We start from the raw sequence: 260,720 nt of genomic DNA, 5'->3' as shown, positions 1-260,720 counted from the left end.
ACTACTGAGTTATTTAATACCGTAGAATAGATATAACAATCGAAAAAAATCGAGACTTAAATGTAAGATGATACCACCTCTTATAGAAAGACTTTTGAGCAAGCATCAGCGCGATGTAGAAGACGCACGGCGCCATCTATTATGAATTTTTTGAACAAATTTACGACCCTTACAACCCTTTTTTCCAGTAAAAAAGTAGCCTATGTCCTTTCTCAGGCTTTAGACTATCTGTATACAAAATTTCATTACAATCGGTTCGGTAGTTTTGGCGTTTGGCGTGAAAGCGAGACTGACAGACAGACAGAGATACTTTTGCATTTATAATATTAGTATAGATTATGTGCACACTGCACAGCTGTTTTTGGGTATTTTGATTAATTAAGGGCCGCGCTACACCGGAATGGCAGCGGCGAGGCGAGCACTTTCAGCGCTGCTATTCCGGTGTAGCGCGGCCCTAAGAGGGGTACCACTTACCAGGGTTTTAAAAAGTTTTTAAATTTGACACAAATTTTGTTGACACCGCGCGCTATAAACTAAAGTCCACGCGGACGAAGTCGCGGGCAACAGCTAGTTATGAATAAAAATAATAATATATAATAAAGTAGGTATGATTAGTTCTGTTACAATAATGAAGTAAAAAATAAAACGCCATCTGTTTTCATATATTAGAATTAAAATGTTGATTGCATTGATATCCCCTCACCAGTGGCGAATCCCGCTAGGGGGCGCACTTCAAAATTTCGATACTGTGCGCAATCCCTTTCCGGGGCGATGGGTACCCTCACATGTTTAATGTGCAAACACAGCGATAAAACTTCTTTTGTCTTTGTCTATCCTATTAAAACGCGTCTAAGTAGAACAAGACAGCTAGCAAGCGTCATTTGAGTTCTCGGTAGACAAGGACGGAATGCGAAATCTCACTTCAAAAAACGGCCGCGACGAGTAAGGACAGCGCAGTTTAAAAGAGTTTTAAAAAGTTATAAAACAGAGTTATTTGCTGAGAAGAACTGGGAAGTGCATATTATGTAAGTAATCTTTCAGTTTTTATTATAATGAAGTGTGTGTTTAACAAATAGAAGTAAAAAAAAAGAGTTGAAACGGCAATCTAACCCGTGCATGGCCCTTACTCGCACAATGATTTTGGCTTTTAAAGCATTAAATAACATATTTATGCAGTTCATATTACTTTACTGTAATGATAATTTAACGTAGTTTCGTTTAACTAAACTCTAACACTAATAAAACGTTCTTTAATTTCTAAATAATGACGAAAACTAGTACCGTCCGATTAGAGCCCCGAATAGGGTTTTGTCACAGACAGGTGACATCCCGTATCGGGGGGCCTCACAGACGCCTCCTCTGAGTTTTAATGGCCGCTAGTAGAATGTTCGCATAACATGGAATAGCCGAATCATTTTGTTGTTGGAGTTCACTGTGAAAGTAGAAGCGCTGAAAGATCAAATTTTTTTTCACTTTTGGATAGGGAAACTTGTGATGCTCATTCCCTTGCCCATACAAAAGTGAAAAAGAATTTCGTCTTTCAGCGCTGCTACTTTCACAGTGAACTCTCTACAAGGAACACGTACACACCCTAAAGTATTATCACTAATTATTTTTGTTACACACTGTATAGGAAACATACAGGATTATTTTTTCACCAGTACAATAAATCGACATACGTTAAAGTAGAAGCCCCGGACTTATCCGCTAAACTACTAAAAAACGTGGATTGCATTACGCTTATAAGTAGTACGCAAAACGCACGAATTGCTAACATCAGCTGTATAGGTCAAACGCTTGCACAATGCATCCAAGTACTGGATGAAAAAGGTCTTATCCATACTAATCTTACACTCATTTATGAAAATTTTAGCATTTTTGCAAGTTTTCTTTTCATGTTTCTACTCAGTTTTCCTTTAATTCATGTAATTTGGAGGATTTTATTTTGTAGTTTGTTAATTATAATTATAAGAAAATCAAACTTCTGTGGATAAAAGTTAGTACTTATCTTTTATATTGCATTAGTATCAAAGTAGGTTTTTTCATGAACAAAACAGATATCTTTTTGTGTACCATTACATGTATATTGTATGGCATGTGCCTAAACAAAATAGTGATAATAAAAATAGTAAACAATATTATCAAAACAATTTTACAATACCTACATTCTTTTTGATATCTTACATCTTATTTCATTCGTCATAATAAATTCTTATAATAAGTCTCAATTTTATTTCATTTCAATATTATATTGACCTCAAATATATATTTTTTTTTTTGGTAAATTATGCAATTTAAAGTGCACATACATAATATAAATTATTTGACTTACAAGCATAAAATATTTTTTGTTACTCAGCGAATTATCATCAATGTAATGTCTGGGAGCACGGCAGTGCTCCAGCCAAGCTTTTTGTATATTTTTTGTAAACTAGGTTAAATCAGTCATGCTTATAATAAATTAACAATACTTCTTTCTTAATTCTATCCTTAAAATTTTCCCTGCGGCAGATTTAGGAATAGCATCAAGAACGACTATGTCATCCACTTTTTTGTACGGCGCCACTCTTTCTTCAACGAACTTAGCTATGTTTTTGACATCTTCATTTTGTCCTGATTTCATACAGATAAATGCTTTGGGACTCTCCCCTTTAGTTGGATGTGGTACTCCTATGACTGCAGCATCAGCTACTGCTGGATGCTCCCTCAATACAGCCTCCAATTCCGCTGGTGGAACTTGGAATCCCTTCACCTGAAATTTTCCATAAAGTCATTTGTATTAATAATTAACATTTTGTGATCTATTATTTCAATCAATCAAATTAGCCTATATTAGTCCACTATTATTTATTATTTGTTTCTTCGCAAATATATTTTCGCGTCTACTATTCTGTAAAATATGATTTAAAATTAACTATAACTTAAAATTTTGAGAGCGAATACCTTTATGAGCTCTTTGAGCCTATCGGCGATTTTCAAAACACCTTCTTCGTTTACAATTCCCATGTCGCCGGTTCTAAACCATCCATCACCTATAAGGGTTTCGGCATTTGCCTTTGGGTTGTCTTTGTATCCTTTCATCACTTGAGGTCCTCTTACTAATAGTTCACCAGTCTGAAATTAATTTCATTAAAAAAATTTACAAAAACTGTACTGACGAATAAAAAATAAAAATATCTCTCGTTATCACCTGATTTCAGAGTTACTTTGTCTCTACAATCGTGACGGTTATGATACTTTTATAATAGCTCCCACACCGGTTTCGGTGACGGTGGCCGGTTTCATTGAAACCAGGCCAGCTACGCAGGAGTAGTTTTATAGTGACCAAGTGTGTGCGCAGTACACAAGAGCACTCTCTATTCCGTTACTCTCATAACCCAGTGGGACGGAAGACCGACGCGACTGGCGAGAGATCTGGCGCAGGACCGACTTTTTACATGCCCATCCGACACATGGATCGACCTAACCATGCATTGTCTAACCAAACTTGGAAATAACATGTTTCCAACGCGGGAATCGAACCCACGACCTCCGAGTCAAGAGCCGCGCTCTATACCACTAGACCACGGAGGCGTTTGATATTTTTATACCCATTACCCGATTGCACTTTGTAATGCCCAAGCTAGAGAAGCCTGGTTGTATATGAGCAAGATCCTTCTAATAATCATTATATTTTTCAAATTTTGAGAGAGTAGTGTACATCAAAACAGACTGTTCTTATTCCAATAACAGTAGGTTATGGTTAGTTTAAATAACACTTACCTCATTAGGTCCTAAAGCTTTCATATCTCCGTCGACTATTTTAAGCTCTGTATTTGGAAACGCGTGTCCAACTAAGTCATAACGCTTAGAATATTTATCAGACATTGAGACTACTGGAGAGGTTTCTGTCAGACCGTATCCTTGACTGAATCTTACTTCTTGCTGTAAAAAAAATCTGATAATTCTTGCTTCCTACTTTATTCATCGTTATCTTCAAAGTCATGATGATTATTTATCATAATATGTCCTACAGCTACGTAAATTGCCTTATAACCAAAGACTTCTATTTAAACTGAGATTAAAATAGAAGTCTTTGCTTATAACAATAATGGCTGTAATGTAATAATTGCTAATTATTGTTACGCTTGCCTTTACTCAGAAGCTTAAGTTATTGCCGTTTTATTTGTCATGTTTTAATGACCGTCATTACCTAATATTCTATGCTGTCGTAAAAATAGTTAAATTATAATCAAAATTATAGATAAAATTAAGATAAAATATACTTAAATGCATATTAATCTGTATTTATGTTATATGAGGTAAAACTATAAAGTTTTTAGAGTTAAACCGCCGTACTCAGAGACATTTAATTACGATTAACCTTCAATTTAATGAAGAGTTTGACAGATAATGTATGGGGCTAATGTCAAAATTTTGAATTAATTACAATTAAGTAATTAATGTTCCACTCTGAATGCGGCAGTAAGACCATTGTTTAAATTTTAAAGCTAATTTAAAACTACATGATGTTTCTATAGATATATTTTTTAGTAAGTATTAAATTTGAAATTCTACAACACTATTCACAAAATATTTACCTTTATTCTTCCTAATAACCTTTCAGCGTCAGCCTTTGATAGAGGAGCGGCTCCGTTCACTATAGTGTCTAAATATTGTAACTTTTCTGAGGTAGCAGCAGGATGGTTTCCCATTAATATAACTGGAAAAAACTTTGTTCTTTTAATAGTAAATATAAAATAGTTGAAAAGTCATACAATCACAATACGAATAAAACATATTTGAAATATATTTACAAGTTATGCCAATGTAACTAATTTCGTGACTCTATATTATTTTTATACTTACTTAGAGGTGGAGCGGCAAACAAAACATTAATTCGATGTTTTTCTAGAACATCTAGGTAAGTGTCTGGCTGAAACTTCGGTAGTGCCACAATTTTTATCCCATGAGCCATTTTGTGGAACATTAGAACAGTTGCAGCGTAAATATGGAAGAATGGTAACACAGCTAATATGGAATCTTGGTATGAGGCTGTAAAATAAAATTTGACAGTGAATCAGAATAAAATGCTTATTTGATATTTTTTATATAATAATATAAAAATTAAGAATAAGTCAACTTTGAATATTTGTACAATGCACATTGCATTCCATATAATTTCAACGTACCTGTCGTCTCATTGTGAACCTTGATCATAGGTTCATTCATTTGTTCACAATTAGCAAGAAGACTTTGATGAGTTAACTCAACTCCCTTAGGCAATCCAGTCGTTCCACTAGAGTATGGTAGAAAGCAGACATCCGTGTTGGTCCTTCTTACATCTTTAAGACACGACGTATCAGTATCTTCTATCAATTCAAAGAAGTTAGCTACGCCTTCAGGCAAGGCATCGTTTCCTTTTACAGCTATGACTGGGAGGTCTAGCTTAGCTAATTTCAAAGCTTCATTGATAACATTAGTTATCTGTGGTAACGTTATTATTAGTTTTGCTTCAGACATTATTAGCTGTCGTTGAACTTCATCTGTAAATATATATACAACGTTAGATTAAAAGATATTATCATGTTTTATTAGACTCAATTTAAAGGTAAAATCTGTATCATAAACTTTATCATGATAAAAACATTGTAAATTTTTCAGGAATACCATCTAGCTGTATAATTGGTTTTTAATGTACAATATTGCACAGGACCGCACATTCAGACGTTTACCGTGACTAAAACATTACTACATTTCCGCATTCATGATTTGGTTAAATATTTTTTTATCAAATGCTATTGGTGACTGAATAGTAATCAAAAACGATTGACAAAAGAAGGTCACCATCAATTTACTTACGGGCTGTATAGATTGGGTTTATAGTGCTGACTACTCCACCGGCTTGGAGAACTCCTAAGGTGACGATCGGATATTCTGGAAGGTTCGGCAGCATGATGATGACAGTGTCACCATCTTTTATTTTGAATTTCTTGCGCAGGTTCGCGGCAAAGTTGCGGGAAGTTCTGTGTGCTTGTTCGAAGGTGTAAGTCTTGCCAGTGAGGGCACATACCTGAAATAATAGTTCTGATATAAGGGCTCATATTATTTATACAGTAGCAGGCACTTTCTACTGGACGCTGGGCTAGATTGAAACTGATCCATCCAGAATCAAATGCAGCAAGCACTGTTGCTGTAAATCAGTAGGTATTAAGGCCCTTTAGGCGTCGAAAAGAAAAATAAAAACGCTTAAAAAATTATTAACGTACCTATCAAAAATAAGATAAATCAGTCCAAAATCTCAAAAAATTACACAACTACACAAAAATTACACAACAATATATATACTTTGTTTGTAAATTTAAATTATGGTTATTATCTATAATAGTAGTAAACGCCTCCGTGGTCTAGTGGTTAGAGCGTCGCTCTCGACTCCGGAGGTCGTGGGTTCGAATCCCGCGTTGGAAACATGTTATTTAACGTATAGGTATAAGTAGGGTTTGGCCAAAGATTGGACGGTTTCGGTTTCAGCTTCAGCCAAAACCAAACTCTAGTTAGTTACTTCGAAATCACCATCGAAGAAATTAATTTACAGGTCGGACCTACATCATTTCATCCTATTTTGATATTTAATGTATGATGTCATCAGTTGGTTGGGTCTGACATAACGCGACTAAACTACGAATGCTGCCTGTAAACCAACTTCTCTGATTGTACAAAGTTACAAACTATTCACCAAAGCAGGCTTCTGCGCCCACTTCTCCAGGTTTTTCCACATGTATTCCGGCAGCGTACAATCTGGTACCACCACATCCTTGTATGGAGACTTGATCACACCTTCCGGAGTCCACAGACTAGTGTTTCTAATGACCATAGTGTATTTCGAGCTCTTGCACAATTCGTTGAGGGTTCTCACTAGCTTAGAACTTCGGAGCGCCATTGTGTCTGCAAAATTTAATGGTTTCCTTACTTGATTTTACTATGATATTCCAGATATTTTATTATTGTTTTGATTCCAAACAAACAAAGAGTATAATAAAGATTTTTCATATTATTGTCGAAATGCGTATGAAAAGTGACTTGTCTCGTGGTTTGGACCATAGACTTTCTAACTGAACAATGAAAATATTACAAAATATGAAAACATTAATGATTATCTTAATGTCTATTCAACTAAACTATTCTACGGTTCATATTCTCAGCGTTCCCGAGATCTAGTACTAAGGGTAAAGGGACCTAGTAAAATTAATTAATAACTAGTTTATTGACAACATGACAACATTCCTACGCGCTACAAAATCCTGTTTGTATGTTCGTGTTTTACAAGACAATGGGGTCTATTGTCTTGTAAAACACGTAACTTTAATTAGTTATAATTTAGCTTAAGTCCTTTTTACTTTTATTTTATTTTCTGTTTTGTATATGTTGTGTGCTGAAAAAATAAACGTATTCTAATTTCTATTCTATTCTATAACTAATAAAATATTAATTTGGCTACCACATCGTTTTCTAACAAGTGAATTTTCTAACGAATCCTATGAAGACCAGAAAATTTTGTTGCTATTTTTAGTTATCGAAATAAAAAAATATGACGAAGGTAAAAACTATAAACCTACTGCAATACTAATGAATACTGTATTAAGCGGACTACTTCTAATCTCAAAATTTTATTCCTAAAAGTCAGCTTACTGGGAAACAAATACACATACTGAAGAAATCCCGAGTGGATTTTTTCCTTTCCTTTCGTCGTAGTTGGGTAAAATACACCGAGTAAGACTCACAGAAGTCACGAGAATGCAGTTAAGAAACAAAAAACACCACAAATATTTACTCTACCATCAACACGTATCTTTTGTACTTTACTCACGCAGCAATGTAATAAAACTAGATAAGACATTAATTATTATGTTTTTGTAGGTAAATATATAATCGAAATAAAACAATGATTAGATAATAAGGGCTAAGATAATATAGATAATGCAATGCTTACGTGGGAGAGCCATGCTTCGGCACGAATGGGCCGGCTTGGCCAGAGAAATACCACGTTCTCACAGAAAACCGGAGTGAAACAGCGCTTGCGCTGTGTTTTGCCGAGTGAGTGAGTTTACCGGAGGCCCAATCCCCTACCCTTTTCCCTTCCTTTCCCATCCCTACCCTCCCCTATTACCTTCCCTCTTAAAAGGCCGGCAACGCACCTGCAGCTCTTCTGATGCTGCGAGTGTCCATGGGCGACGGAAGTTGCTTTCCATCAGGTGACCCGTTTGCTCGTTTGCCCCCTTATTTCATTAAAAAAAATGCAAATCCAGCTGCCTTACAGAATCAGAATTGAATCGAGAATCGAATCAGCTTGATCTCAAAGCTTTTGCTACTACCGACTTATATACTAGCGCACGATCGTGCTGCAGCTCAAAATTTGGAACTAATTCAAACTCAACGGCTTTTCCCACTTCTGACACATATATAGCGCACGATCGTGCTGCGGCTCAATTTGGAACTAATTCGACCTCAACGGCTTTTCTCCCTACTGATACAGTTTCGGGGGTAAGGCTGCTGATATAAATATTAAATAACAAGGACCCGATTCTTACATGACGAATATCGCTTAGATGCTCAGGAAATAGACATGTTTGAGGCCTTAAAGGGCTGCGCGAGCGATACATAAATTGTCTTTAGAAATATTACTCGTATCATCAAATATCAGAATGGCGGCAATTCATTCAAAGACTTTTTTGACCCAAAAAATGTCTTGTTGTTTGTTTGAGACCAGCCGGTCTAAACACAATTTTCTAGGATAATCCCCTACGCACGCAATCCTCTTTCTTTAATATATACTTTATAATAATAATAATATTATAAAGCGGAAGAGTTTGTTTGTTTGTTTCAACGCGCTAATCTCAGGAAGTACTGGTCCGATTTGAAAAAATATTTCAGTGTTAGATAACCCATTTATTGAGGAAAGTAAGACTAAAAAAAGAGAAGAAATAGAGGAAAATGTGGGAAAAACGGGGGATAAATTATTTGAAAGGGCTTATTTGAACGCGCTAATCACAGGAACTACTGGTCCGAATTGAGAAATTCTTTCAGTGTTAGATATCCCGTTTATCGAGGAAGGATACAGGCTATATTTTATTACGCTAAGACTAATTATAGAAGCAAAGAAATAGTTGTAAATGTGGAAATAACGGGGAAAATTATTTGAAAGGGCTTTATCTCACGAACTACTGGAGCAATTTTTCTGTTATTTGGCACAGATAAGAAAGGACCACGGGAAGGATCATAAGCTATTTTTCGTGGACTAATTTGTCTGAGAAATATCCAATTTAGGCGGGCAAAGCCGCACGGAACGTCTAGTTATTTATATTCTTGTTTATTGAATCTTTATGTACAGTTTAACTTTAATAATAAAACATTATACTGTCTTTGACTTGTAAACTAAGATTCAATTTCAATGACAAGGTCATTTAAGGCCATCTCCCGAGCAAACGACCTTGAGCATACATTTGACGCGTTGCCGAGATCGATATTCTTGTTTATTGAATCTCTATGTACAGTTTAACTTTATTAATAAAACATTGTACTGTCTTTGACGTATAAACAAAGATTCAATTTCAATGACAAGGTCATATTATAATGCCATCTCCCGAGCAAACGACCTTGACCATACATTTGACGCGTTGCCGAGATCGATATTCTTGTTTATTGAATCTCTATGTACAGTTTAACTTTATTAATAAAACATTATACTGTCTTTGACTTGTAAACTAAGATTCAATTTCAATGACAAGGGCATTTAAGGCCATCCCCCGAGCAAACGACCTTGACCATACATTTGACGCATGGCGAGATCGCACTTTCTTCATCTTTCGAAATTAGTCAAGTAGCTCTACCATGAGTAAAGCTAGAGTTTTTGTCGATACTCGATACCGACTACGTACATTTTCAGTATTGCGATTTTAGTTCCGCAAGTGACCGCTAGAGGCGCTGAAAAATTTGCCATACTCAATATTTATCGATATCGATAAAAACTATAGCTTTAAAGTCATGGTAGAGCTACAGCTGAACGGTTACACCTCTGACCTCACTAACACTCGATATGCATAATTATTGTTATATTATTAAGTACTTGTATAGTTACGAATGACAAGGTAAAGAGTAGGTACTTCCCCGTATGTGAGGCTAATATCAGGACAAAACCACATGATACTGAATTACCGTCTAGGGAGTTTATTCCTTCCTTTCTTTAGCTTAAATTATCTCATATTTAAATAACTTTTAATGAAGAATCAGGTAAGTTATTTTACAATGTAGAGATTAGCGAAAAAAATAATATTAATAAATATTAAATAGCCATCGATAATTATATTTTCCATGAAGTTTCTAGGGAAATGTAAGACAATGTCTGGGACAGGTATAGCGACGCGATTTCCAAATAGATTTTTAGTGCTTACGCTAAGACACGTAAAGTACCATCGAGGAAATTGATTCCTAGGCAGTTGACAGGCCATCATTTGGTCGGATCATGTCAATTCAATGTTAACTGTGATGATCTGTCGGCTGGGTTTGACCAAACTAAGTAGGTCCCCCATCTGCCTAGGAATCAACTTCTCTGATGGTACCTTTCTGGAAAAACTAATTTCATTTATTTTCGCCGGTATCCTTAAGGATTGATCTCTCTCTTTCATTGGTATTTGTAACTAAACATCCATACTAATATTACAAATGCGAAAGTGTGTCTGTCTGCCTGTCTATGACCTCTTCACGCCCAAACCGCTGAACCAATTTTGCTATTTGGAAAGCAGATACTTTGAGTCCCGCGAAAGGACTTAGGATAATTTTTCAAACGAATTTTGGCGCGACGGAGTTGCGGGTGACAACTAGTATTCTTTATTCGTATTCGTACATATCTATAACACAGGTCAACAGTAAATTTGGTGCCTGAAAATTAAAAGCTGTTTCTGTAAGAACTTTGTGCCCCAATCACATGTTTCTAAGAAATTTTCTTTCTATCAGCTCAGGTTTTTAAGATATTTCATTCCAAAGTTTCAAGAATCTCGAATTTTAGTCTTTTTCAGAATCGCTTTACAACTATTGAAATAATTTATTTTCATGAGTTATGATAAAATATGTTTAGTAAATATACACAATATCTATTATTTAGATCTCAATTTAAATTGCATATTAGTTTTTTTTATTAAAAGAGAGTTGTAAACTAAACTTTCTTTTTTTATACAATAATTGTTACTCCACGTGGCACGTAGTATGAGCTAGGTAAAGCATTTTGAAAACCGTCATAACATTGGGGATATTAGTCATAACTCATTGAAACAAGTTATATTCTCAATAAGGAGTCTCTCCCTCTAGCATACATATTACAAAACTAATAAAAATGAATACTTTCAACAGCAATATGATTCTGAAATGGGCTAAAATGCGAGATTTTTGAAACTTTGGAATGAAATATCTTAAAAATCTGAGCTGATAGAAATAAAACTTCATAGAAACATATATCGTACACACAAAACTCTTATAAAAACTGCTATTAGTTTGCAGGCAACAATTTTTTTTTCGATTTTGTTGACCTGTGATAATATAAGTATGCTTTTATTGCTTCAACAGCAGTTCAGGCAAAAGTGCATTCAACCACAACAAATAATAATATTGTTATTGTTAATGTTTGTTTTGTTGCAATCGTTTGAGTTATTTCTATCAATTGTTATTATATTATTTAGGTTTGTTTTTATTATTGATATTATTTATATTTTATTGTCTTACTTACTCTTACTTATTATTACTAATATTGTAGAGAGAAAGTTTGTAAGTAAAGTGATGTTAGCTCTTATCATCTCATCTTTAGAATCAATTTATAAAATTCTTTCACTAATAGAAACTCCCTTTATTTGTATAGATAATAATTATTGTTTTGAAATTTTTGAAGCCTATCACTATTGATACCTAGTACCTACTATACTATAAAAATTTAAAAATATATAGTGACTTCAGTAGGTTAACACTTAACAGTTAACCAGGAATAATTTTCAAGCGAGTGAAGTCGAGGCAACGGCCACTTACTCATGTAAATATAATCCATACTCAATATTATAAATGCTAAAGTGTGTCTGTCTGTCTGTTACCTCTTCACGCCCAAACCGCTGAACCGATTTAGCTGAAATTTGTCATGGACATACTTTGAGTACCGGGAAAGGACATAGGATACTTTTTGTCCCGGAACAATGTACGGTTCCAAAAACGAGTTTTGGCGCAACGGAGTTGAGGGCGTCATCTAGTAATATTATATGACTTAATATTCTTTCACGCAATATCCTAATAACAATAAATTACTTATTATGATTAGTTTTAGCTCTGGAACTAGCTACTTTCATCCCGGAAACTTACAATATTCTATTCATAAGTCCTTAGGTAGTATACACACAGACAGAGACATAGGCAAAGGCCTGTTTCACCACTTCCTGATAAGGCTATCCATCAATTATTAATTTTATAATATTATAGTCGAACTGTATACTTATATTATGATGTATTGTGTGATGCTTAAAATAAATCCATTCTTATTCTTATTCAATTAACTTGACAGATCAAGTATAGAGAATCTGTCAAAAAAGTTGTGAATAGCCTATTAGGCACTTTATCAGAAAGTGGTGAAACAGGCCCGAATAATTGTAAAATACTTACGTGTACAACAATCCTTTAATATATTTATCTAATCAAACTAATTTTACTATTTAGTAGTCACACAAACAACCGGCGCGCTCTGAGCAGCGTACAATGTACACTGGGTCTAGTGTGGTATATTAATGTGCTTGTACACTTGTTTAGTGTTGTGCTTGCGTATCGATAAATTAATGCTTTATTTCATTTTAAGGCCATCCCCTGAGTAAACGACCTTGACCATTCATTTGCCACGTTGGCGAGATCGCGCCAAAATCCTATTTTTTACTTGTCTTAGTTCAAAACTGACCTAAAAAAAATTCTTACGTCCAGTATGTAGTTAATGAAATAACCGAAATTTGTAAATACTAGGGAGATACTGACTGTATGTTTGAATTTAAATAAATTGGTATTAAGCCCGGGACACATAAGCACGATACGACGTCGTCGTGTCGTTCTACGATGCGACGTCGCGTCGTGGGAATCTACGACGAGCATCGTAAAAAACTACGTCACAACATCGTAACGTGCCACGATGCTTGTCGTAGATTCCCACGACGTGACGTCGCATCGTGAAACGACGCTGCATCGTAGTAAGACACGACGTCGTGTCGTGTTTGTGTCCCCGGCCCTTACTTTGGAAGCTGACATCATGAGCATAGAAAACAAAACTAAGGTAATTACTATGAAAGGAACTCATATACTGAAGATTATTGCTGTATTTTTATTATAATTTTGCAGCTTTCAAATTATGAGTTATAATGCTCTAAAAACGGTAAAATCGCTAAACCGAAAAGCCGGACAAAGCAGCCAGCTTGGCCGGACATTTGTACAAAAAAGTCCTGCTATCGAATACTTGGAAACTGAACTCTTAGTTTAGGAATACGTTCGTAATTTTCTGTTGTATTAAAACAATTTATCATTTTATTAGGTGTAAAACCTTCTAAAATTAGTAGATATTCATAAAAAAATATTGATTCAAAGCTCTACAAAAGCCGGACTCCTCTTAATTTTGGCCGGACGGACACGCAATCATAAAGCTTGACTGTGTCCGGCTTTATCCGGACGCCTGGCAACCCTATCTGTAGGGGAAGGGTCTTAAGGTGATGTCACACAGCAGCCTGCACTTATGAAACACTAGATGACGCCCACAACTCTTTTGCGCCAAAATTCGTTTAAGCGCTTGAACCGTACAATTTTTCCGGATAAATATTATCATAATATTATGTCATTTCACCGGACTCAAAGATCTCGGTACCAAATTTTTGCAAAATCGGTTCAGCAGTTTGGCCGTGGAGAGGTATCAGAGAGACACTTTTTCGCATTTATAATATTAGTATGGATTCCAAAACGATCGCCACATAGACGCAAATAAAACGAAGGTTTCATTAAAACATATTAAAAAATAGATAAAGAGATGTGTATAAGGGCCAACGCTAAAACTCGCGCGGGCGCACGCTCGCGTGTGTATAAATGAACACAAATAAAATAAAATATCCACAGCCGAACATATAACCTCCTCCTTTTTGGAAGTCGGTTAAAAAATAGTAATGGGCTGCGTCGTCGCCCGCGTCCGCGCTCCGTCGCACGCGTCTGCACTTCCCATACTATTTTTCTATATATTTTACTAGCTGTCCCGGCAAACGTTGTTTTGCCCATATTATTTTATTTTAGTGACTAATATATAAGAGACCGGCCCTCTTAGGCATTTTCAAATATTTAAGAAAATGTTAATGGCGTGTAATATTCTAACTCTGAAAAGAACTAATAGATCTAAACTCCCCTCTCGCACGCGACTCCCGCCTTGATGACGCCCACTTCGGAACGGGCCGTGCAGTTGAAATCGTAATACATATTTTAATTTTGCCATAACGCCCAGCGCCCGCGCGAATTTTAGCGTTGGCCCTGGGCGTTATGGCAGTGGCGCAACGCGACGCGTAGATGCATTTCTAAATTTATATGGATTTGACAGATTCGCAAGAAGTCTCACGCAATTGAAATCTGTCAAATCCATACAAATTTATGCCGCGCCGCGCCTCGCACAAGAACAAGCACAATAGGAACTCAATTGACCGGACTAATTGTTGTCGATCGGCATTCAGATATTCAAATTCCGGACAATCGGATGACTAAAGAAAAGCGGGATCGTTGCACATGTTCAGTAAATAATGTTAAGTATATTTATTTATGCCTTTTTAAAAATGGCACAGAAAATTAAGAAATAAATTGGAGATACATTTTCCGGTGGTGGTCTGGATAGTCGCAAATCTGTTTATCTGAGGGCCGAATAATCGACTATTTTAAAATTCTTGTCCTTATGATTTCTTTTAATCACTAACGGGTTTTTGCGGGGAATTTTTCTTACCTTACGATTTGGCAGCTATCCACCGGCCACAGGCGGACCGAGTTAACAGACGTGTACAATTTGTTAAAGTTATTTATATAAAACTACTGAAAGATTCGTTAATTATAAAAAAAGACGTGAGTGGAAGAACCAGATAACTAACATTTTGTAACATAAACATAAACTTGCCTACTTCATCGTCTGACTTATTTATTTGGCTACACAAAATGCACATTTTTTATTTCAATTCATTTTCCCGGCCCTAAAGCCTCCATTTATGAAAAAACGTAAGTTTTCAAATGTTACAGCTTACCTAATTCTTCCACTCATCTAATATAAGTATAAAAATAAGTCGGGTTTTCCTTCCTGACGCTACAACTTCAGAACGCAAGAACCGATTTCCACGGTTTTGCATTCGTTGGAAAGGTCTCGGGCTCCGTGAGGTCTTTAGAAAAAAATATCAGAAAAAACTTCAAGAGAAAAGCAGGAAAACAGGGAAAATAATTTCATGGCAAAACAACGTTTGCCGGGACAGCTAGTGTCTTCTAATTGTGTCCCGATCTACGCAGAACACTCTACCTTTCCTTATGTTTGATATTTTAATAATTTTGGATATCTAACTTTCTATTTATCGACAAAATGTTTATTACATCACCAGCACACAATATGCGCAGGCGCATGCTATTATAACTATACGTATATGCGCTAGTTGCGTTGACTTGTATGAGCAATACAAATGTGCGTTCAATGTCCACCGCAGTTTATTTACAAGCATACATCTGTAATTGGGAATATGTTTTTTTTTTCTTTTTTTTATGAGATGAGGGGGCAAACGAGCAAACAGGTCACCTGATGGAAAGCAACTTCCGTCGCCCATGGACACTCGTAGCATCAGAAGAGCTGCAGGTGCGTTGCCAGCCTTTTAAGAGGGAATAGGGAAGGGTAGGGAAGGGAAGGGAATAGGGTAGGGGATTGGGCCTCCGGTAAACTCACTCACTCGGCGAAACACAGCGCAAGCGCTGTTTCACGCCGGTTTCCGGTGAGAACGTGGTATTTCTCCGGTCGAGCCTGCCCATTCGTGCCGAAGCATGGCTCTACCACGTATATATATATATTACGTAATAGTCGGTACAAAGGTGCCGGGTATGACAGATATAAAAATGGATTTTCAAGTGCGTTAGTCGCGCAAAACTCGAAAACGGCTGAACGGATTGGGCGGATTTTAGTCTTAAAATATTCGTAGAAGTCCAGGGAAGGTTTTAAAGTGACACGAAGTTCACCGGGACAGCTAGTATATATTATATATTGTCCTTTTCCGTCTTTCAGGTCTTTCAGAGTATCTCGGTACCAAATTTCATCAAAATCCTTTTAGTGGCTTAGGAGTGAAGAGGTAAAAGGCAAACCGACGATACACATACATTATTTAAAAAATGAGTTTGAGTTTGTTAGCACGACCTTCGTCTGATAATTGACATGCTAACGAGAGTAAAATAAGAATAAAAAATAAAGTAAAATAAGAAAATAAGAAACGCTCTCCTTCATTTAAAAGAACAGAAAAATATCTGCAGTAATTTTTAAACAAAACGTTTTGTTAGGTTGATTTGGGAAAATCTTCAAACAAATATGACTACCATTACATGTACCTATATTGTATGGCATGTGCCTAAACAAAAAAAAGTGATAGTAAAAATAGTAAATAATTATATTATAATTAGCAAACCATTTTACAATACCTACATTTTTTTTATCCTACTTCATTCGTCAAAATAGATTCTTATAATAAGTCGCAATTTTATTTAATTTAAATAAATATAATTACTTTGGTAAATTATGCAATATAAAGTCCACATGCATATAAAATATTTTACTATAAATTATGCATAAAATATTTTTTGTTAAATAGCGAATGATCATCAATGTAATGTATATTATTTATAAACTAGGTTAAATCAGTCATGCTTAGGCGACGTAGGGTCAATAATGACGACCGAAACGTTCCGCCATAGCCGGGGAGCTCGGGGCATCGGTGTGGGGACGCCGTACAGAGCCCCCGAGCGGGTCGCGATGCGCTATGTTTTCCAGTGCATTGCGACGTAAGCGCAGAGGAATGGCCTAAACAAGCCCTGATAGGGTCTCTGTTAGGCCTGGGGGGTGTTTGAACACCCTCAATCAGACGTGTCTGCCGACGACCAGGCAGACGCCCGCTGACAGAATTGCGGTGGCCCCACATTTCCCGTGGTTCTGTCACACGGTCGGGTTTTAGTGGGTAGAGCTGCGGTCATCGGCCGCAGCGAGTCCCACATACCCCGGTTGTCTCCCCAGCAGTGCCGGGGATGCATAATGGCATTTCCCGACTTAAAAAAAAAAGTCATGCTTATAATAAATTAACAATACTTTTTTCTTAATTCTTTCCTTAATATTTTCCCTGCGGCAGATTTAGGAATAGCATCTAGGATGACTATGTCATCTATTTTTTTGTAAGGCGCCACTCTTTCTTCTACGAACTTAGCTATGTTTTTAACATCTTCGGTATGTCCTGACTTCATACAAATAAATGCTTTGGGACTCTCCCCTTTAGTTGGATGTGGTACTCCAATGACCGCAGCGTCAGTTACTGCTGGATGCTCCCTCAATACAGCCTCCAGCTCCGCAGGAGGAACTTGGAATCCCTTCACCTGAAATTTTCCATTCAGTCATTTGCATTAGCTTATAATTACGTTTCTTGATTTATTATTTCAATCAATCAAATCAACCTATATTCTTCCACTATTATTTATTATATTTTGCTTCTCCGCAAATATATTTTAGCGTCTACTATTCTGTTAAATATGATTTAAAATTAACTATTCATAAAACTATATTTTTGAAGCGAATACCTTTATAAGCTCTTTTAGCCTGTCAACGATTTTCAAGACACCTTCTTCGTTTACGATTCCCATGTCTCCGGTTCTGAACCAACCGTCACCTATGAGGGTTTCCGCATTTGCCTTTGGGTTGTCTTTGTATCCTTTCATCACTTGAGGTCCTCTTACTAATAGTTCACCAGTCTGAAATTATTATTTTTTTCAGAAACAATGCTGACAATTAATTTAATTAAAAGGGTTAGTTTTAATTAAACGTATGTTTTGCAATTGATGTATTTTTTTTCTTTGCCATGCTCTAACTCAATTCTACGCAGTATCACTCTTAGGTCTTAACGAATCATTAGAATCGAATCGCATGATTCGTTGAGACTTAAGGACGCTATCACATTTTTTCACAAATATCAGCGATTTTCAGGTACCATTTTAAAGAATTAGGAATCACACTGCGAGGATATTTTGGTTTCAAATGAAAGATAATATATTCATCTCCACGTCTACACTTTAAAAATTTTATAGTCGCATACAAAATTTTCACATAAATACGTTTTAACCATCACAAGAATCGCAAATGATTAAAAAAATGGGGTTTGATTAGGTACCACTATAGCTAAATACACTGCACTAAGGAAAATAAATACACAAAAAATTGTTGTATAATTAGTCCCCTGTACGAATAGCTAAATATTTTATATAAAAATAAATAACATTTCCATATTTTATAAGAAAAATAAGAAACGCTCTCCTTCATACATTTTCGCCCTATCAAGAACGCGGCGAGCGTCGTAACCGCCACTGTACAAGGCGCGCTGATATTGGATGTTATTTTAATGTCTTTAACGTCGATATTCGTACTGACTTGCTAATTTTTGTAATATTTTTTTCCTTAAGGGTGACACTATTGTGCATCGAAGCAACCAGGGTTTTTATTCTAATAAATGGTTAGGTTAGGGTCATTTTAAATAATGCTTACCTCATTAGGTCCTAAAGCTTTCATATCTGCGTCAACTATTTTAAGCTCAGTATTTGGACACGCGTGTCCAACTAAGTCATAACGCTTAGAATATTTATCAGATATTGAGACTACTGGAGAGGTTTCTGTCAGACCGTATCCTTGACTGAATCTAACTTCTTGCTGTAATGAAAAATCTTTTATAGCTCCTTTTTAACCTTCTTAATTCTCATCTTCAAAGTTTTGTAACTAGCTTATTTATTATATATTATGTCTTGCAGCTACATAAATTATCTTATAAAATTAATGACTGTAATTTAATTGCTCATTATTATTGTCACGCGTGGTTGCCTTTACTTAGAGGTTTGAGTTATTGCTGTTTTATTTGTCGTGTTTTAATGACCGTAAAATAATATTATATTTTATGCTGCCGTTAATATATTTAAATTATAATCAAATTATAGATCAATATTAGATAAAATATATTTAAATGATATTAATCTGCCTTTTCTGTGCTTTGAGGTAAAACTATAAAGTTTTTAGAGTTAAACACCATAGTTTAAATTTCAAAGCTAATTTAAAAAGCATGATGTTTATATTATTAGATAAGTATTTTATTATTAAATTTGAAAGAGGATCCACAAAATGTTTACCTTTATTCTTCCTAATAACCTTTCAGCATCAGCTTTCGATAAAGGTGCGGCACCGTTCACTATAGTGTCTAAATATTGTAACTTTTCTGAGGTAACAGCAGGATGGTTTCCCATTAAAATAACTAGAAGAAACGTTGTTCTTTTAATACTAAATATATTGTATAAAATAGTTGAAAAGTCATAGAGTCACTCTACTTTGAATATAAAATATTTGAATTTATATATTTACAATTTTGTAAATTATTTTTACACTTACTTAGAGGTGGAGCAGCTAACAAAACATTGATTCGATGTTTTTCTAGAACATCTAGGTAGGTATCTGGCTGAAACTTCGGTAATGCCACAATTTTTATCCCATGTGCCATTTTGTGAAACATTAAAACAGTTGCGGCGTAAATATGGAAGAACGGTAGCACAGCTAGTATTGAATCTTGGTACGAGGCTAAAAGTAAATAAAATTCGGTACGCCATAAGCTATGTATTTAAAATATAGTTTCAAAATTTTATATTTGAACTATATTAATTAGTGTGATAAATAAATTTTCTTACAGGATCCAGGACACAATTAATTCTATATATAATATTATTTTCATTTACCGTTACTTACTAAGAATAATTAGTCATACAATAATGCTTTGATCGAATATTATAATAACATATTTATTACTTTGAATACTTAAATAGGTAGGTAGATAAGATGCATCATAAAGTCTTACCTGTAGTCTCATTATGAACCTTGATCATAGGTTCATTCATTTGTTCACAATTAGCAAGAAGACTTTGATGAGTTAACTCAACTCCCTTAGGCAATCCAGTCGTTCCACTAGAGTATGGTAGAAAGCAGACATCCGTGTTGGTCCTTCTAACATCTTTAAGACACGACGTATCAGTATCTTCTATCAATTCAAAGAAGTTAGCTACGTCTTCAGGCAAGGTATCATTTCCTTTTACAGCTATGACTGGGAGGTCTAGCTTAGCTAATTTCAAAGCTTCATTGATAACATTAGTTATCTGTGGTAACGTTATTATTAGTTTTGCTTCAGACATTATTAGCTGTCGTTGAACTTCATCTGTAAAGATATTATATGCAACCTTATATTAAAAGGTGTTATCATGTTATATTAGACTCAGTTTAAGAGTTAAATTAAATATGTACATATCATAAACTTAATCGTGATAAAAACATTGTAAATTTTTCAGGAATACCATCTAGCTGTTTATTTGGTTTATAATGTACAAAATTGCACAGGACCGTACATTCAGACATTTACCGTGACTAAAACATACATTTACATTACCGCATTCATGATTTGGTGGAACAATTTTTTATCAAATGCTACTTGTGACTCAATAGTAATCGAAAACGATTGACAAGTGAAGGTCTCCATCAATTTACTTACGGGCCGTATAGATTGGGTTTATAGTGCTGGCTACTCCACCGGCTTGGAGAACTCCTAAGGTGACGATCGGATATTCTGGAAGGTTCGGCAGCATGATGATGACAGTGTCACCATCTTTTATTTTGAATTTCTTGCGCAGGTTCGCGGCAAAGTTGCGGGAGGTTCTGTGTGCTTGTTCGAAGGTGTAAGTCTTGCCAGTGAGGGCACATACCTGAAATAATAGTTCTGATATAAGGGCTCATATTATTTATACAGTAGCAGGCACTTTCTACTGGACGCTGGGCAAGATTGAAACTGATCCATCCAGAATCAAAAGCAACAAGCACTGTTGCTGTACATCAATAGGTACTAAGTTATGATAGGTTTTGGCCGAAGATTGGACGGTTTCGGTTTCAGCTTCAGCCAAAACCAAACTCTAGTCACTTACTTCGAAATCGGCAAGCACCATCGAAGAAATTAATTTATAGGCAGTTAACGGACCTACGTGACTTGCTCCGAATATGAGAATTCAATGTATGATGTCATCAGTCAGCTGGGTCTGACACAACGCGACTAAACTACGAATGCTGCCTGTAAACCAACTTCTCTGAATGTACAAAGTTACAAACTATTCACCAAAGCAGGCTTCTGCGCCCACTTCTCCAGGTTTTTCCACATGTATTCCGGCAGCGTACAATCTGGTACCACCACATCCTTGTATGGAGACTTGATCACACCTTCCGGAGTCCACAGACTGGTGTTTCTAATGACCACAATGTATTTCGAGCTCTTGCACAATTCGTTGAAGGTTCTCACTAGCTTAGAACCTCGGAGCGCCATTGTGTCTGAAAATTTAATGGTTTCCTTACCTAATTTTACTATTATGATCTTTCAGATATTTTTTTTAATTTTTTGATTCCAAAAGATACGACTAAGAGCTGACGACTAAATAGGTCATGTAGCTTCAGCTGCATTAAAACTCCGTTAGCTACTTCCCTGAACAACCATTTCTGATAATCTGCGTGCTGGCAGGCCGTGGGCGGTAGGTGTGGGAGTAGTGGGGTGGGGATAAAAAGAAATAATGTAGTTTCAGCTGTATTGAAACTCCGTTAGCTACTTCCCTGTACAACCCTTTCTGATAATTTGCGTGCTGGCAGGCCGTGAGCGGTGGGTGTGGGAGTAGTGGAGTGGGGAATTATCGTGCTTGTACACTTGTTTAGTATTGTGCTTGCGTATCGACAAATTAATGCTTTATTTTAATTTACGGTGATGTCACACTTATGATCCATTCCAATTTGCCATGTACACGGAAAGAAAACGAAGATTTCATTTAAACATATCTTGAAAACTAGGTAAGAGATCGAAAAGACTGAGAGAAAGAATAAGACTGAACAAGGTGAAAGAACAAGTTCAGTAGGAACTCGATTGACCGGACCGATTGTTGTCGATCGGCATTCGGATTTCGGATATTGGAAATTCCGGATAATCGGATGAATGAAGAAAAGCGGAATCGTTGCATATGTTCAGGACATAATGTTATTTATACCTTCTTAAATATGGCACAGAAAATTAAGAAATAATTTATGTTTTTGTGATTATCACAAAAACATAAATTATTTCTTAATCTTCATCGCATACTTATGCGAATTCGGATGTCATAATCTCTTTGCGAACCCAAGGTTTAAAAAAAAATTGAGAAATAATTTGGAGATACATTTTCCGGTGGTAGTCTGGATAGTGGCAAATCTGTATAACTGAGGGCCAGATAATCGACTCTCTATTTAAAAATTCTTGTTTCCTTCTGATTTCTTTTAATCACTTACGGGTTTTTCGCGGGGATTTTTTCTTATTCCTTACGATTTCGCAGCTATCCAGCGGCCACGGGTGGACTGAGGTAACAGACGTAAAATTTGCTAAAGTTATTTATGTAAACTACTTACTCAAAAATTTATTAAGCAATTATTAAATTGAAGACGTGAGTGGAAGAACCAGATAAGTAACATTTAATAACATAAACACAATTACACATTTTTTCCTTATAATTTAAACAAACCTTGTAACTTGCCTACTTCATCATCTGACTTTTTTTTGCTACATAAAAAGCACATTTTTTTAATTTCTAATTATTTTCCCGGCCCTGAAGCCTTCATTTATGAAAAAAAACGGCATTTTTTGGGTGTTGCTTACCTCAACTATTTATAACCTATAAAGATAAAGATCCATTCCACTCACGTCTTCTTAAGAGGATACACCAGGGGCGAGAAAAATTGAAAATAGGTATTTGAAAATGTATTACTGTCTCACCAATCTCAAGTCTCCCACCGCAGAGCGCGATAGAGACAACACGACAAAAGTTCTAATAAAAGAACTGAAAATCTTCGATTCGTTGTCCGCTGATTCCTTCTCCAAAACTTAACCGATTTAAGTACTTTTTTCATTAAGAATTTGCTTTAATTCGGCTTGAACTGTGTTTCTATGTTTTATTTTTTGTGTATATTCTAGCCAGTTTTGTTTTCTGGGTGTTTGAACACGGAGGAAAATCTGGCCATTTTTTTGGGTTTTTGGACGTTCTTATCTTTTTTAATAATAAAATTATGAAAAAAAAACAAAACATAGGGACATGCTAATAGTGACCATAGATATTCAGGAAAAAAATCATAACTCTACCGGCATTATCCAGGGAGGAAACAGGGGACAACGTTTGTATGGAAAAACAGCGGTGTGGACTCCTCTTAAATTATTGTGTTCTGTTCTACGCAGAAGACTCCATATTTCCTTTTGTTGGTATATTTTAATAATTTTGGATATCTAACTTTCTATTCAAATACAAGATTTAACTAATCTTATCCCTTTAGATTCTATATTCATCTACTTTTCTTTGTTTATATTATTTTGATGTTATGACTAATTACTAGAGTTACTACACATGATATTTTAATAATTTTGGATATCTAACTTTCTATTCAAATACAAGTTTTAACTATTCTTATTCCCTTTAGATTCTATATTCATCTACTTTTCTCTGTTCATATTTTGATGTTATGACTAATTAGTAATTACTAGAGTTACTACACAAGCAAGATGACAAGTGCAATGCAATTTTTTTTAAATATTAATATTGCGAACAATTCAGTTATTATTTTCCTGCTTATTACGTGTGTGTTAGAATTGTAACCATAACATTCTTGGTGAATATATTCAAGATATTTCAAGGTAGTCTACTTACCTACCAACTTGTAAATCAAAAGATTTCGTAGATAATGATCATTATATTAGTTCACTTTTAAAATATTTAAAACACAACAAGTATGTCGGCGTGGCGTCACGGGGTAGAGCTTCACTCATGACTATTAATCAGAGATAGATAAGTCACAGGTAAATACAGCAACACTTTTATTCGTAGTCTTCGGTTTGGGTTCACAAAGATTGTTTGCAGGTAAGGTTCACAGTTGTACTTCACAATAATCGTCTCTAGTATAGTGTAGATAACTTTAACTGACTAGATGTCCCGCGTAAATTAGGAATTTTACGGAAACGGTACAATATTTTCCCATAAAAAATAGCTTATGTCCCTACTCCCTTCACATGGTCTACTTTATATCTGTGCCAAATATTGACATAAAAATTGCTCCAGTAGTTCGTAATTTCTAATATTTCCCCGTTTTTCCCACATTTTCCTGAGTTTCTTCGGTCGTATTAGTCTTAGCGTGATAATATTATATAGCCTTACTCCATAAATAGGCTACCTATCTAACACTGAAATAAGTTTTTAAATCGGACCTGTAGATCCTAAGATTAACGCGTTCAAGCAAACATACTTACTCTTCAGGTTTATAATATACTTAGTAGGTACTTATAGATTTTTTTTAATTATCGCTTGACAAATTACTCGAGCCTCGATCTTAAAGACTATGATAAGTACCAATAATAGGGTCATTATAGGCTCATAAGTCATAACCATGGGACGATGCATGGTATAATATGGTAGTGATGATGATGATGAATGTAATTTGCATAGTAGCATATGCTTTCCGTTCTTCAAACAACGCTGAAACTCCCAAATATGTATCTATAAAGAATCAGGAGTTCTTTCAGCGCCTTCCGAGCCACGGTATAAAATTGTAGCCTATGTGTTATTCTGATGTATAAGCTATGATATTGTAAAGTTTCATTAAAATCCGTTCAGTAGTTTTTGTGTGAAAGAGTAACAAACATCCATACATCCACACATCCATACATCTATACATCCATACATCCCAACAAACTTTCGCCTTTATAATATTAGTAGGATGTGGTGACTCGTAGCAGTCAGTGCCGTAAATAGGGCGGTGCCACCGGTGCCCAGGCACAGGGCGTAGACTCTGGGGGGGCGCAAGAATGGCCAGACCAGAGGGGCCTATACGTGTAGCATTGCTCGGGTATCTATAATATCTAAAAAGAAACAGGGGCGCAGTTATAGAATCTCGCACATGGCACAGGTCGCAAAAAAGGCTATTTTCGGCACTGGTAGCAGTAAGTATTGATACTCGTGTTGATCGTCGTCGTCGTCTTGATAAAAATAAAGTTTAAAAACTAAAACCTGACTACTAAAACACGCTCTAAAAAGTACGAAACAAGAAAACAGTTTATAGGGATATCGAAATGTTTAAAGGATAGCCGTGGTCGTATGTATGCCCCTTTATTATGTACTAGCTATTTGACCAAGCTTTGCTCGATATTCGGGGGGGGGGGTTAGGTTAGTTTATTTTGTTTTTAGTATTTGTTGTAGCGGCAACAGACATACATAATCTGTGAAAATTTCAACTATCTAGCTGTTACCGTTCTTGAGTTACAGCCTGGAGACAGACAGACAGACGGACAGACAACGAAGTCTTAGTAATAGGGTCCCGTCTTTACCCTTTGTGTACGGAACCCTAATAAGGAACACATAGTACACCCTGAAGTAATTATCACTTAGTTTTGTTACAACTTGTAGATGATATTACACTCTTAGCACGACCTTCGCTGGACTTGCTAACGAGAGTTGGAGTCCAGCGCCTTCTACACCGGCTTCGGTGACAGTAGCCGGTTTCATTGAAACCGGATCAACAACGCAAGAGTAGTTTTAGAGTATGTGTTTGTCAGTACACTCTCTCTTCATTTAACCAATGTATAGGACGATACCGACACGACTAACGAGAGATAAAGCACAAGACTAACTTTTAAATGGTCGCTGTTAAGCAATTGTTACAACAATACAACCTACAACTCTACAAGGCGCAGGTTTGGCCTCATATGGAATATTATTCCCATCTCTGGGCAGGGGCGCCAAAATACCAACTGCTCCCTCTGGATCGTATCCAACGAAGGGCCGCTCGAATTGTTGACTGCCATAGTGTTTCAAACAGCTTGGACCCCCTGGAATTACGCCGAGATGTAGCTTCACTCTGCATCCTCTATCGGTTGTATCACAGGGAGTGCCCTGAGGAATTGTTCGGAATCATACCACCTGCAACTTTTCGCTATCGTCCCACGCGAAAAACATACCATCCTCATTACCTTGATGAGTGGCAGAAAAAAAAATGTGTATTAAGCCACAATTTTTTTGTTGAGTTATGAATGCAATGTGGTTCTAAATGACCTAAAGAACATGACTGCGTTCATAACTCAATATGTATTTTTTTGTGGGATGATGCACAAATGCCTAATAGCGCCCATTCGACGCATGGGCCATCTTTTTTCCTTGACAATCAATCAAGTGACCAGTGAGAGTCAAGGCGTTATCCTAGTCCAACTTATGCGCTGTGGTTGTATTTCTGTGCCACCTAAGTTGCCACAAAATCTATCTTATTCAAAAGCCTTGTCTCTACTTACTTTGTAACTATATCAAATTGCCATTCGTGTTCTAATATAATAATCATCCTTTGATGTTGTAAGATTTTCTTTATATTTATTAATTTTACTTAACAGCTATGCTAAAAAGATGTAGTTCATAAACGTTTCATTTATTAACAACCATTTAATTTTAACAACCATATTTTACACGTCATTCTTCATGTTAATAGTAATAATATAAAAATTTAAGTTTCCCGTCATAAAACAATAATATTTTCACTTATTTGCCCCCATACACACTACCTTGACCAATAAACAAAAACAAATTTGTAAATTCCAGAGAAATAAAATCATAAACTTACGATATAAGTTTTAATTTTTGTTACGCAAATGGTAATATCTTACAAAAATCACAAACTTGACTCTAAACTTAAAAAAGGTGAGAATTACACATTGCACAGGTAAATTAGGCTTAATTTTTTAACTGAAAATTATAAAGCCTAGTGCCCATCACTAGGCTTTTTAATAGTGTTTATTTTAACACAGACACCTAGCGCGAATGGTCTTGGTAAAGGCTTAAAAGGGATCATTATATTTTATTTTCTATCACAACATAATATCACAGATTCACGCATATTTCTTCTTCAACTCCCTTCTCAATATCTTCCCTGAAGGAGTCTTCGGGATGTCATTCACAAACACAACTTCCTCAAGTTTCTTGTACGGCGCCACTTTTTCCGCTACAAAACTTTGGAGTTCCACAGGGGTCGTGTCTAGACCGCTCTTCTTTATAACGTATGCTACTGGCGTTTCTCCGTAGAATGTGTGAGGGACACCTATGACGGCCGCCTCTTGTACTGCAGGGTGTGTCCGTAACACTCCTTCTAGTTCAGCTGGTGCCACTTGCAAGCCTTTAACCTGGAAAAGGTTAAAGATCATGCTAAAATTTCAGAACAGTTAGATATTTCGAAGACAAGACAGATAGTTATATTAAGACTTACTTATTATTGAAAGTGTAAAAATAATACATAATATACATATTTAAGCACTTTGTTGAAATAAGTTACGAAGATAGTGATTTAATTAGCATAATATCAAAATTAAATGGTATTTGTTAAATGAAGAATGATTTATTATTATGTACTTATCATGCTCAGAGATTATTTACAACTATAATATCTATCTTACTAAACAATAAGCGTTTCCAGCATGGTAATAAAGCGAAGCATGGCAATAATAATTGTTCATTAATTCATTGCGTTGATGTTGATGCCTAATTTTCATATCAACGCCCATTAAAATAATGCAAGCATTACCTTTATAAGCTCCTTTATTCTATCAGACACAAACAGTCCGCTGTTAGGATTGTAGTTTCCCAAGTCACCAGTTCTGAAGAATCCATCTTCTGTCATACACTCTTTTGTTGCCTGCTCATTCTTGTAGTAACTTTTCATAACTGTCGGACTACGGATGCATATTTCACCAGTCTGAAATTAAAAACGACCATTACATTTGAACAATTTCTATTTTATTTTTAAAGGCGTTTCCATCATTTAGAAATGTTTGCCTATAGCTATGAATTTGCCTATAGAAATATATAAAATTTTATTAGAACATGGCTCATTAATTTTTTATTAGGCGCTATTTCAGTTATTTTTAGAGCAAGCACTACATTGCGACTAATAAAAATGACTTTGTTGTTTCTTTGTTCATAAAGCAGTAACATTTTTTTTAAACAACGATTTTTTGTGTGCTCTTAATTTGATTTCCTAGTCATCATTAAGAGAGAAGTGAAAATGATAATATTAATTACTTGTAAAACTTTGTCTACCAAAAAACACTATCTTCATTATCTACCTGATCAGCTGGCAAGTCCTTGCCACTGATGGGATCGACGATCTTTAGTTCCATATTTGACATAAGAACGCCGCATGCCGCGTAGTCAATGTGCCTTGTGTTTTTTATAGTCGATGTAAATAGAGAAGTTGTTTCTGTTGCACCGTATCCTTGATTGATCTCCATGTTTGCCTGGAAATGTTTATTTAGATATTTTAGGTCTATACTTTGTCTCATTTTATTTAGAAGTATTTAACCAGACAATTTGCCTTATTGAAAAAGTCACTCAAAAACTATGTTATCACTATGACTTTGTAAAACATTGGTTAAATGCATTATGTTATACTTTCAGTTAATTTTAAATATGAAGCATTATAATTTTTAACATAAAATAGAGAATATTGCAGTCTTTGTTGCACCTAAAGATAAAACTAATTTATCGTATATTATGTAAACAAGCTTTAACTTATTAGGTTCGCCTCAATATTGTCTTTATTTAATAACATTGATACATAAAACCAATGAGTTTACAAGATTTATAATTAGTTTGTAGTTACAGTCATACTTTTATAGCTAGGACATGACTGACTCTACCAAAACTCTTCTGGCTGAGTTAAACTTTCCAGTCGATATTTTGAAACTGCCTGACATCAAATAAAGGGTTTACCAGGATCAAAAGAATGTTGAAAGAACGTTCAGTAGTAGACAGCGATTGACGAAAGTTGATGATGCTGATAATGATGATGAAGATTGAGAAATAAATGAATTGTGAAATGCCGAAAAAATAAAAATCAAAGTCTAATTACGCATATAAATGCCGTTATACAGTATTGAATTAGTGCAAAAAGCACATTTTGATACTAAAGAATATCCGTAAGCATAACGATAAGAATTTAAAATTAGAAAATACGGAAGACCTAACTATAGTGCGTATTTGCTATTTCAAATTAAAATTTGAGTACGTCTATAAAAACATAAATCGTAACTTTTCCTTACTTTTTTGTTATTTTGTTACTGCCATATAAAAACTACTTAACTGATTATGATAAAATTTGGTAGCTCCTTAAAAATGTAGTGTTGCTATTATTTAGTGAACTCGGGCGGATTCAGATCATTTTTCCCTATTAGAAATGGGAAGCTGGGCAATGTTTCTTCATTATTATTTTTATTCTTAATCCTTCTAAAACTTACATTCCCTTTTTCTAGTACAGCTACAGCGTCGCTGGCAGCAAAGTCTAATTACGCATATAAATGCCGTCATACAGTATTGAATTAGTGCAAAAAGCACATTTTGACACTAAAGAATATCCGTAAGCATAACGATAAGAATTTAAAATTAGAAAATACGGAAGACCTAACTATAGTGCGTATTTGCTATTTCAAATTAAAATTTGAGTACGTCTATAAAAACATAAATCGTGACTTTTCTTTACTTTTTTGTTATTTTGTTACTGCCACATAAAAACTACTTAACTGATTATGATAAAATTTGGTAGCTCCTTAAAAAAGTAGTGTTGCTATTATTTAGTGAACTCGGGTGGATTCAGATCATATTTCCCTATTAGAAATGGGAAGCTGGGCAATGTTTCTTCATTATTATTTCTATTCTTAATCCTTCTAAAACTTACATTCCCTTTTTCTAGTACAGCTACAGCGTCGCTGGCAGCAAGAGGCGCCGCACCGCATACAACGTGTCGCACTTTAGCGAAATGTTCTGTCTTCACATCAGGATGTTTGCCCAGGAATATTGCTGAAAGTATTTTTTTTTTAAACTGGATGACGCCCGCAACGCCGTTACGCAAAAAATCGTTTACCGCACGGGAACCGTTCATTTTTCCGAGTTAAAAAGTATTTTATGTCCTTTCCCGGGAATCGAAGTATCTCCATTCTAAACAGCAAAATGGATTCATCGGTTTCAAAATGGTTGCATCGTGGCTTCCAAAGGTATAAATTAATGTTGATGTTATTTTTCATTACTTCCTTTTTTATAATTTATCTGTACTACATTAGCGGTAAATATATAATATTAAGTACACTTAACTTTTACGTTGTTCGAATTAATAAATATTAATGTCAATTTTTTTTATTAACCTCTTGAATAATTATAATGAGCAAATTAATATGTGCTTGTATTTTATTGCATCGTATATAAGCGACTCATTATTAATAGCAATGTCAGGTTTTATTATCTGCATTTTATTGTTAACGTTTAGATCATTCTGAATTGAGTACATAAGTACTCAATTCAGAATGATCTATGGTCATTATCTTCACAATATAAATTGTGAAGATAAGAAAATATGTTCTATGTTGTTTTCCCTCCTATCTTTTTTCTTTATCTGATGATTGGCTTAAACAAAGTTGCAACTATTTATGTAAGTAACCTTCATTAAATTAAAATCTTTCCTGCGTCATAACCTTTTTTCTACATTTTTTTTGCCTTATTAACTAAGCAATCATTCAAGTTCGTACGTAAACATCTTCACAGTAAGTAACCACAGTGAGGAAAATAATTTCGTGAAACTTGATTATTCAAGAAATCACTGTATTATAATACTACTTCTTGTTGTTTTGATATGCTTGTAAATCTGTTTTTGAATAAATGTTAAATCTGATATACCTAGGACTTTTTGCAGAGAAGTACATTTTGTTTCTGTATTCAAAACAAAAATTTAATTTACGAATAACCCTAAATGTTACGTAATATGTTAAAAGGTATACTAATATTTCAAAAGCTACAATATATTGTTTACCCGTTGCTTCTTGACGCTTAATCCACGAACACGGTTTTGGTGGGTATTTTTTTTTTATGAAATAAGGGGGCAAACGAGCAAACGGGTCACCTGATGGAAAGCAACTTCCGTCGCCCATGGACACTCGCAGCATCAGAAGAGCTGCAAGTGCGTTGCCGGTCTTTTAAGAGGGAATAGGGTAATAGAGGAGGGTAGGGAAGGGAAGGGAAGGGAAGGGAATAGTTGAGGGTAGGGAAGGGAATAGGGTAGGGGTTAGGGGATTGGGCCTCCGGTAAACTCACTCACTCGGCGAAACACAGCGCAAGCGCTGTTTCACGCCGGTTTTCTGTGAGAACGTGGTATTTATCCGGTCGAGCCGGCCCATTCGCGCCGAAGCATGGCTCTCCCACGTATAAAATTAAACGTATAAAGGTATGGAAGTAGTACATACTTTGAGTCCCGCCAAAGATAAAAAATACGGTTTCTGTGCGATAAATCACTGTGCCAATGAAATTGCTGGCAAATCTACTACTTAATATATTTCATGATTATGACTTCTGATCTCTGTTGAACTTCTTGCACTTTTCTCTTTCAGTGAATTTTTTTCTGTTTCTAGATACTGTTATAAATTGTAATACATACATCATGCATACTCTAAGAAAGAATATTGTATCAAGATGTTATTTAAATTATAATACTGATATTTCTGAAACTAAATGTAACGAGACCAAAACATATACTTATATAATGATAGAAGTATATGTTTTGGTCTCGACAAGGTCAGTCTGAACAATTTGAAGAAAAACGACTTCTAATTGGAAAATCATGGTAATATAAGTAGTAGTAATACAAAAACAACATCGTCCTTCTGTTCCGTAGCCTTGCTTAGCCATTTCAACTATTAGCACAATTTGCCATTTACGAAACTAGTATCAGGGTTTTTACTTTATTAGATACGGTTGATTTGCAATGTTATTTTTGTGGTTTTATCTTTACAGTATCTAGGTCTTATAATAAGTTATTTTTGCAAATAATCTTAACTAGAATAAAAAATTAAGCGGCAGGGACTGAACTCTATATTTATGTCTACTATTTATTTATACTGTCTACTAATTATTCTTATACTCTTCAGTTATCAACCATACACCCTCCGTAAATAATGTTTCTTTATGATTTGTTAGGGTTTCAGTGCGTCATAGATGTTATAATAATTGACCACAATTATTATAACATGTATGACGTGTCAATTTGAAAAACGAGACAACGAAAGGTCAAGCGGGTATACCTCAGGGGTACACCGTGAGTATACCCAAATTTTTGTCTTTGTCTTTATTTTATGCATTGTCAATTTGCGCATTGTTTCTTTTCATTTGTAAATTACAATTAAAATGAATCTCTTACCTATAGGTGGAACAATATAAAGAATGGCTGGTTGGTAATTCTTTAACACGTCCAAATACAGTCCTGTAGTAAATTTCGGCAGGGTGACCAGCTTGCAGCCACTCACAAAGTGGCCAAACATGGTGATAACCATGCCATAAATGTGGTAGAACGGTAGTATACATGGTATCACATCCTGAAAACTTCCTGAAAATAAAAATAGGTTTATTAAGCTATCAGACGTTACTTTGCAAAATTCATAGCATAACCTTTATTGAATATTCTTTTATATCTCTATCATAGAAAAACCAGACACAATAGCTTATCTATTGTTATCGCGGTCGAATGTGACCGCTTTGAAGCAACGATATTGCTCTTATCTCTAGTACTAGTCAAATAATTGCAAGCTAAAATCTACTTGAATGAAGAAAATACTATTTTTAGCTCAGTTTATTTCTACGCAAGGGCAATGGCACCATTAACCTTTGATTAATTCTTAGAGCTAAGGAAACAGAAATTGAAAAATATAATGTTTTAACTATTTCTGGGGGCACGGCAGTGCCCCAGCCAAGCTTTTTAGCAAATCCACGGCCGTACCATACTTTTCTCGAAGCGGCTCGCGGCCTTTTCACCCCCTATTTATCTTCGATGATAACAAAGCTAGGGATTTAGAATTTCGGTCACTAGGAGCAAGTATTGAAACTAGCTTAACCTCCAAATTACATGAAATTTCGATAAGTAGTTTAATAGTTACAGATGGTCAAAGTCACATGTTTCTGCTCATCACTTACCATTAGTTAACATTGGATATCTTGTTTCATCTACGTCCATTATTTCGAGTGCTGCTAGAAGATTACCATGAGTAATTGACACTCCCTTAGGCAAACCAGTAGTGCCACTCGAAAACGGTATTAGAGCTATATCATCATTCTTCTTCTCTACTTTATCTAGTAAAGCGAAATCTGCTTCCCCCGTCTCGGCTATTTCAGTATATCTTATAGTATCTTCTGGTATTTCTTTGTTTGTGACTAAAACCACTTTGGCGTTACTCTTTGCTGCTTCCAATCCTTTTCTTAATGTTTCATAGCATTCAGGTATAGTTACAACTACTTTTGGTTCCGTGTTAGACGCTTGATGGCATATTTCAACTGAAATAACATTATATGTTTTGGAACAAAAAGTAAAAAAAAAAACATTGTAGTAGTGATGCTCACGATGGCGTTAATTCTTGTTCAAAGTCTATCGAATGATGGAATCTGTTTAGCAGAGTGATGTGAATTGCGATTCAAATTAGACTGAATCAACCATTATATAATCAAGCATTATGAAGTTTAAATAAACCTTTTAAGGAGTTTAGGGCAAATAATATAATGCCCTAAACTCCTGGTATAAGGTTGAAGCCAAACGAGCGTAATTTGTGAATTGTGAGTCACAGAAATTCTGCTGTATTCAGTTTCATACAAAAGTCCTGTTTGATTCACATGAGCGTAATTTTGTGAGTCACGATTTGTATAAAAAGATATTTACGCGACTGAAATTCTGCGACTCACAACTCACAAATTACGCTCGTTTGGCTTCACCCTAAGTATCTTCATACAAAATTTCAGCATAATCGATTCGTGTTTGAGCGTCAAAACTAAAAAGGTGACTTCGCCTTCGAGGACTTTCGCCTTTTAATTTTAACTATTTTTTTATTCAGTCCCTTTAGATCTCATACTTTTTGGGTCTGGGCAGAGCTTATCATTATTTTGACTTAGACTAAGATAAAACTTACACTCCTTGTACAGCGGGTTTATCGAAGTGAGTATACACCCAGCCTGTAAGGTCCCACACATGACCACCGGGAACTCTGGACCATTCGGCAGCAGAACAGCCACCACGTCGTTCTCTTTCAGTCCCAGTTTCTTCCGTAGTGACGTCGCGAATATGGCTGAGCATTTTTGCAACTGCTTGTACGTGTAATTCTTCTTCGTTTCGGCGCATTCCTGGAAATTGCGTTGTGAAACTTGAAAGATATTATGATGATGTAATTATAAAATGACTAGTACTTTGGTTATTATTTTTTGTATTGTTAACTATAAGAGCATTAATAACTGCACTTTGTTACTGCACAAGATACACATTTAATTGACAGACTTGATCCTTTGGCTGCCTAGTGCCTATTCCATTCAAGTTTTTATAGCTCATTACAAAATTAAATCGTCAAACAGCGTGACCCCTCTGGACAATTCGATTTTATATCGCTTTTTGTTTTATCGTCGCGTCGCGATTCGGTTTGAACTGACCTATACCCTAAGGTGATTGATCTAGAGCCTAGAGTCCAGTTACAATATAGCCAGGTTAACAAGTAGGTCTAGACTCTAGACTCTAGACCTAGAATGCCCTTAAGGTGCTCCCTCACCGGGAGCATTCGCTTGTAATGTAACGTTACAGAGTTGAGCATTCCAATGCGCACCTTTTAATGATACAGTGTGTATCTTGATACAACTTGTAACATCAACTAGCTATGGAATGCTCAAAGTCAAATGTTACATTATGCTGTCATTCAGGGAGATACTATTGTAATGTAATGCTCGTCGAATCTTTAACCCATCAATCCCCAAGTGGCACCCGGCTGCTGCATAACAACTGAAAATATATTGTGTCTACGATTCCCACGATTGAGGTATTTGTTACATTACACGTGTAATGCTCAAAAACGAATCTATAATGTTACATTACAAGTGAATGCTCGCGGTGAGGGAGCACCTACCTATTTTGCAATCTGTGGGGCTAAACTGGTCGCTTTGAAGAATCATGATATGAATCATAATATTATGATTCATGTTTCTAAAATCGCAAAATGCAAATCTGCTTGCAATTCATTTCTGTGTTTTTGTACTGATTTGACATTTGTCAGTTTGATAGTTTTGACAATTCATTTGCTGAATTGATTGAGAGGAATTGCTAAATGTGACCATTTTAGCCCCGCCGGGGTCATTGGTTCTTTATACATGATATCATGTCTATCTGATAGATTAAAGTCTTTATGTGTAAGTGATCGAGTCACTTAGCGAGTAGATAAAATAATATTATTATGTTATTACAAGAACATGTCGTTTGTTACATGCGACCAAATGGACAACACGCTAGAAATTTTTTTTCAGATTCTTACTCTATAGTTGCAAAATTTTATCTATATCGTTTATGTTTAAGAGTCAATTCAGTGCAAAAGAACTTAATTCTTAATGTAAGAAAGAAATAATAATAATGGGTCCCAACTCCCAAATAGCATTCGACATTTTCTTGCTTTTCAAGTGCAAGCAGCATTGGGTGCCAAACAATATACAACATTTTCGTGCGCATCAATGATGAAAAACTCAAAGCAGATATGTTACAACCGCGCGCGTTGTGAAGATTCAAATACGGCCCAATTGGGCCGTCTGTTGTTTAGTCTGCATCGAGCGCAGTCACGAACGTGCCACGTCTTGTCTTATCTAAATAAATTAAAAATGACGTCGTGCGTGTATCGAAAATGTACCAATTATGACTCAAAAGTAAACAAAACACATGGAATCTCTTACTACATGTCTTGATTGCAATAAAGACCTCGATTATTTACATTTTCAATTATTTTTTCGAACAATCTGGAAAAAATCGAATTTTCAGGCGAAGAAAGAGACAGCGATACGATTCGACGTTTAAAAATAGAACTGTCTCTTTTATGTAAATGGTTTTTCGTATCTTTCACTTATCTTTTCGTTTCACTTATCTGTCAAAGTCAATGTTTGCAATTTTGAATTTGAAAATTGTTCGGAAGAGATTTAAGCCGGAAAATAGTATGGACGTAACGGATCTGTATAAGTAGAATATCATTGGTGCACATGGTGTAAGCAACATTGGATCCCAAACAATATGTAACACTTTCTAGCTTATCAGGTGAAAGGGTGAAAGCAACATTTATCCCAACAATGTGCAATATTTTCTTGCTTATCAAGTGCAAGCAATATTGGGCCCATACAATATGCAACATTTTCCTTATCAGGTGAAAATATATGCCATATTTTCTTGCTTATCAATGTCGGTGCAATAACCAGTTATCGCTGGATTAAGAGATCTCAGTCTAAACTCCAATCTACAAGGCCACAGAGTGCAAATATTACGTCATTTCATATCAGCAGGTGTGGTGTTTGATATTATAAAATTATCTGATAGGAATAATGAGCTGACGGATCGCCTGTTGGGTCAACCAATGAACGCCCGATACTTAAAATATGTCAGCATGATCAAGATTTTTGTGCGTAAATATTTATGTTGCAAAAGAAAAATAAAGAGTGAATACTTTTTAGTTTAATACAAGTATATGCCTTACACTTTGCTTACAACCACCCACGAAAATAAAAACGTCACATACTATGATATTCTTTATTTCAGTGAGGATGTACTCAAATAATTTAAAACGTCTATTATATAATTTATGTAAGTATATTTTACTAACATAAAATTTAAAGAAAGAATATGTTGAACTTTAATGAAGAAAACGCAAATTATGTTTTTATAATAGTTACCGCTAAATAAACATTATACATCTGAGTACATTGTATGTACTCAGATGTATAATGTTTATACATCTGAGTACATACATATATATGTATATTTTTAATAATAAAATTATAATAGAGATATGACAATTCTGTACACAGAAGATAACTTGGTAGAATGTCTACTGTATAGCTCTCTTCTTTCTACGATAGAATAGACGATGTGATAGATCTTTACTATTCTCTACCATTTTGTTACTAGCTCCCTAGAATCTGTCACTGTAGTTTTTTCTATTCTTGCGCATAATATCTAAGCTCTTGCTGGGTATTATAATAGAAGTTATAGCAAATTGTAATCAATTTGTCACTGTTTCTATGTCGCCTGTTCGTTATCATTGCACTTATCATAGGCTGAAATAATTTAATATGTTATCTTATTTTGAACACAATGACACAATGACAATTGTTTTTGTTATCTTGCCCCGCCTATAGGCTATACCTATCGCTAAACGACCACAAAGAAAGTTTGATTAGTTGATAACTTTATTGAGTGCACTAAAATACAAATTGAATAGGAGGATAATTATTTAGACGCTGTTAAGCATATTTTGTGTATCATCACACAAAAATTCTTTAATACTTATTGGGAGGCATTCGCTAATATTCTTTGCGAAATTGTTATGACACAAACGGAGGCTGCATAAAGAGTGCGGGAAGCAAATTAATACTCAGATGCCATGAGAAGGAGGCACGCACGGCGCCCGGTGCGATCGCAAGGGCGCCGTCAAGAGTACATAATATTTTGATTTTTGATTGTGATCTTGTGGTTAGCGGCGAAACCGCGCATACGCACGAACGCATATAAATCCAGTCTGACGTTATAACACGTAAGCCACGCGATTATTTAGAACAAGATTGAATTCATAACTCAACAACAAAATGAGGGTTAATACACAAATGCTTAACAGCGACCAAACTTAGGTGTAACCAAACAATTTCAAATAAATTTGGGGCATATAGGATGTAACAATAAGGGTCACATAGTACTCAGACTGAGTATGTGTGATGTGTTCCTTGTTGTTACATCCTATACGCCCCAAATTCTAAGAAAAAAGTTAAAAGATTAGAAAGAAGAAGAAGTAAAAAGATGTAAGGTCAAATTGATAAATCTCATAATCTTGCCAAATAAGAAAAGGAAATTTCTAGTTATCCTATAACAGCGATAAATTTTAAGTGTAGTGACTAGTGAGTGACCCCCTCCAAAACTTCAGGCTGCGACCGCGCCTAAGGATCAGTTTTCTATACTTATCGTAAGTTTATGGTTCATATGTAGGTACTCCACAAGATGCGGCCACGCAATAGCATTATATCCGGATATTATCTCTTAAACTACCAGTTTGGGCACAATAGACAAAACAATATATATATATATATATATATATATATATATATATATATATATATATATATATATATATATATATAAAACTCAAAGTTGACTGACTGATTGACATAGTGATCTATCAACGCACAGCCTAAACCACTGGACAGATTGGGCTGAAATTTGCCATGCAGGTAGATGTTATAACGTAGGCATCCGCTAAGAAAGGATTTTGATAAATTCCAACCCCAAGGGGTCAATCAAAATCAAATCAAATAGGGGATGAAAGTTTGTATACATGCTTCTTAACGCGAGCGAAGCCGCGGGCAAAAGCTCGTCTTATATATAAAAATGGATTTTCAAATGTGTTAGTCACGCTCAAACTCGTAAACGGCTGAACGGATTGGGCTGATTTTAGTCTTAAAATATTCGTAGAAGTCCAGGGAAGGTTTTAAAGTGACACGAAGTTCACCGGGACAGCTAGTATCTAATATTTTTAACGAGAAACAAAGCTAGTAGTTTTCTTTCTCACGGAAAATCTTAAAAATTTCTAAGTACTTATTTATATTTCTCAATTTTATTTTATTTTTACGTAAGAAAATAAGAATATGAATACATAATAATATCATATTATTTTAACAAAAACCAAAAAACTATACTTAAGCAGGTAAGTACTTATTTTAATAAAAAAAAACAAATGAGCATTTTTAAAGAATTTTTGTTTACGTCAAGATTCAAGAATTTTTATCATATCTCGCAGAGCTACTTTTTGTATAAATTTCGACTTATAGTAGTCATAAAGTAAATATTCATTACAATATATTCACAAATCACAATATAAATATCACATTTTCCTTATAATGCCACTACCACTACTTATCTCTAAATAAAATACCAGAATATATTTTTTGTTAAACTATTTTCTACGTGATAAATAGAAATGTTGTGTTAAAAAATTATTAAAGGTATGTTATAGGTAAGTAAGTATATTATAATTTATAAGTCAGATCTTACAGCGTTTTTTTAATTTAATTAAAAAATAACTCTGTAAGATCTGAATTTTCAATTTAACAATTATTTATAAAACGAGCTTTTGCCCGCGGCTTCGCTCGCGTTAGCAAGTATTATTATATACAAACTTCATCCCCTATTTTGACCCCTTGGGGGTAGAATTGATCAAAATCCTTTCTTAGCGAATGCCTACGTCATAACATCTACCTACATGCCAAATTTCAGTCCGATTCGTTCAGTGGTTTTGGCTGTGCGTTGATAGATCACCATGTCAGTCAGTCATCTTTGAGTTTTAAATATATAGATATAGAAATTAAATTCGATTGTTCAAGTTCCTCCTATTGTAAAGATTACAGTAGGTACAGTCGACAGTTATCAATTATTATCATACTGTAAATAAAAGTACTTACTACTCAGGTACATTTGCCTAAAAATGTTTTCAGTACTGTCACAGAAATTTATTTGTAAATATTAATAACGAGATTTTGCCTGCGGCTTCGCTCGCGTTAAGAAGTATTATTATACAAACTTGTATCCCCTATTTGAACCCCTTGGGGTTGGAATTTATCAAAATCCTTTCTTAGCGGATGCCTACGTTATAACATCTACCTGCATGCCAAATTTCAGCCCGATCCGTTCAGTGGTTTGGGCTGTGCGTTGATAGATCACTATGTCAATCAGTCAGTCACCTTTGAGTTTTATATATACAGATAGCCAAGCCCAGCCTATCACGACAAACATTAAAATTCGTTCCGTTCGGAAAAAAATCGAAAGTGTGCATCAGTTTTTTTCCGAAGGCAGGTCGATCGCTCATGCCACCTTAAAATATTTTGACTATTATATAGTAATGTATTTTCTACTGAATCCATGCATTCGAAAGTCCGAATACGGAAAACTAATTCGAAAATCGAATACATTAAACGTGTGTTGTGGCCAGGCTTAAGTAACAAATACTCAACTACTGTACTCGATAAAAGTTTCGTAAACAATAGACTAGTAGTCTAAACAATAAACTCTAGACCAGTGGTTCTTAACCGGTGGTCCGCGGACCACTGGTGGTCCCTGGAGGCAGTCCAATTGGTCCGCTAAGCCCAAATGGTCCAAATGAATATGTGACGTGACGTAGTGAGTCGAGTCGAAACCTAGCAAGTTTTTGACAAATAATAAATGAGTGCTAATTATAAAGTCGTGCTTGTTTTCTTTATCGCACAATACAAACATATTTTGGTACAATGGTCCCTCATAAGTCATAACTAAAAGGTAAGGAACCGCTGCTCTAGACCTTAGGAGGTGTCCACAACGAAATATTGATAAGGGTTCAGTCACAGGAGCGTCGCTACCGCTGTATCTGCCGCATCAATTATACGGGGCCCCCGGGTCACAACTCACACAAGGGCCCCCGATATGCGTTATTAAATATTATAGCCTCTCAGCTAAATTTCAGCTGTAATTACAAAAGCAAAAAATATCAACTTCCTTGATATGATAAATTAATATTTCTTTTGCTTTAATTCATATTTTGCGAAAAATTTGTACCTTTCCTAAAGGCACCCAAACATAATACGGGGCCCTACCGAGGCAACTACGCTTCTGGGCAGAGGCGGCGTAGCCAACGTGGGCGGCCGCCCACGGCCTCGCGGGCTAAGGGGCCTCTTATATTTTAGGGGGCCTCGCAATATATATCTTGCCATTCATACAAATCTCACCGAATTTTAATGTTGATTATGGATTAGGTACAGCGGAGTGGTAACTAACCGTGCTAAAAGATTGTGGTCTCTATTTAGACTTACAGTCATACTTTACGATGTTGAAATTACGACTTCATTGCGTGAGTGTCTAAACATACTGGGCCGAAAAAACGCGGCCGAAATTCGGCATGATTACGCTTACAATGTATTTAAAATTACCGATGACACACCATGCCGAAATTACGCCAGCAACATGTGCTACGCTTACAATATTTAAACTATTGTATGCGTAGCACCACAGAATAAAAAAAAGGTCACAGACAGACAGAAAAGGATGTATGAAATGAAAGTGTGGGAATATGATGGGTGGCCACAAAGGAAGATCTTCCGACCGAGCGAGGTGTTATGCTCGGTCAGGCCGGAGCCCACGTGATACATTTCAGCTGTCGTATATACAAGGTGTAAGAAAAATAAGTGATAATACTTTAGGGTGTGTACGTGTTCCTTGTAGAGAGTTCACTGTGAAAGTAGCAGCGCTGAAAGACGACTTTGTTTTCATTTTTGTATCCAGGGCTAGCGCCCCAGCGTCACGAATTTCCCCATACAAAAGTGAAAAAGAAATTTGGTCTTTCAGCGCTGCTACTTTCACAGTGAACTCTCTACAAGGAACACGTACACACCCTAAAGTATTATCACTTATTTTTCTTACACCCTGTATATACCAACGCTCTTAGAAAACTTCGATAGCGCGATGTAGGAAAGGATAGGTTTGTTTCGTTTAGAAGCCGGTCTATAGCGGACGCGAAACTCGTCTGTGTGCAAGCTGACATAATATAAGTAGTGTCTGTCTGTTATTTCACTTTCTCTGCCATTTCATAACGTCCATATTTTCAGTAAACAAAAAGAATGAACGAGAAATTACACAAATAGTTCGATAAACAAACAACAATACCTTATTTTTCGTAACTAAACTACAGAATACATATTAGTTTAAAGTAAACTAATATTTTATCAGTTTAACAAATAAACTCTAAGGTTCGTTTACGTACGCGTTAAAATTTGAAAATCCCTAAAGGCTTGGTTACTTTTCCTAAAAAAATAATGTGAACTCTGGGCTTAAAATCAAAATCTCTTTCATAAACACGAAAAATAATGTTCAACCCAGGATAATTTATTTTTAATAAATAGGCCTGACATCATATTCAAGTTATTTTGTCTCATACCAAACAGGATGTTAGCCGGTTTCAAATTTTGGTTTTTACCAGGGGCGTAGCTATCGCTGTATACGCCGTATCAATAGGCCTCCGGGCCACAGGGGCCTCCGACGCGACGTGCAAAAAGGTTTATTAGAATACTTTCCAACTTTTTTTTCACAAAATATGAGAAAATTCAAAAAGGCTCTATAAACCCAGTCCCTTTACAATACGGGGCCCTGGCAAGGCACGCTTCTGGGTTTGGCAATACTTACAATAGCAATATGGTCGCGAAATCCCGCTCCTTTCCTCCACAGGTGGTCCAGAAACCTACTGTTGGGTACAGTTATATTCCTTAGGGGAGATTTTATAATGTTAGTTGAACTCGACAACCGTCTAATGCCGTTGAACTGACGGAGTATTCTACGCGACATAGCTCCGCGGTGGTTGTGTGATAACTGATTGCGAAGTTGCGTACTTAATTATGATACTTATGATTCTAAATCAGTGTTTTTCAACCTTTTATATACTTAATGCGACCCCCGATATTGAGGTACTATGCTTGTTTATCAAGTAGGTATGTATAGATAAGTATCTTGATTTTAATAATTGATAATATACTTTGGTTAAAATTCTTCTACCTACCTACTACATTCGGCCGTTGGCCCACCACACATTCCCACCACTGTAACTCCTGTGTCGCCAGGATCGACAACGATATCCAAGAACGAAAACCCTTAGATATGATCTCAGCCCGAGGGACATGCTAAAATTGACTTGGGCCCCGCAACGAAATTAATTAGAAAAAAATAAGAGAAGTATGAAGATTCGAATTTCCCTCCCCATACAAAGAGGGAGGATAAAGTTACAATGACCGAAAGTCAAAGAACCTAAGGGAGCACCACGGAAATAAGGTTCCGGTAATAATTGTGACTACTAAACTAAGCTAAGCTAAAATTATTCTACGTGGGAGAGCCATGCTTCGGCACGAATGGGCCGGCTTGACCGGATAAATACCACGTTCTCACAGAAAACCGGCGTGAAACAGCGCTTGCGCTGTGTTTCGCCGAGTGAGTGAGTTTACCGGAGGCCCAATCCCCTAACCCCTACCCTATTCCCTTCCCTACCCTCAACTATAATTCCCTTCCCTACCCTCCCCTATTACCATGGGCGACGGAAGTTGCTTTCCATCAGGTGACCCGTTTGCTCGTTTGCCCCCTTATTTCATAAAAAAAAACTACAAGTATAAATCTTCATATTTTGTTTATTTTTAGGGTTCCGTACCTCAAAAGGAAAAAACGGAACCCTTATAGGATCACTTTGTTGTCCGTCTGTCCGTCTGTCAAGACCCTTTTTCTCAGGAACGCGTGGAGGTATGAAGCTGAAATTTATATCAATTACTCAGGTCTACTGTCCCTTGAAGCTGTGAAAAAATCAAACTTCTAAGCCAACGCAATCAAAAGATACAGCCGTTTATGCCGCAAATTTTCGACACTTGCAAGGGAATCAAAACCTACAGGGTGCTTCCCGTGAACTCAGAATCTTGAAATTTGGTACGAAGCAACGTCTTATAGCATAGATAAAGGAAAAATTACGAAAACCATAAATTTTTAGTTACATCACATAATATATATTTTTTTAATAATTTTAAACTTACTACCCATTTCCTCATAAACGCGTAGAGGTATTAACTTGAAATTCATACCAAATACTCAGGTCTATAATACCTTTAAGCTGTAACAAAATCAAACTTCTATGTCAACGCAATCAAAAGAAACAGCAATTTAAGCTGCATATTTTAAAACTCGCAAGTACTCGCAAGGGAATCAAAACCTAAAGGGTACTTCCAGTCGACCTAGAATCTTGAAATTTGGCATGAAGCAACGTTTTATAGCACACATAAAGGAAAAATTCCGAAAACCTTAAATTTTTAGTTACATTACAAAATATATATTTTTTAATAAATATAAACTTATTACTTTTTTCCTCATGAACGCGTAGAGCTATCAAGTTGAAATTCATATCAAATACTTAGATCTAATTGACGAACTTTGTAAACCTTGCAGGTTTGTACGGAACCCTCGGTGCGCGAGTCCGACTCGCACTTGGCCGGTTTTTTTATTTACTGTAATAGTCCTATGAGCTATCGGCCTCCAGTGACCTCTCTACAGCGGCCGTACCACGAAACTGTTTTGAGACTCTAACAATCGAACGAAAATGCCGCGTCCTACGTGAAATGACGTTGCTAGAGCAGGACGCGGCATTCCCGATCAATTGTTTGAGTCTCAAAACAGTTTCCTGGTACGGCCCCAGATTCGTGATGCCAGAGGGTCGCGACCCACATGTTGAAAAACACTGTTCTAGATGTGGCCCGTCACTCCGTTTATAGAGTGGCTTCCGTTCATTTTGTGGTGTTTTTTCCTCTTTTTTTTTTTTGTTTTATTTTTGTCCTGAGCACCATTTTAGCGGTTAAAACGTGGAGACGTAACAGACAGACATACCTTCGCATTTACAATACAATACATTTGTATAAACATGAGCTAACTATTCCATATCCCCTCACCAGTGGCATGCAAAATGGCAGATTTTGGCACATCTGTGGCTCCCTGGGAGGGGGGGGGGGGGGTTCCGCACAGTCCGAGGTACCTACACGACCAGCATACACTAAAACTGCAATTTCTTGTTCCTTGGTCTTGCAGGAGCCCATAAAAGGATCTAAATCATTTTTTAATTAAATTTTCTACGTAGAAAATAGTACTTTTATGTTATATTTGACGGCAATAATGTTATACAGCTGGTATAATTACTGGGTACCAAAATGTTCAGTACATTTTGGGTCATATTTTAATAATAAACCACTATGTAGCGAGCCAAGAGCATTTGTTTATAACCTTATAGTACTACTTACAAAATAATATCACTCAAGTCATGACTCTCATACAAATATTTTATAAAATCAAAGATTTAAGTACAGAACAAAAATGGAGGCTGCCTTTCAAACAGCTTCAAGTAGGCTGTGTATCACATGATATCTTAAAGTAATTTCATACTCTAGGCGTTACAATACTACATAAACAATAAATTAAGGTTATTATCTGGGTGGTACAAGAGTATCAATATTGTAGGTTCAGTAAATAATATGTAGGAGTTACACAAAAAGATATCTTTTTTGTTCATGAAAAAACCTACTTTGATACTAATGCAATTTACAAAATAAGTACTAACTTTTATCCACAGAAGTTTGATTTTCTTATAATTATAATTAACAAACTACAAAATAAAATCCTCCAAATTACATGAATTAAAGGAAAACTGAGAAGAAACATGAAAAGAAAACTTGCAAAAATGCTAAAATTTTCATGAATGAGTGTAAGATTAGTATGGATAAGACCTTTTTCATCCAGTACTTGGATGCATTGTGCAAGCGTTTGACCATCGCAGACAAAAAAGAAAATTTTATCTCTAGGATAGCGTACTTTTTACTGCGGAAAAATATTACCATATACAGCTGATGTTAGCAATTCGTGCGCTTTGCGTACTACTTATAAGCGTAATGCAATCCACGTTTTTTAGTAGTTTAGCGGATAAGTCCGGGGCTTCTACTTTAACGTATGTCGATTTATTGTACTGGTGAAAAAATAATCCTGTATATTTCCTATACAGTGTGTAACAAAAATAATTAGTGATAATACTTTAGGGTGTGTACGTGTTCCTTGTAGAGAGTTCACTGTGAAAGTAGCAGCGCTGAAAGACGAAATTCTTTTTCACTTTTGTATGGGCAAGGGAATGAGCATCACAAGTTTCCCCATCCAAAAGTGAAAAAAAATTTTGATCTTTCAGCGCTTCTACTTTCACAGTGAACTCCAACAACAAAATGATTCGGCTATTCCATGTTATGCGAACATTCTACTAGCGGCCATTAAAACTCAGAGGAGGCGTCTGTGAGGCCCCCCGATACGGGATGTCACCTGTCTGTGACAAAACCCTATTCGGGGCTCTAAATTCTAATCGGACGGTACTAGTTTTCGTCATTATTTAGAAATTAAAGAACGTTTTATTAGTGTTAGAGTTTAGTTAAACGAAACTACGTTAAATTATCATTACAGTAAAGTAATATGAACTGCATAAATATGTTATTTAATGCTTTAAAAGCCAAAATCATTGTGCGAGTAAGGGCCATGCACGGGTTAGATTGCCGTTTCAACTCTTTTTTTTTTTACTTCTATTTGTTAAACACACACTTCATTCTAATAAAAACTGAAAGATTACTTACATAATATGCACTTCCCAGTTCTTCTCAGCAAATAACTCTGTTTTATAACTTTTTAAAACTCTTTTAAACTGCGCTGTCCTTACTCGTCGCGGCCGTTTTTTGAAGTGAGATTTCGCATTCCGTCCTTGTCTACCGAGAACTCAAATGACGCTTGCTAGCTGTCTTGTTCTACTTAGACGCGTTTTAATAGGATAGACAAAGACAAAAGAAGTTTTATCGCTGTGTTTGCACATTAAACATGTGAGGGTACCCATCGCCCCGGAAAGGGATTGCGCACAGTATCGAAATTTTGAAGTGCGCCCCCTAGCGGGATTCGCCACTGGTGAGGGGTTATATTCCTTCCACTTTCAAATATCCCGCCAACCGGGCGTATCGCCTCCCGCCAATCACTGCACGGGAGCAAGACTCGGAAAAATGCAGAACTCAAAAACTAAAAATCTCGTTAGAGGTTTGCTGACTGGATTGTGCTCAATCTTTTTTCAATCAAATTTATACGAAATTGTGGGAGAGCCATGTTTCGGCACGAATGGGCCGGATAAATACCACGTTCTCACAGAAAACCGGCGTGAAACAGCGCTTGCGCTGTGTTTCGCCGAGTGAGTGAGTTTACCGGAGGCCCAATCCCCTAACCCCTACCCTATTCCCTTCCCTACCCTCAACTATTCCCTTCCCTTCCCTTCCCTACCCTCCCCTATTACCCTATTTCCTCTTAAAAGGTCGGCAACGCACTTGCAGCTCTTCTGATGCTGCGAGTGTCCATGGGCGATGGAAGTTGCTTTCCATTAGGTGATCCGTTTGCTCGTTTGCCCCCTTATTTCATAAAAAAAAAACTACCGTGGTGAATTTGTGGTTCGATAGTTTTACACCCACCAAAGTGTCTTCGAAGGGTTTTCCTTTGCCGGCCGGCGACCAGCTACGCCCCGAGTTGATGAGAATATTCCTTCAGTCCAAACCTTTCCAGGTGAGTGTTTATGCTTTTCTACCGCTGAAAAATTCACTAGGTATTGAAGCACAAGCTTCAGGGAAATGCAGCTGCCTCTCCAGCGAGAATCATACAACATTTATAATATAAGTAGGTATGTAGTATGTACCTATCTAAGATAGATTTCAAAGGAAGTCATAAAACAAAAATGTTTGTGACCATAGCGTTTAATCTACGTTTTTTTTTGCCTTACATTATCCGTTTAGGATCATGGACGTAAAACAAAATAAAAATGAAAAATTATTTATTTTCAGACAATGAGTAAGTACTGCGGTTGAGCTCCTCAATCAACTGGTTTACATAAATATTAAATAATCGGGGCGAGGTTTTTCCACCTTGTCTCACCCCACCCTCTAAGGAGTAATCCTCAGAAAGTGCATTACCCCACCTAACACAGCGGGGCTAAAATGGTCGCTTTGAAGAATCATGATATGAATCATAATATGATTCATTTCTCTAAAATCGCAAAATGCAACTCGGACCCAGAAAAAATGGGGGCGTTGTGTAGAGGCTTGGGGCATCCAAATGATCTATATCATCTGGATGCATTTAAAATTGAAACAAGGGGGGCGCTAAAACAATAATTTGTTTACAAAGTGGGCAGTAGACAAAATAAGTTTGGGAATCCTTGATTTAAAGCCTTGTCGCTCGCATACACAATGTCAGGTTGTAGATATTAATAATTTAGATTTGAAATTATCTACTATGAAAAGAGATAAGTACTTCTTATCTCATTTTTATAAAAGACGTATAGCCAAGTTGCTATTTAACTTTTTGTTTATAAAATCAGCCAAGTATTTGGCTTCCTCGACTACTGCTTTTATTGAGCAGAATATTAGTCATATTTTGAACGAATTGGAATATGTTCCAAATATTTCTTTAAATTAGATAATAAGACAATGGAGGAAATCTCTTGCAGAAATAAATTACCTTTAAATAGTCAAAATCCTACCAATTTAATAGATTCAAATATAGTAAGTGAAAATAATTGTAATTTAATTAATCTGGTGCATCAGAATTTACAAGGTATGGTAGGTAAAGAACTTGAAATTGAGTTATTTTTGAAGGAATTTAACATTGATATTATGTGTATATCTGAACATTGGTTTAGATCACATGAACTCATTTTCAACTTCAATGATCACCAGATAGCAAGTTCGTTCAGTAGAGAAAATGCCATTAGAGGCGGCTCTTTAATATTAATCAGAAACAATTTTAAATTTAAGGAACGTAAGGATATTGTGAGTCTCTCTACTGAACGAATAATAGAAGTGGCCTGCATAGAGCTGAACCATCTAATAATTGTAGGCGTATACAGGCCTCCATCAGGGTTATACGAATCTTTTGAAGTAACTATGGAACAAATTTTGTCAAAAATATGTGCATCTAACAAAAAGGTTATTATATGTGGCGATTTTAACATTAATTTATTAGATTTAACCTCAACTACTGTTAGATTCACATCTTTATTTCAATCGTATAACCTTTACAGTTTGTTTCAGGAACCAACAAGGGTCTGTGAGACTACAGCCACTTGTATTGACAATATATTTACTAATCTTATTCCAGACAAAAAAGAAATAATTAATAAGCTAAGTTCTGATCACTGTGGACAAATAGCCTCTTTTAATATCAAATGTGACAGTGATGCGAAGAAAAATCTTGTGTTTATTCCTGTGACCACAAAACGTATTGAGCAATTTAGAAGTAAATTAAATTCAAATATCCATTTATTGGACAGCTCACATAGCTCTGATGAAGCTTTTAATAAATTATTTAAGGTGATAAGAACTCAATTTAATTCAATATTTACTTCTAAAACGGTTAGAAACAGTAATAAAAAAACTAAATTTATTAATTGGGCAACAAAAGGAATAAAAATAAGTAGGAAAAGATTATATGACTTATATGATGAAAGGTGTATTAACAATAGTGAAGTATTTAAAGCATATGTTAGAAACTACTCAAAAACCTTCAGAAAAGTTTGTAAAGCTGCTAAAGCCCTATATATAAAAAATAAAATTAAAAACTCTAAAAATAAAATCAAAACAACATGGCAGGTAATAGCGGGTGAGACTGGAAATGTCACCTGTCGTAGCTCTGATTTTGAACTATACTTTGAAAATAAAAAGATTACTAATGATCAAGAAGTTGCGACGGTCTTTGAAAAGTTTTTTGCTGACATTCCGGTCTCAACGACAAAAAATTTAAATTCTTCGTCTGAAGCTGCCGAAAAGCTACTCAGAGACAATGTAAAGGAATGTGATGTCAATTTTAAGTTTAGAGAAATTAACCCCAGAGATATTATTGATACCTTTAAATTGTTGAGTATCAAAAATACTGCTGATCTCTGGGGCATGTCCACAAAAATTATTAAATCAATAATTGACATCGTAGCTCCTCATTTAGCAATGATTTTCAATGACTGTATAAAAAATGGTGTTTTTCCTGACTTAATGAAGCATAGCAAGATTGTTCCTTTATTCAAAGCCGGAACTAAATCGGATCCCACGAATTTCAGGCCTATATCAATTCTACCGACCTTTAGTAAAATATTTGAAAAAAATATTTTAAAACAATTACTAGTACATTTTAATTCTAATAATTTATTACATGATAATCAATACGGATTTACTAAGGGTCGATCTACAACGGATGCTGGTATAGGACTCCTTTGCAGTATTTTTGAGGCTTGGGAGGAGTCGCAGGATGCCTTAGGTGTTTTTTGCGATCTCTCCAAAGCCTTCGATTGTGTTGAGCATGCTACATTGATCAGGAAATTGCGCCACTACGGAATTAAAGACTCTGCTCTCAGCCTTTTGACTTCTTACCTTAAAAATAGGACTCAAAGGGTTGAGGTTAATAGTAAAAGGTCCAAAGGAACCAAAATAGAATTAGGTGTCCCACAGGGATCTATATTAGGCCCATTTCTTTTTCTCATCTATATAAATGACTTACCTTATCTAGTTAAGGATAATAATAATGAGATAGTGCTTTTTGCTGATGACACTTCACTTATTTTTAAAGTGAAGCGACAACAGTCGAACTACGACGAGGTAAACAGTGCTCTCTCAAAAATAGTACATTGGTTTAATGTTAATAACTTACTTTTAAATTCTAGTAAAACAAAATGTATAAAGTTTACTTTGCCCAATGTTAGGCAAGTCCAAACCAATGTAGTATTAAATGATGAGAAGATGAATTTGGTAGACAACACTGTATTCTTAGGTATTACACTTGATAGTAAATTACAGTGGGGTCCTCACATTGTTAATCTTGCAGGTAGGCTCAGTTCTGCAGCATATGCAGTCAGAAAAATTAGGGAAATTTCTGACGAAGATACGGCACGATTAGTATATTTTAGTTATTTTCATAGTAGGATGTCATATGGAATCCTTTTATGGGGAAACGCTGCCGACATTAATACAATATTTGTGCTGCAGAAGCGAGCCATACGTTCTATTTATAAAATGTCTGCTTTAGAATCTCTGAGAGATAAATTTAAAGAAATTGGTATTCTAACTGTTGCTTCTCAATACATTTTGGATAATGTAATATATGTTAGAAAAAATATAAGTAAATTTAAAGTTAAAAGTGACATTCACTCTAGGAATACTAGAAATAAGCACAAGCTAGATATGCCGGTGATCAGACTTAGTAAAGTCAGTAAATCTTTTAAAGGTCAATGTATACGCCTTTACAACAAAATCCCAGAAAACGTTCAAAATCTTTCCATTAATAAATTTAAAAAAGTAGTTAAAGAACGTTTGTGTGCCAAAGCCTATTATAAGGTCAATGATTTCATAAACGATGGCACACCTTGGGAGTAGGATGGCTTCTTGCAAGGCTACTTCTTCATTATTATAGGACTTACAATTATGTATGTGGATATTGTATATAATATTTAGTTACAAAATTGTAAACTTTATTTTAAAAGATTAATTTTTTCTCACTTTTTTTGGTAAAAAAGTGGGCCCCGTGCGAGTTTCTTACGCCGGTTCTTCTCGCCGGGTTAGTTCCCGAACCGGTGGTAGGCATCATGTAGGACTTTCTGAAAACATTTATTTTAAATTTATTCAGAAATAAAACAATTTTGATTTGATTTTGATTTGATTGATTTGATTTGTCGAGCTCTATTATGGTTAAATATAACTTCCATTTTCGACTTTAACCAAAAATTTGACATTTTGCATTGTAGTTAAATTTAAAGTTAAGTAAAGTTAAAGTTATAGTTACTTACAGTTAAAGTTACAGTTATACTTAGTTAAAGTAAGTTAGTGCAACCCACCTAAATAAGTATTTTGATGGCCAATTTTCTTCGGAAAATAAGAGATGTTGGTTAGGAAATAAAGGTAAAAAACAATAGAAGTATAATGAAGGAAGCAAGTGCCCTTGAGCAAACCCAATTGCGCCAGCTTCCTTCATTATAAATTAAAATAAATATTTGCTTTTTCGGTAGCAAAGAATTAATGCCTCTAACTATATTTCGTAAGAGCAAAATTATGTTAAAATGTACGAGATAAGCATTTGCTTATCTTCAATCTTAAACTGGTATTAAATTTGAATATAAAATACTTATTTCATTTAAATTTATTTTAACCATATTTAACTAAAAATTTAAATTAAATTTTTATATTTTGTGGTAGAAAAATAATTTTTATAAAACAGCTGTGCAGCAATTTCCAAATAAGCCCTCCGGTCTAATTAGATGCAATTCGCATCAGACATAGGACCATAACCACACTACGTCACAACGACAAAATGCCGTCAAGCAATGGATACGGTGGTTATGGTGGTGTCGCTGCAGCTATTTGTAGTTGCGTTGTGGTACCGACAAAATGTCGACGTGGTTGCGTTGTCGCCAGTAGTTGCGATGTTGTTACGTACGAAAGAAAATGTAGCGGAGGGGGGAAGAGCGCGGGCGGTGCGCGCGCACTGTCATTGCATCGATGGACGCAAGTCGCAACGTTGTGGTTGCGACGTGGTCGGTATCACACAAGTAGTCGACAACAACTGCAAAATGTGGTACTTACGTGTGAATAGTCCAGTTCATTTACAATACGAAATATACGCCTGACCACGTGGTGTGGTTGTGGTGTCGTGTGGTTGTGGTACGTGTGGGTTGGCCCATAGAGGGAAAAACCTCGTTTTCATACCTTTGACCTTGAAAAGGAGAATCGCCGGGGACTTTTGAGGTTTAATTCATAATGGTGTACTTAACATCTCTACATATTTTCAGCTCTATGCGAATTATTCCTAGGTCGCAAGTTTTTTTTTTAATGAAATAAGGGGGCAAACGGGCAAACGGGTCACCTGATGGAAAGCAACTTCCGTCGCCCATGGACACTCGCAGCATCAGAAGAGCTGCAGGTGCGTTGCCGGCCTTTTAAGAGGGAATAGGGTAATACTGAAGGGTAGGGATGGGAAGGGAAGGGCATAGGGGTGGGTAGAAAAGGGAATAGGGTAGGGGATTGGGCCTCCGGTAAACTCACTCACTTCGCCGAGTGAGTGAGTTTACCAGAGGCCCAACGCAAGCGCTGTTTCACGCCGGTTTTCTGTGAGAACGTGGTATTTCTCCGGTCGAGCCGGCCCATTCGTGCCGAAGCATGGTTCTCCCACGTATATTTTCCTGGGCTTATAAATCATTCTCCGATTTTTGTAGTATACAAATATAATACATATTTTACATACTCTTCGTTGATGCGTTCAGACAGTGACAGAAAAATGCAAGTGAAAATTCTTATTTTAAATAGGGCGCGAAGACGTCAGCCAATCGAAAGGCCGCGCGGGGTCGTTATTTTTTTTTATAGGTCTGTTAGTCGGCAGCGAAAGCTTGTTCATACATATACAGCCTGAATGTCGTATGAACGGAAAACAGGTTAACGTTGTCATCATACAAAACCGCCATTTTTGACTGTTCTCCTTTACCAGCAGCGCCCCCGCCCACGTTCATTTAAAGCCTTGTCGGACCAGCTGTCATCTGTCAAACTCTGTGGTCAAAGTTAAGGTTAAAGTTAAAGTTAGCCTTAACTATAATCATAACTTTGACCATAACTGTAAATATAAGTTTAATTAGGGTGGATTGCGCGCCTCTAGTGCAACCCACCCTAATTAAGCAGCGTATACCTACCCATTCAAGGTGTTAGCCTGTCTAACTTTTTTGCCAGAGAAAGACCTTGTATGATTATATTTTTCCTATAACATTTATATTTAAAGGGGTTTAACAAAATATTATAAGTAATAAAATTTCTTTCTTAGTAAAAATAATGTATTTATACAAAAATATGTATCATATTATAGTCCATAGCAATTTAACATGATTAAACAGTCATAAAAAATCTTTATTACCTTCATTGTTTACAATAATATTGCACCATTTCATGAATAACAGCATTTTATGCGTCAAAGTCAAAATACAATTTATATCTTTTTAAACTCTGTTCCCTTTATTAAATATTTTTTTTTTTTATAAAATAACAAAACTTAATAATAGTCTTAACTCTTAACCTTCCCACGTAAAAGCTATAAAATTAATACTTAAATAATATAAAATACTTCATTAAAAATGCGTTAAAGGTTTTGTGATTGAATGGTTGTAAAAAATGCAAGGATACTTATAAACTATAAATAAATATTGACAATTAATACTTTTAGTTAGTCAGAACATATTAAGTAGGATTATAGTATTTTATTTGTATCTTATTCTTATTGAAAGGCAAAAAGTTAAAAATGTAACGCTTTGCAGACGACGGGGCGGGGCGGGGCGGGCCGGTCGATTTCTCGAAAACTCAATGCTATATTACCAACGCACGCGGCGGGCAAAAAGACCGCGCCGCAGGTGCCCGGCGGACACTGGCGGCCCATGTCCGCGGCTGCCCGCCGTGGATCACGCAAACCAGTTTACATTACGCAGACGGCGTGTGCTTCGTATACGCGGCGCGGGCAGCCGCAGACATCGACGGTTGTACGCGGCGAAATTGACCGGCCCGCCCCGCCCCGTGGTCTGCAAAGCGCCTCACATTACAGACTATGTTTATGTGAATGTAGAACTATAGTTCTACATTCACATAAACATAGTCTGTTGCAATAGGAAATATTACGCAAAGTTTAGGAGCTGAGGGCGCTTCTAGCACATACAGCTAATAATCCGACCACGGCGTGTTGCACACGTCATATCAGAATATTGACATAAATTTTATAAATTATAATGACACACGGTCTTTATTATTTAAAGCGGGCTCCACACTCGCGGCGCGAAAGCCCGCGAAGGCCGCGAACCGCGAGTGAGGAGGGTTTCGCGGCTTCGCGTTCGCGCTTCGGGGCTTTCCCCGTCCGGTGTCGGTTTTTTGGCCCGCGTGAGAAAGGACTCACGAGGCGCGAACGCGAACATCATCCACACTCGCTTTTATTCGCTGTCGCATACAATATCAGAGCAGCAGCAACAGTGACTTCAACTAGAGGTAGAGTAGAGTAGTTCGAGTAGAGGGCCGTATTTGTTCGCGTCCTGTTCACGGCGCGTAGCATCCGTGAATCGCGGCCGCAATTCGCGCCGCGAGTGTAGAGCCCACACAAGAAATAAGGAGCTGGCGAACAAAACCGGACAAGTCCAACAGAGTGCAAAAGTATATTTTTTTCGAACCCTCTTCTCTTGACCCATATGCGTCAATTAAACCGGTTAAAAAGGCTTTAAAAAGTCCATTTTCAAACAAAACCGGATAAGTTCAGTAGTAGTAGTGGTAGTTGATAAGTACTAGTTTTTTAACCACTGTGTAATTTTTTTTCTCGAGAACTAATCCGATTTTGTTCGCCAGCTCCCCAAATAGCATAACGATAAAATATCACAGGAAAAAAATATACTTACTTGTAATACGAATAGATTGTTATAAGAACAAAAAAGCGAAACTTGAAAGTGAAAAAACTCTTAAAAGCATAATAAGCATACATAATACAAAATATCAATTATTACAATGTTTTTTATGTGCGTTGGTATAATAATATTTCCACTGATATAAAAAATCCTAAGTTTTACTAAAAACAAATTTTAAAATTCATAACTGAAAAACATAATTTAAGATAAGTAATATAATTTATAATATATGTAAAAATATTGTCATGATAATTAAAAAATACAGTTTTTTTACTGTTGTACATACAGTAATGAACAAAATAAGATAATGAATAGCTAATTATAATACCTATTTGAATACTATGATTTTCATCTAAATATAACATTTTCATATTACATTTTTATATTTTATATTCTTTTTTTGACTAAGTTACTATTATGTTGTATTATATTTTGTTATTCATAGATTATTTGTGACAAGATATCTTATTGCAGCCAGCAAATATATATTATTATAAATTTAAATATAATTTATAATACATTCAACAATACTCAAGCAACAGTTAACTTGTATAAAAATATGTAATATGTACTCCCAACACCTTATTATAAACTAAAACTATTCAAAAATGACTGAATCTTATAATATATCCTCCTTGGTAATAAAGATGCACTTTTCTAGGTCAGCTGTCTTTAGCTGTCAATGTCATACGACATTTCATACGACAAAGTGAAGAAATTAAAAAGTGGCAACATCGTAGTGTCATCCCTTTTTCTTAGATTGATTTGAAAAGGACACTATGATGTTGCCACTTTTTAATTCCTTCACTTTCTTGACAGGCTATACTTGTATAATATATTCTTGTATATTCTTTATGCAAAACTACGAATAATAAATACTAAGGAAGAGTAACTGTGTCAAAAAAATTGTTCCGATTCTACAAAATGTGACATGCGAGAATTTAGTGTAATTATAGAAGTGACAATTATTGTCAACGGCTTTATTTTGTCAATTTGAATGTAGTGTTTTGTAGCTATTGCCATATTATTTTAGCGTGCGAAAAGAAGCTTGACGACCAAATTCAAAACGATGGGAGTTACATTTCCTTAGTTTTTATTATTCGTAGTACAAAAATATACAAGTAAAGTATCTGTCTCTTAAGAGACTAGTAATTTGTTCTTTCTGATATTCTTTCTTGATATTCTTCCTTTAAACATTTCTACAGTGTGTAACAAAAATAAGTGATAATACTTTAGGGTGTGTACGTGTTCCTTGTGGAGAGTTCACTGTGAAAGTAGCAGCTCTGAAAGACGAAATTTAGTTTTTCACTTTTGTATGGGCAAGGGCCCGAGCGTCACGAGTTTTTACATACAAAAGTGAAAAAAATTTTTGGTCTTTCAACGCTGCCACTTTCACAGTGAACTCTCTACAAGGAACACGTACACACCCTAAAGTATTATCACTTATTTTTGTTACACCCTGTATAAGTAACATTTTCAACCGTTATCTAGTACCCATGCCCTTACCATTTTATGTAGCAAACAACACTATAAAATTTAATATGTGATTATGATTAGTTCTCAATACTTCTTATAATAAAATTGACTGAGTTTATAAGCGTTAAGATTTTGTAACAGAGAATAGACAATATCGTTTTAATGTTAAATGGCAGTCATATTAAAAATAACAACATAATAACATTTTAAATTAATAACAATTCAAGTTTAACATTTAATATTAGAGTTTAGAGTATGTTTATAGTTTATCTGACACGTTTTTTGTTACGTCTTCTTATTCTACAAAATTATGCAACATCGATGCACATGGGCGTACCGAGGGGGGGCAGGGGGGGGGGGGGGGGGAGCTGCCCCCCCCCCCCCTGGATCTTGTTGACGTCCCTACTAAGTATATTATCTAGTACTTTCATGTATAAAAATTAAAAATAATAAAACGAATTTTTGTCATTTGTTTGCAATTCAATATTTTTATAACTAGTTATTAATTTTTTATTCTTTATAAGCACCTAGCTTATAAAAAATCTGATTTGCCCCCCCCCCCTGGCCCAGAATTTTCGTAATTTGCCCCCCCCCCTGGCCCAGAACCTGGGTAATTTGCCCCCCCCTGGCCCAGAACCTGGGTACGCCCATGTCGATGCAGTGTCGTGCTTTATTCGCTTCAGTCAAATTATGGACTGGTTAAGACTTATTAAACTATAATTCTTTGTTATAAAAACGGTTACTGTATAAAAACTTATTCTGTTAAAATTGCACCTTTAACTGTACTCCTGATTGGTCGTCATTGTTGCGGCCGACATAAGCTAGTACAGTCATAGTTGTACTGTTTTCTATTTAAGTGGACTTATCCGCTACAAATTCGGATTCTCATTGTTCATACTTACTTTTTTAGTTATTAATTCACTAGAAACCGTATGTTCTTCCGAAAATAAAACTATGCTACGTCCTTTTGCGGAACTCTTCTGCATAAATTTCTTCGAAATCAGCGACGTAAACGTGAAGAGATAACAGACGGACACACTTTCGCCTAACATTAGTATGTTTTATCGCTTAGACCAATGTTTCCCAACCTTTTTGAGCCACGAACCCTTAGGAAATAAGAACTCAAGCCCCCTTAACAAACTAAAAACAAAAAAATGGATTACGTATAATGGTCCAGAGAAGACACCACGGACGCCCAAACATATGGTCGCGGACCCCCACGGGTGCGCGGACCACGGGTTGGGAAGCACTGGCTTAGACACATTAACAATACTTCTTCAATTCCTTCTTCAGTATCTTCCCAGCCGGGCTCTTAGGTATCGTATCAATGAACTGCACTTTCTTAATGTTCTTGTATGAAATGACTTTGGTGTTAACATACTGCATAACCTCCTCATCGGCTAAGCTCTTACCCGGTTTTGTGACGACAAACGCTTTGGGTACTTCACCTAGAAAAGGGATGGTTATGTTGAAGATTTGACCGAAATAAGAAGAGATTGATTTGACGACCTCTGTGGCTCAAAGTTCCTGGGTCATGGATGTGTTTTAAATATTATGTGTATCATATTATAATAAAAATCTTAAATATATGTATGGTATAGAAGTAGATATTAAATATATTTCCTTTGTCTGGTACCCGTAACACAAGTCCTTCAGGTATATTAGCACGGGGCCAGACTGACGTGGTGTGAAGCGTCCAATGTCCATAGATATTATTATTATCAATATTATTGGTGCTTGGTTAGTTAGTGAACAAGCTACATAATAAGATCGTAGGCTTGGAAGGCTGTCTTAACGCGCCATTATCGAAACAATCGCTGCCGTGTCTTATAATTACTTTTAAGTAGCAGAAATTAGAGCTACAGTAGGGTCTCGATAGTCCGAACACCCAAAATATATACCCTGTTCGGATGTACGCAGCATTCGGATTACGTACGGAGCATTTTTTTGATTTTGAAGCCATGATAAAACGCACAAATACAGTACAAAGATATGTACCTATAACAAAATAGCGAAAAGGCGCGTGGGGCGGTCAAAAACAATACGTGTAGTACTTTTAGACGTCTAACTCGGCACTTGAATGCGGCGGCGCGGCTGCGGGCAGGCGCGGTCGCAGCCTAAATTTTTAGAGGGGGTCAGACAGTAGCGGGGGGGGGAGACAGTAGCGGTCATTGTCTCCCTGTCAAAAAACTTGCCATTTTCTATAGAAACCGCGATTGACAATGAAGTGTCAGATGTTCCTAGTTTAAGGGCGATATGGTATTTTGCATACTCGATGTCAGCGACCACATAACCCAATAGACGCCTAATGTTTTGATTTCTCTTAGCAAATTATTGTGTCAATGTGCTGAGGTAAGCGACGCGGGGGGAGAGGTAAGAAATGCATTACGATTGGCCAATTCAAATTCACGGCATGTCATAAATCAGAACTGGTGATCGGAAGTACGAGAAGCGCTTGTCAAAAGAAATAAAAAAAACCAGTACATATTTATTTTAAAGTATAGAATGAAGAAAAGACTTTTATTAATTGTGGCAAGCTTCTAAAAATATACAAAAACGTCTTCGGATTATATTAAAAAAGTACCTATACTTACCTAACTATATTTAAAAATATACTTTTTTTACAAATTATATATATATAGTTTGAAAAAAGTATATATATATGTATATATATACTTTTTTCAAACTTTTAAAGGGCAAAAATTCTGTAATATTATATGATTTTTGCGAAACTTTTATCGTTTACGCAGCACAATAGGAAAAATCACCCGATTTTGAAACATTCTTCATTGGTGCTCCGCTCCTATTGGTCTTAGCGTGATAATATTATACTATAGGCTACATAGGATATATAATAAAGCCTTCCTTGATTAATACTGAAAAAAAAATCAAATCGGTCCAGTAGTTACTGAGATCAGCGCGTTCAAACAACAAACAAACACTTCAGCTTTATATTTATTATTAGTAGGTATAGATTATTTGACTTGCTAATTCCGCCACATGATTTCTAACTCATTCTAAGTCACAATGAAATTGATGGAAATTTATTTCTAAAAATAGTTGTTCGCCAATAAAACTGCTTGAAGTTTTAGTGACTAAAAATATTTACTTGGTTACTTTCTTTACGCTTTCAAGATAAGATTTCATGATTACTTCGCAACGCCGACAAAAAACAACGCTTTGTGATGGGTAGATAGTAGTAGTACTAGTAGATGGATGGTTTATCCATATTTCTCTTACTAAAATTGGCAAAAACAGTGTTGGTACTGCAGAGCTCAGTAATCGTCGACAATTTTTATTGCTATTTTTTTTTTTGTGAGATAAGGGGGCAAACGAGCAAACGGGTCACCTGATGGAAAGCAACTTCCGTCGCCCATGGACACTCGCAGCATCAGAAGAGCTGCAGGTGCGTTGCCGGCCTTTTAAGAGGGAATAGGGAAGGGTAGGGATGGAAAGGGAAGGGAAGGGAATAGGGTAGGGTAGGGAATAGGGGATTGGGCCTCCGGTAAACTCACTCACTCGGCGAAACACAGCGCAAGCGCTGTTTCACGCCGGTTTTCTGTGAGAACGTGGTATTTCTCCGGTCGAGCCGGCCCATTCGTGCCGAAGCATGGCTCTCCCATGTATAGCTGTACGCTATAAATTATAATCATTAATCAGTTGTTTAACAACAGTTCTACTCAAAATGATTTGAGCTTAACACGCTCTGTTTCGATTTTCGATTAAAAAAAAATATACCTCTGAAAGATAGTTGGTATCACATCACTAGTGACGCGTGACGATAACGGAAGAAAGCATAAGCATTACTAATTTGTATTTGAAAGAAAGGGATATGACTTATGTCAAATGCTTTCGTCATGGATTCAGACCAGTGTAATTTGAGCTCTGAATAAATTGATTCTTGACAGTAAAAAAAATATTTTGTATGAAACGCACGAGATGTACATGGGTCACGGATGTGGTCGATACTAAGAATTTCGCTATCATTATCTAAAGAAGACCTATAAGTCTTACATATTGTCTGAAAGTATTCGCCTTGCATTAGGCGTCTAGAGGCTATGTGGTCGCTGCTCGATGTGAACTGAATATGGAGCTTATCACTTCGAACTCAATGACCGCTACCGCCTTGTTTCGCCGAGTACAGTTTAGTCACTACACTAAAAAATAAAAATTTGTTGCTACTATGGGGTAGCTACAAATTATTTGGCAATATTTTCAGATTTATCCATTTGTCCCAGATTTGGGGGGGGGGGGGGGGGGGGTCATGTCCCCTGTGACCCTCCCCCCTTCGGACCGCGCCTGGCTGCGGGAGTGACTTGTGCGGCGGAAGGAAGGTCGTTCGCATAATTAAATAGAGGTACTCGGATTAGCTGGGGTTCGGACTATTGAGGCCCTACTGTTTGTTCTCACGGCGTACTTATATTGCTTATGGCTGTATCATAAATGATCGCTGGAACTATTTCGAGTGACAGCTGCATGTCATCCCCATACATTGCCATGGGCATATAGGTCGATGAAGTCAGTACCTCTTGTAAGTCCTACTGACCTTACAAGAGCACATTTGAGCGAAAAGTCTTTAGCTTAGCTTTAACTGTAATCACACATTAAAAGATCCTTGTAAATCTATAATAACTAATATAATACCTGACATAGCATCCGGGATGCCCATGATGGCACAATCAGCTACGGCGGGGTGGGTGAGAAGAATCGCCTCTAACTCCGCAGGCGCGACTTGGAAACCTTTCACCTGAAAATTAAAGTTATTATTAAGGTAGATGTTACGCGTGACTTCTGTGTCAACAATTTTGACCGCGAGTCTACGAAATTTACGTGACGTGGGAGAGCCATGCTTCGGCATGAATGGGCCGGCTCGACCGGAGAAATACCACGTCCTCACAGAAAACCGGCGTGAAACAGCGCTTGCGCTGTGTTTCGCCGAGTGAGTGAGCCTACCGGAGGCCCAATCCCCTACCCTATTCCCTTCCCTACCCTCCCTTATTCCGTTCCCTTTCCATCCCCACCTTCCCCTATTACCCTATTCCCTCTTAAAAGGCCGGCAACGCACCTGCAGCTCTTCTGATGCTGCGAGTGTCCATGGGCGACGGAAGTTGCTTTCCATCAGGTGACCCGTTTGCTCGTTTGCCCCCTTATTTCATAAAAAAAAAAAATGTGACCCGAATACATGCATATTGCATATACATGTATTCGGTATACAATTTTGTGTTTTTATACAAGTGATAATTATTATTGTCATCGGCTTTATTTCCTTTTGAATGTTAGTGTTTCGTAGCTTTTGTCATATTTTAGTGTGCGAAAAAAAACAAATTCAAAACCAACCAAACCAAAACCAAGGAAACGTAACTCCCAGTTACGTTTCCTTGGTTTTTATTATTCGTAGGTTCAACCCACAGACATAGATCAAGATAGATCCCGCATGTGTACGTACTTGGCGTGCCATATCGCGTTTCCAAACGACGAGCAATGCTCGTCTTTCGAAAGTCTGTTCTTTAGTCTGCTATCGGAATCGGACGTCAATCTGAATTTTAATTAGAAAACCAAAACCCGACTACTAAGACACGCTCTAAAAAGTACGAAACAAGTATAAAAAGTACGACACCAGAAAACAGTTTATACTTTATAGGGATATGGAAACGTCCTTTGGATAGCCGTGGTCGTATGTATGTCCCTTTAATTTTATTATCTAAAATGAACCCTGTATTCTAGGTGCAAATTCATCAAATTAACTTATTATTATTTTTTACCTTGATCAACTCCTTTATCCTATCAGTGAGATACACCAAGCCGTTTTCGTCGTACTTCCCGATGTCTCCGGACTTGAACCAGCCGTTATCCATCACTTCGTCTGTGGCCTGCTGGTTGCGGTAGTAACCCTGCATTATATTAGGCCCGGATAGCCAGAGTTCACCCTCCTAAAATGTTAAGGGATAAGATAAAAAGCAGAGCTGATTGAAATCTCGATATTATGGAGATGATTTGTAAATAAAGTAATTTTTGTTTGTTGTGTTTTTCTAAGTAGTTTTTCTAAATAAATTTGAATCAAATAATTTCACAAAGTCAAACATGTTGACGGGCGGCATCAGCCAAAAGGGGCGGGAAGGCAGTCCACTGTCCAAATCGCTTATTTGATTTAGAGTCTGTGAAGTGTATCCATTTAAAATGGGTCACTGGACTTATGGAATTATTTATTTTGTTTATTTATTATTTACTAAGTATGGGATCTTTATTACAATCTTCAATTTACAGCTCGACAAGGCTTTAAATGAACGTGGCGAAAACAGGAACTCACGCTGCCATCATACAAACATGTCATTTTTGACAGTTCTCCTTCACGCAGCGCTCCCGCCCACGTTCATTTAAAGCCTTGTCGCACTTTACTAGCGCATAGCTGTAGCCGTAATTTTGACGTTTAAAACTCAATTTAAAAAAAGTTATGTCATGTTTTTGCCATTTGAACTTTTAAGAAATATGTTTAAAAAAAGTTGAAATGTCGAATAAGTCATGGTCTTAATTTGATGTTTCAACTTTTACGGGCTGGTTCGTAATAAAAGCTCTTTTTACGTCGCCTATACTTGTTAAGACGGTTACCTTCCCAACACCAACGTTCTCCCCAGTATTAGGATCCACGACCCTGATCCGGCAGGAACCGAACACGCTGCCGACGGACGCGTGGTTGTTCGGCTGCCCTCGAAGGAGGACGCTTATGGCTCCACTCGTCTCTGTCATACCGTAGCCTTGACGTATCTGGATCTTGTTCTGAAATCATAAATTAAAAAATAAAAACCCTCTCAAACGTCAACTAAAAGTAGATTTTGATAGTAGGGTTAGGAATAAGTAAAATATGGAAATTATTCAACCATTTAGGACTTACAGCATTTCATTTAATTGCAAGTAGATTTTATATCAGTGAGAGAGCTGACAATGATTACCTATTGCTAGAAACAGTGTATCTACTGTCACGTCAGCTTTAAACCAAAAAAAATATATCAAAATTGAAAAAAAAACACGGACGCACGCACGCTCGCACGTACGCACGCACGCACATACACACACGCACGCATGTGCATGGGAGCCACAGCGGGGTGCTCGGCCAGGAACATCGCTGTGAAGTGCCAGAGGCCCTAGACAAAGTATCTTTCTTTAAAAACGATGACGAAATTCGTTAACAAAATGTATGCGCTAACATAACACATCGCTAAATGACATTTCGTTGGCGAAGACTGCACATTAGTCTTCGCCAAAGACTAATGTGAAGTCTTCGCCAACGAAATGTCATTTAGCGATGTGTTATGTCAAATGTCAAACCGCATACATTTTGATAACGAATTTCGTTATCGTTTTTAACGAAAGGGACTTTGGCTACGTCCTCAGGTGTTCTAGACATTCGTGTGGCTTACACTCACATTCTTGCTGACGATCGTCTCAGCGTCAGCCGCAGGGAGGGCAGCCGCTCCGCTGATGACCTCGCGCACCGACTCCATGTGCGCGGGAGTCACTGCGGGGTGCTTGGCAAGGAACATCGCTGGGGATGGTAAAAGTGAGGTTATTGGTACTATAATATAAAGGTAGCAGAATCAAGACGATCGCGACCGGCAATCGGTTGCAGGTTGCGGGGCGACAGCTACCTTCGAATCTACGCAACCGAGTGGCGCGACCCATACGAAAGTAATTTCGTCTTCGTGCGAAGAAAACACGGTCATTTTGTATCTGTCGCGCCGCGGCACTGCCTTGTGAGCGACTGGATCGCGCGACGCAAGTCACCGGCAGGCCACGCCCACACGTCACGCGACTCGGTCGCTAGCATCCGTCAGCACTTCCTATTAATTCATATAAAGCAGTGGGTCGCGGTCGCCGGTCGTGGTCTCGCGCCGCGGTCTCGCGTCGCCGTCGTCTTGATTCGAATGCTACCTTTAGGGTTTCCGTAAGCTGAGGCATCCGGGACGGGTCTGGCTCAGCCATCGGAGGCCATAAAGCAAATAAGAATGGCTTACGAAATGAACACTTTGAGCGCAAGTTTTTTAAATTATGAGTTCACTTTAAATAATGTATCGGCGGTTAAAACATTCCAATCCCATAAAAAATTGCAGATATTGGTGAAGCGATGCGAATTCTAATCTAACTAACTTCACAACGATATAAGGTTCAACTGTGAACATGACGTTAAGACCTAACCGTAACGTTATCCCTCATACAATGTTAACGTTGAGTAAATATGTAGTTTCATTAGTGTATTATATTTATTTAGGAGTATAAGTTTATAACACTCACCAATAGGCGGAACAACGTACAAGTCCCGCACTCGGTACTTCACGATCGTCTCAAGGAAAACTTCAGGTTTGAACGACGGAAGCGTGACTAACTTCACTCCGCGCGACATGAGATTCAACATCACGATGTTCAGACCGAATATGTGGAAGAACGGGAGCACCGCCGGAATCACTGATTGGTGGGAGTCTGGAATGGTAAAATTATTATCATAATCGTTCTACATAGCGAAAGTTACATGAAATGTAACACATACACGTTGACTTGATAACAATACGTTTATGTTATGATATATTTTTTATTTAATATGTGGTATAAAATTAGACCTTCTGTTCTGTCTAATTTATTATTTATTATTCGTAGATTTTTAAATGTTATTTTTTTAATAAAAATATACAGCCATAAGGTTTCTAACATTGCTTTTTTAATAGCATTCTAATTGTAGGTACATACTTGATACTAGGAAAATAACTACAGCATAAAAACTACGCCACTATTGTTAAGTACTCGCATAATATGGTTTTACTCGATAGAATTACTCCAAATCGAGCAAAAGCCACCGAGTGTGGACCGAAAAATTCACAGCTCGAAGGCTCGCATCGAGCCGGTTCGATGGAATTAAATATATCGATTTCGAGTAATCCTATCGAGCAATGCTGAATGTGTGAACTGTGGACGAAATCCCGAGTCGTGATTTTTACTCTATGTGATTCCTCGATCGAGGAAAACTGAATGTGAGTTCTTACTTTCTTAGCGTATGACAATATATGAAATGTAGATTAAAAAATGATATGATAAATAAAATATGAATATAAATACTAAAATATTAATTCAGATAGAATCTAAATTATCATCAGATCAGATATAAATAAAACAAGGAAAATGTTCTTACATGGGCGTCATAGCAATCTGAAAGATTGAAACAGACATAAGTAATTATACTGATCGATGCTATAGCAATTTTGTGCAGCATACTTTCTGCATTTGTACTCCATAATATTTGAGTATTACTATTTTATTGTTAAGAAGTGATTTTAGAATTTTACATTTGAATAATAAAACATTTTAGGACAGTGATATAGGTAACTCATTTTTGGAAAAAACGGCATTGTGCATTGCGAGCGCAATTTTCGTCAAAATCGCTTATAGTTTAACTGAGACTATCACAACTGTGGTATCGGGCAGACAGAAAGACACTTTAGCATTTATATGGATATGTTTGGTGATTTATTAGTATTATTAAGCTCGATTTATACAGGGTGCAATTAAACCTTCCGGCCAAATTTCGATATATAAAAATACATTTATTTTTTTAATAATAAAAATACACTTATTTTTTTCTTTTATAATCACTCAGTACTAAGATGTGGAGAAATAGCTTCCGAAAGGTTTTCCTAAAAAACACCACAAATAATGGACACTACGCGTCGCCGGGCGCGACACCTCCGCTCTACGCTCCACCGTGAAGTGACCGTTCTGCAACCATTTCAAGTGGGATAAAATATGTTATTATAAAAAAATTAACACCCTATTTTTTTGGTTAAATGAACTCTCCTAATGATACCTGAGCCCTAAAAAAAATTTGGCCGGAAGGTTTAATTGCACCTGTATGTATTATCGCGAACGAGCGGTTATACCGGTACGCACGTAAATTATTTCAATTAATCGTTATATACAATGCTTGTGATCTCGCAGTAGAGCGAAACCGCTCGTTCGCGCGGACACATATAAATCGAACCTTATTATCAGAGCGATAAGTATCACGAAGACTCACCAGTCGTCTCAGGCACAGACACTGCACTTGGATCGAACATCATCTCATGCAGCGCTATAATAGAGTTATGCGTTAGCGCCACAGCCTTCGGTAGACCGGTAGTACCACTGGAATACGGCAGAATCCCAATATCCTTTGGGCTTCTTTTGACAGTCTTTAAACAGTTGGTGTCTATGGCAAAATCTTCAGCGAATTCTGCAAACTTTATCGTCCCTTCAGGTAGATTTTCGTTGTCTACTAGAATGACTGGTATGTTTTGTTGCATTTCGATGAGAGCTGCCTTCACGTTAGGGTAGGATAGCTTGGTGGTGACGACCGCTTTGCATTCGGCGATTTCAAACAGCGGTTTCAGGTCCACTGGAAAGGAAAATAATATTTATTGATAAAAATTTACACCATCGTGGGAAACTTCTGAATATAATGTTTTACGTGTCTCTAAAATATTAGCACAACAGTTGCTACATCAATTACGTATTATTTTTAAGACTAATTGTATAAACTGGTCCCTATAAAACAAATATAAGAACCCATCATAAGAATCCAGTTTATACTAAATCCTTTGCGATAAATCGGAACGATCCATGGCTAATGAGAAGGCGTTTTAGTAGAACACATTATGTAGTACATACTGGTGTCGCCTTCCTTTGGAGTATGAGTCAAGAAGAGTGTTTTAAAACACTCACAAGCCTGTGTCGATTTTGCTACCTTCAGAACAATGTCTAACTAATTGTAGACCCTAGCAAGACTATTCAGGCGAATAAAAACGACCGCCATTTTGTGTTTCAATTCAGCGGCCATCTCGTCGAACACAAAAGCGACAAACGAAACTGAACTCACCGGCCGTATACGCAGGGTTCATAGTCGCGGGCACACACCCGGCTTCAATAATACCCAAAGCCGTGCAAGGATATTCTGGTATGTTCGGTAGAATCACTGCTACTTTATCACCGTCTTGCAGCTTCAGTTTCGTGCGAAGTGACGCAGCGAAGCAAACAGACATCCTATGTGTCTGTGCGTACGTGTAGCCGTGGCCCGTGAACGCGCATACCTGGAAAATACAAACATACATAAAATAGGTAGAGGTGGGAGAGCCATGCTTCGGCACGAATGGGCCGGCTCGACCGGAGAAATACCACGTCCTCACAGAAAACCGGCGTGAAACAGCGCTTGCGCTGTGTTTCGCCGAGTGAGTGAGTTAACGGAGGCCCAATCCCCTACCCTATTCCCTTCCCTACCCTCCTTTATTCCGTTCCCTTTCCATCCTTACCTTCCCCTATTACCCTATTCCCTCTTAAAAGGCCGGCAACGCACCTGCAGTTCTTCTGATGCTGCGAGTGTCTATGGGCGACGGAAGTTGCTTTCCATCAGGTGACCCGTTTGCTCATTTGCCCCCTTATTTCATTAATTAAAAAAACATATACCTTTAGTTTATGGCTAATTTTTCTGTCACGCTGACCGCTCGCTGACCGTCGGCGCCGATATCGAAATGTATGAAATATCAGCGCAGACCGCTACGCGTTATTCGAAAACGCTTCCTACAATACGTCCGTCGTCGTCGTCGGGCCTATTATCCGACTTCCAAAAAGTAGGAGGCCTACTAGCCTAGCCTGAGAATGCCGCGTCCTGCTCTAACAACGTCATTTCACGTTTGTTAGAGTAGGGCGCGGGATCCTCGTACGATCACGGCCGTAGCTATGGGGGGGGGGGGGCATTGTGGGGCAATGCCCTACCTTAAAAATGCCAAAACCCAAGAAAATCAATCAATTATGTTTTTTTTTTTTTTACTTCCGCCCTACCTCTAACCAATGCTGCCCTATCTCAAATCTGACTCTAGCTACAGCCCTGCGTACGATTGATAGAGTCTCAAAACGGACGGACGGACGGACAAACAGCCTAACTGACAGACAGACAGACAAACATGACGAATCCATAAGGGTTCCGTTTTTTGCCATTTGGCTACGGAACCCTAAAAATGAATGTCATATCCACAAAAAAGTGAGCTTAGGTGTTAAGCTACAGTTTAGGACACAGTTCAAGAGAGACAAAACCTAACTCTCGCGTTTATTGCATAGACATCATAATCTAGGGGTGGACCCCTAGATTATGATGTCTATGCAATAAACTTCCGGAGAAGATAATATAAAGATGATAAACTATCAACATAATTATAATAGATAATAGCAGATATATTATTATCATGTACATTAGATATTTATCTATTACGTAGATCTAAATATGTCATACTCATAAATAATCTATTTTGAACCAATAGTGATTGCCGGATAAAGGACGACTTAATTAAGGAACAAAGTTCATAGTATGTTATGACGTCTTCGTATCATGATCAGCGAGAACAGTATTAAATAATTCTCTTTGGCGAGATCTTGATAGTGGAAAAACACCACGGTCCTGTAGAAAACGAATGAGTTGTTGTTTGTTGAAAGAGTGGCCATAATAGAGTATCAATATTTGATGATATAATATGAACACGCACACGCACGCACACGCACGCACAAACACATACACGCACGCACGCACGCACGCCCGCCCGCCCGCCGCCTAAATTTTTGCGTTGCGACATCGCATCGCATTTCTGTGCGATGTGGTTTTTGCGATACGATGCCGCAACGCTGTAGTGTTGTGTCCTGGCCCTAAGCTGGCCGCATACACACTACACGCGTGTAGCAGTACGACAGACGGCGGGCGCTAATAGTTAGTTATGGGTAGTTAGTTAATGGTAGGGGATTGGGCCTCCGATATACTCACTCACTCGGCGAAACACAGCGCAAGCGCTGTTTCACGCCGTTTTTCTGTGAGAACGTAGTATTTCTCCGGTCGAGCCGGCCCATTCACGCCGAAGCATGGCTCCCTCACTTGTGAATTTGCATTCAAAGTTCATTGCGAATGATCGCAGACACATAAATCTTAAGACTTAACTTTAAATGATGATTCAATTTAAATGCATTGTTTATTCTCATCACTTTTTGTAGTGCATTGTTGTATTTTATTTTTATTACCTCATTGTGAACACAATCTAGTGTTTAAAAACTTAAGTGAATGATAACATTTTGTAAGAATAAACTGCAGTAATTATGCTACTTCGGAATTGCGAAATTGGCATCCATACAGTTGCTGTTTCGAAAGTCAGACATAACATTGAGGCTTATTTTAAACAGCTGACTCAACTGATCCTTTGATTATTAAAGAGAATGTTTTATTTTACTTTTGGCACTAATATTTAAATTTGTGATGCTCACTTGTAGCGAAAGACGCTAATGAAAGAGAAAAATATAAATATCAATTGTTTGTTATCAGCCTTATAGGTTTGGCAATTTAACTGACTTCCAAAATGTAGGAAGTTTCTCAATTCAACTACATAATTTAATGTTTATTGTTCCTTTTTTTTAGTAGTTATTTTACTATTTGACTAAGTAGGTAATTAAATACATTGATAACATGTATTTAATTACCCTTAAGTTTCCGCAATAACTTCACAGTTAGTAACTATGCAAAAGCAATTAGTATAATGACATATTGCTTAAGTAGGTTACTACAATATTGATTATTACAAAGTTTCATTTGATAAGGAATACTCTATAGTCAACATAGGACACTTAATTTGATATGACCAACAACTAACTTTAGTTTCAACGACATACTAAAAAGTTTTGTGTCCTGTTTTTCATTGCTCCATACAAAATAGTCTTATTGTGTAATAATACTAGAGAAGAAAAAATCCATACCAAATATTGACACTTTCTACAGAAGTGTAGACAAAATGAGTGATGAAGGAAATCGGCCATTTTGTCCCTACAATTTGTCAGTATTTCTATGCTTTTGTAGATAAAATATTATTGTAGAATAACTTATGTTATATTATTTCTTTATGCTTTACTTTCTCTAATTAACTAATATTATATTGTTTAACTAATATTATAATATTATATTATTATCTCTAATTAACTAATATTAAGTATATTATTTCTTTATGATTTCAAGCATGAAATCATAAAGAATCAACTCAGAGGCAATTTTTACATTAGCTAAATGTACTATACTGAATTGTTTTGCTCTATAAAGCCTTGTCCAGTGAGTATCTGTTTTTGTTACAATAGAGTACATGTTGCATTTACTTACCGTGGAAGTCTTGTCAGGCCATCTGTCCAAGTTTTGCCACACATATTCGTCAATAGTTAAGTTTGGTACTTTAATGTCTTTCAGATTAGACTTCAATATATTAGCATCACTGCTGTTCCCTCTGTATGCTACTGGCAATATTCTTCTTTTTAAAAAGTGATTTGCTGATCTTCTAAGAGCTGAAGCCATTTTTTGAACCTAGAAAAAATTATATTCTGTAAAACAATTAAGTAACGAAACTCCTTGTGAAAAACTATATGATTTCGTATTGATTAAACCTAGTACTTCAAACTAAAAGCAAGGATTATCTACAATGTAAACAAATTCTGTTTAACATAATAAGGTAGATAACAACATTATTATCTGCTGAGTATAATTTATTAGAGTTTTAGTTCGACAAACTTCTTGCATTTAAATGTTATAATTTATTATAATTTTAGAAAACTTAGAATAATACCAAGACAATTTACAACTTTGTTTTTATCTTTTCTATGCACGCAACATATTTTTTGTGATTGAAATGCAGCACTTGACCCGTATAATAATATTCTGTAATGACTACACAATAATAATAATTAATTATTCATCAAGCTTCGTAAACTTACCTGCTTGAGAAGAAAGTTGAAAACAAAGTTTTCGCAATCTCAAAACAAGTTGAAAAAGTGTTTCTTATTACTTCTAAAGATCACGTTCCACAGGCAGTTGCTATGTTGTAACACTGCTTTAATGTAATTACATAAATATTTTATAAAATAATAAATTTGCATTAAAAAATAAATTATATTATTTTTAACGCAAATCACTGAAGTAAACAACCTGCAGACAGGTCCAAAGGGCAAAGTCTTTTAGAAGAGTTTGACGGCTCAAGAATTGACATTTGATGCGACAGCTAGCGCCATCTTAAATTGGGGCGATAAAACTCCACAGGTGTGTATGTGTGCGTTTATGTTTGTATGTGTGTATTAGGATATTATGGGGATAGGATATCCTTGTCAGATTTTTATGTTTCAATTAACTTGAATTTGTAAAAACTGAGTTTGTTAAGTTTAGTTCACATAACAATACACAATTTTCACAAAAACAAAGTCTTTGAAACACAAAAATCCGACACTATAAAAGAAATAAAAACAAAATTTTGACGAATATGATTATTTATTGTTTTTGGTCAAAACCCTGCCACCGGTTCGCTGACCCACCCACCGAGAAGAACCGGCGTAAGAAACGCGATGAGTCTATTTTTTAAACAAACAATGCTAGAATACATACATACAACATAAACACTGTGTTTAGATACAATTGAATTCGTAAAATAAAAGTTAAAACATTTTGTTATGCATCAATCAATCAAAACTTATTGAAATTAAACTGAGTTTACAACGTTACATTCATAACACTATTCAATCAAGTGTTTTAAAATAGTTACAAAATTTATAATAACGGGTTTTTTGTTAATCTAGCTCAATACATATTTTACTGCTAAGATTTAGAAAAATATATATTACGTTATACATGTTTGTATAACAATTGATACTAGTCTGAAGATTTTTTAACATCAGCCATTTTCGAATGCTGCCAATTATTTTTGTTTAACTGCCCAATTATTACACGAAATGTTGCTAGCGTAGTTAATAATGAATAATAATTATAATGCGCTTAAAATCAAAACTAAACATTATTTATAATAATTAATCCAATGAGTTTCTAAAATACTAGAGTAGCAATGTCTTACAAAAGATTCTCAGAAATGCGTAACCACTTTTTCGTTCAAAAGACAATGTCAAGTCATATATTCGTTATGTCATTATGTACCTATGTGAGATATGCCTGCAGGCATCTTCGAAGTGGCAACGCGTTGCTACCGTAAACTTCCAATCTAGTTACGTTAGTAACATAGAATATCATTGAATTAATCACGCTGATATAAACTTAACAAGTAATTTGCTTAACAAACTTATTTGTTAAGGTGCCCATACACGGGACAATTTGTCGTTCCGATCGATCGTCATCGAACGAGCAAACGGGTCACCTGATGGAAAGCAACTTCCGTCGCCCATGGACACTCGCAGCATCAGAAGAGCTGCAAGTGCGTTGCCGGCCTTTTAAGATGGAATAGGGTAATAGGGGAGGGTAGGGAAGAGAAGGAAATAGTTGAGGGTAGGGAAGGGAATAGGGTAGGGTTTAGGGGATTGGGCCTCCGGTAAACTCACTCACTCGGCGAAACACAGTGCAAGCGCTGTTTAATAATAATAATAATAATAATAATAATAATAAACATTTATTCAACATGTAAACACATTACACCACATTACAAAACAGAACATAGCAAAACAAAAAACAGAGAAAAAAAAAACAATCAGACGGACATTATAATACACATTTTCAATATCTATCTGGGTACAAAACACAATGTAGTGTAATGCGAATGCTGCCGAAAAGGACCCCACTCAGGTGATGATCGCGGTATAGTACCTACACCGCGATCCCTGGTGTTCTGTGGAGCCTTGTTGTCGTTCGCTCGACAGATGCACACTGGCGTGCAAACTAATTAGGTAGAATAAAATAGTATATATAACAATCTTTATAAGTAAATTTCACGCCGGTTTTCTGTGAGAACGTGGTATTTATGCGGTCGAGCCAGCCCATTCGTGCCGAAGCATGGCTCTCCCAAGTCCCACGTATTTTGTTATCACACCTATGAATAATGAAAAAAGAATGAGTCGGAGATGAGCTGATATGACATTGAAACACTACAATCTTAAGATCATGAATATGAATTATATGAATCTGTTGAATATTTAGATTCAGAGTTTGATGAATAACTTAAATAAAAGCTAATAATGAAATTGTAAAGTTGTATTTTTTAAACTGCCTAATGCCTGTAGTTTTAGGCAAATGATGCAACTTCCAGAAACGTGCTTTTTTGTGTTACCTCCAAAACTCCGTCGAAAGTTTCAGTAAAGCATCTACCACTTTACTGAATCGACGGACTTGACTCTTTGACTTTAACTTAGGTCTTAGACTTTAGACATGACGATATAGTAAAACGATGAAGAAAATTATAATAGGAGGAATATGGTTTTCCCAGAGACATGATACTTATAACTAGACTGTGCACTGTGGCGCAAAAAACGGTCCGAGTGAGAGGGCCCCCGGTGGTAGTGTGTCTCTTTCAAATGTGGTTACCATGACCAAACAGCAAAATATGTCGCATATTTTGCTGTTTCTCTCCCTTAAGATTGTTGTTTTTACTTTCCCGTAGAAGAAATAGCAACTACCTACTCATTATTGCACCCTGTCACCTTTCACACGACAATAATTCACCGTTTTTCATAAAAATATAATAAATTTTATTAAGAAAAAGGACTTTTTCGTATTGCAAATCGAAACACGAAAAACAAACAACCAAAGCAAATCGCCATCTTACATTTAATATTACCAGTACCAAAATATCTAATTACCACAGATACTGTTGCTCAGTTTTGAATTATACTTTCGAGTACAATCAACTGATTTATTAATTATTAAAACTGTACAACTTCGTTTAAACACGCTTCCAAGTTTACGAAACGTTCGTATTGGCAAATTATTAAAAAGAAAAGTATTTCATTTTCTAACATTTATAACAAAAGAAATGATTATGTGAGCTGCCAAGAAGTCATTTTAGGAAAACATCGTTTTTGGGTGCGCTGTCTAGTTATAAGTATCATGTCTCTGGGTTTTCCCGCCATATTCCTGACCCTTTTACCTTGTACTTTGTGTCAAGTTGCCAAAAAAGAAGAAAAGAAAGATGTTGCCACTTTTTAATTTCTTCACTTTTTTGATAGAATAGACTAGATAACTTTACAGTTCGATAAGGCTTTAGTTGAACGTGGCGAGAAAAGGAACTAAACGCTTCTATCATAGAAAAACGTCATTTTTGACATGTTTGACAGTTCTTTTTTACCAGCAGCGCTCCCGTCAATGTCACCCACGTTCAAATAAAGCCTTGTCGAACTGTGTAAAATACATACGGTACTTACTAAAGAAAAAAATAGCCATTATTAAAAAAACTTCGTAAACAAATTCTTCGTATTTTATTATACAAAAAACAATTACTAATAAAGACGTGATAACTATAATTAATGTAAGCTATGCATTTTATTAGGTACAGGCATTAATTTTTTGGTAAGCAATAAAAGTTGGTACATAGATTAACCCACTTACTAACAAAAATAAGCGTATAAGGCTTGATATGCGTCCGCGCGAACGTGAAATGTATGTAGGATGAACATGACTAGTGATTGGACAGTACTAGTCATTGGACAGAACACAAAAACACTATATTTATTTTATTAAGGTTGCTTCAAAACCTACCTGTTTTTCTTTAAAATCAGGCGTTCTATAACTTTAAAAACAGGCAGTTTTTAAAGTAACCTTTATAAATATTGTGTTTTTGTGCTCTGTTCAATGACGGCTACTGTCCAATCACTAGTCAGTTACCCTATACAGTAAATGACAGTGCGACTGCGCCGCTTCATAAATAAATTGCTTAGTATCTGGCGGTGTGGCAGCTAAACCGCGCGTTCGCGCCGCCGCATATTAATCCAACCTAATGGAGGTTCGCTGTGTTCTATGTCAAGGGACTTTTCCAATGTGGCAGAAAGAGACAAACAGATAGTTATATTTTGCGGTGTAAATAATTTTATTAGTAAGAGTATATTTTGTAGATTAGAAAACAAAGATATTATATTGTTACTACATACTAGCAGTGTCTGACCAGAGTAATAAATGCTTTGAAGTCTATTACATATATGATACATAAAACGATTACATACTTAATTTAAAACTACGAAACGAAATTTTGATTCTTACTCACAAACCAATTTATCAGGTACAAAATAATTTACAAATTCATAAAACAAATAGGTACCTAGTTTATTGTTTCGTTATGGCTTTAAGATATCGCAATTAAATGAGGGATTTTCATTTATATTTTTTAATTTTAATTTTAACAGTCTTAACTAGATGGCGTAAGGATAGACACTTCTAGATTTTCTATTGGTTCCTCGCCGATCTGAAATTATCTGCAGGTTGGCATCACTGACTACATATGGGTTGTGTTTCCAAAAAATATCAGTGTACTGTCAAGTGTGACATAAATCAAAATATCTTAAACCTAAGCGATCATTGGCCTAAGCGATTAGACCAGTACACTGGTAATAGTTTAGGAACACGCTGACATAATAAAAACTTGTCAAACTGAAACTTGACAACTGTAAGAGTTTTGGCGGGCATGTCACTTTCAAACTTCTTCTACTTTTTATTGTAGGTGTGGTTTTTATTATTTTTCCCAAATTGTGTTATTTGGGATTTTGATATTCATTATTGGTAAAATATTAGCCATTAAATATCCGTTATCTTGCACAAGTACAGGTAAGATGTTGTCAAAACCAAAATATAATTCCTGTGACATTTGGTGTGAATATCGGTAAATAGGGCTATTTCTTTCATGAATTTTAGCTAAAACATCGTTATAATAACAGCTTTATTATCCTATTCATTGTAATATTATTGCGTCTTTTTCAAATTGAAATGTATCAAGTTTTACATTATTTTGCCCAGTTTTGTAGCAATTATTGATGGTATTACCGATAGTTGTCTACCCATTCGCCATCTAGTTACTAAAATGGAAACTGTTTGACAATCAAATTAAAAAAATAGGAAAATCCCTCATTGATAATGATGATAATATTTTCTAGCAAAACACATGAGATGCTTTTTTATTCAATAAAATGTGAATAAAGACGGTTAAAACAGCATAACACGCCGCCGTTGACAAATCTTTGCGGATTTTAAACGGGTCCCTAGACTTACAATAATATTGAACAATATCACGAATAGCGTAATATTATTGACCGTCTACCGTGCGCCTTCAATCTAATTGTCAAATAAATTGTTCAATAAAATTGAAGCGTGATATTGACAATAAAAATGATCGTCTAGGTGTTGTGTCGCTTCACTATCGCTTAGGCTGGATTTATATGCGGTGGCGCTTACGCACGGTTTGTCCGCAACACCGCAAGATCACAAGCAAATGTATGTAACAATCATTAACAATTTATTTAAATAGCGGCGCGGTGGCTTTGTCATTTACATACAATTGCTTGAAATCGCGCGTGTATCCGCCAAACCGCGCGTTTGGGCGGACACATATAAATCCTTGGTACAGTCTCGCATTACAACACTTTGCTTCAATCGCCTCTTTAGGCTACAACAATTTCGCTACCCATTCTTTTTGCTATCGTCATACAAACTTACAGGGATCTACATTTCGTTTTGCCTTTTTAACCTCTCAACCCCCATAAGGACACCAGCGATCGCTATAACAATAGAAATCTATTGTCTCGTTTTTCCACGATCGAGGGATTTGACCGTTGTTTTTTATGGCCCCATATCAAAGTCACCTAAGTGCCAATACATTCTTGGATGACGGTACAGTGTGATCACGTGTTATAGTAGTTTTGGACAGTTAATATTTTGTTTGAATTTCTAATGAAAAATAACGATTAAAAGGTAAAAACCCATTCGCAAATTAGTTTTGATTTTAATAATAGGTGTCCCTGGGGAGGCCTTTTTGCCCAGCAGTGGGACAGCATAGGCTAATAAAAAAAAAATAGGTGTTTCATTTAGACTCCTATTATTTTGTGTATGCCCGTTTTATGACTAGATACGTCTTTTTGGCTACACAGTTATTTTATAGGAACACATTACACCAATAACACTTTATAAGGTTGTTTGACACATTATAATAAGTTACATTTTTACACGCGTTTTGGAAGGTAAAGTTTTTTGTGGTTTTACGATGCCATGAAACATTATATGAAGTACAACTTCTTTCTTTTTTAACTGACTTCAAAAAAGTTGGTTACCAATTCGACCCATATGTTCGACAAGGCTTTATTTGAACGTGGGTGACATTGACGGGAGCGCTGCTGGTAAAGGAGAACTGTGAAACACATGTCAAAATTCACGTTTTTGTATGATAGAAGCGTTTAGTTCCTTTTCTCGCCACATCCAAATAAAGCCTTGTCTGTAAGTAATATGTATTTCCAGAACTGCCTAGTTATTTTTTTATGTGACCACGCTTTCGGCGAAGAATACCCTTTTAAAAAAATTACATAATTTTTATGTAGATCGGCCACCATTCGAGTTCCATCGTGAGACTCCACAGACCACAATCAGCCTCGGGTTTCGGCATTGGACATATAATCTTGACTCTGAAATATATTAAAAGGGGTTTTTCGCATTTATTTTGTTTATTCAGTCCCTGAAGCGATTCTAATTGGAAACTCCATGCCTCCGGGAATGTCCCTACTATACAGGTGTAACATAAAGAAATAATAATACTTTTGTGTGTGTTTGCGTCCCTTAAGTACAGGGGGCTAAAATGGTCGCTTTGGAGAATCATAATATTACGAATCATACTATGATTAATTTTTTTTAAATCGCAAAATGCAAGTCTGCAAGCCAACCCTACCATCCCTACACGTAGGAAGTAGATCGTTGGCCCAAGACGCAAAGGACAAAGCCGATCTTCTGGGCAAGCTCTTTGCGTTAAACTCGACCCTGGATGACGGGGGGCAGAAACCGCCGACCATACCGCGATGCACGAGCATCATGTCGGATATTCGGTTTCATCAGCGCTCAGTGCGAAAAGCCCTCTGTTCCCTTGATATCCAAAAGTCGAGTGGGCCTGACGGAATCCCGCCTATTGTGTTGAAAGAGTTGGCTCCGGTCTTGACGCGTCTTTTTCGGCTCTCCTATTCCACTGGCATCGTCCCGGCTTCCTGGAAGACAGCCTTGGTGCACCCGATCCCCAAAAAAGGTGACCGCTCAAATCCTTCCAACTACAGACCAATCGCTATAACCTCTCTCTTCTCGAAGAAATGGAATCCATTATCAATAGCCAGCTTCTTCGATACTTGAACAGCCAGGGATTGCTAAGCGACAAACAATACGGGTTCCGTAAGGGTCGCTCGGCTGGTGATCTCTTGGCATACCTGACTCATCATTGGGCTCAGGCAATTGAGTCGAAGGGAGAGGTATTAGCTGTTAGTTTGGACATTGCGAAGTCCTTTGATCGGGTTTGGCATAAAGCGCTGCTATCAAAGCTTCCATCATACGGGCTGCCCGAGAAATTATGTAAGTGGGTCACTAGTTTCTTAGCAGACAGAAGCATAAAGGTCGTAGTTGACGGCGAATGCTCGGAGATTCAGTCTGTTAATGCTGGTGTCCCTCAAGGCTGTGTGCTATCGCCTACTCTATTCATACTGCATATCAATGACATGTTACAAACCAACGGCATTCATTGCTATGCGGATGATAGTACAGGTGATGCTGTATATACCGGCTTCCCTAATATTTCTCGGCAAAATGTCACTGAGAGTCGAAACGAACTTGTGTCTAAGGTGGAGAATTCATTGGAGAAGGTCTCTGAATGGGGTAGACGTAACTTAGTCCAATTCAACCCCACCAAGACACAAGTCTGCGCGTTCACCACTAAAAAGTCACCAATGGTCGTTTATCCTCGTTTTGAGGGCACATCTTTAACCATCTCCCCTAGCATTGAGATACTTGGCGTCAACATATCGAGCGAAGTCCAGTTCCGATATCATCTTGAGGGTAAGGCCAAATTAGCCTCGAAGAAGCTTGGTGTACTTAACAGAGCGAGACAGTACTTCAGTCCGGACCAACGCCTACAACTCTACAAGGCGCAGGTTCGGCCTCATATGGAATATTGTTCTCATCTCTGGGCAGGGGCGCCAAAATACGAACTGCTCCCTCTGGATCGTATCCAACGAAGGGCTGCTCGAATTGTTGACTGCCATAGTGTTTCAAACAGCTTGGACCCCCTGGAATTACGCCGAGATGTAGCTTCACTCTGCATCCTCTATCGGTTGTATCACGGGGAGTGCTCTGAGGAATTGTTCGGAATCATACCACCTGCAACTTTTCGCTATCGTCCCACGCGAAAAACATACCATCCTCATCACCTTGATGAGTGGCAGTCTTCCACAGTGCGTTTTTCGCGTAACTTTCTGCCGCGCACTGTAAAACTCTGGAATGAACTGTCACCAGCAATATTTCCGGACCGATACGACCTGCAAACCTTCAAGAAAAGAGCGTATGCCCTCTTAAAAGGCCGGCAACGCACCTGCAGCTCTTCTGATGTTGCGAGTGTCCGTGGGTGACGGTAGTTGCTTACCATCAGGTGACCCGCTTGCTCGTTTGCCCCCTTATTTAATAAAAAAAAATCATGTCTAGTAATTTGTACTAGTTTGACATTTGTCAGTTTGACAGTTTTGACAATTCATTTGCTGAATTGATTGAGAGGAATTGCTAAATGTGACCATTTTAGCCCCGCTGCCGCGCAGTTATACATATTTCAAAGTAGCAAAAGTAACATTACACTTTTTCAGCGATGCTATTTTCATACTCAACTCTATACGAGACTAAATAATTCTTACTTTTTAGGGTTCCGTACCCAAAGGGTGAAAACGGGACTCTATTACTAAGACTTGGTTGTCTGTCCGTCTGTCTCCAGGCTGTATCTCAAGAACCGCTACAGCTAGACTTCTGAAATTTTCACAGTTTGTGTATATCTGTTGCTGATATAACAACAAATACTAAAATCAAAATAAAATTCATAATTAAGGGGGGCTTCCATACAACTGTACATACATATGTGTACTTTAATAATTAATAGTAACATTTGAATAAAATTAAAATTTAAGGGGGGCTCCCATACAAAAAACACAATTTTTGGCCTATTTATGCTTTATAAGGGAAATCGCAGACGTCACACTTTTTGTGTGATCAGTTCTGCGGCTTACATACAGTCTGCATGGCGCGCAACGGTACGAAACCTTCGTGTGCGAGTCCAACTCACACTTGGCCGATTATTTATGTTACGTCCTGTTATAGGAAATTCCAATAACAATTCCAATAAAATCATAATTACCATAAACATTTAGAGATTCCCGATTTGCTCCTCAAACAACCTTTTGCCGCCCTGCAATTTCTTTTCCGCGTCCTGTCCATACTTTAAAGTATACTCCTCCAATCTGATCAGCCATTGTGCCCAATTCTCTCTCAGTTTATCCGTGGATAGATGGAAAGCATCAGCCTTGGAGCCATCGGTGTATGCTATCACGAGTAAAGCGTCACGGACGTTGAAATGTTTGTAGTTGAGGTCGTTACACACCGCGCCAAAGTACGCTGCGACTTGGACGGGATTGTCGTAGGTTAGCGCGATGGACTTACGCGGCTTGTCTGATTTCTTCCATTCTATTAGCATAGGTTTATCTCTGAAATGTTTGAAAAATATTTTATGTAGTAGGATAAAGGGTTTGTTATTCTTTTGCAGAATATTTTTATTGTTACTTAATAATGCGGATGTCACTAGGACCAACTTTAGTATATAGTATTAAAAGACAAAGACAACTATTGGTCGCACGCTCTTTTAGCACGCTCTTTTAGCACCCCTTATTAGCTGGTTGTAACTTGTAAGATAGAGAATGCTCTGTCCATTTCTATAAGTTCATGCTCTTAGCATGGGTCAATATGGTCCCAGATTATCAAACATGTTTTAAAATAGTTATCAAACATAATTCCTATTACTTTTGATAATAAAATCACAACATACTCATAATCAGCAATAGCGTCGAATATCCCTCGGTATTTCAGCATGGGGTGAACAACATTGGACTCTATCGCCTTGGGGGAGGATATACTTTTTAGTACATCAGCCACGGACACCCACACACCCTCAACCTCCTTGTCAATACGCAGCTGCGTCAGTGGTTGTGTAAAGTAGTTCTTGAGAGTATTGTGAAATTTCGTGCCGACTTCCATTTGAGCTGAAAAAAAAAAGATTTTTTTAAATAGGGTAGCCATTTGATGTGCATTTAAACCATATTATTGTGAATTGTGATAGAGTTGAATAATAATAATAATAATAATATCTATGGACGCTTCACACCACGTCAGTCTGGCCCCGTGCTAAGTACCTAAAGGACTTGTGTTACAGGTACCAGACAACGGAAATATATTTAATACTTTTATACTATACATATATTTAAGATTTTTATTATATCATACACATATTTAATACACATCCAGACCCGGGAACATAGAAAACTTTTTATTCCGTCGGCGGGATTCGAACCCGCGACCCCCGGCTTGAGCTACCAACGCGCTCACCACGGAGCCACAGAGGTCGAATATAACTCTACGCGATAAACAATCACAACGGTAAGAATATAATTCACAAAAATCTGAACATAGTACTAAATGTAATAAGTAGTTATTAATGTTTTAATAAAAACGCGAGCTTAGTCGGTGTGTCGAATTTTGTCGCATTAACTCTATTCACATTGTTTTAGGAGGCTATAATAGGTGTGCATTGATAGTACGTCTTTTTAACCAAATGGCCGGTCATTGGTGAATAGTTTGTATGGATGGAAGGCGGCCATAGTTGTATTTCAGAAGCTTATAAAGTCTCCTAAACGGCCGCCCACAAAATAATACAAGTTCGTGTCAAAAAATCAGGCACAAAACTTAATAAAAATATAAAAATTGTATGAAATCTCTTCGCTTTGAATATACCCCAGATTGTAAAGATAAGACAAGAGCGATTATGTATGTTATTCAAAACATATTCATAAGACATGATTGTAAACAAAGTTGTATGAATTAACAAGCCAAGCCCCCGTAAACACGTTACGTTGCCAAAAACGTCACGTAACCGGCGCCTGTCTGCGCTCACGTTTACACCCAGCCCCGTATTTATAGGTCGTATAGGCCACGGCCTGGGGGCGGCAGCGTCCATGGGGGGCAGCCGGCCGGTAGATTTCGTATACGGGGCGGCGGAAATAAAGTGGCCTAAGCTCATAAAAATATAAATTCGCCACTGTTTACACCTATATTATATTGTAGAGTAAAGTGTGATTCTGGAGTCATTTCTTCATACATTACATTTTTAATGACAATAATTGTAAATTTATCTTATTATTTTCTATGCATGTTCACTACTATTATAATATTTGCACGCTACTTAAAGCAGAATGTTTGTACCATAAAGTTAATACATATACCTAGCGGAATAGAGAAACAAAGGCCTGAGCAAGAGAGATGTCACTATTAGTAACACTGCGTGGTAAAAAGAGACGTGTGATACATGACAGCAGAACTCTTTTTTTGACGTCCAGTCGGTACGTGCCGCACGTTGACAATTAAATCTCATAGAAATCATGTTCAATCATGCTTGTGTAAGTGTATACGTACAGATATTTTTACACACAGATGAAACCAATTTCGGTTTCGTTTGACAGTTCGAGATTGTTGCTCTATTCCGCTAGGTATATTGACTTTATGGTTTGTACCATTTCATAATATTTTAAGAACTTTTGTAACCTACATTCAAGGCAAAAAAATGATTATCATTATAGTCAAAACCGTGAGACGAGACACAAACTGTTGAGGGACAAAAGAGTTTAGCAAAAATTGTATAGCCTGTAGAGGCTGGAGTTCATATCAAGATTTTTGATATTAAACTACTACTACCATTTAATTAATCATCATTAAATTAATTAAGTAACCTCTAAATATCTCTGAGTGCGGATGTAACCGCCGTACTCAGAGACATTTAATTACGATTAAGCTTCAATTTAATGAAGAGTTTGACAGACAATGTATGGGGCATAAGTCAAAATTTTGAATTAATTACATTTAAGTAATTAATGTTCCACTCTGAGTGCGGCAGTTAGACTTTATTTTAAGGTCACCTGCCTTCACATCAAGACAATATTTTAACGGTACTAATTATACATGTTACACGAATTTTTTCAACTTCAACCAGAATTATGATACCGTAGTTAATTGTCATCTTATCGAATAATAGTATTAGTGTTAAATTATTGCATCTTTTGCTTCTAAAATGCTGTAAAAGTATGAAAAATTTGTTTTATAAAGTGGATAAAAAAGCCCCGACTGAGCAGCACACAGTTAAAAAAACAACAACAAAGTAGTCCTAGAGCTAAAGTTATAGTGAATGGATAAATAACAGCTGTTTACTAGTACAAAAATATGACCTTCATAACTCAAATATCAGGAATGTTAAATGTCAAGACAATAATATGATGTAAAGGTAACGCGGACATTCTAATTTCGTAGCTATGAGATAAGACGCAGCGCAAATAACTGCAGCCACAAACATGCTGTCGGTTAGAATAGATATGTATAATAAGCATAGCAGCTTTCCATGTTAATCACTGACCACTACTAGAAGCAGTCTACTCTCCTTACCTGGTAGAGTTTGGTTAGTGGCGTAAGCCGTAACTATAAGGTGGTAGGGCTGGCAAAATAGCACGGGCCCCAGACCGGCGCGCTGCCAGAAAACGCCGCGAGCTCAGTAATACTATCTAACCAAGAGCTTCCATAAAAATCCTTCAAACGCCCAAAGGGCACAGAGTAAACAGACAAAGAGCGTAAAAATAAGATAATTATTTGCCAATGCATGAGATGCCATCTACACGAAATCTACTATGATTACCAACAAAGTTTGAAACTTACTTAACCACTGCATCAAATTTCAGCGTTTGTTACATCCTAATACTATAGATTTATTGTACAGTGTGCTTTATGGTCGATTTACACGTGTGACTAACGAGTCGAATTGCCTGTCCAAGTCGAATCGCCACCCCATTTACACGGGTGACTAACGGGTCGATTTTAGTCACCCGGCAAGTCACCAGTCGACAGTAGTATTCGCAGCAAGCGATCGCTTGCGACTGAGCGTTTGCACGGTCGATTTTAGTCACCAGCCGCATGCGGCCATTGGCCGCACGACTTTGGGGCTTGCGACTTTAGCCGCATGCGGCGTAGTCGAATTGCCATTTACACGGTTGATTTTCGCTGTGCGGCGGAAATCGTGCGGCTTTAGTCATCCGTGTAAATCGGCCATTACATTGTCAAAAACCTATCCATTTATAAATACAGTGCGTAAGAAGCGTACGGCCCTAGTCCCTACAGAGGATGTCGATGGCCCTTGCGTATTGCGCCGCAGAACAGCTGATAGTACACATAATATTGTAAACAAACTGTTTAGTGGACATTAGCATTTAGCGGTGATGATAAAAATAGTCACACAAACAAAATACTATGACACCACTACAATATAAAACTATACAGTGCAGAGTTACTGACTGAGCAACCTTTTACAGGGAATGAAATTGTAACGAAAAAGTGAAAACATATCAAACATAAATATTGGCAAACTTTTGCATTTTTTTTTTTTTTTTTTTTTTTAAGAGCCTATGCTGTCCCACTGCATAATATGCAACTTTTGCATATTTTATAATATTCCTGTCACAAAGATCTAACCTAATCTAACTCTGCACTTGCAGGACAAAAGCTAGAAAGCTAGAAGAAGCGCCATTAATAGAAGGGACAACATAATGCTAAAACCAGCACTGCTTGCTTGAGGCACATGATCTCTGTAATTCCTGAATGATATAGGTACTTACTATTTATGTATCCTTTGTCTCACTATTTGGCATGTGACATACCACAAGACATGCATCACTAATCACTATGAAAACATAATATAACGACTGCCAAAATTAGTGATACATTTAGTTTTTAGAACAATGCCCCTTGTATGAACACTAGTACTTTTTCCTAGTGACCTATTTCATATTTAGAATATTTAAGTATATATCCATAATATTTTACAAAATATATATATATTTTTTTTATGAAATAAGGGGGCAAACGAGCAAACGGGTCACCTGATGGAAAGCAACTTCCGTCGCCCATGGACACTCGCAGCATCAGAAGAGCTGCAAGTGCGTTGCCGGCCTTTTAAGAGGGAATAGGGTAATAGGGGAGGGTAGGGAAGGGAAGGGAATAGTTGAGGGTAGGGAAGGGAATAGGGTAGGGGTAAGGGGATTGGGCCTCCGGTAAACTCACTCACTCGGCAAAACACAGCGCAAGCGCTGTTTCACGCCGGTTTTCTGTAAGAATGTGGTATTTATCCAGTCGAGCCGGCCCATTCGTGCCGAAGCATGGCTCTCCCATGTATAGATATATAACTTGTTTTTACACAAATAATTTAATGTACATCAATCCAAGCAGTATCTTCAGTAATACTTATTAAAAAAAAATTTAAATAAGTAAGTACAACAGATTTCAAAATATTTAAATTCAAAATTGGTACAGTACAACAATGTTCCTCAATCTTTTTGTGTTAAAAAATTTTCTATAAGTATAATTAATATATATATATATAACATGTATGTATAATGTATAATTTTACCCAGGGCCGCACTACCAAATTTTATGTATACTCATAGTGGAATGAAAGTTAATATCAGATACCTACTAATTTTTCTAGTCTAGTAAAAATTAGTAAATTCTATATACTAGCGCGGCCCTTACTGTACTTTGCGTTTTTTAATATTAAGCTTTGACTCACCTGCATAAAACCTTTGGAACTCCTGCTCACCCATCTCAGCTATCCTTTCTTTCTTCCATTTCTCAAGAGCTTTTCTAGACTCCTCCGTCATAGTTTTGTTCAATATAAGAGTGACAGAGGGATACTGTTTCGCATAATCATTCTGATGCTGTTTTATCTGCAGGATTTTATCATCACTGGCATACCCCTGTTGTACCGCTGAACTTTTAACAGCATTCTTTGCTGCACTAGTCTTGATACTTCTCACACTGTTCAGTACGACGGGAAAATTGATACAAGTCCTTGTGTTTTGCCACATTTTGTTCTTTATCAGTCTCAAAGAATCAAATGCACTGTTCGTTACACTTTTCCCAGCATCATTTGCGACGCTCTTGAATTTTTGCGTGTTTTCTTTGGGCACATTCGCTGCGTTGTTTTGATGAGTTCTATTTTTAGCTGCAACAGATAATTTTGTTTTAATACACGAAGCGACGCGGCGCCAGTGTCATATGATTGAAACTTTTGCGTAGCGCTACATATAAAGCGCTATTGTGAATAGATAAAAGTAGTATTGGCAGATATGAGCTAGAAAGTCGACACTGCAAGGTTAAGGAACAAGATAAATGTTATCGGTTAACAAACCCGCTTTTTTCTCGCGACTGCTTTTTTCCTTTTTTGTTTCGATGAGAGGACCGAATAGATCCTTGTTTTCTCTGTTGTATAGCTTTATTTTTTCAGCAGGTTTCAAGATAGAAACTGGTTTCACTACTTTTGTTCGAACAAACTGTTTTTCTGCGACCAACTTGTGACTAATTTTGCAGATCGGCCGCAACATTTTTACAATATGAATACAAGTTTTGATTTGTACAAACTAGATTTACTCATATGTAATTATTTTATTTCTAACTAAACACAGATTACTAGTATATATTTGTAATTAAATGCAAAAATGCAGAAAGAATTTGAAAGATTTTTTGACTGTTGCAATTTTTTTTGGACAAAATTTGACAATTCATCGATTGACATTTGACATTTTTGACACTGACAGTAGTGTTTTTTCATAATTTATATTTTATAGCAACTAGGCCAACTGGCAATGTCTCTGCAGCTAAAGATAACATTATAAATTAAGTAAAGAAGGCTACAAATTAAAATTGCTTTTATCTTTACATTATAAACAATTCCACGAGAATATAAAATTGCTCGGTACAATGTTATTATTTTTCATTACGGTCAGTGTAATGTGAATTAAAGCGACATCTATTGTTGTGTTTTGGTAACTTCATAACTTCAATCCAGCGACCACATTTCAATCATAAACTTATTTCAACAACATAAATAGTACTTTTTATGCTTCATAGATGCCTCTGTTTTTATTTGTTTAAGTTTGAAAAAAATATTTTAATTTGATAATTAATGTAAATTAATTTTCTAACTGTATACTTATAGCAAAAAATTTATGAATAGCTAAAAAAAAACATGTTTTTGTTGGTAACAAAAATCCAAGCTTGAAAGTAACAGCAGGTACAGAAATCGGATAATGCGACTAAAACAAAAAGCACATTGCGGCCGTGTTGTTAATACGACCGCTAGTGATTTCTTACTTAGCTCAGTTATCGGGATGTATATTGGCGGGAAATATAGATAGAGTTCGGACTTCGGTTGTCTAGCGCAAGCGCGGTATTTGTATTTTGTACGTTGATTTCAGAAAGGAACTTTTACGTTCGAATACGGCGGCCGTCTTTTCTGTGCTTTGCGGTATAAAGTTTCGGGGAAGTTCTGAAAGACTTTGGACAATTAAGTGAGAAAGAATTAAGTATAATGGACTAAATATCAGAAAATGAACAAGTTACGAGTGCGTTAGTAATTATTGTGAAGAAAAAACAACATTTATAGAGGTTAGTAATTCTTTGCTCTCTATTTCTTTTTGTAGTACTTACTTACTTACTTACTATTAAGTATCTTATAAATTATTAAGTACTTGAAAGATATTAGGTATAATATACATAATTTTATACATCAATTATAGAAGCAATAATAATTGTAGAAGTCTTAAAAATCAATTATTGTTTTCGATGAGAAATTTAATTACTCTACCTCTAAAATAATGCCAATTAAAAAATTTAATTAAAGCTTTTGTAGCTGCTGCTATGTAGGTAATTAATTAATATTTATTATTTTTATGTAAGTATATTATCTACTTAACGGCTTGCAACGTAAGAAACTAAATGTACTTATCTATAACTAGTAAAATAAATTAGAGATAACCAGAAGAAAATTCCAGAAACCAAAGTTGAATGTTCTATTATGTATCTTACATTATCTAATTAAACACACACAAAAAAGTCGTAATTTACCTATAGAAATAAAAATAATTCGCATAGAGCTAAAAATTGGTAGAGACGTAATAAATATGTTAAAGAAAATCTCAAAGTTCCCACCTGTCAACTTTGTGCAAAAAAACTTCATTTTTCGTATCTAATACATGGAACCATAGAATTCACTTCCGACTCACTCTTGACCGGGTATATAACCCATTTCGTTGGGTCTACTTATAGTGTTCTGATTACTGAATAGGGACTAAGTGAAATTTGCGAATTGGAAGGGATTAAAAGAATAGGGATGATGACAAGGTCAAAGATCAGCGAATTTTGTTAATATATAATATAATAATATAATATAATATCTATGGACGCTTCACACCCCGTCAGTCTGGCCCCGTGCTAAGTACCTAAAGGACTTGTGTTACAGGTACCAGACAACGGAAATATATTTGATACTTTTATACTATACATATATTTAAGATTTTTATTATATCATACACATATTTAATACACATCCAGACCCGGGAACTTTGAAAACTCTTTGTTCCGTCGGCGGGATTCGAACCCGCGACCTCCGGCTTGAGCTACCGACGCGCTCACCACTGAGCCACAGAGGTCGTCAATATAATAAAGAAATCACGGTAAAAAATAAGTGTTCCCAAAATTTCAGCTTGATAGCATTTGTATTTTTTTTGTTATGCGCCTTCAAAGTTGGAAATTCAAGTCGATTTTTTTTTCAATTAAATTTCTTAATATTTGTATACAATTCGATAACTTATGCAATTAAAAGCAACTTTTGTTATGAAACCACTTTCATAAACGCAATATTTAATATACCTGTCGAACAAAGTTGTCTCCCGATGCGTACAAACTACGAAAGACTGACGTCATACTTTCGTAGCACTTTGTATTGGAGCGTTTCGGGCTGGTCTTTTTTATGAGATATTTGAATTGTCATATCTTGGTGAATTTTTAAGCTATCAGAGTCATTCTTTCAACGAGGTTTCTATTTTTTAAGTGTCTTTCAATTAACGATAAGAAAAAAAATAGTCATCATGCCTATTACAACAGGCGTTTCAAATAAGTAATCAAATATTTAATATTGTTAAATAAGTCTTATAGTTTCGAAAATTGGCTGTGACGGACATACATGTAATCAAATATTTAATATTGTTAAATAAGTCTTATAGTTTCGAAAAAAGTGGCTGTGGCCTGTGACGGACATAGTACATGAGGAATTTAATAAGGTTTCCGTTTTTTGAACTTTTCTGCCATTTGGCTATGGAACCCTAAAAATTACTTAGGTTAAATGGATATTTTAGAAAATAATGGTTGATTTAATTAAACCATAAGAACCGCCTTCTTTTTTGGATCAAATAATCTACAGAACGTATTTTGATAAATTCGTGTGGTAGAGTTTAGGCTTGGATTAGAAGTTAGAACAATATTAAGTTACTTTTTACCACGAAAATATCATTATGATATGTTATTCTACATACGTATACATCAGCAACAGCCTTTTCAGGCTTTTCCCCTAAAAGCACAAAAGCACCTTATTAGAGCTTATTAAAAAAGAAAAATAAGTTCTACACGGAGGCGTCGAGGCGTAATTGTGCCATAAAACATAATATTTCAACTTTGACGAACTTTTTGTGAAAAGCTCGTGTTAACCTGTATAAAAGTTCACTTTTAGTTAAGAAAATAAGCTTTCACATTTTCAATATTTTCCACGATAAATCTGCAGGTATATAATGAATAAAAAACTCATTATTGAAACTACTACGAATAATAAAAACTAAGGAAAAGTAACTCCGTCAAAAAACATGCTCCACAATACTTGTCAAAAAAGTGTACCTAATGGTGCCTTCTCACGGCGCGTATTATCGCAAGCCGCGCCGCGCCCGCTCGAGCCACGCGCCGTGTGAAGGGGTGGCTTGGGCTGGCTCGGGCAGGCGCGTTTAATATCACGCGCCAGCTCGAGCCACGCGCCCGAAGAAAGTAGTGGCGTGGTTGCGTTCTCACGGCGCGTGCTACCACGAGCCGCGCCGTGCCCGCTCGAGCCACGCGCCGTGTGAAGGGGTGGCACGGCGCGGCTCGTGTAGGCGCGTCCCGATCCGATTAAAGTCGGTAACTTCAAAGGCGCGGCTTGAGCAAACAGGCGAGCACGAGCCACCCCTTCTCACGGCGCGTGATATCACAAGCCGCGCCACGCCGACAATTATTCAAGTAAAATGAAACTTTATTAACACGATAATAGATATCATTTTGCTCTAAGTCACTTCGTTAAATAAGTAAATTTTAATGAAATGCAACTTTATTCACTAGGCAACTAGGTTGCATTTCAACCTATGCCGCTAATTTTATTAAATTAAGTGTAATTCATTTATTTAATAACAGATGCCGCTGCTTGGCGGCTACATAGCGCTAAAGCTAGCACGAAAAATTTTATTAAGTATAGGTGATTAACTAATATGAAACTTTTTTTACTTACACTCATTCTTGGTGTTGTAGAATTATCACGCCAGAGGGACTTAAGTCCCAGGGTGGGATACCCTGGGGGCTGGGACTAAATTCCTATGGCGTGTATTGGTCCTCAAATACTGGTGGCAGTTCATTCCTGAGTTTTACAGTGCATGGCAGGATGTTACGCAAAAAATGCACGGTGGAAGACTGCCACTCACCAAGGTGATGAGGTTTCGTGTGGAATGATGACGAAAGCTTGCAGGATGTACGATTCCGAACAATAATAATTGCTCAAAACCTTCCCAGTACCCCGTGATGCTATACTTCTTTTATAATTCACAGTAAAAATAATTATTATGTTTCCACTCGTACTGGTGGAAGAATGACTTTTTTGTTCGAGCTCAACATCACGAAATCCGTCAGTACGGCTACCCTGGGTAGACTAGCACGAGTCGGCGCATGAGTACCGAAAACTATTCCACCTCAATTTTTTTATGTGATCCTCTTCAAATTGCCCTCCTGATGATATAAATGCATGTTGCCAGGGCGCAACCCGGTGCCATATTGTTTAAACAATTGCAAGGAATTGTTATTTTTCAACCGATTTTTTTTTTAATATTCTTTATTGAAATTCCAATAAAAAAGATTCTATGACTTTTTACGATAAAGTTAATATTTTTGAAGATATGAATTTTTAAAGGTTCGAAAAACCTCAAATTTGGGTACTTTCGACCGATGAAAAATATATAAAAAAAAATAATAATGTCAAAGATATATTTTTTTAAAATTCTATATACAATAGTTAATAATATTGTTAATAGAGATTTCTAAAAATTTCATTGTTTATATCTTTTTTTTATCTTAGCAAAAGTAAACAAAAAATTGTGTTTTTGTATGGGATGTATTGTATGGGATGGAAAAATATTATATGGTATTAGTATGAATGCTCTACATTGCAACCAGCATGATCATTAAAAGAATCGATCGCTTAGTTACTTTTAAGTAGTTTTAGAAAAAAATAATTTGATGATAAACTAAGTTTGTTGCTTCTACGGTATAAACAGTGTTATCTAGACAAGTCAGTGCATCGACCTAGCGCTAGGCTATGGACAGGGCAGGAGCGGTATCAAAGCTTTAATAACGGGGAGGATAAAATGGTCGCATTTTGCAATTCCTCTAAAATCAATTCAGAAAGTGAATCGTCAAAAGTTTTAGACGCGGGAGAGCCTTCGATCGAATGGGCCGGCTCGACCGGAGAAATACCACGTTCTCACAGAAAACCAGCGTGAAACAGCGCTTGCGCTGTGTTTCGCAGAGTGAGTGAGTTTACCGGAGGCCCAGTCCCCTATCCTATTCCCTTCCCTACCCTCCCCTATTGCCTTCCCTATCTTCCCCTATTACCCTATTCCCTCTTAAAAGGCCGGCAGCGCACCTGCAGCTCTTCTGATGCTGCGAGTGTCCATGGGCGACGGTACTGGCTTTCCATCAGGTGACCCTCATTTGCCCCCTTATTTCTAAAAAAAATCTACTAGGATATAATTGTACATGGATGATGTCACAGACAGGTCCGGATTTATATTTTTTATGAGTATAGACCACTTTCATTTTGCCACCCCTATGCACGAACTCTGCTGCCATCCTAGGACGCTGCCGCCCGCCCTAGGATGCTAGGCCATGTGATTGTAACTATTTTGCGATATCTCCACATTGGTAAAGGTGTGCAACCATGGTGGTTATCAATTATCATGGATATTCATCACGGTTCAGGGACCATTACTTAAACCCTTTTATTAATTAAAAATTAAACCAACTTCTTAGGGCCTGTTTCACTACTTTCTGATAAAGTGCCGAATAGGCTTATATTCACAGATTCTCCATACTTCATCTCTCAAGTTAAGTGGTGGATAGCCTATCCGGCACTTATCAGGAAGTGGTGGAACAGACCCTTAGTCTAGCGTAATAATAGGGGACAGTCTCATAAAAGTCAGACAGTCGATCTTCAAAAGTAATACACATTTTAAATATCTTTCTTAGTAAGACGAGACGGGAGCAAAATAATTGTTCAGAAAATAAAGCGCTTGTACATTTTTATCGTAAAACGCGCTCGCTTCCGCTTACGCTAAGTTTGTGGCCTTATGATAAGTTGCAAGTGATAAAGTAAACGGGATTTGTCTCGCTGTCGCAACTTGTTGTTATCTATATTGTATAGTTTGGTATAGTTAACTATTAAGATTTAAGACACCTGGCAAAATTCAGAATCATAACCTGCATGCCTTTTTAATTTAATTCCATTCATAGAATACATCACTCATATTTTGCAAACCCAACTCCACCCAGCCCTTCTTCTAAAAAAAAATTGGTGAGGACTGGGGGAAAATCTTTTGCCCATACATTTTGCCGTAGATTATCTGATGTCGATCGTAAAAAAAATCCTTAGGTTCGTTTAGTAATATTAGACCTTTCTTGGCCCCATATTTTATGAACGGGGAACGGTAAATCTGCTGTGATCGGACGTCTCATTATTTTTTACCACATTTGCTATCGCGGAGCGATCCCAAAATTATGCGCAGCCTTGTTATACCCACAGGTTGAGTACCTACTGTATACCAATAAATCTGAAAACCCAGAAACACGCTTCAAAATACATGACACAATTAAAATATATGCAATCATATATGCCAGCGGTCGGTCAGCGAACAATGCAAAGCTCATCAGAAATGCAGATCAGCAATACCCTGCATGCAGAATGCTGAATCTCCAAATGTATTGGCATCAGCAGTTTTGTGGTGGGATTTCATACCTGGAAATCGTGAATTTGATGTGGTTTTAGCTTAAAAGTGAACGAAAGCAATTTTGGGAATAAAGGGGTATGAACCTTTGTGACATATGCCATCTTGATTTTAAGTCCAAAGGACACAAATGGCGATCTTTACTTCCAAATATCTCGGAAACGTGACACTTTACGATACCATGTTATAAAACATTTTTGTTTGTATAAGTGTCCTCTATCCAAATACCACTTTTATCGTGCTCGGAAATTTTGAAAAACAAATCTAAATGGCCGGCGGCTAGATATGCCAGGCTTCATACAAAAATGTTCGAACCCATTTTTCAATGCTTATCTTGGATATCGTCTATGGAAAAACGGGACAAAACTAGGCCACTTTATATTCGCTGCATGCTCGAGAGCGATGAGGCCTGGCAGGCGGCGGTCAAGCGAACCGTCCTTTCGCAGAAAGAGGCCGCGAAGCGGAACAGAGAGGACGACCCATCCTCAGTTCCGCTCCGCCGGCGTAGGACAGGAGTGCGGATGCGTCGCTACGCGAACCTCCAAACTTCCGTCTAATACGGGGCTCCAGGCAAGGATGGGAACGCTTCAGTTTGCCGAAGCGTTTTTACTTTGGTGGAAGTCCGGTCCCTTTTGAGGTAGGCCGGCCGGTCGTGGAGGGAGTCCTGTGTTAGACATATCCAAGACATCCCTCCGTATACGGCTGAAGGCAAACCGCAGGTGGTTTTAGTGGGTAAGAGTCCCACATACCCCCGGGGTGCTTCAGCTAACTGAGGCACATCCCCAACCCGGGGCTCCCATGATGGGTTTCCCCTGCGCATCAAAAAAAAAGGCTACTTTATATTGTGGTATTGGTAAAATGTTCGGTTTCCGTCTTGTTTTTTGAGGGCACCATCTACCCCACGAAGCTAATTAGCTTCATGATCTACCCTCTTACCGATAAGGAGATCATAATATACTGTCATGTATAAACAGATATTAGACAAAAAAATCGTCAGGATACGTCACGTGATTGAAAATTTGTAAAAAGGAATGAGAATAGACCGCCGGCGAGGCTTACAAGAGGAAGTAATCCCCGCCACTTCTTTTACTGTTCAGCGAAAATGGGTGTTCCTGCTGCCCCGTTGTTTTTTTTTTTAGCAGGAATAGATTACGCGGTCATTAAAGTTTGATTTTAAGAGCATTAAATAGGAGAAGTTAATTCCAGAATGTTACTGATGCTGCTTATTTATCGCTTAATATATATATATATATATATATATATATATATATATATATATATATATATATATATATATATATATATATATATATATATATATATATATATATATATATATATATATATATATATATATCATATTTGTAATAATTTTTGTAAAAAAATGTTTTTGCCTTAATAAAATAAAATAAAAATAAAATAAAACTCCCACACCGGTTTCGGTGACGGTGGCCGGTATAATTGAAACGAGATGAAACCAGGCCATTTACGGAGAAGTAATTTTATAGTGCCCAAGTATGTGCGCAGTACACAAGAGCACTCTCTATTCTTTTACTCTCATAAACCAGTGTGACGGAAGACCGACACGACTGGCGAAAGATCAGGCGCAGGACTGACTTTTTACATCCGACGCACTCTCACTTGTCAGACAATCAGGTGATCAGCCTGCATTGTCCTAACCAAACTTAAAAATAACATGTTTCCAACGCGGATATCGAACCCACGACCTCCGAGTCAAGAGCCACACTCTAAGCCACTGGACCACGCAGGCATTAAATCTGCTTAAGAGGGCGACTAACCCCAAAAATCAAACATCGTCCTTCTCTCTTCACACTCACGCCCGTCTTTCATATGCCAGGTGAAAAAGAACGACGCGGATTCATCGCCAAATTCGTTTTTTCTCAATAACTCGATAAATATACAACATTTTAAAAATCTGCTAGGTCGATCTCTCAATGATAGAATTTTATACAATGTCTTAAAATATTAACTTAGTTCAATGCACGGTTATGGCAATAAATGAAAAATTCGTGAAAATTAGATGCATCTTTGTGTTTTTTTTCTATCGAGAAAATTTTAAGATATCGTGTTTTTGCTCAGATCGAATTCTTGGAAATATAATGTAGTGTCTAATTTCAGAAAATGAAACAATTCGGGGCTTATTTTCAAGTATAAAAATGAATTATAAAATCGCCAATTTAGATATGATATTGAATGTACTGTCACTTCTTGGTGGAAATTCATCTTCAATTAAATAATTATACACTTTCCTTGCACTTATTCCACTTTATTTTAATATATTTATTACAAAATTGTTAAATACACGACCGGTTTCGAAAAAATCATCATCACCTGATGATGTATTTAACAATTTTGTAATAAATATATTAAAATAAAGTGGAATAAGTGCAAGGAAAGTGTATAATTATTTAATCGCCAATTTAGGGTTAGTCGCCCCCTTAATACTAGAAGTAGAACTTAATTCCCGACTGTTACTGATGCTGCTTATTTACTGTCGAGCAGATTGGACCGGGTAACTTTACGAGCGGGAAGTTTATACAGCCACGTTTAATACTTCAGGTCGAGTTAAATCAAAAGATTAGACTGTGCCAGTGGAATGGAGTATGTGCGCTTTGCAGGTGATATTAATATGGTTATCATCATCGTTTTACCCCAAATTATTCATTTGTAGACTAAGTAATAGAAACATCTTTGTGGTTCAGTGGTTTAGAGCGTGGTGAAACGTGGTTGTGGGTTTGATTCCCGCGTTGGAAAAATGTTTCGAGTCTGGTCTGGTCTGATCCCCTAATTGTCTAATAACTACGAATAATAAAAACTAAGGAAAAGTAACTCCGTCAAAAAACATGCTTCACAATACTTGTCAAAAAAGTGTACCTTAGGTACACATTTCAATACATTTGCAATATTTAGGTGACCTTGAGCGGTACTAGGCTGACGTTCCATGACAGATCAAAAGGAACCAAATTTAAAACGGTAATAGTATGGGAGTTACGATTCCTTAGTTTTTATAATAAAAACGTAGTCTAATAAGAAAGATGATGCATGATCGCGAGGCATGTAAAAAGCTTCGTTCACCAAGCTTTATGGGTATTGTGACCTAAGTCGGCCCATTCGTGCCGAAGTAAGCTTTGACGTAAGCTACGATTTTGCGGTTCCCATTGAATTTGATTGACCTTGTTCTTAAAGCTTATAATGTAGCCATGACCGTAATGCACTTTGCGTAGGAGCGCCTAGATGTCTAGGGCTTTAGGCATAGAACATTATACCTAGGCATTCATTAAGTGAGATTTGTAGCTAAGCTAGAGTAACCTTGAAATTAGAAAGGTGGCCTGAAACTTGAGAGACCATAGCTTGAAGATTATGGTGGTAAGCATAGATTATGGAGTAGTTCCCTAGAAACGACCGGACTGCCTGAAGTCGGCAGAAATTTCGACCCACTGGACCCTGGGTTTTCATGCCTTAGGAAGCAGAGCCTGTAGACATTTTCTTTATCTCTCCTTTATAGAGTCGCCACGCCGATCAAAATGTATAGATTTGACATTAGACGAGTCGAACGTCAACGTCAAATTAACGAACGCAGTTAATTCCATACGTTTTGATCGGCGATTTTATAAAGAAGCGATAAAGAAAAGTTCTTGGCTAAAGGGCCTGTTCTAGTTCGCTACTTGATATTTGATAGTAAGTATAGAGATATGAGTCTGCTCAAAGCGTTTCAGCTAAATCTAGCGTTAATTTTTTTGTCCAGACCTCCGAATTCAGTTCATTAAAGTCGGAGACCTCTGACCGTATCCAAAATTTTCGCTTTGTTATTTTGTTTCTGGAATTTCTTATGAGTTATGAGTTATGACCAAATAAGCCGCATATAGGTAATATTATTCCACCCAGTAAAATGTTCTCGTCGCACATGTTACAAGAAGCTGGCAGACACTGCAAGTGAACAAAAATGACAATGTTGGCGTTGCGTTCGTTTACGCATTTAATTATTGAATGCGCCAAACTTAAAGTTGAATGAAAGAAGATGACGAAAATTGAAGACGAAAGCGTAGTGTGGATATAGCTAATGTCAAGTGTGCGTTCGCGTTAGTTAAGTGCACGAGTTAAGAGCCCATATGACCCTAACTTGACTACATACATTAACCTAGATCTCAAAATCTGTAAGGTCTAGAAAACTGATTTTTTGACACAAGTAACTTCAGTTCATAAAGATTAAATGCTCAAGACGAAAACACGATTACTCAAAAATGCTCGATAGTTTCTTTTTTACAAAAAACCTTGTTTTAGACACATTTTTGCTTGGATCTTCGAAGTTTGCTGTCTTTTCTTTAATATTTTTTAATATCTAAAAAGGTATTGATAAAACCTAAATTTGCTCAAAACACTTTTTTCATAATCATTATAGTTCGTCTTTTATTCAAGTAAAACTAAATCGGCGATGATTCCGCGCCGTCCTTTTTCACCTGGCATATGAAAGACGGGCGTGAGTGTGAAGAGAGAAGGACGATGTTTGATTTTTAGAGTCAGGTGAGCTCTTAAGTGAACGTTAGTCAAGTGCGTGTAATTCAAGTGCGTATAATTCAAGTGAATGTCATAATTTAGGGTAAACCTCGGATAAACGGCACTACGCAGATGACGTCACTCAATTAGCATTACGCCATTTTGAAAAGGGCCAGTCGAACAAACAGCAAACTACTGTTTAACGAGTCTGATTAAAAACTCATTATGATGACCCATTTCACTCAATTAGCGAGCTATTATAGCAATTTCTGTTTAGTGTAGATTTAATGGTGTTCAGTTCTGGGTGGTACAGAAATGAACTTTATAAAGTACTAAATAACGCCCGCAACCCCGTTGCGACTTGCGCCGAAAGTTTATTGCGCGGGAACCGTACATTTCTGGAACAAAAGTATCCTGTCTCTCTCCTATCCTATATCTCATACCAAATTTCGTCAAAATCAGTTCAGCGCTTTAAGCGTGAAGAGGTAACAGACAGACAGAAACCCTTTCTGAAGTAAGTAGATTTAATTTTAAAATACCCACTCTCAAAAATGCCATAAACTAGATAAGATTACATACAAAAGTGTAAATGACAATAATTATTATTAAAAATGGTAAGTAAGAGATAAAACTTCAGAACAGAAAAAAAAGTTATAAAAAGTGACCCAGTAATTATACTGCTATAAGAGTTCATGGGAGGGGGGGGGGGGGGGGCAGAAATCCTCACAATATCTTAAAAGTAGACAGATAATATAAATGTCTACTCAAGCCAACAAAACGACATACAATTTCAGCATTTGTCACATAAGATAGTAGGTATCTAAAAATACATTTTCATCTACCTGAGTGCATAAAATCTTGTCGCCATTCCGCGATGAATTTGGTGAAGTGAAAGAAACCAATGGCCGCCGGGAAATGAATGTTACTTTATACGTTATTTTTGCGATGTAAAGATGTATTATGCTAACTGTGTCAAGAGGACTTAACACCTTTACAACACTCGGAATTTCGCTATTGGTTTCGGCAATCAACCTTTTAACCTACTTCCAAAAAGGAGGAGGTTCTCTTTCCTACAATATATGTATTACTAGATGACGCCCGAAATTCGTTGCTCCAATTTGTATGCGCAGTAACCGTATATTTAATGGAGATAAAATTATTCTATGTTCTTTCCCGGGACTCAAAGTATCTTAACAACAAATTTCAGCAGAATCAGTTCAGCTATTTGGGCGTGAAGAGGTAACAGACAGAGGTAAAATATTTATACGTGGGAGAGCCATGCTTCGGCACGAATGGTTCGGCTCGACCGGATAAATACCACGTTCTCACAGAAAACCGGCGTAAAACAGCGCTTGCGCTGTGTTTCGCCGAGTGAGTGAGTTTACCGGAGGCCCAATCCCCTACCCTATTCCCTTTCCTACCCTCCCCTATCCTTTCCCTTCCCTACCCTCCCCTATTCCCTCTTAAAAGGCCGATAACGCACATGCAGCTCTTCTGATGCTGCGAGTGTCCATGGGCGACGGAAGTTGCTTTCCATCAGGTGACCCGTTAAATGATTGCTCATTTTCTTTATGAATATTAACATTTATTTTATCTTAGCAACTTCATGATGTTCATGTTTCACAGTCTTATTTTATAAGCTATATTTTATTTTTCGGAGAAAGGCAAAAGGAAAATGAATAACAGAGGGAAGTTGTAATATCAGCAAGGTGTCAGCGACCCCGGAATTACCTCAAGTTACAGAAAAATATAGTACCTACGAGTACTTAATTTACAATAAGTAGGTACTAGGTACTGCCTACTAGGTAGTCTATATTATTTTCTAAGAAAACCTTAGCTTTATGCCTTCTAATAGAAAATGTAAAACATATTATTTTCTGTTTTAAGAACATACACCCTAAGGATCTAGTGTGTAATATTGTGTCCCTTGTATAGAGTTCTCTGCGAAAGTGGCAGTGCTAAAAGACCAATTTTTTGTGATTTGTTTTCCCATACGAAAGATAAAAAAGTTACTGTTTCAACGCTGTACTTTCATAGTAAACTTAATACAATAACTTTTAGCACATACCTTAAAAAAATGTCGTAACTAGACGAAATTAAATTAAAAATGATACGACAATTTTAACTCTCGAGTTTGATTTGAATGAGTTACGACATTTCTATCGCCTAAAATACAACATTCACAAAGATACTACTTTTGTGTAATGTCATACACACCCTAAAGTATTTTCACTTAGTTTTTTTTACACTTTGTAGAGGTGTATCTAAGAGTATTTTTAACCCCCGACTAAAAAGAGGTGTTATAAGTTTGACGTGTCTGTCTGTCTGTCTGTGGCATCGTAGCATCCAAACGGGTGGACCGATTTTGACCGATTCTTAGCTGAAATGAAGTCTTAGTTGTTCAAAGTTAAAATACAGGGTATAACAAAAATAAGTGATAATACTTTAGGGTGTGTACGTGTTCCTTGTAGAGAGTTCACTGTGAAAGTAGCAGCGCTGAAAGACCAAAAAATTTTTTCACTTTTGTATGGGGAAACTCGTGACACTCGGGCCCTTGCCCATACAAAAGTGAAAAAAAATTTCGTCTTTCAGCGCTGCTACTTTCACAGTGAACTCTCTACAAGGAACACGTACACACCCTAAAGTATTATCACTTATTTTTGTTACACACTGTATAACAATAAATCAGTTTTAAACTAAAATGACTAACTATGGCCAAATATTTGGCTACGAATTCCGTTTTAAATATTGAAACAGCGTTGACGTGATTGTATACAAATATGAAATTTTCATTTTAATTTATACTGTCATGCAATATTTATTTAACCAATATTTTCTGATTAAATTTACAGTCAGGTATGTTAAATTTTATATTAATTAAATTTAGTAAAATATAGAACTGTCGTACCTATTCTACAAATAAGAATTATATTTTGTTTAGAGTTTATTTCAAATTGCTTAAAATCTTTGAGTCCTGGGAAAGGACATAGGATACTTTTTATCCCGGAAAATGTACGGTTCCCGCGCGATAAACGAATTTTGGCGTAACTGAACTTTGCGGGCGTCATGTAAGTACCTACTACAATATAATACAATTATTATTATTATTATATATTTTTCATATCAAATATTATATTTATTTTTTGTCTAATAATAATCAAACAATTGTTTTTTTACATAATATTTTAAACAAAAATCATTACCCTTTCTCTTAGCTTTATCGTCGTTATTATTATATATTTTTCATATCAAATATTATATTTATTTTTTGTCTAATAATAATCAAACAATTGTTTTTTTACATAATTAATAATTATTTTATAAAAAAAACCCTTTCTTTTAGCTTTGTCGTCGAGTAAAACCGTGGGTGGCCACTAAACGCGATGACTCAATCGCGTCCAAAACAGTGATTGACTTTTTATTAAACGTTTGTTGGCATCTAATGGATCTATAAATAAAAGTGTAGGCGACGGTATATAGGACGTTTACCTCAATGAATGGGATAGTAGATTGACTCATTGAGATCACTGTGGCAGTTTTCACATGATGCGGCCTCTCTACTATAATATTGTAGTAGCTTGTAAAATACAAGCTACTATAATAATATATACAATATGGTGTAGGTAACAAAAAAGTTATAATACTTAGGGTGTGTATAAGTCCCATGTATACAGTTCACTGTAAAATTGGCAGCGCTGAAAGATAAACTTTAGAAAAAGTTTTTCTTTTAACGCTGCTACTTTCACAGTGAACTCTATAGGGGCACACACACACCCTAAATTATTATCACTTTGTTTTATTACACCCTGTACCTTACATGCGTGATGCGAATGTGATGAGTGACATATTCGTCTATGATCTACGTCAATTTTGCAGCTGGCTGGTCTAATGTTTGCCACCATGATTGCGAAGCGGTCCCTATAGCTTCACAATCATGATGGCAAACATTAGACCAGCCTTTCCCAAAGTGGGCGATAACGCCCCTTGTGGGCGCTGAAGGTCTGAAGAGAGGCTGTTTGGGGCCCAGAAAAAAATGGAGGCGTTGTGTAGATGCTTGGGGGGTGGTCTGGATGCATTTTAAATTGAAACCATGGGGGCGCTAAAACATAATTTGTTCTCAAAGTCGGCGGTAGACAAAATAAGTTTGGGAACCCCTGCATTAGACGAAGAAGACATAACGCGCGTGTGGAGTAAATTAATCTGATTTCATGTCATTGGACTGTGCCATCAAATCTATTGGGTATACCACGGGTATACCAACAGCTATAATGGCATAGCTCGACGTAGAAAGAGGTTACGCAACATCGATATCCGATAAAAAACCTCACACTAAACATAAGAATGTTTACAGCTTAAGTGCATTTTGCATGCAGAAAGTTGTTGCTTATTTCACCGATATAATTATCTATATATAAATACGTGAGCCAAAAACTTTGTATCCCTTTTGACGAAAAATGAGGAAACGTAGGTGAATGAAATTTTGCACAGTTATAGTTTATATGGTGAAGGAGTGCATCGAGCTAATATTATTTTATAATTATGCTTTTATCATACAATTTTTTAACAAATAAAACATTACACACACTACAACACACACACTAGGAAAAATGACAGATTTTTGAGTGACAAGCCTATTATGTATAGGGATATAATAGGTATATTTAAATAACAGAGTATGATAGGAATCATACTCTGTTATTTATGGTTGAAGTCTGTTAACAACAAGGTGACAAATTGAAAATGGATTATAGTTTTTTTATTGAATCTTAGATACTATTAGACAATGCTTACACGGCCAGTCTGAGATCAGCTGAGTCCCAGAGAGAAGAGTTGAAAAAAAGATGATAAAGTTAATATTTTATACAAAATATAGGTAGTAAGTCCTAATGTCGTTGAAACTAAGGTCGAATTTCGACCATTGGGCGATCCCTAGTAATAATAATAATATAATAATCATTATATTATTATTATTACTAAGCGTCTATGGACGCTTCACACCACGTCAGTCTGGCCCCGTGCTAAGTACCTAAAGGACTTGTGTTACAGGTACCAGACAACGGAAACATATTTAATACTTTTATACTATACATATATTTAAGATTTTTATTATATCATACACATATTTAATACTAGCTCTTATCCGTGGCTTCGCTCGCGTGGAATTCGAAAATCGTGTACAATTCTTGCAAATCTCCTTTATAAACATGATGTTTTTCCAAGACCAAAAGTAGCCTATGTTACTCTCTATCCATTCAACTAATTCGATGCCAAAAATCAAGTCAATTGGTTGCTTCGTTAGGCTGCGAAGAAAGGACAAACAAACAAATACACTTTCGCATTTATAATATTAGTATGGATAGCTGTTTCCCGCGACGTCGTAGGCGTTACCATAGTATAATAACGGAAATGGATAATTCTCTTATTTTTATGGTCCCTTACTCAAATGGTAAAAAACGGAACCCGATTACAAAGATATAATATCAGCCTGTCCGTCTGTCCATATCCAGGCAAAGCCTCCCTCATATTAATCAAATGACACTCGAAATCTGTATGTTTCACATGTTTCACTATTAATTAATAACTTAGTTTGTTCCTAAGGAATAAGACTTAAAACATAAATTTTATACACCAGATATGAAGTTGGAAGAAGACAAATATATCTGCGAAAACCATATTCAAATCGGATCAGTAGTTTTCATGTTAAAAAAAGTTTGATGCAATATCTGACCCCCTCTTCGACCCCCTTAAAGGGGTGGGGGAAAAATTTTATACACCAGATGTTAAATTGGAAAATACAGTTAATAATATGTAGTTAGTTCATTGAAGAAAAAAGTTTGATACAAAATTTGACCCCCTCTTTGGGGGACCAAAGAGGGGGTCAAATTTTGTATCAAACTTTTTAGAGGGGTGAGGGGGGAAAAATTTATACACCAGATGTTAAGTTGGAAGAAGATAAATATATCTGCGAAAACCGTATTCAAATCGGATCAGTAGTTTTCGTGTTAAAGAAAAAAGTGTGGTACAAAATCTTACCCCTTCTTTTGACCCCTTAGAGAGGTGGGGGGAAAAATTTTTGTACACCAGATGTTAAGTTGGAAGAAGACAAATATATCTGCGAAAACCGCATTCAAATCGGATCAGTAGTTTTCGTGTGATGCTGGAACAAACATACAGACAGACAGACAGACAAAAAACTAACCACAGTTTTGGCTTCTATAGCGATGTAGTAACAGCCCCCGCTTATTATTTTTTGGATATCTTTAATGTACAGAATTGTCATTTCTACAGTTTTATTATATGTATAGATACATCCAGACCCTTTTTGTTTCGTCGGCGGGATTCGAACCCGCGACCTCCGGCTTGAGCTACCAACGCGCTCACCACTGAGCCACAGAGGTCGTCAAATTACTGCCTTTGTCTTCTGATTCTGGCTTCATATTACTAATTGATGGAAGTGACCCTGTCAATTTCCTGCACACGTACGTGTGCTATCCACCAGTTCTGGGAAACCCTTTGTTGATTTAGATGTTACATATTCCATCACAAATGCCGCTATCACGTAATTAATAGCTCTAGCAACTACGGTTGGCGTTTAGAAATTACAGATCAAGATTTCACACCGTTTAGCATAATATCTAGGACACTGTTTAAGAACAAATATGCAATGTTTGTATTATAAATTATAATCCTAATAAATAATGCCAGCAATAAAAAATCTTTTGTCGCAAGAAAAGTGCACACTTGTGCGGCTCCTTGTCCGAGCATTAAACAGAAAAGAAAAACTAGTCCTCAAATTCAGTTCAATGGTTTATGAGTAAAGAGCCAACAGATGTACAGACAGACACACACACTTTTGCATTTATGATATTATTAGTAAAGATAGTTTTGGATTTGTAAAATTAACATGTACAACCCTTCTTTGAAAGTCGGTAAATAAAGAGCTGAACTCCTGTAAACTTCAAACTTCATTCATACATAAAACTCCGCTTATTAGATTCCTTTCGATGAATTCCTAGGAGATCAAATGCCTTGAATATCAAGTTGTCCAAGTATCTGGGCATTCCTCAATAGCGATTCCTATTGTTAGTTGTCTTTATGAATACCATCCCAATTCCAATTATTCGGCTCACCTGCGGGTTAGCCGAATGGTCGCTTTGAAGTATCATGATATGAATCATAATATGATTCATTTTTCTAAAATCGCAAAATGCAACTCTGCTTGCAATTCATTTCTGTATTTTTGTACTGATTTGACATTTGTCAGTTTGACAGTTTTGATAATTCATTTGCTGAATTGATTGAGAGGAATTGCTAAATGTGACCATTTTAGCTCCGCTGATTTCTCAGAAATCAGATCTCGCGCGAGAAAAGAAGAGTAAGGGCCTGTTTCATCACTTTCTGATAAAGTTCCGAATAGGCGATTCACAACTTTTTTGACAGATTCCCCATACTTGATCTGTCAAGTTAATTGGTGGATAGCCTATTCGTCACTTATCAATAAGTGGTGAAACATGCCCTTAGAGAAATTTCTTAGCCTAAGCATAACGGATCTAAAAGAAATGAGTACCATAGACGCATACAATAGAAATAGGAGGCAGGCAGGAGGAGGAGAACTTATTGTATCCTATAATTATTTCGACAGCTAAGTTCGAAATCAAAAATTTATAGGAGTTGACATAAAGCATCACAAGCGCCAACGCCTTTGCATCTTTAGCATCCGTACTAATATTATTATAAATGCGAAAGTGTGTATGTCCGTCTGTTATAAGTTATAACGCCTCCCTGGTCCAGTGGTTAAGAGCGTGGCTCTTGACTCGGAGGTCGTGGGTTCGATTCCCGCGTTGGAAACATGTTTTTTACAAGTTTGGTTAGGACAATGCAGGCTGATCACCTGATTGTCTGACAAGTAAGCTGATGATCCATGCGTCGGATGGGCATGTAAAAAGTCGGTCCTGCGCCTGATCTCTCGCCAGTCGTGTCGGTCTTCCGTCCCACTGGGTTATGAGAGTAAAGGAATAGAGAGTGCTCTTGTGTACTGCGCACACACTTGGACACATAAAATTACTCCTGCATAATCCTGGTTGCAATGAAACCGGCCACCGTCACCGAAACCGGTGTGGGGGGTTTTATACCTCTTCACGCCCAAACCACTTAACCAATTTTTCTGCGTATGGAGATATTTTGAGTCCCGGGAAAGGACATAATATGATACTTTTCGTCACGCAAAAATGTACGGCTCCCGCGCGATAGAAGAATTTTGGTGCAACGAAGTTAAGAGGATACACCAGGGGCTAGAGAAATTAAAAAAAAGTAGGTGTAATATCTATAGCTGTCTCTCTTACCTCAAGCCTATACCGCAGAACGCGATAGAGGCAACTGCAGAAAATCCAGAAAATCAACAATTCGTTGTCCCCTGATTCCTTCTCCAAAACTTAACCGATTTAAGTAATTTTTTCATTAAAGATTAGAGAAATACTTGAGCTGTGTTCCTATGTTTTATTTTTTTTTGTATAATCTAGCAAAATCCGTTTCTGGATGTTTGAACACAGCGGAAAATCTGGCCATTTTTTTGGGTTTTTGAACGTTCATATCTTATTTAATAATTAAATTATGAAAAAAAAGAAAACATAGGGACATTGTGTTAGTGGCCGTAGATATTCAGGAAAAAAATTATAACTCTACTAGCATTATCCAGGGAGGAAACAGGGGACAACGTTTGTATGGAAAAAAGGGCGGTGTAGACTCCTCTTAACATCTAGGTTTATTCAAATAAAGGGAAGGATTCTTTGCGAAGAACGTTCTAATTCTATGGAAGAAACCATAAAAATGACCTACACGAAAGCTCCTACACAAAGTCCGCAAGCGAAAATTAATTTGTAGCCATTTTGTGTAAAGAATGGCACAGTTTTGCGGACGGAAGGACGATTCATCGGGTGATTTTAATTAAACGCATTTATAATGCACTCACAGGGTCACAGGGCAATTAACTGGGATTTATTACATTTTGTAGCGTTTCTGGGTTAAGTTCGCCAGCTTTGGCTGTGTATGGGTCAAAAGTTCCGTTTTTTGGCTCTTGTATAGGTCAGTAATGGTGGAAGCAAAAAATGGTTTAAACTCCTCAAAAATAAGCACTATTTATGACGAATTCGTATAACATAATGGGGTTTTTTCTTACATTGGTAATAATATGTAAAGTAAATGCTTACATTGAAATAAGCAAGGGACTATATTATAGCTAATTGGTTAGAAATAAGTACAGGTTTTTTCACGGATGAATGGTTGACACATGGATGACATTGTCACGGGGGTGTGGACGTGAAACACGTATTACTTACAATGACTACAATTCATAATAAGAAATAATTCTTCGACAACATTATGTAAAAGTGTATAAATGACTAAAGGCAATGAGTTTCTAAAATACTAGAGTAGCAATGTCTTACAAAAGATTCTCAGAAATGCGTAACCACTTTTTTGTTCAAAAGACAATGTCAAGTCATATATATTCGTTATGTCATTATGTATGTGAGATATGCCTGCAGGCATCTTCGAAGTGGCAACGCGTTGCTACCGTAAACTTCCAATCTAGTTACGTTAGTAACATAGAATATCATTGACTAAAGGTGTATAACAGTAGCTCTCAACTTCCAAGTGACACATTTTAAGATGGCGGCGTTAGGTTAGAGACATCCTTGTAGAATTGTAGCTCAATTAAACTGTAAAAGTAATCTACTACTTCACTCAAACAGTTTTCCATAAGCGCCAGATTGTTGCTTCCCAGTAATACCTGTTATCCAAATTCCGACTAAAAGTTTCCAAATTTCCGAATTTAAAAATTCCCATCTCCGCTCCTTTCAGAATATTGCGGGCTTAGGCCGTTTGTCCACCGCCGCCGTCACCAGGACGACACCGACAAAAATTCAAATAAAATCCCACTTTATGATCTAGGCTATAGATATACTTTATTACTCATCGATAAACACTAATAAAATGCACATTATATACTTAGGTATACTACAATATATGTATACTTAAGACTTACACACTACATTTCATTTTGCTGTACGCCACTACAAAGCAGCGGCGGCATGGCTCGCTAGACCAATGTCGGTAGAAAATGAAACTATAGGTCTACCAGAATCTGATGGCAAAAAGTGAGAAAATATATTGACTCTAGCAATACTAGGGTAATTGGAATACAATATTTTGATCCCTTTTTTCCTTTTAGCGGCTTATGCAAACGTGAAACATGCAAATATAAAAATGTATCCAATGATCAAGTATATTTTTTGAAAATATGCCATCAAATAGACTTATATAATGTTAGCCATACACGCTACGGTCTACCGGAGAGGTCCACGCTGCGCCCCGGCAACAGTGTGACCACACCTCACATAAATTTACACATTTTGGTAGATTTGAGGACAAATGAATGACGATTTAGTAGTCCAAAATTTTTTGTAAATTTTAATGGAAGATCGATTAATATCGAAATAATAAATAATATAAAAATATAAAATTTTTATATTATTTGTTATATAATTATAACAAATAATATAAAAATTTAAAATGCATAATGAAGACAGTCCATATAAACATTTTAGTTTTATTTTACTTTCAACCACGTAGAATACATTGATTAATAAAGGTAGATTTTCGGTAGAAGCTAAAACACGGTCTAGTAGATTTTAGTAGAATATAGCAACGTTTTTGATATATCGAGTCACGAGTGATCTATCCAAAGTACTCAAAATCCGTCAATGCGATGCGACCCGGCCCGGCAATAGTGTGGTATAGCGCATTTTGCGCTGCGCTGAGTCCCGGCACGCCCCGGCACGCCCCGGCACGCGCCGACAAACTGTGCGCGTACCTTTATATGAATTTTAGTCGGTGACGTCCCGGTGGCGGCGGGAGTGGAAAAATGGGCTTACTCTGATTTCCAATTCTATTTCCTAAAATGTCTGCGTTTCATTTTCGATTCGTTATTGGTATAAATTTCGTTTCTCATTTAATGTTATGGACGGATTAAAAGTTCGAGTCTAGGTGCTTTTAGGACGATGATGGCTTTGGTGTTCGATTTAAAGGTACCATCAAAGGAATTGATTCCTAGGCCGGCCAGTTCGCGTACGTCATTTAGTCGGATTATGTCAATTTAATATTATAGCTTAGTCATGAGGTTAACATTTTAAACTTTCGCGTTGCATTATAATTAAACTTTTTAATCGGGACTTAACGCGACTTATTTAAGTAGTAATGCTACTACGTGTGCAACACGGCCGAAACGTAGAGAAAAAGTATGTACTCGTAGTAGCATTACTACTTAAATAAGTCGCGTTAAGTCCCGATTAAAACGTTTAGTCATGAGGTTGTCGGCTGAGATTGACGTGGGTTGATTCAGTCCGCAACGCGACGAGGCGAGGCGAGGCGCGGCGCGGCATAAATTTGTATGGATTTGACAGATTTCAATTGCGCGAGACGTCTTGCGAATCTGTCAAATCCATATTATAAATTTAGAAATGCATCTACGCGTGGCGTTGAATCAACCTACGAATAATAGAAACTAAGGAAAAACATGCTCCACAATACTTGTCAAAAAAGTGTACCTTAGGTACACATTTCAATACATTTGCAATATTTAGGTGACCTTGAGCGGTACTAGGCTGACGTTACATTAAAGATCAAAAGGAACCAAATTTAAAACGGTAATAGTATGGGAGTTACGATTCCTTAGTTTTTATTATTCGTAGGAATCATTCAATCAACCCAAAGAATCAACTTCTCTGATAGTGCTCTTGATTATTTTAGTGTTTGAATATTTCACTGGGAATTGAGAGACGAAATTAATATGCGTAATGATGGTCTCTCAATTTCAGCTTCATCTATTTAATTATTATTAGTAGGTAATTAATAAGTTAATTATTACCTACTTATCATTTATAATTAGGTATTATTATGGGTTCAATGTATTTTATTGGATATTTCCATTGGATCACTGTTCACCACTATATTATTATCAATCAATGTAAATTTAATATTATTTAGTGCCTAGTCGGTGCTCTCCATTTTCCTTCAATCTCTTTCTCTCTCTGTCAGTATGACATAATGATAATAATAGCTCCCACACCGGTTTCGGTGACGGTTGCCGGTTTCATTGAAACCAGGCCAGCTATGCGGGAGTAATTTTATAGCGCCCAAGTGTGTGCGCAGTACACAAGAGCACTCTCTATTCCTTTACTCTAATAACCCAGTGGGACGGAAGACCGACACGACCAGCGAGAGATCAGGCGCAGGACCGACTTTTTACATGCCCATCCGACGCATGGCTCATCTTACTTGTCAGACAATCAGGTGATCAGCCTGCATTGTCCTAACCAAACTTGGAAATAACATGTTTCCAACGCGGGAATCGAACCCACGACCTCCGAGTCAAGAGCCGCGCTCTATACCACTAGATCACGGAGGCGTTAGTATGACATATTAAGTCTTATCAGTAATTACACAAAATGAATCTTATCATAAAATTAATTGTTTATATAATATCTTCACTGCTTCAGGGTGACAAAATTTGTCTTTCAAATACAGCCTGTTCACTGTTCGGGCTAGCACTAATGATACTCGGTGCTGACTGCTGTTTCCTGTTTGTCTGTGCTAATAGCTACAACTTTGTGTTACCTGCCAGCTACAGACTGCAGTCGTTATCGAGACATCGGAAACTCTAATCGTTGACTCAACTTATTATAATTACTATCTTGCAGGTTTACTTTTTCTTAAAGCTTCTAATTTGTTTCTCTTTTCACTGTCTCAACTTTCAGTGCATGTTGTAAATATATTTTTTATCTTGTATATCCCAATTCCCACAACCTGAGCACTTTTGTGGTACACTTTACAGAAAAACTATCACGCCTACTGATTTGTGCTTGTGGTTTGGTTACTATTCAAATATAAAAGAAACTGCCTTAAAGATTATTACCACGCAGAAAAACGACGCGAGCCCTCACAAAGCTCGGCTTTTAGCTAGTATATTACTAGATCATGTCCGAAACTCCGTTGCACCAGCGTTCGTTTATCGTGCGAGAACCTTACATTTTTCCGGAATAAAAAGTATCCTCTGTCCTTTCCCGGGACTCAAAGTATCTTCATAATAAATTTTAGCAAAATCGGTTCAACGTTTCGGGCGTGAGGTAACAGACAGACAGATATTATACTTTCGCAATTATGATATTATCAATTTCTAGACCAGCTTATTCGCTGCTTGGCTCGTGCTTTTTCTGATGAGAACGGAAACGCTCCAGGCGCGGTCGCAGCCTGAAATTTGGGGGGGGGGGGGGGAGGGGTGTCACTCACTACTCACTACACAAATTTTTTTTTATCTGCTCCCTCGGACGGTTCTGGGTTGACAGCTGTCTAAGGTGGGACGCAGTGGTGGTTAGGTGATAGCTAGAAATTTTCTTTTATTATTTAGCAAGATTTTGAGATTTTTCAATTTGACCTTAGGTTTTGGGGGGCGGTCATATCCCCTGTGACCCCCTCCTTCGGACCGCGCCTGAAATGCTCTACTATTTTAGGAATAGCCTAAATATCAGAAGTTTTTGCATAAAACAACAAACATCTACACATCCATCAAAACTTTCACATTAATAGTGGGAACAACATGTCATAATGTCCCAATATTTTTACGGAGGCATCGAATTTCCTCTAAATGCCAAGTAAAACATTGTGGGTAGATGTTGCAACCGAAGTGTGGTATGAGTTACAACCGCGTAATACAAACCAGGTATTGCGTTTAACACATTTGTCGCTGTAATATGCTGGATTTATGTTTCGTTGTTGCACCAAGGCAAAAAGCAAAACAAAATGATTACGCTATTCGTATCTGGGGGCATGGGATGGCCACTACCAAGTCAAGGGAAGTGCAAGGGCACTAGGCCCTTTTTAGGGTTTCGTTGTAAGTACAAGGAACTCTATCGATTAAACGGCCTCAAAAGTGGTTCACAAGTTGGCTCCATAATAGAACACGATGCAATTTCTTTATTACAACTGCAAAAATAAAGATTTTTCGGTCGTGCCTCTGCCAAAATAAATATCTTCACGACACGTCCATTTCAATCTAAAACGCCAAATATGATGCAAATTGGACCCAATTCTCAAAGACCTTTCAAGGTGCTCTATATGCATATGGGACAATAAATAATTCGTCCCCCAAGATGACTCCACGTCATATCAATATGGGACGGCATAAATGTGATATGGGACAAATGACGGACATTTTTGCGAGTCCCCGGACAGTCTGGGACAAGCCTGAAAGGTCACGTAATAAAATGTTCGACCTAAACCGGTTTAAAGGTCAAAAAGCTTGAAACGTCCTTGCCTATTCTACGTTTGAGGAGTATTTGAAATTTAGAATGCTCATCAAAACATAATATTCGTTTAAGTTATACCGAGATGGTAAAAATAAAAAAAAAATGGGCCCATAGACGGCGTGGTAATCGTTGAAGATAGGTTGAAAATATCTTCTTTGGTTTCGTGAAATAAAATTTTGAGGACCTAATAAGTGGAGACATTTTAAGAGGATCGCCTACCGGGTCCATCTCCATACAAAAAGCCATAACATTTTGCTACCCCTAAAACTTATACGATTTCAACGATTTTTCTCTATGTTATTGCCTCTAGTGAAAACTATACTTTTACGTTTTCCTTTTATCAAAATTGTTGTTACTTTGAAAGTTACGAGCTTCTGAAATCTAGGTTTTTAGGCTCAAATCTTTCTCATTTTAAATGGTTGGTATTTGAAAAACAACGTGAAATTTCAAACAAAGCAAAACGTTAAAGCGTAGATTAGATTCTGCTGAAAAGATTGATACCAAACAATATTAGTTTTAGTACAGTGTAGGGGATGCAAAACGTTATGCCCCGAAACGCGATTTTTGTCTAAAAAAAATACTCCAAATCACAGCCGAGCTGCAACTCTCTCTATCGCACGTTTGCGCGGGGGCCGAGCGCTGTGGCGACAGAGAATGGTTTTCCAAATTTGGTTTCCCTCACGGCACTACACAATAGTCTTAAGCAATTTTTCTATAAAACCTTTTTTTCGGTCATGCACATTTATTTAATCCAAAGCATGTGTGAATATGTAGGAAAAGAAGCGTAAAAGTCTTATCAAAAGCTTGATAAGCTTTCAAAGCTATGTACTTCCAGAGAATTGGCGGACATAGTACGTAAGTTGGTGGCGTCATGTCAAACCCAGCCAATAGATTATATTGAATTGACATAACTCAATCATACGACGTAGGTCCGTCAACTGCATAGGAATCAATTTCCTCGATGGTACCTTATCAAATCAATCATCAAAAAAGCGTTAGAGTTTTTAAATGGCAAATTATAAAATCACGTCATGTTGCAATGTGTACTGGACGTAACCCGCGGAGAAAACTCTTAGGGTCTTTATAGATGGACCGCATTTCAACTGCAATCCAACCGCAAATTGCAGTGCAAGTGCAGTTCTATTGCAGTTGACACTGCAATAGAACTGCAAACCAACCGCGCAGTCGGATTGCAGTTCAGTTGCAGTTGGCGTGCAGTTGTGTGAACTGTTTGGTTTGCAGTTCTATTGCAGTCGTGTCAACTGCATTCAAACTGCAATTTGCGGTTGGGTTGCTGATGAAATGCGGTCCATCTATATAGACTCTAAGAAAAAACCTGATAGATCTGAAACTCATAAAAGCTTTGGATGCTTAGTAATTTTTTGTGGAAATTGAGCCCGATCTCGATAGCGCTAATCTACCGTAAAATTCGGAAGCCCAACAGAATAAAACAAATGCGGACTTTTACAACCAAAAACATTTTCTCATTGGGGATTAAAGGATAAAACCGCATCATAAAAAGTAGAGCTTTTACGATCCTGACATACTTTAGCTGATCTCCAGACGTAAATGTTAGAGATATGGCCGCGATCAAGAAATGAATTGTCTTATAAAAACACAAGTCTCGTTTCGTTATAATGGCTATAGTACTTTCGATATAATGCTATTAAATTGTAAATGGCTGCCAAGTTTTTAATAGCTTGAATAAAATCGATATCGTGCTATAAAAGTATCAAAAATATAATGTGAAGTGAGAGCCAAGTTCAATCAAGGAAAAAAGATGTGATGTTTAAATAATAATATAATAATATCTATGGACGCTTCACACCACGTCAGTCTGGCCCCGTGCTAAGTACCTGAAGGACTTGTGTTACAGGTACCAGACAACTAGTATATTTTATACTATACATATATTTAAGATTTTTATTATATCATACATATATTTAATACACATCCAGACCCGGGAACATTGAAAACTTTTTGTTCTGTCGGCGGGATTCGAACCCGCGTCTCCCGGCTTGAGCTGCCACTCAATCAATTAAGCCTCAAAGGTCGTCAAAATAGGTCGACAAAAATCTGGTTCTGGCACTTGTAATTAATCTTATCGGTTTAGGTGCCGGTGGTCGGTTTCATTGTCCCATCAAAGCTATAGGAGTTATTTTATAGTGCCCAAGTTTGTGCACAGTACACAAAAGCGCTATTTCTTCTTTTACTCTCAGAACTCTATGGGATGACTAGCACGATCAAGCATAGGACCGATATATCACTCACCCAACATAGATCACAAATATCATCTTCCTTGACTGATAATCGGGTGATGAGCCTAAAAATTGAAAACATCACATCGCAGGAATCGAAGCTGCGCCCACCGTGAAGAACCACGCTCTAAACCACTGCATCACGGAGTCACACACCCAGAATTTCGACTTGGCTAGCTCTTTACAGGTCTTTGCCATCTTATCAACAACACGTCTAGTCAGTTTGTAAAAACTTTACCACAGCTCATAATATTTGGCAAGTAACTTGGGAGCCGTGAATAGAATACTGAAGCAGGTCTATCGTAAAACATTTATGTAAGCTGTGACCTAGGTCATACAAAGTTTCAGAAGATACTGAAATAGAAGATTCAAAGTTTCAATGTATTAAGCAAATGAAAATGTTAGGCTAAAACTAGGTAAAGTCCGCTAAGAGTTTCATCTTATATATAAAATTCTCGTGTCACAATGTTAGGCCGCGTACTCCTCCGAAACGGCTTTACTGATTTTAACCAAATTTTATATGCATAATGCATATTCAGTGGGTCTGACAATCGGCTACTGGGTACTTTTTATATTGATAAGTGCATTTGTTGAATAAATAATAGTAAATTATTACAACTCGAGACTGACGGCGACCATTGTTTGTGCGACGGGATAGCGATGGACGTTGCCATGGTGACATACTTATTTAGTCACTTCAATAAAATAATACGGGTGAAATACTTTATATGGCAAAGAAACGTTTGCCGGGACAGCTAGTCACAGTATAAGTTTCTATTTTAAGGTGGTGACAGTTAACATTAGCAGTGGTGGTGGCAGGTTCTTTGTTTGAGGTTCCATTGCTATTAAAGTTTTGTCTTAAAATACGTGTGGCACTCGACGACTATCGCGATAAAGCTATTGCATGCGTTTTTTTTGCAACTTATGCAATTATATTTATTGGCATACGTCCACTAACATCCTGTCGAAGTTTGGCACCGCTGTGCCGATCGGAGTGGGGGCGTTAGGTTTTCTTCGTTACGGATTCGGTCGCCGCGCCCAAAGTCCGCGATCAAAGCTAGGCAATAGCTTAAAAAATACTCTTTTAAGCAAACGTTATGGTCAGTGTATATTTATGTAAGGAAATAAATGATTTCCTCTAACCCTTGTGAGGAATAACTTTTCTTTAGGGTCAAGCGCTTGACAGTCCATTTGTATTAGTCGCACCGAAAGATATCGTCTAAGTAACTACACTGAATTTACACTAAAATTGGAATTGTTATGTTAAAAGTTTTTGCGTAAAACTTGTAAACATCTAATAGGAAATCTTGAATGTATTACATAGATTAAGGAAAAAAACCTGAACGTTTTCGTCCATGTCAGCTTTCCAACTAAAAATACAAGATAAGAATCGGCTTACCTGTTTGGATGCTACAATGCCACGGACGGACATACAAACAGACAGACACGTCAAACTTGTGACACCCCTGTTTTCGTCGGAGGTTAAAAATATTATGTATTTACTTGTATTTTTGTGGTATAAAGAGCGTTTGATCCTCATTCAGTCTTTGCTCGGTATAATTTTGTGATTTTATTTTTCTTGAAAGAAAATTTTGTCTCGACATAACCTTTGATTTGTTGGCTTCAGAGCATTTCGCTATAATTCTGATTTTTTATGAGGATTCCACGAGTTTCGTTTATGTGAGGGCTTATGGAATATTTTATTACATAATTTTTCTAACAAAAAAAGGTAATACTGATTGAATCTTGTTTTTGTGAAAAATGTTTTTAATCAGACTTCGAGTCTAATTAAATGTATATATTTTAATATAACTCTAACGATGGAAAGTAACAATTTCATTATATTATAATAATTACTAGCTGTTTGACCGAGCTTTGCTCGGTATCCGATGAAAATGACATTTTCTAGAAATGATTCCTAGCTAGATCGATTTATCGCCCCCGAAACCCTCTATATACTAAATTTCATAAAAATCGTTGGAGCTGATTCCGAGATTCCAATTATATAAATATATATATACAAGAATTGCTCGTTTAAAGATATAAGATCATAAGATATGGGGTATATTTTTATGGCCAATGGAGTTTTTGAGTTTTTTCTCGTGTGAAAATAATATTTCTGTTTAAAAGTAAGACTTTTATTTCTATTATATGTAAGAAGGTATCCAAAACCATTTCAGTACTAGTAGTTTTTGTTGTATTCACGTCTTATTTAATGATGCCATGTAATAAAATCGTAGTCATAAAATAATCCATAATGCAAAAATGTATATCTGTCTGTCCGCTATCTCTTCACGCCCAAACCGCTGAACCTATTTTGGCGAAATTTGGTGTGGAGATACTTGGAGTCCCGGGAAAATGTAGGGTTCTCGCGCGATAGACGAATTTTGGCGCAACGGAATTACAGGCGTCATCTAGTGTTAAAATATATCTTTTAGAATTAAAATATAACAAAGTGAGTAAAGGAGAAGCGATAAAAAAGTAACTCAGGTCATTTCAAAGACAGACGCTGTAAAGTCTTCAATTGATAAACTTTTCAAAGATCACAAGGTCTACCAGAGACTTGAAATAAATGCGATACTTACCTATGATAAAAAAGAAAAACTGTAATAATCTTATTCTATGCTTCTAAAAATCTTAAAACTAGTTTATCAAAATGAGATTTAAAGATTTACTTATATGCTGCTTATGTCTCTACTTTATTAAAAAATAACAAAAGAAAGTCAATAAAATAATCTTTTTCTGAAAGAGTACAACTTTTGTTATAGTTTTTTTAATTTTTTGACAATTGAGATTATATTAGAAATTAACAGTCTTTCCACTTTGACCAACTAAACTAACCAACTGGTTGTGCAGAATGGAACTCGGTAAAGGAATAATTCCAATCTAACCAACTGGTTGATCCCATATTTTATTTTTGAAAAAACTATTCTAGTTAGACCAACTGGTTGTGCAGAATGGAACTCGATGACTACCTTCCACTTTGACCAACTAAACTAACCAATTACTGGTTTAATGCAGATTAATAAAAACAAATGACAATCTAAAAACAAAACCTACCTTTTCAATGGTCGTGTTCGTACTTCGTAGGCGTCATTTTTTAGCGCATGTGCTGCAAAAACCTTTTATTGCCCATGTCAAAATCATGGCAACGACAATGTACACGTTATTTTAACTTTTCAGGTAACTAAGTATATTATAAACAATTTGTTCGTGGCGTTGCCATGACATTGACATGTTTTGGACACGCGCAATAAAAGGTTTTGCGGAGTAAAACTTATCAAAATAGTCTTTGATTATACTTAGTGCAAACAAACAAAAAAGGAGAGAATAATCTATTTTCTTAACGGCCGTTCCCAATATTTGATCTATCTCTGGTTTTGCCCTACTATACTAGAGATAGGAATAGCTCACAATTGACATAAAATATATGTCTCTAATGTCTAATTTGAGCTATTCCTATCTCTAGTAGGGCAAAACCAGAGATAGATCAAATATTCCGAACGGCCGTAAGTCGGTTAAAATAATGTCTATCGTCACTTTTTCTACCATTTTATTCTTCAACTTTTAAGTTAGTCTCATCTGTCTTTCTTTGATTTTTATTTCTTCTGTATCTTTCATCTTTATTCCATTTACGAAAAGGCAGAAAGCCCGTCAGTTTAGATTAAAATCGTCCCTAAAGAATTAATAGCCAAGTTTTAAGTACAGGCTAATGGGCCTACAGTGGGATTCAATTAAACCTGAAACGTTTTTATTATTTTTAATTTTACGGATTTTATGAAGGTTATGAAATGGAGTTGTATTGCGTCATTTTTTTGTATCAACCGTGAAAATATAAAGTAAAAAAATATTTTTTTACTTAAAACTCTATGGTGGGTTGCACCAACTTACTTTAACTATAACAAAATGTCAAATGAACTGTCAAATCTTTGATTAAAGTCAACGGTCAATTTCACTTCGGGTTAAGTTCAAGTTAGATAAGGATCACAGTGTTGCCGTAACAAATTATTTGTTCCTGTCAATTTGTATGGATAATTAATTTTTTATACTCTCAATCCCAACAGACATATTATTATATTAAATTCTAAAATTTTAATATTTTATTTATTTATTACAAATTACAACAAACCACAACTATCATTACAGGGTCATAGTTAAAGTTAACCACAACTATACTTAACATTAATTTTGACCATAACTGTAACTATAACAACGCGTGTGGTGTTACCCACCTTTTGACACCTCTTTAAATTAAGAGCGATCCACACCGCCGTTTTTCCATACAAACGTTGACCGCTGTTTCCTCCCTGGATAATACCGGTAGAGTTATATTTTTTTTCTGAATATCTATGGCCACTAATATAATGTCCCTATGTTTTCTTTTTTTTCATAATTTAATTATTAAAAAAGATATAAACGTTCAAAAACCCAAAAAAAATGCCAAAGTTTTCTCTGAGTTCAAATACCCATAAAACAAAATTGGCTGGAATATACCAAAAAAGTAAAACATAGGAACACAGCTCAAGCCTTGTTTTAATTGTTAATGAAAAAAATACTTAAATCGGTTAAGTTTTGGAGAAGGATTCAGAGGACAACGAATCGATGATTTTCTTTTATTTTATTAGAACTTTTGTCGTGTTGTCTCTATCGCACTCTGCGGTGAGAGACTTGAGATTGGTGAGACAGCAATACATTTTCAAAATACCTATTTCGAATTTCTCTCGTCCCTGGTGTATCCTCTTAAAGACAAACTGGTTAAGAATTTTAATTTTTGAAGCGTTTGACAGAAAATGTAAAGAATTTACGTTGTAAGAGCAGATTATATTAATTTACCTGTATTTCATACCTTATCGATATTGCTTCTAAGTTTTCACACAACGGGAACCAATTTTTATTTCATCTGAAAAAGTCATGTTTTGAGAATAATAAATGAGATTTGTGAGTAGATTACACATTGACTCAAAAGGATGGATGTAAATCAATTCTTGAACCAGATCTGGCCGCCCACGATATGAAGAAAAATGGCACAGTTGACCAAAAAGGCGAAGTAGATACTAGATGGATATATCATTTAGAAGTGTGTAAATTTTTAAATTAGAACATAAAACAAAACGTAAGATCTCAAGAAAACTGAGGCGCTTGCCTATACAAATCACGAAAAAATTTAGCTCTTTCAGCGCTGCTACTTTCACAGTGAACTCTCTATAAGGAACACGTACATACCCTAAAGTATTATCACTTAGTTTTGTTACACACTGTATAGGTCATAAAACATGCAATAGACGTCAATTATTATGGTTAGAATATTATGTCACAATAGACATAACGACCAGTAGTTCGACTGCAAAGAGACGGACAGGTTTCAATATCTGTCAAATTCGTCGGGTTTCACTAGGATTATGAACGGAATGTGCCTCGCGCTGGCTGATATAATTTATTTTTAAATATTTAAAATAAAGATTTCAAAATTAGATTCAGTCAATTTTAATCGCATGTGCCAAAACATAAACAACAATACGACCAAAGAGGAACACGTCCAGCGAATATGTCATAGTTTTAAATTCGTAGGTAACAAGTTAAGAACCCTAGCGACGATTTTCGTCATAATACGTCAAATTTAAAAATTTCAACATCAGTTCTAAGTCGGCATACTCTATAATTCTGTCTACTCTGATTATGTTGTGAACTTTTCGCCTTTCGTTTAGGTTTAAAAATATCTACAAGTTTAGTTTGGATTCGCTATTAATAAAATGTTTATTTCTTTACAGATTGGAGCGAGACGTTGAATAAATAGAGGTGAGAAATTCCACTTTTATGCACAAGATATAATAATATTACTCTCAGAGAAGTGGGTTCAGAGGCCGATGACAGACTACGTAATTCGGTCGGGTTATGTAAACCGTAGTAGGCGACTAACCATGATTAGCATTGACAATAATTGACATAGCCCGACTAAATAATGTAAAAATAATAAATCTTACGACTCAATGTATCCGATAATACTTTTAAAATACTTAAGTACATTTAAAACATAACAAAAAAACTTTGGTAAGTACACTTATCATAATTGTTTATGGAATAAATTCAACATTCTTATATTTATTATTCTACATTTTAATCAACATTTTTTTATGAAATAAGGCGGCAAACGAGCAAACGGGTCCCCTGATGGAAAGCAACTACCGTCGCCCATGGACACTCGCAACATCAGAAGAGCTGCAGGTGCGTTGCCGGCATTTTAAGAGGGAATACGCTCTTTTCTTGAAGGTTTGAACGTCGTATAGGTCCGGAAATACTGCCGGTGACAGTCTGTTTTACAGTGCGCGGCGGAAAGTTACGCGGGAAACGCACGGTGGAAGAACATTTAGATTAATAACATAGAAATTCACCAAAACCAACAAAAAGCGACAACTCCGAAGTTAGTGCTAATAAGCACTTCATCAACGCAAGTTTTAGGACAATCCACTTTATGTGGCTTAGAGCTTCGGGTTTTTGCATAACTTTCGCATTATTTTGAAAGCGCTAGTACAAGGCGATTAATTTTGGAGTAATAAATTAGGCAGACCTATAGGTACATGTGTAGGGGTACAACACTATTTAGGCTGGCTATACGTATACGTTTTGCGTATTCGTTTTCCTAATGTGGAATTCCGATTTAGAATTCCGCTAGACTAGCGCAATCGTTCGTTTTTTACGTGCGAACGCGCCGCGCCGGTTTGCACTTGTAAAATAAGTAAGTGTGGAATTCCTTCCGTTCGGAAAAAAGTGAAAAAAAAGAGTCAGTAGAAAATACATTATCGGGCGCACAGCCCGATAATAGCCGATAATGTATTTTCTACTGATTCCATGCATTCAGATTTCCGAATACGGAAAACGAATTAGGAAAACGTGTGTATGCAGCCAGCCTTAGCCTATTTTGTATTAGTCATAAGTCCTTAACACATAACATCTTCTTTAAACATTGCATAAGTTTCTAAAGCTAGCTTAGAAAGTTCTTATGTGGTTCTTATATCATTCATCCGAATGCTATTTTCTGATTTGATTAACAATAATTATTAATAAATAAATCTACATCAATGTAAATTTCATTTATAGTAAATGATTTTTTAAGAGCCTATGCTGTCCCACTGCTGGGCAAAGGCCTTCCCCAAAGTCTTCTCGTTCTCTCGATCCAACGCAGCTTCTTATTTTTAACTGACTTCTAAATACAGGTTCTATGTTCTGCTGAACAATTTCTTGATTGCAATTTCCTTGTTTCCTTGACTAGGCGTTAAAGCTGCTTATAGTTCCTGAGATTGAGTGTTACAAACACACATTTGGAGCAACAACCCAGGTGCTGCCTCGAGGTCGGACGTCCCACGTAAATTTTATCGATTCAAGATTGTTAGCACATGCATAATTTTAGCCGCTAGTTCTGCTGACCTATATTACTAAGAAAATAGTGGATTTCCGCTGTCAATAGGTTTTATGGGTTCCGTAGCAAAAAACGGAACCCTTATATATTCACCGTGTTTATCTATCTATCCATCCGTATGTCCGACAACTTATCTCCTAAACTATCAGACCCGTATTGACCGCATTAAGCTTTAAATTTTTTAAGTTGGTATTTAGCTAAGCTTAATATGAAAATGGAGCTTCAAAAGACGTAAAAGCTGTGCCTCGGCAGTCGGCACGAATTTTCTCGATAGGAAATTCTCAATAAGAAATAGTTGCTATTTAAACTGTGACTTCTGTGGTATTCTATCAGCTCATTTCCATCAGACATGATGATGGTCAGCATTAAAACGGTTTATTTTTACGGAAGAATAGACAAAGTGACGGATTGACACAGGAAATTCGCCATTTTGTCGCTAAAATAGTCAGTTTGTCCAATTGGGTTTGGAGGTTAGATTGTGAGGTTTATAATTAATTTGACCTAATTATTCAAATTGGTAATTAAATTTGGGTTAACCGTTTGAAGGGCAAAAGGACTGAGGTATTAGATATTCTTGGTCCTTATTAGTAGTTGTAGTTAATAATAATAGGTACTAACTAGTCTACCACATACTAGTTAGTACTTAGTAGTTACTCTCGTACATGTTTAGTTTTAATTTCATTTTTTTGGTTCCGTACACTCTGTATTTCGCTTTTATATAATAATATTTCAGTAAATCGAACTACGAGTATAATCCACACACATTATATTTTCTGCTTAAAGACCACAATTTTTGAACGTTATAATTAAAAAGTACTTACCTGAAAAAATTATGAAATTATTGAAAACTAGCTGACCCGACAGTCATTGTCCTGTCTTAACGATGATTATATTTTAATTTAAATTTTTTTTTTTTTTTAAATATACAGATATATTATATATACAAACTTTAAATATAAAACTATAAAAAGAAAAACTTGCCCAAGTCGTCCCCATCTGGCAGAGTGCCCAGCAAGCTGACAGCATTGCCACGTTGGATGGCAATTGCTATCCGCTGTGCCAGGTAGCTCCCAGCTCTGGGGTCTCGGGTGGCTTCAACAAGCTTCTTAGATATTCCTCTAAAAAGCTTATGTGCCCCCGGACCCCATGCACCTAGAGTTTCCACCCCAAACGGTTCAAATATAAGATCTCCGCTGAGGTTCTCATATTTGCGCCGCTTGAGGTTCTCTGCTTGGTTTGCGGCTGCGCCCGCACAGCTCGAGGTGCTCTGAATATGGGACGAGGCGAGTGTGTCGACACAAGTAGCGTCCCACACAAGGGCCCGACCCACATTCCAGGGCACCAGGGTCATTCCATCGGGTCTCTTGCCATCGTCGCGCGCCAAACCGGAGGGCTCCAGTATCGCTGGCACGCCGGCAGTGACAAGAGCCCGACGAATGAGGTCATTCAGGTTGTGATGCCGTGAAAAGCGTCCGGCACTTCGCGAGCAGCACAACCCGTGGTGACCATAGCTGTCAACGCGCGCGCCGCATACACACTGATGGGGGACGACATGGGGGACACCAAGACGCAGGGCAGTGGCAAGACGGAATGTATTACGGTCCAGCAATGTTCTTGTGTTTTTAGATGGCAGTGCCTGCAGCCAAGCTCCCGACTCCCACCTCTCCACGGCCAAAAGTCGAGCCCGTTCTACGGCGCTGGTAGACGTGTTAAACAGTTTATTACGCACCAGTTCGCAGATGGGCTCGTCCCAGAGCCTTTGGGAAGATGTGTTCTTGGGAACCTCGCTGCCGGCACTAGCAATGTCCCAGGCATCCTTGGCCTCGTCCGCAAAGGGAATGACGAATGGGCAAGATGAGGGCTCTAAAATTTTGGCTATTACTGCGCGATTTGCGTGGACCGAGGACAAGAACGCCGGTAAAGCTGTGTCCGATGTTTTTCGTATTCCCAGGCCACCGAACCTCACTGGTAGTGTAGCTTGGGTCCAGGAACGTTCATCAAATTTTATGTTTAAAATTGTGGAAAGCGTATGCTTTAGGGTGTCATCTAAGCTATGGAGAAGTTCTGGGAACTTCCAGAGCTGACAACACCGCAAAGCATACGTAAATTTTGGAACGAATAAACAATATCGAATCAGAGTAAATGCCATGTGACTGTTAATTTGGAGAAGACGATCTAAACTTTCACTAAAATTTCGTGTTTTTTCATTTATATAGTCCGGAAAAGAATCGGCTAGAACAGGTGAACCCAAGAGAAAAAGTGCACTCTTCTCAATCACTGATAATTCTGGGGCGACGGCCACATTTGACGGTGATTTGAGATTTTACCGGCGCGCGTATGATCGCATACCAGCCGAGTCTACAGAATTTCATTCGAATTTTATAGGCAGGCTATAAAATGGGAATTAAATTCATTTGATAACGTTCGCGTTAGGATTTAAACTTGTACCTAATACAAAATCTGTATGTATAAAACTCAAAGGTGACTGACTGATTGACATCTATCAACGCACAGCCAAAACCACTGGACGGATCGGGCTGAAATTTGGCATGCAGGTAGATGTTATAACGTAGGCATCCGCTAAGAAAGGATTTTGATAAATTCCAACCCCAAGAGGTTCAAATAGGGGATGAAAGTTTGTATATAACAATACTTCTTAACGCGAGCGAAGCCGCGGGCAAAAGCTCGTTATCAATAAGTCGTTATTTTAAAATACTTGATTAGATTATAATTTGTGAGATATTTTATTATTCGTAGGATATTATGTTATAAACTATGACACACGTATTCGATTTTCGAATTCCTTTTGCGTATTCGGAAATCCAAATGCATGGAATCAGGAGAAAATACAATAATTAACTAGCGCAAGCGGTCGCATAATTCCGATAGGAACGAATCGGAAAAACAACGAACAGTTGCGCTATTCGCATGGAATTCTAAATCATAATTCGAGTCAAAAGAAATCAGACATAAAAACTTTTTTCAAATCGATATTAGACAAGATCATTTTGATTCGTATCTCACGTACTTACATTATTCATTACATCAATCCAAACATAAACAATGATAATAACATATACCTACGTAGTTGACGGTTGTACTGCTAAAGCTACCTTTCAATGCCGTCAAATAAAAAAAGTTAAACAACAAGTTCCAACTTCCTAGTAATAATATGACCCATATATCTATCCATAAATTTTAACTGCAGGAAGGTATTCTATACCGGAAGCCCGCGCTTTCAATACTTCGCTTTATTTTAGCTCATCCAGATGTTTCGAGAATAAAAATTTAAATAAAGGTGGAAAGTAGGTGAACGTGCATGATTTTGTGCTTGTTTTGTAGCGGAGATGCTCGAACTACAAAAGGTTTTTGAGTTAAGAATCTTCATTACTTGGATGCTGAATTGAAAACTGAAATACAATAAGTTTGAAGCAATTTATTGTCATGAAAACTAATCTATCTTGCCGTGCTTGACATAAAGGGCCTGAGGCCGTAGCCAAAGTCACTTTCGTTAAAAACGATGACGAAATTCGTTATCAAAATGTATGGGATTTGACATTAGTCTTCGGAAGTGACGTTTCATTTATCGATGACTTATGTCAAACCGCATACATTTTAATAACGAATTTCGTCATTTTTTTTAACGAAAGATAAGTTGTCTAAGGGACCTGATTACACCAGTACCGATAAGTGGCGAGACAGTGTCCTCGGCCGAGCACATCCATAATAAACATACTGAGTGCTTGGCCGAGAGCACTGTCCACTCTACTCGGTAGGTGTGATTTGGCCTGTACATTTTTGATTCCGAACTTCTACAGTAGACTTCTTGGCTGACTATGTCTGTTACATCTTTAAGTGCTCATCTCGCAAGGCCTTTGCATCCATTGTGGATGATTTTTACATAAATGGTGAAGTTACCAATCTTCGATCTGTGGTGACTAGAACAAGGTTTTATATGTCTTTATGGTTGCCCAAGCAAATACGGCATTCTCAGAACGTGGTCGGCCTAGTCGAGAGGAAAAAACAAGTCAGTACGTCTAAGACTAACCATGTGCGGGTTTCCTCACGATATTTTCCTTCACCGTACGAGCGTCAGTATTACGTACTTGAGGTCGATGTCTCATTGGTACACGTCTCCGGGATCGAACCTACACCTTCTCGAGTGCTTATCAAAGGTCTACCCACTAGGCCACGGACGCTCTCTACGTCTCCTAGGGATGATGCAATCCCTAAGATGTGCTAAATGCTAATATTACCTAACATGAATAATGAATATGCATGTACTCACACAATAGAACTATAGCAAATCGACTTGTCCTATCCTATAAGGACGTCGATTTTGGAAGATCGATACGTGGCTTACATATTTATTGTCTTAAGTTTTCCGAGAACCAGTGCTGTTGTTAGAGGAATATAAAGTTTATTTTTATTATTTAACTAGTTGTTGTCATGTTGCCTCATGCCTACTAGCTACTTTGCTATACCTTTCGTAATTCGTTTATCGCACGGGATCTGTACATTCATTCAGGAGGATCACTACTTTTTGACCTATATGGCTAATGAGCCTAAGTCATAACTACTCATAGCACACCTAAGATTAGTGTTCACTAAAGGACAGGGCGATAACAAGGCTATTCTTATGATGAACTGTAATGGCTCTGATTGTCTTTCTGCCGTTTATTGAACAGCGTTGTTGATTGATTAATATCTATAAAATATATAAAATTTGCGTTTTATTTAAATAAACTTCTGTGAGAAACCGATCGCGACATAAGACAATCTCTCTACTATTCATATTATATATCACATAAAAACGTTGTCCATAGTTTAATTTCAAATGTTTGTTTGTTTCTTTTATCAGTGAACTTTTGAACTACACTTAGAGATAAAAACTTATGCACATTACTAATTTATCAAGAGAAAGAACATCGTAGAAAATATATTTATCATGCGTATGTTATAATATACAGGGTGTAACAAAAATAAGTGATAATACTTTAGGGTGTGTACGTGTTCCTTGTAGAGAGTTCACTGTGAAAGTAGCAGCGCTGAAAGACCAACATTTTTTTTCACTTTTGTATGGGGAAACTCGTGACGCTCGGGCCCTTGCCCATACAAAAGTGAAAAAAAAATCGTCTTTCAGAGCTGCTACTTTCACAGTGAACTCTCTACAAGGAACACGTACACACCCTAAAGTATTATCACTTATTTTTGTTACACTCTGTAGAATGATTATTTTGTTGATTTCGTTACGAGACATTGCAGAATAATCATTCTGATCGATTGGAATATACAGATAGTTCTGCTATGTAAGCAAATTCTTTCAAAGTAAAATAAAAATTATTAATATAATTTTTTTTTTATGAAATAAGGGGGCAAACGAGCAAACGGGTCACTTGATGGTAAGCAACTTCTGTCGCCCATGGACACTCGCAGCATCAGAAGAGCTGCAGGTGCGTTGCCGGCCTTCTAAGGGGTAGGGAAAGGAATAGGGGTGGGTATGGAAGGGAATAGGGGAGGGTACGGGAGGAAATAGGGGAGGGTAGGGAAAGGAAAAAGGTTGGGGATTGGGCCTCCGGTAAACTCACTTACTCGGCGAAACACAGCGGAAGCGCTGTTTCACACCGGTTTTCTGTGAGGACGTGGTATCTCTTCGGTCGAGCCGGCCTATTCGTGCCGAAGCATGGCTCTCCCACGTCAAAAAATTATGTTAATAAATCTAAAAATTTTTGTTTGACTTGTCATTTTACTATAAGGGACGGGGGGTTATTTATGGAATAATCATGGACGTTTTCTTACGTGTACAGAATGACAAAATTATGTGTAAAACAATTTAACTCTGAAAACATTTCGCATAAATAAATTTCCTTTTTAATAAATAATTTTCCTATTCCATCTGTTATTAACTTTAATAATTACAAACTGGCTTCCCGTTGTCCTGAAATTATTTCGGGATTATTGTGGCTTTGTTGGTGTTTTGTGGATTGTGTTGCTAATGTACATTTTGTTTATCTCTGGCAACTTGTTATATCTGCACTGGGTTTTCGTACAAGACTAATTAATTACAAAAGTTACTTGTTTATTGTATTACTAACATTGACATAGAATGACGGAGCGGTCCTGACTCCAAACCAACTCCAAAGTAAAGGAGTGAGCACACTGAGACGGGCCGTGCCGGGGCTCAGCGTACCGGGGCTCATCGCAAAAATCCACCTCCATACAATTTGTATGGAAGCGGAAATCCGCTGCGCCCCGACACAGTGTGCGATTCGCGCATCCGCTTCCATACAAATTGTATGGAGGCGGGTTTTTGCGATGAGCTCCGGCACGCTGAGCCCCGGCACGGCCCGTCTCAGTGTGCTCACTCCTTTAACGCGGACAAAGGCGTGCGGCCAAAAGCTGTTGTCTTTATCTTTTTTCTGATCTACGTTTTCAGGTCCACTTTAAAAGAAAGAGATGAATACCTATTGGCCGTACCTTACTCTCCTTCTGATCAATATTTTATGATTACTAAAAAATACTAAAATTCATGATCACAAAAAATTTTGTTCAGGCAATGCTAAAACCCATTTCCTAATGTTTTCCTACAGTAGCATATCTATTCAACTGTGTTGTTGATCGGTTAATATTGACGTTCTATCTATTTAATAATATTTAGGTAGACAGTAAAATTTGTGTTAAAATCGGATAGACCTGGATCCCAGAAGGATAAGACATAACTTACTCTCTGATGGATGAAACCATAGGTTATTAGTAGTGCCTCGTGTACTTAGAATACCTGGGAATTTGTGTAACTGTAAGTGTGACACCTGGTCAGGTACCAGGAACCAAAGTGGACTAAAAATGAGTCTTACTTTACTTATTTTCAAATGGCTAATATTTATATATAATTTGTAGATAATTGTTTTGAACTAGTATCTTGTAGTGTAAGACACTTTTCAATGACCAAAACTATTGTCAGACGTTTTAAAAGTAACTTTCGTGCTATTTTTTCTCAAAGGCATTATTTTTATTTTATAAATTAATATAACACCTTAGAAAACCATACGATATTGCAAGAATTTATTTTCTACTAGCTGTTGCCTGCGACTTTGTCCGTGTCAGCATACTGCATAGTATAATAACGAAGATGGACAATTTTCCCCTGTTTCCTTACCCAAAGGGTAAAAACGGGACCCGATAACAAAGATATTTCAGCCTGTCCGTCTGTCTGTCTGTTCATATCCAGACTGTACCTCCCCTTTCTAACGTGTAGTGAATATTATTAAAGTATGGATACAATTGAGTATTTTTTGGTCATACACCTAGTCAAGTGCCTACCTGTTAGACCCAGATCCCAGAGCGATAAGCTGTAACCTCTTCACGCCCAAACCGCGTAACCAATTTTGCTGAAATTTGGTACAGATATACTTTGAGCCCTGGGGTTAAGTATATCTATCCGTTTTTTCCTTGCCTTGCCTTATAAAACGAAATAGCTCCAAATAGCTTTACTTTTATATAAATTTACTTCAACATTTATTAATTGAGAGATAACTTCATCTCACAAAATTTCGGGATAAAAGTGTCATATTTCCTAAAAAGTAAAGTATTTCCGTACCAAATTTCAGCAAAATTGGTTAAGCGGTTTGTGCGTGAAGAGGTTACAGACAGACAGACAGACATTTTTACACATTATGAGTGATTGAGTGAGAGTGAGTATAGCTCCATGTAGAGCTTCACAAATTCGAAGGTATTCTAAGTACATAAGGAACTACTGAGAACCTAAGGTTTGATTCATATTGTGATAGTAAGTTGTCTTATCGCTCTGGGATCTGGGTCTAACAGGTAGGCACTTGACTACGTATATGACCAAAAAATACTCAATTGTATCCATACTTTAATAATATTCACTACATGTTAGAAAGGGGAGGTACAGTCTGGATATGGACAGACAGACGGACAGGCTGAAATATCTTTGTTATCGGGTCCCGTTTTTACCCTTTGGGTAAGGAAACAGGGGAAAATTGTCCATCTTCGTTATTATACTATGCAGTATGCTGACACGGACAAAGTCGCGGGCAACAGCTAGTAGAAAATAAATTTTTGCAATATCGTATTGTTTTCTAAGGTGTTATATTAATTTATGAAATAAAAATAATGCCTTTGCAAAAAAATAGCAACAAAGTTACTTTTAAAACGTCTGACAATAGTTTTGGTTATTGAAAAGTGTCTTACACTACAAGATATTAGTTCAGAACAATTATCTACAAATTATATATAAATATTAGCCATTTGAAAATAAGTAAAGTAAGACTCATTTTTAGTCCACTTTGGTTCCTGGTACCTGACCAGGTGTCACACTTACAGTTACACAAATTCCCAGGTATTCTAAATACACGAGGCACTAATAATAACCTATGGTTTCATGGTCTAGGAGCACTCTGTATTGTAACACGGATATTGACAGATTGTGATTTACTACCCCATCATTCTCGAAAGTCGTATCACTAACCAAACGATATGTTAGCAGTAGTTCTCAAACTTTTTACATAATGGAACCCAAAAGACATTTCCCTTAAATAATGAAATGAACTAATTATTTTTTATAAATGAATAATATGAATTATCTTCTACTCTAATTTAAATACTAGCTAATTACTGTTTATTTTATTTTGTTCCCGTCTTAATATACTAATATTGGTAACATTCATTAATATTATGAGAATAAGTGGAAAAGTGTCGGCTTAGTATAAATGAACTTCGGGATAGATTTTGACATAAGTACTCGTAGTTTTTAAGTTTTAACAGCTAAGGTAACTAAATACGCATGGCACGATATATCTACGAGTATCTATTAAAATAATAATAATTGTTAAAAAATCATTTTTTTTATTTAATAAATTATTGCATTGTCATTGGCTCTTAACACGTATGCAAAGTTTCGAATTTATTAGACTACTGGAGATAGGTGAAATCGTGTTCAAAGATTCCATTACATACATACAGTCCAAGCGTATAAAAGCATGTTAAAAAGTATTTTGCATTTTTTAACTTAGCCGAATACTAGCTGATGATGATGATGAAGCTAATTTTATCTCAGTTCAGTCAACTGTTCATCCATCATAAACTCTCAGACGGTACATAAACATTATGATACGATAAACATAGTAGCGACAGATGTCGCAAACCTATTATACTATGATTTTTAGTAAAAAAAACCGGCCAAGTGCGTGCCGGACCTGGCCGGAAGGGGTTCCGTACCGGTATAGAGTGAAAGTAGACATACATTGTGTTTTTTGTATGGAAGCCCCCCTTAAATATTTACTTTATTTTAATTTTATTATTAATTATTAAGTTACAAATATAATTAGGGATTTTGTGAAAATTTCAAGTGCCATTATTGATTACGAAAAAAAAGGCCAAAAAATCACGTTTCTTGTATGGGAGCCCCCTTAAATATTAACTTTATTTTATTTTTAGTATTTGTTGTTATAGTGGCAACAGATATACACAATCTGTGAAAATTTCAGAAGTCTAGCTATAGCGGTTCTTGAGTTACAGCCTGGAGACAGACAGACAGACGGACAGACAGACAGACATCGAAGTCTCAGTAATAGGGTCCCGTTTTTGCCCTTTGGGTACGGAACCCTAAAAAGTGTCATTTTTAAAGGCTAAGGGCTACGAATATTAAAAACTAAGGAATCGTAACTCCCATACTATTACCGTTTTAAATTTGGTTCCTTTTGATCTGTCATGTAACGCCAGCCTAGTACCGCTAAGGTCACCTAAATATTGCAAATGTATTGAAATGTGTACCTAAGGTACACTTTTTTGACAAGTATTGTGGAGCATGTTTTTTGACGGAGTTACTTTTCCTTAGTTTTTATTATTCGTAGGCTAAGGGTTACTAAAAATTGGAAAAAAGTTAAATATCATTAGCATGCGTTACTTGACGATAAAACCTTCTAAACGGAATTTGATTAAAATTTAAACGCATGGTTGTAGTTTTGGCTCTGCCTTTTTATGCTATTACATAGTTTTCAATCGCGAGCTTTTAGCGCGGCTACCTAATCAAGAATTCCGTAACGAAAATAAACCTAACACTCCCACTCCGACCGGCACAGCGGTGAGGCGTTGAAAGCTGTCGTCTAAGAAATATTTGATCGAAGATCGTTTAACGTCATTTCAGTTCGACAGACTTCGGTACGGTGTTTGTGTGCGTGCGACTAGACGTATGCGTGTAGACTAACTATTGCTATGCAATAGCTTTACCGCGGCAGTCCCCGAGTGCCATACGTATTTTTTTTATTTTGAAAAAGTGTAAAGTTCACGTGGGACAATGTTTTAGATAAAGACGAATAGAAGGAAAAGTTAGAATATTATTTTATTATAATTTTAAATTTTTATTAAGTTGGTAGGTAAGTAACTATTATAAAAAAAACATTTGCAAAGAATGCAGCTATAAAATGTCAACACTGAAAAACGTTTCATGGGTAACAAAGACCCATGATGCAATATTTCTTCTTGTATTTATTGCCGCTATATTACATAACCTACTGTTGCTGGTAAACAGACGCCCGTATGGGATGCAACACGTGAAAATTGATTGTAAAACAATTTTATTACACCAAATTTTATTATAGGAAGCTATTGTCCGTTGAAGCGTTTTTGTTTGCGTCAGGAGTTTAGAATTGCATGATTATAAGCTTTTTATCGCATCCATTGAATTGGAATTACTATCGTATAATTTAGTACTTTTAGCACTGAAATTGGCTAATAATTCGGGAATTTAAGAATAATAAAATACACAGATTTCAATGCGAATAACAAACCACGTTTATTTCTTGAGATTTAGTACTATTTTCTTAGCAACAGTCAGTGATATTTAATGATTATGTAACTTAATTTAATGAAGAGTTTGAATGTATGAATTCAATCTATTAGTAATTTTGAAGTTATTGTAGCTGCTGAAGCGTTAATGAAGTTCATCTAAGCGTCGCCAAAAAGAAGCCTGCAACAGTGATTAAACCGGCGACCAAATGGGAACTTTACGGCGTCTATTAACCTGTTTCGCGATCGTAAATGACGTCACTTGTGGTTTACGATTGTTTGCCTAGGCGAGAAAACAGTGGACTCTATTAAGGGAGTATCAATTAGGAAACGGGCTTTTATAGACCTTTTCGACGTTACGAGCGTGTATTTACCGTGCGAGTATTTGAGGGTTAGTTGAGCTGTCATGTGGTATTCTTCCACAATGTGTCTTAAAGGTGACTTTCCGATCTTTGTGTATACGTGGGAGAGCCATGCTTCGGCACGAATGGGCCGGCTCGACCGGAGAAATACCACGTTCTCACAGAAAACCGGCGTGAAACAGCGCTTGCGCTGTGTTTCGCCGAGTGAGTGAGTTTACCTACTATTCCCTTCCCTACCCTCTCCTATTCCCTTTCCTTTTCTACCCTCCCCTATTACCCTATTCCCTCTTAAAAGGCTGGCAACGCACCTGCAGCTCTTCTGATGCTGCGAGTGTCCATGGGCGACGGAAGTTGCTTTCCATCAGGTGACCCGTTTGCTCGTTTGCCCCCTTATTTCATAAAAAAAAAAGCGACCGCGACCAACAAAATTCAATTAAAATGCTACTTTTAATGAGTTACGACTTAGGCTATAATAGGTTTAATTTTTTTTTATGAAATAAGGGGGCAAACGAGCAAACGGGTCACTTGCAGCATCAGAAGAGCTGCAGGTGCGTTGCCAGCCTTTTAATTTGTTCTACGACAATACAAACCACAAAGTAGCGGCGGCATGGGTCGCTAGACCAATGTAGTTATGTCTATTGTGCCAATGTCGGTAGAAAAAGAAACATAATATTATAGCCTTGATCATAATAATATTATCAAATATTATGGTATTTTATTTGAATTTTTGTCAGTCGCGGTTGCTTGCGGCTGGTCGGAAAGTCACCTTTAGTATAATAGTTTATACGTGGGAGAGCCGTGCTTCGACCGGATAAATACCACGTTCTCACAGAAAACCGGCGTGAAACAGCGCTTGCGCTGTGTTTCGCCGAGTGAGTGAGTTTACCGGAGGCCCAATCCCCTACCCTAATCCTTTTCCTACCCTCCCCTATTCCCTTCCCTTCCCTACCCTCACCTATTACCCTATTCCCTCTTAAAAGGCCGGCAACGCACATGCAGCTCTTCTGATGTTGCGAGTGTCCATGGGCGACGGAAGTTGCTTTCCATCAGGTGACCCGTTTGCTCGTTTGCCCCCTTATTTCATAAAAAAAAAAAGTATACAGTAACACAAGATAGGTTTTCTTGAATGTAATTAAATTTTCATATGTCTTTAAATTATAATGTAGATTGTAGACAGTAAATAATATTATATTAAACATTACCAAGGAATTTATGATATTCCTAATTTAACTGTGCTAAATTTACTCTACTACGAGTAAAACCTTCGCGTAAAATGCTTATTCCGATATTCAGCGTCGGTTGAAAAGCGTTATCAGATTTCCAATAAAATGAATATTTTAGGATAAACTTGACCGCTCTATAGGGTATAATATATCAACATTCAAGAAGGGAAGTTGACCCTTATTGTGTTAAAAATATTCACTCATATGCCCTGTGTAAATAGGGACTATTTGGTAACAAACAGCAATATTGGCAATATTATACGAGAATTTTGCGACCCTTGCTTATCGTTGTTAGTTTTCATATTTTTAGACATCACAATATTACTTATTATTAGCATCACGACAGAAAAGGAATTAATTGTAGTTTACAAGTTATAACAAGTTTTGGACCCCTCAGTTCTTTTGTTTTAATCTTTCTAGACCATAAAGTTAATATACCTAGCGGAATAGAGCAACAATCTCGAGCTGTCAAACGTAACCGAAATTGGTTTTCATCTGTGTGAAAAATATGTGTACGTATACACTTACACAAGCATGATTGAACATGAATTCTATGAGATTAAATTGTCAACGTGCGGCACGTGCCGACTGGACGTCAAAAAAAGAGTGCTGCTGTCATGTATCACACGTCTCTTTTTACCACGCGGTGTTACTGAAAGTAAAATCTCTCTTGCTCAGGCCTTTGTTTCTCTATTCCGCTAGGTATATTAACTTTATGTTCTAGACAGACAGACGGACACCATAAAATGTGTCCGTCCGTCCGTCTGTCTGTTGGCTTTCAGGCTGAAACCGTTGAACCGATTTTGCTGGGTATGAAGATACTTTGAGCCCCGGGAAAGGACATAGGATACTTTTATCCCGGACAAATGTACGGTTCCCGCGCGATAACGAATCTTTGCGGAACGGAGTAATAGCTTACTTTAATGCTAAGTACTCACATACGGTTTTGCTCGTTAGTTGTACTCTAAATCGAGTAATAATTACTGTGTGGACCGCAAAACTGACAGCTCGAAGGCTCGCATCGAGCCGGCTTGATGAAATTAAATATTATATCGATTAAGAATAAAACTATCGAGCAATGCTAAATGTGTGGACGAAATCCCGAGCCGCGGGTTTTGCTCGACGTTATTGCTCGATGGAGCAAAACCGTATGTGAGTACTTACACTAATATTATTTTCATTCACATTATTTATTCATACACAAAATAAATAAATAGTAGGCGTGAGTCGTGACACAGGTCAATTGATGTCTGTTGGCTTTCAGGCTGAAACCGTTGAACCGATTTTGCTGGGTATGAAGATACTTTGAGCCCCGGGAAAGGACATAGGATACTTTTATCCCGGACAAATGTACGGTTCCCGCGCGATAACGAATCTTTGCGGAACGGAGTAATAGCTTACTTTAATGCTAAGTACTCACATACGGTTTTGCTCGTTAGTTGTACTCTAAATCGAGTAATAATTACTGTGTGGACCGCAAAACTGACAGCTCGAAGGCTCGCATCGAGCCGGCTTGATGAAATTAAATATTATATCGATTAAGAATAAAACTATCGAGCAATGCTAAATGTGTGGACGAAATCCCGAGCCGCGGGTTTTGCTCGACGTTATTGCTCGATGGAGCAAAACCGTATGTGAGTACTTACACTAATATTATTTTCATTCACATTATTTATTCATACACAAAATAAATAAATAGTAGGCGTGAGTCGTGACACAGGTCAATTGATGTCATCGTTTGACTCACTAAACATCACTGATGGACATTAACGACTTGGTTTCGTAACATCTCGTATGAGTATTTATGACATCTTAACTAAGGGCCCTTGCACACGACGTATTTTTACGCTCGTTTGTATCGATACAAACGCAAGTTGAACGCTTAGCAAACGAAAGGAAGCCGACACGTTTAAGTTTCTGCCAAAACGCGATGAAAACGCGCAGAAGACGAGCGCATCAGAAACGCGCGTCGTCAGTGCGCAAAAAATTCGTCGTGTGGAAAGGCCCTTACTGGCACTTGATGTGAACTAGATTCTGCATATTTTAAACGATAGTTATTGCTCGAAAGTAGGTTAAAATCCTTTATTTACTACTTGGTAGAATGTTATAGCTGGATCTATGATTAGATAGTGTGTCTCCGATAATACATCAATGTCTCAAGTTGCATCAGTGCTCTATATAATATTTATGTGCGCGTTGAAGCTATTATCATTATTATATGTAGAGTAAGTATAAAAGTATTGCTTTGTGGTACCCTAGGGCACAGAATACAACCTAGGGTTCCGCAAAAGGCTTTGTCGAGCGAGCGATACAATAATTGTTTTTAGAAACGTCATCTGATACCAGCCTAGAGACAATTCTGAATTCATTCAAGGACCATACTTTTTTTGGGGGTCAAAAATGTCTTAAAGGGGTTTCGCCACCATAAAAGTTTGAAAAGCGCTGGTAAGTAACAGTTTATGGAATGTGCTGAGGCGGACTTAGGCGTCGAATTATACTTCTTGTCCTTGTATTACTAAATAAGGGAACCCATCTGCTCTCAAAACATTTCAATCAATCATTGTTTATTTGTTTTATATGCACTGACCAAATGCTGATCTCCGTTTACATTTGGGCAAACTGTTCTAAATACAGAACATATAATTTAAAATTATGGATTTAGTCTACTTTCTGGTGGCTGTTGAATTTGCTAATTATACACTTTACTTCCTACTAATATTATAAAGGCGAAAGTTTGTTTGGATGTATGGATGTATGGATGTGTGGATGTGTGGATGTATGGATGTTTGTTACTCTTTCACGCAAAAACTACTGAACGGATTTTAATAAAACTTTACAATAATATAGCTTATACATCAGAATAACACATAGGCTACAATTTTAACTGACTTTGAAAATGGGGGAGGTGTTATGTTTGTTTTCTTATATTTAACGATTACTCCGCCGTTTGTTAACCGATTTTCAAAATTTTTCTTTCGGTATCATCCCAATTTGGTATTATATTCACAAAAGTGGTGATTTGATGAAGGATCCATAAGTAATAGAGGGAACTCCTCAAAACTTATAGGGAAACATGTGGTGACTTCAGTTTCGTGAGAAGTATTCTAAGCATATGCTACCAACAAGTAAGATTTTGCACCGAGATATACCCAGGTATACCGTGGTTCGGAAGGTGCTGAGAGAACTTCTGATTCTTTATAGATACAAGTTTGGGAGTTTCGGCGTTGTTTTAAGAACAGAAAGCATATTATGCTACTATGCAAATTACATTCATCATCATCATCATCATCATCATCATCATCATCATCATCATCATCACTACCATATTATACCATTTCATAGTCTTTTAGATGAAGACTCGAGTTTGTAAGCGATAATTAAAAAAAATCTATACCTACCTAATATTATAAACCTGAAGAGTATGTTTGCTTGAACGCGTCAATCTCAGGAACTACAGGTCCGATTTAAAAACTTATCTCAGTGTTAGATAGATCATTTATCGAGTAAGACTATAGGTAATATTATATTATCACGCTAAGACTAATACGACCGAAGAAACTCAGGAAAATGTGGGAAAAACGGGGGAAATATTTTTTATGGGAAAATGTACGGTTTCTGTAAAATTCCTAATTTAAGAGGGCGAAGCCGCGCGGCACATCTATAAAATTAGGTTAAAATAGGTAAAGCCGTTTCGGAGGAGTACGCGGCCTAACATTGTGACACGAGAATTTTATGTATAAGATATTATAGTTAGATAAATAAAGACAGACATTTTTAAATATTAGTTTCGTAACTAGTAAGTATAGTATGAAGTGAAACGAAGTACAATGACTTTCCTACAATAGATGAAGTGTAAATATAAGTTGGTGTCCTAAATGAAAGCTGTTGTGAGCTATTTAATATTTGGGGCGTAGTCGCGGCGAAAGTTTTAATTACACAATTATCTTCATAAAGAATCCTTGTGATCGTGTGGGTAGGGTGACAATGATCGGGTGAAATCTAGGACATAAGTCCTTGATTTAATAGCAATACACAGTCAACTATCTATAAATACATTATTTGCTTGATTTGTATATACTTAACTAGAATAAATTTCCCGGTGAACTACGTTAGTATCAATTTTTTTCTTATTAAACCTTCCCTGGACTTTTATGAATATTTCAAGACTAAAATTATTAGCCAAATCGGTTAAGTCGTTCTCGAGTTTTAGCGGAACTAAGAAAATTTAAAATATTTTTTTATTTCTATCGATTTTAATGCTCTAATTTCAGCCAGGTCTATAAAAAAGGATAGCATAAAGACAATACCATGCCTTTCTAGCTAATAGTTACGAGTCACGAAATTTACCTCATAAAAAACTATTTTGATAAATCTATGTTTTGTAATTTACTCAAAAATATTACCTATGTTATTAAAATATACAATTCACCACACTTGCATAATAGAATAATAAACTGCAGTCGCAGTGTACTATCTATTAAATTCCAGTGTATTTATAGACAAGCTTATTCTACCCAGAATCCATGATTGACAATAACATAAACAGATGCAATTATTTAACTTAAAGCATCGAAATAGACGGTATAGTATGGTAAATATCATACAAAATTGTATGACCGACCATATTTTGACAACCAACCAAAAGAGCGAAGTTTCACAAAATGAAAACTAAGGGTGAAGCCAAACGAGCGTAATTTGTGAGTCGTGAGGCGCAGAATGTCAGCCGTGTAAATATCTTTTCATACAAATCATGACTCATAAAATTACGCTCGTGTGAATCAAACAGGACTTTTGTATGAAACTGTATGCAGCAGAATTTCTGCCAGCCGAAATTCTCACAACTCACATATTACGCTCGTTTGGCTTCACCCTAAGGCTGCCTTCACATTACGTCGCAAGCACTGCGGCAGCAGCGCTGCAGCCGCACTGCTTGCGACGTTATGTGAAGGCGCTCTAAGGGTCAATTCAATTCAGTTCGCAAGGCGACGCGTAGATGCATTTCTAAATTTGTACTGAATTGACAGATTTCGTGAGCGTGAGAGGTCTTACAAATCTGTCAAATCCATACAAATTTAGAAATGCATCTACGCGTCGCGTTGCTGAATTGACCCCTATTACCATTATGAACAAATTAAATAGAATGTAGTCTATATTACTTAATGTTTTCACGCTAGAGGCACCAGCACAGACAGTAAATAAAAAGTTTTTTCGACGTTTGACAACGTTTCTGCCAATATGACGTGTGCAACATATCGGATTTTGGTCAGATTATTTACTGTATGTATTACACTGTACTCTGCTCCGACCTTTGCGTATATTCTTTATTACTTACAAATTACAATTCCATAGAAAAATTATATAGCATCTTAGTCCGGTAATTTACGAATGTCTGGTCACTCTACAGTCATAAAGGGTCCCGAAAGATTTTATTAAAAAACATCTGTGAGCAGTAAACATAATTGGGCCCATGTGGTGTTTGGAACAATAATCATCAGCTCATTACGGCTGGTCACTGGACCCTCATTATTACAGTTACGAAGTAATTTCTATGAGTCGGTATTTTGTGTTACATGAGGGTGAATAGTGAAGATGCGATATTTTTGTGTGTATTTCAAAGAACTCTATGTAGAATAGACCACAAGCTTATTAAAAAATTAAACACTGGAATTTACTGCAAAAATGCGGTTTAAAATTGTCAATTTAAATTTTGGCGCCAAAACGGATCTATAGTCTGTATGACGTCACTGAACGCTGATTGGTGTTTTGAAATCCGTTCCGTTTCAAGTTACTTTTAATTCGTAATTTTTGTAAAAAGTACAATATTTTATAAAATATTAACCTTGTAGTGGCTCTACTTTTATATTTTTTTAACGTTTTAGGAGCAAAATTTTCATAAATCCGTACTAATAGGTATTATAAATGCAAAAGTGTGTCTGTCTGTCTATCTGTCTGTCCGTCTATCTGTCTGTCTGTCTGTTACCTCTTCACGCCCAAACCGCTGAACCGATTTTGCTGAAATTTAGCATGGAGATACTTTGAGTCCCTGGAAAGGACATAGGATACTTTTCATCCCGTAAAAATGTACGGTTCCTGCGTGATAAACGAATTTTGGCGCAACGGAGTGGCGGGCGTCATCTAGTATTATAATACTTGCATGTTGCATCCCTATTACATTTTTCGGTATATTATGTACAAGACTGTAGAGCGATAACTATGCTAACTGCTAAATTATTAAATTATGATAATATGATTAAATAGAATATATTAGAATATTATTAGTATAATTAATAGTGTCATCAGCTATGTCACATTTGCATAGATGAAAGAGCTGATAGGCAAGTAAATACTTATAGATGGAAGGCTGGATTATACTTATATTACTTTTTTAAAGACGATGCTAAGCGGGCCCCTAGACCTACTTACAATAATAATAAACAATATTTTATTGAACAATTTATTTGACAATAGCTTTGTCCTCGCTATGAACTTTCATCTTCAATTTTCATCATCTTCTTTCATTCAACTTTCGTTTTGGCGCATTCAATAGTAATTGTATGCGTCAACGAACGCAACGCCAAAATTGTCTTTTTAGAGTTCCGTACCCAAAGGGTAAAAACGGGACCCTATTACTGAGATTTCGATGTCTGTCCGTCTGTCTGTCTGTCTCCAGGCTGTAACTCAAGAACGGTAATAGCTAGAGAGTTGAAATTTTCACAGATTATGTATATCTATTGCCGCTATAACAACAAATACTAAAAACAAAATAAAATTAATATTTAAGGGGGCTCCCATAAAAAATAATACTTAATATAAAAAAAAATAGTTACAGGGTTAAGTCCAAATATAATAGCTATTTTAAGTAATCCTAGGTCTAGTCGCGCAGCTTTTTTTTAGACCAACATTGTATGGAAAATGCCTGATGTCCTTTTCAACATATAAATCGTAATTCGTAGGTACTCATTAAATTCAACTTGAGTAAAGGTACTTTCGAATGTGTTATAAAAAACCCTGACAGAAGTACTGTAAAGTTTAATTTAAACGTGGTCATATTTTACTCCCGTCTGGTGTCTAGACTCGACTAATTCTTTTTGTTTTCCCTGAGTGTGTTTGGGGCTTTTGGGAGTTTCTCCATAATGCTTTTTATGAGATAAAACGCCGCCAGATTTTATAATAAAATTTATATTCTAATGGTAGATCCATTAGAATATAAATTTTATTCTTTATAAATCAATAATGGAGCTACAATTCCCGAGCAATGGAGTTGCGGGCAAAATTCAGTACTAATTAAAATAAGTTCCTATGTAGTTTTTATATTTTTAAAAAGAAAACATATTCAGTTGTTCATTTAAAAAGAAAACATATTTCACGCTGGAAATATTTCTTTACTTTTTGTATTCATTTATTAAGTTTGTATGAAATGTTGTTTTACCTAGAGATCAAAAGTCTGAAGAACGTTCAGAGTAAAAAGATTTCTATGATGAAAGGTTTGCTGAATCTGATTTGATTAAACATTTGTATACGTAACACGTGTTCGAGGAAATTGTGAGGAAATAATACACCTGGGAATCGTAATGAATCTGGCAGATGCGGGACAGATAGTATGGGGTACTTGTCGATAGAAAATTATCGATACTTTTTGAAGATTGATCATATCGACGAAGTTTATGAATAGTGGGTGGCTATAAAAATATATTATAATGACGTGTTAATGAAAAAAAGTTGGATTGATATAATACGAATTAAGTATCATTATTATAATGATGAAGTAATAAGTTTTTATTAATTCTCATTATTAACCAGTTGGTTGACTAATGAAATGCTTAGCGACAACTCGTGCTTAAACATTTACCTTGCAGGTACTAGGTAGGTACTAGGAGTATTCCTGAAGGTTGCGTTGAGCAAAATTTTAAAGCTATACTCGTAAGTACTGAAAATTTTAAACTAAACTTAGTTTAACGAGTTTTCACTGCCACTTACCGAAGCTTATACCGAGATTTCGTAACATACAATTTTGTAACAAACACACTTATAAAAACAGAGGACTTTAAATTTCGAAAATCTTTAAGTAGGATTTGGAAATATGGCAAGAAATTTATAATTACTCGTAATATGGCAAATGACAATGCTATTAACTACGCGGCAATACCTTTTACTTGCAAAAATTATTTTAATTTGAAGATGACATTTAAATGCTTTCGTACGTATACAAGTTGTATTCGATAGATTTTCATGAGAGCATCAAAAATGTATGCGATTACTGATTTGACATATCGCTACTTGTACTATTATCTATTCTGTGATATCGCTAAGTGGCACCAGCAATATGTTTTGTCAATCTCAAATATTTTTGATAATTTGCCGTTGCATCGAATGAAACTCATCAAAGTATCCTAATACGAGTAGTCGTAAGGCCACACTAAGAGACTGATTACTTAACTTTACTCTAAAGAAGAGTTTGGCATAAAATTGTGTTTACTTATATCGAAATCTGCATTAAATTATGGTTAAGTAAATAATTAAACACTGTCTCTGAGTACGGCAGGTAAGGTAATAAAACTATCGATATTTCTATCAATAGCTTTACCCATCTCTATAAGTTTTGGCATCGGCACCTCCGTAGGTTCACGTACAAGATTTCCGGCATTCAGGACATGTTTGGCTTTTATGAGTAACATGGCTCTGATGCTGTAAGTGTTTTCCGATGTATGACTCTTGCTCTAGACTACTCTAGAGTGTCATCTAGGATAAACTAAGATGTATTTGGTACCGAAAAATAAAATGGCCTAAGGCCACAATAATTTATCATCCATATGTACTAAGTTCTAACTTCTAATGTTATAAGTGAAAATAGTCTAACTGTCTATCTCTTCGTTTGTCTGCCCGATTTACCGATTAAAAATGAAGAGACTTAACAAATTTTAACGCCGGTTTTCTGTGAGAACGTGGTATTTCTCCGGTCGAGCCGGCCCATTCGTGCCGATGCATGGCTCTCCCATGTATGATGTACATATTACATACATTAGACAGTCAAAGACATTAGTCTTGATATGAACCTTTTTATCTGGCCCTTCCACGTCGTTTTACTTACCTATAAACTTGCTCATAACTTAATAAGCATTGTGACTTGTGAGTAGAGATTAAATTTCCAAGAAATATAAGCTCAAAGTGACTACAGAACTGCATTTGACTTGTAAAGTAAATTAATGCTCACATGCTTTATGCTGTTATGGAGAGCTTTGTTGTAATATGTTGCCACTTTAAATATTATAATAACATCTTTGTGTAAATTAAGTACTTAATATAAAATGTATCATTTTCTGTATTATCCTAAGAAGAAGACTTATTTAATATGCACTGTTTAAATAAGATTTCTTCTTTAACACAATATTTATTTAGTATTGAATGAATCGATGAAAATTTGTAAAAATTACCAATTGTAGGACCTATTGAAGGACATTATGTCCAAAAAAAAAGATCTATACTTCTTCACAGTGCACTTTTGCATTTATTTCTGATATTATTGCTAATTATAAAAAATAGACATTGCTACTGGCTAGCGCTAAATAGTGCTTGATTTATTTTAGGAAATTTCTTCAAAATACGATACGTGCAGTTAGTAAAAGCCTGAAACCTATTTTCAAAAGCAGTAATTTAAAATATTTATAAAACCTTCTCTCTTTAATAATTGCTGATATACAATTAGTAATAATATAACGTGGCTTTAAGCCTTATTAAATATGCTTAATGGTACCGCTCAAAATTATTTTACACACAGCTTCTATAATGATCCTTATTGCGTTGAAATAAAGGTCCTAGTGGAACATAACTTTAAACACCGAGAATCATTTGTGCCACTTGACATAGATAACGGTTCAACCCCAGTTTGTTAAAAATACATTCCGATAGGAAAAATTTTGTTCTAGTTTAAAATTGTTATTTTACGTTTTGCTACAATAATTGCTATAAGAATATTATTTATTCTCTATCTACCCATCTGTTTACTCTCAAGCCGCTATTACATATTTTGATGAAAGCTGTGAAGATATTTTGACACTAATAAAACACACTCTTCTTGCACTTTTTCCACTATATTAATTTAGTGGAAAAAGTGCAAGAAAAGTGTGTTTTATTAGTGTAGAACATGAATTTCCACCAAGAACCGACAGTACAATCAATTACATAAGATATTTTGAGTCTGAAAAATTGCATAAGTAATTTTCTTTATCCTAATATTTTTTCAATTAAATTTAATAAGAAAACAAATATCAATATGTTCAAAGATTCAAAGACTTTATTAGCATCCAAGTATAGTATACAATATACAAACTCAGCACCTTGTACAGGCGGTTGCTTATGAATTAATAGTGTTTAACAAATATTTTGGATTGTAATTGAATTTGAATCTTTGAATCTGTGTTGCAAGCAACATTTAAATAATTCTACATAGTAATTCATTTAAGGCATAAAAAACAAGTTTTGCTAAGTATTAAAGCCTCATTTCAACAAGTGTAAGCGACAATGCGGTACTAGAACCACTTTTGTTTTATTTTCCGCTTCGCTCTGTAATTTCAGGAACATTTTGCGGTTCATACAAACTTTTTAAATTAAATTCACTTGGAAATGTCCCAGAAATTCTTGTCTTGTGGTCAGCGTGTAGCTAAGAGTTTACAGAAATTGAAACCCTAAAATATCTAGATACTAACAATGATGTTGCTGAGATTTATTAGAGACGAGCTTTTGCCCGCGGCTTCGTTCGCGTTAAGAAGTATTATTATATACAAACTTTCATCCCCTATTTTAACCCCTTGGAGGTGGAATTGATCAAAATCCTTTCTTAGCGGATGCTTACGTCATAACATCTACCTGCATGCCAAATTTCAGCCCGATCGGTCCAGTGGTTTGGGCTGTGCGTTGATAGATCACCATGTCAGTCAGTCACCTTTGAGTTTTATATAATACGAGCTTTTGCCCGCGGCTTCGCTCGCGTCAAGAAGTATTATTATATACAAACTTTCATCCCCTATTTGAACCCCTTGGGGTTGGAATTTATCAAAATCCTTTCTTAGCGGTTGCCTACGTCATAACATCTACCTGCATGTCAAATTTCAGCCCGATCCGTCCAGTGGTTTGGGCTGTGCGTTGATAGATCACTATGTCAATCAGTCAGCCAGTCACCTTTGAGTTTTATAGATTTAGATAAGATTTTATATAATATATAGATAATAATATTGTTTTTTCCTCTATCTCTGAAATAAAATGTATGGGTCCCCTGTATAGAGTTCACTGTGAAAGTAGCAGTGCTGAGATAGCAACTTTTTTCACCTTTGTATGGGAAAAACATAACGCTCGGGTGCTAGCCCATAAAAATAACAAAAAAAATCTCTTTACTCTAACCCCCTTACTAATAAACGCTGTATAAGCTTTGAATAGTTATACAGTGTTTTGTCTTCTTCAATCCAATTAAAAATGTCACTTGTGTGACAGGAACAAAACACTGTATTTAAACTATTCAAAGCTTATACAACGTTTATTATTAAGGGGGTATTTGTATAAGGAACACATACACACCCTAAAGTATTATCACTTAGTTTTGTTACCTGTATGTAAGCATGTGAAAATGACTGATTACACAAATAGCACACATTTAACGGTCCACGATGATGGAAGTGGACATCCGTTCTGAGTAACCATGACATAATCTACTGCAACAATTATTGATCACGCCTATACACTTTTATTATCAACTCTAACCCATTGTATTAGAGTTCAGAATACATTGACGTGTGGAGGTTGAATTTCTGTAAAATATGTAAACAAGAACGCAGCTGAGTCATAATTCATACATAACTCATGGCGTGGGATATAGGTCCTACGGAGATCCATGGCCCAGTGCGATGTTGATGTTTCACCGCATGATCATTAATTCATCATATCATCATCATTTATGACCATACGATGATCCTCGGACGATACCAATTCTTATTATATACAGGGTGTAACAAAAATAAGTGATAATACTTTAGGGTGTGTACGTGTTCCTTGTAGAGAGTTCACTGTGAAAGTGGCAGCGCTGAAAGACGAAAAACATTTTTCACTTTTGTATGGGCAAGGGCCCGAGCGTCACGAGTTTCCCCATACAAAAGTGAAAAATCTTTTTAGTCTTTCAGCGCTGCTACTTTCACAGTGAACTCTCTACAAGGAACACGTACACACCCTAAAGTATTATCACTTATTTTTGTTACACACTGTATAAGTAACTAAGAATGATGTAAGACAGGTAGAGTAATAATTCAGGGTGAATGTGTGTCCAGAGTTTATTGTAAAATAACAGTGGCGTTGAAAGAGTTACATTAACTATGAAAGTTATTTTCCTACTTAAAAAAATATTTTGTGAAGTATAATATTATTATTATAATTTTCATAACCACCATGTTTAAGGCTAGTATTATAAATAGATACTACTTAGATTCAAGTTCATAATATAGCCTATTGTGTATACACCATATTAGATTCAGAAACACAACCGCATAAAAACAGCCGTTTCATTTAAAATTCAGTTGCGTTCGTTAAAAAACTGCATTTATTCCAGACACGGTTTCGGCAGATACCATGTGTCAAAATGTCAATACCATTCCGACTCGACATGTGCTGTGTTCGAAAATGTCGATAACCGACACTAAAAGTATCGATATTTTACGCGCCCCTCACTAAATTCTCGTTTTGAAAAAGGTTAAAATTCATTTTGTAAGTTTCTTTGTGTTTGAGTTTCGATACGTCGAAAGTAAACTTTTTGTTTGTGATTGCGACGTGGATTGTGATTTGTGACACACAAAATATATCCCCAGCCTAAAAGCTGTACTAAAGTTCATGAATTGAACGATGTGATTGGGTTACTTTACGTGCTACGTATAGGCTGTCAAAAAAGTGAAGAAATTAAAAAGTGGCAACATCGTAGTGTTACCCTTTCAAATCAATCGAAAAAAGGGATGACACTACGATGTTGCCACTTTTTAATTTCTTCACTTTTTTGACAGACTATAAAATGAAGACCATTGTATGATGGCGTATGCAGAATAACGTTTATATTTTAGTAACTCATTATGTTCTTCTCCTACTGGGGCTACGGCAAAGTGGTACCTACCTATAAATTGTTAACTTTTATGAAAAAAGAAACACATTAAATGAAATGAAAATAATTATTTTAATGCGTACTTTCATACACATTACACGCTACATAAATTATATCGAAAATCATTTAAACAATCCAGAAATCTCTATGGCTCAGACCAGCTGGTGATAATGCATATCTTGCATGCACAATGCATACATGCATAATCACGTAACACCAATTTATCTGACCATAATATAAGCCGACCACCTATGATGGCTAATTATAAATTCTAATGACGCGTATAGAATTAAGATTACTGATATCTTTATTATATACTTCCTGTTGTCGAAATCCTTATAAGTAAAGGGCCCTTTCCACGTTGGGACTTGGGCATGATGGCCACCATGATTCTGATAGCCATGAGCTTTCTTCTTCAGCAAGCACAATCGACGACAATCACCTGCAATCATGGACCGATATTCGTTCGTTATAGTTTGCCAAGCTGGTTTTCCACGTTGGTCCACGATAAAAGATAATATAGATATAGATATTATTATCAAATGATTCTAAAATCTGAAGTAATATGCAACCAGTTTTTTGTTCGACTTTTTTCTTCAGAGACATTTGAATACCTGAAAACTTTTCACACATTTAACAGCATTCTATTCCAATAAATTACTAAGATGTCTTTATAAATACGGCGGAATCTGTCGGAATTAGAATGTAGGTTGTTTCAGTATTTATAGTGTAGTCTGTTCATAAAACTATGAACTTTGGCGATTAGAATTAAGAAGATAAAAAGAAAAAGTTTACGACTAAATGGCTAAGAGGTGATAAAAATTAGTAATATGCGCGTGAGTAGTGAAAGATAAATTATATCTGATCAAAACCAGACAAATAATGAGCATTTTGTATGATAAGTTTTGCGGTAGCGAACAGGGAAACGTTTTCAAAAACGTAATATTTGTCTCTATTACTCGTCTTTTTCATTTTCGAAGTTCACTCTGTTTGATGACTCGTGTGAACTTGGTACCAAAAAAGAATAGAATGAATTTCGACATGGAGTAACCTTCTATTCTATTTATTTTATTTATTTTAGGTACTTACTTAGATATTATAGAGTTATGGATTTGTCAAAAAAAACAGTGTCTTGGTCCCTTTAAACGTAAAATCCCATACATTTATGACATAGTTGTCGCATTAATGTAATGCAATTTGACTAAGTACCCACGTGGGCCAAGAGCCCGCGAAGGCCAGGCCTTCCTTCCTTAAACTTTCCTAAATTATTAGATTTTGAGGGTATCTAGCAGTGGAAAGCAACTGTCAAAAATGTCCGGCACTGGACGACGAGATTCCTCCACTTACTGCGAAGAACGAAGAAGTAACCATTCAAATGCTGTAGTGCCTGAGACAACATTTTGAATGACCGTATGGTTGCCCAAGTACATGCGGCATTCTTGCATCATAATCAGACCTGTTCATTCCTCTGGACTAGAGGAATGAACAGGTCAAACGCTTGCGCCCGCGCCGCGCGCCTCATAATGTTCTCAGTAACGAGACGGTCGAGACGTATAGCATGCGCGTCCGCTGTCTTACGCACCGAGCGCTCGGCTGGTAGGTGTTGTGTGAAAAATTATTATCAATTAAAATATTATTATGGTATGGTACTCAGGTACACAAAGTTGAAATCACATAAAAATATGAAAGATTTGCTGAATCGAGATAAGGATGTGCAAGGTCGAATTTTGGAGAATGATTACGTTTAGAAAAAAAAAAAATTGTACTGTGTCTACTCTTTCTTGACAAACTGTAAATTAATGTAGGTTTGTATTATGTACTTTGAAACTTAGTAATTTGTAGCTTTTATTTAGTTTTATAAGGAGTGTGAACCAGCAACAAGATAAACCTGTCAGAGTTTTTTGTTGTTGTATATTAAAATGTATCTTTTATATTATTATATTGATTAATAAATAAAATAAAATAAATAAAATAAAATAAATACCTGTGGGACTTAACATTTGCGGGTTTCCTCACGATGTTTTCCTTCACCGTACGAGCGTCCGTATTATGCACTTGAGATCTGAAAGACAAAGAAGGAAATTGTTATTGACGATGAATAGAACGTCATCTATCCTACTAATCCTACTAATATTATAAAGGCGAAAGTTTGTTTGGATGTATGGATGTAGGGATATATGGATGTTTGTTACTCTTTCACGCAAAAACTACTGAACGGATTTTAATGAAACTTTACAATAATATAGCTTATATTATTTCAAAATGGGGGAGGTGGTATGTTCGTTTTTTTATGTTCAACGATTACTCCGCCGTTTGTTAACCGATTTTCAAAATTTTTCTTTTAGTATATAGGGTATCATCCCAATTTGGTATTATATTCATAAAAGTGGCGATTTGATGAAGGATCCATAAGTAATCGAGGGAACTCCTCATAATTTATAAGGAAACATGTGGTGCCTTCGGTTTCGTGAGAAGTGGGAGAGCCATGCTTCGGCACGAATGGGCCGGCTCGACCGGAGAAATACCACGTTCTCACAGAAAACCGGCGTGAAACAGCGCTTGCGCTGTGTTTCGCCGAGTGAGTGAGTTTACCGGAGGCCCAATCCCCTACCCTATTCCCTTCCCTACCCTCCCCTATTCCCTTCCCTTCCCATCCTTACCCTCCCCTATTACCCTGTTCCCTCTTAAAAGGCCGGCAACGCACTTGCAGCTCCTCTGATGCTGCGAGTGTCCATGGGCGACGGAAGTTGCTTTCCATCAGGTGACCCGTTTGCTCGTTTGCCCCCTTATTTCATAAAAAAAGTATTCTAAGCATATGCAACCAACAAGTAAGATTTTGCACCAAGGTATACCTGGTATACCGTGGTTCGGAAGGTGCTGAGAGAACTCCTGATTCTTTATAGATACAAGTTTGGGAGTTTCGGCGTTGTTTTAAAAACGGAAAGCATATGCTACTATACATATTATTACATTCATCATCATCATCATCATCATCACTACCATATTATACAATGCATCATCCCATGGTTATGAATTATGAGCTTATAATGACCCTGTTATTGGTACTTTTCATAGTCTTTTAGATCGAGACTCGAGTTTGTCAAGCGATAATTTAAAAAAATCTATACCTACCTAATATTATAAACCTGAAGACATACTCTTCAGGTTTATAATATTAGGTACTTGAAAGTGTTAATCTCAGGAACAACAGGTCGGATTTAAACTTATTTCAGTGTTAGATAGCTCATTTATCGAGTAAGACTATAGGCTATAATATATTATCACGCTAAGACTAATACGACCGAAGGAACTCAGGAAAATGTGGGAAAAACGGGGAAAATATTAGATTTTAGAAATTACGAACTACTGGAGCAATTTTTATAGCAATTTTTGGCACAGATATAGAGTAGACCAAGTGAAGGGAGTAGGGACATAAGCTATTTTTTATGGTAAAATGCACGGTTTCCGTAAAATTCCTAACTTACGCGGGCGAAGCCGCGCGGGACATCTAGTATTCTATATGATAAATGATAATATAGAATATAGATGACGTTCTGTTCGTCACTTAGTAAAAACTTTGCAGTAACGGTGATTAATATTACATTTAATATTATAATAACGGTCCGCGCTCTGTCTTGAATATTAATAGCATAATTTATATTCCCCGATAATATTAAGACAAAATATTGACGACGGTTTAAAATTGCTTGCTGTAAACTAGCAACTGCCTTCATTATGCGGTATAATACATTATCCCACGGGAATCTTTGGTGCTATGAATAGTAAAGTTTCGTGCACATTGAGACGGAACGCAGCGAGACAGACGATTTTGTAAAAGTTTTGTAACCTAGAACAGGGTTTCTCAAATTGGGGTACGCGAACCCCTAGGGGATCGCCATTCGACGGCAGGGGGTTCACGACAAGAGTTATGTAATGGTGGCTTGATAACTGGCTGGAAAAGATGGCTGGATTCGTAACCCGTTTGCAGTCACTAACGAGAGCATAATTTCTAGTTTGAGTATCAAGCAACAAGAGTAATTATTAGAAATGTCCGTAGATGAAACTCTTCAATCTGATTTCAAAAGGGTGTCTTTGACAGATTTTTGGGCAGCTAGACAGGCAGAGTATTTTGATCTCTCACGCAAAGCGGTGAATATCCTTTTACCGTTTGCTACAACATACCTATATGAGAGTTTTCACAAGGCCATGATAAGAACAAGCACAGTGCACACCCATCCCATTAACCCTCTTTTTTTTTTGATGCGCAGGGGAAACCCATCATGGGTGCCCCGGGTTGGGGATGTGCCTCAGTTAGCTGAAGCACCCCGGGGGTATGTGGGACTCTTACTCACTAAAAACCACCTGCGGTTCGCCTTCAGCCGCACAAAGGAGGGATGTCCCGGATCTAACAAACACAGGCCTCCCTCCACGATCGGCCGGTCTACCTCAGAAGGGACCGCACTTAGTTAGGGAACGCTTCGGCAAACTGAAGCGTTCCCCTCGGTGCCGAGACTGGCTAAGCCGGGGAGGTTCCCATCCTCTCCCGGAGCCCCGTTAGACGAGACTTAGGAGGTTCGCATAGCGTCGCCTCCGCACTCCCGTCCTACGCTGGCGGAGCCGCAGAGAGGTGGGATCGTCCTCTCTGTCCCGCTCCGCGGCCTCTTTCTGCGACATAACAATTTCGCAGAAAGAGACCGCCGCCTGCCAGGCCTCATCGCTCTCGAGCATGCAGTGCACCATGCTCGGGAGCGAGAGGTCCCCTCCCAGCACTGCCACGAGATCGTGGCGCTGCACGGCCCAACGATCGCACACCTCAAGGGTATGCTGGGCCGTGTCCCCCGCAGCGCCGCACTCATGGCAGGCTGGCGTTGGCTCTCTCCTGGCGACCTTACACAGGTACTCACCGAAGCATCCGTGCCCGGTGAGTACTTGCGTAAGGCGGAAGGTGAGGGGCCCACCTCCTCAGCAGCCACTGCTCTCCGAGTCTCCGGAACCGCCTGAGCCCTTCCCACGAAGGGGCTTCGCCATTCGACCTCCCCTGAGTGATGAGGAGGTTCAACTCGGCGAGCACCCTCGCCGTGAGCTCCCATGGCGGTACCCCCGCCAGAGCAGTTGCTGCCGCCCAAGAGACTGTACGGTAGCCCCTGATGACTCTCACCGCAATGACCTGCTGCATTTTGTGCAGCAGGGCCCTATTACGCACGGTGAGAGCATCCACCCAACAGATACGCACCCTAAAGTATTATCACTTAGTTCTATTACACATGTATAAAATTCTTGTGTCACGGTGTTGGTGCGGGAACTCCTTCAAAACGGCCCAACCGATTTTAATGAAATTTTGTATACTTATAGTACATTCGTTAGGCCTGAGAATAGGTTTTTATCTACTTTTTATATTGATACTAGAAATAATTTATAAGGCAAAACAACATTTGCCGGGTCAGCTAGTTGTCGTATAAAATTCTGGGTCCAGTTCGTCATTTTGATTACTGTATTGGATATAATAGATTAGATCGCTGTATTAAATTGCTATTTAATTAAATGACTGAGGTATTTATCTACACAGAATATTAAATTCGATACAGCCTATGCCTCGGGGCTGTGAATATCCAATATTCAATAGCAGATACCCTGCCTGACGGGGTATGAAGTTGCTTAGATGATTTGAATATCTCAAACGCAGGTATGAGCCTTGTCGAGGAGAAATTTGTCCGCAAGTAATGTGCCCTACTTTTGAAAAGGGATGCTTTATGTTTTTATGACGAATAATATTCATTAACATCCAGATCATATCATGGCCTGGTAATAAAGATTATGTGAACAATAAAGTAAATTGATCCAATGATTGAGCGAACAAGAACATGTTTGTTTTGGGTAGTTTATGTTTGATATTGACTTTTCGTTGATCTTACAATGGGATCAAATAAAAACTAAGCTACCACAGTGCCTTCACAGCTGAAACCACTTCACATGCGCTTTCGTGTCCATGCATGCATTAACGTGGGAGAGCCATGCTTCGGTACGAATGGGCCGGCTCGACCGGAGAAATACCACGTTCTCACAGATAACCGGCGTGAAACAGCGCTTGCGGTGTGTTTCGCCGAGTGAGTGAGTTTACCGGAGGCCCAATCCTATTTCCTTCCCTACCCTCCCCTATCCCCTTCCCTTCCCATCCCTACCCTCCCCTATTACCCTATTCCCTCTTAAAAGGCCGGCAACGCACCTGCAGCTCTTCTGATGCTGCGGGTGTCCATGGGCGACGGAAGTTGCTTTCCATCAGGTGACCCGTTTGCTCGTTTGCCCCATTATTTCATTAAAAAAATGCATAAAACTGCACTACCCCACGCTATAATATTTTGAACGTGTTTGAGACTCGCCATACCAATGGGCAGTGGTAAAATACTGCCAGTATACTAGTAGTTTCATAAAAAAAATTGACCTCATTAATATTGTTCGTAGAACTTTGTCCATTCTTTAATTCGGTCTGACTGATGAATATTTTTTCTGTCAATACGTCACGCAATGTAATGGCCTATCTTTCGTTTTTAAATCATTCATCTCAAGAGGGCTTTGTAACTATGCGACATTCTAATAGACATTGCTTGCAACCAATAACATTATTACCTGTATTAATTTTTATTGCGAAAAAAAACTGATTTAATTCAGTACATTTTCTTGCATTTCCGTTTTACCTCTCGGAATTCTAAAAATAAGACATAGTCTAATAAAAATAAATACCACCGGACGATTCGTCTGCTCGTTTCGATAAGCAGCATGATGTGTTTTTCCAATGAATCGGCCACTTAAAAAATATTGTGAGTACCGCTTCTTGGGTAGACTTGGCATCAGCCATTTCGTGCCCTATGATATTGCATTCTTTGGGAATCCACCGTGCTACTGACATAGATATTTATTGTGACTCGTGACTGCATTTATTATTATGTCAATTCCTAGAACGTTTATGAGCTAAACACCTAATTGTAACGATTCACGTGTTATTTATAGTGCTGTAACAATGTCATAGGCATTCTCGGATGCAAATGCGAATATCTGGTGTCAAGTGTCAACATTAACCGAATACGAATGTTCGGTTTTCTTCAAAACCGCTTACCACGCAAAGTCGCTGTCGAACTAAGTGCGTAACGTTTTTTTTTGGTTTCATGAAAATTTTATTGTAAAGATTATTTGCATGTAGGTAAATGACTGATACTAAATTAAACAGAGAAGACTGATGATGTGATTACGAGGTAAATGTTAGTTTTTAAAAATTAGAAAAAAAAACACAAAATTTCAGGGCTTTTTACCGTCTATTACATTAAACAATTTTTTACAGTACAGTTGGCGAATGTGAATATTAGTTACATGATACATCGCTAACGTATAATATAATGTTTACATGCAGCCGTGTATACCGATGATTTCACGCCCGACAAACTTTTTATTGTTTCCCAGAAACCAGAATTAAATTATTTTATATTCGCGCGGTCGGGTCGGGAATATCTATTAATTTTATAAATAGTGCGTTGGGAAACATTCTGATATATTATTTCTGGAGCAATTTGGGCCAAGAAATTATAGACGAAACAAAATGATACGCGAAAAAACTAATAGGAACATGCGTGTGATGTTTTTTCGGTTACGAAAAAACCGACAGATTTTTAACCGCACTATCCTTATTAATATTATAAATGTGATGCGTGTCTGTCTGTCTGTTACCTCTTCACGCCCAAACCCCTGAACCGTTTTTGCTGAAAGGCACTTTGAGTCCCGGGAAAGGACATAGGATACTTTTTATCACGGAAAAATGTACGGTTCCCGCGCGATAAACTAATATTGATGCAACTGAGATGTGGGTCTCCTAGAATGCTTAAAACTTAAAAGTCATAAGCCTTAGAATATGCCATTAATGGCCGCACTCAGAGTTAGTCAAGTGAGAGCCATGCTTTGGCACGAATGGGCCGGCTCGACCGGAGAAATACCACGTTCTCACAGAAAACCGGCGTGAAACAGCGCTTGCGCTGTGTTTCGCCGAGTGAGTGAGTTTACCGGAGGCCCAATCCCCTACCCTGTTCCCTTCCCTACCCTCCCCTATTCCCTTCCCATCCCTACCGTCCCCTATTACCCTATTCCCTCTTAAAAGGCCGGCAACGCACCTGCAGCTCTTCTGTTGCTGCGAGTGTCCATGGGCGACGGAAGTTGCTTTCCATCAGGTGACCCGTTTGCTCGTTTGCCCCATGTTTGTTTTATTTGTTAAAAAAAAAACAATCTGTTGACTTGACTGACTCTGAGTACATATAACAATAACATTATCATCCAACAAAACAGATAATTACAAGTTATATTATTTATCTATTATGTTCCATGTGGCATGTGCATCAGTACTTACAATTTGAGAATTTGAAAGCAACTATTAATATAGCCGGTACTTAAAATACTCAGATTTAAAGCAAGCTTATTTCATTAGCTGGAAGTTTCACTTAATTATAACTGAAGTTGAACTCTGGCTGAATCGTGCAAAGTTGGAAAAACACTCAAAAAACTACTCAGTGTGATGTACACGCCATACTATGTTTGATTGAAAAATGTAAACAGAAAAAATGGCCAAGTGCGAGTTGGACTCGCGCACAATGTTCCGTATATAGAGTTAAAGTAGACAAGAAATTGTGTTTTTTGTATGAGAGGCCGCTTAAAATATTTCTTTTATTTTAATTTTATTATTATTCAATAATTAGTTTAGAAGTATAGGAGATAATGACGAAACAGCAGTTAGGCATAATATATTCGCGATGAGGTAGACAGAGAAAAGGATATTACTTCCTACTCTATTTCCGTCTTACGAATTTTAGATCACATCACGTGTCTTAAATTGTTGACGCGAGTTAGACGTTCTTTACCACTGCTAAATACTCTATGGGTCCGCTAAATTAATTTCTGCATGTATCTAAATAATTGAATAAAAGCGCCCCAGTTTATTTCAAGCCCGATAGAAAAAAGTATAAAAACGTGCGGGGAGAAATGGAATGGCACCGGCATATTGTTCTATTTAATTTGCTCAGTCGTGAGAAGGCAGTTTCCGATAGATTTGCTACGGCTCTAGAACAATTTGTCGCTACGCTGTACGTAGGCTGTCATCGATCTTTTTTTCGATTCGTCATAAGAGCAGTGAAATGTAGCATTTTTAAGCTATTGCATTGCTTTAATCGCGGGCTTAGAGCGCGGCGACCGAATTAAGAAATTCCGTAACGAAAATAAACCTAACATTCCCCACCCGACCGGCACAGCGGTGCGGCGTTGCCAGAATTCGGTACGGTGTTTTTGTGTGTGCGACTAGACGTATGCGTGTAGACTAGCAATTGCTATGTAATAGCTTTACCGCGGCAGTCCCCGAGTGCCACACGTTTTTTTTTCTTTTAAGGTTATCATTAAAACTATCAGCATGCACAATCTACGTTGACCGTGGGTGGACAAATGAAAATGCAATGGAAATTGCAAATTGGAACCTTGTTTATTTCTCCTTATATTAAATCCTAAAAGAACTGGAGACCTGACGGGTTAGTAGCAGAAGAAAATCGAATGCTGAATTTATAATTTGAAGACTTTTGGAACGAAGTTCCTTATCGCGCGTTCGGCGTAAAGGAGGCTAGACACAACAATATAATTATTTTGACCTCGACACTTTTTTATTAGTACCTGCATGGTAGAGGCAGAGGGCGTTGATAGTATTCCTGTGCGTCAACTAGATGGCGTTTTTTTTAGAATAAACAACGACGCGTTGTTAGTATTCCTGGGCGTCAATAGATGGCGTTTCTTAATATTTTTTTTGAGTTGGAGTAGGCAAACGTAGTGTAGGACGTCCCGCAGCACGGTGGACCGACGATTTGAAGAAAGTGGCTGGCAGCGGATGGTTGAGGGCTGCCCAAGATTGGGATGGTTGGTGCTCATTGAGGGAGGCCTACGAGGGCAACAGGCTGATGAGTAACCTTACTAGGTTCTAAGCTATCATAATCATTAGGTACCAGAAGTTTTTATCATCATGATGAAAACATTTGGTAATCTATAATATCATAATATGATATTATGATATCTCAGAACCCAGTAGGTTTTTTTTTTTATGAAATAAGGGGGCAAACGAGCAAACACTCGCAGCATCAGAAGAGCTGCAGATGCGTTGCCGGCCTTTTAAGAGGGAATAAGGTAGAGATGGGAAGGGAAGGGAATAGGAGAGGGTAGGGGATTGAGCCTCCGGTAAGCTCACGAAACACAGCGCAAGCGCTGTTTCACGCTGGTTTTCTGTGAGAACGTGGTATTTCTCCGGTCGAGCCGGCCCATTCGTGCCGAAGCATGGCTCTCCCACGTTTTTCATATATAAATTATAATACCTAGGTCCCAAAGGATACTGATGATGATAAAAATGACCACTCGATTACTACTCCAGTTGATGTTCATACCGAATGGGCTTATAGAATTATGATGTTGCCTGAATTTTTATATATTCATAATAACTTTTTGACATACAAATTGAGTGCACTTGTAAAGTGAGCCAATTTGAATGAAATATTGGAAAAGCTTCTTTGGTTATTGGAAAATAATTTTAAATTAATGAATATGAATATTCTAATCTTTTTATTTATTTGAAAGGTCATGACTCATGACTCATGAGTCATGACTCATCAGCATTATATATCAGCATTTTTATCTATTCTGTGATACTACAACTACGTTACAATTGAGGTTACAATGTACTTTTTTCCGATGTATGCACCGACGGTTGTAAATATGCTAGCTCAATTAAATAATAATAATAATAACTCCCACATCGGTTTCGGTGACGGTGGCCGGTTTCATTAAAACCAGGCCAGTTACGCAGGAGTAATTTTATAGTGCCCAAGTGTGTGTGCAGTACACAATGCACTCTCGATTCCTTTTACACTCATAACCCAGTGGGATGGAAGACCGACGCGACTGGCGAGAGATCAGGCGCAGGACCGACTTTTTACATGCCCATCCGACGCATGGATCATCTTACTTGTCAGACAATCAGGTGCTCAGCCTGCATTGTCCTAACCAAACTTGGAAATAACATGTTTCCAACGCGGGAATCGAACCCACGGCCACGGCACGGTCGTCAATGAATGACAGCTACGTCACATCTCTATCACTATTTCATACAGAAGTCTAAGCATCCTTGTAGTCAATAGCAACGAGGCTATCCAAACACGACTGCAAATCATGACTGCAAGATAAACAGCCACAGGCCATACTATAATTCTGTCTACTCTGGCCATACTGGGCTCAATTATGTCAGCCGTGTGACTGATCACTGATCACTGTGTCATTATGATTGTATCTCTTCAGCGGACGGCGTCTTTGACGATGACACTAATAACCGTACAATAAACGATGACTCAAAATGATTTATTCCGAGCCCAACGGTCTGCGGCTTCAGTAGGGTTACCATATTTGCCAGGGATCACTCTCCAAAAGGAAGCAACAGGAGCTCTCCTGTAGGCTTAGCACGGTCACCATAGATACAGTTTCTTTCTACGGAGGCATAGACAAAGTGACAGTTAGACAAAGGAAATCCGCCATTTTCTTACTAAAATCTGTCAGAATGTCCATTTTTTCCTATTTATAATGTTGTTATAAGCTTGCTGGTAGAGCAGAAGCCGCTTACTCGGCCAGTGCAGTTTTCGCCTCAGCAGTCAGCCAGTCCCAGTGGCCCTGCGATACGCAGAGAGGAGGCACCGTTTTGCTGCAGCACCTTGAGAGTCCCACACATCCAGCCGCTGTCGCCAGGCTGTCGGGAAAGCATAAGGCATATTCTAACGTTAAAAAAGGGCTATCATTTTTGAATTTGAAATATTCTGATAAAAGGTCTGACATTTGGATAAAAGTTCGGACAATTGAAAACTCGGGCAAATACTTGTCAAATAAAGCACAAGCGTGCTTGGTGAACACTAGTAGTATTACTCGCGTTCTATCTTATTAAAAATCCGGATAAATATTAAAGCCGGATAAATTCCGAACTAATTCGGACGTATGGTAACCCTACTCTCCAGTGATGTCATCGCGAAATTAGAAAATCATTCGCACGTCAACAATGCGCTTGTGCATGCGATTCTGATCCTTGAGGCGATGGATTTACGGTTGACAGATAGTCTGAGAAGTATTGAGGTTATATGTCATAAACATTTTCATATTAGCGAGTTCCGTTTCTTGGCATTGTGACATGACTTTAGATTTAGAATAAACGGATTAATCGGTGCTATTAATAAACAACGGCCTACTAATGTTAATTTAAAGCACTTTAAAAAACATGACATCTTCAGATCTTATATGTGAACTCCAGTCTCCATTAATAAAGGTTTTGCGATATTTCATTTGTCACCAGCAGGCTTAGCATGGCCACAGTAAAATGCGAAAGAATAGAAACGCTGACAGCTATTGGGAATAAATTGTCAGATTTTGTTAATCCATCACTTTGTCTACTTTACCGTAAGAATAAACCTTTTATGGTGGCGAGTGGCGACGTTAAGCCTGTAGGTAGAGTTATGTAGCTGTAGGGCAGAGGTTCCCAAACTTAAAGAACATCTTCCGTCCACTTTAAGAACAAATTATATTTTAAAATGCAAATAATTTTCAATTTAAAATGCATCCTGATGAAATAAATCACCCCCCAAGCCTCTACACAACGCCCCCATTTTTTCTGGGTCCCACACCGCCCCCTTCAGACCTTCAGCGCCCACAAGGGGGTGTTATCGCCCACTTTGGGAAAGGGTCTTTCGTATCAATTGTGGTTTCGAATAGCTGTCAGATATCGCGATATGTCTGTCATATGTCACATAATATAGTTGTCATAATATGTCTGTTTGACACGACAATTGAAAAAAAAGATCCTACATCTAAATTTAACTCCACCTGGTGGTGAAAATGAAAATATATCAATCAAACAATAAGGCTTAGGCCAAACCTACGCGACCACGCGTCTGCGAAGCGGCAGCGTCAATACAAAACACACATTTTACAAGTTGTCAAATGTGTTTTTTGTATTGACGCTGCCGCTTCGCAGACGCGTGGTCGCGTAGGTTTGAACAAAGCATAATACGAGATTTATACTCGCGTCTCGTGGCTCGGCCGCTCGGCTCGCGGCGCGTCTCCCAGCTCGCGTCGAAGCGCGAGTGTAACCACAAAGCTCGCGTCCCCCTCGAGCTCCTTTGGAAACCACTCCCGACGCGAGCCCTGCGAGCCGCGAGCCGCGCCGCGAGACGCGCCGCGAGACGAGCCGCGAGCTCGAGTTTACACTCAGGGCTCGCGGCGCGTCCCGCGGCTCGCCTCGTGGCTCGCGCGCGAATGTAAATCGAGTATAAGGGTTGTTAATTATGGTGATTGCAAATTAATTATATAAGCTCGCACGTGCCGAACACGCCGTATTTTAGAATTCGTTGTATGAAATGATGTTAATCTCACAAATTCGCACCGTACGCTCCGCATTTCATGTAGGTACTACTATATTATATACCGCGCGGCTTCGCCCGCGTAAATTAGGAATTTCACGGAAACCGTACATTTTTTTGCAAGAAAAACTTTTGTCCCTTCATGGTCTATTCTTCATGTTTGCCAAAAAACATAAAAATTGCTCCGGTAGTTCTTAAGATAATAACTGTAATAAGCAATTTCATATAATTTTCCCTGTCTTTTCCACATTTTCCTCTGTTTCTTCGCTCCTCAAAGTCGCAGCGTGATGTTATATAGCCTAGCCTTCCTCAATAAATGGGCTATCTAACACTTTTCAAATCGGACCAGTAGTTCCTGAGATTAGCGCGTTCAAACAAACAAACTCTTCAGCTTTATAATATTAGTATAGATGCGCTGCGTTCAACGCGTACAGTGCGTACGATGCTTGCTTTGAAGTGCAAAATTGTGACGTTTGATGACGTGATACATGTGGCAAGCCGCAATACCTCTAAATTTCACTCTCAACATGCCGTGAGAAGTCATAAACAAAATACTTGTAACACACTTGTAAAAATATTGTCAGGCGGTCTGTTTGTTTATCAGTGTGTATATATTTATGACCCAGCATCCTTTTACCATCGAAATAGATAAGAATTAACTTAAAAGGATACTTCCACTTAAACTAATGGAATGTCCTTAAACTATTTTGAAACACATTATAATTTGAAACACTTAGGTTGGGTTGCACCAACTAACTTTAACTATAACTTTAACTACGTGCAAAATGTCAAATCTTTGGTTAAAGTTAAAAAAAGACGCCACCAAGACGCCATATTTAACCATAACCATAGAGCTCGACAAAATTTAATTTTTTTCGAAAACCAAACCAAAAAAGGAACTAACGCTGTCACCGTACAAAAACGCCATTTTTGACAGTTCTCCTTTACCAGCAGCGCCCCTGCCCACGTTCATTTATAGCCTTGTTGGAGCAGCTGTCATCTGTCGGTCAAAGTTAAGGTTAAAGTTAAATTTAGTCTTAACTATAACCATAACCATAACCTTAACTTTAACCACGCCTCTGTTGCAACCCAATCTTAGTTATTTGCCTTTTTCTGATTATAAAAACAGGATAGTTAAATAATTAATTGGTGTACATACATACGAATTACAATTGACATGGCCGTATTTCTTGTGCTAGTTTAGAACTATATATAGGAGAATTAAAAAAATTGTTGCTACAAACAATGTTACATACTTTGGGCCATGTTGGGCCAATTCACGAATATGATTGTATTGGATATGGAACAACGTATCCATACTTCCATACTTCAATACTAATTTACTAATATTTATTACAAATGCGAAAGTGTGTCTGTCTGTCTGTCTGTAACCTCTTCACGCCCAAACCGCTGAACCGATTTTGCTGAAATTCGGTATGGAGATACTTTGAGTCCCGAGGAAGGACATATGATAATTTTTATCCCGGAAAATGTACGGTTCCCGCGCGATAAACGAATTTTGGCGCAACGGAGTTGGGGGCATCATCTAGTTTAATATACTCTGTTTTATTCTATACACTACACTAACATCTTGTATATTATATTAAATAGAGCACTACATAAGTAAAAAAACTATAGAGGTAAAGTACCATTTGAAATCAGAACAGCACAAATTTGAATACTTACTTAAATTCTCTAGAGAAATTCCAAATTGGCTAAAGATTTTGACAAGTCCATAGCTCGTTAAGCCCCCGAGTCGGACAAGAATTACAATTATCCAAGTATTTTGGCCGTTGACCTCACAATAGTCCTTTGTCCGTCTTCGAATTATTTCGGCCTATAAATCGGAGACAGAGCCCTTTGTTTAAATTCCATTAAATGCTGTCTGCTGATAAGTCCTGTATTCGGCGTTGTTATAATGGTAATACTAAAAAAATATTAGTCGTCATTATTTTGTGTATACTGTACTAAGAAAAATAAAGACCGCACAGCAATTTTTATTGACTTTTAAAAATGTTTATTAAACTGCAAATTGACGTCACAAGGACAATCTAAATTTCGCTGTAGCGATATCAATTTATTCAGCAATGTTAGCAATGCTAAGAAATTAAAGTTCATTGTCAGTATTCATCATGTCTTTGTCTTTGAATTTCCCATAGCATAACACGATTGATCAACTTTTATAACACAGACTAATCAATCAAAAAGACCTCTGTAAAAACGGGATTCTAATTTTGCCAACAGAGACTGATTTAAGCTTCCAAAATTTGTACATAGATTGGTTCAAGCATACACTTTAATTTGAGCATAGCTTAAAGGAAATATATTTACGGTTTTTAAATTACGCGACAAAACCATTTTGTCGCTTACGCCCTTCCATTTGTTGCTGTTCCATTTCTTGTTTTCTATGAGAGGCCGGGCCGGCGTCTCATAGAAAACAATTGCTTGTTTTCTATGAGACGCCTAAACCATAATATCCAACAGGGTTTTTTACTTTAACGCGGCGTCACCTTAAACTGTGAGGTTTAGACTTCAGTAGTCACGGAAGTAAAATTAAAAAATATATATATCCACAGCCGAACATATAACCTCCTCCTTTTTGGAAGTCGGTTAAAAAATATAAAGAAACGAAAGAACTCTTCTTTGTACTTATTACCAGCACTTCGCAATACCTGCTATCTTGACTTTTTTAAAAGTTTTTTCGTTTGTTTTTGAAGTAAATTCCATAATGTTTCAACCAGAAAATCCTTGCCTGCAATAATCTGGACTCTGGAACATTCGGCCGCACGTTTGCACAATAAAACTCCTAATACACCGACGCACTAGAGCCTCATAAATTCCCAGTGTTCGGACTCATATTACCAGCCTTCATACGTGATACTATTGTGAAGAATCAGCCAGGTAAAAGGTTCCAACAAAAGATTTCTGATAAAATATTTATTCGCAGTGACACACAGGTTTTGAGGAAAAACTCCAATGTTTGTGTATTTTCTTTAGGTTGGTTCTGCATTTTTTTTAAAAACCTAACACCCCCAACCCGATCAGTGTTGCCGTACCACTGTGCCGGTCGATGCGGAGTTGTCGTGCATCGTCACATCACATCAATTCAGTTCAGCAGAATTCGGCACAGTGTTTGTGTGCGAGCGACTAGATGTAGGCGAATTATTATTGCATAAGTTGATAAAAAATGCTATGCAATAGCTTTACCGCGGTACTCTTCGAGTGCTAAGTAGTCACATACGGTTTTGCTCGATAGTTTACTCCAAATCGAAGGAAATATTTGACATATTTAATTCCATCGAGCCGGCTCGAAGCGAGCCTTCCAGCTGTCAGTTTTGCGGTCCACACGGTGGTTATTGCTCGATTTGAAGTAAAACTATCGAGCAAAACCGTACTTAGCATAACAATAACTTGCAAAATATTTGTATGTGCGTAGTTGTACCACTATTTATGAATTAGAATTTAGTAGCTCATGCAATACAATTTTTTCAGTTCAAATACAAAATTCAGTATATAGCACACGTATTTTCTTTAACAATTCGAAAAGACCTTTGCTTCATTGTAGTTTTGAGCTAAAGTTTCAGCTGAGCTAGAACTGAAACAAGGGCAGGTGTACACCAGTTTTCAGCTTGCGTAAAGGTGTGTTACATAACGTCAGTAATTCTCGATGTTTACGTGGGCATAGTGTTGGTTGACGTGAAACATGTGTGATACGGGAATAATGTATTTAGTTGAAGGGCTATTTTGCTGTTACAAAGATACCGAATATTTGGTACTTTAGCCTAGTTACGTTGGTAAACTTTGGTCATTTGGTCCGATAATGTCAATTCAATGTTTTAAACTGTCGTGATCTGGCTAGGTTTTTTTTAAATGAAATAAGGGGGCAAACGAGCAAACGGGTCACCCGATGGAAAGCAACTTCCGTCGCCCATGGACACTCGCAGCATCAGAAGAGCTGCAGGTGCGCTGCCGGCCTTTTAAGAGGGAATAGGGTAATACGGGAGGGTAGGGATGGGAAGAGAATAGGGTAGGGGATTGGGCCTCCGGTAAACTCACTCACTCGGCGAAACACAGCGCAAAACAAAACAGAAAAAACTTCAAGAGAAAAGCGGGAAAAAAGGGAAAATCATTTTATGGCAAAACAACGTTGCCGGGACAGCTAGTTATATTTAAATATCAAAGAAACCGTTCATAATACCCCTATAATAAGTAACTTATGTCCAAAGCCGTGACCTGTAATTTTGTAACTGTGCTAGTTTTTTTTTTAAATAATAATAATAATATCTATGGACGCTTCACACTACGTCAGTCTGGCCCCGTACTAAGTACCTAAAGGTCTTGTGTTACAGGTACCAGACAACGGAAATATATTTGATACTTTTATACTATACAATATACCTACATAAGTACATATATTTAAGATTTTTATTATATCATACACATATTTAATACACATCCAGACCCGCTGGCCGATTCTGTATCGTTCATTTGTGAGTTAATAACTGAGTTAATAACGAAACGGAGGAGTGAGTAGCGGGAAGTGCCACTTTTTGTATTCACTTGCATACAAAAGTGAGACTTTCCGTTGCTCACTCCTCTGTTTTGTTACTAACTCAGTGATTAACTTACAAATGTACGATACAGAATCGGCCAGCAGGGAACATTGAAAACTTTTTGTTCCGTCGGCCGGATTTGAACCCGCGACCCCCGGCTTGAGCTACCAACGCTTAGCACTGAGCCACAGAGGTCGTCAAGGTTTTATGCCCTAGTAAAATATTATTAATATCTTCATATTTTTTGATTTATCTTCACTATATACATAATAGTTTAAATCATTTCAACTCTGACACGATTTTAAAACGTTTGACTCACTGCAGTAAGAATTTCTGAAGGCGCATTATATAAATGCTTCATAAGCTCCGCATATGCATAACTTGTGAAAACCTGCGAAGTTTTCTCATTCATTCCCATGTTTGTAATATTTTCATCACTTTGTAATATAAGAAGTTTGAGGCGAAATATTAAAAATGAAACCTATTCTGCTTTTTTTTTCACGGATAACGACTTTGAGGCTTAGTAGGTTTATTTCTCTAGAGTCTAGAATAAGCCTAAAATAGTGAAGGTTATATTTACTTAATGAAAAGATGTTGTTGGAATTTTAAGAAGTAATATTTTTAAATTATAATGTATTATAATATTATCTATAGACAGAATACAAACCCATATATATATATATAGTGTGCGGTCTTTGTTATTATAACTAATTGTTATAATAATTTAGACTAATTTATGTAACTACACGAGTTTTCTCATAGAAATAAAACAACGCTACTTAGAGTTATTTTTAAGACACAACTCACACATAAAGGATAAGCCGCATGAATTTGTTCGTATAGCACGGTCTATATTTTTGGCCTAGTACAGGGGTTCCCAATCTTTTTCAGCCTGCGGCGCACTTACGACTCAATATTTTGTCACGGCGCGGCGCGGCGCGCGGCGGCGCCTTAAGGTGGCTTTCGGATCAATGCCCCGAGCGACCGCGACCGACGAAAATTCAAACGAAATTCCACTTTATGACATAGGCGATAGGTTTCATTTTACTCTACCAACTAGCTTTTACGCCGCCGCCGGCGGCAGCGTCACATTAGACATAACGACCAGTAGTTCGACTGCAAAGAAACAGACAGGTTTCAATATCTATCAAATTCGTCTGGTTTCACTAGGATTATGAACGGAATGTGCCTCGCGCTGGCTGATATAATTTATTTTTAAATATTTCAAATAAAGATTTCAAAATTGGATTCTGACAATTTTAATCGCATGTGCCAAAATACAAACAACAATACGACCAAAGAGGAACACGTCCAGCGAATATGTCATAGTTTTAAATTCGTAGGTAACAAGTTAACAACCCTAGCGACGATTTTCGTCATAATACGTCAAATTTAAAAATTTCAACATCAGCTCTAAGTCGGCATACTCCATAATTCTGTCTACTCTGGCAGCGTGGGTCGCCACCAACATGTCAGTAGAAAATGACACTTATATTCTATGTCATAAAGTAGCATTTTATTTGAATTTTTACCGGTCGCGGTCGGCAAAGATCCGAAAGCCACCTTTACTCTACATAGTTTACGTAGCTATCACAAAAAAAAATACATAAATAAACACCTTTAATGATTATAGCACAGAATATTATATATTAGTAGTACCAAATTATAGTTAGGTTAAGCAAGTAAATAATAATTATTTAATCATCGCCCTGCTTTGTATAATTCATATTACATTTTAAATAAAAATATAATATGGATATTGGATAATGAATAATGATGGAGGATCAACTCACGGCGCCCCTGTTGCCTTTCCACGGCGCACCAGAGCGCCGCGGCGCACAGTTTGGGAACCCCTGGCCTAGTGTAAAGCTGTCTTAGTTTGCAGCTCTATTCTAGTAAAAGATTTTGGTTACTCCTGTGAATTTAAAACATTATTTAATTACAGTGTTTTTAGCAGTGAAATGTGCTTACGCTGATGCCCTGCAAATAAAACGCAAATAGACTATAGCCAATAGCCATAACAAAGCATTCACAATTCAGGAGTAAATTTAAATATTTTCCACACTATTTTTGAATAACAGTTGTGTAAATCGAGCGAGGGAATTGAAAGTAACAGATGGCATGAAATACGAACTCCTGTATAACAGCCGATTTTTCATTGTGCCTTTTGATAAATAAACTTTTGGCTCCGTTTATTAATGTTTAATGTTTTGGAAAATCCTAGGATTCCAAGATGTTGCTTTCTATTACAAACTTAAATAAAATCTGTATACTTCTGTAAATATTTTTATTTAGGGGGAGGTTAGTAAAAGGTTATACTGTAATTAATAGTTCAAACTCAGAACCTAGACATGAGTAATTCTCTTACTAATTCAAAATTTAAACAATATGCTATAAATTGTTTTTCCTTGTCTTTTGAGTGGCTTCTAAATAGTATCATAGAGAGACAGAATATTGAATAGCATATTGTTGGATGTAAGACCGTAAGAAATATTTTGGGCCTATGTATTTTTTATTACTTAGACCAGGGATGGCGAACCAATGGCAGACGTGGCGGCACGTGACATCAAATTTGGAGCACGCTCACAAAACTATGTAGTACCGAAATTATTTTACCAACAATGAAGGTCATTTTCCACTTCTACATAGTGAACACGAAATTAGGCAATTTTTGAAATATTCACCGAATCACAAAAAAAAAATTCAATGGCACGTTTATGACTTCATCAGAAAGATTTCTTCAGAAAAGGGCACGTTGATACGAAAAGGTTCGCCATCCCTGACCTAGACTGTTCGGGAAACATTTTTAGCGGAACATGGGGCGTATATCATTCATACTTTGACGTACAAAGGCCGTTATCGCAAATGAAACTTTCCAAAGAACATCCGACGGACAATTTAACTAGAATAACATGTAGGCATGTAGCAGACTTGAAACGTTAAATATTTTAATAGTAAGTGCTAAAGAGAAGGATTTTTTAATTAATATAAGAAACTAGAATATGACACCAGCAACTCCGTAGTGCCAAGAATCACGGAGGAACCGTACATTTTCCAGTAGTCCTAGCACGGCCACCAGTAGAAATGCGAAAGTATGGACAAACTGTGGTCATAAACTAAAGGTGCCGTCCCGATCTTTACCGCGACCAATCGCGACCGACAAAAATTCAATGCCACTTTATGACAGACTATAGTATATGTCATAGAGTAGGATATTATTAGAATTTTTAGGACTATAGTCTGTCATAAAGTGGCATTGTAATTGAATTTTTGGGAACGAAAAAAGATCGGAACGCTACCTTAAGTTTATCTCCACAGTTTGTCCATACTTTCGTTCGTTTGAAGTGGTGTGAAGCGTCCATAGATATTATTATTATTATTATTATTACTTTCGCATTTCTACTGGTGGCCGTGCTAGGGCTACAGGTTAATAAGTATCCTATTCATTCCCGAAACTCAAAGCATCTGCATATAAAATTTCATTAAAATCGATTCAACGGTTTAAGCATGAAGAGGTAACAGACAGACAGACAGACATCTCATCACATTTATAAATATTATTAGCATGGATTTACAATATAACTGAGTTTCTTAAACATTTTTATGCTTATTGTAACTATTATTAATTGACGTAGCCCTAAGGACTACGCTACAGAACTCCAGAATAAAACCACTCACTCATGCCCGTATCTCGTCGTCATCATATGCACTCTATCGTCGATCACGCATCGAGTTATTACGAACGTATGCAGTCACTGAAAAAACTTGAAGTGCTTTGTGTGATAACCATGAATTGTTTATTTTAAAGGATTGGTATTGAAGTTGTTTAATTTGAATTGACAGTAGATTTTTTGAACATTACCAATTATATTGTATACTTTATTTATTTTGTATTCTCTATTCCCATCAGGCCCCATAAGCTCACCGGTGAGCGAGACACAATAGAATAACAATAGATTTCCAAGAAGTGGATTCTTGGAAATCTATTGTTACTCTAATATTGTGTCTCGCTCACCGGAGAATTAAACATAATAAGCTCGTTGTTTCCTATTTAACAATTATGTATTCAAATAATTATAAAACTATTTAGGTTTAATAAATATTTCCAAAACATAATAATCATTATCCTATAAATAATTTCAAATTACAATTTAAACTATTTGTATAATGCACAAAATCATGAATATTATTAAACAATAACTAGCTATTATGCAGTTACATTTATAACTCGTTCCAGTAATGTCAAATAATGTAAATTACATTTAATTTTGCGCCCAAAAAAATGTAAAATCTGCGAGAAACGGGTTCCTAATGGAAGTGGAGCCATTAGCAGCCATATTTTCCGCTTTTCTCGTTATGTCCGTAATTCCTTTCACAATATAATATTTTCTCGTTTATTTCTAATTAACCCTAACGTTTTGATTTCAAGTATAATCTAACTTCTTGATAATAAAATATACGAATAACTAAACAAGTTAAAAAAACAGTAAGCTAAATTTAAACTCAGCACAATATAATATAGACGTCGATACTTTAATATCTTTTTACCCGACTGCCTGCGGTTACGTGTTTTATTTAGTATCCCAGTATACTGAACAAACTTGTCAATATCGGCCGGACGAAGTTTGCGACAACTTTCGAACTATCGCAGACTGTCCGCAAACATTGTCGCTTATGGTGCTCCTAGTCTATAGACTGTCCCTTACTATTCAATAACTACTACCCTGCACCCGTAGCATGGCTAAAGTAGAGATACGAAAGTATAGACTAACAGCGGAGATAAACTGTGTAGGTGAATATCAAAACCCGGCAAGTCACACCCATACTCGAAACTGAACTATGAATAATAATAATAATATCTATGCACGATTCACACCACGTCAGTCTGGCCCCGTGCTAAGTACCTAAAGGACTTGTGTTACAGGTACCGGACAACGGAAATATATTTAATACTTTTATACTATACATATATTTAAGATTTTTATTATATCATACACATATTTAATACACATCCAGACCCGGGAACATTGAAAACTTTTTTGTTCCGTCGGCGGGATTCGAACCCGCGACCCCCGGCTTGAGCTACCGATGCGCTCACCACTGAGCCACAGAGGTCGTCAATGAATGGCGCTAAATTTGAAATTTAATTCTCTTTGTGTTTCTTTTTTCCAAATCAGGATAAATCCCCAAAAACTGTATAAAAACAACGTTTAAAATCAACGATTTATTTCAAAACCACCGGGTTTTGAAATAAATCGTTGATTTTAAACGTTGTTTTTATACAGTTTATCCATTGACAAATCGAAATCATACTCAAGCACGTCCACTTCGACCAATCACAACTAAGAATGGCGTCCAAGATGGCAGCCAGTTTGAAGAATTTTCGAGAGAAATACACCTCGCTGTCGTCGATTTTATTGAATTTTGTGAGAAATGTAAGAACGCAATATAAAAATTAGTGACGTGAATCCTGGCAGAGCAAAGAAGATGTCTGTGTCAAAAGTTAAAAAGAAAAATGCCGAGAATAAAGTTAAACTACATTATAATAAGATGTGTGTTATTTTATGGTTTAGTAAAATATTACGTTGAAGCAACCCTCGGTACGGGATTGTCAAAATAAGATTTATCAAAACTAGGTAAGTCCAGTACCTATTTTTCATAATCCGGTAAGTCCACAGCTATATTTTTCAAACTCCGATAAATTTCGACAGTATACATCAAACACCGATATGTCCAAACTTTAAAAAGGTTTTAAAGCGTAATCTCTTATCAAAACTATATTTTTATAATTTCATTTACACACCATCTCCTATATAAATCAGCATTTGCTAAAAATTCCAAGAAATACCTTTATCAATAGCCAAAAACATATTTCTAACATTTGCCAAGTTTATGGTGGACATACTGGGATTTATATTTGCCTACACAACTGAAGGTGCATGCCGTTCCGATATTTACCGGGGCTAGCCGCGATCGACAAAAAATCTAATAAAATGCCACTTTATGACATAGACTATAGTATTTATCTTATACTTTTGTATTTCTACTGTAGCCTTGCTACGGGCGCTGATGGATGCATGGTTAAATATTTTTGTAGTTGTGTTGACTACTAGCAAGGTGGCTGAAATAATTTATACTTAATATTATAAATGCGAAAGTATCTCTGCCTGTCTGTCTGTCTGTCTGTCTCGTTTTCACGCCAAAACTACCCAACCGATTATAATGAAATTTTGTTTACAGATATTCTAAAGCCTGAGAAAGGACATAGCCTACTTTTTTACTGGGAAAAAGCGTTGTAAGGGGGTGAAAATGCGTAAATTTGTTCAAATTAAGTTAGTTCCAAAAATTCAAAATAAATAGATGGCGCCGTGCGTCTCCTACATCGCGCTAACGCTTGCCCAGAAGTCGTTCTATAAGGGGTGGTATTATCGTAGAGTTAATATTATTTGATTGTTATTTCTTTAATACGTTACTTATTTTTTACGTTACTTTTTAAATCAGTAATATATCTATGCAGTGACGTAACCTTAAACCTATCAATGATAAATACTAAATAGTTTATGAGTAAAGTTGTGTAATTGGGGGGCTAAATAAGCTTAAAAATTTGGCATAACATATAAAGATTAATTTAAAAAATTGAAATATTATATGCACACTAATAGGGTTGTTGTGAAAGTGTAGGGGGCTTGGGAGTAGGATGGCTCCTTGCAAGGCTACTTCTACATTATTATATTATGACTTACAATTATGTATGGATGTTGACATTGTAAAATTTTAAGTGACAATTGTAAATTTTATTTTAAAAAGATTAATTTTTTTCTCACTTTTTTGGTAAAAAGTGAGAAAAAAATTAATCCTTAATTTTAAATTTTAATTAAGTTCTTCTCGCCGGGATAGTTCCCGAACCGGTGGTAAGCACCATTAGCATCAACGTTTTGAAAGTATTTGTCACAAATCTATTCCGAAATAAAACAATTTTTATTATTTATTTTATTTATTATTAGTGATTATGAGGAAGAGGAGAAAGAGGAATTTTCACGCGCAAATTTAGAGGATATTTTTTGAGGAAGAGGATGCGGATGAGGAAGTGGAAGCGGATGAGGAAGAGGATGATAGGAAATTATAAATACTAGCTGACCCAACACAAAAGTCTTTGTCCTGTCTATCCATAACTAGGTACATACATTACACAAAAAATAATTAAAAGGGCATTTTCCAGTGGACCAAACTATGAATCTAAACCATTCTCAAAACACACACAATAAATAATCATCAAAATCGGTCCAGCAATTAAGGAGGAGTTCAGTAACATGCAAAACACACGCACACAAAAAAGATGAATACGCGACGCGCATGCGCAGTGAAATTCCTCATAAATTCCTCTTAAATTTTGAGGAAGCGATAGCGGAAGAGCATTTTTTTATTTTTATTTATGAGGATGCGGTAACAGTTGAGGAACCGAAAATATTGCGGAACTTCCTCATTATGAGGAAGCGGAAGAGGAATCCTCAGCAACCCTACTGACACTGCACAGCTGTTTTGATTTAAGGGGTACCAGGGTTTTCTTATTAAAGCTTTTGATACCAATTTTGTTGACATCGCGCGCTATAAACTGAAGTCCACGCGGACGAAGTCGCGGGCAACAGCTAGTATCATTACTATTTGCTGTCTTTTCGAGTCACGTTGTATTCCTTGCATATATAATGCAATTGGATTTCGAGCAAATAAGTTAGCCACAATTAAAACTATTCCATGGTAGGACTGCACTATACATAAAAACACCAGAGATAACATTTTCTTATCTATTACTAGGCAGAACCTTTTCAACTTTAATGTTTAAGAGACTGTAATCTGCTGAGCTTACTTCCTATCTTCTATGTAGTTGCTTTAATGTAAAATGAAATATCACCTAAGCTGGCTGGGTGCCAGCTCAACTTTTACCGACAAAAGGAGTTCTACTATTTTTCCTAATTCTTTTTTTTTTTTTTTCCTAATTCGCCTCTGTTGTGTTCGGTAGATTTACACAGCGTCGTTCACGCTATTGTACATGCTAATATTACGTTAGCATAGTGTTAAAGGGAATAAAAAGTGTGATATAGAGAGTGTAGCTGTTAAACAAAGTAATAATACTTTAGGGTGTGTATGTGTTGCCTAAGCGTTAGCTAATTTTGGTGAAAGTCCGGTCCCTTGTGAGGTAGACCGGCTGGTCGTGGAGGGAGTCCTGTGTTAGACATATCCAGGACATCCCTCCGTATACGGCTGAAGGCAAATCGCAGGTGGTTTTAGTGGGTAAGAGTCCCACATACCCCCGGGGTGCTTCAGCTAACTGAGGCACATCCCCAACCCGGGGCACCCATGATAGGTTTCCCCTGCGCATCGAAAAAAAGGGGGTGTGTATGTGTACCTATTATAGAGTTTACTGTTAAAAAAGCAGTGCTGAAAAACTTACTTTTGAATTCTATGTTTGGACCAACAACAACCAAATACAACATCCCACATAGATAAGATGCGATGTCGCAACGCAAAAATTTCAAATAGCACAGCACTCATTTACATCAGAAATTTTCACGATGCGTTCTGCGGCGTCGTAGATTTATACGATGCGACGCCGCAACGCAGTGTTGTGGCCTGGCCTTTTCTATGACCCCCAGCATCATGAATACATGTCTAAAAAAACTCTTTCTTTTAGCACTGCTACTTTTCCAATAAAGTAAGTTTTTACGTGGTAGAGCCATGCTTCGGCGCGAATGGACCGGCTTGACCGGAGAAATACCACGTTCTCAAAGAAGTCCGGCGTGAAACAGCGCTTGCGCAGTGTTTCGCCGAGTGAGTGAATTTACCAATCCCCTACCCTATTCCCTTCCCTACCCTCCCCTATTCCCTTCCCTATCCTCCCCTATTCCCTTTCCTACCCTCTCCTATTACCCTATTCCCTCTTAAAAGGCCGGCAACGCACTTGCAGCTCTTCTGATGCTGCGAGTGTCCATGGGCGACGGAAGTTGCTTTCCATCAGGTGACCCGTTTGCTCGTTTGCCCCCTTATTTCATAAAAAAAACCTGTAAAGCCTCTGCATCGTCTTATAAATATGGAAGCTACTAATATTAATATAATAGCTTTAATGTCTACCAATTTATAACATCCATATAAGATATTGAGCTATTTCATGCACTTTAGCAATTAATCTGTATCAAAAATTAACCTTTGTCTACGGTTATATTACTCTTTAATTTGTCTTCTATCTACAAGCGATATTGAACTCTACTCAAACGTCTTAAAGGCTAAGATCGAATGGCGATGATTGTTATAGGTTTTTGATCAATATTTATTCACAACGGAAATTTGGCCATAGAATATGCCGTTTTAGGATAGTAGTTTAACGTGGGTGCTAGCGACTAGCAAGCTTTTTATGCTAATGGCAAGTCATTACTGGCACGCAAAATTTGGTTTCTAGATAAAAAAGGTAAATAGGTTATTCAAATACATAGATATCATAGAAGGTCACTAAGTTCGCTATAGAGTATATAGAGTGTTTAAAATTTCAGCAAGCTGAGTAAGCTCTTATTTGGTAAAGGTGTTGAAATGTTTTTAATTCTTTAGTTTTGTTTGTATTGTTTACCAAATAGTTTATTTCTTTCTTTCTATCAAAATAATAGAAGACTCCGTTGCTCCAAAATCTGTTTATCGCACGGGAATCGTACGTTTTTTCTATCCTTTGTCTTTTAGCAGGACTCAAGGTATCCTAAAGATCGCCGTGGCAATCCTAGCCTCAAAAGTATACAGCCGTACGTTCCTTTTCGGAAGTCGGTTAAGGCTGGCCACACACACGCGTTTTCCGTATTCGATTTCCTAACGTGGAATTACGATATTTTGGAATTCTGTGAGAGTAGCTTAAACGTTCGTTTTTTTCACGCGCCGGCTTGCACTTGAAACGTACGTGCGTCGTTCCGTTCGGAAAAAAGCGAACGTTTGCGCCAGTTTATTTATTTACTGATTTCTTGCATTCGGATTTCCGAATACGGAAAACAAATTCGGACGTCGTATTGGGAAAACGTGCGTGCGGAATTCATTCCGTTCGGGAACAAGCGAACGTAGGCAAACGTGTTAGAAGTTAGAACTTAGAATACGTTCGCACACGTTCGCTTGTATTCGCTTCTATTAAACTACTCGATTTTATGCATTCGAATATATTATTTTCTACTGATTCCATGCATTCAGAATTCTGAATATGGAAAACGAAATCTGAACTCAAATCCGGAAAACGTGTGTATTCAGTCTAAACCTAGTCTCCCTACGGATTTGTACACAGTAACAATCTGCATCACTATGCAATAATCCTGTTGATATGACAGGACGGGATGATTGGACGGGGATGTAATTAATGCTTGATGCTGTGATTGTACAGGGATTGCTGGACGCAGCTCCCTAATGCTTTAATCCGTAGCAATATTAATGTGGATGTGTGTCCGTGTGTTCTAAGAGGTAACTCTTTGCCTTAGTTTGCTGTAGTAGCTAAATATTATGAAGAATTCAGAAAAAAAGTTTTTTTTTTTAAATATGATATAAGGGGCCAAACGAGCAAACGGGTCACTTGATGGAAAGCAACTTCCGTCGGCCATAGACACTCGCAGTATCAGAAGAGCTGCAGGTGTGTTGCCGGCCTTTTATGAGGGAATAGGGTAATAGGGGAGGATAGGCAAGGGAATAGGGGAGGGTAGGAAAGGAAATAGGAGAGGGTAGGGAAGGGAAAAGGGTAGGGGATTAGGTCTCCGGTAAACTCACTCACTCGGCGAAACATGGCGCAAGCATTGTTTCACGCCGGTTTTCTGTGAACCCGTGGTATTTCTCCGGTCGAGCCGGCCCATCGTGCCGAAGCATGGCTCTCCCACGTCAAAAGATTCAGAAAATGGATTTAGAGCAATGATAGTAATTTTAATGTACGATTAATGTGCGAGAACATTATCTAGCTACTTACATTGATATCACATGCAGGAGATTAATATTGTAATGCACAAACATATAAGGTGTAACAAAACTAAGTGATAATAATTTAGGCGTGTATGCGTCCCTTATATAGTTCACTGTGAAAGTAGCAGCGCTGAAAGAGCAAATTTTTTTGTGATTTGTATGGGCAAGAGTCATTATTTTTCCATACAAAGGTGAAAAATCTTTTTCAGTGCTGCTACTTTCACAGCGAACTCTATATAACCCATACACACCCTAAAGTATTATCATTTAGTTTTGTTACACCTTGTATAATATATTATATTATAGCACTACACGAAAGCTTTTTCCTTACCTCACATTAGGGTCGTCGCAGATATACAATTTCAAGTGTGCCTATCGTACAACTAAATTGCGTAGTTTCACAATTTAATTGGATAGCTTTTTAACCCTCGGTTGGTCGCGTGGGGTCTTTAAAAGCCCGAAGTTTGCGAAATCGAGAAAAAACTATATTTAAATTAATCGTAGCAATTCCGCTCTTTAGGTAGCTTCCTAGAAGGAATTATATTTAGATATAATTGCCACTAGTCTGAGCTCGCGTGCATGTATTATGTGTAACAGATGTGTTCACGCTGGGGTCTTTAAAGACCCCAGGGGCCTTATCATTAACTTTGTCAAAACCTGAGCTAATCCGCGCAGCTCAGAAAACACTTGTAAAGTAAATTGTTCTTTTTTCGCATCATAACAACTTTTACTTCTGAATGGTTGTAACCTGTAATAATTGTCTCTGAACTGGATTAAGAAATGTCAAACACGAACGTCAAATTTGACTCACGGAATTGTTTTTTTTTAGGAATTGAAATGGCTTAGCCATAACGACTAACGGAAAAATTGTAAATCAAGATGAAAATATAGTTTAAAAAAAATTGATATTTTTTATTATAAAATATACTATTTTCTAATATATAACGTCGTCAATGTAGGAATAGTTACTTTTGCACCGATTTATTGTATTTAAAGGTAATTATTATAAATGTGTAAATGGTTTTATTTATATTTTTTTGGTATTTTATAAGCCCTTTATGAAAACACTGAGAAAATAACACTCCTTCATGTTTATATTATCACAAGCATGGCGATCTAGAGGAGAAAGAATTCTCTGACATTGGCAACTAACTGAGTCGGCAATTAAAAAAAAGAAGAAGAAGGAGACAAAAAAAAGATAATTAGATATTGTTATTAAGTTTATAGAGATTATGTTATATGCAAGAAATTGATAAGTTTATTATATCCTATACCTATTTGATACCTACGCTAAATAATCTACCATAAAAAAGTCTTAGAAATGCATCAAACTTGTGGATTACAATTACATGCATTACAACAGAGTTGATGTCATGAGTTGAACATAGTTTGTTGAACTTGAACTCATTCTTGAACACCTACGTTTTTTTGAGCTTTCAAATAGGTATTATTGTAACATAAACAGGCAATTTATAAGTTTAATAATCCCCTTTTCGTGCCTTGTAAGGCATTTTACATTATTAGTATTGTATACGCTGAACCAAATATTTTTCAGGATAAAGGATGATTACTAACACTGAGATACTATAAGTACTACATTTTATAATAAAGAATTGCAAGTGTAATGATGACAAAGTCCTAGGAAGATAATATATATTCACTCAAAAGCTTTAATTAAAAGAAATTTAATAAATACTCGTTTTTAAGTGTTTTTTCATTTATTTTCTCACTTAAATATACCTACCTTAGATACATATTCATACACAGCTTTCATCAATAGGTAGGTACTATATTTGTCTTACATCTTATTATCAACCTAGTATCAGATAGGCAAGTGGTAAATCTCTTTTATATTATACTTATAAAAATATTTATACAGCGGAAATCTTAAACAAGGTCTTGTCACTTAAAATCAAAGAAGATGAATCAAATATCCCTTGTGTAAATATTAATTTATTATTATTAAAGGAGTTCAAATACAAACTTTTGATGAAAGATAAAAACAATATTATAATTTCAGACTTTTATTTGGCAAACCAATAACAATTAGAAACTGCATTGCAAGTTGCAACTATGGGAAATTGCCTGGGATATCTCAGACAGAGAGCGGTCAAGGGTTTTGTGTTCTTTGTGTTGTATTATGTTGTAGAATGCCTCCCGTGTGAGTATCTCTATATACTCACACAGGAGGAGTTCTGAATGTGTCAGAATTGCTCCTCAGTCACCAACGCAAATGCTTCAACGCATGACCACTCTGTCTGATAGGTCCCTAAAACGACCACATCTTTTTAAAATGTATAATACATGAGGACTTACGAAAGTCCTCATGTATTTTAAATTTTAATGTAATAATATAAAACTAATATTATTATTATTGAGGTACAAAAGTATTTTTGGTAATACATAATAATATATGTTCCTATGATAATATTATGTTTTATGAACAATAAGTTCCATATGTTTGTTATGCAATTCTTATTAAGTAAGTCTTTTTTGGAAAAGTACTATAATGTAGGTTTTTGTTTTTGAGTAAAATTTAGTGATTTACACTATTACCATCATATAATACCATATTGTAGTCAAGAGAAGAAGTTATAAATGAAAAAGTGCTCATATGAGAATTTAGCTAATTGGGATTCTATGATATTATCAATTATTTAACTTTTCTATTAGTTTAGGTGTGTCAATGTTTATCCGGAGCATGTTATACATACATCTAAAGTTTAAAAGGTTGTGTTCTGAAAATTCTTGTTAAAAGTAAGTACTTAATATTGAATTTACCTCTTTGGTGCAGTGTTTATCATGCATATACCAAAATACTTCAGGTTTACAAGGAAATAGTTTGTGAAATAACACAAAAACCTACAATGCAAATATAAGATTGTACCTGTAGGTTTTTGGTGAAAATTCATACTTGTTTTACAGTAATTATACACAACACTTGTGTTCCTTATACCTTGTATGTGTTTCTTGTGTACTAAATCAATGCAGTCTTAGCTCATCGCACAAATGCAAACCTTATTGTTGACTAGACATATAGGTATATTGTACTAATATACTACACCTCATTTATGTTATTATTCTGAAACCTCACTAACACTAAATGGATTACTAAGGTCTCTACGTCTTTACTTATGTATCACTTCGTGATTAACTTGAGAATACTTAATCGTTTTCCAAAAATTTGGACACTTCGAATGTTTAGTTTTTTGGTTTTAATAACGAATTATTTTCACTAAAATATATGCTATAGACTAAAATATAACTTATTAAGTAACTAATCAACTAAATAGCAATATAATTTAAGACTAAAAAGTATGTAATAAAATTACTAAAATGTAAACTATTCAGTAAAAGCTACTCGTTGGTTGGTGTTTATTGAATTGCTGTATTTGACGTAAAAGCAAGCGAGCTTATGTCAGAAGTGTTGTCATGATACCAAATGATACGAAATTATTACTCAGTTAACAATGGAGAAGTGAGTTTTGTGTCACGTGACCACTGACTGGCTGGAAAATAGAGGTCATGGTACCAAAATGCGAGCCAGTCAGTATTCTGGCTGGCTTTAAGAGCTCATGATAGAGGGGCAGGTGACCAACCGCGTAATTAAATTCGATTGGATATTTTCATACAGTTTTCACACCGAAATGGGTTTCTTTTGTGATTTTCCTTGTATTTTAATAATAAATCAATTAAAATGTTCGTGTGTTAATTCTCATTGTTTTATATTGCATATAGGTAGTTTTAGACGCACTTTTCCAGAAATGCATATTTTGCTATGTAGACCAAAATGATGATGATTATTTTTTGGTAATGATTAGAAACTAATTGTCGGTATATTTACCATACGTTTAAAGTATTACAACATAAAAATGTATAAAATATATAAGGTATTGTTGCTGAAAATTTGTCAATGTTTAACATTCCACAGTTTACATGTTATTTGGACTTAGCTTTTTAAATTACAATCTAAGTTGTAGGAAATTTAACTGTTATTTTAGTTACCTACACGTTTTACCACAATTTTAAAATAATGTTGAAATTTTTTTAATTTGTCCAACTCACGGTTTCCACTTGAATTTTTTTGACTTCTATTTTTTATTTGTAAGTTTTGGTCTTAGAATATAATCTTTTCATGAAATTTGATTAACATTGAATTAAATAACAATAATTTACAGAAAAAAGTTAAGAAATATATAAATTTATGCCATTTTTATGTCATTTAATTTTCGGGCTTTCAAAGACCCCAGGTGACCAACGGCGTTATTTTGAAAGCGCGACCAACCGAGGGTTAATTTGTAGGTAATCGGAAAGAATCGCGGTTCTTAAACGATCGGTGTCCAATTGTTTAGTTGTACAATTTAGTTGGATGCAATGTGCGAGCTCTCATAAGTCGCTATAGCTATTGGTATACTATGCGATGTAGTTGGCCAACTTGAAATTGTAAGTCTGCGGTCGCTCTAAACTTTAAAGACGGAAAATCGACACTACTAGCGACAGACGAATCCTTTCAATATGACTCTCAAAGTTGGTAAAGTTAGAATGGGTTGCACCAACTTGTAACTTTAACTACAATGCAAAATGTAAAATTTTTGATTAAAGTTAAAAATTGACGCCATCAAGACGCCACATTTAACCATAACCCTAGCACAACAAGGCTTTAAACAGCACATGGCGAAAAAAGGAACTAACGCTGTCATCATACAAAAACGCCATTTTTGACAGTTCTCCTTTACCAGCAGCCCACGCCCACGTTCTTATAAAGCCTTGTCGGACCAGCAACGTCTTCTGTCAAATTCTGTGGTCAAAGTTAAGGTTAAAGCCTTAACTATTAGCCTTAACTATAACCATAACTTTCACCATAACTTTAACTTTAATCACGCCATGCAACCTAACCTTAGATACTGAATATTTAAGAAACATCTTAATTTCTGTATCAACATCATGAATCGCGTAATAAAGCAATTTAAAAACCCGATTTCCTCCATCCATCACTTGGAATCAGTGTTAACATCCATAACCCAGTTTAAAATAACAACTATGATTCAAACGATGTTTTTAGCACTTGTCTAATGCGAAACATTTGTTGAAATATATTTTTGCAATATAAATGAATCTTTTTTGACAAGTTTATTGACCGAACGTAAAATGTACGTAAAGTGGCCTCTACATGATGGCCCATGGTGGATTCACAAGCGATTACGAACGTGTAGCTTATCACGCTACTATTAAAAAGAGGAAATACCTAATAGCTATGTCCACACTATGCGCTTTCGTCTTCAATTTTCGTCATCTTCTTTGTATTCAACTTTCGTTTGGCGCTTTCAATAATTATTGAATGCGTTAACGAACGCAACGCCAACATTGTCATTTTTGTTAAGTTACATTGTCTGTCAGCTTTGTAACATGTGCGACGAGAACATTTTACTGGGTGGAATATGTGCGGCTTATTTAGTCATAAGAAATTCCAGAAAAAATTGAACTAAGTGAAAGTTTTGGATACGCTCAGAACTCAGAGTGCATGCGTTCGGGCATGACTCACGTACGCTGTTGACTGCTACGCATGCCCTTGATGAACAAAAAAAAAGGCACAGTGTGGACAAAGCTATTCGTATTTTTCTATGTTTGTAATGAATAAACTCAAAGTTTTGAGTTTTATTATTATTAGTACGGATCATAAGGAAGCCAATATCGACTTCCATACTAATATTATAAATGCGAAAGTGTGTCTGTCTGTCTGTTACCTCTTCACGCTCAAACCGCTGAACCGATTTTGCTGAAATTTGGCATGGAGATACTTTAAGTCCCGGGAAAGGACATAGGATACTTTTTATTCCGATAAAATGTACGGTCCCCGCGCGATAAACGAGTTTTGGCGCAACGGAGTTGCGGGCGTCATCTGGTTGTTAATATCGCACTGAATTTTCGGGACATAATAGTTTCTGGCGTATTTTCTCTCACGCGGGAAACTTTATTTTTCGTAATGAATGATAAACAAAAACCTTTTGAAAAATTCTAAAATTCTTTCTGTTCACTGCTAATTCGGGTTTTAATGACTCCTCATAACCCATTTTTCGCATGTAGGCTGCCACTAAACAATAGAAACAAAAATAAATCCTCATAAAACTAAAAAACGCAGGGAAAACTCTAGAACAAAACCTAATGACACAATTATATAAAGTAGGTGAGAGCTGGCGTCGAATAAAAGAGCATAAATACGGGTGCTAGTGATAACGCAAAGTGAGGAAATTGCTAATTAGTTTATTTCAAAAAGAAAAATAACCTCTTTTTTAAATCGGTTAAAAAGGTAGAAATCTGTTTTTTGTAGAAAATATATTTATTTGATACGATGACTGATAAGTTTATAATTGCGCCAGTTCATCACATGGGAACCGTACATTTTCATAAATCTAGCTTACTATAAGTATATGGACTTAGTTTTACAGATGATTTCACCAGTAGCCTTAGCACGGCCACCAGTAGAAATGCGAAAGTATGGACAAACTGTGGAGATAAACTTAAGGTAGCGTTCCGATCTTTTTTCGTTCCCAAAAATTTAATTAAAATGACACTTTATGACAGACTATAGTCCTAAAAATTCAAATAATATCCTACTCTATGACATATACTATAGTCTGTCATAAAGTGGCATTTTAATTGAATTTTTGTCGGTCGCGATTGGCCGCAGTAAACATCGGAACGGCACCTTTAGTGTATGTCCACAGTTTGTCCATACTTTCGCATTTCTACTGGTGGCCGTGCTAAGGCTACAGGTCTATCACTATTCACTAGGTACATGTATAATGTGTATCACCTTTATATATTTTGTAGTACAGAATCATTGTAATGATGTCACTTACACTATTATTGGTGCATAGTATGATTCAGTAGCTGCTATTGTTATAAAAAGTGTCATATAAATATAGTCAATTACAGAGCAATTGTGATGAACTTATCAACGTGTGATGTAGAGCTTATTTCTGTCATTGTAGAGTAGTACACGCTATGTTATTGTCGTCTTTATAAACGCGTCGAAAATTGACGAACACTTTAAATGTTTGACCTATAAAATTAGGAAAAAGATACTTCTTTCTTGCGAAATTAGGTATGGTCACATATAAAAGCTCCTTTTCAAAATGTATTATCTTTATTTAAGTATATTATGCTTATAAAAGAGGTTTTTTTTTTAAGTTTATTGATGTTTTTTTTTTATTCTTTTCCAGGTCCCGACATACAGAAAAGATGGCGCATTGGAGAATAATCACTTTGCTGTGCATCGCGATCATAATCGTTGACGCCCGGAGAATGCACGCGAAACGCGAGACCAAATCACATCTGTGCGATCCAGTTTTCAATAACACAAACAAAATCCAATGCTACTGCGCCAAAGACTCCCGACAGGAAATCATAAAGAGCGCTGAATGCTTTGCAACAATCGATGGTGTTGAAATTGACGATAAAAACTGGGAAGAGTTTAGTGAACTACAGAATGCGACAAAACTTGTGTTTATGAGAACCAGTGTGACCTTGAAATACATCCCTGAACATGCATTTAAACATACCAAGAGACTACATAAAGTGGAAGTTAAATATGCAAACATAGAGGCTATACAACCGTTCGCTTTCGCTAATCTAAGTGCTGTTAGAGAAATAATACTAAGTGATAATCAGATAAAGACTCTTCAAGTTCATTCGTTCGCTCATCACAAGGAACTAGAAATAATAAGTTTAGATGCTAACGCCATAACTGAGATTAATAGAGACGTATTCATCGATCTACCTTCACTGCAAAAGCTTTATTTAACGAACAACAAACTAATAACGTTACACGATCGTGCGTTTATTCATTTGACAAATCTAAAAGAGCTAGAAATAGACAGAAACAGTCTATTCTCGCTGAACAGTGAAACATTTTCCGGATTGAGCAAACTAGAGAAGCTAGATTTGAGTGGGAATAGCTTAGAAGTTATAGGCGATAATACATTTTTGCCGCTGAAAAACCTAAAATCCCTAAATCTGGAAGGGAATAAAATACAGCTGCTAGATTCCAAAGCGTTCAAGGGATTGGCGAAACTCGAATCACTTTCCCTAGCTCATAACGCGTTGACGAGTGTTGATAATGAAAAAACATTCGATGGACTGAAGTCGCTAGTTGTTCTGAGTTTGAAAGGAAACAAGTTAGCGAATCTGAAACCCGAAGTCATGGCTCCGATACTTGAGAACTTTTACAACAATGCAAGCAACTTGGATGTGGAAGGTAAAGTTTGAACTTACAATCTATACAATGTATTTGCTTCTGAATACAAACTTTTGAAAGTTTTTTTGCAGTAAAAATAATCTTCGATTAGTTGGTTTTCCATAGATTAGTAGTCTGTCCTCAAAATATTGAGTCTTTACTCAAAATAATGAGTATTTTGATAAATCATTAATGTTATATACAAGATGTTAGTGTAAAAAAGTGTAAAGTTGTTCATTTTGACTGGTTCATTTGATGGTTTTAAGGATAACGGTGTTTACACTAACACACTGTATATTTTAATGAATGTATAAATTTGTTTTTCTAAAATATTTGGAAACAACAAGCTCTATTACGCTATTTTTATCAAGAATTATATTATCTTATTTCAGTTTAAACCTTAAAACCTTACCCTAACGTTTAATCATATTTCAAATACATAATAAATAAGAAACTGCGAAGTCAAAACATTTTGATATATGTTATTGATTGGTTCTTGGTGGAAATTTATATTGAACACTAATAAAACACAACTTTTCTTGCACTTTTTCCACTATATTAATATAGTGGAAAAAGTGCACGAAAAGTTGTGTTTTATTAGTGTTCAAAACATTTTGAAAAAAAAAAAATACATATTCCATTTAATATTTTTTAATTAACAATATTTTTTTCAATTTCAGACAACAACTTCCCTTGTGCCTGTCAACTGGATTGGTTCCTCATCCTCCTCAACAAAACCAGAAGCCCCTACCTCAAAGTGGCAACAGAAAACCTCAAGTGTAACCCAACATCAGAGATCAGAGAGAAATGGAACAAAGCAGCCGAGTCAGAGAAGAATGTTGAAGAAGAAAATGCAGCAAACAACGATTACGAATATTACGACGATACACAACTGAATGGCAAACTATTCTACGTAGACATGAGATACTTACTGAACTGTAGCAACGTTTATAACAACGAAGTGATAGATGTACAAAGCATTCTGAACCCGCCTACTACAACTACGAAAAAACCAGTAACAGAACTACCAAAAGTCGCATTTACTCCAACCAAACCTGAGAAACCAAAGAACGAAGTAACTACGAAGCTACCAGATAAGTATACCGACAATAATGATTTTACGACGAGCAAACTAGCAACCGTGTCAGCGAAACCTGATGATAAATACGAAGCTAACAATATGGCAGCAGACGAAGGACACACAAGAATAAAGGCATATCGTAGCACACAAGAAGAAATTGTCTCTTCCCCTGTAAACTCAGCTATAGACACCGTATCGTCTGTTTCAATGATCGCTATAACATTGTATTTAACATATTTAATTAAGTATTAGACACGTATGTTAATAATTAATAATTTAATCTCACAGTCATTAAAATAAACGTAATTTAAGGAAGCTGGTCTTTTAATTTTCCTTTCATAGTAGCTAGAAGCAAATGCCTAAAATAATGAACGGCACTGAGCTATGTGCTTTTAATTTAAGAGGATACACCAAGGGCGAGAGAAATTGAAAATAGGTATTTGAAAATGTATTGCTGTCTCACCAATCTCAAGTCTCCCATCGCAGAGCGGGAAAGAGACAACACGACAAAAGTTCTAATAAAAGAACAGAAAATCTTCGATTCGTTGTCCGCTGATTCCTTCTCCAAAACTTAACCGATTTAAATACTTTTTTTATTAAGAATTAATACAAGGCTTGAGCTGTGTTCCTCAAAAACTTCTATTTAAAAATAGAAGTCTTTGGTGTTCCTATGTTTTATTTTTTTGTATATTCTAGCCAGTTTTGTTTTCTGGGTGTTTGACAAAGGAAAATCTGGCCATTTTTTTGGATTTTTGGACGTTTTTATCTTTTTTAATTTTATAATATTATGAAAAAAAAAGAAAACATAGGGACATGCTAATAGTGACCATAGATATTCAGGAAAAAAATCATAATTCTACTGGCATTATTCAGGGAGGAAACAGGGGACAACGTTTGTATGGAAAAACGGCGGTGTGGGAGGAGTCCACACCGCCGTTTTAAGTTGTACTAACTAATAATAAAAATGCATGGCGTCTGTCGGTTAAATTAAAGTTAAACATAGTTTTAGACACGGAAATAAACGGAAATGTACAGTTTCAGCGTAAGAAATATTATGAATTTGGACTAAAATAGTCAATTAATAACAGTTTTTTAATTCTTTTAATAATAATAATAATATATAGTATATTGCACTTTTATCTAAAAGCGCCATCTAGTAGAAACGTTTGGTATTGCGCAGAAAGCTTGATGACGGATAACGTAGCGCGGAGTTCCGTAGCTCTGTCCGAGCTACAACATCCATTGTGTACATAGTTCGATAGTTCACCAATAGAGAGCGCTGTACTGTGGACAATATTTTTAAAGCTAAATACCAAAGCACTGAATGATCGTCTCGCGTTGGTGCACATTTTCATGGTTTGTCGGTAATTTTGAAGCATTATATAGCAAAAACTTTCTTGATGACCTTTTTATAGATGAAAACTTTATCCAAATAAAACCGACACTTTTTAAGAAAATAGCAAATATAAAATACACAAGGTAATATAATACCTAAACACGTAAGAACCTTCTTTTAATGTCGTTTATCAATGAAAAACGTGTCGTTTATCCTTTAAAACAATTAAATTACATCATCAAATTTTATGTTCATAGCCGATTTAATTTAATAAACCACTTAGGTACTACAAAAAAGTTAAAAGTAGATAAAAGTAAGCTTTCAATTATTAGAACCTAACTTAATCAAGTCTACGGGTTTTCACACCAAGCTGCGTTTTGGCGGTAAATCTTGGCTTGCGTCGTCGAGTATTTTAGTAAACTGAAATATTTTTGTCTACAATGACTAGTCCGATCTAATTTGAGATATTGCTCTCGAACAAGAGGAAATACACATTTTACTGAAATAACTATTGAACAACCTTTGTCATTTTTCGTGATCTAACTTCTTTATTTATTGTGCTATATTGTTATCTATATATAATACGCAAGCAAAAAACTTTGTAAAAATCGAAGTTAAATGTCTTTAATGGCGTTAGACAATATATTCATAACTACGAGTATGCGCTTGCGTCATATTACATTAACATCTTCTATATATTAATACGCAAGCGAAAAACTTTGTATCCCTTTTGACGAAAAATGCGGAAATGTAGGTGAATGAAATTTTGCACAGTTATAGTTTATATGGTGAAGGAGTGCATCGAGCTAATATTATTTTGAAATTATGCTTTTATTACACATTTTTTTAACAAATAAAACATTACACACACTACAATATGCACACTCAAAAAGATGACAGATTTTTGAGTGACAAACCTATACATACAAATTATACTCTTTTATTTATGGTTGAAGTCTGTTGACAACAAGTTGACAAATTGAAAATGGATTATAGCTTTTTTATTGAATCTTAGATACTATTAGACAATGCTAACACGGCCAGTCTGAGATCAGCTGAGTCCCAGAGACGAGAGTTGAAAAAAAATATGATTAAGTCAATATTTTTTTACAAATTAAACGTATCAGTCCTAATGTCGCTGAAATTAGGGTCGAATTTGGACCATTTGGCGATAGAGATCGCCAAATGGTCCAAACTAGAGAGTTTATCTTATTACGCAGCCATTATAATATCAAACCTATGAAGTACCTACACAAAGGAATGGGCCTTACATTTTTTAAATTTTGATTAATTGTACAACATGCAAAGTCACATCGCAGTCTCCTGCGTTATTCTCACCGAGTCGCACTTCAGTGTACAAGCCAATATAGATCGCCTTTAATGTAATTAATAAAAATTAAACAAACTTACCCTCCATTAGCGGCTAATTCCTCGAAACTTTTTATAATTAAATTAAGCTGGCTTTCATTAACTGAGGCTCTACATCTCGGTCCGGAGTCGCGACACCTACAACTAATCCCGTTAAGATCCTTTCGATTGGCGAATAAAAAATACAACCAGTCAAAGTATTGTGATAACAGTCACCTACTAAGTTTCAGATAAGTGGCTTTAGATCCATAATAATATTATTATAAATGCGATGCGTCTGTCTGTTGAATGATTTTGCTAAAATAGCTGGTATATACTAGCTATTTGACCGAGCCAGATCGATTTATCGCCCCCGAAACCCCCTATATACTTAATTTAATGAAAATCGTTGAAGCCGATTGCTCGTTTAAAGATATAAGATAATCGCCGGTTCTTGCGAATTTCTTACGCCGGTTCTTCTCCCGAACCGGTGGTAGGCACCATGTACTACCACTTTCTGAGTACATTTGGTTCAAATTTATTCAGAAATAAATCAATTTTATTTTATTTTATTTATTTATTTTATTAATAAATGAGTTTTGGCAACATCACAAAATGGTCGGTTTTTATCCAACAACTGTGAAACCAAAAGCTAAAATTTTTCCAATCTATGTAGGTAGATCAGAGAAGTTGATTCCTATGCTGATGGAAGACTACGTAATATAATGGCATTATGTCAAACCCAGCCGACAGATCGACCAAATGACGTTGGTCTGTCAACTGCCAATTATGAATTAATTTCCTCGATAGTACCTAATGCTAAGTACTCACATACGGTTTTGCTCTATAGTTTTACTCCGAATCGAATGAAATGACATAACATATTTAATTCCATCGAGCCGGCTCGAAGCGAGCCTTCGAGCTGTCAGTTTTGCGGTCCACACGGTGGTTATTGCTCGATTTAGAGTAAAACTATCGAGGAAAACCGTATGTGAGTACTTAGCATAACAATAACTTGCAAAATATTTGTATGTGCGTAGTTGTACCACTATTTATGAATTAGAATTTAGTAGCTCATGCAATACCATTTTTTTATGAAATAAGGGGGAAAACGAGCAAAAGGGCCACCTGATGGAAAACAACACTATGGCAGTCAACAATTTGCGAAACCAGTAATTTTATTTATGTTCCAAAGAAAACCACGTTTATAGGATTGAGATGACAAATGCCCTCAAGTTTTTAACTTATCGAACTTGTAACCACAGTTGGGTGATAAATCCGTGAAAGTCGTTTAATGGTTTTATGGCGATATTGTAAGTTCAATTGAAATAACAGTTATTCTTTAGTTTATTGATATTTTAACATATTTTAACAGAATCAAACTTTAGTTTACTAAGAAAATTTATCTATGTTATTTATACCTGTCATCTTCTTTAATCTTTTTATAATAATATATAAAATTCTCGTGTCACAATGTTAGGCCGCGTACTCCTCCGAAACGGCTTTACTGATTTTAACCAAATTTTAAATGCATATTCAGTGGGTCTAAGAATCGGCTGCTGGGTACTTATTATATTGATAAGTGCATTTGTTGAATAAATAATAGTAAATTATTACAAGTCGAGACTGACGGTGACTATTGTTTGTGCGACGGGATAGCGATGGACGTTGCCATGGTGACATACTTATTTAGTCACTTCAATAAAATAATATGGGCGAAATATTTTACATGGCAAAGAAACGTTTGCCGGGACAGCTAGTATAATTATGTTAGGTATGTGTGTCTGTCTTTCTTTACGCCTGAGCTCCTTCATAAAAATATAATTATTAGGATTTAAGAAATTCCCCGCGGGCGCAGTTATGTCCAAAAACTGTATTACAGTTAAGTAATAAACATTTAAATATGTACTATCAGAGAAGTTGATTCCTATGCAAATCGGGGACCTAAATAGTTTGGTCGCGTTACGTCAAACCCAGCTGACAGATCACAATTAACATTGAATTGACATATTCGACCAAATAACGTTGGTCTGTCAATTGCATAGGAATCAACTTCCTCGATTGTAGTACATAGAATAAGAAAACTTGTTACCAAAAACAAAGTAAGCAATATACTTACGTATTTTTACAAAATAATATTTACTAAGCGTAATCGCTTAAACTTAATTCTCGTTATTTGAACTTAAACTCATTTAAGTCCGGGCACACACTATACAATTATGGTATATTCTGTAACATGTGCTGAGATTGTGATATAATTTGATAACATAACTAACACAACGCGTTTGCCAATATTTATTACATTCTCACAAATAGGGTCTGATTGCTGTGACCATGATGCGCTAAGTTGAGGACAGTCCTTATTAGCATAAACTATAATGTGATTATAAAAGTTTTATGACAGAACAATAATTGTGTGATCAGTAAGGAATAACAATTTAATCGATAATATCTATCCACATGAAATATGAATCAAGTTATTTAAGGTGACGCCTTGATAATTTGGCTGCAGCGATATCGATTTTTCTCAGCAATGACTAAAGCTAAGATTTTAAAGTTCATTGTCATTATTCATCATGTATTTATCTTTGAATTACCCATAGCATAACACAATTGGTAAACTTTTATAACACAGAATAAATAATCAAAAATACCTCAATTACTTTCGTAGTTTTGATAATCGTTTCTACGGCTTATTGAAGTTTTGCTAGTAAAGTGTAATGAATACTGATGTAGACATTAAAAATCCAGTAAAATAGGCTCATTACAAAAACAAATCAATTTTATCTTGAAGCTTCAATATTGAACGTGCATTTCTATAGGTTACGTACAAAGCCAGGCATTTTTACTTCCGCGGCCGAGAATGAAATATTTTCCCGCCAATATGAATGGCGGCCATTTTGACAGGCAGTATTCGTGACATGGCCGCCGAGGAATCTGCACGTAATCAAACGCGCTATCAGCAATAAAAGCCGCGACACTATGATGGATAGGCCGCAGGTAAAAATCTAATTTCGCTCCAACAAAGACGTAGTTGACGTCAGCTCGCCATTTAATAAATCGGAAACCGAGCATTTTCGTGAAGGTTTGAACTAAAATAGAGATATTTTAGTTTATTTGTATTATGTAAACATTACCTGCTTTCATTATTTTAATGTTAACTTGGACTTAGTTGGCAATGTAAATACTTAATTTGTAATATATATTTTTTAAAATAATTTTGATATCTGAGATATTTTTGTAGTAGAAAGTGACTGTGTTCTTGTATACAAAACTTGCAGCTCTGGACTATTTATAAGATAAAAGAAGATTATTCATCAACGTTGTTTTGCGCGCACGAACCTACCTCAATTGTGAATACGTACTTTAACGTACACAACGTACTTTAACTAAGTTAACAGTGGGTGCGCTCACATCTTTTGTGTTTTGTTGTTTTAAAATGAAAAGTCGATACAACAACGCAACATTTTTGTCATTCATCTGTTCGAGATTTCTATCACAAATACTATAAAATAATATTAAAAACGAATAATAGTGATAGTCCTGATTTATCCCTGAACTCCACCATCATGGTCCCCTGTTTACTGCGCTCGATCTATTCGCAGGCGGGAAATTGAAACCCATCGAACGCGATTTGGGATTTCATAGAACGTCATAAAATATATCGACAACGACACTGGGACCAAATAAAACATTTAGCTGAATCGCGGCTAAGCGACGTATTAAACGGATGATTACATTGTAATAGTAGTACAGCGGGGCTAAAATGGTTACATTTAGCAATTCCTCTCAATCAATTCAGCAAATGAATAGTCAAAACTGTCCAACTGACAAATGTCAAATTAGTACGAATTACTAGACATGAATTGCAAGCAGACTTGCATTTTGCGATTTAAAAAAATGAATCATATTATGATTCATAATATGACTCACCAAAGCGACCATTTTAGCCCCGCTGATAATTTTACTATCCATAGTAATATTGTATATTTAGATTTTAAAGAAGGCCGTAATTATTATTTATTACGTAGGAGTGCCATGCTTCGGCATGAATGGGCCGGCTCGACCGGAGAAATACCACGGGCTCACAGAAAACCGGCGTGAAACTGCGCTTGCACTGTGTTTCGCCGAGTGAGTGTATTTACCGGAGGCCCAATCCCCTACCCTTTTCCCTTACCTACCCTCCCCTATTACCCTGTTCCCTCTTATAAGGCCGGCAACGCACTTGCAGCTCTTCTAATGCTGCAAGTGTCCATGGGCGACGGAAGTTGCTTTCCATCAGGTGACCCGTTTGGAGCGTTTGCCCCCTTATTTCATAAAAAAAAATATATCGACAACGACACTGGGACCAAATAAAACATTTAGCTGAATGTAAACAACGTATTAAACAGATGATATGATTACTATGTAAAATTAGTACAAATACTATATAGTAGCTTAAAATTCCTATCCATCCATCCATCCATCAATACAAAAAATTGGAAGTGTGTCTGTCTATTACCTGCATACTAATCCTACTACTAATATTATAAATGCGAAAGTCCGTTTGTTTGTTATCATTTCACGCCCAAACCGCTGAACCGATTGAGCTGGGTATGGAGATACTTTGAATCCCGGGCGGAAGGACACTTTCTATCCTTTTTTTTATCAAAACGAGCAAACGGGTCACCTGATGGAAAGCAACTTCCACCGCCACCCGTAACATCAGAAGAGCTGCAGGTGTGTTGCCGGCCTTTTAAGAGGGAATATAGGGGATGGTTGGGAAGGGAATAGGGGAGGGTAGGGAAGGAAATAGGGGAGAGTAGGGAAGGGAAAAGGAAATGGGCCTTTTGTTTTTTTTGGGCCTCCGGTAAACTCACTCACTCGGCGAAACACAGCGCAAGCGCTGTTTCACGCCGGTTTCTTGTGAGCCCGTTGTATTTCTCCGGTTGAGCCGGCCCATTCGTGCCGAAGCATGGCTCTCCCACGTCAAAATATATCCTGGAGAAATGCACGGTTTCCGCGCGATAAACGCATTTTAGTGTAACTGAGCTACGGGCGAAAATGTATCTTTCGTTTTCTTAAAGTAAATAAAAAAGTTTAAGTATTTATGTTTCTAACGGAATACTTAGCTAGTATATATAATATTAATCTCTCTATTTATTTACAAAGTATTTAAAATTCATTTTCTTATAAATCAAACTTACCAGTAAATGCAAACTAAAAACACACAGTAGTTCGACTGCAAAGAAACGGACAGATTTCAATATCTGTCAAATTCGTCGGGTTTCACTAGGACTATGAACGGAATGTGCCTCGCGCTGGCTGATATAATTTATTTTTAAATATTAAAAATAAAGATTTCAAAATTGGATTCTGACAATTTTAATCACATGTGCCAAAACACAAACAACAATACGACCAAAGAGGAACACGTCCATCGAATATGTCATATTTTTAAATTCGTAGGTAACAAGTTAACAACCCTAGCGACGATTTTCGTCATAATACGTCAAATTAAAAAATTTCAACATCAGTTCTAAGTCGACATACTCTATCATTCTGTCTACTCTGGAATGTGCCTCGCGCTGGCTGATATAATTTATTTTTAAATATTAAAAATAAAGATTTCAAAATTGGATTCTGACAATTTTAATCACATGTGCCTAAACACAAACAACAATACGACCAAAGAGGAACACGTCCATCGAATATGTCATATTTTTAAATTCGTAGGTAACAAGTTAACAACCCTAGCGACGATTTTCGTCATAATACGTCAAATTTAAAAATTTCAACATCAGTTCTAAGTCGGCATACTCTATAATTCTGTCTACTCTTCTAAAAACACAAAGCCAAAAAGTGTTACTTAATAGGTTTTAATGTTCTATATTTGAAGTTTTAAATAAGAGCAAAATTTTCCTTTCATTACCGAAGTTATGAAAAGACTCAACTTTACTTTAAAAGACGGCGAATTGTAGAACCTTTCATTGATACAGTACTTCCTGAAATAACGTTAAGAGTAGAAGAATCTCACATTAAGGACCTGTTTCACCACTTCCTGATAAGTGCCAGATGGGCTATCCACCAATTAAATTGACAGATCGAGTATTAAGAATCTGTCAAAAAAGTTGTGAATGGCCTATTCGGAATTTTATCAGAAAGTGGTGAAACAGGCCCTTAATACAGTATAGTGACACAAAGATGAAAAAAGTAAAAAATGGAACATCGGAGATTAGGAGGAACTGACTCTTTTTCTTCCTTCCCTTCGCGTCACTCATTTATCTTTTGATCTTTGTGTGTTTAATTCAAGCTAGTAGCTTGCATGCCAGTAACCCTGCCTAAAACTTTGAAATAAAGTCTCCAGTAGCTCTACCATGAGTTTAAAGCTATACTAGTGTTTATCGATACCGACTACGTAAAATTTTAGTATAGCAAATTTTACAGCGCCTCTAGCGGTTACTTGCGGAACTAAAATCGTCATACTAAATATTTACGTAGTCGGTATCGAGTATCGATACATACTATGACTTTAAACTTGGTAGTGCCACTGATTTTAAAAGCCCGTAGTTAAAGTCGACCCTTTAAGAATTTATTCCCTTTAAGCCTAATTATTTGTAATGCAATGTTTTGTCCGTCAATCATCGAGTGATTTTTCAACACATTATACGCGGAGAGTAAATAGATTGTTGAATTTTGCAGCATTAGGAAATACACAAAGAAGAATAGGCGCGGCTAGTAACATATTTTTAAGGGGGCCAGAATTTACTGAAATCTTGACGTTACTCTAAAGTCTCTATTTGGTAATACAATTATTATTATTGTACCAGTAGTAGTAGTCCACACCGCCGTTTTTCCATACAAACGTTGTCCCCTGTTTCCTCCCTGGATAATGCCGGTAGAGTTATGATTTTTGTCCTGAATATCTATGGCCACTATTATCATGTCCCTGTGTTTTCTTTTTTTCATAATTTTATTATTAAAAAAGATAATAACGTCCAAAAAACCAAAAAAATTGACAGATTTTCCTCTGTGTTCAAACACACAGAAAACAAAACTGGCTAAAATATACAAAAAAAAAATAAAACATAGGAACACAGCTCAAGTCTTGTTTTAATTCTTAATGAAAAAAGTACTTAAATCGGTTAAGTTTTGGAGAAGGAATCAGCGGACAACGAATCGAAGATTTTCTGTTCTTTTATTAGAACTTTTGTCGTGTGGGTGGGGTTAGGACACGAATGCTTAACTAGCGACCAACTGGCATGCAAGTAGCTAGAGCGTACAAGTCACCCTTATCAGATCGGGTTACGCCAGAATCCTGCTGGCCCCGTTACGTCAGCGGAACGCACAAAATGACAAATATGCAATATTTTATTTGAGTATTTTCGTAAGTGCGTGAGTGGATTTTTTATGTCCTAATTTCAGAAACATTCGCCCCCATTTGAGACAAGTGAGTGATATGAGTGAAAATAAAACCTTTCATAAAAAATCCTTTTTTCGAGTGGGAAATGTTAAAATGAATTTGTTTTAGCGAAACAAATTCTATGGACTTGGGCGCTGGCATTATTTTAGTTACGAATTGTTTTTGTTAAACATCTGAGTTGATTCACATACGAATGAAGTCGACATTTGATCCATGTTATGTCAATTCCATACATTTTTATTGCCGATTCTATTAAGAAGCGACAAAGAAAACGTGTTGGCTAGGGGCTCAGATTACTTCCTAACAAAAAAGTTGAAAAAACCGGTAAAAACAAAATTGAAGCGGCCCTTCAAAAATATTTACGAATATAAATTAAAAGCGATTTCAAAATTTCAATTCAGAAATATCGACGCCAAATCCCAATATCTTTCATGTTTAGATATAATTTGATACTTCACAAAGCTCGGTTTTAATCTATTTTATGGCATCAGAAGCAATCAAAGTCGAAAGCTCTCCAAATTAATTGTTATTGCTTTCATAGTTTTAGTATCTTTGAAGGGATGCAATAAAGAATTTAATTGGCTTTATTTTTAAGGTTTGATAGTCTTTGAGGATAAAGGTTTTTTGTTATTGGTTTAAAAACCGTCGAATATAAAATATATTTTAAGTAATGATCAGGTAGAGCATGTCTAATTTGAAATGACGCACTTCAAATTTGTTATAAAATATGAATAATTTTGTACTATGAATACGAGTAATTCTGTCTAGTCTGATACGAGGGAGGGGCGCGTCATTTTAAGTTAGACAAGCCTTACTAATGCCAAGTACTCACATACGGTTTTGCTCGATAGTTTTACTCCAAATCGAGTAATAATTAGGTACTGTGTGGACCGCAAAACTCATAGCTCGAAGGCTCGCATCGAGCCGGCTCGACGGAATTAAATATATCTATTAAGAATAAAACTATCGAGCAATGCTGAATATGTGGACGAAATCCCGAGCCGCGGGTTTTGCTCGACGTTATTGCTCGATCGAGCAAAACCGTATGTGAGTACTTAGCACATATTTTAGTGTGACTTGAGGAGTTTCTATTTTTAATACCTTCTCTTTTTTTGAAAATCGGTCAATACTAAATATAGCTAGAGTTTCGACGTTTTTAAAATAGCTTAATTCATACTTCCGTACTAATATTATAAATGCGAAAGTGTGTCTGTCTATCTGTCTTTTACCTCTTCACGCTCAAACCACTGAACCTATTTTGCTGGAATTTGGTATGGAGATACTTTGAGTCCTGGGAAAGGACATAGGATACTTTTTAATCGGAAAATATACGGTTCCCACGCGATAAACGATTTTTGGCGCAACGGAGTTGCAGGAATCATCTAGTTAATAAATAATGTAGAATACCTAGATGAAATAGTATATTTTATACTCTTATATTTCGTTTGCGAAGAAATGGTAAACTGCTACTCCTAGTCCTAGACAATCAAATTAGCAATTTATGTGTAACACTGTCACTTTCATAATTAATTCGCAATAATTATTATTTACGGTAAAATTATACGTACTTTTCTCATTTTTAAATAAAGTATCGGAAAAAAGTATTTTTAGTTTGTAGACATAGGATTTTGTTACAAATATGTTCGCAGATGGTACAGGGTTCGCTAAATGTAGAAGGCAATTTGCTAAGGGACGGGACATAAAAATCTGGTACTGGAAGTGTAAAAATTTTTCTAATGGAATTTGTTTGTTTACATTAATTTTAATTAGAGATCGGTGTGGAACATTTAAGTCTAAGGGCCATAGTCCATACAGATAGAGTATGAAGGATCTGTCAAATAAGTTGTGGGTAGCCTTTTCGACACTTTATTTGGAAGTGGTGAGACAGGCCCTAAATATTTATGTCTACAGTTATCAAAGCTACCTACCTGTATGGTTTTTGTAGCTACCTGTATAGTTTTCGTAGGCACTTATATAGTTTTCGTAGGCATGTGTATAGTTTTCGTAGGCACTTGTATAGTTTTCGTAGCTACCTGTATAGTTTTCGTAGGCACTTGTATAGTTTTCGTAGCTACCTGTATAGTTTTCGTAGGCACTTGTATAGTTTTCGTAGCTACCTGTATAGTTTTCGTAGGCACTTGTACAGTTATAGTAGCTACCTGTATAGTTTTCGTAGGCACGTGTAAAGTTATCGTAGGCACTTGTACAGTTTTCGTAGGCACTTGTATAGTTTTCGTAGGCACTAGTATAGTTTTTGTAGGCACTTGTACAGTTATTGTAGACACTTGTACAGTTATCGTAGCTACCTGTATAGTTTTCGTAGGCACTTGTATAGTTTTCGTAGCTACCTGTATAGTTTTCGTAGGCACTTGTATAGTTTTCGTAGCTACCTGTATAGTTTTCGTAGGCATGTGTATAGTTTTCGTAGGCACTTGTATAGTTTTCGTAGGCACTTGTATAGTTTTCGTAGGCACTTGTACAGTTATTGCAGGCACTTGTACAGTTATCGTAGCTACCTGTATAGTTTTCGTAGGCACTAGTATAGTTTTCGTAGGCACTTGTACAGTTATTGTAGACACTTGTACAGTTATCGTAGCTACCTGTATAGTTTTCGTAGGCACTAGTATAGTTTTCGTAGGCACTTGTACAGTTATTGTAGACACTTGTACAGTTATCGTAGCTACCTGTATAGTTTTCGTAGGCACTTGTACAGTTATAGTAGCTACCTGTATAGTTTTCGTAGGCACGTGTAAAGTTATCGTAGGCACTTGTACAGTTTTCGTAGGCACTTGTATAGTTTTCGTAGGCACTTGTACAGTTATCGTAGCTACCTGTATAGTTTTCGTAGGCACTTGTATAGTTTTCGTAGGCACTTGTACAGTTATCGTAGGCACTTGTACAGTTTTCGTAGGCACTAGTATAGTTTTCGTAGGCACTTGTACAGTTATTGTAGACACTTGTACAGTTATCGTAGCTACCTGTATAGTTTTCGTAGGCACTTGTACAGTTATCGTAGGCACTTGTACAGTTTTCGTAGGCACTTGTATAGTTTTCGTAGGCACTTGTATAGTTTTCGTAGGCACTTGTACAGTTATTGTAGACACTTGTACAGTTACCGTAGCTACCTGTATAGTTTTCGTAGGCACTAGTATAGTTTTCGTAGGCACTTGTACAGTTATTGTAGACACTTGTACAGTTATCGTAGCTACCTGTATAGTTTTCGTAGGCACTTGTACAGTTATTGTAGACACTTGTACAGTTATTGTAGACACTTGTACAGTTATCGTAGCTACCTGTATAGTTTTCGTAGGCACTAGTATAGTTTTCGTAGGCACTTGTACAGTTATTGTAGACACTTGTACAGTTATCGTAGCTACCTGTATAGTTTTCGTAGGCACTTGTACAGTTATAGTAGCTACCTGTATAGTTTTCGTAGGCACGTGTAAAGTTATCGTAGGCACTTGTACAGTTTTCGTAGGCACTTGTATAGTTTTCGTAGGCACTTGTACAGTTATCGTAGCTACCTGTATAGTTTTCGTAGGCACTTGTATAGTTTTCGTAGGCACTTGTACAGTTATCGTAGGCACTTGTACAGTTTTCGTAGGCACTAGTATAGTTTTCGTAGGCACTTGTACAGTTATTGTAGACACTTGTACAGTTATCGTAGCTACCTGTATAGTTTTCGTAGGCACTTGTACAGTTATCGTAGCTACCTGTATAGTTTTCGTAGGCACTTGTATAGTTTTCGTAGGCACTTGTACAGTTATCGTAGGCACTTGTACAGTTTTCGTAGGCACTAGTATAGTTTTCGTAGGCACTTGTACAGTTATTGTAGACACTTGTACAGTTATCGTAGCTACCTGTATAGTTTTCGTAGGCACTTGTACAGTTATAGTAGCTACCTGTATAGTTTTCGTAGGCACGTGTAAAGTTATCGTAGGCACTTGTACAGTTTTCGTAGGCACTTGTATAGTTTTCGTAGGCACTTGTACAGTTATTGTAGACACTTGTACAGTTTTCGTAGGCACTTGTATAGTTTTCGTAGGCACTTGTACAGTTTTCGTAGGCACTTGTATAGTTTTCGTAGGCACTTGTACAGTTTTCGTAGGCACTTGTATAGTTTTCGTAGGCACTTGTACAGTTATTGTAGACACTTGTACAGTTATCGTAGCTACCTGTATAGTTTTCGTAGGCACGTGTAAAGTTATCGTAGGCACTTGTACAGTTTTCGTAGGCACTTGTATAGTTTTCGTAGGCACTTGTACAGTTATTGTAGACACTTGTACAGTTATCGTAGCTACCTGTATAGTTTTCGTAGGCACTTGTACAGTTATTGTAGACACTTGTACAGTTATCGTAGCTACCTGTATAGTTTTCGTAGGCACTAGTACAGTTTTCGTAGGCACTTGTACAGTTTTCGTAGGCACTTGTACAGTTTTCGTAGGCACTTGTACAGTTATTGTAGACACTTGTACAGTTATCGTAGCTACCTGTATAGTTTTCGTAGGCATGTGTATAGTTTTCGTAGGCACTTGTATAGTTTTCGTAGGCACTTGTATAGTTTTCGTAGGCACTTGTACAGTTATCGTAGGCACTTGTACAGTTTTCGTAGGCACTAGTATAGTTTTCGTAGGCACTTGTACAGTTATTGTAGACACTTGTACAGTTATCGTAGCTACCTGTATAGTTTTCGTAGGCATGTGTATAGTTTTCGTAGGCACTTGTACAGTTATCGTAGCTACCTGTATAGTTTTCGTAGGCACTTGTATAGTTTTCGTAGGCACTTGTACAGTTATCGTAGGCACTTGTACAGTTTTCGTAGGCACTAGTATAGTTTTCGTAGGCACTTGTACAGTTATTGTAGACACTTGTACAGTTATCGTAGCTACCTGTATAGTTTTCGTAGGCACTTGTACAGTTATAGTAGCTACCTGTATAGTTTTCGTAGGCACTAGTATAGTTTTCGTAGGCACTTGTACAGTTATTGTAGACACTTGTACAGTTTTCGTAGGCACTTGTATAGTTTTCGTAGGCACTTGTACAGTTTTCGTAGGCACTTGTATAGTTTTCGTAGGCACTTGTACAGTTTTCGTAGGCACTTGTATAGTTTTCGTAGGCACTTGTACAGTTATTGTAGACACTTGTACAGTTATCGTAGCTACCTGTATAGTTTTCGTAGGCACGTGTAAAGTTATCGTAGGCACTTGTACAGTTTTCGTAGGCACTTGTATAGTTTTCGTAGGCACTTGTACAGTTATTGTAGACACTTGTACAGTTATCGTAGCTACCTGTATAGTTTTCGTAGGCACTAGTATAGTTTTCGTAGGCACTTGTACAGTTATTGTAGACACTTGTACAGTTATCGTAGCTACCTGTATAGTTTTCGTAGGCATGTGTATAGTTTTCGTAGGCACTTGTATAGTTTTCGTAGGCACTTGTATAGTTTTCGTAGGCACTTGTACAGTTATCGTAGGCACTTGTACAGTTTTCGTAGGCACTAGTATAGTTTTCGTAGGCACTTGTATAGTTTTCGTAGGCACTTGTACAGTTATTGTAGACACTTGTACAGTTATCGTAGCTACCTGTATAGTTTTCGTAGGCACGTGTAAAGTTATCGTAGGCACTTGTACAGTTTTCGTAGGCACTTGTATAGTTTTCGTAGGCACTTGTACAGTTATTGTAGACACTTGTACAGTTATCGTAGCTACCTGTATAGTTTTCGTAGGCACTAGTATAGTTTTCGTAGGCACTTGTACAGTTATTGTAGACACTTGTACAGTTATCGTAGCTACCTGTATAGTTTTCGTAGGCACTTGTACAGTTATAGTAGCTACCTGTATAGTTTTCGTAGGCACGTGTAAAGTTATCGTAGGCACTTGTACAGTTTTCGTAGGCACTTGTATAGTTTTCGTAGGCACTTGTATAGTTTTCGTAGGCACTTGTACAGTTATTGTAGACACTTGTACAGTTATCGTAGCTACCTGTATAGTTTTCGTAGGCACTAGTATAGTTTTCGTAGGCACTTGTACAGTTATTGTAGACACTTGTACAGTTTTCGTAGGCACTTGTATAGTTTTCGTAGGCACTTGTACAGTTTTCGTAGGCACTTGTATAGTTTTCGTAGGCACTTGTACAGTTTTCGTAGGCACTTGTATAGTTTTCGTAGGCACTTGTACAGTTATTGTAGACACTTGTACAGTTATCGTAGCTACCTGTATAGTTTTCGTAGGCACGTGTAAAGTTATCGTAGGCACTTGTACAGTTTTCGTAGGCACTTGTATAGTTTTCGTAGGCACTTGTACAGTTATTGTAGACACTTGTACAGTTATCGTAGCTACCTGTATAGTTTTCGTAGGCACTAGTATAGTTTTCGTAGGCACTTGTACAGTTATTGTAGACACTTGTACAGTTATCGTAGCTACCTGTATAGTTTTCGTAGGCACTTGTACAGTTATAGTAGCTACCTGTATAGTTTTCGTAGGCACGTGTAAAGTTATCGTAGGCACTTGTACAGTTTTCGTAGGCACTTGTATAGTTTTCGTAGGCACTTGTATAGTTTTCGTAGGCACTTGTACAGTTATTGTAGACACTTGTACAGTTACCGTAGCTACCTGTATAGTTTTCGTAGGCACTAGTATAGTTTTCGTAGGCACTTGTACAGTTATTGTAGACACTTGTACAGTTATCGTAGCTACCTGTATAGTTTTCGTAGGCATGTGTATAGTTTTCGTAGGCACTTGTACAGTTATCGTAGCTACCTGTATAGTTTTCGTAGGCACTTGTATAGTTTTCGTAGGCACTTGTACAGTTATCGTAGGCACTTGTACAGTTTTCGTAGGCACTAGTATAGTTTTCGTAGGCACTTGTACAGTTATTGTAGACACTTGTACAGTTATCGTAGCTACCTGTATAGTTTTCGTAGGCACTTGTACAGTTATTGTAGACACTTGTACAGTTATCGTAGCTACCTGTATAGTTTTCGTAGGCACTAGTATAGTTTTCGTAGGCACTTGTACAGTTATTGTAGACACTTGTACAGTTATCGTAGCTACCTGTATAGTTTTCGTAGGCATGTGTATAGTTTTCGTAGGCACTTGTATAGTTTTCGTAGGCACTTGTATAGTTTTCGTAGGCACTTGTACAGTTATCGTAGGCACTTGTACAGTTTTCGTAGGCACTAGTATAGTTTTCGTAGGCACTTGTACAGTTATTGTAGACACTTGTACAGTTATCGTAGCTACCTGTATAGTTTTCGTAGGCATGTGTATAGTTTTCGTAGGCACTTGTACAGTTATCGTAGCTACCTGTATAGTTTTCGTAGGCACTTGTATAGTTTTCGTAGGCACTTGTACAGTTATCGTAGGCACTTGTACAGTTTTCGTAGGCACTAGTATAGTTTTCGTAGGCACTTGTACAGTTATTGTAGACACTTGTACAGTTATCGTAGCTACCTGTATAGTTTTCGTAGGCACTAGTATAGTTTTCGTAGGCACTTGTACAGTTATTGTAGACACTTGTACAGTTTTCGTAGGCACTTGTATAGTTTTCGTAGGCACTTGTACAGTTTTCGTAGGCACTTGTATAGTTTTCGTAGGCACTTGTACAGTTTTCGTAGGCACTTGTATAGTTTTCGTAGGCACTTGTACAGTTATTGTAGACACTTGTACAGTTATCGTAGCTACCTGTATAGTTTTCGTAGGCACGTGTAAAGTTATCGTAGGCACTTGTACAGTTTTCGTAGGCACTTGTATAGTTTTCGTAGGCACTTGTACAGTTATTGTAGACACTTGTACAGTTATCGTAGCTACCTGTATAGTTTTCGTAGGCACTAGTATAGTTTTCGTAGGCACTTGTACAGTTATTGTAGACACTTGTACAGTTATCGTAGCTACCTGTATAGTTTTCGTAGGCATGTGTATAGTTTTCGTAGGCACTTGTATAGTTTTCGTAGGCACTTGTATAGTTTTCGTAGGCACTTGTACAGTTATCGTAGGCACTTGTACAGTTTTCGTAGGCACTAGTATAGTTTTCGTAGGCACTTGTACAGTTATTGTAGACACTTGTACAGTTATCGTAGCTACCTGTATAGTTTTCGTAGGCACGTGTAAAGTTATCGTAGGCACTTGTACAGTTTTCGTAGGCACTTGTATAGTTTTCGTAGGCACTTGTACAGTTATTGTAGACACTTGTACAGTTATCGTAGCTACCTGTATAGTTTTCGTAGGCACTAGTATAGTTTTCGTAGGCACTTGTACAGTTATTGTAGACACTTGTACAGTTATCGTAGCTACCTGTATAGTTTTCGTAGGCACTTGTACAGTTATAGTAGCTACCTGTATAGTTTTCGTAGGCACGTGTAAAGTTATCGTAGGCACTTGTACAGTTTTCGTAGGCACTTGTATAGTTTTCGTAGGCACTTGTATAGTTTTCGTAGGCACTTGTACAGTTATTGTAGACACTTGTACAGTTATCGTAGCTACCTGTATAGTTTTCGTAGGCACTAGTATAGTTTTCGTAGGCACTTGTACAGTTATTGTAGACACTTGTACAGTTTTCGTAGGCACTTGTATAGTTTTCGTAGGCACTTGTACAGTTTTCGTAGGCACTTGTATAGTTTTCGTAGGCACTTGTACAGTTTTCGTAGGCACTTGTATAGTTTTCGTAGGCACTTGTACAGTTATTGTAGACACTTGTACAGTTATCGTAGCTACCTGTATAGTTTTCGTAGGCACGTGTAAAGTTATCGTAGGCACTTGTACAGTTTTCGTAGGCACTTGTATAGTTTTCGTAGGCACTTGTACAGTTATTGTAGACACTTGTACAGTTATCGTAGCTACCTGTATAGTTTTCGTAGGCACTAGTATAGTTTTCGTAGGCACTTGTACAGTTATTGTAGACACTTGTACAGTTATCGTAGCTACCTGTATAGTTTTCGTAGGCACTTGTACAGTTATAGTAGCTACCTGTATAGTTTTCGTAGGCACGTGTAAAGTTATCGTAGGCACTTGTACAGTTTTCGTAGGCACTTGTATAGTTTTCGTAGGCACTTGTATAGTTTTCGTAGGCACTTGTACAGTTATTGTAGACACTTGTACAGTTACCGTAGCTACCTGTATAGTTTTCGTAGGCACTAGTATAGTTTTCGTAGGCACTTGTACAGTTATTGTAGACACTTGTACAGTTATCGTAGCTACCTGTATAGTTTTCGTAGGCACTTGTACAGTTATAGTAGCTACCTGTATAGTTTTCGTAGGCACGTGTAAAGTTATCGTAGGCACTTGTACAGTTTTCGTAGGCACTTGTATAGTTTTCGTAGGCACTTGTATAGTTTTCGTAGGCACTTGTACAGTTATTGTAGACACTTGTACAGTTATCGTAGCTACCTGTATAGTTTTCGTAGGCACTAGTATAGTTTTCGTAGGCACTTGTACAGTTATTGTAGACACTTGTACAGTTTTCGTAGGCACTTGTATAGTTTTCGTAGGCACTTGTACAGTTTTCGTAGGCACTTGTATAGTTTTCGTAGGCACTTGTACAGTTTTCGTAGGCACTTGTATAGTTTTCGTAGGCACTTGTACAGTTATTGTAGACACTTGTACAGTTATCGTAGCTACCTGTATAGTTTTCGTAGGCACGTGTAAAGTTATCGTAGGCACTTGTACAGTTTTCGTAGGCACTTGTATAGTTTTCGTAGGCACTTGTACAGTTATTGTAGACACTTGTACAGTTATCGTAGCTACCTGTATAGTTTTCGTAGGCACTAGTATAGTTTTCGTAGGCACTTGTACAGTTATTGTAGACACTTGTACAGTTATCGTAGCTACCTGTATAGTTTTCGTAGGCACTTGTACAGTTATAGTAGCTACCTGTATAGTTTTCGTAGGCACGTGTAAAGTTATCGTAGGCACTTGTACAGTTTTCGTAGGCACTTGTATAGTTTTCGTAGGCACTAGTATAGTTTTCGTAGGCACTTGTACAGTTATTGTAGACACTTGTACAGTTATCGTAGCTACCTGTATAGTTTTCGTAGGCACTAGTATAGTTTTCGTAGGCACTTGTACAGTTATTGTAGACACTTGTACAGTTATCGTAGCTACCTGTATAGTTTTCGTAGGCACGTGTAAAGTTATCGTAGGCACTTGTACAGTTTTCGTAGGCACTTGTATAGTTTTCGTAGGCACTTGTACAGTTATTGTAGACACTTGTACAGTTATCGTAGCTACCTGTATAGTTTTCGTAGGCACTTGTACAGTTTTCGTAGGCACTTGTATAGTTTTCGTAGGCACTTGTACAGTTATTGTAGACACTTGTACAGTTATCGTAGCTACCTGTATAGTTTTCGTAGGCACTTGTACAGTTTTCGTAGGCACTTGTATAGTTTTCGTAGGCACTTGTACAGTTATTGTAGACACTTGTACAGTTATCGTAGCTACCTGTATAGTTTTCGTAGGCACTTGTATAGTTTTCGTAGGCACTTGTATAGTTTTCGTAGGCACTTGTACAGTTTTCGTAGGCACTTGTATAGTTTTCGTAGGCACTTGTACAGTTTTCGTAGGCACTAGTATAGTTTTCGTAGGCACTTGTACAGTTATTGTAGACACTTGTACAGTTATCGTAGCTACCTGTATAGTTTTCGTAGGCACTTGTACAGTTATAGTAGCTACCTGTATAGTTTTCGTAGGCACGTGTAAAGTTATCGTAGGCACTTGTACAGTTTTCGTAGGCACTTGTATAGTTTTCGTAGGCACTAGTATAGTTTTCGTAGGCACTTGTACAGTTATTGTAGACACTTGTACAGTTATCGTAGCTACCTGTATAGTTTTCGTAGGCACTTGTATAGTTTTCGTAGGCACTAGTATAGTTTTCGTAGGCACTTGTACAGTTATTGTAGACACTTGTACAGTTATCGTAGCTACCTGTATAGTTTTCGTAGGCACGTGTAAAGTTATCGTAGGCACTTGTACAGTTTTCGTAGGCACTTGTACAGTTATTGTAGACACTTGTACAGTTATCGTAGCTACCTGTATAGTTTTCGTAGGCACTTGTACAGTTATAGTAGCTACCTGTATAGTTTTCGTAGGCACTTGTACAGTTATAGTAGCTACCTGTATAGTTTTCGTAGGCACGTGTAAAGTTATCGTAGGCACTTGTACAGTTTTCGTAGGCACTTGTATAGTTTTCGTAGGCACTTGTATAGTTTTCGTAGGCACTTGTACAGTTATTGTAGACACTTGTACAGTTATCGTAGCTACCTGTATAGTTTTCGTAGGCACTAGTATAGTTTTCGTAGGCACTTGTACAGTTATTGTAGACACTTGTACAGTTTTCGTAGGCACTTGTATAGTTTTCGTAGGCACTTGTACAGTTTTCGTAGGCACTTGTATAGTTTTCGTAGGCACTTGTACAGTTTTCGTAGGCACTTGTATAGTTTTCGTAGGCACTTGTACAGTTATTGTAGACACTTGTACAGTTATCGTAGCTACCTGTATAGTTTTCGTAGGCACGTGTAAAGTTATCGTAGGCACTTGTACAGTTTTCGTAGGCACTTGTATAGTTTTCGTAGGCACTTGTACAGTTATTGTAGACACTTGTACAGTTATCGTAGCTACCTGTATAGTTTTCGTAGGCACTAGTATAGTTTTCGTAGGCACTTGTACAGTTATTGTAGACACTTGTACAGTTATCGTAGCTACCTGTATAGTTTTCGTAGGCACTTGTACAGTTATAGTAGCTACCTGTATAGTTTTCGTAGGCACGTGTAAAGTTATCGTAGGCACTTGTACAGTTTTCGTAGGCACTTGTATAGTTTTCGTAGGCACTAGTATAGTTTTCGTAGGCACTTGTACAGTTATTGTAGACACTTGTACAGTTATCGTAGCTACCTGTATAGTTTTCGTAGGCACTAGTATAGTTTTCGTAGGCACTTGTACAGTTATTGTAGACACTTGTACAGTTATCGTAGCTACCTGTATAGTTTTCGTAGGCACGTGTAAAGTTATCGTAGGCACTTGTACAGTTTTCGTAGGCACTTGTATAGTTTTCGTAGGCACTTGTACAGTTATTGTAGACACTTGTACAGTTATCGTAGCTACCTGTATAGTTTTCGTAGGCACTTGTACAGTTTTCGTAGGCACTTGTATAGTTTTCGTAGGCACTTGTACAGTTATTGTAGACACTTGTACAGTTATCGTAGCTACCTGTATAGTTTTCGTAGGCACTTGTACAGTTTTCGTAGGCACTTGTATAGTTTTCGTAGGCACTTGTACAGTTATTGTAGACACTTGTACAGTTATCGTAGCTACCTGTATAGTTTTCGTAGGCACTTGTATAGTTTTCGTAGGCACTTGTATAGTTTTCGTAGGCACTTGTACAGTTTTCGTAGGCACTTGTATAGTTTTCGTAGGCACTTGTACAGTTTTCGTAGGCACTTGTATAGTTTTCGTAGGCACTTGTACAGTTATTGTAGACACTTGTACAGTTATCGTAGCTACCTGTATAGTTTTCGTAGGCACTTGTACAGTTATAGTAGCTACCTGTATAGTTTTCGTAGGCACGTGTAAAGTTATCGTAGGCACTTGTACAGTTTTCGTAGGCACTTGTATAGTTTTCGTAGGCACTAGTATAGTTTTCGTAGGCACTTGTACAGTTATTGTAGACACTTGTACAGTTATCGTAGCTACCTGTATAGTTTTCGTAGGCACTTGTATAGTTTTCGTAGGCACTAGTATAGTTTTCGTAGGCACTTGTACAGTTATTGTAGACACTTGTACAGTTATCGTAGCTACCTGTATAGTTTTCGTAGGCACGTGTAAAGTTATCGTAGGCACTTGTACAGTTTTCGTAGGCACTTGTACAGTTATTGTAGACACTTGTACAGTTATCGTAGCTACCTGTATAGTTTTCGTAGGCACTTGTACAGTTATAGTAGCTACCTGTATAGTTTTCGTAGGCACGTGTAAAGTTATCGTAGGCACTTGTACAGTTTTCGTAGGCACTTGTATAGTTTTCGTAGGCACTAGTATAGTTTTCGTAGGCACTTGTACAGTTATTGTAGACACTTGTACAGTTATCGTAGCTACCTGTATAGTTTTCGTAGGCACTTGTATAGTTTTCGTAGGCACTTGTACAGTTATTGTAGACACTTGTACAGTTATCGTAGCTACCTGTATAGTTTTCGTAGGCACGTGTAAAGTTATCGTAGGCACTTGTACAGTTTTCGTAGGCACTTGTATAGTTTTCGTAGGCACTTGTACAGTTATTGTAGACACTTGTACAGTTATCGTAGCTACCTGTATAGTTTTCGTAGGCATGTGTAAAGTTATCGTAGGCACTTGTACAGTTTTCGTAGGCACTTGTACAGTTATTGTAGACACTTGTACAGTTATCGTAGCTACCTGTATAGTTTTCGTAGGCACGTGTAAAGTTATCGTAGGCACTTGTACAGTTTTCGTAGGCACTTGTACAGTTATTGTAGACACTTGTACAGTTATCGTAGCTACCTGTATAGTTTTCGTAGGCACTTGTACAGTTATAGTAGCTACCTGTATAGTTTTCGTAGGCACGTGTAAAGTTATCGTAGGCACTTGTACAGTTTTCGTAGGCACTTGTATAGTTTTCGTAGGCACTAGTATAGTTTTCGTAGGCACTTGTACAGTTATTGTAGACACTTGTACAGTTATCGTAGCTACCTGTATAGTTTTCGTAGGCACTTGTATAGTTTTCGTAGGCACTTGTACAGTTATTGTAGACACTTGTACAGTTATCGTAGCTACCTGTATAGTTTTCGTAGGCACGTGTAAAGTTATCGTAGGCACTTGTACAGTTTTCGTAGGCACTTGTATAGTTTTCGTAGGCACTTGTACAGTTATTGTAGACACTTGTACAGTTATCGTAGCTACCTGTATAGTTTTCGTAGGCACGTGTAAAGTTATCGTAGGCACTTGTACAGTTTTCGTAGGCACTTGTACAGTTATTGTAGACACTTGTACAGTTATCGTAGCTACCTGTATAGTTTTCGTAGGCACTTGTACAGTTATAGTAGCTACCTGTATAGTTTTCGTAGGCACTTGTACAGTTTTCGTAGGCACTTGTATAGTTTTCGTAGGCACTTGTACAGTTATTGTAGACACTTGTACAGTTATCGTAGCTACCTGTATAGTTTTCGTAGGCACTAGTATAGTTTTCGTAGGCACTTGTACAGTTATTGTAGACACTTGTACAGTTATCGTAGCTACCTGTATAGTTTTCGTAGGCACTTGTACAGTTATAGTAGCTACCTGTATAGTTTTCGTAGGCACGTGTAAAGTTATCGTAGGCACTTGTACAGTTTTCGTAGGCACTTGTATAGTTTTCGTAGGCACTAGTATAGTTTTCGTAGGCACTTGTACAGTTATTGTAGACACTTGTACAGTTATCGTAGCTACCTGTATAGTTTTCGTAGGCACTTGTACAGTTATCGTAGCTACCTGTATAGTTTTCGTAGGCACTTGTATAGTTTTCGTAGGCACTTGTACAGTTATCGTAGCTACCTGTATAGTTTTCGTAGGCACGTGTAAAGTTATCGTAGGCACTTGTACAGTTTTCGTAGGCACTTGTATAGTTTTCGTAGGCACTAGTATAGTTTTCGTAGGCACTTGTACAGTTATTGTAGACACTTGTACAGTTATCGTAGCTACCTGTATAGTTTTCGTAGGCACTTGTATAGTTTTCGTAGGCACTTGTACAGTTATTGTAGACACTTGTACAGTTATCGTAGCTACCTGTATAGTTTTCGTAGGCACGTGTAAAGTTATTGTAGACACTTGTACAGTTATCGTAGCTACCTGTATAGTTTTCGTAGGCACTTGTACAGTTATCGTAGCTACCTGTATAGTTTTCGTAGGCACTTGTATAGTTTTCGTAGACACTTGTACAGTTATCGTAGCTACCTGTATAGTTTTCGTAGGCACGTGTAAAGTTATCGTAGGCACTTGTACAGTTTTCGTAGGCACTTGTATAGTTTTCGTAGGCACTAGTATAGTTTTCGTAGGCACTTGTACAGTTATTGTAGACACTTGTACAGTTATCGTAGCTACCTGTATAGTTTTCGTAGGCACTTGTATAGTTTTCGTAGGCACTTGTACAGTTATTGTAGACACTTGTACAGTTATCGTAGCTACCTGTATAGTTTTCGTAGGCACGTGTAAAGTTATCGTAGGCACTTGTACAGTTTTCGTAGGCACTTGTATAGTTTTCGTAGGCACTTGTACAGTTATTGTAGACACTTGTACAGTTATCGTAGCTACCTGTATAGTTTTCGTAGGCACTTGTACAGTTATAGTAGCTACCTGTATAGTTTTCGTAGGCACGTGTAAAGTTATCGTAGGCACTTGTACAGTTATCGTAGACACTTGTACAGTTATCGTAGCTACCTGTATAGTTTTCGTAGGCACTTGTATAGTTTTCGTAGGCACTTGTACAGTTATTGTAGACACTTGTACAGTTATCGTAGCTACCTGTATAGTTTTCGTAGGCACGTGTAAAGTTATCGTAGGCACTTGTACAGTTTTCGTAGGCACTTGTATAGTTTTCGTAGGCACTTGTACAGTTATTGTAGACACTTGTACAGTTATCGTAGCTACCTGTATAGTTTTCGTAGGCACTTGTACAGTTATAGTAGCTACCTGTATAGTTTTCGTAGGCACGTGTAAAGTTATCGTAGGCACTTGTACAGTTATCGTAGGCACTTGTACAGTTATTGTAGACACTTGTACAGTTATCGTAGCTACCTGTATAGTTTTCGTAGGCACTTGTATAGTTTTCGTAGGCACTTGTACAGTTATTGTAGACACTTGTACAGTTATCGTAGCTACCTGTATAGTTTTCGTAGGCACTTGTATAGTTTTCGTAGGCACTTGTATAGTTTTCGTAGGCACTTGTACAGTTATCGTAGGCACTTGTACAGTTTTCGTAGGCACTAGTATAGTTTTCGTAGGCACTTGTACAGTTATTGTAGACACTTGTACAGTTATCGTAGCTACCTGTATAGTTTTCGTAGGCACGTGTAAAGTTATCGTAGGCACTTGTACAGTTTTCGTAGGCACTTGTATAGTTTTCGTAGGCACTTGTACAGTTATTGTAGACACTTGTACAGTTATCGTAGCTACCTGTATAGTTTTCGTAGGCACTAGTATAGTTTTCGTAGGCACTTGTACAGTTATTGTAGACACTTGTACAGTTATCGTAGCTACCTGTATAGTTTTCGTAGGCACTTGTATAGTTTTCGTAGGCACTTGTACAGTTATTGTAGACACTTGTACAGTTATCGTAGCTACCTGTATAGTTTTCGTAGGCACGTGTAAAGTTATTGTAGACACTTGTACAGTTATCGTAGCTACCTGTATAGTTTTCGTAGGCACTTGTACAGTTATCGTAGCTACCTGTATAGTTTTCGTAGGCACTTGTATAGTTTTCGTAGACACTTGTACAGTTATCGTAGCTACCTGTATAGTTTTCGTAGGCACGTGTAAAGTTATCGTAGGCACTTGTACAGTTTTCGTAGGCACTTGTATAGTTTTCGTAGGCACTAGTATAGTTTTCGTAGGCACTTGTACAGTTATTGTAGACACTTGTACAGTTATCGTAGCTACCTGTATAGTTTTCGTAGGCACTTGTATAGTTTTCGTAGGCACTTGTACAGTTATTGTAGACACTTGTACAGTTATCGTAGCTACCTGTATAGTTTTCGTAGGCACTTGTATAGTTTTCGTAGGCACTTGTACAGTTATTGTAGACACTTGTACAGTTATCGTAGCTACCTGTATAGTTTTCGTAGGCACTTGTATAGTTTTCGTAGGCACTTGTATAGTTTTCGTAGGCACTTGTACAGTTATCGTAGGCACTTGTACAGTTTTCGTAGGCACTAGTATAGTTTTCGTAGGCACTTGTACAGTTATTGTAGACACTTGTACAGTTATCGTAGCTACCTGTATAGTTTTCGTAGGCACGTGTAAAGTTATCGTAGGCACTTGTACAGTTTTCGTAGGCACTTGTATAGTTTTCGTAGGCACTTGTACAGTTATTGTAGACACTTGTACAGTTATCGTAGCTACCTGTATAGTTTTCGTAGGCACTAGTATAGTTTTCGTAGGCACTTGTACAGTTATTGTAGACACTTGTACAGTTATCGTAGCTACCTGTATAGTTTTCGTAGGCACTTGTATAGTTTTCGTAGGCACTTGTACAGTTATTGTAGACACTTGTACAGTTATCGTAGCTACCTGTATAGTTTTCGTAGGCACGTGTAAAGTTATTGTAGACACTTGTACAGTTATCGTAGCTACCTGTATAGTTTTCGTAGGCACTTGTACAGTTATCGTAGCTACCTGTATAGTTTTCGTAGGCACTTGTATAGTTTTCGTAGACACTTGTACAGTTATCGTAGCTACCTGTATAGTTTTCGTAGGCACGTGTAAAGTTATCGTAGGCACTTGTACAGTTTTCGTAGGCACTTGTATAGTTTTCGTAGGCACTTGTATAGTTTTCGTAGGCACTTGTACAGTTATTGTAGACACTTGTACAGTTATCGTAGCTACCTGTATAGTTTTCGTAGGCACTTGTATAGTTTTCGTAGGCACTTGTACAGTTATTGTAGACACTTGTACAGTTATCGTAGCTACCTGTATAGTTTTCGTAGGCACGTGTAAAGTTATCGTAGGCACTTGTACAGTTTTCGTAGGCACTTGTATAGTTTTCGTAGGCACTTGTACAGTTATTGTAGACACTTGTACAGTTATCGTAGCTACCTGTATAGTTTTCGTAGGCACTTGTACAGTTATAGTAGCTACCTGTATAGTTTTCGTAGGCACGTGTAAAGTTATCGTAGGCACTTGTACAGTTATCGTAGACACTTGTACAGTTATCGTAGCTACCTGTATAGTTTTCGTAGGCACTTGTATAGTTTTCGTAGGCACTTGTACAGTTATTGTAGACACTTGTACAGTTATCGTAGCTACCTGTATAGTTTTCGTAGGCACTTGTATAGTTTTCGTAGGCACTTGTACAGTTATTGTAGACACTTGTACAGTTATCGTAGCTACCTGTATAGTTTTCGTAGGCACTAGTATAGTTTTCGTAGGCACTTGTACAGTTATTGTAGACACTTGTACAGTTATCGTAGCTACCTGTATAGTTTTCGTAGGCACTTGTATAGTTTTCGTAGGCACTTGTACAGTTATTGTAGACACTTGTACAGTTACCGTAGCTACCTGTATAGTTTTCGTAGGCACTAGTATAGTTTTCGTAGGCACTTGTACAGTTATTGTAGACACTTGTACAGTTACCGTAGCTACCTGTATAGTTTTCGTAGGCACTAGTATAGTTTTCGTAGGCACTTGTACAGTTATTGTAGACACTTGTACAGTTATCGTAGCTACCTGTATAGTTTTCGTAGGCACGTGTAAAGTTATCGTAGGCACTTGTACAGTTTTCGTAGGCACTTGTATAGTTTTCGTAACTACCTGTATAGTTTTCGTAGGTACGTCGTACGTGTATAGTTTTCGTAGGAACGTGTATAGTTTTCGTAGATAACTGTATAGTAATATAATATGGGCCTGATGCCTGATTTAATTAATAAATAAATAAAATTATTAAAATAAATAGTTTTCGTTATTGTAGAATCTTGTACAGTTTTTGTATCTTATCGTACAGTTTTCGTTGGCACTTCTACAATTTTCGTAATATTCTGTACAGTTTTTTTATGCACTTGCACTTGTACAGTAGCAACCTGTTTAGTTCTCGTTAAAGTAACGCATCATCCTATACCTAGACAATATTTTTAATTTTACTAGTCGACGCCCCCAACTCCGTTGCGTCAAAATTAAAACTTAGAGGAACAGTGCATTTTTCCGGGTTAAGAAGTATCACTTAAAAGTAAATTGCTTTAAAGTAATAAGGCCTTTGTGTTCATTTCAACTAGATATTGTTGTTATTTCTAATTATATATAATAAAGTATATTTGTTTATTTATCCTATATCCTTTATCGGCACTCAAAGTATCTTTATACGAAATTTCATCAAAACCGGTTTAGCGGTTTGAACGTGTGGAGGTAGGAGACAAATAGTTTCAAATTTATAACATTTAGACATAATGTTTCCATAGATCATTAGTTTTTACAGTATGTCAGTTCCAGCAAACCTATACGTTTGACAGGGGAGGTGGGGGCTTATTGAACCGTCATCTGATGTCGTTAGCATAACTAATGTTCCCCGGTCTCCTCTCTAAACATACCTTATTTTGCGGACTCAAAAATCCTTTAACGAGCTATTCTTTTATAGCTTGAAATGTATTGCTTAGAATATTTTAAACTCTGTGATTTTTAAATGTTTCCAAAGTCTAGTAAAATATTTTATTATTTTGTTTATATATCTAATATATAAAAATAAGTCGGGTTTTTTTTTTTTTTTAATGAAATAAGGAGGCAAACGAGCAAACGTGTCACCTGATGATTCGACGACCTCTGTGGCTCAGTGGTGAGCGCGTCGGTAGCTCAAGCCGGAGGTCGCGGGTTCGAATCCCGCCGACGGAACAAAAAGTTTTCAATGTTCCCGGGTCTGGATGTATATTAAATATGTGTATGATATAATAAAAATCTTAAATATATGTATAGTATAAAAGTATTAAATATATTTCCGTTGTCTGGTACCTGTAACACAAGTCCTTCAGGTACTTAGCACGGGGCCAGACTGACGTGGTGTGAAGCGTCCATAGATATTATTATTATTATTATTATGATGGAAAGCAACTTCCGTCGCCCATGGACACTCGCAGCATCAGAAGAGCTGCAGGTGCGTTGCCGGCCTTTTAAGGGGTAACAGGGGAGGGTAGGGAAGGGAATAGGGGAGGGTACGGAAGGGAATAGGGGAGGGTACGGAAGGAAATAGGGGAGGGTAGGGAAAGGAAAAGGGTAGGGAATTGGGCCTCCGGTAAACTCACTCACTCGGCGAAACATAGCAGAAGCGCTGTTTCACGCCGGTTTTCTGTGAGGACGTGGTATTTCTCCGGTTGAGCCGGCCCATTCGTGCCGAAGCATGGCTCTCCCACGTCAAGTTTTCCTTCCTGACGCTATAACTCCAGAACGCACGAACCGATTTCCACGGTTTTGCATTCGTTGGAAAGGTCTCGGGCTCCGTGAGATCTATAAAAAAAAATCAGAAAAAACTTCAAGAGAAAAGCAGGAAAACAGGGAAAATTATTTATCGCAAAACAACGTTTACCGGGACAGCTAGTACTTATTAGATAACGCTCCTACTCCGTTGCGCCAAAATTTCTTTTATCGCGTGGAAACCGTACAAAAGTTTCCCTAGGTCCCGGGACTCAAGGTATCTTAATTTTTTTTCTTCACAGCAAAATCGGTTCAGCGCTTGGGGCGTGAAGAGGTAACAGACAGACAGACACACTTTTCCATTTGTAATATTGGTATGGATTAATATTTTAAAAGGATTTTTTTTGTATTGTTGTTAAATGCTTTTCGCATTTACGCAAGTATTAGTCCGATATTTGTTTTAATCATAAAAATGCTACATTAATCTCAATGAAATATTAATTTTTACTATCGCAGGCAATAATAGCGATGGTACAGGTCAGCTAGTTGATCATTATTTTCTTTCTACATTATTGTTTTCTATTTTCTATTATTACCGTTCGCGCTAGTCTGATTAAAATAAATCCTGGGTTATGAAAGAAAAGTTCCCCATATTTATGAAAGTAAATATTACGTTATTGCTTTTCATTCATTGGTTTGTACTTCTTTTACAACCGCCTCAACTGTGAGATTCACTGACTCCGATATCACATTATAATAGTTTCGAAGTCAGAGATCAAACAACCTGTGCCGTCCGAGTTTAAATCCTAATTTTTGTACAATATTCATAGCCTGTGAACAAGATGTAAGTTTTTGGGATATCAATAAACGTATTATTATTATTATTCCTCATATTTATGAAAGAAAAGTGATATACACAATACACACATAGGTTCCTTTATCCCGTTCTGCAATTAGGCTCAATAAGCAAATACTACATCCTTACTAATAATATACGTGCGAAAGTGTGTCTGTCAGTCTTTTAATTTTTCACGCTTAAACTGCTGAACCGATTTTGATAGGTGTGGCGACAATTTGAGTTCTGAGAAAGGACATAATAATATTATGGTAGTTTTTACCCCGAGAACGGGAAAGGACATATTAATATTATGGTAGCCGTGATGGTAGTTTTTACTTTTTACCCCGGAAAACGTACGGTAAACGAATTTCATTGCGGACGTCATTTAAATTGTAGGATATTCTAAAACACATTATGTATATATTTTATACAGAATATTCTACAAGTTGCCATTCTGAAGAATAACATCTACATTTTTCAGACGCTTTCAAGAAAATGTAAAACGTATCATTTTTAATCCTTTACACAGAACGCGAGTAACCGTCTAAGAACCCTCAACGCCCTTCGCATTGTCATAGTGGCCGCTCTTAGGATACAAGAGTCCTCCTTCCCTATACGATGCTTGTACAAAAGACCTATTCCTACAAAATTGGCGTCTGGCGCCTTTGTTCGGGCTACTTACTCTATGTTTATGTTGGAAAATGTAGCCTCTACGCTTACTATAGTATGTAGCTGTACTCACTCTACGAGTACACGTCTTGGTCTATGTTATATTTAGTTTAGCTACATCCCATCGACATACAATATTAAAGCAACGTAGCTGTATCAAAAAAGTTGTTCAAAGGCTAGCCTATGTTATGACCTTGGAAAAGGCTAGGCTATAATCATCCATGTGTCATAATTACTGTTATCATGGTGATAACAATAAAATTACAGCTTTATCTAATAAAGATTAGATAATATGATCATTCTAACACAAATGTTATACAACGAACATTTTCCCAGATTAAACTAAAATGACCTATCTCTTTCCCTAGAGTCCCTAGACCCAAGGTATCTCCGAAGCAAAATTCATCCAATAATAAATTTGAAAAGTGTATAAATCGATGCAAGATCTACTATAACTGGAGGTATCTTATTTGAGACATATTTAGAGGAAATCTGAGAGCAGATTACATAGTAATTGAGAGTCCCCAAGCCACAGTACTTTAGTTAAGCGGATTTATAAGGGGATTATGGTTTTCTTTTATTACATTTTATAGAAGCCACTATCCATGAATGGTAGTTTTTTGTTGGTAACTGAAACTTTTTGTTTAACGACATAATGCATTTGCAAATAACAATATTTTATTTAAAAAATGCAAATAACTTGGTAGTTAATAAATAAATAGTATGTAGAATGTTCTTTTTTTTAAATTAATGTATAAAGCATCCATAGAATCGTACTAGTAATAATGACATTAAAGAACAATGCTTATCTCCAAATAGACAGTTTTCTCCAGCATTCCTACCACCGCGACTGATTTGGGAATTGGGAAGTTTTACCGAGCGGTATTATGTTACGCGCGGTCAATGTAAGTACTTAAAAAATTTACCCTATAAATGCAATAGTTGTAAAAAAATCTGTTGGGGACATAGTTCCATAAACAAATTAGTCGGTTCAAGTCAAAGTACAAAATTTATCTTAGACAAAATCGGTATAATACCTGATCGGGCTTGAGACCAGTGAAGCAGAACATGCCGATCTGGTCGGTGATGTGTTGCCAGGGGTGCAGGCAGAATACAGTTTTTTAACCCCCGACGAAAATATAGAGAGATGATATAAGTATGAAATGTCTGTGCGTGAGTCTGTTTGTAGCATCATAGCATCTAAACTGATGAGAAACGGACTTTGATCTACTTCGATAGCTGTTAACTGACATGATCAAGAGTGTCTTGGTACACTTTTTGAACGTCAAACCTATGGTGCTTACCACCCGGGAAATTAGCCCGGCGAGAAGAACCGGCGTAAGAAACTCACTTTTTTATGAAAAAGGGTGGAAAAATATTATTTTTAAAATACCTAACATGTTACCTAATAGCTTTGTCCACACTGTGCCTTTTTCTGTTCGTCAAGGGCATGCGTTATAGCGCAGTCAACAGCGAACGTGAGGCATGCCCGCCACGCATGCCTTCTGACCGTATCCAATACTTTGCTATTAAAAATGACAGTTGGCGTTACGTTCGTTGACGCATGCAATTATTGAATGCGCCAAAACGAAAGTTGAATGAAAGAAGATGACGAAAATTGAAGACGAAAGCGCATAGTGTGGACATAGCTACCTAATACCTAACATTCATCATTATTATCGCTCAATGCTAGTTTTTTTTAATTTCCCAAATGATACTCATTAACTTTTTGGACATCCCACTAAGCGAAGTTATCTTTACATTCCTACATAGAGCGGGTGAGCAAATAGTTGATGTAACTTGCTCAATGATTCGAGTTCTGCAACTTCTATGTTTGGATACACACGATTGCTCCGAGGAATGTAAAATATATTGCATGCTTTAGCGGAAGAGATAAAATTTGTTTTTGAAATGTTTGTTCATATTAAGTTAATCTCCTTTTGCTGCGAGTCTTCGTTTGCGTAGAAACAAAATGTTCTCTTCTATATCTATACATATTATAAAACAAAGTCGTTTTTTTTCCCTCATGTCCCTTTGTTTAATCTTTAAAACTACGCAACGGAGTTTGATGATTCTTTCAGTGTTAGATAGCCCATTTATCGAAGAAGGCTATAGGCTACATTTTATAACGTTAAGACTAATAGGAAAATGTGGAATAAACGGGGAAAATTATTTGAAAGGGCTAACTCGAACGCGCTAATCTCAGGAACTACTGGTCCGATTTGAAAAATTCTTTCAGTGTTAGTTAGCCCATTTTTTGAGGAAGGCTATAGGCTATATATTTTATCACGCTAAGACTAATAGGAGAATGTGGAAAAAACGGGGGAAATTATTTGAAAGGGCTTATTTCGCGAACTACTGGAGCAATTTTTATATTATTTGGCACAGATAAGAAGTAGACCACGAGTAGGATCATAGGCTATCGATTTTAAACACTTTTTCAGTGGCCGGGGCGGGTCGCTAGTTACTAATAAATACGTGTGGCACTCGGGAACTGCCGCGGTTAAGCATTTTTAATAATATGCTTTTTCAATCAACGGATGCAATTATTATAACTCGCATGAGTCTACCGCACGCACACAAATACCGTGCCGATGTCAGCCAACGCTGTGCCAGTCGGTGTGTTAGTTTAGTCAGAGGGTTAGGTTTTTTCGTTACGGAATTTGTTGATTCGGTCGCCGCGCTGAAGGCCCACTATAAAAGCTATGCAATTGCTTAAAAAAAATCTCCACAGCCGAACATATAACCTCCTCCTTTTTGGAAGTCGGTTAAAAAACTAGTATTGAAGATGTGTAAATATTTTAATATTGTTGTCAGTGCATGTTTACTTCAATAAAGAATATTGCTCTCGTAGCAAACGTGATGGTGAAAGCCTTTGACAGGGAAATAGATTTAATAGTAAGGTATTACATACTTAATACTTGTATTACAAATGCGAAAGTGTATCTTTCTAAATGTATATGTGGGAGAGCCATGTTTCGGCACGAATGGGCCGGCTCGACCGGATAAATACCACGTTCTCACAGAAAACCGGCGTGAAACAGCGCTTGCGCTGTGTTTCGCCGAGTGATTAAGTTTACCGGAGGCCCAATCCCCTAACCCCTACCCTCCCCTATTATCCTATTCCCTCTTAAAAAGCCGGCAACGCACTTGCAGCTCTTCTGATGCTGCGAGTGTCCATGGGCGACGGAAGTTGCTTTCCATCAGGTGACCCGTTTGCTCGTTTGCCTCCTTATTTCATTAAAAAAAAAATGTCTGTTTCTATGTCTACATGTTTCCTTTTGAAGCTATCTTTGAACGGATTTTGATAATAAAAAAACATAAAATATGGAAGATAAGATCGATCCCGGGTCTCCCTTGCAAACCAAACCTTGGGTTGGTAAAACTAATATATACTCTGTGCCTTGGGAACCACAAAAAATATTTTATGGTACGTCGGCAGGATTCGAATCAGCTACCCTTAAGCACGTTAAGCCACTGAGCTACTGAGAATGTTATAGATACAACTAGATGACGCCCGCAACTCCGTTGCGCCAAAACTCGTTTATCACGCGGGAACCGTACATTTTTACGGGATAAAAATTACACAGGTCAACAAAAAAAAAATGTTGCCTGCAAACTAATAGCAGTTCCTATAAGAGTTTTGTGTGCACGATATATGTTTCTATTGAGTTTTATTTCTATCAGCTCAGATTTTTAAGATATTTCATTCCAAAGTTTCAAAAATCTCGCATTTTAGCCCATTTCAGAATCACATTGCAGTTGAAAGTATTCATTTTTATTAGTTTTGTAATATGTATGCCAGAGGGAGACACTTCTTATTGAGAATGTAACTTGTTTCAATGAGTTATGACTAATTTCCCCAATGTTATGACGGTTTTCAAAATACTTTACCTAGCTCATACTACGTGGAGTAACAATTTTTGTATGAATAAAGAAAGTTTAGTTTACAACTCTCTTTTAATAAAAAAAATAATATGCAATTTAAATTGAGATCTAAATATATATATTTTTTTTATGAAATAAGGGGGCAAACGAGCAAACGGGTCACCTGATGGAAAGCAACTTCCGTCGCCCATGGACACTCGCAGCATCAGAAGAGCTGCAGGTGCGTTGCCGGCCTTTTAAAGGGAATAGAGTAATAGGGGAGGGTAGGGATGGGAAGGGAAGGGAATAGGGGAGGGTAGGAAAGGGAATAGGGTAAGGGATTGGGCCTCCGGTAAACTCACTCACTCGGCGAATCACAGCGCAAGCGCTGTTTCACGCCGGTTTTCTGTGAGAACGTGGTATTTCTCCGGTCGAGCCGGCCCATTCGTGCCGAAGCATGGCTCTCCCACGTATAAGAACGTGGTATTTCTCCGGTCGAGCGGGCCCATTCGTGCCGAAGCATGGCTCTCCCACGTATAATAGATATTGTGTATATTTACTAAACATATTTTATCAAAACTCATGAAAATAAATTATTTCAATAGTTGTAAAGCGATTCTGAAAAAGACTAAAATTCGAGATTCTTGAAACTTTGGAATGAAATATCTTAAAAACCTGAGCTGATAGAAAGAAAATTTCTTAGAAACATGTGATCGGGGCACAAAGTTCTTACAGAAACAGCTTTTGGTTTTCAGGCACCAAATTTATTGCTGACCTGTGTTATCCGTCCTTTTTCGGGACATATAGTATCTCCATACTTCATGTTCAACTATTTGGGCGTGAAGAAGTAACAGACAGATACACTTTTACATCTGTACTTAATATTATAAAGCTGAAGAGTTTGTTTGTATGTTTGAACGCGCTAATCTTGAAGAACTACTGGTCCGATTTGAAAAATTCTTTCAGTATTAGATAGCCCATTTATCGAGAAAGGCTATAAGCTATATAATAATAAGTTAAGATAAATTGGAGCGAAGAAGCAGAGGAAAATGTGAAAAAAATGGTGGAAAATTATAAGAAATTGCTTATTATCTTAAGAACTACTGGAGAAATTTTAATGTTATTTGGCACACATGAAGAATAAATTACGTGAAGGGAAATAGGCTTTTTGCGGAAAAATATACGATTTTCGTGAAATTCCTAAATAACGCGGGCGAAGCCGCGCGGAACATCTATTTTATCTTATTATATCTTTAAACGAGCAATTCTTGTATCTAATATATACAATTCTCGTGTCACAGTTTTCGTTGCCATACTCCTCCGAATCGGCTTGACCGATTTTGATGAAATTTTGTGAGCATATTGAGTAGGTCTGAGAATCGGCCAACATCTATTTTTCATACCAAAAAAAAAATATATATGGCAAAACAACGTTTGCCGGGACAGCTAGTATATCTATATAATTGGTATCTCGGAATCAGCTCCAACGTTTTTCATGAAATTTTGTATTAGGGGGTTTCGGGGGCGATAAATCGATCTAGCTAGGAATCATTTTTAGAAAATTTTATTTGTGTTTTACCGAATACCGAGCAAAGGTCGGTCAAATAGCTAGTATAAGTATGGATTACAAAAGTAATAACTTCTTAAATAAAACCCTACATAATAATAAACGCCTTATGGCTTCAGGCTTTGTACTGTTCACAGTCATGTTCGACATGCGATATTTTATTGTTTCATAATGAATTTATAATATAAATGATATTCCTTTATAAGGTTTCACACGAAGGACTTTTCTACTTTGTAAGGTTTCCGTCTACTCGTTTCATTACGCATCGAAATATACAAAAGTTTAAGTGTTTACGTAACCTCGCTTACATATAAAGTATTATATTAAGTAGTTTTTAAATGTGTTTCCTTTTTATATAATTAATAAGGAAACACATTTATACTGCCTGTTATTATAATAAATATTAAAACCCAGCAACAATACTGTTTTCTAGGTACATTTTGTCTGTTGCATAGGGAAATTTAGGCAAGAAAAAAATATTTATTAGCGTTTAAATTTTGTTTTAATCGGCCAAGTGTGAGTTGGACACGCCCATAAAGGGGTTCTGCAGCAACAATAAGGTTTATTTTTATGAAATTAAAAGGTTTGTGATTTATTTTTATATTTCAGTTGATTTAATGAAAGTTAAATTAAGGTTTACCATTTATGACGTAAAATAACTACTTGCTAGATCTCGTTCAAACCAATTTTCGTTGGTAGTTTTTATAGTAATGTACATCATATATTTTTTTTAGATAAACTTATCATGTCACTACTTTAGAAGTTAGAGGGGGGAGGGGGAGCACATTTTACCACTTGGAAGTGTCTCTCTCGAAAACTATTCAGGTTAAAAAATGATATTAGAAACCTCAATATGATTTTTGAAGATCTATCCATAGATACCCCACACGTTAGATGAAAAAAAAAAAATTTTGTGTCTGTTGTAATTTTTAACAATTTTTTTCATTTTTGTATCAAAATCTTAATGCGGTTCACAGACTACATCTACTTTTCAATAGCTACGGAGAAAAGTAGATGTGACATACGGATGGACAGACAGACAGACAGACATGACAAATATATAAGGGTTCCGTTTTTTGCTATTTGGCTACGGAACCCTAAAAACTGACTGGTATACTTTTTAAATACTTTAGAGTATCTTTTGAAGTTTTGCAAAATTCAATTGATTCAAAATCTAATTGATTCTAAGTGAAAAACAATTTTTCACTTAGAATCAATTAGAATTTGCAAAAACTACTACATAATATATCACAAGTTTCAAAGTCCAATAGTTTTATTTGCAGTTCAAAAGTAGCTTGAAGTGAAGCAATTAGATGAAGCGGGACGAAACGGGACGAAGTGGGGCGAAGTGAGGCTTACTGATCGCGATTTATGAATTATTCCACTTGAAATGATAACTCTATCATCCTTTGGGAAGCAACAGTATGGTGAGCAAAGAAATTTTCTCGGTAAATGACATGTTTACGAAAATACTAGTTCTAAAAGTGTTCCTGAAGTACAGAGCAAGCAGCTCGCAAAAAATGTCAAGCTGCATAAAATATTACATTTTGTTTAGTTCCCATTTCCTTCTCACCTTCTTACTACTCTGTAAAAAGTTATTTAAAACCACTATAACAAAATAATAAGTAAAAAAATATGCCATTGGCTAAATAATTTGGCAGACTTTTGATTCGTACTCTAGTCCCTAAGGATCAATTCAGACCGCAATGCGATGCGTAGACGCATTTCATTTGTATGGATTTGACAGATTTGCAAGACGTCTCATGCGATTGAAATCTGTCATTTCAGTATTTAAATTTAGAAATGCATCTACGCGTCAATTCAATGCGACGCGCACGTCGCGTTGCGACTGAATTGACCCGAGTATGGTATGTAACGTGCTAAGATAATTTCATGAATTGAAAAAATAACTTTACAGTTTTATACGCCATAATCTTATATCATTAAATGAGCAATTCTTGTATATATGTATATTTATAATTGGAATCTCGGAATCGGCTTCAACGATTTTCATGAAATTAAGTATATAGGGGGTTTCGGGGGCGATAAATCGATCTAGCTAAGAATCATTTTAATAAAATGTAATTTTGTTATTTTATTCGTGTCTTATCGAATATCGAGCAAAGCTCGGTCAAATAGCTAGTTTTATATTAAGAATGTTATGAAATTAACAAATTCAGACAAAACCACCAAAAGACTTTTAGCTTTAAAAAAATAATAAATAAAAAATATTTTCCTTAAGTATCTTTTTTGCCGACTCTCCATTTTAAGTCAACCGCGACACACAGTCGCTTCGTAACGGGCCGCGAGATTGTTTCATACAAGACCGATGAAAGAGATTTTTTATAAGGATAAAAGAGGATTAAAGAGTTCTGTAGACGGTATAAGTTTATTAAGCTCTATGAAAAGGCTTAAGTTTGTTCATGCATAAACTCTTACAAAGCTAATTTATAAAATAAAGTGCATTCTTTATTCAACTTCTCATGGAATTAAGGATAAAACATTATTGTTATCAACTGTAGAGTTTTGTTTCTTACTACAATATTAATATACCTAATTGTATGTTAGTCTTATATTCTTTTAAATTTTGTATTTTTTTCCGATATTTAATGGCATCTATGAAAATTTTACATCGATCGTTTAGCTGTAATTTGCATAATATATTTTTTAATACGAGGTAAACGAACGGCTGAGATCATAAAAGAAAAACTACTTAAAACTCTCTCATACTTAGGCCCATTGAGGCTCAGAATTTTGGTAAAAGTACAACTCAACCGAGCCGGAGAGGAGTTAAGTAGTTTCGCTTATAAATTATTCTTAATATGCTCGAAAAAATAAAACGAAATAAAAACGTAGCCACTCGAAACAATTTGCGCTCGCACCGCTCACTGAAATTCAGAGATTTAATATTACCAAAGAAAATAGAAAGAAAAATTAGACGAAAAGTATATTGCTTTACATAAAAAGAAAATATTGAAGCTCACCTAGAGATCCTCCTAACGCAGCTATACTCAACCTGCGGCTCGCAGGCCCCGTGCGGCCCACCGGGACCTCAATGACAAAATCAATGGCCCGCGTGAAGTCACACCATTTAGAAAATATAATTTACGCCAACCGCCCAAATAGTCGTCGTGAAAGTTGTGAAAAGTTTTCCACTTTTAAATCTGAACGCTACATTTGAAGAACGTTCTTTTATTTAACAGAAAAATTTTTGCTGCGGCCTGCGACACCAACACTAAAACGAGTTTGTGGCCCGTATAAAGAAAAGATTGAGTACCACTGTCCTAGAGACTTTTTTCCTTGTTGCGAGATAAACCTTTAAGTATATTTCTTAAGTAATTTCTGTCGTGATGTTCTCTATTGTGCTTGCCGCGTAATATTTTCTTGCCCGAGCCTGTATAAAATTTCGACTTAGCGGAGACAGTTTTTACTGAAATAAAGATAAAATTCTCCACATTCACTGACAATGGCGTACTTCAAATGTTTTGTTATACTTTATATTAAAAATAACGATTTCTTCTCCTTTTTTCTGTGAAACGTTTCACGAAATGTTTCATATAATTGTATGGTTATTGCTTTTATGAGAACTAAATGCGTTTATGTGTATTTATTTTAAGAAAGTGATATACATAATTTTATGAAAACGAAATATTATAGCTTTTGTAGTAACTTCTTGCTGAGTCAGTTATACACTTTTTGGTTGGGGAAAAAATGTTTATTTGGCGACAAAACATGTGACGAAAATTTCTAAGACGGGGGACCACCAGGAGAGGAAGTAATGCCCCTCTCATTAATGTTTTCACTTCTTACGGCACTCATAAAGTACAACTCGTTACAATAATAATAAATCGTATAGTAAGTGTATTGTATTTTTAACAATACAATACGTAAGTAAGTAAGTTTTTAACACGCTTATTTAAGCTTGGGTTGTATGTATGTAACGGAATCTTTGAGCGCGATTTTTACCTATCTCCAGTAGTCTATTAATTCGAATCTTTGCATACGTATTAAGAGCCAATGCCAATGCTATAAGTGTGTGCTTGTTAGTTGTTGTGTGTTTTTAGTTTTTTTTAATTTGTTTTGAAAACTGCTAGATGTCGCTTCGTGCAAAATGTATAGATGCGGCGACGGAATTTGCAATTCGGAGCTCCGTCGGCGCTTTGAATATTTCGTGTCGTGCATTTGACTTTAAAATACAACCGCCTATCGGCACGGCTTACATCTGCATTATTATGTTTGAACCCGTCCACGTAACGAAATTGAAAGTTCACAAACTTAGGAGTTATGAAGTTAATAATTCGGGGTTTGTTGCCTCCGAAAGGTCCAGGCCGATTTGTGTGTTGTGTTGATTTGAAAACTGTCTAACATCTACTTTATATCAAAACGTACTACCATTTAAATGGTTGGTTGATGGTTGATAAATTGACTTATAACACCATTGCAAAGAGGAAGCAAGGAACACAATTATTTCATGTTGAATATATTTTCTAATTTTATTGTCTTTCCTAAAAAATTACAGTCTTGCTATGTTGTCACCATCTAATCATCAGCAAAAGCACCAAACAAGGTAGACTAATAAACCTTATTTAATGCTTTTTATCAGACACTACTATATCCTAGAAAACTTTCTACCCTCTGCACGCTATAACCTGAATAAATGATTAAAAGCAGTCATAAATAAAACGCGTTTGACCAAATATTTTCCAGCCAAATTTATTTATCCGAATTAAGTTAAACAATTCTTCAAGAATCTTATTAGAATCGCAAAGCGGCCGGGCAACGTGGGCCGCATATTTTGTGGATTACGAATTTGCCTTTGAAATGACTCGATAAAATGCTGAACATCTTAAACCATCGATTTTCAATAACCTGTCGGATAATCCCAGGATAATCGTTTTAATATTATGGGCTTGTCAGCGAAATGAGTTTTTGATACGTATCGAAATTAATCAGCATACCAGGAAAATCGGCATAACAGAAAAAAAATCGGTCCTGTAAAATGCGATAAAATGTAAGTGTTTTTTAAGCTTAGTAAAATAAGGAGGGTAAAGTATTTGTTTTTCAAATTCTACAGTCAAAAAATATTTAGCCTATAAGGCACGGCCGATTGGCCATGTCGGCATGGCGCAGGCTGACCTAGCCGGACTAGGGAACACACACAGAAGCGGCTTTATGGGGTTGCGGTTGGCTGAGGGCGCCGGATAAAAAGGAGAGCCGAAGGCAGACAAAAAGGGGCGCCTGCGGCACCCTTTCTTTTTTGTGGTGAAATCTCACCCAGGGCTCTGGTAGTACTAAAGCCGACACTGAATGCACAAAACGAATCCAGTCAGATCTAACTGCGATCAGACTGACCAGATCAATCGACCTATCCATATAGAGCCTTTGAATAATCAAAGTCTTTACCGATGTTATAAAGAGCAAGAAAATTGCTTATTATTTGTATGTTTCATTGTTTCCATTGAATAACTTCTAAAACCGTATTGCTGTATTAAGTGTATTGGTGTGGCAAAATAAATTAAAGTACTATCAGAGAAATTGATTCAAAAGGCGGACCTAGTACCTACGTAAATTGATCGCGTTGTGTCAAATCCATCCGATAGATCACGCTATCATTCAATGATATTCTATGTTACTAACGTAACTAGATTGGAAGTTTACGGTAGCAACGCGTTGCCACTTCGAAGATGCCTGCAGGCATATCTCACATACATAATTACATAACGAATATATGACTTGACATTGTCTTTGAACAAAAAAGTGGTTACGCATTTCTGAGAATCTTTTGTAAGACATTGCTACTCTAGTATTTTAGAAACTCATTGCTATCATTGAATTGACATAATTCTACCAAACGTCGTAGGACCGTGAACTGACTACGAATCAATTTCTTGATAGTACCTACCCTGTAATAAAAATAAAAACACTGTCGATTACAGAATGTTCAAGACACACAAAATTCCACTTCCGTGTCCCTTGCAAACATAATGCATATTAAAAATATATAATTTCCTAATGTAAACATTTCTCCAGGGCATGTTTTATCTTCCCGAAGAACATTAAACCATTTAATATGTTTTCGAACACTGAAACGGAATATTATTTTAGGATCGTGCTCACTGTATCAATAAAATGAAAGTTGTGATGCTTAAAGATATTTTTGGACAAAATTATATAATTAATCATTGTTGCGTAATAAAGTTTAGCTTAAAAGCAGCAGCAATTTTTAGGAATCTTGAAGAAAATCTTATATACTAGAGTAATTCTAATTTTTATCTTTATTTTCTTAATTTTAATATGTGTACATAGTAAAATTAAGAAAATAAAGATAAAAATATCGATACGATACTGTAATGAGTAACATCAATTCATATGTTTTTTTGTTTATCTTGTAGATCCTAGGGACGTAAGGTTAAATTGTAATATTAACGAATAGCTACTTATATTAAGAGATCTATCTATTTTTTAAGTCACTAGTTAACAGCTGCTGTCAAAAATAATCAATCGAAAAGAAAACAAACATCAAAATTTATTTACTTCGACCTTTGGTATTTTATCTGAAATTGAAAAACCTTTGTCTATAGACAGGACTACTACACAAAACATGTTTCAACAAATATTGATACTTGTTGAGCTCTGCGATTGTCGATACTCCAGAACTTCCTTTTCCATCCGATCAAGACTGTTCATTTTATCATACGTAACCATCGAGATATAATAAATGATCAAACGAACTTCTCAAGTGAAGTTCGATCATTATTATATGAGTCGCTTCATTCGAAGATATAATATAACCAGGTAGTAGTCCCTTCAGCCGCTAGGCAACGTCGCAGTCTTTAGAGCATGAAACAATATGTGGGTACTTGATAAAAAAAAAACAAATACTTACCAGCCGGCACGGCCACTCGGTCGCCAACGCTGCTCATTATGTTTAGAGAGAGGAAATACGAAAAACTTTCTTTCTTTGGGGACTGCAGCAAACACAGTTTCCTGCAGACCGGGAGGGAGGGAGATTATATCTTCGAATGAAGCGACTCATATAATAATGATCGAACTTCACTTGAGAAGTTCGTTTGATCATTTATTATATTTCTTCGCTTCATTCTTCGATATAATATAACCAGGTAGATTTTCAGAGTATTGAAAGAAAGTTTTTAAGGCTATGTGTATAAATAATGAAATACATTGTAAATAATAATAATCATTATATATTCGAAAAATCATTTTACATTATGTAAATAATAACAATCAATAGAAAGTTAGAAACAAAATAAAATAGACCTTATATTATTATAATAAAGTATTTAAGTCCTGAGATCAGGACGATTACAAACTGATTCGGCAAAATCTTGTGTGTCGATAATAGTACGGTTATAAAATTTTGCAAAAGTGTTGGACTCTCTGGTCCATCCTGCCGTCTTGCGAATTGTGTCCACTGACAGCCCCCGGGAGTAGGCGGCCGAGGTAGCGGCGTGTCGCGTGCTGTGCGCGCCAAAAACACTCGTGTCGACGCCACTCTCGCACAGAACTTGCTTTATCCAGCGGCTAACCGACTGGGTGGTAGCCGGTCTGTGCGGAGCTTTAAACGTCAACAACAATGAACCCGTGCTAGCAGTTCTCTTATTTTTTGTTACAAAAATATAATCTTTGAGAGCTGTCGCAGGACATATGCTAACATTATCCTTAAAAAAAGGTAAATATAGGAGTGGTTGATCGCGACCGGGAGCTGATGTCTTAATTAGTTCCGTAATATAAATTTTGACACCGTTATTTAAAACCGTAATATTTTCGAGTTTTACTAAGCAAAATGTTTGGACTCGATGACCAGTACAGAGAGCAAGAAGAACGACTAATTTCTTAGTGATCTTTTCAAGATCTAAATCAGCATTAGGGTACCATTGTGAAACGTGATTTAAAACTAAAAGTGGATCCCAGGTACTGGTGTACTTAGGTGTGGAGGGTTTTAATCGAAAGGCTCCTTTTAAAAGACGCTTCACACAATTGTCTGAGCCAATACTGTCACCGATGAGTAATGAAAGTGCAGAACGATGGCTGTTTAAGGTACCATACGAACAACCATTTTCAAATTGTTTGGCCAAAAAAGACAGTACGGCCGATTTTTGAGGCCGAAATACGTCAAAACTATTTTCGTGACAGTATTGCCACCAGAGCTTTATAGTTACGTTGTACTGTCTAATGGTGCTATCAGCGAGTGAAGCGACCATTAGATTAAGGGCTTCGGGCGGAGATCCGTGCAGGACGAAGGCTTGCCGTAGAGCCTCGCTGCAGCCAGGGTAAGGTTCCGATGGAGCGGGTGGTGTTCTCTGTACAGAGATTGAAGAGGGTAATTAGCTAAATCGAAATATAGTATTTCAGAACAACTTAATTGTTTAATCATAGGAAACCAGGGCTGCGAAGGCCAGTACGGGAAAACGAATATACCACACGCTTCATCGTCTATCAATTTTCTTAAACATTTTAACATAAGTGCGAAAGGTGGAAATGCATAAAAGTAAAATTGTTGCCAGTTTAAAGTAAATGCGTCTACGTATACTGCGTCCGGCTCTGGTCTCCGGGAAACAAACTTTTCGCACTTTGCATTGGTGCGAGAAGCGAATATATCTATCTCGGGCCGACCTAAATGCTTAGTTATCATTTTAAAAGCTTTGTCTGAAAGCTCCCATTCTGTGTCTGTATTTATAATTCTCGAATCAAAATCGGCATGATTTTCTTTTGTATTAACATAGGAAGCTGTAATCCAAATATTACGCTGCTCGCACCATTGCCAAATGAGACGAGATAAGTTATTCAAGTGAGGGAATTGTATTCCACCCATTCGATTCACATAGCTTATGGCGGTTGTGTTATCGATACGAAGCAATATAGCACAGTTAGACTCTGAATTAATAAAACTTTTTAAACCGAGAAAAACAGCCAGCAATTCTAAATAGTTTATATGATTTTCGCGTTCTGAAGTGGACCACATACCGTTAGCTCGTCGGTCGTTACACACTGCGCCCCAACCCGTACTCGATGCGTCAGTGTATATCTCGAATTTATAATGTGAGTGTCGCATATGATTGAAAGTTAAGAATATGTTCTCGGTCCACCAGGTTAAATCTTTTAACAATTCCGGAGGAAGTGTGATTCTGACATCATAATTATCATTGTATCTATTTAGCATTAACATTTTGAATCGCTCTAAAATCTTCGTGTACACCCAGCCGTATTTTGCGGCGGGACACGACGATATTAAAACACCTATCAGTTGAGCTAGCTCACGAATAGTACACCGCGGCAAATTCGAGAATTTTCGAACCAACTGTGCTATATTCTTTCGTTTATCGATAGGTAACGATAAAGTCAAATCCTGTGTATGAAATATGAAACCTAAATATTTACAGTTCTGTTGTGGATTTAACACACTCTTATCCCCATTAATAATAAAACCTAAACATTTTAGTAATGATAATGTCTCATTTATGGTGTTAACGCACTCAGCATAATTATCCTATACATAAAATATCGTCCAAGAACCCCACTAGTCTATGACCACGGTGTCTTAAGTAAGATAGTACCTCCTTTATAATTTTTGTAAAGACTCTTGGCGCATCTGATAGTCCGTACGGCATGGCTCTAAATTCATAAGTAATTTTCTGCCCTAAAGGCGATTCAAACTCGAAACGTAGGTACTTACGGTCTACTGAATTAATGGGAACCAATAAGTAGGCCTCCTTCAAATCTATGGTAGCTAGAAATCCATTCTTAGGTATCAGCTTTAAAGCCGTACGATAATCTTCCATCTTAAAGTGTAATTTTGAAATAAACTTATTAAGTGGTTTTAAATTTAAAATAAAACGTTTTCCGCCGCTTTTTTTCGGGGCAAGGAAAATCTTTGAAATAAACTGACCTTCACTGGGGGTACATGGAGATATAGCCTTAAGATCTAACAACTTATTTACAGCTAAAAACATTTCTTGTTTATCTGTAAGTGATAAATTATTTTTAGGCACAATACTCTGCTGGACATTTTTAAAGAACGGGATTGAATATCCCGTTTTTATCCATTCAAGTATGGTAGAATTATTTGTGATATTGAGCCAACAATTATAAAAATAGCATAAACGGCCTGCATGTACCTGTATTACTGCTGCTGTGTTGCACGGGGCTTGTTCGCCTGAATCTTCTTCGAGTTCGAAGAAGGATGAATGTACCGGCGTGGCGCTGGCGCTGACGGTGCCGGCCGACGGTTCCCTCCCCGCCCCCCCCTGTTCGACGGGTAACGAGGAGGGGCTCGCCAGTTTCCCTGGTGGAAAGCCCGATGGGTACCCGCCTGTTGGGATGTACCCGCTGTCGGTTTTTGTGGGGCCACTCTCTTGATTTGAAGGCCCTGCTTCTCGATGGCCTTTGCGGCCTTTATCCTTTCCGAGAGTTTTTCTCCGAACAAAGTCTCATCTCTTTCGGCGTCACTTATTACATTAAGACACGTCTTATCGAGGCTGGGTATTATGAGCTTAATGCGACTCTGGGTAAATTGGTAGTGGAGGTCGGTCAACAAACGGCATCCGTTGCTGAGTTGTCTCAGAGCCTCGATCTTGTTTTCCCCTAGGAGGAGGAGGTCCATGGCTCGGTTGGTAGCTGTGATGCCCGCGCCGAGCTGTTGTTGTTGCACGTACAAAGTACTCTTGTCTCTGTTCCGCACCATATCGGGAATGGCGGCCGATATTTCCGCATTTATCTTTGGCGCCTGCAATAATCGACAGTTATCAGGAATAATGTACTGCTTTAATAGAATTTCTTTGGGTTCCTTAGATAAACCCCTTTTTAAAATTGGCAGCCATAATTTTGCTTGACTATCTAAAATTTTTGGGCCATAATCCGGCGAATCTGACGAGGTTTCGCCTAACGCCAGTAGTAGCTCCGGATCTAGATCCGGGTCTGTCGGTACCGGAGGGTCGACGTCGTCCACCGGCGCTTGTGGGTCTGAGTCTGGGACAGCTTCGGGTCCATTCGTGACCAAATCGGCGTGAATATTGTTCACATCTGTGTATATTTCTTCTGTTGTCTGGTCTTGATGACCTAAAACAGCAATTGAATAGCTTAATTGTTTGTAATAATCGATAATCTTGTCGATAAATGTTACTAAGAAATAAAAAAAAAATCGAGGGTAGTCACTTTCAAGTTACGTATTAAATTATTCTAAGTTTCGTTATACACTCGCGGTGTATCCCGATATCCCGACACTAGTATAAAATTGATATAAACATTGTAGTTATAACTCGCAGTTAATCAAGACAAACTGGACAAAATATAGTTCCTATAATAGACTATTTATATAACAAAGAGCGCGCGAGATGCGCGGTAGTTGGTAAAAAGCTACTCGTATCAAACATCGTCGTTGACTCGCAGCGTATAGAATTTATTTATTGGCTCGCGGTCAATCCGTACAAGCCAGTTTAATATAATAATTAATTATATTTAAATAAATAGTTCTATTTGTAGAACAAAAATCGCGCGAGATGCGCGGTAGTTGGTAAATTATTATCAAACATCGTCGAAGACTCGCAGTCTAATGTATATTTTATTGACTCGCGGTCAATCCATACATGCCGGTTAATTTAGTAATTAATTATAATTAAATAAATAATTGTAGTTATTAACTCGCAGTTAATCCCCACAAACCGGCCAACATAATATAATTCTATTTATAGAATGAAAATCGCGCGAGATGCGCGATAGTTAATAAATTATTATCAAACATCGTCGGAGACTCGCAGTCAACTCCGATGCGTATAAAATGTATTTATTGACTCACGGTCAATCCATACATGCCGGTTAATTAAAGATACTTACAATCTTGGGTCTCCTGTTCCTTGTCAGATGAACACACTCTCTTCCGTTGTTTGTTCTTTGACTGCAATCGTCTAATTTTCTCTTGGTAATGATCGATTTTTTCTTGAGCACTGCGTTTCGGCATGGTTAATAGGTAGACGTGTTCGCGTTGCCTCGCGCAAAAAAGGAATGAGCAGCGTTGGCGACCGAGTGGCCGTGCCGGCTGGTAAGTATTTGTTTTTTTTTTATCAAGTACCCACATATTGTTTCATGCTCTAAATACTGCGACGTTGCCTAGCGGCTGAAGGGACTACTACCTGGTTATATTATATCGAAGAATGAAGCGAAGAAATATAATACAGTATAGAACGATTACCTCCATATAATTTTTGCCCCCTTAAATATGACTTTAGCTAGTTGTGGTGGGTTTGATCGTTCCCGGAACTTTGCTCTAAGCAAAAAGTGGAGTACCATAAGTAAATCCCTTAGAGAGTGTACCATGAGTAAATCTCCACCTATTAGAAAAACCCTCTTAGCCCGGCCGATGACGAGTCATTGTAATGCGTCAAAGCATTGTATACATCCCTATGTAAAGAAAAGGTAACGAAAATAATTGTTTTATTAGTACTGAGGTATCTAGAAAATTCTCTTTGTAGTGTGTTTGGGAACCATTTTGACTCAGTTACTCTTCCATAGTAGTATTTCGATGATTTTATCATATTAACGCTCAATCGAGCGAACATCTCTATTCCAATTTCAAAATTACAAAGGAACTCTCAAAGTAAGTGCTCGTTCAATTTACAATCGCCCCAAAAGGTGGGTACTTGAGATTTTTCGGCGCGTAACGATTAAGAAAGGCTGCGCTTGATGGAATTTTAAAGATGGTAGATTAAACTTTTGTCTTTCATGTCAACATAAAATAATGACGAAAATCTTCCTTTTCAGAATCCCAAGAAACAGTGGCACTCTCTGAATGCCGCAAAATTAAAACAGCAGGAGCATCTAGGCATACAGGGGCATACGCTAGGTAGAAAGAGATGGGGAATTTACTTAATAACTTAATTCAAGAGATGGCGAACTGTCACCAGCAGTATTACCGGGCCTCTACGACCTGCAAACCTTCAAGAAGAGAGCGTATTCAGTCTTAAAAGTCCGGCAACGCACCTGCAGCTCTTCTGATGTCGCGAGTGTCCATGGGCGACGGTAGTTGCTTTCCATCAGGTGACCCGTTTGCCCCCTTATTTCATGAAAAATAATCTTTCCTACGCCACCCCGGCGGTGTATTCTATCCCCTACAAATTTTCGATCACATGTCCTGACGCGAAAATAGAAAACCGATTGCCACAACATAAACTAAATCTGTTTAAACCGTTAAAACCGGGTAAGGCTAAAGTAGTAGTTAATGTCCGGCAGACCGTTCCATAGATCCGGCTAAGTGGCCCGTTACTCGCCCGCCAATATCCGGAAAGATCCGGAAAAAAACGGATTAGAAAGGATCCGGGTAATGGTTCCGCCGTGAAAAGTGATGCAATTACATTAAATTGATTCCCCCTTTTTGTTCTTTCCCTTTGATCTATTGCTTGTGAGATGGTTTTTTGACCGCAAGTTTTAAGAGATTAGCGGTACTTAGTCAAATTGCATTCAATTACAACGAAGTTAAATGTCTTTGGTGTTAGACAATATGCATAACTATGCGCTTGCGTCATATTATTACATTTTTAATTTAACATAATATTTAACATGCTTTTATAAGCTTGGGCTGTATGTATGTAACGGAATCTTTGAGCACGATTTTTACCTATCTCCAGTTATAATTAATTTAAAATTATGCATTTATGTACTAAGAGCCAATGAAAATGCAATAATTTGTTAAAAAATATAACAAAAAACCTGTTTTTTTTAACTTTTTTTTAACTATTATTAAATTGTCTAAAGGCGAGACTGCAGACCACAGTAACGACACTTTCGGCCGCAACGCGATACGTCACAGGCCACAGCCAAATAATATTATTTCTCTGTGTGTTAAATCGCATGAGGTAAGCCGCACTACGCGGCAGCTACGCTACGCGACACAAAGGTCAGTTCTATGGAGCGTGAAGTGTGACACTTGCGTTGGATCGCTTAGTGCTCTCTCACCTTAATTTAAAAATTTGTATCGATTTGACAGACTTTCGTCACGATTGACGCCTCACGCAATTGAAGTCTGTCAATTTAATACAAATTAAGGGCCAACATACACGTACCACAACCACACGACAACCACACCACAACCACACCGCGTGGTCGGGCGTATATTTCGTATTGTAAATGAACTGGACTATTCACACGTACCACATTTTGCAGTCATTTTCTACCACTTGTGTGATACCGCCCGCGCTCTTCCCCCCCTCCGTTTCATTGACTTTCACACGAAACCACTGCTTGACGGCATTTTGTCGTTGCGACGTGGTGTGGTTGTGGTACGGGTTGCCCCTTAGATATACATTTACGCATCGCGTTGCGATCTGAATTGACCCTAAGTTTCACTTAAGGGAAATTCTTAGCTGAAAAGATTTACGGTACTCAAAGGTGACTGACTGACATCAACGCACAGCCCAAACCACTGGACCGATCGGGCTGAAATTTGGCATGCAGGTAGATGGTATGATGTAGGCATCCGCTAAGAAAGGATTTTAATCAATTCTACCTCCAAGGGGTTAAAATAGGGGATGAAAGTTTGTATGTAATAATACTGCTTAACGCGAGCGAAGCCGCGGGCAAAAGCTCGTATAAAATATAAGTATACGTTATTTATTTTATTCTATGAAAAGAGTAAAAGAATAATAAAAGTTAATTCAAATACAATGTTATTATTTATATTCAAAAATATTTAATATCGCTCTTTCAGACTACAGTATGGATTCCCATTCAGCGAGAAAAATAGAATCCATATGTCATTGGCTTTTCAATTTCTATACAGTCGAATTTACCGACGGAAACCTTAATAATAGTCTCTAATATCATCATAATAGGAGTTCAATGTGCGTTAATTTAAAACAATTATATTATTATGTATTAGAAAGCAGTTTATAAAAGGTAAGCGCTGCTTAAAAACAAATGGCCGATTTTCACAAGCACAAAAAAATTTCAACAAAATCAGTCCAGCCGCTTCGGAGAAGTTTGGTAACAAACACTACGACACGAAAATTTCACGCAGAAGAAAGAAAGTGTGACAAGAAGGAATATTTGTCTACTTAAACGAAAAAGCTTTCAGATATTTCATAAAATTAATCAAATTTTCAAAGTGATGCTTTGAGATTTAGTATCATCTTTTTCGCGTTGATATAAAATTATAGATTTTGCAACAAAATAAGATTTAAACTATAAGGCTGGCCTCACACAGCCGGAATTTCATAATCGGAAATTCATATTATTAATTCAGAAAGACCGGAATACCATACAATATCAGTACGCTCCACACACATTCTGATTTTTTCAGATTATGAATTTCATAGATCGATCTGTAAGACTATGAATTTTTGATTATGAAATTCCGGCTGTGTGAGGCCATCCTAAGAGTCGCACTAATGCATTTTCAAAGCCAAACTTAGCAATTCCTGTTTCTTTATATTTTACAGAAAACTTCAATAGTGCAATGTGGGATTATGGTGCTCTTTTTCGCCGAGAAATGCAGCTCAGTTCAGTTTTCCGCGGGGGATTATAGGGATTTACACCGCGTTATGTACGACTCGTTGCTCTCAGATTGTAAGTGGACGAATCCGTACCCTATCAAAGCCATGGGAACTAACTATAACGAAGCCAAATGGAAGGCTAATGATTTTGACAGTCTATGTATGTATGTTTCTTAACTACTGGCCCGATTTGAATGAGGTGTCAATAGTAGTAATGCGACATATTATGAGACTATATTAATTTTTTTTTGTTTTTTATTTAATCGTAGGTTTAAGAGGATACAACAGCGGCTAGAGAAATGAAAAAAAAGTACGTGTAATATCTATAGCTGTCTCCCTTACCTCAAGCCTATACCGCAGAACGCGATAGAGACAACTGCAGAAAATCCAGAAAATCAACGATTCGTTGTCCCCTGATTCCTTCTCCAAAACTTAACCGATTTAAGTACTTTTTTCATTAAAGATTAAAAAAAGGCTTGAGCTGTGTTCCTATGTTTTGCTTTTTTTGTATAATCTATCCAAATCTGTTTTCTGGACGTTTGAACACAGTGGAAAATCTGGCCATTTTTTTGGGTTTTTGAACGTTCATATCTTATTTAATAATTAAATTATGAAAAAAAAAAGAAAACATAGGGACATTGTATCAGTGGCCGTAGATATTCAGGAAAAAAAATATAACTCTACTAGCATTATCCAGGGAGGAAACAGGGGACAACGTTTGTATGGAAAAAATGGCGGTGTGGAATACTCTTAATAGGTTTCAGAATCTGATGGCAAAAAGTGGGAAAAAAGGTTGATTCTAGCAATACCGGGGTAATTGAAATAAAACATTTTGATCCTTTTTTTCCTTATAGCGGTTTATTCTGTGTGTGAAACAAGCAAATATAAAAATTTATCGAATGATCAAGAATATTTTTTGAAAATCTTCCATCAAAATTTGCCATCAGATCCTGGTAGACCTATAATAATTATACGACTACGATAACGTAGTTAAGATAACGTAGTAGTAGCCGTAGTTTTTTAAACTCGTTACTTGTCTGCCTCAGCTTCTAGTATTAATACATCGATGTGATTTAATAAAGTGAGAACGGTTATCAACAGGTGGCACGGGTGATAAAAAGCGGAGGATCAACTAATTAATACTAATAGTAGCTTACGGAAACGTTCCGCTGTGTAGACCTAACTAGATGATAGATATGACCTAAGTGGGCCCCTAGACGATCAATTTCATTGAGCAATATTATTAAACAACAATTTATTTGTCAATCAGATTGAAAGGCGCGTTCAATATTAACCCTAGGTGGTCAATAATATTGCAAAATACGTGATTGATCGTCTAGGCCCTAGGGGCCCGTTAAGATAGCTTTAGTATGTCCCTCGGGCTCCCTGAGGATTATTAAAGGGCTTTCGTGGTTGGATACCGCTGACGCTGCTGACGGCACAGGAGATACAGTGGTGCCCGTTAAAATAATAAAATCGGTCAAGTGCGAGTCGGACTCGCGCACGAAGGGTTCCGTACCGTTGTAGCTAGAGCGAAAGTAGGGAAAAATTGTGTTTTTTGTATGGGAGCCCCCATTAATTATTTATTTTGTTTTAATTTTATTATTAATAAATAATTAGGTACACATATAACTGATTTCGTAAAAGTTTCATATGTCTACACATTATGCGAGTCAAAAAGGGCAAAAAAAATCACGTTTGTTGTATCGGAGCCCCCCTTAAATCTTAACTTTATTTTGTTTCTAGTATTCACTGTTATAGCGGTACCAAAAATACACAATCTGTGAACATTTCAGAAGTCTAGCTATAGCGGTTCTTGAGTTACAGCCTGGAGACAGACAGACAGACATACAGATAAACAGACTCACTTTCGCATTTATAATATTAGTATGGAAGTACGGTCTATGAGGCAAGCGCGCGGGCCTCGGTCGAGGCACGTCCACACTAACCGAGCTGTCGCACGGCGAGTGCTTCGCGAGGCTGCTCACTCTGTGTGGACACGTCTATTCGCATACGTTTAGTCGCACGTACACGAATAACATATCTGAAGTCTAGTATCGTCGCACCGACCGGCACAGCAGTGCGGCAACCCCGAGCCACACCGAGCTGAAGTCTGCCGAACTGAAACGTCGTCAGCCGAATGTTAGGTGTTTTTCTTTACGGAATTTCTTGATTCGGTCGCCGCACTCAAAGTCCGTGATAAAAGCTAATCAAAAATGACGATAGATATCTAAAGGATTGACTGATAGTTGGCAAATATGACCGGACTCGCGCATACACAAGGGAATGCACAAAGCCAGTTCTATCAGGTCTACCTGAGACCTGCTTGCTCGAACATTGTCTTCCAAGGTAAAGATGTGCGTTGTCGATTTTTTAAAAACTCATACCTTCATCGGGGTGCCCAATCTTCACGGCCAGGCATATTATAACATTTGGCTTAGCTTTTTTTTATAAAATAAGGGGGCAAACGAGCAAACGGGTCACCTGATGGAAAGCAACTTCCGTCGCCCATGGGCACTCGCAGCATCAGGAGCTGCAGGTGCGTTGCCGGCCTTTTAAGAGGGAATAGGGTAGGGTAGGGAAGGGAAGAGAATAGGGGAGGGAAGGTAAGGGAAGGGAATAGGGGAGGGTAGGGAAGGGAATAGGGGAGGGTAGGGAAGGGCATAGGGGAGGGTAGGGAAGGGAATAGGGTAGGGGATTGGGCCTCACTCGGCGAAACACAGCGCAAGCGCTGTTTCACGCCGGTTTTCTGTGAGAACGTGGTATTTCTTCGGTCGAGCCCATTTGTGCCGAAGCATGGCTCTCCCATGTTTAAATTAGCTGCTTCATTCGTGCCAATGAGTCAACCGCACTAATGAAAAATGTGAAAGTTTAATAAAGCTCCTAAGCTTTAATGATTTGCGGTTGCGGTTTTAATGAAGCCTGGAAAATGCTGCGCTGCGTTTTCTTTTTCTCTTTTTGTCTGTATAATAATATTATATCAATAAGAAGATGACCCATGAACTTTGTATCACTTAAATCCTCAATTTTCTCACCATATAAACCTTCCCTGGACTTCCTAGGCGACCGCGCGAACGAGCGGCTTGGCCGCTACAGCTGTACGTAGCCGTAGCGGCCAAACCACTCGTTCATACGGACGCAAATAAATCAAGCCTTATTTAAGAGGGAACGCGGGTGTAGTAGAATTTATTGAAGAAACTATTGCCAACATGCTTCACCCTGCGGCACGTGTATTGTGATAGAGACAGATACGGTAAATCGAGGTAACGTAGCCCTCTGATACCTCCTTCAAAATAGAGCCTATCTAATATATTTTTTTAAGATCTTCAGGAAGAGTGAGTCTGTGCCTCTACGTTTTTATTTTATCTTAAAGATTTTTCTGTTTTGGTGGCGGGGCATTTTTTGCAATTTTCGGAGGGTCATATTTTTTTATTTATTAGTAAATTTAGAAAAGATTGAACATAAAGGCATAGCTTTAACAGATTCCAATATTGTATAAAAATCATATTTTATCTAGACGCATTGTCCAGGGAGTAAATTGGGGAATACGATTGTATGGAAAAACAGTGTTAGCGTTTCCTCTTATGTAAACCGATATTGCGTGTTATTCTGAATAACAAAATAAAATCAAAACAAACTTTCACGCACAAACAGCGGGGCTAAAATGGTCGCTTTGGTGAATCATATTATGATTCTTTTTTTATAATCGCAAAATGCAAGTCTGCTTGCAATTCATGTCTAGTAATTTGTACTAATTTGACATTTGTCAGTTTGACAGTTTCGACAATTCATTTGCTGAATTGATTGAGAGGAATTGCTAAATGTGCCCATTTTAGCCCCGCTGTTCTTTTGCGAGAAAATATCTCAAATTCTGTTCTTTAATGACAGTAAAATTGCAGGAACTTATAACCTTAAAGCCACAAATATAATATTTGCCGTATCTAACGACCTACACTTATTCTATAGTCATCGGTAGAGCAATTAAAATAAACCGATACTTAATATTCACTTTAACGTCCCTGTCTAAATCTCATTTGATGGCTTACGTTTTATTACGTGAAGGTTTTAAGTAGTTTAACCCTAAAGTAATTATTTTGGGGTCCCAAAAGCCCCAACCGTAACATTCTTTGGGAGTTTTGGTTGATTATATTCAACCCGCTAATGCTATCCGGTCTATGTGACGACGCGTCAAGAAAATTTAGATTGGTATTCAACATATTAGTGACGGAAAAAGTTAATTGTCGTGTATATCAAATGTTTTGTCCATTATATTTTACAATATAATGGACAAAACATTTGAACAGTTTCAAAAATCTATATACGAATACATATTTTACCAATTATGTATTCGTATATAGATTTTAGAAACTGTTTACAAAATCCTACTTAATATTATAAAGGCGAAATTTTGTTTGGATGTATGGATGTGTGGATGTATGGATGTTTGTTACTCTTTCACGCAAAAACTACTGAACGGATTTTAATGAAACTTTATAATAATATAGCCTATACATCAGAATAACACATAGGCTACAATTTTAACCGACTTTCAAAATGGGGGAGGTGTTATGTTCGTTTTCTTATATTCAACGATTACTCCGCCGTTTGTTAACCGATTTTCAAATTTTTTCTTTTGGTATATAGGGTATCATCCCAATTTGGTATTATATTCACAAAAGTGGCGATCTGATGAAGGATCCATAAGTAATCGATGGAACTCCTCAAAACTTATATGGAAACATGTGGTGACTTCGGTTTCGTGAGAAGTATTCTAAGCATATGCTACCAACAAGTAAGATTTTGCACCGAGATATACCTGGTATACCGTGGTTCGGAAGGTGCTGAGAGAACTTCTGATTTTTTATATGTAGATACAAGTTTGGGAGTTACGGCGTTGTTTTAAGAACAGAAAGCATATGCTACCTCCTGCCTCCAGTAAACACACTCACACGGCGAAACACAGCGCAAGCGCTGTTTCACGCCGGTTTTCTGTAAGAACGTGGTATTTCTCCGGTCGAGCCGGCCCATTCGTGCCGAAGCATGGCTCTCCCACAGTCTATTTTCTGTCTATGCGAAAATTAATCAAAATCGGTCCAGGAGTTTCAAAAACTATTCGCAAGCAAATAATTTACCTTTATTTTAGTATATATAATTAGTATTGTTAAAATCGCTAAGTTAACTGCCCTAGTAGAGAATTGGCAAGCGATTATCGTAAACGCTAACAAAATGTATACGATTTGACTTAAGTCAGCGCTTCCCAAGCGAATGCTAATATCAAATCCCATACATTTTGTGGCGTTGGCGTTTACGATAATCGCCTGCCGCTTGTCTAGGCCCAGGTCTGTGATTTAAGTTGCATTTTATGTTTTAATGGTAAGTACTCGATCGCAACGAACTCCGTCGAAATATTTTCACTAGTTTTAGTTTAGTAAGTCCTTCCCCCGTAGACAAGTGGCAAAACGCTAACGCTAACGCTAACGCTAGCGCTACAAAATGTATGGATTTGACATTAGTATTCGCTAGCGAAACGATGACTTATGTCAAATCGCATACATTTTGTAGCGCTATCGCTAGCGTTAGCGTTAGCGTTTTGCCACTTGTCTACGGGGGCTTGTAATATATTTAATTATCAAAATATGTACCATTGTTATGGATGCATTTTTGCCATCTCAAGGGTAGTTCGTTGATCCCTTTACTAAAAAATGGAGGGACGAGAGTCAAGCAATTCTTTGAATGCAGTTTGGACTGCCACATCAGAGTTGAATTTTTTTCCTTGTAGGAAGTTATCCAAATTCCGATGAAATGGTAATCTGTTGGAGCAAGGTCCAGGGAGTACAGTGGATGTCGCAGACATTCCAATTGCAGCTTCTAAAGTTTTGCGGCCGTCTGCTGTGCAGTGTGTGGTCTAGCGTTATCCTGAAGCAGCAGCTAGTTCTTCCATCATGCAGTTACTGACAATAGATATCTGCCGTAACCGTTTGGCCAGATTTTAGAAAGCTGTAGTGAATGACACCGGCACTAGTCCACCAAACACTCACAAGTAACTTATTTGTTTTCGCTTAGGGCAGGATTTGTCTGATTCTCCAGGGACAGCCATTACGACGAACGCTTTCGATTATCGTAAAGGATTTTTCATTACAAGTAATGATCCGATTCAAAATCACTTCATTATTGTGTCGGTTGAGCAATGTAATGCAGCAGTCTACGCGTGTTTTCTGGTTTGCTTTACTCAATTCATGAGGTTTTCAAGTTTTTTTATTTTCCCAATTTGCTTCAAGTCGATTAAAGCAGTTTTATCACTTATACCGAAGCCTGCTGCTAACTCTGAAGTGGTTTGCGTTGGATCCTCTTCCGCGATAGCCTTTAATTCTTCATTATTCATTTTGGTCTCGGGTCGTCCACGGGGCTTGTTCTGAAGGTCGAAATTTCCAGAAAGAAAACGTTGGAACCAAAACCGTACCGTGTTTTCTTTTGCGACACCAGCACCATTATTATACACATTGTTAATTCTTTGAGCTGTTTCTGCAGCACTCGTGCTACAGTAAAACTCATATTCGTAAATCTTCGTAAATGAGCGATATTTCAATTTTTCCATTGTGCAATATGAACGAATCCAAAGACAAAATAATCAAGAAAAAAAACAAATGAATGACTGTTTTGGAAACTCAAAATATGTACCAAATAAATGAATATATAAATTTGAATTTGGAATTCTTAACCAAAGAGGAAATATTTGAGATCAAAGTGGCCTGTAGAGTGTAGACTGTAGACCGTACAACAAAACGCCAATTTCATATGTAAGGACCTATTATTTTCAGGTACAAGCTAAAGTCTAAAATAATTAAGGTTCAAGTTCTAAATATAGCAATTTTAATTTGGCGCATCTCTACAAAATGCGCCAAATTAAAATGACTAATTTTATTAGCAAAAAAAGGTTTATAAATGACGTTTCTATAAATATAGTAGCCTTATTATTCTAAACACGTTCAGGTTCAAAGCGAAAATTTAAGCTTTTCTTATCTCCACGGGCAGAATAAGGCATAACTCAAACCTTTATTGTTTGTGCGGTCATAATCTATGCACACACACATTTACGGCCGTTATTATATTATTAAGGTTTAATAGTGCTCTAAAGGTTAAGTGTTATGTGCCAGAAGTGTGAAGATCGATAATACTATTATAAATGCGTAAGCGTGAGTCTATGTGTTTGGATATAGTGTATTATTTATCTCAGAAAAATATACGGTTCCCGCGCGGTAAACGAGTTCCTTTTTTGCGGGCAACAACTAGTTCCTTTAAGCCAGTCCACTATAGAGGTAGTTTGTTATAATATTAGTACAGCACTCCAAAATTAATGATGCGCATGAATGACCGTGTTACAAAAGCTACAGGAATATCACGACGAACTTTGACTAATATACATGTACCTTAAACGCAATGCAATTAGAAAATGCAATATCGGCTACCGTCGCTCTGGAAGTCGCTCCGAAAAATTTCGAAAACTTCTATGAGCATTATCACTTTGGGAGCACTGTACATCCAAACCATAAAGGTAATAATATAATACCTAGCGAAATAGAGAAACAATCGCGAGCTGTCAAACGAAACCAAAATTAATTACATCTGTGTGTGCAAATATGTTTGCGTGTGCGTGTAAATGATATTCCTACATAGTACATTTTTCTAAGAGCTCAAATTGTCAACGTGCCGGTAAGTGCAGACTGTCAAATAGATAAAAAAAGAGTTCTGCCGATATTACGCGTCTCTTTCTACCACTCAGTGTTACTGATAGTGATATCTCGCTTGCTCAGCTCTTTGTTTCTCCGATAAGTATATTAACTTTATGATCCAAACAAACTCTAATTTTAAGTATAAAGTAAGTAGCGGAATATTTTACAGTACCCTTTTAGGTTTCACAAGAATATTCAACCGTAGTATGCGCAAGGCCTTACTCTTTATTGCGCGGAGATCAGATCGGGCTATCGAAGGCAATGAATAACCGGGCCGTCCTTTTGTACACACGTTATATCTGATTGTATCTAATGAATTGATATGCCACGTTCCCCCAAAATACGTGTACATCTTTACCAATATCATAAAATATGCGAAAGTTTGTCTGTAACCTCTTTCTAAACTAAACGGTTAAAAACTAAACGGTTAAGCATTAACCGTTTAGACTTTAGGTGAAATCGAGGATGGAGGTCTGGAGGATTCTTTAAGTGCCGGGAAAGGACAAAGGATACTTTTTTATTACTTACAATATTGGCGCAACAGACTTGCGGTTATTATCTAGTCTATACTTATATGAAAAAGCTGAAGAGTTTATTTGAACGCACTTATCTCAAAAACTACGGAACCGATTTCTAAGGTACAGAATCTGTGCCTTAGAAAACGGTTGGTCTTCTCTACATCTGATGTCCAATACATCAGAGAAGACCAATGTGTCTAGCATGCGGCCAACGAGATAATATCTCTCATTCTCGAATGTAGTTAAAAACTACTCTTCTCATAATGTCAAAATCTCGACAAAACTCGATAAAAATTGTGTTGTCTTGTTGGGGTTCGCTAATTTTGACGACAGATCTACACGAGAAAAAATGTATTTGACGTGGAAGAACCATGCTTCGGCACGAATGGGCCGGATCGACCGGAGAAATACCACGGGCTTACAGAAAACCGGCGTGAAACAGCGCTTGCGCTGTGTTTCGCCGAGTGAGTGAGTTTACCGGAGGCCCAATCCCCTACCCTTTTCCCTTCCCTACCCTCTCCTATTTCCTTCCCTACCCTCCCCTATTCCCTTCCCTACCCTCCCCTATTACCCTATTCTCTCTTAAAAGACAGGCAACGCACCTGCAGCTCTTCTGATGCTGCGAGTATCCATGGGCGACGGAAGTTGCTTTCCATCAGGTGACCCGATTGCTCGTTTGCCTTATTACATCAAAAAAAGGTTTCATTTTCTACCGACATTGGTCTAGCAACCCATGCCGCCACAGCTTTGTAGTGGCGTAGAGAGAAATTAAACCTTTAGTCTACGTCGTAAAGTAGCATTTTATTTGTATTTTTGTCGGTTGCGATCCCTTGTGATCGGTAAGCCACCATAACATTTATGGGTGTTCGCTACGGGTATCAAGTAGTTTTTATCGGATATCGGAAAAGCCAAGAAAAAGGGCAATGAACCCATGACATTGACCGTCTCTTATGTTAGACTTTTTTGGTAGCGGAACCCTTTAAGAAGGGACATTATTGACAGACCCTTAGGCCTAAATAGACCGATTACCATAATATAGTCTGTTCAAAGTAAAAAAGTAAAAAAATACGTGTTGCACTCTGGGACTGCCGCGGTAAATATATATTGCATAGCATCTACTCTACACGCATACGTCTTCTGTCTAGTCGCACGCACACAAACCGTGCCGAAGTCTGCCGAACTGAAACGACGTTAGACGAGTGGGAGTGGGGGGTTTTAGATTTATTTTCGTTACGGAATTTCTTGATTCGGGTAAAAGCTATGTTTAAAAAATGGTTGCCTGTAAAGTCGGTTTACGGACAGTAATTTGACAACTACGAACTGAGCCGATCGCTCGAGCCGATCATGCCTCTCTCTGTTCGTGCCGCGCTCTCGCTTGCGGAACGCGACAATGAGCGTAACGGGACAATGACGTCAACTTTTTCATGTATGCAGCCCGTAGTTTCGAGTTATTAAGAACTAGCTGACCCGGCGAACTTCGTATCGCCTAACAGTCGATTCTTTAACTTTTGTATGGGAGTATAGAAAAGTGTTGTTTTTAGACTTTTTCAGGATTTTTTTTTAATTTTTCTCTCCGTAAGAACTATCCTTGTACTTCAAGGAATATTAAAAAAAAGAATTAGCGAAATCGGCCCAACCGTTCTCGAGTTTTGCGCTTAGCAACACATTCAGCGACTCATTTTTAACCGACTTCCAAAAAACGAGGAGGTTATATATTCGGCTGTGGATTTTTTTTTTGTATGTTCGACCACTACTCCGCCGTTTGTGAACTGATTTTCAAAATTTTTGTTTTGTTATATTAGGTTTCACTCTAATTTGGTCCCATTTTCACAAAAGTGGTGATCTGATGATGAGATCCATGAGTAATCGAGGGAACTCCTCAAAATTTATATGGAAACATATAGTGATTTTGATTTTATGAGAAGCATCCTAAGCATATGCTACCAAAACGCAAGATTTTGCACCAAGGAATACTTTGGTTCCGTAGATACTAAGAGAACTCCGGATTCCTTATAGATACAAGTTTGGCGGTTTAGGCGTTGTTTTAAGAACTAAAAGCATATGCTACTAAGCAAATTACATTCATCATCATCATCATCATCATCATCATCACTACTATGTCAGGGTCACCAATGTCACAACTCACATGGTTGTATATGGTTATGGATACAATATACACACAACACCATAAAATATCATCAGTCATCTCATTATGTCCTTATTTATTTAGTACATTTCAAAGCGATTTTAATACAAAAAAATATACTTAATGTTGTTTCAAAATACATAATATTTCAAGTACCACAAAATTGAACATATTAAGTAACAAATTCAACCTTAACTGAAGGAAACGGGGCACTATGGAAAAAATATACTATAATAAACTACCCTCCCCTATTACCCTATTCCCTCTTAAAAGGCCGGCAACGCACCTGCAGCTCTTCTGATGCGGCGAGTGTCCATGGGCGACGGAAGTTGCTTTCCATCAGGTGACCCGTTTGCTCGTTTGCCCCCTTATTTCATAAGAAAAAATGTACCGCGGGCGGTGCCAGGGCGGACCACTAGTTAGAAATAATACTGGAACTTCGTTCCATCCGGGTGTACCTTGTTTTATATGTAGATTATCATCAGTCAGTCAAGGTGTGACGACGCAAGCCCTCACAAAGCTCGGCTTTTAGCTAGTATTTTTAACTCCCAGATTCTAGATAGTATCTAGTCTGGCCTACTGCGGTTTAAGTGCTGACTATTGTACAATGTACAAGCACCTCACGTCTCATTGTCACTTATAAAAAATTTAGTAAAAGCACTTACATGTGACTCTCTTGTCTATATATTATATAGTCAAGTGAGAGTCACATGTAAGTCATGGGTTCTGTGTAATAATAACATTTCTTTGGTCAGTGGTTTAATCGTGGCTTGTGACTCACAGATAATTTGCGAAGAGGAAGCAAAAATAACTGTGACGGCATGCACTGTCTTTTCACAGGGCAAGAAACCATAAATACAGGCAAATACTAATGTATAGCCTGTCAAGAAAGTCATGACAGGCGGGAAAATTTTCTAAACGTAATCACGCTTAAAAGATGAATTTTTTTCTTTGTATTTTCACTGAGAACGCTTATTACATTTTAAATATTACCTTGCACATTTATATCTCGAATTAATAAAGTTCTCATATTTTTTATTTCATTTAAAAAAATTCCCGCCTTGACAGACTATAAGTTTTTATTTTGACATAAGTATTTGGCTCTCTATCATCTATTACAATAAGCAACCCCCCAAATCCTGATCTTTAACATTTTGGGCCGCGCGCCTGGGTCACGATAACTGAAAGACTTTTTTAAGGAAATGAAAGAAATAAGTTTGTAGTTTCATCCCGTTGGCACCTTTTCTACGGAATCCCAAAAGAATGTTCATGTTTTATTGAGGTCTCATTTGGTTGCACACTTCAAGGCGGCGATAAAATTGTCACAATCGTAAACCTACCGCGACTTCTTGGTTTAGGACCAAATAAATCATTCATTTGTGTGTGTTTGCTGATATTTACTTTTTACTTATTGTAAGTAGCACAAATGAAAACGTAAAAAAAATATAGCTGTTTTTTTAGTTTGATTTAAGCACCAGACTATTATACTAGAAGCTAAATTAAAAGCTTGAACAATAATTATTCTTAAAACAAATCCAACAGATAATTTTGTTAAAAAAATTATTGACTTTAGGGACATTGACAATTTGACATAGTTTTTTGTAGTCTAACAAAATATAAAGTCGCTAGCTGCAACTTAGTATAAAACATAAAACTAATCATTGATACTTAGAAAAATTGGATAAAACAAAACCAACATCAAATAGAACAAAATACTGTATAGCAAAAAGTCAAGAATCCGCAAAAAATTTAGTACCGAACAAAACTTTGCAAAAATTTCAATTACCTAACCAAAGTAAAAAAAAATTAGACTCAATACACGGTGTAAAAAAACTTTCAATTACAAAGTGTATTAAGAAAAAAAATCCAAGCGATGTTTAAAATTCCACCGCTAACTTGCCCAGAGGGTACACTGCATTTGACGCCACGAAAACACCCGTGGCATCGTGTTTTCTGTGGCATAACGTGTTCTCTGTGGCATCGTGTTCCCTGTGGCGTCAGACTTGTGGCATGCTCGGATGAAACACAAATACAAATGTTTGCCAGTAAGACTACGGATGCACAAAAATTTAATATTACAAAATGCACGCTCGAACTTTTCGTTTTGGGCGCGGATAGTTTCCATCTGCAATTTTACCTTATACACCTCAAATATTTTTGTATCAGCAATGTAATTTGTAAATATTTGCTTATGCAATGTATTGTCTCTTTATTTCAGTTAAGAACGCATATTTGTTCAATTTGAAAACGTATACTCAATAATATTATTATAACATTGTGTTCTCTATTTTATCTTATTTTATTTTATGCGTGAAACAAAATGTCCATTACTATTATTCCCAAACTGAATAAAAAGTTCATGACATAACAGTTTTAAGTGAGACCGCTAATGTTTTTTGATGGAGTCATAATATTTATAAAGTTAATATAACCTGTTCCACCTTCTTTTGTCCCAGTGACATTGCCATCACTTGACATTGACAAAACTGATGATCAATTAGTAAAGATTATTATCCAGACTAATATTAAAAATGCGAAAGTGTGTCTGTCTGTCTGTAACCTCTTCACGTCCCAACTGCTGAACCGCTTTTGCCGAAATTTGCTAAAGAGATACTTTGACTCTCGGAAGAGTTCCCATTTGGTATGGATACACTTTGAGTACCGGAAGAGGGCGGAGGATACTTTTATCCCGGAAAATGTACGGTTCCCGCGCGAACTTTGGCGCAACGGAATTGCGGGCGTCTCTTGTTTTTAGATAATTTTCGCCAAATATGCCATAGTCAGAGTAGACAGAATGATAGAGTATGCCGTCTTAGAACTGATGTTGAAATTTTTAAATTTGACGTATTATGACGAAAATCATCGCTAGGGTTGTTAACTTGTTACCTACGAATTTAAAACTAAGACATATTCGCTGGACGTGTTCCTCTTTGGTCGTATTGTTGTTTGTGTTTTGGCACATGCGATTAAAATTGTCAGAAACCAATTTCGACATTTTTATTTTAAATATTTAAAAATAAATTATATCAGCCAGCGCGGGGCACATTCCGTTCATAATCCTAGTGAAACCCGACGAATTTGACAGATATTGAAACCTGTCCGTTTCTTTGCAGTCGAACTACTGGTAGTTATGTCTATTGTGCCATAGTGACAGAGCTTTCTTCGCGATTCCGACAGTCGCCGTGATCCAGATGACAGTAATCTTAAGTGTCAGGATTACTCCTAGCTTATCCGAGTGACGCCAGCGTCAGCCCGCACTTAAGTGATTTCATGGCGGGATTTGAACCGCAATTAACATTAAAAAAAAATCTGGAAAGATGAAGGAAGGAAAATTTTCAAGAGGGAATTCAGACTGGTAAGTTTTTTTGTTTAAATCTGTTTATTTGACTAGCGCTTAAGCCACAAAAGTAATATAAAAAGCTTGAAAATTCGCTTTGAAATGTTGCCCTAGGCAAGGACGTAGGAGATTATTTCGGCAACATGTATAGGTCCCGCGTTAAGTGATTGTCACTTAATTGTTACCTAAGGGCTAAAAAACCACAATCCCTTATTTTACAAACCCTTAGTATCTACTTAGTTTAAAAACTAACGTTCTCACCACAAAAGATTAAACATATTATATTGAATAGTTGTTTTGAGCCTATTATGTACTGAATGTTTTTCTAATCAACTGTTCAACAGGTGTTTAAATCTTTTATAGTAAGACACTATTATCTATTCTGTGTTAAGACCGTCATTATTTTACAGTACACGACGAAAGCACAGTATAACAATATTAGTCCCTATGTCATATTGCTATACTGTGACGAAAGCGTAAATTTTTTTGCGCCAAAAACTAACCTATGTCTTTTCCTATCTCTTGGAGTATTTCCATCATCTCAATCGTTTCAGCCGTAGAAGCTTGAAATTGTAACAAACATACACTTTTGCAAATACAATATTAGTTAAGATTTCTTTTCGAAAATATCATCAGAGTAGACAGAATTATAGAGTATGCCGACTTAGAACTGATGTTGAAATTTTTAAATTTGACGTATTATGACGAAAATCGTCGCTAGGGTTGTTAAATTGTTACCTACGAATTTAAAACTAAGACATATTCGCTGGACGTGTTCCTCTTTGGTCGTATTGTTGTTTGTGTTTTGGCACATGATTAAAATTTTCAGAATCCTATTTTGAAATCTTTATTTTAAATATTTAAAAATAAATTATATCAGCCAGCGCGAGGCACATTCCGTTTATAATCCTAGTGAAACCCGACGAATTTGACAGATATTGAAACCTGTCCGTTTCTTTGCAGTCGAACTACTGGACTAGTTATGTCTTTTGTGATATCATGCTATCACTCCTACGCCAAAATAATATATCAGAATATTATCCTGACTCATTGTTTATGAAGGCTTAACCGTCTGGAAGTTTGGTTAGTAATGATTGTACTAACCTCTCCCCAACAAATTCCTATTCATCAAAACTTCAGACGGACCGAGTTATTAATTTCACGGATTATTTGAACGAATTGTCAAAGTTTTCCGATTTTTTACGCGGCTTTTCTTTATGTTTGTATTCGAGTATTGATGTTTTCAAAAATTTTAAAGGTCATGATGTTCGTGCGATTACTTTATATGTATAAAAATACATGTGTCACAAATCTCAGTCATAAAGTTATTATACCTAGCGGAATAGAGCAACAATCTCGAGCTGTCAAACGAAACCGAAATTAGTTTCATCTGTGTGTAAAAATATGTGTACGTATGTGTGTGTACATGATTTCTATGAGATTAAATTGTCAACGTCGTGCCGACTGGTCGTCAAAAAAAGAGTGTTGCTGTCATGTATCACACGTCTCTTTTTACCACGCAGTGTTACTGATAGTGACATCTCTCTTACTCAGGTCTTTGTTTCTCTATTCCGCTAGGTATATTAACTTTATGGTCACAATATAATGACGTAGTGCACATGAGAGATATCGATAATGATTGGGGAAACCTATAACTCAAAATTTTTGGAACTTTACTAGAATTTATAGCGCCAAAATTTAAAAAAGATAGATGTTTAGTAAGTTATCTATATCAGAGAAAAGCCATGTATATGTATAATATCTTATTTATAAAATTCTCGTGTCACAATGTTAGGCCGCGTACTCCTCCGAAACAGCTTTACTGATTTTAACCAAATTTTATATCCATATTCAGTGTTTCTGAGAATCGGCTACTGGGTACTTATTATATTATTGATAAGCGCATTTGTTGAATAAATAATAGTAAATTACTACAACTCGAGACTGACGGCGACCATTGTTTGTGCGATGGGATAACGATGGACGTTGCCATGGTGACATACTTATTTAGTCACTTCAATAAAACAATACGGCCGAAATACGGTACTACTCGTAACATGTATACGGACAGCTAGTAATATCTATTATAAGATGGCATTAAGGTGTTATGGGTCGTGCTATCGTGTGAGAATAACGTGTTTTGCTTTGTATATTATAAACAAATATTACAATATCACTAAAATGATATAATAATCACAAGCATGTAATTTTTTTCTAAAATACACAATTTAAGGATTCAAGACAACCCGATTAAATTTTATACACACAGGCAGTCAGTTATATTATACACATACACTTGTAACTGACATCTATTGGCGAATAATAATACTATTTTGTAAGCAACCGACCAGCAGATGGCGTTATTAAGTAACACGAAGTCAATGAGTGTTTGCTATACCGAGCAAAGCTCGGTCATCTAGGTACTTATTATTTATTCTGTGACACAGTTTGATTTGTTAACTTCTATTCAAATACCACAACTCCGTTCAATTAAAAAACCTATTATGCTGAATTCGTAAAGTTAAATACCTGGAGAATTTTATTCTCAATACCCTTGTGAAAGTTTTTCATTGTACGAAGTTCGATCGACAATAAACGCCTACTTCGAATTTGTGGTTTTATAATACTCAATAGTGTTTGTTCCAATTGGTAAGGATAATAGAATTGGAATTTGTTACACTAAAATTAAGATGCGGTATTTAAAAGACGAAAAGCAATGGCAATTGAACATATAACTATTATTGTCTAATATACGTTCATTTTGGAGTTAAAACTTTTTACAGTTGAGGGTGTTACAGGAGGGGTGAGGGGTGGGAGGGGGCGTCCACAAATTACGTGAGGTGTTTGGGGGGGACGGGGTAGAGTCAAATCTCATCTAATCTCACGTTGGGGAGATGGGGGATTTCGGCAAATCTCACGTATTTTTTTTTCTAAACAAAATAATACTATTTTGGTCCATTTCATCCAGATTGTACGTACGCTTAAGATTTAATCGTAAGCGTAATCGTTATACGATTATGATCATTCACAAATTAGTTCAAAAGAAAATCTACTGACTGTCAAAGATCTCACGTGAGATTGGTGTGAGGAGGGGGGGGGGGGTTTAATTAAATCTCATTAAATCTTACCAGGGTGTAAAACTCTGTGTACGATGTATCGAAAAACCATGAATTCTGCCATCATGATTGACTATTACGATGTCATAGCTTCCTTCAGATTTTTTCAAGCGAAGTTCATGATAACGCGGGTCAAATTCCCAAGGATATTTACAAGACAAATAGCGATAAAGTATTAGATTTGGTGTAGTCGTAGGCAAGTTTTTTCAAGTGGACCCTGGGAGTCGGAGTTGCGCATACAAATGCAAGCCTCGAGCCCCAGCGGTGTTGATACAGCGCCTAGATGTAGGAATCGGAAGATAGGGACAGAAAATATGGGACTCATGATGTTTTATCTGTTTTTAGTATTTATAAAAATCCATGCACTTATATTTTATCTCATAAATTATGAGATAAAATATAAGAGCAATATGAGTCATAATGGACAATTAAAAATTATACTCTTTGGTCAAAATTTGCTTAGAGAAATTCTCGAAATTATTTTTTCTTCCCAAAACTTGCAGCTCTTTTTAAATCTCGGGGTGGTTTCGCAATGTTAACTAAACGATGTTGTGACCAAAACTAAAGCCCAGAATTATTATCAGTTCTTCAACAACAACATGCAACGTGAAGGTGACGACTGACGAGACAAAATTTTAATGAGCCATTCAAACGGATTTAAACTAATTTATTTATTACACAAGAAGATACGTACGTGAAATCAATGTATGTTTGATTCACCGACAATGATAGTAGGCTGTCACTAACGTTGCAATTTAAAATGGAACGCCATCAGTGGCGTAACTATAACATCCGGGGCACGTCGCAAATTGATGGGGCCCTATCATGATCAGTATAAATAATCACGTTAGTAATAAATCAATGTATACAAAATTTCTGACGTCACGGCCTCTTGGGCCGGGGCCATTTTGGGTCGGGGACCCGTGGCATTTTGCCAGCCCTGCCACCCTATAGTTACGCTACTGATCGCCATGCCATGACCATTAGCTATGTCCACACTATGCAATTTCATCTTCAATTTTCGTCTTCATCTTTTTATTCAACTTTCGTTTGGCATATTCAATAATTGAATGCGTCAAAATCCACCCGCGTTGGAACGAAAAGTGTCATAGCGTCGCGGGCATGCCTCACGTGCGATGTTGACTGCGCTATAACGCATGCCCTTGATGAACAAAAAAGGCACAAAGTGTGGACAAAGCGTAGTGACACAAACTGTTCTTTGTGACACAATATCTACCTTTCCAAAATTATCTTTACCTTTCTATCACTTTCATAGGTCTACAAGAAACAAACACGGGTGCCGTCAAAGGGTCACTGCGTGTTCGGAATTTCTTTCTGTCTGTATTACATTTTCTAATATTGTTTTTCGTTTCCACTGTACACACTACAAATACAGACGTGATGATAGTACCAACTATTTAAGGTCACCTCTCCTAATTAATTTCAATTAGTAAAACGTCTTCATGGTCAAGTGATTAAGAACATTGGCATTCATTTAGGTGGTTGTTGATGTATTCCTACGTTTGAACAACAAACCTCACAGACTCATTCGATTGCAATATTATGATCCTATGATCTTATAGCGTACATTTTAGAGCACTATAAAATATATTCTGCTTGTGGACATGTGACAAAATTAAAAGGACTACCGTCGATTGGAAATTAAATCTTTTTGTATTGAGTAAAGTTCAATAATTTTAAATAGCAATTTTAAATCGCCATGGCTAAGTGCCAGAATCAGTATAAACGAAATTAGGATAAACCTAATTTCGTTTATACTGATTCTGGTACTTATCATCATTGTGATAAGGCATGTAATCGAATTCTGGAGCGTAGGAAAAAATCAACCATATTTTACCTTCAAAGGGTCTTAACCCTTTAGGTTTCCAGCAGCTCTATTATTTATAACAGCCCTTCCGACACATAAAATCCAGGAACCACCTTTTTACTGCGAAAACAATTTTCGGAAAGATTGCCTAACATTTACGAAACCCGCTAAAAGAATGGTGCAAGTTTTTTTTATAGAAATACTCGCATAGACAATTTCTGCCTCAAGACTAAAGGCTATGTCACCATGGCAGAGCTATCAGCATGATTATCACCATGATTGCGAAGTATTGGCAGTCACAGTCGATTATGGGCAATCATAAACAAAATAATATATTATACTTCATGTTCTTGATCGCTCGTATTGTTCCAACATAAGCCTAAGATTATGAACATATTACTCTAGGCACGCATACCGTAACGATAATTTTAAAGTTTACACAATATTATGATTACATATAGTAGATTACTTAATGTAATATTAGGATATCGTAAGATTAGGCTCGTAAGATTAGGATATGTAAGGGCTTATTATTTTTAATGTTGTATAATTTTTTTTTGTATTATATTGAATTGTTTATGGAATGAAATATAATTAAATGAAAATTAATGTATTTAGAATAAGTGCCTAAGAATTTGCATGCTGTATTATTAGTGAAAAGTGTGATCATGGAAAGACTATCATAACTGTAATATCAAACTGTATCACTTTTAAAGCAAATAAAGAAATATGAATATGAATACTTACAGTAACTCTCGGCAGCAAAAGTTAACGGGTTGTACTCCGGGATTGAAGCAGAAATAAAAACGAAGCAGTGGCAGCAGGCAAAAAGAGAGCCACGCGGTAAAAAGAGAGGAGCGTATTGTTTTCTCTCCTGTGCCGCGCCAGCTGTCTACCCTCCCTCTGTCTTACGAATTTTCGGTCAGATCTCGTGGAGAAATGTTGAACGCGAGTATAACATCGCGTTTAAGATTTTTAACCGACTTCAAAAAAGGAGGCTATCAATTCGACGCATATGTATGTAATATTTCCATAACTGCCTAATTTTCGTATATGTTAGTCTATATCAGCGTCTAGATTAGAAATGTGTCAAATTTCAAAAGTGAATGTATGTATGAATGTATGTACGTTTTTATGTTTGTGTTCGCATATCTCAGGAACTACCATTCCGATTTCAGTAATTCTTTTTTTATTGTACTAGATATTGTTCAACTTAGGGAACAGTGCAAGTTTCATCGAAATCGGTTAAGTAGTTTTGGAAATAGGGAGTTTAATTCTCAATTACGTACAATTTTAAAGTCGGTTTTATCTTTTTAAAATACAGTTATTTTTCCACCTAAATCAGTCCACAACGCTAGAAAAGTTTTCACTTCGGCAAAATAAGAACGAGTAAATATTTATGACAAAGCGTAAAGTTTACTACAAGGAATGAAAATTTAGTTTCACTTTTTACACAAAATGTCTGTACCGTACTTTGTTGTTTATGTGATCTTTTAGTAAGTAAAGATGCTTCTTAAGGGATAAAAATATACAAACAATGTATGCAGGGTGTAACAAAACTGAGTGATAATAATTTAGAAATTGTATGTGTCCCTCACATAATTGTAGAGTTCACTGTAAAGGTAGCAGCGCTGAAAGAGCAAAAAATTTTTTGTGATTCGTATGGGCAAGCGCCAGCGTCATGAATTTTCCCAAACAAAAGCAAAAAAAGTCGTTCTTTCAGCACTGTTACTTTCACAGTCAACTGGGACTAGTACACGCCCTAAAGCAGGGTCGTCAATTAGTTTCGCTCGGGGTCCATTTTAAGGAATGAAATGACCTTCGCGGTCCGCACATTTTATAAAAAATATTTTTTAAACAAAGATAATTACAGAAATTACAAAAGTATTTGTTTACATAGCAATGAGAAAAGTGATAATTTTTGTTGCTAATTATCTGTCTGAAGTTTGAAGTGAAATTGGTGCAATTAAACGAAGTTCATCTTCGAAAATGTTTGGTCGGTGGTGCACACAATGGGTCGGCGGTCCGGATGCGGACCACGGTCCGCCATTGGTGACCTGGTGACCCCTCCCCTCAAGTATTATCACATGAGTTTTATAACACTCTGTATACTTATAGTTATTGTATGTTTTATCCTTGTCAGCTACTCTCGACGGACAAAGACAAAAGTACTATAACTATAACGTTTTTATTAATCTTTTCATTTTTCATAGATAAATAGATTACGCCCACCACTCCGTTGCATCCCAATTCGTTTATCGCACGGAACAAAACATTTTTCGGGATTAAAATTATCCTATGTCCTTTCCATAAAGTTAATATACCTAGCGGAATTGAGCAACAATCTCGAGCTGTCAAACGAAAACGAAATTGGTTTTCATCTGTGTGAAAAATATGTGTACGTATACACTTTTACACAAGCATGATTGAACATGAATTCTATGAGATTAAATTGTCAACATGCGGCACGTGCCGACTGGACGTCAAAAAAAGAGTGCTGCTGTCATGTATCACACGACTCTTTTTACCACGCAGTGTTACTGATAGTGACATCTCTCTTGCTCAGGCCTTTGTTTCTCTATTCCGCTAGGTATATTAACTTTATGGTCCTTTCTGATATATCTCCATGTATCTCCATACCTAATTTTAGACAAATCAGATCAGTGGCTTGGATTTGAAGAAATAACAGGCAGACACACTTCCACATTCATAATATTAGTATAGATATAATAATTTAATATCTATGGACGTTTCACACCACGTCAGTCTGGCCCCGTGCTAATTACCTGAAGGACATGTTGTGTTACGGGTCAACTACCAGATAACGGA

The 260,720-nt window shown here is 36.9% G+C and overlaps 7 protein-coding genes across 10 annotated transcripts; 1 reads left to right on the top strand and 6 right to left on the bottom strand.

Moving 5' to 3' along the window:
- Positions 1 to 2,315: 2,315 nt before the first annotated feature.
- LOC121734704 (4-coumarate--CoA ligase 3-like) lies at positions 2,316 to 12,752 on the bottom strand. Its single transcript, XM_042125303.1, has 9 exons — positions 12,670 to 12,752; positions 6,716 to 6,924; positions 5,842 to 6,052; positions 5,172 to 5,525; positions 4,849 to 5,034; positions 4,581 to 4,702; positions 3,763 to 3,924; positions 2,944 to 3,114; positions 2,316 to 2,752 (listed from the first exon to the last, which is right to left on the bottom strand). Exons 2-9 carry the CDS (start codon positions 6,917 to 6,919, stop codon positions 2,462 to 2,464), a joined length of 1,701 nt encoding a protein of 566 aa, XP_041981237.1. The 5' UTR covers positions 6,920 to 6,924; positions 12,670 to 12,752; the 3' UTR covers positions 2,316 to 2,461.
- Positions 12,753 to 17,361: 4,609 nt separating this feature from the next.
- Positions 17,362 to 21,696, bottom strand: LOC121734706 (4-coumarate--CoA ligase 1-like). Its single transcript, XM_042125306.1, has 8 exons — positions 21,471 to 21,696; positions 20,856 to 21,066; positions 20,172 to 20,525; positions 19,712 to 19,897; positions 19,456 to 19,577; positions 18,824 to 18,985; positions 17,866 to 18,036; positions 17,362 to 17,664 (listed from the first exon to the last, which is right to left on the bottom strand). The coding sequence occupies exons 1-8, from the start codon at positions 21,672 to 21,674 to the stop codon at positions 17,374 to 17,376; spliced, it is 1,701 nt and encodes a 566-aa protein (XP_041981240.1). The 5' UTR covers positions 21,675 to 21,696; the 3' UTR covers positions 17,362 to 17,373.
- A 2,311-nt stretch (positions 21,697 to 24,007) lies between these two features.
- On the bottom strand, positions 24,008 to 42,833 carry LOC121734705 (4-coumarate--CoA ligase 1-like). 2 transcript variants are annotated; one of them, XM_042125305.1, is made up of 9 exons: positions 42,665 to 42,833; positions 34,371 to 34,581; positions 33,388 to 33,744; positions 32,618 to 32,803; positions 30,113 to 30,234; positions 28,506 to 28,676; positions 27,965 to 28,135; positions 27,262 to 27,566; positions 24,008 to 24,018 (listed from the first exon to the last, which is right to left on the bottom strand). In XM_042125305.1, exons 1-8 carry the CDS (start codon positions 42,821 to 42,823, stop codon positions 27,276 to 27,278), a joined length of 1,668 nt encoding a protein of 555 aa, XP_041981239.1. In that variant the 5' UTR covers positions 42,824 to 42,833; the 3' UTR covers positions 24,008 to 24,018; positions 27,262 to 27,275. The 2 variants fall into 2 exon arrangements, with proteins under 2 accessions (XP_041981239.1, XP_041981238.1); XM_042125304.1 differs by lacking the exon at positions 24,008 to 24,018 and having other exon boundaries at positions 27,054 to 27,566.
- Positions 42,834 to 57,611: 14,778 nt separating this feature from the next.
- On the bottom strand, positions 57,612 to 72,265 carry LOC121734783 (4-coumarate--CoA ligase 1-like). 2 transcript variants are annotated; one of them, XM_042125398.1, is made up of 11 exons: positions 71,998 to 72,012; positions 71,787 to 71,902; positions 71,182 to 71,379; positions 67,882 to 68,092; positions 67,045 to 67,401; positions 65,274 to 65,459; positions 64,409 to 64,527; positions 63,594 to 63,761; positions 62,750 to 62,917; positions 61,632 to 61,734; positions 57,612 to 58,435 (listed from the first exon to the last, which is right to left on the bottom strand). In XM_042125398.1, the coding sequence occupies exons 3-11, from the start codon at positions 71,368 to 71,370 to the stop codon at positions 58,251 to 58,253; spliced, it is 1,686 nt and encodes a 561-aa protein (XP_041981332.1). In that variant the 5' UTR covers positions 71,371 to 71,379; positions 71,787 to 71,902; positions 71,998 to 72,012; the 3' UTR covers positions 57,612 to 58,250. The 2 variants fall into 2 exon arrangements, with proteins under 2 accessions (XP_041981332.1, XP_041981331.1); XM_042125397.1 differs by having other exon boundaries at positions 71,787 to 72,265.
- A 5,986-nt stretch (positions 72,266 to 78,251) lies between these two features.
- On the bottom strand, positions 78,252 to 87,547 carry LOC121734682 (mitochondrial genome maintenance exonuclease 1-like). The gene is made up of 5 exons (XM_042125282.1): positions 87,317 to 87,547; positions 86,696 to 87,130; positions 81,866 to 82,079; positions 81,182 to 81,527; positions 78,252 to 78,437 (listed from the first exon to the last, which is right to left on the bottom strand). Exons 1-4 carry the CDS (start codon positions 87,507 to 87,509, stop codon positions 81,191 to 81,193), a joined length of 1,179 nt encoding a protein of 392 aa, XP_041981216.1. The 5' UTR covers positions 87,510 to 87,547; the 3' UTR covers positions 78,252 to 78,437; positions 81,182 to 81,190.
- A 784-nt stretch (positions 87,548 to 88,331) lies between these two features.
- On the top strand, positions 88,332 to 186,894 carry LOC121734681 (connectin-like). 2 transcript variants are annotated; one of them, XM_042125280.1, is made up of 4 exons: positions 88,332 to 88,572; positions 121,152 to 121,179; positions 184,516 to 185,549; positions 186,209 to 186,894. In XM_042125280.1, exons 3-4 carry the CDS (start codon positions 184,535 to 184,537, stop codon positions 186,859 to 186,861), a joined length of 1,668 nt encoding a protein of 555 aa, XP_041981214.1. In that variant the 5' UTR covers positions 88,332 to 88,572; positions 121,152 to 121,179; positions 184,516 to 184,534; the 3' UTR covers positions 186,862 to 186,894. The 2 variants fall into 2 exon arrangements, with proteins under 2 accessions (XP_041981214.1, XP_041981215.1); XM_042125281.1 differs by lacking the exons at positions 88,332 to 88,572; positions 121,152 to 121,179 and adding an exon at positions 184,263 to 184,397.
- A 46,963-nt stretch (positions 186,895 to 233,857) lies between these two features.
- On the bottom strand, positions 233,858 to 235,690 carry LOC121735045. Its single transcript, XM_042125711.1, has 2 exons — positions 235,567 to 235,690; positions 233,858 to 234,792 (listed from the first exon to the last, which is right to left on the bottom strand). Exons 1-2 carry the CDS (start codon positions 235,688 to 235,690, stop codon positions 233,858 to 233,860), a joined length of 1,059 nt encoding a protein of 352 aa, XP_041981645.1.
- Positions 235,691 to 260,720: the final 25,030 nt, after the last annotated feature.

This window comes from Aricia agestis, chromosome 16 (assembly GCF_905147365.1).
Source record: "Aricia agestis chromosome 16, ilAriAges1.1, whole genome shotgun sequence".
In the NCBI taxonomy this organism is placed as follows: Eukaryota; Metazoa; Arthropoda; class Insecta; order Lepidoptera; family Lycaenidae; genus Aricia; species Aricia agestis.
Note: the sequence above shows the minus strand (reverse complement) of the source record. Positions and strands in the feature narration are given on the sequence as shown.

What these genes read in the sequence shown, in the direction of transcription:
- LOC121734704 (XM_042125303.1), bottom strand. Translation starts at nt 6,919, where the DNA reads ATGGCGCTCCGAAGTTCTAAGCTAGTGAGAACCCTCAACGAATTGTGC. An exon ending in AAGCTTTAGGACCTAATGAG is followed by an intron (nt 3,115 to 3,762) that starts GTAAGTGTTATT and finishes AATTAATTTCAG; the next exon opens with ACTGGTGAACTATTAGTAAG. An exon ending in GGCTCAAAGAGCTCATAAAG is followed by an intron (nt 2,753 to 2,943) that starts GTATTCGCTCTC and finishes GGAAAATTTCAG; the next exon opens with GTGAAGGGATTCCAAGTTCC.
- LOC121734706 (XM_042125306.1), bottom strand. Translation starts at nt 21,674, where the DNA reads ATGGCGCTCCGAGGTTCTAAGCTAGTGAGAACCTTCAACGAATTGTGC. An exon ending in GGTTCATAATGAGACTACAG is followed by an intron (nt 19,898 to 20,171) that starts GTAAGACTTTAT and finishes ATTTACTTTTAG; the next exon opens with CCTCGTACCAAGATTCAATA. An exon ending in GGCTAAAAGAGCTTATAAAG is followed by an intron (nt 17,665 to 17,865) that starts GTATTCGCTTCA and finishes GGAAAATTTCAG; the next exon opens with GTGAAGGGATTCCAAGTTCC.
- LOC121734705 (XM_042125305.1), bottom strand. Translation starts at nt 42,823, where the DNA reads ATGTCGCGTAGAATACTCCGTCAGTTCAACGGCATTAGACGGTTGTCG. An exon ending in TTCGCGACCATATTGCTATT is followed by an intron (nt 34,582 to 42,664) that starts GTAAGTATTGCC and finishes CGCAATTTCCAG; the next exon opens with GAATGCGCCGAAACGAAGAA. An exon ending in ATATCCAATGTTAACTAATG is followed by an intron (nt 32,804 to 33,387) that starts GTAAGTGATGAG and finishes TTTTATTTTCAG; the next exon opens with GAAGTTTTCAGGATGTGATA.
- LOC121734783 (XM_042125397.1), bottom strand. Translation starts at nt 71,370, where the DNA reads ATGGCTTCAGCTCTTAGAAGATCAGCAAATCACTTTTTAAAAAGAAGA. An exon ending in GGCCTGACAAGACTTCCACG is followed by an intron (nt 68,093 to 71,181) that starts GTAAGTAAATGC and finishes TGTATTTTCCAG; the next exon opens with GTATGCGCGTTCACGGGCCA. An exon ending in GTCTGTGCCTGAGACGACTG is followed by an intron (nt 65,460 to 67,044) that starts GTGAGTCTTCGT and finishes TTACCATTCCAG; the next exon opens with ACTCCCACCAATCAGTGATT.
- LOC121734682 (XM_042125282.1), bottom strand. Translation starts at nt 87,509, where the DNA reads ATGTTGCGGCCGATCTGCAAAATTAGTCACAAGTTGGTCGCAGAAAAA. An exon ending in CAGTCGCGAGAAAAAAGCGG is followed by an intron (nt 87,131 to 87,316) that starts GTTTGTTAACCG and finishes TATCTGTTGCAG; the next exon opens with CTAAAAATAGAACTCATCAA. An exon ending in GTTCCAAAGGTTTTATGCAG is followed by an intron (nt 82,080 to 86,695) that starts GTGAGTCAAAGC and finishes TTTTTTTTTCAG; the next exon opens with CTCAAATGGAAGTCGGCACG.
- LOC121734681 (XM_042125280.1), top strand. Translation starts at nt 184,535, where the DNA reads ATGGCGCATTGGAGAATAATCACTTTGCTGTGCATCGCGATCATAATC. An exon ending in AAGCAACTTGGATGTGGAAG is followed by an intron (nt 185,550 to 186,208) that starts GTAAAGTTTGAA and finishes TTTCAATTTCAG; the next exon opens with ACAACAACTTCCCTTGTGCC.
- LOC121735045 (XM_042125711.1), bottom strand. Translation starts at nt 235,690, where the DNA reads ATGCCGAAACGCAGTGCTCAAGAAAAAATCGATCATTACCAAGAGAAA. An exon ending in GGAACAGGAGACCCAAGATT is followed by an intron (nt 234,793 to 235,566) that starts GTAAGTATCTTT and finishes TTGCTGTTTTAG; the next exon opens with GTCATCAAGACCAGACAACA.